Source organism: Onychomys torridus, chromosome 5 (assembly GCF_903995425.1).
Source record: "Onychomys torridus chromosome 5, mOncTor1.1, whole genome shotgun sequence".
In the NCBI taxonomy this organism is placed as follows: Eukaryota; Metazoa; Chordata; class Mammalia; order Rodentia; family Cricetidae; genus Onychomys; species Onychomys torridus.
The window spans coordinates 45,287,420-45,554,338 of record NC_050447.1 but is presented as its reverse complement, the minus strand read 5'-3'; the positions used below and the strand labels follow the sequence as shown (position 1 = coordinate 45,554,338).

Below are 266,919 nucleotides of genomic sequence, written 5' to 3'. Positions count from 1 at the left end.
TTTTTGAGCAAGGTCTCACATAGCCCAAGATGGCCTTGAACTCTTTCCACAGCTGAGAATGGCCTAGAACACCCAGTCTTCCTACCTCTACCTCCCTTGTGCTGGGAGTATGGGCACCACACACCCAGCTTGGAGGCCATCTCTTCAGCTCCCACCACAGGCCAGGAAGCCCTGAAGCTCAGATCTTTGACTCATTCAACAAACCCACGGCCCTCTCACTAGGCATAGAGGAGAAAAGAAATAAACGGGGCACTTTTATAAGCGACATTTGAAAGACAAGTTTGAATTCCATGTCATAGAAAATGACGTGGATGTTTATGCTGTTCCTAGCTTAGCAGGCATCCCTTTTATTCTTTATTCTTAATTAACCCTTCCCCATCCAGGGACCCCTGGAAGAGCACAAGACAGCCAGCCAGAGACACCGCCTACACTCAATGTTTCAAAAAGTGTCTGGGGGCTGCTGAGATGGCTCAGCAGGTGAATACTTGCTGCCAAGCTTCATGACCTGGGTTTGATTGCTGGAACTCATGTGGGAGAAAGAGCTGACTCCTGCAAATTGTCCTCTGACCTCCAGATGGCATACATGCACCCACACACAGACACACACATGCACACACACATTTTTAGAAAATATTTTAATGTAAAAAAAAAAAAAAAAAACCACAGGGCTAGGGAGATAGCTCAGTGTTTAAGAGCACCCAGCACCCACATGGCAGCTCACAATCATCTGTAGCTCCAGGTCCAGGGGATTCCCACACCCTCACACAGACATACATGCAGGCAAAAACCCCAGTGTACATGAAATAAAAATACATTTAAAAATCAAGGAGTAAAACAGAACCACCAATAAGCTAGGGGGATGGTTCAGTCAGTAAAGTGTTTACAGTGTAAGTAGAAGGACCTAAGTTCAATACCCACATCCCACAAAAAAAAAGCCAGACATCACAATGTGTGATTGGAAATGTGGAGGTAGAGACAAGAGGATCCTTGGGACTCACCAGCCAGCCAGTCTAGGAGAATCGTCAAGCCCCTGGCCAGTGAGAGACTCTATCTCAAAAGAAAGCAAGGTGGATAGACCCTAAGTAATGATACTTGAGGTTGTCCTTGGCCTCTGTACGGGTCTACATCTCACAAACACATGCATAAGACACACACATACACCTCAATAAGAGGGAAGAAGGAAGAACAAGGAAAAGAAGAGCTAGAAGAGCCCACGGTACCCACACCAGGGAAGATGCGCAGTGACTGGCCAGAAAGCGCAGAGTCTGCGGTCTCTTTGGAAAAAAGCTGAGCAGTTTATAGAAAGATATATATATATATATATGCAAACCGAGAGGTTCCAGCAGTGGCGTCGGCAGGAGTTCCATATGTAATTGCTGGCAATCATGGGGTCAGCCCACACATCTCTCAACTCATGAATGGCAAACAAGTATCCACAGCCAGCAAAGAGAGTAATAACCAAAGCCCACAGAGCCTGGGTCTGGAACGTGTCATGCTAAACGAAAGATGCCATGACCGAGGGGCTACAAACTCTGGTTTGTTGATTGGTTGGTTTTTATTTGGTTTTGGTTTTTTCAGTGCTGGGAATGGAACCCAGAGTCTTAAGTGTACTAAGGGAAGCATTCTACCATTGAGCCACGCTCCCAGCCTCTGTGTATGTGTGGGAGGGAAAGATTCTAGACAGGGGCCATACCACTGAGCCACATCCTTCAACTCCAATCCTGTTCTTATGACATTCTGCAACAAGCAAAATCACAGAGAAAGAAAACAAGTCAATGATGGACTGAGGCTGGGGCAGGAAGAAGGCCGGTAACAACAGTGTAAGACACTTCCAGGGGAGTGATGGGATTGTTTATATGATTTTACTATTTTGATTGATTGTGTGTGTGTGTGTGTGTGAATACATGCCATGAGTGTGTAGGTGCCTTTGAAGTCAGAAGAGGACATAGGACCCCCTGGAGATGCAGATAGTTGTGAATACCTGACCTGATCACTGAGAACTAAACTTAGGTCCTCTGGGAGAGCGGTATGCACTCTTAACTACTGAGCATCTTTCCAGCCCTGACCCCCCTGTCTTTATACCTGTCCAAACACATAGGATGATACCCAAAAGGATGATTGTACTGTCTGAAAATCACATTTTCTAATCTGGGGAAGGGGATGATTAAATCAGGCATAATAGCACACATCTTTAATGCCAGGATTCAGGAGTCTGATGCAGAAAGACTGACATGAATTCAAGGCCAGCCTAGGTTATTAGCAAGTGTCAAGCTGGCCAGAACTACACAGCAAGACTCTGTCACAAAAAAAAAAAAAAAAAAAAAATTGTAAAGATATTTTTTAAAAAGATGATTGCAATAAATTGGTAACAAAGTAATCTGCCAAGGAAAGGGGAAAGGGCAGGGCCAGGAAGGTGAGGAAGACTCTTGGAGGTGAGGACCTTAATCTGGGCCTGACAAAGGGCAGAGAATGTGGGTTGAGTGGGGTGAAGAAATGACGGGAGAGTTCCATGAAGCAGGAACAGCAGGCATGGCACATGCTGGGAAAGGGCTCACCTGGGCTGGAATGAAGGGTGTCTGTCCCCAAGTCATGCCATTCAGCAAAGCAGAGACTGGATCAGGCAGCATCTGTGGAGCCTTGCTAAGGCATCTGGGGGTGACAGGGAGTTACAGAAGGTTCCAAAGCAGATCAGTGCTCTGAACAGAATTCAACTAAAACACAACTATTCCGTAAAGAGAAAGGAGGATGACATAAGCAGAGAACATAGACCTAATACCAGCTGTGTGCAGGGCGTTGTTCTGGAAGCCGAGATCTGAAAACAGATAGAGAACAAGATGTGGTGGCACAGGCTTATAACCCCAGCGCTTTGGAGGCTGAGTCAGGCAGACCACAGGCTGAGAGTTCAGAGTCAGTCTGGGTCACTTAGGGAAACCCTGTCTTAGAGAGAGAAGACAGAGAGGAGGAAGAGGCTGGGGAGATAGCTCAGTTAGTGAAGTGTTGGCTGTGTAGGCATTAGGATGTGAGTTCAGATCCCCAGCAACTGTGTAAGGCTGCATACAGCAACATGCTTCCATAACCCCAGTACTGAGGAGATGAGATAAAAGCCCCTTGGCAGCTTGCTGGCCAGCCAGTCTAGCAGAATTGTTGAGCTCCAGGTTCAGGGAGGAACTCTGTCTCAAAACTTAAGGTGGAAAGGGACTGAGGAAGATAGTCAACACGGACCTCTGGTCTTCACAAGTACTCACCTGCAAGCACATGGGTATATTCACCACACACACAATACTAACTACCATGAGAGGTAGAGAGGCACACACACACAGGGGCGGGGGAAGGGGGACAGGGGACTAGCCCTATAACTCTTTCATTCTACCAGGGAAGACAGACCGTAAACAAGGAGGAGGCAAGCTGACCGAAGGTCTGGAAGACCGGCTTGGAGCATTCACCCCCCTTGAGCTCTCCAGCCTCCCGACTGGGGTGAACACCAGCATTGGCCAAATGCAGAGTCCCTGCCTGAGTCAGAGCGGGAAAGTTTCCTTTTGGCACAGTAGGTCATGGCTGTTGCCATTATAAACAGTGCCCATGTTGATACAATCACATGGACTCCAGGACGCACCTGGAAAAGCAAGCCTGACATTCAGAGTTAAACCACACAACCCCAAACCAGGGTTAAGCAGGGAAAGCAACTCTCCCTGTAGCCTCCTTGCCAGCTGGACCACCTCCTTCCCGGCCTCCTCAGTCAGGACCCTCCTGGGGTGTCCTCACCAGTGTCCCCAGGAAACACTCCATTATGAATTGAGCCTCTGTGTCAGGTGTGATGGGGCTGCTGGCCCACCCACCATGCCCACTGGAGCATGTTCAAATTAGAGCCAGGAGTAAGGTCACCAGACTTGAAGGTAGGCTACCAGCTCTGAGTTTGTACATGCTTAGCCATGTCCGCACATTACCTTGCACTCATGTAATGCTCTTCTAACCAGAAGAATCGTAATTATGCACTTCCGAAACACTGATTTGTGAGTGTGAACGGTCTCCTTCGTTGTTCAGAGGCACTAGTACCAGGCTCCTGTTTAGAAGCCAGTAAGAGTGTAATAAGCGAGGGTAAGAAGGCAAGCATCTGGAGAAGGGAGGCCAAAGCCACCTGGCATCTGGAAAGGACAGCAGGACCAAAGGTCACAGCATCCTTAGTCCTCCAGAACCTGCCTAGCATCTTTTTTTATTTTTATTTTTTTGAGACAGTGTATCTTATATCCCAGGCTGATCCCCCATCTGTAGCCCAAGATAACCTCTGCCCCCACCTCCCAAATGCTGGGATCACAGCTTCAACCATCACATTATTGTTTTGATGAGGTGCTGGGGTTTGAACCCAGAGCTTTGCACACGCTAAAACAATGACTCCACCAAGGGCTATAGCCTCAGCCATTGCTAACTTTTTATTCCTCATTTTTGGTAATACTTCAAGAACCCCCTGCTTTGGTTTCTTCCCCAAACAAGAAGGCCCTTGCAAATCCAAGACGAAGAAGGAGCTGCTTAGAGATAAACACCAAGCCTAACTGATATAAGGTTGCTGGGGTAAGCCACACAGTGGCAATGTGAATTGTTACCTCGGAAGGCCATCACCAAAGGAAACAGGGCAGAGATGGCTCAGCCAGCAAAGGTGCTGATACTTGAGTTGGACCTCCAGGACCTACATGGTAGAAGGAGAGAACTGCCCATTGCCCTCTGACCCCCCACCCCGGCCCTATGGCTTGCACACCCATGCACACACAAAGTAAGTGAGTATTTTTTTTTTTTTATCTGTATGGGGTTTTCGCCTGCGTGTATATCTGGGTACTACATGCATGCCTGGTGCCTGAAGAGGACAGAAAAGGGTATCGGATCCCCTGGGTATTGGACTGGATTAGTGAGCTATCATGTGGATACTGGGAAAGAAACTCAGGTCCTCTGGAAAAGCAGCCAATGCTGAGGCGGTGGTTTGAACAAGAATGGCCCCTATAGGCTTATATGTTTGAGGGCTTGGTCCCTGGTGGAACTGTTTGGAAAAGGATTAGGAGGAAATGTATCACTGGGGGTGTGCTCTGAGTTTCAAAAGCCCATGCCATGCCCAGTTATCTCTCTGCTTTGTGGTTGTTGTCTCAAGATGTGAGCTCTCAGCTACTGCTCCACCTCCATACCTGTCTGCCTGCTGACACGCTCCCCACCATGACGCCATGGACTCACCCTCGGAAATTGTAGTCACAAATAAACTCTGTGTTTTATAAGCTGCCTTGGTCGTGGTGTCCCATCCCAGCAATAGACCAGTAAGACACCAACTCTCCAGGTTTTGTTCTTTTGTTTTGTTTTTATTTTTCAGCCTTGGCCTCCTGAGCACTGGGACTACAGGTCTGCATCACCACACCCAGCCAGATTTCACTTGTATGTGCTTCCTGCCCATCTTTTATCATTGGGAGTTAGAGATTAATTGGGGGTAATTAAGAGGGAAATAGGCTACAAGCCTCTGAGAGAAGGAATTCAAAATGAAGTATAGCAGAATGGGCTGGGGTATAGCTAAGAGGTGGGGCACTTGTCTATGAGGAACCTAAACTTAAATGTGCAGACCATGGATTCCTGTTCTTTCACTGTCCTCTGAGGATAATGCATGTGAGCTGAGAACTCTGACGTCCTTCATATAGCAGGAAATTGGCATCCGAGGTCCCCTGCGTTGACTTAGCGGTGTCCCCAACACTTTCTAACTCCTCTTGACATTCCGCACATCTAAGGTAGGTGTAAGCTGAACTGAACATGGTGGCTCCACTCACGCAGCAGGGATGGATCCTGATTCTACTTCCAGCGGGCCCCTTAAGCAGATCAAGCTACACAACTGTCTCCCTTATACAGAGGGCCTAGTCCAGTTCCATGGATTGAGAACATCCAATGCTTCACATAAGATGCTTATAGTAAAAGTTAATTATGATTCAGGAATCTCCCCATAAGGAAAAATATAACAAAAATGATACCATGAGCACATATATTCTCTTTCTCAGATATACTAATCGAAATTAGTCCTCAGTTGATTCATTCCCCATTAGCCACTTCCCTTTTGGGCTGCCATGATAGCTGACAATTACTGCTCTTTGTGTAGATTTTTTGGGGGTTTTGTTTGTTTGTTTGTTTTTTGTTGTTGTTAACAGTAACTTTCCATGGCTACTGTTAACTTGAGTCTACTGCAGGAGGCTCAGGACAAAAGGAGACAGGACGGAACTTTGGGGTTCTGTACCTGACCCTTCTGCCACCAGCATCCAAAATGCAGACTCTCGGTCGATCAAGATACTTACAATAAGTGATGGCTGAGTGCTTGACCCTAAACAGGACATTTAGACCAGGCTGGCTTCAAACTCAGAGATCTGCCTGCCTCTGCCTCCCAAGTGCTGGGATTGAAAGTGTGTGCCGCCACCACCACCTGGTCAAAGTATAAAAAATGTAAAACCTGTGTTTGTGCAGATTTTACTTATCAAAAAATAAAAATAGAAATGAGCGTACCAAGAAGACAAAATGAAACAGGAAAGACAGTGGTTAGACAATAGACAGAAAGTTCTCCAGACGATTATTTCCTCACCTTGGTCTGCATTTCTGCATTTTTCACATATCAGTATCAGGATGCGCAGACGCCAATCATCAGAAAAGGATAGCACCGGGAAGAGCCAGAACCCACAGGATGGGAGATGTTTGCAAATCGCATGGCTGATCCGGGACTCCCATCAAGAACTCTTTTGTTTGTTGGAGGCAGGTTAGGTTTTTCCTATGTCGGTTATGCTGGCCTTGAACTCATGACAATCATCCAGCATCAGTCTTCCAGTGCTGGTATTATGGGTATGAGTTACTGAGCTTGGCGTATAAAGAATTCTGTAATTAAAAGACAACACAATTAAATGTGAATAAAGAATGCAAAGAGATATTTTCTCACTGAAGATAGACACAGACACATGGCCAAAAATTACATGTAAAGATGACCTGGGGGTTGTACACTAAAAGAATGATAGGGCGCGTCACACCTGCAAAGACAGCAATATATAGCATATGTGCACGTGTGTGTGTGTGTGTGTGTGTGTGTGTGTGTGTGTGTGTGTGTGTGTGTGAGAGAGAGAGAGAGAGAGAGAGAGAGAGAGAGAGAGAGAGAGGTGGGGGGTCTCTCTGTGTGGCCTTGGCTGGCCTCAAACTCTCAATCCTCCTGCCTCACCTTCCCAAGTGAAATGATGACCAACCATAAGCCACTACATCCAAGTAGAATACTAACTAAAAAAAAAAACCAAAACAAACAAACAAACAAAAAACCCCAAAAACATAACACAGAGGCAGAAGGCCTGCCTCGGTTACAGAATAATTTCAAGCAAGGACACAACCTGAGCTCGTTAGTGAAATCCTATTTCAAATAAAATAAAAAGTAAAAACCAGCCTGGGGATACAGCTCAGTGGTAGAGCACTTGCCCAGTGTTAGTGAAGACCTGGATTCAATCCTCCATTCTGTAAAATAATAGATAGATAGATAGATAGATAGATAGATAGATAGATAGATAGATAGATAATAAATAAGCAAGCGTTTGATGTCCGGTACTAAGGATGCTGTGTTGAGGAGGGAGGGAGGGTGACATGGTGACATTATTGTCAAAGCACCTGCTAGCTGTTCCAAGGCTAAACACAGACTTGTGTGTGACTCAGCCATCCCACTCCTAGGTAAATACCAGAGAAATGAAGGCAGGTCCACACAGAGACCTGTGTATGAATAGACTGGAAAGAACCCAGATGCCCATCCACTGATGGGCAGGCCAATGAAAAGCAGCCTATTCATACAATGGAATATTACTCTGCCATAAAAAGAAAGGAAGTGTGGTGAAGCTAGAGAAATTAGTCAGTAAAAAACACACACAAGGGGGTTCCACTTTACATGAAATACCCAGAATCAGCTCATTGTCAGAGAGAAAACAGGGCTGGGACTGGAGGGGAGGAAGGTATGACATGGGAGGGACTGCTTGATGGGAAAGGTGTTCTGACTGGTGCTAGAAAGGTTCAAAGGTTGTGGGAGAGTGTCACCACCCTGTGAACACACTAAAACACCATGGAATTAGACACTTAGATGTGCGCTGCATGGAATGGGCCTCAGGGCTCCATGAAGCTGCTTTTAAAAATGTAGAAAAGCAAACACATACAAATAAAAAGGGAGTAGCACTATTAGAAAGTGTGACCTTGTTGGAGTAGGTAGCTATGGCCTTGTTGGAGGAAGTATGCCATTGTGGGGGTGGGCTATGAAGTCTCATATATGCCCAAGCCACGCCCAGTGCTACAGTCCACTTCCTGCTGCCCTCTGATGAAGATGTAGCCAGCACTATGTCTGTCTGCACACTGCCATGTTCCTCACCATGATGATAACATACTGAATCTCTTTAACTGTAAGCAGACCACCCCAATTAAATGTTTTCCTTTGAAAGAGTTGCTGTGCTTATGGTGTCTCTCCAAAGCAATAGAAACCCTAACTAAGACACACTCTTCACCCCTGAAAGGTCCAAAGCACACACCCCTTTCCCCTGTTCCATCTCTCCTCCAGCACCCCTTCCCCTGCTCCATCTCTCCTCCAGCACCCCCTTTACCAGCTCCATCTCTATAGCCCCCTCCCTTCACCTGCTCTCATCACTCCAGCACCCCTTCCCCTGCTCCATCTCTCCTCCAGCACCACCAGCATCCCCTTTACCTGCTCTCCTCACTCCAGCCAGCCTACCTTTCAGTCCTGGCTGGGGCTGCCCATCTCCTGACCTCACTTGTTCGCTTACAAACCAGCTTCCCAGAGTGGCTCAGTCATAGAGTATGAATATGGTCAAACATGAGAAGGACTCCTCTGGGCCCGAGTCTTGCTGGAACTCACAGGCTGGACCCCAGGGCCCCTTTACCATTACTCCCTGGCTTTGATCTTCAGTGGTTCAAGCCATGGATGGTAAGATGAAGACACTCCAGAAACTAAAGAAGAAATCTTGAGTCGTTGGGAGGGAGAAAGGCCAGTCTCCAAAGGGTGCTCCTTGGAGGGACGGGATTCATGTGCTGCCACTGAGACAGTGAGAGCTGGTCCCAGGCCTGCCGCTGCCCAGAACACAGGAACCAGCCTACTCCAGGGTCTGACCCCATTACATGAGTCTCTTGATTTTCTACAGCCCTGTTCACAGTATGGCAGGGGTGAGACTTCCCAATGCCCGCCCTGCTTAAGACCCCAGGTCATCACAGATGATCCAGCCCCAGAAGAACTGCAAACAGAGACCCCAACAGGGACTCACTTTAGCACCCAGAGGAGCACCATACACAATGGCCAAGAGTCAGAAACAGAAAAACAGTCCCCTGATGTGAAGAGGCAAACAAAATGTGGTATATCTGCGAGGTAGAATATTACTCAGCCAAGAAAAGGGGGGACGTTTTCATACCTGCTACATTGCTCATGAGCCTCGAGGCCATTGTTCTAAGGTAAATAAACCCAGTCACAAAAGGACAAGTCCCATATAAGTGGAGTTAAAGAAGGACCCCAGAGGGGTCACATCCTGAGAGACTGAAAGGGAATGACAGGGCCAGAAGTGGGGAGCAGAATACAGAGTCACCATTTAGTGGGGACAGAGTTTAGGATTGGGAAGATGAGAAGGTTCCAGAAAAGGACGGTCATGACCGCTGCATGACATAATAAAATTAGACATGAAAAGGGAGACATTAGAAAGCACACAATGAGGAAATTCAGGGAACTACAAGGTCATACTTTAAAATTCGGTATTCCAGCTGTGCAGTGGTGGCGCACGCCTTTAATCCCAGCACTTGGGAGGCAGATGCAAGTGGATCTCTGTGAGTTCGAGGCCAGCCTGGGCTACAGAGCAAGTTCCAAACAGCCAGGGCTACACAGAGAAACCCTGTCTTAAAAAAACAAAAACAAACAAAAAAAAGTTCAGTATTCCACCAATCTGGAAAACCTGGAAGATATGCATGTATTTCTAGACATACACAACCTACTAAACTTAAATCCAGATGAAGTAAACAATTCTAATGTAACTACAGCATTCAATGGGATAAAAAAAACCAATAACTTAAAATACCCACCCCCAATAAGCCTAGGGCCAGATGTCCTGAGGTCAGAATTTTTCCAGATCCTAAGAGAGAACTGACCCATGTAACCAAAAAGCATTCCAGACAAGAGAAACTGAAAGATCATTTCCAAATTCTTCTTTTTTTTTTTGAAGGCACTGTTACCCTGATACTAAAACGGGATAGATTCAGCAACAGGAGAAAATTATAAGCCTGCATCTCTGGTGAATATGGAGGTAAATATTCTCGATTAGACAAGCAATTCAAGAACACATCAAAATATTATCCGTCATGATCAACTTGTCTTCATGTCAGAGATGTGGGGATGGTTCAACGTGCATAAGAAGTCAATACACACAATCTACCACATAAATAGGCTAAAGGACAAACACCCTATTGTCATCTCCTTAAAGGAAGAAAGGTCTTTGACAGATTCCAACGTATCTTCCTCACAGTAAAGTGCGTGAAGACATTGGGAGCTGCTCCTGGGAGAGTTCCTGAGGCCCCTCTGACTCTGCCAAGGCCACTGCTCTGCTGCACCCAGCCACAGCCCCTCCCTCCCTCCACCCAGGGGAAGAGGAAGTGGTCAGAGGCCAGCAAAGGAGAGCCTGAAAGAGGACATGTCCCAACCCTGGCCACCCCCTCCCCTCTGCCGAAGAGTGGACTTGAGCCGGGGTGCCCAGAGTTTCCTCACTAGGGAAGACAGGACCTGCTGAACCCCAACACTGATGTCCAGGCTTCCAGACCCCAGTGCAGGGGAGGAGTATGGAAACCCCCAAACCAACACCTAGCAATCTTTAGGCTCAGAGAGCATGAAGCCCTGCAGAGCGGTGAAGAATGTGCCTCAGGGGCTGGGTGTTTGAATCCCCGCTCCGGGGCGTATTAGTAGAATCCTTTCTGCTAACAGCTGAGGTGACAATCCATGAAGTGAAGGGCATGCACGTTCAAGGTGCTGCTTGGCATGCGGTCAGAGTTGAACAAACGTCAGGGCTGTTACATACCAGGGTTGTCTCTGGGGTCTGGGGCTCACAGGTTCTTTTCTTCCTGGCACTGGAGTGAGGGCTCAGGTTAGGGTATTTCCAGAGAAAAAACAATGGTGAGCAGAGTGAGGATCATAAAGCTCTGTGTGAGTTGTATATACATAGGTTTCCAGGTGTGCACATGCATGTGTTTAAATGGAACCCAGAGGGCAAAGCTGGGCCTCCTCCTCCGCACTCTCCACCTTCATTTTTGAAACAGGGTTTCTCACTGAACCTGGAGATCACAGAACTCGACTAGATAGTTCTCCAGGGAGACCTAGAGATCTTCCTGACTCTGCCCCTTCAGTGCTGGGATTACCTGGGTATGCCACCAGGTTTGTTTGTTTTTTTTCTTTTTTTTTCTCTTTTTTCTTTTTTTGGTTTGTGACAGAGTCTCAGGGTCTCACCATGTAATCTTGGCTGGCCTGGAGCTTATTATGCAACCCAGGCTGGCCTCGAACTCACAGAGCTCCACCTGCCTCTTCCTTCCGAAGGCTGGGATTAAATACAGGTGTGTTCCATGACACTCAGCGTCATGCTTGGCTTTGGGGGATCCAAGCTGGGGTCCTAATTCTTGGGCAGCAAGCATTTTACTCATTATCTCTCCAGGCCCACACCGTCCCCACCTCCCAGAAACTTAAAGACGAGCAAGAATAACCCCCTTTATTTTCCGAAGTCCACTCTGTACCCCTCAAGTACACAGACCAAACCAAGGCCTCAGAAAAAGCAGAGCCCTGCTGCCTTCCCGGATGGAGTCAGTTTATCCAAGTGTGAGTGAGAAAGAGTGGATCTAGACAGGTGCCATCACACAGCTGTGTACAGCTGTTATGTCTCTTTGGATGTGGGGACTTAGGAATCACAAAAACAAACCCTACCCAGAAACTCCAAATCCAGACTCGAAAGCCACATAAACTATCTTCCCCAGAATGCACCACTCTGGACTACATTTCCTGGAATGCAGAATGGTCAAGTTGCTGCCTTATTTCTGACCCTGGTGACTTCTGGGAGTTGTGGTCTCTACCTGTACTAGAGGCAGAAATCCATGGGTCAAGAAAGACCTCCTTGGTTGTCTAAGCAAGAGTCTCAGCCAGGGTGTGGTGGTACACGCCTTGAATCCCAGCACCCGGGAGGCAGAGGCAGGCAGTTCTCTGTGAGTTCGAGGCCAGCATGGTCTATAGAGCAAGTTTCAGAATAGCCAGGGCCGTTACACAGAGAAACCCTGTCTCAAAAAACAAAAAAACCAGGGGGCTGGAGAGATGGCTCAGAGGTTAAGAGCACTGACTGCCCTTCCAGAAGTCCTGAGTTCAATTCTCAGCAACAACATGGTGGGTCACAACCATCTGTAATGAGATCTGGTGCCCTCTTCTGGCATGCAGTCATACATGCTGTATACATAATAAATAAATAAATCTTTAAAAAAAAAAACAAAAACAAAAAAGCAGGAACCTCATGTGGACAAATAAAATATACACGGTTATAAACCCAGAGACTCTTGGAGACCCTGAGACACCTTGCACCCCACTTCAACACAGATGCAGCCATTCCTGGGACTCATGGGGCTATGGAAGCTACCATCTTGAGGGTAGCATTTTTATCTCTTTCCCTAGAACCTAGTCACATGCCAGCTCAACCGGGATGCCCTTAGGATATTCACCACACGATCAGCTGTCTGTGGCCAGTGGGCCAGTCACTGGCCACTCTTATTTTGAACACAGCTCTAAGCTATACTCACCACCCAGAGGGACCTGAACAGAGTTCCAAGTTGGGAAGATGGGATGATCAGGAGGGTATTCAGTCTTAAGAGGCTGCCTGGGGCCAACGAAATGGCTCAGTGGGTAAGGCCCTTGCCCTGCAAGCCTGGAGTTTGATCTCCAGTGAATTACAATTGCCCTCTGACCTCCACCTAGTGATATGCATGTCCACACTCACACACGTCGCACACACAATAACAACAAATCAAATATAATAAAAAGAAAAAAGAGATTTCCTGCGGTCACAGGTCACCAAAGTAGGCCACCCTCCTTCCTACTCACTGGGCAGCCAGGCTAGGCCATGCGCCTACACTGTCCAAGGAGTGGGAGCTGGAAGAGGGGCAGTTACTGGCTTAGACCCATCAAGATCCAGACACTGGGATGGGACTCCTTGACCTGGGCTCTGCCAAGAGGAGAGGACCCTTCAGCACCCTGACCAGAGTGCCTTTCCTCTCAAGTCCTGGAGTGGCCAGGATTGAAACTGGAAAGATGAAATGGGAACGCCATGATTCCAAGTCCCCATGCTACCCCACACTGCCTCTCTCCGCCAGAGAATGACACCATTGTGCTAGGTGAAGCTGAGAGGACAGGGCGTCGTGGCCACTCCACAGAAGAGTACTGGAAGCATCTAGACTTTGGGGTGGGGCGGCTCTGCTTTAGTGTGCAGCCTGCTTTCAGTGTCCTTTGGAAAATTCTGGAGACTCTCAGAGAACTTTCCAGAAATGGAAGACTGAGGGTCCACCCCAGGGAAAAGCATGAACCTGAAGACCTGAAGCTCAGCTCTGCCTCACTACCCTGTCTGCTGTGTGACTCTGGGCCAGTTACTGCCCTTCTCTGGGCCTCTTTCTCCTTCTTGAATAGGAACTAGCAGTGTTTGAATTCTTCTTCTCTGAGGTCATGGGTTCTCTCTAGGGAAAAGCAGAGGGGAACTACGGCCTAGGTTGTGGTGAGCCCTGAACTGTCTGGGCCCCAGCAGCACCTCTGAGTGATAAAGCAATTAGAGGTCTCCCTTTCCCAGTCTGGCCCTAAAGCTCTCACCACGGGACACCCAGACTCTGTAGCCCAGCCTGAGCCTTTGCTGGGCAGCCACACACAGCACCCTGGGGCAGTGTCCCACCCCCTCCAGGCCCCTCCAAGTTCTGCCCCAGCTGTTACTTCCCTGTCTGTGGTCTCTGCACAGGTCTGGTACACAGTATTATCTAAACAGGCACCCAAAATTCACTGGGGCACTGGCTGTCAATCAGTGTGAGTGTGACCCCAAGGTAGGTTTTCCAGACTACCCCAAGGTAGGTAGGCAAATAAAAACATACTTGAGACCTAGTACCACAAAAAGACGTGCGCGGTTTATCCAGCCACTATGCCTAGGGGACATCTGCCTGTCTGGAGACAGTGTGCCTTTCCTACCTGGTAACGAATGCTTCCAGAGACCAATGCCATCAAAGCAAGTGTGCAAGGTGGTCCCTTGGCAGAGAACCATCCAGTCCTCGGTGCTAGGCATACCAAGGGTAAGGGACCCCATGAACATACACGCCACAGAATTCTCAGGGCCACATCCAAAGGCACCGTGGTCGCCTATGTTCAAGTCAGGGAAACCAAAGCCTGGGTGCAGTGCCTGGAGATGTTGTGGTCTTGAGCTGTGGTTTCTCTCAGCTAACTCAAGGCAGAGCTGTGCAAAGTCATCCAGAAAAGGAGTGAGCAAGAAGGACAGGGTGGAGCCCACCAGTGTCCCCAGGTCCCAGCCACTGCTACTGGGCATTCTGAGAACCCTTGGGGCTGAGTAGGCCGGCTCATACAGAGGCTGTTACCCATGTTGCCACCAGGGGGCAGCAGAGACTAGGAAGTGCCTGCAGACCCCGACTCACTCCTATTCCTGGTCTAAGGTGAGTGGTGGGCTTGAAAGCTCTCAGGAGATTTCATTTCCCAGACAGGGTTAGGAACCATGGGTTCAGGGCCCTTGGTTTTTGGACACCATTTGTATAGCAGTGACCCAAGGGCTGTAAAAAAGACTACCACATGTGGAGGCCACACACGTGGTTTATAAACGGTGGTGAAAGGAAGGAGGTTCTGATGCATGTACCATGTAGATGCGGGAGGGGCTGGCTCACGACCTGCCTCTTGATTTAGTCACGAGTCTAACGCTGCTGCTGAGACAGGAGAAACGGGCTTTTGATTAAGGAGATGAAAATACTTGAGGAATATAATGTTGCTCTGCATAGATTAGAACATCACATGAAGGGCTGCTGAGATGGCTCAGTGGGGTAAAGGGGCCTGTGGTCAAGCCTGGTGACCTGAGTTCAATCCCTAGAACCCACATAGTAGAAGAAATCCAACTTCTGCAAACACACACACACACACACACACACACACACACACACTAAATAGATGTTAAAAATTACATAGAGCATGCCTAGTAAGGGCTTGCCTTTCAAATGGTCCCGGGGATGGAACCTGGGGCCTTGTATATGCTAACCAAGGAAAGGATTCCCCAAGTAACAACTCTGCCCTGGCAGGGGAAGGTTTCCCCAGCGAAAGTGTTACAGCCTTGCTCTAACCAGGCTCCATCTCTGCTCTGTCAAAAGAAGGTCGTCACCCAAACCTCATTCAAGAGATTTATTGGGAGGGAAGAATCCAGGAGGGTGGCTGCCGCTGCCAGGGTGGGAAAGGGCAGCAGCAAACTGAACAGGCTCAGGGCTCATACAGGGCTTCTTAGGGGGCGGAGTTTTTCCAGGGAGAAAGTTTTCAGAGTGGGAATTGGTCAGGTTTCAGTCCCTTGAGCTTAGACAAGCTCAGATTGGCTCAATTTTGTGCGCAGAGATTGGCTGGTTTCATGCTCAGGGATGGGTTGGTTTTTCTGCTCAGTTGGTCAGGGGCAGATCTGGCTCTGGTTTCGGGGCCAAAGTCTGTTTCTTTCACTGGCCCTTTTTAAACTTTCGGCTCTGGTTTCAGGGACAGGGCATAGTTCTTTCACTGGCTCTGATTCTAGGGCCAAAGTGTGTTTCTTTGGCACTGTTTTCCGGGTCAGGGTGTGCTTCTTTGGTTCTGGGTTCAGGGCTAACGTGCTTCTTTCACTGGCTCTGGTTTCAGGGCCAGCGTGGGTTTCTTTGGCTGGCCCTTTTACCCTACAAAGAGTGTGCTCTCCTGCTGGGCTACTTCCTCAGTCCCAGTGGGTAATTTTTTTTTTTTTTTAAATTCTTTTGGACACTTTAAAAGACAATGTAAAGAAAACAAAAAAATTTAAAAATTTTTAAAAAGTTACCAGGTGGTCCTGACTTCAAAATATAAAAATAAGGATGACCAAGGGAGAAAGAGAAGGAGAAATAAAAAGGGGATCATGGGGTCGGACACTTGTCACCAAGCTTAACAGCCTGGGTTCAAGTCAGCAGTGATGGTGCACACCTTTATATCAGCTCTCGGGAGACAGAGGCTGGCAGATCTCTGTGAGTTCGAAGCCAGCTGGTCTACAAATTCCAGGGCAGCCAAGACTATGCAGAGAAACCCTGTCTCAACCCTTTCCCTGAAACCCCCTCAAAAAACAACAACAAAACAAAATAACAACAAACTCCCAGCAACCTGGGTTTATAGTCCCTGGGACCCACATGTAGAAGGAGAAAACCAACTCCCAAATGTTACCCTTTAACCTCCACTTGTACACTGTAGCACACATGTACCTGCACGCACACATGCATACATACATACATACATACATACATACATACACACACTAGTAAACAAAACACAATAAGTGATTTGAGTGTGGGGCATGTATAGGCAGTGGCATATTATATAGCCACAAAAGGAAGGCAGTAATGACACATGCCACAAGAAGGATGACCCTAGAGGACAAGTTCAGTGAGATAAGCCAGGTACAAAAGGGCATACATTGTTTGGATCTGCGTATCCAAGGGCCCTGAGTGGCTAAATGGAGCGATGGAGACACACAACAGAAATGAATTGTCAGGCCCTGAGAGAGGTGGTGGAGATAAGGCGTTAGTGACCCATGCACAGAAAAAAAAAAGATTAAAACAGGGGACTGGAGTGGCGCTCAGAGTATGTACTTAGCATGTGCAAGGCCCTGGGCTCCATTTCCAGCACATATTATACATATCATACACATTTAGGATATATAAATTTTTACTACATTTATTTGGGGGGGGGGCATGCACATTCCATAGCACACATGTGGAGGTCAGAGGACAGCTTCTGAAAGTTGGTTCTCTCCTTCCACCATGTAGGTCCTAGGGATTGAACTCAGATCATCAGACTTAGTGGCAAGCACCCTCATCCAATGAGCCATCTCATGGCCCAGTGCTTGCTAACCACACACACACCAGACAGCAATGTTCCAGATCTCTTGCCCAGATAATCGAAAATGCTTGGGGCTTTTCCATGCAGCAGAGAGGTGGGGGCAAGAAGGGAGAGGGAGAGCTAATTCAGGGCTAGTCTCAAGTCTTGGTACCCTGAGGAAACAGCTAGTGCCTCCAGATGTTTATCTGTTCATCCCAGAGGTTTAAAAGGATGTGCACAGACTGGCAGATACCTCACCTTCAAGAGGCAGAAGTGAACTACTGCCGTGTTGCCCTACCTGACCAAGGAGAAGAAATGTGGCAAAAGGGTCTGGGTGGGGAGAGGGAGCCGTGACCAACTGCTCATATTTAGGCTTTTAGGGAGCTGGGAGCTGTAGGGAGTCATACCGATTTCAGGGAGGAAGCAGGCCTTGTGGTCGCTTCCCACTCAAGAGAGGCGGCCAGAGAGACACTTCATGAGTTTGGAGGAAGCTCACAGGTGAGGGCTGGGGCTGAGGACTGAACACTTACCTCATCTCTGTTCCACAGAGAGGGCCAAAGCTCACGCCTGGACCAGCAGTGGAAAAGCATCCGGAGAAGCTACAATGTCCACCCACTGTCAAGGGTAACACCAGTGGGGATGAAAGCATGTTCTTTATCCATCTTCACACCCATGTTGTGTGTGTGGGGGGTGTTCTTTCAGGTGCAGGGAAGGAGTGAGGAACTTGCCCGAGGTAGAAGCCTTCTCTGGTTGGCTTGATGACAGCACCATTAAGAAACCAAAAAGAAGGCTATGGCAGAGCTGTATATGGTGTACAGCAGAGCTGCAGCCCGTGGGCCTCAGCCCGTTCTTAGAGTCTACAACCTAGAAATTCTCTAGGGCTCTCCCTGCAGCATCCCCCTTCAGGGACGACCATCAAGGGGCAGCTGAGCCCTTATGCTGCCCCCCCCCACACCCTTCCATCTGCTGGCTGCCGTTTTCCAATGCAAGCACTGCCCCCCAGAAACATTTGTGGAGCCTTCTTGGGCAGTGCCATAGCCCGATGCTTCACCCAGTTAAGGAGCCTTGCCAAGGTCCAGAGAGGGATGAGGGCAGGCAGAAACCCCTTCCACTACCAGCCTCCCCCTCCTTTCCTTCTCTCTTTAAGACAAGGTCTCTGTAGCCCAGGCTAGCCTCGAACTCACTATGTAGTGGAGATCGACCTTGAACTTCTGATCCTTTTGCATCCATCTTCCAAGTGCTGGATTACATGTAAAGACCACCTCACCCAGTTCTACTTGGTACCTGGGAACGAACCCAGGCCTTGGTGAATGCTAGGCAAGCACTCTATCAACTGAACTACAAGTGGTGTTCTCTTTGTCCACTGTTGGTCACTCCCCAAGGGGGATGCTGCAAGGGGATCCCTAGAGAGTTTCCAGCTTGTAGACTCTGAGATGATAATCCCTGGACCCCAAAGTGAGAAAACCAGGGTTCTATCTCAGGAATTTCCCATCCTTCCACCTCGGAGACCAGTGCAAGAAAGCAGCCCCAGGACAGGCACGGAGTCCTGCTGGTTCTCGCACCCTCTCTCCTTACAGGGCGGTGCGCCAGGCTGAGCTGCAGCCTGTGGGCCTCAGCCCACTCTTTCTGCTCGCCTCAGCTTCGCTCAGCCTTCCCAGCCTGGTGGGAGAGGGGGGGGGGGGGCTGCAGCAGCTGCCTCCTGCAAGGGAAGCTGGGTCTCCATGGCAACATTGACGTCAGGGGCCCAGGTTGGGAATGCGGCCTCCCGCCCCCGGTGGCCAGCTTGGCCCAGCTTCAGCTCTGATCTGCAGCAGCTGGGACCCCAGAGTGTTGCAGCCACTGGCCTGGCCCTCCGATCTGACCTATTTGGGGATGCGGGGAAGCCAGGGGCTCTCGACAGGTGGGAGCGTCCTGGTGGTCCGACCTCATTTGCCAGGCCCCACTTTGTCCTCAAAGTGCCCTCAGCTGGCTGCTTGCTTAACAGACCCTGCTTCCTGCTCCATTTACCGTCGGCCCCCTCCCAGAGAGCATGTGCACTTAATAGGAATGGGGGGAGGGGGAGGGGCCAGGAAGGCAAACAATTCCCAGCTTATCATTTAGCCCTCCTCTCTCTACATTCGACCCCAGTTCATTGTTCTAGGATAACACCCAAGAGGCTTTAATTCTCTCTCTGGCTGATCCAGGGGTCTCCCCTCCTGCTTCTCCTGTCCCTCCAAAGTGCCTGGCCCTGCCTTAGGGTGTCCATAAATGCTCTTCCCTACCTGGAAGGAAGACTCTTCACCTACACTCTGGGTCTAGGCAGCCCCTGAGTGCAAGTTCCTCTCAGAGGATCCCATGGCAGTCTCTGTTTTTGACCCACTTTCTTCATGGCTGTTGTGAAAAATGGTATGTGTGATTACAATGGCTGCCTCCTCCCTCAGACTGTGTGGCTTGAGGTCACAGACGGCATGTGTTTCATCTGCTCCTTCGTCCTCAAGGTACCTTGTGTACAATAGATATGCCCCCCCCCCCCGTCCCTCTCTCCCGCCTCCTTCTCTCCCCCTCCCTCTCTCCCTCCTTCTCTCAAAGACACACAAATACGTGAACACACACATACACACACACACACACACACACACACACACACACACACACACACACACACTGGCGAGATGGTTCAGCAGGTAAAGACGCTTGCCACCAAGCCTGACAGTTTAAGTCCATTCCCTAGGTCTCACATGGTGGAAGTAGAGAACTCATTCCCACATGCACACCCGTAAATGAATATAATAAAAACATTTAAAATCACACACACACACACACACACACACACACGTGTGTGTGTGTGTGTGTGTGTGTGTGTGTGTGTGTGTGTGTGTTACTGGGTGGGTATGAAGTCCAGGGCCTCCTGCATGCTAGGCAAAGGCTTTACCCTGAGCTCCACAGAGACACCCCTCTTCCCCGATACATCCTCACATAGCCTTGAAAGTCAGTTCATAAATCAGCCACATAAGGTGCACACATGCCAATGTTTATTGTATCTCGAATCATCTCAGGTGCCTTCATTGTCCCAAATGAAACCTGGTTCTATCAGCACATGTCTTCCTGCTGAACCCCAGGTCCACTTCTGACTCTGTGGATTCCTGTCCTGGAAGCCACATGCATGGAATCATGAAACTGTGAGTGTGAGGTTGTGTCCAACATAGGGAGGTTGCCCCCGTATAGCCACAGGGGGACTACCAGAATTCTAAGGAATCTCTGACCTGACTGCCCAGGTACAGACCTAATCATTCAAAATACAAGCAAAAGAGAAAAAAGAAATCCAGGTTTGGGTGCGGCATGGCTCAGTGCTAGAGCGCTTGCCCAGCATGCTCCAGTCCTTAGGTCTCTGGATTTCGACCAAATCCAGACTCGCCCTCCAATCCTGGATGTTAGATATGGCACCTGACTCACCGACTGTTCCATTGTTCATCATGTCAGCATGTACCACTCATCCACTTACCCACTCATTACACCATAAAAATGTGTGGGGCAGATCTCTTTCTCCCTCCTAACGGAGTGGCAGGAGGCTGCCATATCCACAGCTGCTTCATTCTTTGGATTCAACCAACTGTGCCCAGGATGTACAAAACCTTGGAGTCTACCCCACCCCACGCCAGTAAAGCCAGCATGATGGCATGCAAACCACACCCCCAGCATTTGGGAAGGTGGAACAGTGGGATGAGATGTTCAAGTTCATCCTCAGCTATATAGAGAGTCATAGGCTAGCCTGGGCTACAGGAAGCCCTGTGAAAGGGGGAGATTGGAGGGAAGGAGGAGACTGAGTCCACACTAAACATGAACATGTGCACTTTTCCCCCTAAACTAGTAGTTCTCAATCTTCCTAATGCTGTGACCCTTTAATACAGTTCCTCATGTCGTGACCCCCAATCATAACTGAAAATTGGCTGCTGTTATGAATCATAATGCAAATATCTGTTGTTGTCTGATAGTCTTAGGTGGTCCCTGTGAAAAGGCCATTCAATCCCCAAAGGGTCATGACCCACAGGTTGAGAGCCACTGTAACGAAAACCATAAAAGGCAGTTTTCCCCATTACTTTGTATCTCCCGTTATAAGGCCCCTTGAACAGCTTTGAGCGCATGGCAGGGTGCATGTGGGTCATCAGTGAACACTCCATCCCTTTCTGAGAGACCTGAGCACCCGTGGATGCTGGTACCCTGGGAGAGGGGCCTGGAACCTGTCCCTGGCGGATACGAAAGGATGAAGTCACATACTCTGCCAATTTGAACAAGGATGCTTGCTCTGGAGTGGGGCCTTGGGCTAGGCCTGTGAGCCTGAGCTCTGCCAGGCAACCCTACCATTTCCCCACCACCCCCTTTCCTCCCAGGAGCCTTTTCTAAGATGGAGGCTGCCTCTTCATGGGCAGACAAGCTGCCTTATATCAGATTCTCAGCCTCTCAATTCTCATGTCTCAATCCCTAGCTGTGGAGGGTCTCTGCTTCTCAGAGTCACTCACTCCCTGGACTCCAGCTTTATAGAGATTCTAGAACTGGCTGTACCACAGTGGCTGAGCCCTTCCAATGTGAATGGCTGAACTCAGGTGTGCTCTCAGCCCACACCACTGCATCATGAAGCCTCTTAAGGAAAATAACAGTACGCCAGATGCTTCATTACTATTTTTTACATTGGTTACATGTTGAAAGGATAGTGTTGTGGATAAAGAAAGCACATTATTAAAATCAATTCTAGCGAGGATTGGTGGTATGCATCATCACACTGGAAGGCTGGGCAGGAGGATCTTGAGTTTGAGGTCATTCTGGGCTATATATTGTCTCAAAACTTGTCCTAAGGCAATTCTACCTGTTTCTTTCCTTCCTTCCTTCCTTCCTTCCTTCCTTCCTTTCTTTCTTTCTTCCTTTCTTTCTTTCTTTCTTTCTTTCTTTCTTTCTTTCTTTCGTTCGTTCCTCTTCAAGACAGGGTTTCTCTGTATAACAGCCCTGGCTGTCCTGGAACTCGCTTTGGAGACCAGGCTGGCTTTGAGCTCACAGAAACCCGACTGCCTCTGTCTCCCCAGTGGAGGGATTAAAGGCGTGCGCCACCACACCCGGCTCCATCTGTTTCTTTTTGTGTCTCAAAATGTAATTCCTGGAAGCTTTGCTCTGTAGCCCAATCTAGTTTTGGGTTTAGGGCATCCTCAGCTTTGTCATGCTATGTCACCAAACCCACCCACCCAGCTCCTTTGTTTCCATCTTAGATGACACATGTGTCCTCTTCCTCCAGTCTCCTGTTCCCAGAGCTGGTTTAGCACAGGCCCCACAAGGGAGACTCCACGCATGTCGGTGTTCTCAGGGTGCTGTAATGACAGGGTCAGGACCTCACACCCCACCCAATAGCTCCCCAGAAGCCAGGGTGTGTATGGGAGGGAGTGGCCTAGGGAATCTAGGGAATTGCTTCTTTGAGGACACCCTATTCCCACAGGGCTTCCCAACTTCCTTCTGGGTCCTCAGTTCTTCTCTTCCCTACATATGAGGTGAGGCAGGCCTGCTGTGGGAAGCAAAATCAGCCAAGGGGAGGCCAGGCACGGTGGCGCACACCTTTAACCCCAGCACTCGGGTGGCAGAGGCAGGCCTGTTTCTGTGAGTTTGAGGCCAGCCAGGTCTACCTAGTGAGTAGACCTGTCTCTAAACAAATAAACAAATAAACAAAATACCCACACAGCTGTGTGTGGCGTGTGTGTGTGTGTGTGTGTGTGTGTGTGTGTGTGTGTGTGTGTCTGTCACTGGGAGGTATCCCTTCCACTCTGTCTTTCTCATCCTGATGAGCTGATCATGTGGCCCTTCTGCTGAAAGCCATATCTCTGTTAAAGGGTCTCAGGGAAGCCATCTGGTCACATGGCTCCTTTGTCCTTGGCAGCCACGTGACCAGTGCTTTCACCAAAACTCTGGTTTAACACTCTGCCCTCAAGGTTCCAAATTCTTGATTTCCAAATAGGACCCCTCCCTGATCTTATATCTGGTTCCTCAAAGACTGCTGCACCTCCCAGTTGAGGCTTCTCCAAGGGGTGTGTGTAGAAGTCACTCAAGGAACTCATTCACATACAGACTGTAGCAGGTGTTTAGGGCAGGCCCAAGCTTCTGCGCTGCAAAGGGGCCCTCCAGGACCCCAGCACTGTCGGGCCTAATTAAGCTCTGAACCTGGCAGCCAGGCTTCTAAAGCAGCATTCTGAACCTTGGCTACCTAGCAGAATCATCTGGGAAGCTTCTAGATCTTGGATTACCAGCCCCCCTCCCCTCCAGCAGCTGCCTCATTCTCTCAGAGGGAGCCAATGTTTAGTGTGTTCACAGCTCTGCAACAGACTCCAGTGCATAGCCAGCTCCAAGGGCAGCATATCACATACACAGGAATCACCTGGGAGACTTGCTAAGTACCCAGAGCCTTCAGAGGGTCTTGGGGAGCCCCAGGTCTGCAGTTGCAACTATCACCACCATAGAGCAGTTCACAGATGGACCACAGCAAGGCTCTAGATGCCAACTTTCTTTCCTGGGTAATATCATCTACACAGAGTGGAGAAGAAAGCCAGTATTAGTTTTAGGATGGTATCCAAATCTAGATAGAAATTACTGGGAAGTAACCCAAAGCTGCAGCATACACACCTGTGCAGGCTGTGCAACGCATAGCTTTTAATCTTTATTACGATTTCCCAGCAGGTGGCAGTTTGAAGGCCCACCTTTTCAGAAACGGTTTTGTAAGGACTGCATGACTTCCATAGGTGAGAACATTTATCGTGTCCCTTTAAACATTTTTTTTTTTCTTGGCAGGGCATGTTGGTGGACATCTGTAATCTCAGCATTCAGGAAACTGAGGCAAGAGGATCAGGGTCGCTGCAAATTCAAGGCCAGTCCAGTCCGCATAGTGATTTCCAGGTGAGTCAAGGCTACCCTGACTCTGTTAGACTCTGTCTCAAACAACAACAGCAGCAACAATAAACACACTGAAAAGCAAAACAAAAAAAAGCAGAAAATATTGCCTACCCCTGCCCTCAATCAGCTGCATTGTTTTGTGTTTGGGGTTGCAGAGCATGTCTACAACCCCAACAGGCTGTCAGCACGGCCATCTTGACTCAGTTGAGGCTGCAGGTATGAGCCGACATGCTTGATGTGCACAATTTCTTTTTTGAACTGCAAACACTTGTGGCATTAATAAACCTTTAAAAGTTATTTTTAGCTGGGCGATGGTGGTACACGCCTGTAATCCCAGCACTCGGGAGGCAGAGGCAGGTGGATCTCTGTGAGTTCGAGGCCAGCCTGGTCTACAGAGCTAGTCTAGGACAGCCTCCAAAGCTACAGAGAAACCCTGTTAAAAACAAAAAACAAAAAACAAAAACAAAAAAAAAGGTATTTTTAATTACGGGGATGGGTGTGTATATGCAAATGGGTACAATGCCCTTGGAGGCCAGAAGAGGGTATTGCCCACCCCCAACCCTGGAAATAGTGTTACAAGTCAACAGGATGCTGGGAACCAAATGCTGGTCCTCTGCAAGAGCATCAAGTGCACTTAGCTGCTGAGATACCTCTCCAACCACTCAGTAGCCCTCACAGTGCACTTTCCAGTGGCACAAGGAGCCGGCACCATGCCGTGAAACTGCATTCTCTCCCTCTAGCTCCAGAACCCTGTTATCCCCAAGAGGAACCCCTGTACCCACTGGCAGTCAGTCCACCCACCCCAACCTTGACAAATATCAGGTGGCTTCCCAGTAGTCTGGACTTGCTGATTCTAGACGTTTCCTATTAATAGAATCACACCTGGACTTTGGTGTCTGGCCGCTTTTCCTCCATGCCATTTTTTGAGGTATATTCATGTTATAGGATATTTTGTGAACAATGTGTGAGTGTATATGTGTGTGTATGTGTGTGTGTATTTATGTGTGTATGTGTGTGTGCATATGCCAAAGCACATGGGTAGAGGTCAGTGGACAACTTATGGGAGTTAGCTCTCTATCTACCATGTGGGTTCCAGGGATAGAACTCAGATCTTCAGGCTTGGTAGCAAGCACCTTTGTCTGCTGAGCCACCTTGCTGGTCCCCTTCTTTCCTTTTTATGAGCAAATACTATTCCATTGTCTGTATGGGCCTCCGGACCCCTAGGCAAGTGCTTTATTATTGAGCTACACCCCTAGCCCTGGTCTATCGGTATTTGGGCTGCCTCCCATTGACACTAATTTTAGAGTTGTGTGATGGATCGCACGGCACTAATTTGCCGAGGAGAGCTTCATGAGTGTCTAGCTGTGTCACCGCAGACCAAGCTGAAGAACTCTCAGGTCTCTTGTCCCATCCATGCCAGTAACTAGCTACTCGAAGAAAGCCCCACGGAGATCTCTGTCATTACTGAGGGCTTGCACCTGCTCCAGAACTTTCTAGAAATGAACCACACGGCTCCTTTCCCTCGGTCCTCCCCCCACAGCCATCTATGTCATTGTATCCTTGTTCTGTAAAACTGTATGTGAATACACTATTGTGTGTATTCACATACAGCGACCCAGACATTGGGGCGGTCCTATTGTCTACCTGCCCCACAGTGTCTGCCATCGGTGGACATGTTTCCCTTTAAGTCATGCACTACACACCTTGCTTGTGTGTTGGATGTGTGAGCTCGGTTCTACAGCTGTCTGGGGGCCCAGCTGCTGGCGACATGGTGCCGATTTGTTTAGTTTTAGCAGACAAGCCTGCAAAAGCAGCTAGTCCATTCTGTCTGTGCTCCCACCTGCTGAGGACGTTCTCCTCGCAGCCCCTCTCACCAGCTCTGAGAGCCGGCTGGCTGACTCAGTCCTTCCAGCATAGCCAGGCAGCAGGCACAGAGACCTGGTGACCACACAGCTCTCTCTCTCAGAGGTTCCTTAGACTGCCCTGGAAGGCGCTCTCCATCTCACCCGGCCCCCAGATCCTCATTATGCACTGTGACTGTGTCAGCCATCTGTGCCATGAGGTCCTTTAGCACCTCCGAAGGGCTCTTCCCACCTGGCCTAGGCCTGAAATCGTGTGAAATGTCACACACAGGCACCCAGTGTGCCCACGGTTGGCTATGGGGATGATGAGGCGGTCCAGTTTTTGAGAGCCCCCCCTTTGGAGTGTGTCCCTTCAGTGAGGCCTTTTCTACTCCATGGAAGCTGCTTCAACCATGGTGCATCCACTGGTGTGGCCTCAGCTGGGCAGCTGGCCCCTGGCCTCTCTACTCACAGGAAAGAGGAAACCTAGGAGAGGAAGGAGTGTGTGGGGCAGCCAGGCAATCCAGGCTTAGTCAGACCTTGGGTGACTTCGGCTGTCAGGATCATCAGGGGCACAGGATCCACCCTTAACTCAGGGCAGTGGGGACAGCCACTGAAGGTCAACAGTTTGGGGAAGGGCAGAAATGATTTCTCTGACTGTGGTTGGAGGTGTCTGGGTGGTGAAGCATGGAGACGGAAGGCCAGTATCTTGTCTCCCTCAGTCATACTCTGCCTTAGATTTCTGAAACGGTCTCCCACTGGAATTTACTGGTTCAGCTAGGCTGACCAGCCTGCAAGCTCCCTTGGTCTGTTTCCACCACTCCAAGTACTGGGATTTTAAGTGCACGCATGCCACTGTGCCTGGCTCTGGATGTAGGTGCTGGGGATCCAAACTCAGGTCTACATATTGTTTATGGACCAAGCATGTCACCTATTAAGATTCCCCTCTCCCACCTCACTCTTTTTAGCTTTGACACCAGCTCTCACTACACAGCTGAGGCTCTGAGAGCTGGAATTCCAGGCATGTGCCACCTTGCTTTGGTGATCTCTTGTCTCTTTTCAGACATGCTGAATTTGCCTCTTGGAGACACCCCTGAGAAGTAATGGATGGTCAGGTGCCGGGCTACGGCCTACCTGGACCCTCTGGAGAGAGGCAGGGGCTTGGGTGTTTCCAATAGGATTTTACAGAGGGGAGTGATGTTGCCCTGGCAAAGGGCAGCGGTAGAGCTGTTTGTCACAGTGGATGAGAGGGCCACTAGTAGGCACTGGCCGGGGACTCTGCTTTCTGGACCTCACAATGAGTGGGATATGACAGCTCTGGGTGACAGACTCAGGTGGCATGGTCAAGCCCCCAGAGTGGGAAGCCAGTCTTCAGGTGTGTCCTGGCCGTGAGTGGGGCCTTTCCCCATGCCCCCTCCACGTCCCCTGACTACACAGCAAGGCCAGCCTTTGATGAGTCACTTACAGTTTATTTTTGCCTGAAAGTATTTCACATCTCTTTGTACACAGCTACGTGACAGTATTTATTATTAACCATCAAGAAAAGCAACAGTGCAGGGGGCGGGGCGGGGCAGGGCGGGGCGTCTCAGTTCTTTTTTTTTTTTTTTTATCTTTTTGAAAATTTTTTCCTTTTTTTTCTTTTGTTTTTTTGTTTTTTTTCCTTTTTATTTATTTATTTATTTTTCTGCTTCTGCGTCTCTCTGCACCAGGGTGCTGTGAAGTACGGAACCGGGGTTGGAGAATTGGGAGAAGAAAGCAACAACAGAAGAAATCAACAGAGAAACGAACACAAAACAGAACTCACTCCACACGCACACACACGGGCACACTCACGAAAGAAAACCTGCCACAGAAGAGAATTAAGACTGAGACCGAAACCCAAAGTCTCCGTTTTTTTTTTGTTGTTGTTGTTGTTTGTTTTGTTTTTTTTTTGTGTGTGGTTTTTTTTCCTTTTTTAAAAAAATGAGGGCGTAGTTGGGGGGGGGTAATAAAGTCTACCTGGCAAAGTATAAAACAACTGAAGCGTGGTTTCCATCGAATAAGATTAAATAGATATAAAACAATGAACATCGACTGGTGGGTTTGGTTGGGAGGTGCCAGGGAGGGGACGTATTTGTGCTAAACAAACAGAAAAAGGGGAAGAGAGGGGGGGGACCCCAAATGAATTGTCCAAGGGCTGTTCTGTACAGTGAGGGCTTGGTAAGAAAAAGCCAACTGTCCGTAAAAAGAAATGAGGTTGGTCTGCCTCGGGGGCACACGGGTGAGGGGATGCCGCAGTGATCACATTAGTGGGGAGGAGGTGTGGACGGTCGGGTCAGGCTGGCTGGGTGACATAGCTCTTCTCTCCCAAGAGACCATGCAGAGAGGTGGGCACGGGGCATGCGTGTGGGAACCATGGGGTGGGGAGGCCACAGGTCGCAAGTCTCAGCAGGGGACAGGGACAGCTAAAGAAGGGTGGGGACGGCAGCAGGACCTTGGAGGACCAACTCTCCTATGGGGTATCCAGGGAGGAAAGGTCAGGACCCTTCCAGATTTACAGAAGCAGCAGAGGGGAGGAGTGAGCTACAGTATGGAGACCCTATCTCCTTCCTCCTCCTCCCCCAGCTTGACCCCCACCCACGAGAAAGCTGGAAACATCTGGAAATAATACAGAGTAGCAGGTGGGCAGACTGACGGGAGACCATTAGCGTACAGAGTTCATTAAGAAAAAAAAAAAAAGCAATTAATTTTCCAAAGGTCTTTTTTTCCTCCGTTGTGTTTTGTTTGTTTGTTTCCTTTAAAAACCAAAACCAAAACCACTAGCACTAACCCGACAGCTGACTGGTCCAGACAGTACTACACGCCAGGGGGCAGGAGGGCAGGGAGGGCTGGTCAAAGACTTCATAAATAAGAGCGGGTCCCAGACCCGCAATTTGTCAACATTTCTTAAATAGGCGCGTTATTTAAATCTTATGTACAAGAACCACTTTGCATAGCGATGGTGGGGACACAGGACGATGGGTGACATGATGGGTGGGTATTCCTGTCTCAATGGCAGGGGCGAGATCTCGGCTCGGTGCACCTCCGGGAAGAAAACGCATCCTCCTTCTGGCCCGAGTCGATGGCATCAGGCTGGATGGATGCCCCCACGCATGGCATCACACAACAAAGGCAAAGAAAATCCACACAGGGATCCCCGCCCGCCCCTCCCCTGCCCTCCCTACCCGCTGTTCCTCCTCTCGTTGCCACCAAGGCCGCTTTTGATCAAAGTCAAAGGTTCCAATATGAAGCTCTAAGAATTAGACGGGGGCTGGGCGTGCTGAGGATCCCCCCCCCCCCCCCCCCTCCGCCCCCCAAGACTCCCCCATCTAACCCACAGCCAGGTGCTGGGGCCACCCTGGGACCCACTGCTCTACGGCTATTAGTCAAGAGTCGTTTTTTTGTGTGCGACGCCATCCTGTGCACACAGGGGGCTTCACCAGGCTTCCGTGTAGCGGACATCCACCTCCTTCAGATTAGGAAGTTTGGCCTGTGGGTGATAAGAAGGTACCTGGTCAAATACCAGCCATTTCCCTCAGCAACCAGAGGGTAGACAGCCTGATCCTCGAGGAGCTGGAGATGTGTGTGTGTGTGTGTGTGTGTGTGTGTGTGTCTCCTACGACCCACACCCTCTCCATTATGAGGCTGTGGGCTCTCAAGGCTCTGGAAAGGGCTGGTGACCTTAAACAGAGCACAGGGCAGGTGGCCTCAGAGACACAAGACAGTGGCTGCAGAAACCACAGCCCTCTGTGGAATCACAGATGCTGTGTGAAACTGGATGACACATCTGGCGTCCTGAGGCTTGTTTTCTCACGACTACAGCTGATCTGAGTCCTGTCCTTGGCTCCCAGGTGGCATTAAGGATTAAATGTGACGTTGTGGGAAAGCCCTGAGCATCATGTAATAGACTATGTACCTCTAGGTCCCTTCCCATTGTTAAATGAGAATGGACAGAGTGGGTGAGGGACCAGGGCAGCACCAGAAGCTGGCCTGGACTCTTCCTCCTGGGTTCCTGCCCTTATACTGAAATATAATAATTTATTTATTTGATACTTTAATAAAATTTATTTATTTGAGATGGAGCCTCGTGTAGTCCCGGCTGGCCTCAAACATCTATGAAGCTAAAGACCTGCTATTTCTAATCCTTCTGCCTTCAGCTCCGAGTGAGGCAATTACAAGCATGTACCACCTCATCTGGTCCATATGGAACTAGACATGGGACACAGGCCTTTGTGCATGCCAGGCAAGTGCTCTAGCAACTGAGCCCAGCTGCAGCCCAATCCACTTGCAAGATTCTTCTCAGTCCCTGCCCTCTGTCCCGGCAGACTATTCCCAACAGCTGGCTTTTTCCTTCACTGTACAGAGGCATCTGTCCCATTAATGGTCTCCTGTCTTTACTTCCTGCCTTCCCAACATCCTTTGCACCCACCAGCCCTATTCAGTAACACACATGTACTTCCATGCACACCTGTAAACACACACACACAAAGGGAGCCTGCTCATTGCCTCTATCCTGTGCCCAACAATCCTCAGAGGCTTCCCCTGCCCAGGCAGAAGCTGCAAGCTGGGGGGCCTGTGGTCCCCAGTACAAAGCTGGGATACACTGTCAAGCCATGCTTGCCAGTCTAGAAAAATACAGATATCTAGCTTCTTTGGAAAGAACAGGAAGACTGGGCCAGACTGCATACCGAACCACGTGGGTTTGCCTGTCTTGCATTTAGCACAACCATCCTTCTTCAAAAGTCAGGAAGTTCCCAGATGCCCCAGGAGAGGAAGGATGGAGGTTGGTCAAAATCTAGTATCACTGAGTTATTACCATGGCCCTCTGGGATGTAAAAAATAAAGAAGGGGCCGGTCAGATGGCTCAGCAGGTGAAGGTGCTCGCTCTACAAGCCTAGTGACCTGAGTTTGATCCCTGGAACTCACATAAAGGTGGAAGGGGAGAACTAACTCCACACAGTTGTCCTCTGACCTCTATGCCTATGCCATGGTCAGTGCGCGCGCGCGCACACACACACACACACACACACACACACAGAGTAATATTTTTAAAAAAGATAGTAGGGGCTAGAGAGATGGCTCAGTGATTGCTGCTCCTCCAGGGACCTGAGTTAGGGTCTTAGCACCCACGTCAAGTGGCTCTCACAACCACCTGGAACTCCAGCTGCAAGGGATCTGATGCCTTCTGAAATGTGCCCACACATATGTGACTCTCTCCCTCAAAATGAAGACAGAAGTGGCTTTTCCTCATAAGCGGTTGCTCTCACTCCCCTCTTCCACTTGACTTTGTGGCGCTGTGGCTTTGGGGACCTGGAGCGCAGGACACTGTGAGGGCTCTGCTTCCTCACTGCAACATGCACAGGTGCCCCCCAGTGTGCTTGCTAGCAGGTGAGAGTCCCGGGGCCACACTTCCCTCAAGCCTGACCCAATGCAGACAGCATTGCTCCGCAGAGGCATCTTGAGTTGTATCCAGCTGTCCAGCTGGAGCCTTAACCCTCCCATTAGCTGTCCTCCCCCTGTGGACTGCTAAGTTCTGTGCCTTCTGGGACTCGTGACCTCTCTGGTCACACATCATGGCAGCTGCTGTTTGGCCTTTGTTCCCTGCCTGGACTTGGCAGGTGCTATATCCATGCCTGGGTCAAAGAGCAAGTCCAGCTGTGAGAGAGCCAGCTGTGAGAGAGCCAGCTGTGAGAGAGCCAGAGAGAGTGACTGGCAATGGTTGGAGAGCCATCAGGAGACCCTGGCAAAGGTTCCCTAAGATGCACATACATTCTGATGGACGAAATGTCCCAGTTGTCACACTCAGAGCCCCCTCCTCTTCTTGCCCAGGTGCCAGGCCAGGCCCTGGAGGGCCTGCAGCAGCCTAGAGAACCCATGGCCTGCTTCTGCCCTGGCTCCTACTCCAACAGGTCATCTCCCAAACAACAGCTAGGGTTTTAAATGTAGGACGTGACACCCCACTGATAGCCCCAGGGGTGTTCTGAAAAAAAAAAAAAAAACCCAGTCTTTCTGTGACCCAATGAGGATTTCTATCAGCCCTCCTGTTCTCTCTCACTCCAGCTGTGCTTGCCATGGCCAGGGTGTGCTTGTCTTCTCTGCAGACACCTTCCTCTCACCCTGGACACCCCAGGCTTCTCATCCTTTGAATTCAACATATGCGGCCTCTTCTTGGAAGGGGCGGTCCTTGGTTTGCCCGTGCCAATACAGAGCCCTGGCTGGCTTCCTTTGTTACTATCCCCTCACCCCTATCCATCTTGGGCTGATTGTGGTGTGCCAGCCCTTGTGCTGGAGAAGTAGCGCTAAGGGTGGCCAGGGAGGGAGTGGGGTGGCTAGAGAGGGAGCTGGGGATAGCCAGGGAGGGAGCTAGCAGGGAGGGCTTACCTTCAGATCCTCATAGGTATCAGCCGAGAGCTTGGTGCTGTTCATATTTAAACTGCAAAGACTCTTCATGGCTGGATAAGGACAGACAGACAGACAGACAGACAGTGAGTCCACACGGAAGACTATGGCAGGATGGGGACATTCACAAGCTGCGGGCCACTCTCAGTGTGGATGGTTAAGGAAGCCAAGATGGTGTGGGTTCCATTTCACGCTCTTGGCATCAGAGCTGGGTCTTTTCTGGGTCCCTGACCTCTGACCTCTTCTCCCCTTCAGCTCTAGCCCTACCCCTAGGGATCCCGAATGTTCTCTGGCATCCCTGGCTCACATCTCTGGCTTTTGGTCTCAAGAGCAAAAAATCAAGTAGGGGTTCATGTTGGAATCACAGGGGTGCCTGCTGGAGACACACCCAAATGCTTATGTTGAGATGATGGGGGCGGGCAGACCAGTGGGGGCTCTGCACTGTTAATTAGACCCATGCCTCCGTGAGTGACTCCTGTAGGAATATCCTGCAGGGAGCTGCTCCAATTTCCCTCTATTGGAGCTCCCACCATCCAGAACTGGTCCATAGGCTTTTCTAAGTGGTGCCACAGCCACTTCTATGACCTACTGCTATACTCTCTGCCACCTCCCGGAGGCCTGCTTGGCCATTGCACAGCTGAATCACGAGGCCTCTTGTCTAAGGGACCAGGTAGAAAACAGGGAGCCCGGCACATGCAGATTCCCAGGCTCAACACCCCCTTGATCAGAGCTCTGTGGAACCAGTATCCTAGCCCCTTCCCTAAGCTTCTGTTACAGAATGTTTCTCAAGCTGGACAGGCCCAGGAATGCCTAGGGACCCAGTAGCCCAGAGATGTGTTTCTAAGCAGCTGGCAAGTGACAATGGTGCCTTAGAAAACTTTGTGGTGGTTTACTGTGGCCGGGTGGAAGACACAGGCTAATCTCATGGACTTCCCCTTTTCCTCCAGACTTCTAGCTCCTCGAGGGCAGGGACACCCCTCTGCTTGCTCCCAGCACCTTGCCAGCATGCAACAGGGCTGCTACAAATGGGTTATTAATGAACTGTTGGCTTCCTTCTCAGGGTGTCCAGCTGGGGGTCAGCCCACCTGCTGTAGACCAGGTACTCACAGCTGAGGGCCAGCAGGCCGGCGTCGGTGACTGGGGTCTCACACAGGTTCAGCACCTGGAGCATAGTGAGGTGTTCCGACAGGAGCCGCAGGCCGGCGTCTCCAAACTGTGGGGCACATGGATTCTTAGCCTCTCCAGGCCCAGGGGAGGGGACCCTAAGGCTGGGTAGGAGTGGGAGGTGGTGGGATCTAGCTATGAGGCCATGCCCTCTTTTCTGAGTCACACTCCCCTTTGTCTTGTGTTTAGATCTAGTTTCTGACTGGGATATAGGCCAGGCAAGGGCCTCTATGAGAGTCTGAACTCAGACTCTGAAGTCTGAAGGCAGAGCTTGGGTGGCCTTTTCAAGAGACAGAGGAGCCTGTGTACCCCAAAAGGGCTAGGCCAGTGGTACCACACAGGGACCCAGCAGGCTCCAAGAGCATACTCATGTACTCCTCCCTGGCAGGCTGGAGAGGCCTAAGGTGATCTCTCAGCCCTGTGTCTCCCAACTCAGGAGTCTGTACAGAGCTTTCCCTGGACTTCAGTGTTCCCAACTGGGAAACGGACTGTCAACTGGTATGAGGCCCCCAACCTCCTCCTGTCTGGGGGAATAGGTTAGGGTTATGTGTTCAGAGCAAGTGGCTGGGCCCATGAGCTCTGGGCAGAAAGACTGAGTTTGGGGGGGTGGTGAGGAAGAGGATGGGGTGTGGGCGGGGCGGCACCTGCGTGGACCACAGATTGAGCTGCTTGAGGGAAGGCAGTTTGATGAGGTGCTCGGCGCAGGCACTGGTGACGTTGGTGAAGGCCAAGCTGAGGTTCTCCAGGTTTCCAAAGGAGCCAGAGCTCAGCAGACGGGCCAGGTCCGCATCCTGCAGTGGGTGGCATGATGCTCAGGGCAGGCCGGGGTACCTATCAGGTGGGCCTCATGCCCTCTCCCCTCTGCCTTATCTGAAGCCAACACTGTCTCTCTGACCACACCGAGGGCTTCATGTCCCCAGGAGCTGAAGGGTAGTGGCTCGGTCTGTGGTGTGACTCACAGCTTGAGTCACGGCTGGGCTGCAACCAAGACCAGCACCCTCCCAAGCAGAGCGTGCACATGCACATGCACATGCATGGTGTGCCTGTGTGTGTGTGTGTGTGTGTGTCTACGCACATGCATGCACATGCATGCACACCCCCTAGTCGGCAGTTCCTGTGGGTTTTCCATGTGAATAGGCAGTCGCCACCCTTAGCCCCAAGCCAGCAGAGAGACACATAAGCTGCATGCCCTGGACTGAGGGTCTTGTCTTTGACTTTTAGCTGTCCCCTGAGTTACAGCTAATTTCCCATCCTCCTTTGCAGCTAATTATGGCTAGGTGCTGAATATGGACAATGAGATGTAAATGGAACTTCTAAGAAGAATCTTCACGGGAAGGGCGGGCTCTACCCTGCCACTTCCTTCCTCCTTGCTGGCTGGGATGGAGCCGCAGTGGCTGGAGCCTGGGCAGGCTTCCTGGTCCATGAACAGGAAGCCATGCCTCGAGGACAGTGGGGCAGCAGGAAATTAGATCCCCAAAGACTTTGGAAAATGGGAAAACGGTGTGCAGCTCTCATAGGGTTGTAAAGTCAAACAGATGAACCATCCAGTGCCTATTAGCTACTGTTACCATGGTTACTAGCAACCCCTCAGTAATACTGCTGATGTCACCAGGAATCTTTTGTCTTTTTCAAGGTGCCAGAGACTAAGCCTGGAGCCTCTGCACATGCTACACTGGTGGTCTACTGGTGAGCTGCAACCCCAGCCTCGATATGGAAAACAAGCTTTAGCATAGTAACATCTTAACTCTCCCTGGTTTTCGTTTCTATCCCTTTCGTCCATTTGCCTCTTGGAAGAGCTGGCCTATCTCCCTTCCCTCCTGGTCATCCCTCCTCCCTGCCCTGCCCATCTCGTTCCACCCCACCCCACCCCTGCAGAAATTTAAACCTTACTTACTGTGGACTTGGAGGGCAGTGTTAGCCTGGTGGGCCCGCCTTTCCTTTGCTGCAAGACAAAGTGAGACCAGCTGAGTCACATGTCCCCTCTGCCACCAGCCTCATGACACCATGGTGGCTCCTTTCCTGGGCAGAAGGCACGAAGGTGGCCATAGCACAGGCAGCTTATGGCCTCTGTAACACTAAGAAACACGGGCAGAGGTGGGAGGGCGGGTACTCTGACTGGAAGGGACGGCGCCACCCATCCAGTTCTTGTTGAGGTAAGTGGCACCCATTTCCACCAAGAGTCCTGGCAAATGACCGAGAAATTTTACACCAGATGTCTCACGGTAACGATGTGGGTTGTGCACACCTTTTTCCAAGAGCCATAGTGGGGAGGGGAGGGTGGTTCCAGGCAGGGGAAAGGACGGCCCTAATGGGCCGGCCTGTGTGTGCACATCTGTAGACATCGCCTCTCAGCTAGGACTGGGTAGGTTAATGACACCTGGACCCCTGCAATAAAATGGAAGCGGGTTGGGTGACTTCAGCTCACCTACCTCTCTTGGGTCCATCTAGAATCATGTAAGAAGAACAGGGAATGATCCCAAACTCTTTGGGTGTAGAGGAGCAGTCACAGGGGGCCATCTCCTGCTCTGGGAACAGCAGGCAGCGGAGAGGACTTACCAGCTCCTTCAGCTCCCGCTGCCGGTCACACAGCTGTTCGTACATGCGTTTGCCCACATCTGTGCTCTCCAGCGTGGAGATGATCTGCAGTTGGGTATCATTGTTGTCGATGATGTTGTATTCCAGCATCAAGCACAGAATCTGCCAGGAGTCATGAGGGGGTATCAGGGAATGGCCTACCACAGGACCTTGGCATATGCTGTTCTCCAAATTTGGAATATTCTCTGTTCTTGTCCCCATGTTAATGTTTCAATCCCACCTCCAGGGGAACTTTGGCTTTTTCCAACAGGCCAGTAAATTCTTTCCTGTTCAAACCCCTTTGACTGATGGGTAGCTTGGTGACTGCTTTCTAGAGGGTAGAATGTGGCAAGGTGCTGCTCCCCAATTCTGACAGCTGTTATAAGAATCATGTTGCTCATGGGACAGGTGCTCTGGGAGTGTCTGGCTTTAGGGGACTTCGTGGAGTAGTTGGGAAGAAGGGACCGAGGGGCAACAGTTAAAAGTGTCTTGAAGGTGCTGGGCTTGTGCTCTTGAAGCCACACAAAGCAGAGGGCCTTCCTCAGTCCTCTGGTCAGAGAAAAAAGCCTTGTGAAGGACCCCACGGGCTCTAACCCCCCATGACAACCCCAGGAAACCCCAAGGGAGAACAAGTCAGGCGAGCCTGAATACCCCTTAGTCTGTTAACAGTTCTATGTTCAATGTGCGGACAGTTGCTATATAGGTAATCAGAACAGAAACTTCCAGATGGCTGTGGTCACCATGATGGTCCCCAACTGGAATGAACCAGCAGCAATCTGAGAGCAGCCGCACACTCAAGAGACTGCAACCACATCTGCCTTGCCCACACCGCCTGCTCCTCACACAGATCCCATGCCAAGGCCTCACCTCTGCCATGGTCTGGTTCCCTCTCAGTGCCAGGAGCATACAGGGGCCCAGCTTGTTCTCCGCCAGCGAGAGCAGAAACTTTTTGGTCTTGTAACAGGAGCCCATGAGGATGTGCACCTGGGAGGCAAGAAGACTCAGGTGAAGCAGCCAGGACACCATAGCAGTGCTGTGACCCTCAGTGCCAGCCCCCTGCAGGTGGGGACAGAAACCTCCTCGCTGGGTGAACAGTGACCAGGGACATGTTGGGTGGCACCACACAAATCTGAGACTACACTGGGAATGGGTGCAGGCAACAGGCACAGTCACCAGGACAAGTGAGACAGTGGCCACCGGAGCTGTCCAGGGGAACAGAGAGTTAGCATGAAAGGGCACAGAGGCGAAGCTGGAAGGCAACGCGTTCCCAAGACGGGTGGTGCTGATGGTAGCAGAGCCGTGGATCTGAATGTTGGAATGTTCCTGCACAGGATGGTAATGCTCACATTCTATCTGTTTTACTACAGAAACAAAGGAGCCCCGGCCCCCAGTCCCCTTTGGGGAACGCTGGTATTTGGTCCAGTGAATTCCTAGCATTTAGGGTACCAGGTAGAAATTTCTAGGCAGTCCTTGCTAGGTGAGGGAACAAGAGGCCCAACTCGTGTGGCAATTGGGCTGTTCTGTGCCTTGCTTTCTCTGCGATACCAAAAGATGTTTTGAGAGCTCACCCACCCAGCAAAGCCTGCTCCCTTCTGAGACATGTTGGAGGGGGTGTTGCTTGTATTTAGAGGCAAGACCACAAGAGTAGGGGCTCCCCAACCTGTCAACAGAGGTGAGGGAGACCAAACATCCTGCAACTTCATATAACAGCCAAAGGCCGGGCTGGAGAGATGGCTCAGAGGTTAAGAGCACCGACTGCTCTTCCAGGGGTCCTGACTTCAATTCCCAGCACCCACATGGTAGCTCACAACCATCTGTAATGAGACCTGGCACCCTCTTCTGTGTACATAATAAATGAATAAATTAAAAAAAAAAAATAGCCACAGGCCTTCTGGAAACGGCAGCCAAATCCAGGGACCACTCTTTGCCATGTGTCTCCATGGACACAACACATTTGTATCCTCACGGCTACCTGCTTCCTTCCCTGTCTATATATTCTTCTGCCCCATCATTAACAACTCCGGCATACAAATGAAATCACTTGGGTGGGAGCTGACCCCGTGTCCTCTCTCATGCTGAGTCTCCGCATGACGGGGACGGGGAAACACCAAGCCTTGCCATGGTGAGGCTGTGACATCAGAGGAAGCCAGAGAGGTGATGGTGAGGAAGATGTGGTGCAAGCAGGCAGTTGGGCATGTTTCTAGGTACAAGGGACACTCGGAAAGCAGGTCCGGGGCAGCAGGCGAGGGGTTTGGAGCAGATTTATAAGGAAAGGGACCTAAAAATAAACCTCAGAGGACACACCTATTTATCATCATTGTACAGACCTCTTCCGAATTCACCCCAGTAACCGTTTATCCCGCCAATCAGTCTCTCGTAGAGACAGGAATAACCTGACCCAAGCTGGGGTCCCAGAGTCCTGGGTGCTCAGTACGTATCTCGTGCCTGCCACTATACACAGTTGCAATGATGCTCTGGAGAAATCTTTTTGTCTTGTTTTTATATATGAGGAAGCTGGAGCCCAGACAGGCCAGCCAGCATGCAAGGTCAACTGGTGGAAAACTGGGTAGTGACCTAAGGCCCAGGCCTAGCTGATGCCTGCATTTTCTCCACGTCACATGATCCCAGAAGAATGTGTGATCTATGAATGGAGCTGGGTGTGTCAGGGAACAGAGGGGCTGAGGTCACTGGGGAAAGAGGAGTCTATGTTCCTTTGCTGTAGAAGAAGCCACTACCTCTAGACAGTAGCTTGGCCTTGCAAACAAATCCTGCCAAGCAAGCCACTGGACTTTTCTGGGCCTCTGTTGCTGCCCGGTTGTGAGTCCATGACAGTGGTTTTCAACCTGTGGGTTGTGACCCCTTTGTGGGGGAGCTGAATGGCCTTTTCATGGGGGCTGGGAGTGTCACATATCAGACATTTACATTGATTCATAACAGTAGCAAAATTATAGTTACGAAGTAGCAACGATAGAGTTTTATGGTTGGGGGGGGGGTCACCACAACACGAGGAACTGTATTAAAGTGTCACACCATTAGGAAGGTTGAGAACCCTGCTCTATGGTAAGAACGTGGCAGAATCTACTGTAGATGCAGTTACTGATTCAGTGACCTCAATATCTTCATCCGGGATGGGGATGAGCACCCTGAGTCTGGCCCTCAACCAAGCCCCTCATTGTGAGGACTGGCCGAGCAGGTGACACTGCAGAACCTTGTGGTACGCTGCACAGAAAATCACCATGACAACCAAGTGTGATCTGGGACCCACAGAGTCTTGGCTCAGGTAACAGGAATGAGTGACACCCTCCCCTTGGGTCACCTCCCTCTTCATGGCTGGCACAGTGCAGGCCAGAAGACTTGCAGGCAGGCCACATAGTGGGCTGGCTGCTGAGCCACTCAGGATGGAACAGACCGATGCCCACGGCAGCTCCCTGTGGGGACCCCATGTACCATGCTGGCGAAGAGCTCTCCATCATCATCGCAGGCCACCCCTCCAGGGCTGTAGAGCTGGAACCAGCCATCCTTGCCGGCCCGCACACTCAGCAGGCACGAGTGGACCTGTGGCCAGGGGACAAACACATCGTCAGTTCCCAACAGACTCAGGTACAAAGGAAATATGAATGGCGTCGACAAGCCAGGCAGTCAGGAAGTGTACGGACTTCCTTTGGCTCCACAGCCACTGGCCTCCTACTAAGTTCCACAGGCCTTTGGGGACACACAGGGGCCTCTAGTCCAGCCATGTGTCCTCAACGTCTTAGACAGCCATGAGGCCTTCCTGGCTGGGAAAAGCCCTGAGGGAGACAGGACTGTGGCCTCCCAGGACAGAGAGCCATAAACAGGCCCTGTCTCTATACCTGCTTCCTATGTTTCCCTCTGGGGGGTCGGGGGGAGACTTCCTCTCTCTCCTGCTTGTATCTCCACTGTCTCTGTGCAGAGGGCTCTCTCTTGCTCTCTGCCCTGCCCTGTCTGGGGTCTACCACTAAGCCTTAGGCTTGGGGCGTTTTGCCTCCTTCTGCTCCATTCCCTACCTTTCCTGTGTGGGCAGTCCTCCCTCTGGGCCTCTCCAAGTAACCTCAAGCTCCTCCAACCCCGAGATTCTCTTCTGTGAGGTCTTATCCTCACCTCCTCATCTGTCTATCTGTCCTTCTCTGCTAAAGGGTCTCGGTCTAGAGTAAGGACAATGTTAGGGCCCTAAGAACAACTCTGCCATCCCTTCCCAGAGCTGTGTGTAGGTACAAGTGCATGGATACATGTGTATCCATGTTTGGGAGGGATTCCACACCTATACCCATTGGATTCCACACTTATACCCATTGTTTGTCTCTCTCTCTGTCTCTCTCTCTCTCTCTCTCTCTCTCTCTCTCTCTCTCACACACACACACACACACACACACACACACACACACACACACACACACCCCTGATCTTTATGCCCTCCCTTCTACTCCTCAGAAGCAGACTGAGTAGGGACTGATCATCAACTTGAGGGTAAGGGACAATGCTACCGAGGCATTTGTCAGAGACTCCCAGACAGACATTAAAGACAGTGAGTGCGTCTCTAATGTGGCATGGAGACACTGTCTGCCAGCCTCTGGCTAGCCAAATGACAGTCCAAAACCACACCTGGGTGATTCGTGATTCAACACAAGGTGTTTGCACACAAGGCCAGGAGACTGTAAAATTTGTATCAAGGATCCAGTGACAAGGTGGCCTCTGCAAGGAGACTTAGGGGGCCACCAAACTCTTTTTCCTTCTGTAGAAAAAAGTAAAACAGAAAAAGGCTTACCTCCTGTCTTGGATCTTCTGCAAACCTCTGAATCACATACTTCAGCTCCCTGGAAAGAAGAGGATGGGTCATCTGCAGGCCTGAGTGGACATGGGGGGTGGTGCTTGGAGAGGGGTGGGAGAGACGCCAGGAGCAGGTGGGGATAGACAGGGCTAGGCACATGGGACATTTCCTCTCAGGGATTGGATGTGTCACAGGGGACCACACAGAAGATGCTTCTGCAGCCTCCCAAAGTGCATGTGACTCAAATAATGGGCAGAAGGAGGCTGGCGGTGGCAGGAGTGTGATAGTGACCCAGTGCAGGGGGCACTCGTAGCAGGAGAAGGTAGGGTGGGTGTCTCTGGCATACTCACTTGGTGAACTTCTCGTGTGCGAGAGCTCTGGACCCAAAACAAAGAGACAAGTGTTAGAGGCCTTTGATGTACAATGATCGCATTTCCTCCAGGGACATCTAGACTTTAGCTCTGACTAGAAGAACGTAGAGGAAATTGACAGAGAAATCGGGTATCTTGTACCTCCTTTGACAAGGTGAAGATCATAGTAACATGAATAGGCTGAGCTCCCAGTGTCCCCAAAGCCACCAAACACCAGGCCCATACCACTCAACTGCAGAGGTGCTATCCGGGTGCATGAACGTGAAGGTACACGTGGGCTCCAGGGACCCAGGTGTGTTTGTTAATTGTCCCACAATTAAGGCAAGGCTGCACTAATTACCAGTGCACACTGCCAGGCAATCAGGGACCATTCTTCCAAGTGAATTGCATCATGGGCCACCGTCAAGCGGGTCCCAGGGCCTGTGGGGACAGCTGCTGTAGCCAATGATGCCACATACACAGGAGGCTCTGAGGAGTTGGATTTCTCCGGTCTCCATTCTTGGGGGCCTCGAGGGAACTAGCCGGACCAGCAAATGGGGCAATTACTGGGTGTAATGTCCCCCTCCGAGGACTTGCATTCACAAACACAGGCTTACTAATGGGCTCTGCAGAGAGCCCTGAGTGCCTCCCAAGGCCCAGCAGCTTCCAATCTGTCAAAACAGGCCTACAGGCATGTGAGGCCAGCGGCTCAGCTGAAGCTCTGTGCAGGCTGTGACCCACCACACAACTGTTTCTCATGATGCATTCCATGTTAGTATGAGGGTGGATGAAAGAGAGACAGAGGGTCCATTTCTGGCCATATTCAGAGTGTGGTGTGAGCCATTAAGGCGAAGTAAATGCAACTAGCCTTCCCCTGCACAGCCAGGAAATGGCTCTCTGTATGCATTTTCTTTCCTTTTTTGATGCTGGAGATTGACCCCAGGGCACTGTGCATGCTAGGTGCTCTCTCCAGCCTTTCCTCCTTTCTTTTTCTGGACAGGGTTTTGTTGTGTAGCTCAGGCTAGCCTGGAACTGTAATTATAACAATGGTTCTCAATCTATGGGTTATGACCCCCCCTTGGGGAGTGAATGACCTTTTCACAGGGGCCCCATATCAGATATCCTGCATATCAGATATTCACATTACGATTCATAACAGTAGCAAAATTACAAGTATGAAAAAAACAATTTTACGGTTGGGGGTCACCACAACGTGAGGAACGAACTGTTTTAAAGGGTGGCAACATTAGGAAGGTTGAGAACTACTGATTTACAGGCATGTGCTGCCATGCCTATTGCAGTAGTATATTAACTGTCAATTTTTACTGTCCCCTGGGGATGGAGGGCATTATTGTTCTCACCTGGTGCATAATTAAAAACTGTTAAAGGGACTGTAGGCTAGGCCCGGCAGAGAAGGCTGCCATGAAGCCTGAGACTGTTCCTACCACATTCTTGGTTTTCAGAGAGGCCCAGAAAGCCAGGCTACATCCCCATGTCTTGGCTGTGGGTCTCAGGCAGGCCACCCTCTCTTCCCCCTCCCCCACTGTAACACTGTGAGCCTCTGACACCAACCACCTCCTCTCCTGCAGCTTTCTTCCCGTTGGGACAGGGCACAGTGGGACTTACTCTTTGGGGAATGGAATGGGTTGAAGCAAGCTGGCCAGAGATGGTCTCCAGTCATCATAATCGGACCTAGAACGAGAGAGGAAGCCGGTGAGGCGTGGTCGCAGGGAGAGAGGTTCTGCTCATGCAATCCTGCTTGGGTCGTAAGGTAGGAAGAGTCTGGTGTTATCACACAACATGGATTCTGCCCCACCTACTTCACAGACCGTGCCCACAGTGCGGCATGAATTAATAAAGAACACTCCAGCTGGGAGGTGGTGGTGCACACCTTTAATCCCAGCACTCAGGAGGCAGAGCCGGGCAGATCTCTGTGAGTTCGAGGCCAGCCTGGGCTATAGAGTGAGTTCTAAGACAGTCAACACTCCAGACTTTCAAACAACCACCCAGGGACAACTACCTAGCTCCCCAGGGTCACATATCCTCCATGCTCAGAATTGAGACTTCCCTGGCTCGGTTCACTGCCCTTTTGAGCCATGGCTGAGGGTGAGGGCCTGTTCTAGGTCTCCAATCCCTAAATCCATGTTAACGTCCCAGCCCCTCAAGACCTCAGAATGTGACATCTGGAGAGATACAGGGCCACTAGGTTGGACCCCGATCCAATCTGACTGACATGAGAAGTATGTGCAGAGAAAAGACCCCAAGGACTCAGAGAAAGGGAGCCAGGGCAGGCTAGCCCTGCCACACCTTCACCTGTCTCCTCATAGCTAAGACACCATGGTCCTAGCCACATGGCCTGTGGTGGTGTCATAGTAGTACAAGCACACCTCACATTATCGACTGAACAGATCCAAAGGGAAGCCTACAGACTGATTCAAGAAAACCAACCAACCAACCAACCAACCAACCAACCAACCAACCAACCAACCACAGTTGGGTCATTGTCCTTGTCTACCAGAAACTTCTTTCTTTTTAGACAGGGTCTCAAGGCAAGCGAAATGGCTGTGGGTAAAGGTGCTTTGTCCTCAAGCCTGACAACCTGAGTTCAAGTTTGAGCCCCAGAATTCACATGATCGAAGAAGGAACTAACCCTCCATCTCACCCCCATCCCTGCACACCATTCCCTGACCTCCACATGTATGCTGTGGCATTTGAATGCGCATGAGCACGCGAGTGTGCGCGCACACACACACACAGACACACAAACTAGGTAGCTGAAGAGCAAACCTCAAGACTCACTCATTCATCTTTTTAGCAGCTCAGTGGCTGGCTGGCCCTGGGCTCAAAGCCTTATTCTTGGTCCTCTTTACATTCAGAACTCAGGTTTCCTACCATCACCTCCATAAATGAGTTTCCTCACATTGGCCCCCTCACCCCCCCACTTCTTGGTCTTCCAATCCCATTCAATCTATTTGTTTTTGATTTTGAGATAGGTAGCTCATGTAGCCCAGGCTAGCCCTGAGCTTGCTATCTCGCTGAGGTTGACCTTAAATTCCTGGTCCTTCTGCCTCCACCTGTCAAGTACTGGGATTACAGGCGTGCTCCACTGTGTATGGTTTATGCAGTGGTAAGCAAGAGTGGACACCAGAACTCTGTGAAAGCTGGGCAAGCACACTACACCAACTGAGTCATGTCTGGCCCAACCCTTCTGACTTTAACGTTGTTGATATCCTGTCTACCCTTTACCTGGGCTTCCCAGAGGAAACAGCCTGCTGTTTTTCGGCCCCAGAACAAATGCTTCGTTCTTACAAAGAACAGCTTAGATAACCCTTGGCTCTGGACGATTCCCGCCCTCCCGCCCACTGAATGAACCCATGATAAAGCCTTCAAGACCCAGATCACACCCTGGAAGGCGCTGAGGAAAGGCCCAGATGGACAACATGAAAAAGAATTGCCAGAAGGGTCTGGTGGTGCTAGATAAGTCTTAACAGTGATATGGCTGACATCTAGGCACACACTGTGTGCCCTGAACAGGGCTCAGATTTGTTCACGTCATCTGCAACACCCACATGAGGAGGAAGAGAGGGAGGGACGGGATGTCTGGGTTCGGTGGCAGGAGGTGAGGGGCGTGGTGGCCTGCTGCACTTGTGTGCTGGAGGCTGGCAAACCTGTGGACAGCACCAACCAAGGGTCTCAGAGCTCAGAGGCCTCAGGGATGCATTCTAGGGGCGCCTGTTCTCTTTGGCTCTTTCCTAGGTGTGGGAGAGCATCATCATCCATGTATGCAGCTAGCTTGCCTTCCCCCGATGAGATCCCCTTCACCCTTAACTGACTCCTGGTCTCCAGCATATTGAAACGTGACTTCCTATGTAGTGCTGTGTGCCACATGCTTTCTTCCAAGGCCTCCTGAGAATCTTCCTGGTCAGGTGGGTATCACTCACTGTCACTGCTTTATAAACACAAATGCTAGAACGTAGGTATCTCAGCCTTGGTCTCAGGTCAGAGCTGAGCCTTGAACCAGGATCCTGGCTCCCATCTATCTTCTGCCCGCTAGACAGTACAGTGCCATACAAGAAGATGACCATCTCATACCCGAGAAAGAAGACTATACTTGCTGGGTCCTTTTTCAAGCTTGGGGAGATGGCTTAGTAGGTAAAGGCGTTTGCTGTATAAGCATGAGTCCCTGAGTTCAATAACCCAGCACCCATGTAAACAGCACATGCCTGTAACCCTAGTCCTGACCCACATGCAGGGTCACTGGGGCTTGCTGCCTGACAGCCTAGCTCCAGATTTAGCGAGACCCTGTCTCAGGGAAAAAGGCAGATGGAGACAGGAGGATGCCCAATGTTGTCCTCTTGCCTTTATAAGTGCATGTACATACCACACACATATACGACACACACATATAAACATAATAAGATCTGTTCTGTGTAGAAAGGCTAGTAGTGAACTCAAAGGAGATTTACACACTTCAATAAGAATGGGGTTGAAGGAGTGGACGTGGGGATCCTGGGGACCTCTGAAGCAGGGACATCCTCCATCCTCCACCTCAGCCGCTCTCTCTTCCTGGATGGAAGTGTGTCACACTACCATGGTCCCAATAGAGTCCCTGGTTTCCTATACGGGACCCCAGCACCCCCTGATCTTGATGTCATTCCTTTGGGCACCTGGTGCTCCTCACACTCCGAGAGATAGGGTGGAGGAAACAGATGAGGAGGCCTTTGTCTTCAAGCACAGAGCCTGGCTTAGCATAGATGCGCAGTAAATGCTTAAAGAATATGTGGAGGAATGCTCCTGTGAATGGATGGGGACCCCGAGAAAGCTCTGAGCTCTCCTTAATGAAGACCCCAGGCCACTCTACCCGAGCTTGGCCAACTCAGCCTACATTAGGCTGGCCCAAAGCAGATCAATCCTGATGTGTCTTTGAAGTATGGTCCCTTCTCAAAGGTTTCCAGGGGAGGCTTTCGATGATTCTTCAGCGGTGTCACATTCCAGTAATGCAAGAGTCTGCCATGGGGAGCTTGTGCTAACAGATAAGAACAATGCACTGCCTGGCTGGCCATACTAACCCATATTCCCTGTGGCCAGTGGCATGCCCAGAGTTCTGAGTGTGGCTTTCCTCACCCTCACAACGCCCTGTGAAGCGCCACCTCAATCCCACACCACACCACCTTCTTCTTTTATTGTTTTTTTTGTTTTGAGACAAGGTCTGTTTACGTAGCCCTGGAGATTCTAGAACTCATTATGTAGACCAGGCTGGCCTAGAACTCACAGAGATCAGCCTGCCTCTGCCTCCTGAGCACCGGGATTAAAGGTGTGCACCACCACACCTTGCTCTGTCTTCTTTTCCTTAGCTCTCATCTGAATTGTACTGACAAATATTCACTCTCAGCAAGAACCACGGGACAACGGGGAAAACGTCCCATTTCTGAAATCTCATAGCAGCCCTCCACGAAGACGGCAAGACAAGGAAGCTGAGGCCTAGGGGAGCTAGGAGCACTGTCTCAGGTCACTCAACAGATAAAGCTTCTTGCTGAATGCCACAGTGTTCTTTTCCTAAGGTGTCAAGAAATTAGAAATGTGCCTTCCCCTGACTCTAGGACAGAAAACACCACTACACTACAATCACTGGTTGTGGTGACTCCCCCACTCTGGGTGCCCATTTATGTGTGCTGGTGTCTGCTCTGGGCTGGGGCTGCAGCTGGCACCTCCTACTGAAGGCAATACAGAGACCCCCATCGTAGGGAAGGGCAGCCATCTTAGACCACTCAGTTCCAGGAAGGACCTCAGGAATGTGCCATGACAACTCAAACAGATACAGAGCAGTATGCTTCTGCAGACATTATGTCTTCGGTTTATGGCCCTCGAAGATATCTCGACAATCCTACTGAGCAGTCCAGACAATCATGTTCAGCAGGTTGTGGTTCCCCGCCAAAAGTACAATCAAATAGTTTCAAATGTGGCTTTGCGCCGGCAATCTAGACCAACAGTTTCAAAAAGTCACCTTGCCCCATATCCCTTCTACCCACCCCCAAGTTGCCAATTCCTGGCTTGTGGTTTTTCCCTATAAAAACTCTCTACACCTGGGCTCATGGCCACCACCACATTTCCTTCCATCTGCTGTGTGGTGGCCCAGGTTGAACCTGACAATAAAAGGACCCTTAAGTGCTTGCATTGGAAACTGGCTCCTTGGTGGTCTCTGGGGGTTTCATGAAACGGGTACACCCCATCCTCACACTATGCCATCAAAGCCTGGCTGTAGGGCTAAACTCAGAGAGGTAACATTACTGGTACATGTCACAGATTAGTAAGTGGCACCCAAGGAACATGCACCCAGCTCCATATGACCTAAACCTGCTTTCCGCTGAACTGGGAGCCCTCTGAACTGCAGGCGATTATTGCGATCTGGGAGTCTGAGGGCCTGAGGACCACAGATCTAAGAGCCAGCTTGGTTTGAGAAAGAGTTTAGAAACTTGGTTAGTGTGGCCCTTCTTGGCTTTATCAGACTATTCCAGGTACGGACTATTCCATGGCCCCTGACTCCCGACCCATGCCCTGGAGCTGCAGCAAGCAGCAGTTCTAGGCTCAGGTGGAACAGGACACTCATTCAGGAACGTTTGTAAAGGAGTGGGATGCCTCTCAGTCCTGCATGTTCCCAGGAGAAAGGACCCAGACGGCAAGAGGCCTGAGCACCATGGGAGACAGCCCAAGGCAGCCAGCTCTGGCCTGGAAGGCTCAGCGTGCTGTGGGGTTGGCCAGGAACGAAACGAGATTCCTCTGCCTCACGGAAACCCGGATCTGAGCCCAGTTCTTGGTGCTCGGAACGGATTTTGAATTCCTTTGGCTGTTGGATCGATACATTGGCTTGTACTCTCCCTTGGCCTCAGTTGAGGGGACCCAGAGAGGCTGGCACTGATTTTAGCAGGCCCCTTAGAGCTCTCAAGGACAACAGGAAGAAGTGTGATGGCTGCCTCCATATTCTCCCTCAACCACAGGAGCCCATGGTCTTACCGTGCATACCATACACGTGTGCACACATTCAGCTGCAGACACCACAGTACCTCTCCGGGAGCACAAAATACCCCAACGTGCCCTACGCCATCCCCATTCTGGTTGGTGAGTCAGGTGGCTGGAAACTCACCTCTACCCTCTGACTCCTAACACAATGTGACTAAGACTGAGAATAGACAAATGCTAAATGGCTGATGACACTAGAGGGTGCTGGGGGTCCCCCTCCCCCACTCACGGGCATACTTGCTTGTTTGTTTTTGAGACAGGGTCTTGCTCAGTAGCTCATGCTGACCTGGTACTCACTATCTAAGCCAAGCTGCCCTTACACTTGCAGCCATCCTCCTGCCTTAGCCTTGGGACACACTTGCCTCTACACAGTCTGTACACCTAACTCGAGTGTGTACACACAGGCTCCTCAGTCACACCCACCCCTATAGGACTCAGGCTGGCGGCAGGACCGACCTCCCAACCCCTGCCCTCCTCGTAGTGACTTCCAGGTGTACTCACAGCAGCTTGAGGATCTCCACGTGGCAGCCGAGTGTGCGGCCGGCCTGGGGGCCCAGCTCGATGCTCATGGTGCCACATGCCGGGCTCACCATGAGGCAGTCGATGAGGTTGGGCTCACTGTCGTTGCCCGTGCTGGCCGTCAGTGCCGGCTTGGCAGTGCTGGTGCGCTCCACCTCCACGTGGACCTCGCTGGAGGCCACAACCACCGACTTGAGCCGTGGCTCAGACAGCGTGGCTTCCTGAGACACCAGGTCTGGGCTGGGGTGCAGCAGGCGCAGAGGTAAGGTGGGCTTCCGGTCACATGGCTGCTGGCAGCCGTTCCGAATCTCCTTCAGACTGGGGGAGTTGTCGCGGCTGGAGAGGGGAAAGAAAAACAGCAAGTGTGGGCATGGGTCAACCTTGGCAACCAGAATCCCCAGCACTGAGCAGAGATTAATAGATCTCTACACTTGGGATGCTGAGGCAGGAGGATGCCTGAAAGTTTGAGGCTAGCTTGGGCTATATAGTGAGTCCCTCCCTGGTCTCAGAAACGGAAACTGAAAACAAAAGGCCACCGGAGGCCCAGATTTCCTGAGCGTTCATGCATCAGCTCTGGGGAGCTGCAGGTTCCCCCCAATTTCCTCTAATGGGGCCACAATGAAATGGAGCTTGGCTTGGGGTGTGCAATAGTTCAGTAAGAGGAGCACTGAATCTGGAGTCCAGACAGGTCTGCCTTAACCCACCAAAGCTTAGCACAGTGGGCACTCAACCACACCTGCTGAACAAGTGAACAGTTTCTCTGCGACAGCCACTTAGTAGGGGTGCACCCGAACCAACACCACCCCTCGCCGTGACAGCCACCCAGTACTGGTGCACCCGAACCAACACCACCCCTTTGCTGCCATAGCCACTGTGACCTTCCCCGATCCAGGGAACTTCTGAAACATCCCCAAACTCAAGGAGCTCGGCCCTAGGGAGGCCTGATACAAGCAAACGTCAGGGCTTCCACCTGACTGAGCACAGCACCGGGGATGGCTACAAACAGTTGCTCACTGGACTGGCAAGATGGTTCAGCAGGTAGGGGGGCTTGCACCTAAGCCTGACAACCTGAGTTTGATCCTTACTTAGGCCCTACCTGGTGAAAGGTCAGAATGACTCTTCAGTCATTCTCTGGCCACACAAGCCTTCTCACAATTAAATAATAATAATAATAATAATAATAATAATAATAATAATAATAAATAAATGCAAAAAAAATAAAGTGCTTACAAAAAAGAAGTAAAGAAAAAGGAAGAGCTACTTTGCTTAGGTCCCTCTCAAACCTGTCACACGTGTGCCGTGTCCCCAAAGAGAAGCAAGCACGTGCTTTGGTGTACAGGACACGGCTTCGCACTGGTGTTCCACGTGGCAGCTCCGGGGCCATGAGCAGAATTTGAGAACAGACTCAGGCAAGGCCTGAATCCATTTTGCACCTGCCGTGAGCCAGGGCCCAGCACAGCCCACTGAAGGTGCTCAATAAACACATTCTGGCTTTGCTGGGGGAAAGCAATCACTGGCTTCTATAAACCTCTGAACTCCACAGTGGGCGGAAGCCACATGTGGTCTGTGAGGTGGGGCCTGTGGATCTCCGTGGGCTCAGACCTCATTTGCTCCCTCCACTACCCCCATGCTCAGCACTCCAGCTCCCTCTGTTTGCCTCTGCTGGGGTCGAGGAGTGGATTTTTCAAGGCCTCTTGGCTCTGCGCGGTGATTTTCCAGACAGCCACGCTAACCTGGGTCAGGCTGTCTGTTCTTTTGAGTGTGGGAACATCGTGTGCTCGCTGGGAGTGGAGCAGAGGCCTGGAGGACACTGGGAGGGACTGGCCAATGGGCCAGAAGAAAACAACTTGGGAGAACCAGGTCTAGAGAAGGGGGGAGTCATGCCAGCAGCTGCGACCCCCAACTCTCGAGGGCTCCCAGAGGCTCAGCTGGGCCCCACTGGCAGCCAAGGCCAGCCTGTAGGAGGAAGGACACCCTATCGTATCATCCCCTCCCGACTTCGTTGTGACAGTCCCTCATGACTGAAGAAGCCCTGCAGCCCATCTTTCTTTCCCCCAGCAGCGGTAGGGGGTAGTGCTGGAAGAGCAATCCCATGACAACCCTCCTCTACTTAAACCTCCTGTTGACTCACCCACGTTCTCAGAAAATGTAACCCAGGCCGGCCTCCTCTTAAGTGTGGCCTCTGGCTCAGCATCTGCCGCCCGTCAGTCTGCAAACCCTGGGCCCTGCACCCACACGCCGAACCTCAATCTATTTTTCATTCATGTTATTAGTGTGTGTATGAGTATGTGTGGTGTAGTGCGGGTATGACTTTTGCATGTGTGTGCGTGCCGTGTACACGTGTGGGTACGTGCAGTGGCCAGAGGTCGATGCTGAGTGTCTTCCTTGATTGCTTCCCATCTTACCTATTGAAGTAGAGTCTCTCATTGGAACCCAGAACTTGCCTAATTAGCCAACTTGCTCTGGGGATCCATCACATTGCTAGGGATTACAGGTGGTTGCCATGCCCACTCATAAAAGCCCAGCTTCTATGTGGGTTCTGGGGATCTGAACTCTGGTCCTCACACTTGGACAGCACGCACTTGACCTGCTGAGTGAGCTCCACCTGCTATCAACACCATCCCAGGGGAGTCCCTCCATCTTCAGCTTCTCTGCCTCTGGTCTTAGCCACACCAAGAACAGTGGCTCCCCCTCTGCAGAGACCCTCTGTCCATGAGCAGACCATGGTCAATTTAAGCAAGCAGGCTCCCAAATCCCCCACCCCCCGAAAAAGTCTGCCCGTAAGTTCAGCAGGCTGAGTGGCTCTGCAGCAGGTGTTCAGGACCACAGATGGAAAAACGCTGTGATGGCTGGCAAGCCCTGTCACCACTAGGCCTTTGCATATGCCGTTCCCTCGGCCTGGATGCTCCTCTTCCTGTTTCATTTCTCTCTACCAGTCTGGAGGTCTTGTCTTCAATAGCACCTCCCTAAAGGGTCCTTCTAACTTTCTTAGCCCTGGCCAGCAGAGCCCAAACAAACACTACCAAGACACCAATTAATCCACAATGGCAGCGGGGTCCTGGGTATCCTCTCCTCCTTTCTTTTTTCTAAGCTGTATAGACACTGTCTTGTGCTGGTGAAAGGCCAACAGCCACATCTCCAGGACAAAGATGCCCAGATCTGCAGTATCAGCCGATTGCCTTGGTGTAAATCCTACCTCACATGATCCCTGGCTGCCGAGGTGATATCACCGCCAACTGTGGGATGGGAAGGGATGTACAGCCCAAGACAAACAGGAGCTGGTATTCTTTTTTGTTTGTTTTTTTCCTTTGAGACAGGGTTTCTCTGTGTAGTTTCAGTGTCTGTCCTGGATCTCACCACTGTAGACCAGGCTGGCTTAGAACTCACAGAGATCTGCCAGGCTCTGCCTCCTGAGTGCTGGGATTAAAGGCGTGCACCGCCGCCGCCACCCCCCCCACCCCCTCCCCCCACCCCACCCCCACCCCCGGCTGGGAGCTGGTATTCTTATGAGAAGAGGCAGCATGGCCTTTGAGCTGACCCCTGGGACCTGGCCACCCTTTCCAAAACAAGGAAATGGTTTATTATTGCCTGAGGTCTCCTCTCAGGCAAAATATATCAGGACCAGAACCAAGAACAACAGTCCTCTGCTCTCGTGCCCTACTACCTATTTGTCATAGCCCCTTTCCTGTCCTCTGCCTGTTAGTTTTAGAAGCTCAATTTACCCAAGTTCAGTGACCCCCAAAGGCACTAGAGCTTTCTGTTGAGAGAATACTTCAGTACATGCTGCCCAATCCCCTGGCTCTAATGATGCCTAGACAGTGGGGGCCCCTTGGAGTTGTGCTGACTCAGTTGAACAACTGGGTAGCTGCAGCAGACTCCACGATGTCCTGCGTATCAGCCTCTGATGACCTAGAAGTATACTATAGAAAGTTGCTCACAGATCAACGGCACCTGTGACCCTCCTTAACCCCTAAAGAGCCTCATCCAGGACAAACAGGGTCTGTATCAAAACTGGGGGGAGGGGTGAGACACACAATAAATGTGCCATACCCAGTCTCCTGGGTCAGGGGTCCCGGCAGCTGCCCACAGTAGTCACATGCTCCACTTAAATCCTAGGCTCTTACTCTTTCTGGGCCTCCTCTCCCAGACAAGCACCCCGAGTAAACCCCTTCTGGCTCCCTCACTACCCAGTTTTACCATGCACATGCCTGTCTCCCCACCAGACAGGTTCTGTTGTAGTCAGAGATCTAGGTGTGTCCCCAAGAACACTGACCCCAGGAGAGGAAATGTTTACAGGCACAATGCAGTCACTTCTTAGTACGCAAAAAAAAAAAAAAAAAAAAAGCACTATTCTGCAGCAGGCTCTTGAGAAAAATAATGTGCAGACCACACACCAAGCCCCACGTTCCCAAATGGCAAAGCTGGGACACACCTTAATGTTCCCTCCCCTATGTACACACAAGTGCACACATGTACACACTCCACACGTGCATCTGTTTCTCTTTTTTTGAGACAGGTTCTCACAATGTATCCTTAAACCTGTAATCCTCCTGCCTCAGCCTCCAGAAGGTTAAAATGACAAGTGTTTACCACAACGCCTAGAGTGTCACACACACCTGCATGTCTGAACAGTCCTTCACCCCACTCCCTCGGGGTGTCACCCTGCCCCATAGTGAGTGTCCTTCAGCATAGGATACCAGTAACTGGAGCCCAGGTGCCTTGTGGCCTTGCAGCTACTGACAGCTTCTCAGCCCCACAAAAACGGGCCAAGGCATTTGGCAGACAGCATGAGGTCAAGGCAGCAACAGCCACTCCGCCTTCCCACTAGAGAGGGGTGACAAGCCACCCTCCTCAGCAACACATTCCCAGGACAAGGTGGCAGTGTGCCCTCACCCAGACCCACCCACCACAGTCACACTGACCTGTTGATGAACTCCTCGTAGCAGGAGTAAATGGCAGCCAGGCACACAGCCACAAGGTTGGGCAGGACCCGGGGATGTGGGCAGTGCCCTGTGGGGCCATGCATGCTGGAAGAGAGCAGAGGGAAGGTGAGGAGGCTGTGGAGCAGCTGTTAGCCTGAGGTGGAGTTGAGGTGCTGAGGGACTGCCTATGTGTGAGACCACCTACTCTGCCAGCTCTGGTGAGGACAGGTGGGGAACCTGTGCCATGTGGCTGGTGACTCGAGCAGAGCTGGGGTGTCAGTGGAGTGGCCTGCCAGCTGCTTAGACTCTCTCCCTAGACCTTGGGCTGTGTGAAGAGAACCCTCCTCAGTGGTGACAAGAGGATCAAACTTCGCTCACAGAAGGATGCAGCATATGGTGGCTCTGTCCCAGGACAGTCCCATTTGTACAGGCGTTTCTGGAATGACTATTCATGATATAATTTTACTCTCAAAGTGTGCTTTGTAAAAAAAAAGTCATGCAGCCAGGTAGTGGTGGTGCATGCATTTAATCCCAGCACTCAGGAGGCAGAGACAGGCAGATCTCTGTAAGTTTGAGGACAGCCTGGTCTACAGAGAGAGTTCCAGGACAGCCAAGGCTGTTACGCAGAGAAACCCTGTCTCAAAAAACAATCACCCCAAAACACAACAAAAGACCCCACGTCATTCAGGTCACCTTAGCTGAGCACGGCCCCTCCAACATCACTGTGCTCATAATAGATGTTACCGTCTATTGTTTGTTTTGGGGCTCTCTGAGACATGGTCTTTATCTGTAAAACGGGCTGGTCTGTGTACCCAGGATGATGTATGCAACCTTTCTAGGAAAGTGTCATCACAGCTGCCACTGAGACAGGCCTGCCCTGCCCCTTTAGAAGGGACCCTGTCAACACCAGGCCCCACAGAAGAACAACCTGCTCGAGTGTGGGAATACACTGTGAAACTGCGGTGGGCACAGGCTACAACTCCCAGTTCATCACTGGATTAATAGGCTCTTTTTCTTTCTTCTTTTGCAAACAGCGTCTCTTGTAGCACCTGCTGAATGTGAACTTGCTATGTAGCCAAAGCTGGTTCTGGACTTCTGGGACCTCTGATCCTCCTGCCTCCACTAACCAAGTGCTGGAACCACAGACTTCAAGCATGTTAGGCAATCTGCCTACTGGGCCACACCCCCAGCACCCAAGTCAGGTTTTCTTAAAACACAGGACAACATAGCACATTTCAGCTCACTGGGATTGTCACTGGATAGCATAGGTATTGGGGACCTCATTTCACAGTCGGGGAAACCGAGGCACAAGAACGTTTGAAAAGTAAACTTCACAGAGCACAGGCCATGGTGAGAAGCCAGCGCTGTTCTTGTCCCTGGTCCTTGTTCCACCCTAAACACCCACAGCTCCCCCCAGGGTGGGGAACAGACAGAGACAAGAACATGATTCAGGAGATCCCCTCCAGGAGGCTAAGGGCTTCCTCATGTGGTATTTATTTGCACAGTAACCTCCCAGGATCACAGAGGCTGAGTGACAGGCTCAATGTCACACAATAAGCAAGTAGCTGGGACCTTGCAGGGCTGGGAGAGTCCAACGAAGTGCTTCCTACAAGGCGAGACAGTTCTTCCCCGTGTATCTTAAGCCAGGTAGTCTGGGACAGGGAATGAAGTGGGAGAGAAGGTGGGTGGGTGAGTGAGACACACCTTTGAATGAACTTCTTTACCACTTCCATGCCTGCATTGAGCTCGTTCAGGGCGAGGATGTACTCCTGGGTGAAGAGCCTCAGCCTCGGGCACTTCCCAAAGTCCTGCAGGGACAGCAAAGGCAGAATTACTGAGTCACAGCCAGCAGGAGATGGGACAGGGAGACAATCCCACTTGCACTCCCATGGTCAGGAGGGTCCTCGTGCAGGCTGCCTGTTCCCACCCCATGGCTATGCTGGGCAGGTAGAGGTCATCAAGTCCAGGTCTAGCCCCCACACCACCTTGAGTGGCAGATGTCCTGCCTGGCCTCTGGTCGCCCTGGGAAACTACAAGTTCCTTTAAGGTAGCCACCTTAACCTCTGAGCTGGTGTCCGAGGCACTCGGCGGTCAGACAGACTCCAATGTAGAGTAAGAGAGAAGGGATACTCATCTCCTGGGGTTGGGAAGAGAAGGTGGCTCTGGGGGGAGTGAGGCTCCACATACCCTATCACAGGCAGTGAGGAGACACCTCCTCAGTGGAGGTGTGACAGAGGAAGCTGGCTTCAGAGTGGGGATGACTCCAGGAACAAGGGGCTTCCCAGACACCCCTGGTGTCCTGAGCAAAGAGTGTCTGAAGACCACAAACAACCTTCATAGGCACAGAGAGAGCCAGGAATGATGGCACACGCCTAGGTTCCTTCCTAGCTCTTGAGGGGCAGGAAGTTCTTGAGTCTGAGACCAGCCTGGGCCACAGTGAGACCACAGTGAGAACTATGCGCAAATGAGGATGCGCTTGAGGTGACCAGGAGCTGGAAGGAGATGTAGGTGTTAGGCGTGGGCGCGCAGGAGGCAGCCAGTGTGCAAGAACACAGCCAGGGAAGGGCAGTGTGGTCGCGTCATTGAAGGGGGTGGGGGAGAGGGAGGTGGCTGCAGTGATGAGGAGGAAGATGGATACTTAAAAAGGCAGTGCTCCTAACCTGGGGGACAGCTGCATCTAGAGCCACAGGCGTCCATCTGCGACTGCACTTGAGGCTTAATTACGGGCCCTGGCCAAGGACAAAGGGATTCTTCCTGCTCTAGCTGAGTGGCATAATGTGAGTGTGACATCAGCAAGCGTGGGCAGAGCAAGCCCAACCCGGAGTGGCCCAGGGGCTTGGTGAGTCTTAGATTTGTCTAGAGAACTGGATAATGAAGGAAGAGGGTGGCACTTTTAGGGAAAGCCTTTCAGGCCTTACTGTCCATCTGTGCTCTGTCCCATGCTCATCTAGGGATGGGATGGTGAGGTTGACAGGTACCGGCCCACACTGTTCTGCCACAGGTACATAGCCTGGTCAGTGAGAAGACATACACACTCTTGCACCAGCTCTGGGAAAAATGATGTATTTGGCCAGCAAGATGCCTCATGGGTGACACTTGGTGTCACCTGACTCATCCTCCCCAGCTCAATGGGACCAACTGAAAAAACCCAACTTTCAGGCTCAGGGGCGGAGTCCTGGATTCAATCCCCAGCACAGGAGTAGGGGTGTAGCTTTCCTTACAGCGTACTCTTTAAGGTCATTTGTTTACACAGGGAAAGAACAGAACCCAGGGAGGGGCTTAAGGATTGTGCACCCACACACACTCATGCACAGGCACATGTGCAGACTGTAGGCATGCACACATACAACACTGAGCTAGGAATGGAGTCCTGCAGGGTGACTTTGAGGTACTTTACCTTGCCTTCCTATCGAGGGAGCTGCCCATGGTGCCCCATTCTCTTACAAAAGGTGACAGAAAAGCTGTGTGGCCTCAGCCTGTCAAGCCAATCTGGATTATGAAGGGCTCTGTGGAATGGAGGTGGGGGAATCCACCTCTACCCGCTCCACCTCTAGGGTTACACGAATCTACAGAGACACTGCCTCCCTGAGCCCTGTTCAGGATGTGTGGTCATGGGACTCCAAGCCACCGCTCCACAGCTCCTGCTTGCCCTAGGTTCCTGTCTGTGCTTCCTGTCAACCTACGTACGGCCACGATCCACCAAGAGTCAAGTGTGGCCCAAATACTTAATGTCCCTGATGCCTGTGGTGGCTGAGGGGGCACCCCTCAAAGGCCAGGCCAGCAGACGATGTAAATTATGCATTTGCCCTGGAGTTATTTCTTATTTGTATTGAAAATTTTATCCCATGGTCACTCCTGAAAGCCCATGAGATGAACCAAGTGCATGGCTAACAGCACACGCCTGAGCCCTTGGAGTCCAGACTGGTGACTCAATCCCTTGAAGCCCCCTGCCCCAAAGAACCCTTATGAAATGTTTATTGACTATCAATAAAAACCCAGAATCGCTTATATTCAAAAGCAACAGGCAGGATCTATTCATGGTACCCACAAGATTTCCAGTTGCTCCTACTACATGGAGCACTGAGTGGGAAAACTCTCACTGATGCTGCAAGTGTGCTGCACTTGATTAGTGATGTCTGCCATGAGTACAGAAGGTGGGGTAGTGCAACTTTCAAGAACTCTTACTCCCGACTGGGGGAGGGGCTGGGTTATACACTCCACCCCCAGAGGCTTGCTGTGGACACAGGATAGTATGTGGCACATGAACTGATTTCCCAGGCTGCCCTTTCTCAGAGGCATTTCATGTGCCCAGCAAACCTTAAAAGAACAAGCCAGCTGATGGCTGGCTCAGGACCACTCGAGGTGTCCTGGCCTTAGATGTCCACTCCCCACATCATGCACACTCATGGTGACACAGACCCTGGTGACCCAGCCCAGTCTTTCTGGCCCCAGACGCCTGTGTACATAATGTCAGAGAGCTGTCACTGAGATAATGTCACCATATTGCTTGGCTCTGAAAAGGTGCCCCATAAACCTCCAGGAGTGCATGTTTGTTACTCTTTGGCCTCGTCTGTGTTGTAGGCCCGTGGTCAGCCAGCAGGTCTTGCTTGTTAAGTCTCAGCTGTCCTACACGCGGTACTGAGAAAATATTTGCCATTCTCACACTAAGTGCCACACATGTTGAATGTCGGGTCCTTAAAGGGGATAATTAAGTTCAGCCTTTATGTTTTCAAAAATGAACTAATTTCTACTCTGTTTAGATTTCCATCGCTTCCTCCTAATATGTATGCCCCTGCCACCTCTGCTTTTGAGACAGACTGGTCTCATGTAGAACAAGCTGGCCTTATATTCATAATGTAGTTGAGAATGACCTTGAACTGGTTTGCCTACTTCTATTTCCCCAGGGCTAGGATTATAGGGGCACATCACCACACCTGGTTTATGAGGTGCTGGAGACAGAACCCAGGGCCTCATGCACGCTGGGCAAGCAGTCTACTAACTGAACATCTCCATCCCTCATAATGTCCTTTGTCTGTTTTGGGGTCCCATCTGGGACTGCACATGACACTCAGCTGTCATGTGTCCTTCCTATGGCATGGGCACCTGCTCAAACTTTTCTTGATTTGAATGATCTGGGCAGATATTTTGTTTCCTAAGATTGTGCTGGGGTGACAGGCTACGGGGGTGGGTGGGGTGGGGGTGGGAGAGATCCTCAGGGTGAGGGTCCAGCAGTCACCACTGTGATGTTGATATTTATGCCCAGCTGAGGCCACACTTGCTAGGCTTTTCCCACTGGCGCTGCTCTCGCCCCTGTACACCCTGTGCTCAGTGCATCCTTCAAGAGTGAGGAGTCCCCCTGCACATCCCAGAGAGCAGAGTACGGCCTATGTCCCACAGGGGGGACCACTCTGCATGGAAGCCACGCCCCCAGCCACAGCATCTATTCTCATCTACTGGAAAAAGGTTTTTCTACCCGCTTTAGTGAAGAAAAACAGTCCTGGAGGACAGGCTGCACCAACCTGCAGCACCTGAAACAGCCACCGGCCACGCCCACCCACCCAAGGCTGTCCAGGCACTCACCATGTTATGCTTAAGGATCCTCTGAACCACCGGTGTGAACACCTCGATGACCACCATGGACCGGGGCCGCTCTCTGCAGTGCTGGGAAGAAGAGGGACAGAATCAGTGCAGGCTGGGGGAGCCCCACCCACAGCCTGCTGCTTCCAGAGGCCAGAGGATGTTACCAAGCCCAACAAGGAGATAGTTTTCCCTGCTGAATGTTGCTGCAGCGTATTTAGGAAGACCGCATGCTTTAGAGCAGGCTTAGGCTCACAGCAAAACTGCAAAGTGGAGGTGAGTCACAGTCTCCCATCTGTCAACCGCTCACAGTACCACAGAACACTTGTTGCAGGTGATTAGCCTATGACGTGCCAGTGCATGTCACAGGGTCTTTAGTCCAGTCTACACTGGGGTGGCCTCTGGGTGCACATTCTAACAGTCTGGACCCAAGACTAAAGGTATGCACCACCATGACAGTGGTATATAGTAGCATTGCCTTGAACTCTGCTGGCTTAGTGCCCTGCCCTTCCTCCAGCCTTTGCAACCACTGAACTCTGAACTTCTCTAGCAGCCTGCCCCTCCCAGAGCCGTATGCACAAGTTAATAGGCCCTATCTGAAATGTGGAGACCTGAAGAGTAGTAGATTCATTTTTTTATGTAGAGCCTGAAGGTAATTTTATGCCACGATTTTAGTGCGCCAATTTTGACCGTTTCCTGCACATGGTGTCAGGTCCGCACTCAAAGTTTTGGGTTTTTGGAGCATCTTGGATTTCAGATTTGGAGACTATAGATGCTTAACTCATAGCTGAAATCACAAAGGCATGCGATGCAGCCTGTGCAGTATGGTGTCCCCAAGTGGTAACACTCATGGGTGTGAGGCCAGTGTTCCCTGCTGGCTCTTTGAGGCTTCACCATCTCTCTCTCTCTTTGAGGCTTCACCATCTCTCTCTCTCTCTCTCTCTCTCTCTCTCTCTCTCTCTCTCTCTCTCTCTCTCTCTCTTTCTTGGTTTTGTTTTGTTTTTAGAGACAGGGTTTCTCTGTGTAGCTTTGGAACCTGTCCTGGAACTCACTTTGTAGACCAGGCTGGCCTCGAACTCACAGAGATCCGCCTGGCTCTGCCTCCCGAGTGCTGGGATTAAAGGCGTGCGCCACCACCGCCCGGCCTCCCTTCCTTTTTTGAGACAAGGTCTCACTAAGTGGTTCAGGCTGCCCTCCTGCTTCAGTCTCCCCACTGCTAGGATTACAGGTGTGCACCACCACACCTGGCTGATCATTTCTTTGCAGTGCTGAGTAACGGTCCCTTGATGGAGCCTGGGGAGATGAGTCAGTGGAGCATTTGCTGGGTTCCATCCCCAGAACCCAGGCAAGAGGCAGGAGAGACGGCTCCACAGTTAAGAGGGAAGTAGGTTAGGAAGGTTAAGCTGCAAAAGATGGGAATCTGGTTCCCAGCACCCACACTGAGCAGTTCACAGCCACCTCTAACTCCAGCTCCAGGGAATCTGGTGCCCTCTTCTGGCCTCCAAGGGAACCCACATAAATGTAACATGTGACATACATTTACACATACATAAAAAGGAAAATCAACATGCTTGTAATCCCAGCACTGGGGAGGCAGAGACAGGAGGGGGCTCACTGGCCAGCCACAGCCTAGCCAATTGGCAAGTCCCACCGCAGTGAAGAAACTTGTCAAAATACAAAATCTGCCTGAGGAAAGGCACCTGAGGTTGTCCTCTGACTTCTGCATGCACGTGCACACGCATTCACAGATCCCACTGCACAGGCAGACCACAGTTAATATTCATCCACTTACTGAGGAACACTTTTGGTTACTTCAAAGTTCTGACAACTTACTAAACCTGCTATACACATCTGTGGGTGGACTTAGGTTTCTAACTCAACCGGGTGAAAACCAGAGCATCATGCTTTTCCTTTACGAGAATGGGGGGGGGGGGCAGGATATAGGATCTTTTGTTGCTCTTAGGACTCTTTCAGATGGGTCTGTTCTGCCTCAAATCGCATCCCTTGTGTAAGGTCCATCAGGCTTCTCTAAGAAGCTGACGAACATTCTGCATGTGGGTGGCCTCTGGCTTTTCAGTGGCTGCTGTCAAGATCTTGCAGGAGTCCACAGGCCAAGGTTGGCTCCTCCTTCCTCATCATCATGGAGTCCCTCACACTGGCATTTTTTTTTTTTTTTTTAAGACAGGGTCTCACATAGCCCAGGCTGGCCTGGAATGTACTGCGTAGCCAAAGATGAATCTGACACCCATTCTCCTATCTTCCATCTCTTGAGTGCTGGGAAATTACAGGTGTGAGTCATCACACCCAGTTTTATGCAGGGGTAGGATCAAATGCAAGGCTCAGGGTCTGTGCTAGGCAAGCGCTCTATCAAGAAGCCACACCCTCCATCCCCTGGTGCCTTGTTTTTGAAGAGAAGGACTTCCGCTGAGCAGACAAGCTTCCTTGCCCCACTGATCTTACCCAACTGAGCTGCTGTACATATGAGCCCCTTAGCCCAGGAGGAGTTCCATCCGCAACTCTTATCGAGGCCAATGGACCTGGGAGGAAGAGCCTAGGGCTTTTCTGGGAAATCTGGCCAGCAAAATTTCCTCAGACCTTTGTGTTTGAGGCCTGGATGTCCAGCAGGAAGCACTGTATGAAGACAGAGACTCTCAGAAAGGACCTGGGGGCTGGAGGGAAGGGCTTTGTAGCAATAAAGCTCCTCTCCCTGGACTTAGCCTGAATCCCCGAGGCACTGGCCAGATCCTCGCCTCTTCCAGCAGGGACTGCCCAAGGTCCATTTTCTCTTACTTTACTTCCTGCTAGCAGGAACCCCAGGGAAAAGACTTACTTTGGGAGTCTGGTGAGGTTGCTCAGTAGGTAGGGGGCTTTGCCACCAAGCCTGACAACCTGACTTAAATCCCCAAAATCCACAAGGTGGAAAGAGAGCACTGACTCCCAACAACAAGTTATCCTGTGACCTCCACACACTCACCATGGCAGATGTGCGCACCAACACATAGAATACATAGAATAAGCAAATGCCAAAGGCCTGGGATCTCTTACTCTATCTGCCTAGGAGCAGACAAAGAATGTTGGAGCAGAGGCCTCTCTCCTGTGCGGGCTTGCCATGCTGATGGATACTCGCTGGCTTGGACCACATGAAAAAGGGGCTTCTGTGCTGGGTCCTGAACTGCCCCCTGGATGAAAAAGGGGCTGGCCAATGAGTGAGTCACTGGGAAAGGTCTCCTTATAGGTGAAGCAGAGCCAAAGAGAACACAGTCTTGTCCCATTTTCCAAGCACCACTCCCAGCACTCTGATGCCGGCCATCCAAGGGACAGAAAAACTAGGGTTTCCACCCAGGACCCCGTTTCTGCTTCACACGCTTATTTCATGATGAGCATGGCCGACAGGCTCCCAATGGGCAGCATGGGGCTGCAGAAGGGGGCAGGGGCACCACATGGTGCTTAAGGGAACCACAGAGTTTGGACAAAGGAAGTCAGTCTGCAGGGCTATGACATGGCAGTGCTAGGGAGATGCAAGCATGTGTCTTTCCAAGGATATCAAGTTATTACAGTAAATATGCGCGCGAGACACACACATACACACACACACACACACACACACACACACACACACACACACACACACGATACAGAGAGAGAGAGAGAGAGAGAGAGAGAGAGAGAGAGAGAGAGAGAGAGAGAACAAAGGAAAGACAGATTTGTGTACCAGCCCAACCCCTCCAGGCTGTGAGCTGTTGTTCTGGGAAGGCCCTGTCCCCTGGTGTGGCTGGCTATGTTGCATACAAACTGCTGTGAGGTTGGCATCAGGTCCCTGGGCATGTTGCCCTGCTCTGTGGCTCCTCCAAGCTGACCTGGCACATGCTGCCAGTTTCCCTTGTCCAGGGAAAGCCCTGCAGCCAGGCCCCTACCCTGGGCCAGCCAGTGCTCAGAGGAGCCTCAGCTAAGAATAACCCAGCTCTGACGTCAGGAATCCAGAAGACTGGCTGCAAGCTGCCTCCCAAGACAGCCAGGAATAGTCCACAGAAAAGCCAGACGCCCGGTTCTTCCTTAGCCTGTCTGTCAGAGGACAGCAGCCCCAAGATGGGTACCTGCAAGCCTCCTTCCTGCCTACACCTGGGACCCTGACTAGACTGATGTTCAGCCAGTGCATTCAGACGCACTCTGGCTTGCACACCGGTGCAAAAGGTGGTGGCCTTTGGTAGCCCACTGCAGTGATACCATACCTTGCAGAAGAATTCACAGAGATCTGGTGGTGGGTGGTTGTTTTCCAGCAGAGGCGCAATTGCCTACGAGAAAAGGAACAGCCATCAGTCAGCAGGACTTGGGGGTGGGGATGGGGGGGGGGTGGGAGCGAGGGGAGTGGTCTGCAGAAGATAACTGCATGCAATGAAATGCAAACACCCCTCTCTACCCTCCACTGGGTAGAGCTCCTTTGCTAATGAACAGATCAGGACTCCAGAGTGCAGGAAGGCTCCAGGCTAGACCCACAGTGGCACATCTAACTTAAGGGGTTTCATGCCTAACTGGCATCTGTCCATATTATCTTCAAGCCCACACTCCTGACTAAGCAGCAGGACATCTTATTGGATGAACATGATGCCATTTTAAAGAAGAGATCTAGGAGGCTGGGGAGACGGCTTGGTGCTTAAGAACATTGGCTGCTCTTCCAGAGAACCCGGGTTCAATTCCCAGCATCTACAAAGCAGCTTACAACTGCCTGTAACTCCAGTTCCAAGGGATCTAACACCCTCATACAGGCAAATCAACGCATATAAAACAAAAATAAATAAATCATTAAAAAAAATTAAGGGATCTGGGCACCTTCTATGTTCCTACCTGTGCATGTGTGGGTGGGGAGAGGAGAGGTGGCTGGGCTCCTGGCACCAAGCTTAGGGATGAGCACACAGGCTGGGCAGAATCCTGGCTGAAATCCTGGTCTTGAGACCACTGGAGCAAGTGGCTTTGTCTCAAGTGCAGCCCAAGTCTCCTTGGGGTCTGCTGTGTAACAATAAGGCCTGGCTGGTTCTAGGGGTAGTGTGGAAAAGACTGCATAGAGGAGGTGAGCCAGGTCCAGGAGTCATCCCACTGCTTGAGAGGCTGAGGCAGGGGTCTGAAATTAGAGGGTCAGACTGAGCTACAGAGTGAGTTTGAGGACATCCTGGGCAACCGGACATCAAGACTTTATGTTAAAATAACAAGTAATGAGCCGGTGGATCTCTGTGATCTACAGAGCAAGTTCCAGGATAGGCACCAAAACTACACAGAGAAACCCTGTCTCGAAAAAACAAAAACAAAATAAACAAACAAGTTAGAATAAAAAAGTGTTAAGATGCAGCTTGGTGATGGGGTGCTTACTTAGTATGTGTGAGGCCCCAGGTTCAATGCCTGGTACCACAGAGGAGGAATTCAAAGATTGAGATTGCTGGTGATCAGGTACTCAGGTGGGCGATCCTCTGAGAGGAAGTCATCTCCACAGACAGAGCGGCAGCAATCACCACTCAGACCTCTTCTCTTCTGTCTAGTCCTATCCAGCATGGTGGCCACCAGCCACAGGTGACACCTTCCATTTCAACTGACACAATACCAATGATTTTTGGAAGGAAAAAAAAAAGATTATCACCTTGTCATTCTGGCTCCATTTCTGTGGCTGGGCAGTCCCAGGTAACTGAGGTCAGGGGTGCCCAGCCCAGTGCAGGGCAAGTCCCACCTCTCACCATCCCACCCAGACACAGAGCAACTGCCATGTAGACGACAGAATGACAGGGCTCGCAATGGTGGTCTTCAGCCTGCTTGACTACAACTGTAGTCACATGCAAGAGTTTGTACTGATCCACTGAGAATGGAAGGCCAAGTTTGGAGAGGCGAACGCACAGGCCTAGGGTGGTGCACAGCTGGCAGGCAGCAGAACCAGGACTCGGGGCCACTCTGTCGACCTCATGTGTGGGTTACTGTTCACTCTAGTTAGACAGCCCCACTCCTCACATTACCACGGAACAGACCAGAGTACGGGGGCAAGGACGATGTTGAAGGAGAACCCGGGCAATCAGGACAGCATGATATGGAAGGCAGTGGTAGGCCTCCCTGCGACCTGACCAGCCCGGCCACTGCCTCAGTTATCTGCTGTCTTTCCTCTGCCTCCTGGAAGCAGACCGTGCCCAACTCTCCACCCCAGGGCCAGACAACCCAGCACAGCCCTGCTCGTTAAACAAAAGAAGGCTTCGGGTCACAGAGGCAGCAACAGCATGGGAGGTCCCTTCTTTGCTCACGGGGCACTGCCCACGTTCTACCCAGGTACCAGTGCAAGGCTGGGTGTGGTCCCCTTGGGTTGGGTCCCTCTAGTCCCTTCATGCCAGGCCTCCTTCCTAACGGAAGTGAATTACATACAGTGGGGGTGGGAGTCTGGTTTAGCATTGACAGCAGTTGTCAAGTGCCCAGGCCAAGTCAGAACCTCATCTGATCCTTAGGCCCACGGGTACAGATAAAGAGACAGTGGGTCACGGAGATTGCCAGGTCTCGGTTGGTCATGAAGTGCTGACTGTATTTAAATATACTGATATAATCAATAAGCAAGCGCTCTCTCTCTCCCTCTCCCTCTCTCTCTCCCCCCCTCTCCCCCCCCCCCCAGAAGCCAGGCCCTTTGCTTGGCATGTTAGGTATGATGGCTCAGAGAATCCAGAGCAGCCCATGAGAAAGGCACCAAACTGGCATTTCATAGAGTCTGAGCACTGAGGCCACCGGACTGGAAAGACAGCAGTTAAATAAAAATGACAAGCATGTCCAGCTTGCAGCCCTTGGGTCGCTACGAAGGCAGTTCACAAAATCGCGAACTCCAGAACACTAGGAGAGCTGGAGAGATGCTTGGGGGGATTGCTGTGCAAGCTTCTTGACCTGAGTTGGGTTCCAGGGACCCACACAGAAGGACCAGTGAACCTGTTCGAGTTGCCTGCTGACCTCCACACATACACCACGGCGCATAAACAGTAAGTAAGTGTAAAACATGGAGGTTTTTTGGGTATTTTGGTAACTCAACACATGGCTCCTGAGCATGAATTTTGCAGATGCCAATGCTGTGCCACGATGTCAAAAGGTTGGACATGCCTCCTAGAGGCATCTTTATTATTATTATTATTATTATTATTATTATTATTATTATTATTTGTTGTTTGTTTTTGTTTTTGTTTTTTGAGACAGGGTTTCTCTGTGTAGCTTTGTGCCTTTCCTGGATATCGCTTGGTAGCCAGGCTGGCATCAAACTCACAAAGATCCGCCTGGCTCTGCCTCCCGAGTGCTGGGATTAAAGGCGTGCGCCACCACCGCCTGGCTAGAGGCATCTTTATTAAAGTAGGTCTCATGAGGGTGAACTGGCCCCAGACCACTTAGAGATATTTCTGTTCCAAAGGCATCTTGAGAGTGAAGGCCAGAGAGAAAGAATTGTTGCACTCTGATAATGCCCAGGGTACCTTCAAAATGAGGAATTTCCCTCTGCAGATGTCACTATGCAGAGGGAGAGGCGTTTGAGCAAGACATTTACAGAAAGACCTGAAAGGGTCTACAGGCTGCACTGACAGGTGGAGAGACAGCTGTGGGACACGTCCCTTGTCACCCTGCTCTCATGAAGAACAAGACCCTTGCCAGAAGCTGTTACTGTGTGTAAACAGCCCTTGAAGATGGTAACGGGAAAAGGGCAAGGCCATCTTCCCTTCCTTTTTTTAGTTCTAAGGATAGAAAACCTAGGCCTTCACCCATTTTAGTGGAAGGTAAGTGCTTTACCACTGAGCCATGTCCCCAGTCCCTCACTGGGGCACTCTAGGCTGGGGCTCTACCACTAAGCCAATGTTGCAGCCCCCCTTTTTATTTTTTTATTTCCAGAAAAGTCTCATTAAATTGGCCAGACTGTCTTGAACTCATTATGTAGCCCAGGCAGGCTTCGAACTTGTGATCCTTCTGCCTCAGTCTTCTAAGTAGCTAGGAAAATACACCTGTGCCACTAGGCTTGGCTCAAAACCTACTTAACAACAACAACAACAACAACAACAACAAAGCACAGTGAAATACTAGCAATATCAGAGCTAAGTCAGCCTTCTATGGGCCCCTCATCTGTGTATTCAACAACCATGGTTCACAATATTTGGGGGGGGGGGAACTGTGTCTGGACAGAAAGTAGAGACTTCTGCCATTGTCCCCAAGGCACTACCACGGGGCAGCTGGCACCTGCTCACATTGTACCAGATGGTCTAAAATCTAGAGACGTGGTAACACAGGAGGATATGCGGAGGTTATGTGTCAATGCCATCCTGGCTTCCACCAGAGACTCATGGAGCCTGACATCCTCAGAGCTCCTCAAATCGCCCACAGGTCCTGAGGGTGACTATTTTTTACTATCTTGAATGTTTTTTTTTTCTCCCGTTTCTGTTTTTTGGTGGTGCTGGGAATTGAACCCAAGACCTTGCACATGCTAGCTAAGTGCCCCAGGTGCATATGAATGGGTACCACATGAGTGCCTAGAGTTACAGATGGTTGTGAGCCACCATGGGAACTGGCACTTGAAACTGGGTCCTCTGAAAGAGTAACAAGTGCTTTTAACTGCTGAGCCAGCGCTCTGGCCCAGGGGCTCTCAGCCTTCCTAACGCTGCGACCCTTCAACACAGTTCTTCATGCCGTGGTGACCTCCAACCATTAACTATTTCATTGCTACTTCATAACTGTAATTTTGCTACTGTTATGAAACATAATGTAAATATCTGTTACACAGGATATCTGATAAGCAACCCCTGCGAAAGGGTTGTTCCACACCCCCCAAAGAGTCGAGACCCACAGGTTGATAACAGCTAAGGTCTAGCCCAAGGACAACTGTTTTTAATAACGCTAATCTTTCTTCACCCAGGCTAAAGAGATGGCTGCTCTTGCAGAGGACCAGGTTCAGTTCCAATGGCTCACAACCATCTGTAACTCAGGGGATGCAATGGGCCCTCCTGACCTCCATTAGCACTGCTGGCACATGGTACACAGACATACAGGCAGGCAAAACACCCACACACATAAATTAATAATAAAAAAAAATTTTTTTTAAAAGTTCTTCAAGTAATTGTCACAGCCAGGTTTAGATTCTCTGAGCCTGAACCCATGTTACCATTAAGTCTGCTTTCTTCTCCATCATGGAAAGCGGGTCAGTGCAGGATGTGTGTGCAAGCCCATGTGCCTGGAGGGTGGGGGGCATGGCGGGCGATGACAGCACAGGCCTTAATGTAGCCATTTTAGCCAGGTTCCTCAGAATAAACTTCTCCCTAAGGCTTCTGTGTATGCCAGAGTCTCATCCCTACTCCAGGCCATGGTGTCTAGAAGGACTCGGGACACAACCTCCCCTGCAGCACTCACACAGACCGGCAATGACCAGCCGGTCTCACCGCTGTCTATGTGCACACTGGTCCTTTCTCTGTCTTTCCCTGTGGTGACACTCTCCCACACTTCAAGACAACCTGGTTCTGGAAGCACCCCGACTGGCAAACAGGACCAGCTGCCTCTCCCCTATGCCCCTCCATCATCCATAACCACTCCTTGCCTCAACTGAGGCATGCTTTTAATCATGACTAATCTGCTGGGGACCTGGAATGTACAAATCGAGTCCTCAATGGCAGGGCCAGCCTCTGCTAGGACAGAGCTGGAGTTTGTAAAGGTCTACTACACAAGCTGACTCACTGACAGGACACCAGGAGAAAGTATGCACCACGTGCCAGACCAGGGGAAGAAGTGCTCCTGATCCCACGGAGCTATGAAAGGCCAGCAGCTCACCTCCTGGCGTGCACACAGGGCCTGGCTTAGCTGGATGAGCGCAAGGGATACCAGGCCTGGCATGTTACTCCCAAAGCTGCAGCCTCTCCTCACAGGCTCACCCTGTTCTCTCCAGACCAGTGTCCTGCTTCACCTCCAATGCTAGCTCTGTTTCCCAGCTTCCTGCTCCCTTACGCTTTATGCTCTAGCAATGCTGAAGCTTCCACAGTATGCCATAGAGCTGTTTGTGCTTCCCGGGATGCCTTTACTCATCTGGCAAACTCCTATTGATGCTTCAAAGCCCAGCTCAGATGTCACTGCCCTGGGAGACTTCCTGGTGCTCTCTCAGGATTCTGTCACTCCACTCCCCACACTACAGACCTCGATTTTGCAGTGATCCCATCCATTTGTCTTCCTACGACAGATGAATTTGTGATGGCAAGGTTGCGCCTACCATCTGCGGACTCGGGTAACAGAGCAGGACATGCACACCATCGGTGCAATGCCCGTTCTTTCCTTTCCATTACAACGTCTCAGAGCTTAAAATGGCCCAGGAAAATACTTTACCCAAAGGTGCTTAGAACGCTGCTGAACTCTGAGAAAGATTATCTCACTGTGTATACTAGAGGGGTTTTAGTCGCGGATTAATTAGGGGTCATAACCGGGGCAAGAAAGAGAGGGTTTACCTGGCCTGTAACTGGGTGATGGCTGTAAGTGAAAGTCACACCTCCCTGGAGACTTGGGAATGAGAGGGTGACAGAGAACTGCTTGCAGTGAACCCCAAAGACTGACCATCATGCCCATGTCCAGTCAGCTGTGCTCTGTGTTGCGTACTGAGGCAGGATGAGGAGGGGACAGCAAAGTGACCTGTCAATGGCCAGGGCTTTGGTGCAGCCTGAGGTTTTAGAAGAATCTCAGACTGAGCACCAGGCTGGGGGGTTGTTAGAGGGATGAGGGAATGGGAGGGAGGTTGTCAAGGCAACTCACCACAATGATGTTCTCGTGCTCCTGAGTGGTCAGGTTTGTGTTCTAAAGGATAGAGAAAGAAGGAAAGCACAGTCAACAAAACCAGGCATTTGGTTGCAAGGATCCACAGCACGGCAAAACGTTTTCAGTGCTCCCCAACCCTCTCCCCCAGCCACTTCTTCATTCAACACATCAGGCCAACTCTGGGACAGGGCAGGAAAGTGGGTATATCTTCGTTAACTTAAATTGTCAACTTAATACAGCCCAGATTGACCTGTGGACATGTCTGTAGGGACCGTCTCAATTTGTTGATTGATGTAGAAGGGCACAGCCCACTGTGAGCGGCACCATGCCCTATGCAGACAGTCCTGGGCTGTGTCAAAAGCTAGCACAAGCCTGAGTGAGCCACAGTGAGCCAGCATGCAGAGTTCCTCTGTGATTTCTGCTTCAACCTGTAAGCCAAAATAAACCCTTTCATTTCCTAAGTTACTTCTGGTCAGGATGCTTTATCACAGCCACAGAATGGAAGCTAGAACAGCAGGCAAAGGGAACACTGAGCTTCCTGTCCACATCCCACAGCTCTGTGGCCTGGGGTGACTCCTGTCTTGTCAAGACTCAGTTACCACTTTGGCAAATGGGGGCCTTGATACCTGCACCTCATGGGGCTGCTGTCTGAGGATTCAGACTTAGTTCTAACACTGCTTAGAACCAGAGGGCGGGTTCATGACACACAAGGAAGAAAACAGACCGTTAGTGAGTCTCCACTTGGCGCTGGGCAAACCTTTTATTTTAGATCAATATGTTATTCCAGTTGTTCTCAAAGCAGGCCCCCGAGGAACACTGATGTACCATGAGTACCCCCAAGATGTTCCAGCTAAACACACATTTGACAGTGGATGTCTAAAACAAAACTAGGTTAATAACTTGTTTTGTTTTTTGGTCTTTTTGCTGGATCTGGAGTCTGTTAATTGACTGTATCGTTGCCTTCCTGCGAGTGTGGAGGAAAGGGTAGGAATCATGGGAAAATTCAAAGCACCTGTTGTTCTCTTTCACGCCAGTCAACTGTGTCTCTTCTGGAAGACACAGGCTGTTACCAGTGTCCACACCTGCATTTCTTCCTTCCTTCCCTTTTTTTTTTTTTTTTTTTTTTTTTAATTTTTAAAGATTTATTTATTTGTTATGTATACAGTGTTGAGTGTTCTGCCTGCATGTATGCCTGCAGGCCAGAAGAGGGCATCAGATCTCATTACAGATGGTTGTGAGCCACCACGTGGTTGCTGGGAATTGAACTCAGGACCTATGGAAGAGCAGCCACTGCTCTTAACCTCTGAACTGTCTCTCCAGCCCCCCACTTGCATTTCTTAATAGCCACATTTGGAGCTTAGAGTTGGCATGAGGCGGGGCCCTTGCCCCAACATCACAACAGGGGCATCGAGCAGGCCTGCACCAGCTGAAGCCAAAGGAAAGGTACCAAGCTGGACATCTGCCTTTGCCCCAGCAATCCAGGGTACAGGAGGCTGAGACAAGGGCCAGTGTCTAAGCACCCAGCAGGGGCCTCCTGCCATCTTGAGTGTCTAGGACAAGCAGAAGGGTGTTTCTCTGACTGCAATACCTTTATCCTTCTGTGAAGCCTGTTTCTAGTGAACTGTTAAAAACACTAGTCACTCTGAGTCACCACAGACAAAAGCCAGCTCTGCTCTTCTCTTACGGAGGCAATGAGCTTTGTGCTCGGTCCATGGATTCTGCTTCATTTTTACTTTGAAAACCTTCTCTATTACATTTATTTATTTCCTACATGGGTATGCACGCATGTCATGGCACCAAGTACAGTGGGGGTCAGAGGACAACTCAAAGGAGCTGGTTTTCTCTTTCTGCCAGGTAGACTTGAGACCTAACGTGAGTCATCAGGCTTGGCACCAAAGGCTTTTATTTATTCCTCCGGGCTATCTTGCCAGCCCCTGCTTTATGATGACAGGCCTTTTTTTTTTTTTTTTGACGACCTGCTGACTAATGAGTTACTTGGGGCTTATCACAGTGCAGCCACCGCCCCATGCACAAGGAAACAGTGTTGGAATGGGGGCCCGAACCTCTGTCTGCCCTGAGCTCAAAGCTTTACTTCTGCAAAGAGCTATAGTGTTCACGCCTGGGGCAGTTCCCGATGCTGGGCTGTGTGGGCACCTATACAGCTATCTGAGAAGCCTCAGTTGTGCATAGCCTGTTCACTGGACAAGGAGACTTCTCCCTACATAGTTTTTGTAGGTTTGGGGTTTTTTAAAAAAGATAAATTTATTTTAGGTGTATCAGTGTTTTGCCTGCATGTATGTATGTGCACAGCTGTGAGATTTCATGTAGTGGCTGGGAACTGAACCTGGGTCCTCTGCAAGAGCAGCAAGTGATCTTAACCACTGAGCCATTACTCCAGAAATCATTTGTTTGTTTGTTGTTTCTGAGACAGGGTCTCATGTAGCCCAGACTGGCCTGGAACTCACTATTGTCACCAAGGATGAAGGTGAACTCTGGATCTTTGGCCTCCACCTCCCAAGGAGATTACAGGTGATCTCAGCTCCTACATGTGATGTGAGCCTGGTCACTGGGTAGACCTGGGGGTGGTTCCCTAGTCAGGTGTGTCCTTGGTGATCAACATCAACTTGCTAAGACTTAGAATCACCATGGAAACAAAAATCTGGACATGTCTGTGAGAGAGTTTCTAATTCGGGTTAATTGAGATAAGAAGACCCACCCTAAACGGGCAGCACCATCTCTGGGCTAGGGTCCAGGACTGAATAAAAAGGAGAAAGTGAGCTGAGCCCCAGCATCCATCTCTCTCTGCTTCCTGACAGGGGATGCAGTGTGTCCAGCTGCCTCGGGCTCTTTGCTCCCATGCCTTCCCTAACCACGGCAGACGGCACCTTCGATCTGCACGCCCAAATAAGCCTTTCCTTAAGTTGCTTTTATCAGGTCAACTTTAAAATCACTACTAAACAACTGGACATCTATCTGCCTGGCTTCTGAAAGGTGAGCATCTTTCCCTCACTCTGGATTAGAAGCCTGAACTCAGGGCTGGACACTGGGCAGGAAACGCTGAGATTTGGAGCCCTGACTGCGATTCTTACCAGCACGCGGCCCTCTACACAACGAAGCTCGCTCCCAGCTGTGTATCCAGCCCGCTTGTCTATTGGCCACCACATTCTCCCTCACCCAGCTCCTCTAGGGGAGGGACCCCTAGCATTCTGCATCATAGAGGAGCCGAGTCCCTGGGCTACACGGTGGTGGCCAGCCTAGGACAGTGGAGAAAGGGTGATGGTGTATTCGGGAGTTTGAAGGGAGCATGCACAGGAGTGAACTGCGACACAGGGGATGGCACTCTCCAGAGAGAGAGAGAGAGAGAGAGAGAGAGAGAGAGAGAGAGAGAGAGAGAGAGAATGGAGACATCACTCAGGTAGTGACTATTTTAAACAGGGAGCCAGCCACCCTTGCATCCCCAGGGGCCAGGCAGGGCGCATAAACGAGAGCAGTGTGGCTATTTGCAGAGTGCAGGAATAGCACTGAGGGCAGTGCACAGATCCCAGCGGGTTGCCGTGGAGTTTGGGAATACTCCCTCAACTCACTCGGGGATAACAGATGATGCCTCTCCATGACTGCTGCAGCCCCTGATGGAACCTGGGCTGGGGTGGGGGGCAGTGGCTTGGTGTCATTCCACTGTCCATAACCGCGCCTGGCAGTTGGCACAGGCTCTAGCACAGGGCTGCCTGGCAAAGTGGACGGCGCTAGCCAGCCCGGAACAGGATGCTGAGTAGCACTAGCTGCCCGATGTAGCCAGGTTTCCCGTCTTTAAAGAGAACCTGGAAATGGCCATTGTGCTGAAATCTGATTCTTTTTTACTTTTTTGCCTTGTTTTATTGTTTCACAATTTCATATATGTGGGACAATTTCCTGCCACCACCTGCATCACGCACACGGTCTGGTCTTTAAAACGTTTGAGCGAGGCAAACAGAGCCTATCTGCGGACAGCTGGGGGTGGACAGCTGGGGGTGAACGGGACAGAAAGCTGACAAGGGCTGGACAAAACCAGAATGAGATACTGCCTCGCTGGACAGAGCAGGATGGAAGGTTTCATCTAGGGCTCTCAACCTATGGGTGGTGACCCCTTTGGGGGGATCAAACAACCCTTTCACCGGGTCTGCCTGGGCTGTCTCCAGCCTGGATCCTGATGAGAACTGAGTGTAAGGAAACCTCTATGGCAGCACTTCTCAGCCTGGGTCTCGACTCCTTTGGGGGTCACATATCAGACATCCCACATATCAGATATTTACACTACGATTCATAACGGTAGAAAAATGACAGTTATGAAGTGGCAATGAAAATAATTTTGTAGTCGGGGGTCACCACGACAGGAGGAACTGCATTACAGTGCCACAGAATTCGGAATGTTAAGCGCCACTGGTCTAGGGCTTTAGAGGACCACAAAGTTGGCACTTGACCACGGTAGCTGCAGCGGCTGCCGTCAGAGCCACCATCCAAATCTTGGGTCTGACCTAGGACTTAGCAGAGGCGACAGTCACCCGATACCTCCAGTCAGGCCAGAGGCAACTGGAGCCAGCGAGCCTCACTCTTGATGTCCTCAAAGCTTGGTGGGAAGCACTCGTTTCTTTAGTAACCACAGGGGGATGGCACGCCATGGGTAGATCTCTCCCCTGCTCTCTCAGATGGGGCTGGCAACAAGATGGGGTGCAGACAGACAACTCAGAGGGGGGAGGGGGCCGCCTCAAGCTGAGGCTGCATCTTACCTCTGAGAGCAGTTTTGAGACGATTTCCAGTGGCGCCTGGTTGATGGAATCATCCTGGAGCGGGGACGTGAGGGCCATGTCCACCAGTGTCCGTATCTCCTTCAAGACGACCTCCCAGCGGCTCGGGTTACTCAGGACTTTCTTGTATTTGTAAATCTTTTTCTGGGTGGAGAGAGAAGAGGGGAGTTCATCACCGATTTAGCCGAAAGACTCAAGATGATCAAAGAAACCTCCCTGGCCAGAGGTGGGGTGGGGTGTGAAAAGGCCCTGGGAAGTTGTCAACCTGGACTGAGCTCTTTCCCAAAAGGAAATGGATGCATGAAGAAAGAAACAGGCTCCATCCAAGGTCAAGGGTGCGTCTGCAGACAGGCAGGCTCCGAACGCCGCCGGAACAGCCATTTCCCACCCTGTTCCCGATGACACATAAAAAGGGAGACTGCTCTTTTGGATCGTGTCTTCCGCCAAACTCAGTCCCCAAGTCAGAGTGGGAATGTTCCCGGCCCACAGAAGGCTTCCTATGAGCAGCGTTTGTGCCTGTGCAGACCCTATGAGGTCTCTTGGCAAAGTATAGGATGGTCAGGAGGAAGGCCAGAACTCAGCTCCAGCCAGGTGGGGACTGAGTCCAGGACGGCCCAAGGAAGCCAGGCGAGGAAGCCAGAGGCATGCTCACCTCAGTCGTGGTGCAGACTCCAAACCCGAATGCAGGGCAGGGGCTGCAGCCTCCTGGATTGGAGGCACTGTTAGTTCCGCCTCTCTGACATCATGGAAACAGAGGCCTTGAAGGGCGGAGGTCCAAGCCAAGTGCTCCTCTCCCAGCTCTGTCTCTGTGGCTGCCTGCCTGCTCCTGCGCCGCCCTGCTTGCTGGGACTCTCAGCAGAAAGAGCTTTATCACTTAGTGCTAAACTCCTTACTCCTCGGGGGGTTGGAGGTGGAGGGGAGCCTAATCTTAGAGTCACCGCACCCTGTGCCAGCAGCCAGATGGGGCGACATGCCACAACCTCTGAGCCAAAGACTGAATGGGGAAAGGGCCTTATCATGCCATTTCTGAATAAAGAATTACAAAATGATTTGAGGACCTGGGATAAAAAGGAAGTATTGGGAGACTGGGGGGTGGGGGCGCACATCCCCAATCCAGCAGGATGGGGATGGAACCAGGGTGAGAATGACTCTTTTCAGAAATGATTTCACCTGAAGGGCCCTAGGTCCCACATCCACAAATTAGGATGTGGGAGGTATTAAGAGAAATGCCTCCCAGCCTCCGTAAGACCCACATCAATCTTGGTCCCAAATAGTTCATTTCCCTTATGAAGTTTTACACACACACACACACACACACACACACACACACACACACACGCTCCAGACAGAACATCCAACATGAATGAAACTCCGATACATAAATTGTCTCTTTCAACACTTACAACCCACAGGGACACAAACGGCATACTCCGTCCTTTATCATGCACTCTGTGCTTACCTACTTGCTGGCTGACCCCCTCCTTGCCGCCTGCATCACACGCATAAACTTGTATCTACGGGGTGTTTTTTGCTTTGTTGAGGAAGGGTGTCGAGCAACCCAGGATGGCCTGGAACTTGCTATGTGATGCAGGTTAACCTCCAACTGCTTATCTTCCTGCCTCTGCCGTCCAAGTGGTACTACAGGTGTGTGCCACCACGCCCAGCTCCCCGTGGCATTTTTAAATGTCCCCATCATCCCTTCGTTCTTCACTACAGTTCTTTCATCTGTCAACTTGTCCCATTCCCCTCTCTCCTCCTACCTCCTTGACCTCGTGGCTCTGTGCTGGAGGCCCTGGGTCTCCACAGCGCTCCTTGGAGGCTGACACCGGGCTACAGAAGTGAAAGCAGCATCGTGCACAGCGCAGTGGGTGGAAGAGAATCAGGAATGTCTACAGACTTCCACGCTCTGAGGATGGAGGAAGCGTGGCAAGTTCTGCTGGTGAAGAGGGTGGCCAGGAGTGCATCCCTAAGCCCATTATTTTAATGACAAGATGTATACACCCAGGTCTACACAGACTTCTCTGGACCTGTCACTGGTGTTTTCCTCGAGGCTGTTGACTGATCGTCCCCTGAGCTCTGGACTCTTGGGTTTCAATGTGTACTAGAAAACCATGTCCTTGTCAAAGACAAATTAATTTTTTTAAAAGTTTCACCACACACAATCATCCCCAGGGTCACCAAGACAATCCATCCCCAGGTCATCCCACTTGTGCAGAATGGAAGCTCCCGTAAATCCTTCTACTGGATAGCTGCAAGCTATTATGTTTGAAAGAAGAATTACTTAATTATTTCTGTAAAGATGATGTTCACTCATTAAAAAAAAAAAAATTTGAAGCCATACTGAAAAGCACAATGCGGGGGGCGGGGGGAGATCCTACAACCCAGAAATAGCCATCATTAATATATGTGGCAAGCACGGTCATGGCCAGCCCTCATATAAACTCTGCACAACATGGCGGGCTGTGGTGCCACATGTCTGTAATCCAAGCACTCATCTGGGAGCCAGAGACCACGGGTCTGCTAGGAGATGGCTCATCCAGTAAAATGCTCACTGGGCAAGCATGAATGGTGGTATGTGCCTATAATCCCAGCGCTGGAGGGGGGATAGGAGGATCCTTGGGCCTTGCTGGCCAGCCAATCCTGGCTGAGTGAGTCAGTGAGCTCCAGCCCCCCTCTCTCTCCCTCCCTTCCTTGCCCCCCAAGTCTGTCTGTCTGTCTGTCTCTCTCTCTCTCTCTCTCTCTCTCACACACACACACACACACACACACACACACACACACACACACATTTGAGGCCATTATGGGCTACAAAGAGACCCCATTTCAAACAGGAACCCTGCAAAATACAACCAGCCTATGAGGTGTGCAGCCATGGACAGCTTTCAGAACGGACACCATAGAGCAGTGGTTCTCAGCACAGGGCCCACATATCAGATACTTGCATTACAATTCACAATAGTAGCAAATTTACAGTTATGAAGTAACAACAAAAATAATCTTACAGTTGAGGGAGGCTGTCACCATGATATAAGGAACTGTATTAAAAGGGTCTTGACATTAGGAAGGTTGAGGACGGAGGAAGGGAGACAGAGGCACACTAGCTTCAGAGACCAACCCTTACCTTCAGTGACCTGGCCATGGTACTGACAGGCCTTCCTTTAGCTGAGGGGCACTGCCTTCAGAGACAGCGTTCAGACATGGTGCCAAGGCTGTGCCAAGGGCTGACATTCAGTTAGCACAGGACAGGAGTAGGCACACTGCTAGCTAGGCTCTGGTAAGCACTGTCTGGTTCAGTTCTAAGGCCCTAGGAACTGGACTCCCAGCCCAGGTTAGAGCATCCTGCCAACAGATTCTCAGTCAAGGGACAGAGTTCAAATACTCATGATTGGCAAAGCAGTGAAAGGAGGGTGAGAAAGAGGCGGGGGAGGGGGGAGAGGCTTTCTCCTCGTTGTCCATCTGAAGGCAAGACGGGTCACCAGCAGCTCTACCGGAGCCACCCACGGAAGTTCTGCCAGAGTTTCTCACTACAGCCGCATCTGCTCTAAACACCAGTCCGATCTAGAAGGGCATGGGCTTTGCCAAGATGGACTTAAGTGACCTTGAATGGACCATTCCAGATCATCTACCCAGTGAAACAGATCACGCTTGTCTCTGCACGTAAAAACATTAAAAACAAACAAACAACATTTTAAGACTTTTGGAGGAGGGGACAATGGCCAATAAGTGGGCACCGTCTACCCTGATGATATGGGCACCTGGCAATGTCATCTACGTGGGTAGCAGAAATTCAATCCTGCTGGGGGCTTTCAAACACAGGCAGATTTGCCTGCAATTCAGGAAGCAGAGGCCACAGATCCACATGTTCCCTTAAGTCTAACAACTGATGGCCTTTCTGGAGCCTGAGCCAAGATGGTCTCAGGGCCATAACCATTCGGACACAGTCATGGTGTCCATGGTGAGCAGCCTGCAAAAGCAGATGATGTGGGGAGCAGGACAGAGTGGCCATAGCATCTGCTGTAGGACTGTTGGAATCCCACTTCACAAAACTGTCACAGCCAAGAGGGAGAAGTAAGCAGCCTAAAGCCAAGCAGCCATAAAGACTCAAATTGGCATGAGTCAAAAACGGGCTGCAGAGTCTCTAAAAGCCTCACTCTTTCCATCCCTGCCCTCGGGACCAGTGGTGTCAAGGGGAGAGGCAGGTTGGGTCAGCCAAGAGACACTGAAGAGGTGTCAAGGATGCTTGGTGGCAGGGTAAGGGTCAGGAATAAACCCACGGGCTGGACACAGGTGATCAGTGGGTGCAAAATTATGAGAAGGAATGGCAGGAGCAGTAGGTAGTAGGGTAATGATGCTGCAGGCAGCGAGTGGGTGGAGCAGACCATCCAGGGTTCCAGGTCCTTAGCCACACCCCAGGTGACATGTTAGAATCATCCCTCTGATGAGCTCAGCAGGCAATGAGTCATGGTGGGGGCTAGGATGAGGCCACTTCTGGAATCCTAGCTCCCTAGAGGCAACAGTCTTCCCACTGAGTCTGCTCTGCCAGGAGCCAGGAGCTGTGGAGGGGAGACAAGGGTCCTGAAGCTGTCTTATGGCTGGGCACATGACTGATGATGTTCTAAGGCTTGACTTAGTGTGGGGCTGACAATATGAAGCCCATGTTCAAACCCAGGCTTGGTTGTTTGTATACAATGACGCTGAAACATGGCCCTATGGGTTTTCTAAGAGTTGTAAAATTCAAAGCAAACAGAACGTGCAACAGAAATTGAGTGTGGCCCTTGGAGCCCCAAAGAGTTGCCACCTGGCCCTGCATCAACAGTGCCTTGCCAAGCCCTGGCTCATGAGTCAGATCCAAGTTTGAGAGTAGACACATGAAAAGATGCTCACAGCTGGCCATGGTGGCACACACAACTGTCATACCAGCACTGTGGGGGTTGGGGGGGCAGGAGGAGCAGGAACTCAAGGTCATCTCTGGCTATGCAAGAGCTCAAGCCCAGCCCAGACAACTTGAGACTGTGTGTCAAAACAAAACAACAAAAAGCAAGGCAATCAAACAAAATGGTTTTGATGCTCGCCATTACAAGCTACTGTGGAAATACACATTACAGTGGTACAGCGATACCCTTTCACGCCCACTGAGATGACAGTGATGCGAAAGACAGGCAATACCAAATGTTGGCAAGGATGTGGTCACACCAATCCCTGCGCATGGCTCTTGGGAAGTAAAAATGTACAGCCACACATGTCAAAATCATTCAAGTCCCTGCCTCCCGCCCTCTTGTGCTGTGGAATCAAACCCAGGGTCTTGCATGTGTTCTTACCACTGAGCTATGCCCCTGACTGTTTGACAGTCTGGAGATGCCAAGCATGCACTGACCACATAGCTCAGTGATTCTGTTTCTAGAAATCTGCTAGAGAAAAAAAAGAAAAGCCTAGTCCCACAGAGATAAGCACATGAGTGTCCATGAACAAAGTCAATGTGGTGGAGCCACCCTGGAAATGTGGGGGAAAAAAATGGAAAAAAAGAATGAACGCATCTTGTGACAGCCTAGGTCACATGGCCACTATGTCTAATGACAGAAGTCAGACATACGACATAGTTGGTCAAGCCCATAAATTTATTAAAACCATCAAGTTGCATACTTATAATGCCTAATCTTAATGCCATGTAACTTATACCTCAAATAAGCCACTTTTAAAATATATATAATGTCATCTAGGAAGATGCAGGTGAGCAGACACAGCCAAAGGCAGCATGGCCTGTTAAGAGTATGGGTTTTGCAATAAGCAGATTTCTGCTCAAATTTAAACTCTATTTCTACCATCTATCCATTCATCCACCCATCAGGTATTTATCTACCTATCCTTCACCCACCCACTCAGCCATTTATCCATCTATCCACCTATTCACCTCTGTATCCACTCATCCATTCATTCATCAACCCACCCATTTACGTTTCTATCTACCATATAATTAAGTCTTCATTTATCTACCCATTCATTGACTTATCTATCCATCCATATCCATCTACCTATTTACCTACTCATTCACCTAGCCATCTACCACTCACTTACCTACCCATCTTTCACCCAAAAGTTTTTGCACTCATCCATCCATCCATCCATCCCCATCATCCATTTACTCATCCATCCATCGCCCATCTACTCACTTGCCCATCTGCCCACTCACCCACCACCTACTCACTTTCTACCCCCATCCAACAAAGATCATGTGAAGCCTTCTATTATAACGTGCCAAGTATTATGCTAAGTCCTACAGAGACTGATAAGAAGAGCAGACAGGCCCTGGGATTTACAGTTTATTATCTGACTGCACTCCCTCATCCGCAAAGCAGTAAAATGGTAACTCCTTCCAAAGGCTTGCTGTGATTCTCCATGAAAGAACACCCATGAAGCACTTAATCTATTTCCTGGCTACACAACTACAGACAGATAACATCACCTACCAATCTTAGGAGGGAGTGGTCCAGAGCAGGCAAGACTAAGAAAGACTCTCAGCATTTGTGGCAAAGCTCCCCCCCCCCCAAGCCAACAATAAACAGAACCAGCAGGCAGAGCCTCCTGCTTCCCTTCTGGCAAAGCCAGTCACTCCATGGCTGTCCTCACCCTCTCTGCTTATCAAGGAAGGGACGTTACCTGGGCAACACCAGCCATCTCTCTGGAAACTGCTCCTGTGGCAGAAGCAGGCACAAGACACTGGGGTTCTCACGCCTGAGAGAGTGGAGCCTCTTAGCTCTTTCACAGGAGACAAGCTGTCATCAGGTGGGTGTCCCTCCCCTCACCAGGAGAGGTGTGGCTCAGAATGTACTGGAAACGTTTCTCCCAAGGATGGGGGCCACACAGCTCTGCTGCCTGCTGCAGCCTCTGAGGCTCACATGCCCACAAGTACGCATGCTCCTCGTCACTTGTCACGGGTACTCTGAGGAGCTGCGGAGGGGGAGGACGTCCCTACGGAGATGGAGCTTAGCAAGCTGGGGAGGATGTGGACTGGCTTTGACACTTTATTTCCAGGTCCTGCACGGAGTTGCCTGGCCTGTCTGAAAGCTACTGGCCCCCCGGGGCTTCTGACGGTCAACTTAATTAGAATGAAATTTAAGTGGAAGGCAGCTTCTCAGCCATGCAATCGCTCTGTAGCTGCTAGAGGCTGCTACACCAGATGGTGCAGATGGAGGACACTGTTGTCACCAAAGAGCTATGGGGCAGTGCCTTGCCCCTGTCACCATGCCCAAGGTCCAGCTCATTTACCTCTCCACAGAACAGACAGCACTGTGCTCAGCACAAGGACACAGCCTCTGTCTGCCTCCTTGCATAGGGAACATGGGTTCTTCAAGCCCCCAGCTAGTAGGTGTGTCCAACCTTTTGACACTACAACATGACACTGGCGCACGCGCGCACGCACACACGCGCACACGCACACACACAAGCATGCACGCACGCCCCTTATAATGTTAGCACTTTTGTGTTGGGCCACATTCAGAGCAATCTTCTTACATATGGACAGGTCTAAACAGGTACCCCACCTCAGGCTTTTCCTCCAAAGTGTGGTTTCACAGTGAAATGTTCCCAGAGGCTCGTGTGTTTGAACACTCGGCCCCCAGGTGCTGGAGCCATTTGCGGAGTTGGCGAGACCTTCTGGATGGTGGAAGAAGGTTGTAAGGGTGGGGCATGAAGGCTGCAGGTGGGCTCTGCTTCTGGCCCTGTCTCTTTACTCCATGGTTGGCATCATGTCATAAGCAGCGACCACCTGTCTGCTGTCGTGTGATTCCCCATGAGGGGCTGTGAGCCTGAACAAACCTCTCCTAACTGAAGCTGTTTCTGCCAGGCACTCACTCTATCACAGTGACAGGAAAAGTTACTAATTTATGTGGTGATCCCCAGAGTCCCTTGCACACCCAGTGAGAAAGGCAGGCTGACTCCACCCCTGTCCTGACTCCACACTTGCATCCACTTGGCTGTGGATGTTGGTGCAGGCAGATACACAGCCTTCTAGATATATCTTAGACATGTATGATAATGTCACAATGAAGCTCATCATCATGTATAATTAATAAGCTAATAAAAGCATTAAAATGCTGTAAATGCAAGTTGCTTTTATCAGAAGGTGGGCCCTTCTGATCTAGAAATACTTGAAGACTAAGGTGAATACTCTGTTTTTCTCCGAGGAAGATCCTTCCTTTGCCTCAGGCTTGAAAGATAAAATAAACCCTTTCCTCCCTGAGTTACTTTTGGCCATGGTGTTTGTCACAGCAACAGAAAGCCAACAGATAGCTGAGCAAGCCTGTGACCCAGGCTGTCTGGGGACTCCAAGTCTGAGAGTCAGCCCCGCTGTCTTTGTTGTACAGACAGGTCCGTTATCAAGGTGAAAGGCAGACACCAAAGAACCGCCAAGCATCCTGAGCATACAGTTCTGCAGCACATCATGTACAGCTGTCATCCCAGAGGAAACCGAGGACCTCCAACAGTCTATGCCTCTTCCCCTCCAACAGCTAGTCTCCTTCTGGTTTCTGGACAAGTCACGGAACTGGAGTCATACAAACACATGGCCTTTTGAGCCAGGCTTTTTCCACTCAGCAAGATGGCTTCATAGTTGACAGGCACCCTAGTGACTGTCAATATTCATTCCTTCTCATGATGTGGAATTCATCGAGTGGCCAGGTCAACTACTGCTGAGCTACTTGTCCATTGATAGGTGCTGGGCTGTTCCCATCTCTGCCTCTGTTCTCTGCAAACATCTGGATGGCCATCCTGTGACTTCCGCTGAACCATGTGGGTCTTTCAGGGGACCTAGATTTGGCCAGCAGTCACTGCTGGCCCCGCCCATCAGTAGAGGAATTCATCCATTTTTGTTTTTCAGGTGTGGGGGACAGGGAGGGAACATATGCTACCAGTGAGACAACCATGGCTACTCCCTAGACAGGAGCAGCTGTTGGGCAATGAGGTTGTGATGCCGGTCACTGGAATGCCTTTGCTCTTCCTTTTGGAGGGCTCTGTACTGGTCAGGCTCTGGACTCAATACCTAATGCGTTAGCTTCTTGTGTGTTTATGCAGGTACCCATACGTGTGAGGGCACAAGTGGAGGCCAGAGGTCAGCCTTGGGTGTCACTCTTCAGGCGCTGTCCATCATGTTTCCTGAGATAGGGTCTCTCTGGAGACTTGCCAAGCGAGCAAGCAGGAATCCATCTGTTAGCACTGGGATTTCAAGAGCACACCACCGTGCCTGGCTTTTTTACATGAGTTCTGGGTACTGAACTCAGATTTCCAAGTTTGCAAGACAAGCTTACTAACTAAGCTATCCTCCCAGGCCCTCACATTAACTTCTGTCATCTCAACAGTGCCTCAGAGAGGTGAGACCCCCACATTATAGATGAGAAAATGGAGGCTGAGTGGTTAAGCCGCACAGCTAGTCATGGCAGGAGAAATAGGGTAGCCGAGTTTGTAACCTGAGCGTGTGACCTCACGACATCAAGTAGGGTGAACCCCGGGCAGGAGAGATGGCTCGGCAGTTAAGAGCCCTGGCTCCTCTTCTAGGGGACCTGAATCCCAGCACCCACATGGTGGGTCACAACCATCTGTACCTTCAATCCCAGGAGATCTGACTGGCACTGTCTTCTAGCCTACATGGGCATCAGGCACAGACCTATATGCAATAAACACCCTTACACATAAAATAAACATAATAATAACAACTTTAAAAACCTGTGCCTTCCATTCCTCAATGTCTGCTGTCCCTTCCTGTCAGCTGCCGAGCCCAGCTGATGTGTGTCCGAGAAGCCAGATCCTGGGGAGATGGGTACTTTGTCTGGTAAAAGGACACAGCTTAGGCTCTCGGCCTCCTAAGTGACCACCAGAGGCAGCCACCCAGTAGCTATTCCTGCTGCCAAGGAAACAAGACCCAAGTCCTGCTCTACTGGCTCTGGGCATCAGCTGGTTGCCTGGGTAACCATGAATCTGGCTGATGAGTAGATGACCCCCCTAGGTGTCAGACTCCCAGCTGGGTACCACATCCCACTTGCGCTGCATCCCAGGCACAAACTGATCATCACATAGATGCACTGTGATTCCCACTGAGCTCATGTTCCTTGGAGGCAGGGATGAGGCTCCCACTTTCTCTGCAATATTGTACAGGGTAGCTGATCCACTTGGGGTAATGAAACTGCTGCTGGTAGTTTTCTCAAGGCAGAGAGGAGAATCAAACCTCAGCATCAGGACCAGAGGTATAGCCTTCAAACAACTGTCATGGACAGGGAACCCTGGGGGTCTGAGCCAAATACAGACTTGGCCTTGCAGATCTGGGCAGGGACTGCAGTCTGCACCAAGGGCTTTCAGGAAACCCTGGAGACTCCAGAGCCCCATAAGAGCAAGATCCAACCCCCACACCTGCTGGCTGGCTGTGGGGTAGACACATCCCAACCTGTGGCACAGATCAGATGGTGATGAAAGGGACCTTTCCTTTTGTCCACGGTCATCCTGCTGACAGTGTAGGTTGAACTGTGTCTCCCCAGGAGTTATATCCCAGTCACAACTCTGGGCATCTGACTGTGACCTTATTAGGAAACAGGGTCTTTGCAGATGAGATCGAGTAAGATGAGATCATGCTGGACTAGGCTGGGTCCTAAACTGGTGTCCTTGCAAAAACGCCACATGGAAACTCCCCCAAACAAACAAACAAACACACACACACACACAAATACCACATGTGCAGACACAAAAGAATGGAGCTGCATGGCCATAAGGAGAAGCTGGACAAAGTCAGGCAAAGATATCCCCAGAAGACTCCAAGGGAACAAAGGCCCTGCTCACACCTTGACTCTGAACTCTGGCCCCGGAGCTATGAGAGAGAGAGAGTTCTAGGGTTTTTTGTTTGATTGATTAATTGTTTGTTTTGTTTTAAAGACAGTTGGATCTGGAGGTCCTGGGAAACCCATCCATATACCTGGGAAGCAGCAGGTGAGGGCTGACCTGCAGCTGAGGGCCCTGGCCCCTCGCATCTAGCTGTCCCTTGAGCCAGACTGATCCATCTAGCCCTATCACTTCACCAAGGGGTCACAGTGAGAGACCTCAGCTCATCCTCCATTTGGTATGTGCTGGGTTCTTTTTGCCTTAGTCTTACCAGCTGTTCTCTCTGACTCCTCAGCGGGCTATGGGATCTGCATCACCACCCCCAAAGCCTGCCCTGGCTCTGCTGCCGTGCACAAGCACTAGCCCTGTGTGGCCTCAAGCAGGCTGGGCCCAGTCATCCACAACGCTCTACACCTGCATCATCCGTGATGTCAGAGGGAGCTACCTGGGGACCTGGCGGGGTGCAGGGAGAATTTCCAGGAGAATTCGGATAGGGACGTCAGCCTCAGCTGACGTACGGTCCTTGGCAAAGAGAAGCCATGGGGGAGGATTCTACCTGGCATCTTCCTTTCACAACAGTAGACACTGCCAAAACACCCACAAATCAAGGCTTCTTCCCACAAACTTCCCCAGTACTAACACCCACCCTGAAAATCCTGCTAAGACCCTCAATTCTGGCTACACATCAGAAGCATTCTAAGGCTTGAGACGCCATGCTCAGGTGCATTGTAGATGGGTGGTACCCAGATATTGGGTGGGTACCAATCTATTGAGTGAGTCTATCTGTACATCCCTGTTCACAACAGCATTATTCACAACAGCCAAGAGGTGGAAGCAACCCAAATCCACAAGCTCATGAACCAGCTGCAGTACATACACGTACTGGGGCATTACACGGTCTTCAAAAATAAAGGGCAACACTGACCAGTGCTACAGCCTACATGACCAGAAAGACATTCTGCTGAGGGGCCAAGTCTCCTGTGACTCCACTCACGTTAAGGTACTGAGAGTCGTCAGCTCTCAGGGGACAATGTGTTGAATGACAGTTGTTGGGGTTGGGGCAGGGGAACTGGGGTGTTATTTCTGAATGGGGATAGAGCCTCCATTTGGGAAGACAAGGCTGGTTGGTGGTGATGGTAACAGGACAGTGAGAGTGCACTCTTCTACAAGCAGGGGCCAGGTGGGCTGGGCACTTTACAGAAGCCTCGTCTGTGCCATCTCTCACCTTCTTCGCGCACATTACAGTAGGTCTGAGCACCTGGCTCTTCCTTCTCAACACCTGCTGGGAACTAGTCCAAACCAGTTCCTGCTGCTTTCCCTCCTGCCTGTTTCTGCAAGCCACCTCACACACAGTACCAGAGGCAGGACCTTCTAGAAGTCATCAAAATGAGGCCCACTGAGGTCTTGCCACCCAGCCTCAACATGGGGGTCACTCACAGTGCCTTTGGCTCGGTGACCTCAATCACAGGCATTCTTGACTGACCGGGGCCCTACCCATGGCAAAGCCTTGTACCCTGACAGGCTGGAGCGGGGCCTCTCACTGAACATTAAAGCCAGGTGGAGATGTTCAGCACAAACACTCGTGATGGTTCATCTTCACCGTCACTGTGGAGACTCACCTCAGGGGTGTCCTGTGAAAGTGTTTTCAAAGTGATTTGACTGGGGTGGGAAGGCCCACCATTACTGTAACAGAACCATCTCCTGGGCTGGGATCCCAGACTGAATAAAATGGAACTGAGCACCAGCATTCAGCTCTCCCTCGGCTTCCTGACTGTGGATGCAGCTGGACCAGCTGCCTCATGCTCCCTGCTCCCACATCTGCCCTGCAAATTGTGGACTGCAGGACCAAGCTATGAGCCAACAGAAACCCTTCTTTAAGTTGCTTTAAAAAATTGTTTTTAGATTTACTAATTTTATGTGTATGAAGAATGTTTTGCCGGCATGCATGCATGTGCATTGTGTGCATGTCTAAATGCTCTTGGAGGTCAGCAGAAGGTATCTGTTGGGTCCCTGGATCTGGAGTCACAGGCAGTTATGAGGCAGCCCATGGATGCTGGGCAACCTCCACCAAGCTGCAGGCATGACACCCTGTCAGGAGCCTGGATAATAGAACTTGGAGAAGGACCAGGGTCTGGAACATACAGTTGGCTTCTGTGTGCGTTTTTGACAGTCCACGATATTAGCCCTGGGTGTAGCATGAGGTGTGATCCTTGTACCTTCTCCTGATCTCACACCAGGCAACTGCACTTCCAGGATGGAGTTGGGATTCAGTCAGTAACACCGAGAACCCCAGGAAAACCCAAACGGATGCCAGGAGTGTGGGCTCCAGGTAGCGCATCATGGTATTCTAAGCCACCAATGAGGGGAGGGGACACAACAGAGAAGTCCAGGGAACACATCCAGGCATTGGCACCTGGCCTTAAGCTCTGAGGGACACAGCAATGGGGCCTAATGAGAACAGAGGGAGGTGTCAGACTCTGAGGTGGAATTTGGGCCTGGCTACATTGAGAAAATTATTATCTAAGGGCTAGTTCTATTGTTTGTAAAATGTCACCTTCCAGGGACACTGCAGCTTAGATAAGATGGCAGATGGGATGAATGGATGGGCTCTAGCAGTCACTCAGCAAACACTTATTACGCATTCCTTTATCTCTGGCTGCTGAAGCCTGGGTTGCATTAGTGTTATCTGGAGGGGATGTTGGGTACAACATGGTGTACAGTGGCCCTACCCCTTTGAGACAGGGTCATATACAGCCAGACTGGCCTTGAATTTACTACATAACTAAGAGTGACCTTGAACACCTGACCCTCCTGACTGCACTTCCTAAGTTCCCGGATTATAGGTGCACACCACTGTCCCTGGTTTATGCAGTGCTGGGAAGTGAACTCAAGGCTTTGTGCATGCTCAGTACATGTTCTACCAACTGGGCCATTCCCCTACCTCACAATCAGACTCTCTAAGCAGCTACATGACTTGAGCCTGTGAGCCACCTTTTGAGAACCAATGAGACAGAGGGAATCTGTGCCGAGGCTCCAACACAGACTTCAACAAGAGCCTTATGAGTAGGCACCTACAAGTACCTGATGCCATCTTGGCAGTATCAAGGGACCCTGGCCTTCTGAGTGTCCTTTATTGTTATGATCCTGGAAATCTAGCCCATCTACAGACAGATACAGCCCTTGCAGGGAGTCTGGCTCGAGTCTCTATAGATCTGCCTTGGTTTTTCTACCACTTTCGGAACACGGTCTCCTGGTACAATGCTGCCACCATTAGCAGCTCTGTTAGACGGACTTGTGTCCCCATGAGTGGGTATCTCTGCCTGTCTGTGGGGCTCGGTATATTCCAGGACCACCCTGAAAGCTCACAACACCCGATGCCACAAGGGCTTCAGGCTTTTGACACCAACACTGGCCAATTAGCTTCTCCCCAAGCCTCCCCCTTCCCTGGACCTGCACCACCACCCCACTGGGACATGCCTGATCACCTCTGGAAGGGCAAGGGTGAATTCCTCTGTGGGGACAGCTGTGGCTGCTCTTTTAAGTCTCTGTTTAGCCTCGTTTCCAAGCCAAAGGGCAGGCAGGAGCCAATGAGGCCAACACAGAACTGTAGGCCACCGGTCATCTCCTCCACCGGGTCACTCAACCACCATGCCACCCTGAAAGCATCTCCAGATCAGAGCACCCCACTGCCACCACAGTCTGCTGACGAACGGAGGTCATGTCAAATGATGACGCTGCCTTCTGGTTATGTCTGCAAAACTCATCCACAAAGAGAAGGAGGGGGGACAAAATCAAATAAAATTGTGCCTTAAAGGGCAGAAAGAGGGCTTACCCACAACCCATGTATGTGAAAACCTCCCTGTGTGGCTCAGTGACTCATCGGTCCCCATCAAAGCGTGTGCTGATGACACATGGAAGCTCCAGTCCCCTCCTTACTTGGAAGGAAAAACAACCCACAGATGCCACTTCTTTCCTGAATGCTGGGAGAGCCATCATGCTGCTCTGGGGACTCAGGCAGGCCTTCAGATCGAAGGGGAAGCGATCTCAGAGCTGTCAGGTTTCTAGGAGGACTGGGGAAGGACAGGAGGGTTCGAGGGCAGACATGGTGGCCCAAGAACAGAGTGAAGACCCAGCTCGTCCATCTTCTATCATGCACACGTGTGTATTGTGCATGTACAAGCGTGGAAGGTCAGGAGCTGTCACCTGGATTTCCTTCCTACCTTCCGAGACAAGGTCTCTCACTGGGACATGGGGCTTGCTGATTAGGTGAGGCTGGCTGTCACTGAGCCCTGGGGACCTGTCTGTCTCTTTCCCTCTGGTGCTTTTTTTTTTTAATGTTTTTTTTTTTTTTTTTTTTTTTTTTTTTTTTTTTTTTTAAAGGAGGGTTCTGAGGGTCAAACTCAGGTCCTCATGCTGAGCCATCTTCCCCTCCCTGCTCCACTCTCTAGCCTTGCTGCTTGGGACAGGTCACCGCATCCAGTCTGGGTTCCAGATGTTTGGCCTATGGAATAGGGAGAGCTACCAAGTCCCCAAGGTGAGGACTGGGTATCATAGCCCTTTGTGCTGTTTGGAGACAACAGACATTCAAATTCTCTACTCTGGTCCTTTTGGGATCCCCATTTCCCAGTATGGATGTCAGTGAATGACTAAAGACCTGAAGCCTCATCTAGTTACTCTGAACAGAATCCAGAGGCCCTTCTTCACCTGCGGCCTGATCTCTGTTATCTAGGCTCCACAGGGCCAGTCAGTGGCCTTCCTTCCCATCAGACAAACGCCAGACAGAAACAGCTGCAAGGCGGAAGTTCTTATTTGGACTCACAGCCTCAAAGGTCACAGTTCAGAGCCATCAGGCTCCACTGTTTCTAGACGTAAGGTATGGCAGGTGACCAAGGGGGTATGCTGTGTGGCTGAGGCAGCTGCTCAGAAGTGGCCAAGAAGCAGAGAGAAGGACAGAGAAACCGGATGGGGGAAAGAGCTAGTCACACCTTTAGGGGCTGACTTCCTCCAGGGAGTCCGCAACTCCTAAAATGTCCATCAATTCTCAATAATGTCATCAAATCCTGTGTGGGTTTGTCAAATTACTGATCACTCAGGAAGCCAGCACCCTCAGGAACCAATCACTTCAAAAAAGGACACCAGCTGGCAACTCCCCTCCACATATGAACCTTCGAGTGATATCTCACATTCAAACCTATTGCACTGTGGTTTAAGAGGGAGCAGGTCCGTGGTGACTCACGCCTTTGATCCCAGCACTCGGAAGGCAGAGCCAGGGGGATCTCTGCGAGTTCGAGGCCAGCCTGGTCTACAGAGCGAGATCCAGGATGGCCAAGGCTACAGAGAAAATTCTGACTTGAAAAACCAATAAACAGACAAACAAATGGAAAGTTCCAGAATTCCATTGTTCACAAGTTTACCATTTAGCATTGTTTTGAGCAGTACAATGAATAGTATCGGCTCCCTCTCTTCTGGTCAGATGAAGTATATCCACGCTGTATCCACCACTTGTCTGTCAGTGGTTACCTCCTTAACCGAAGAGCTGTTATGGTACCAGCGTTTACACTCACCTCACCCTCCTTTGACTTAATAATGGCCCCTGGGCACACAGGCTGTGACTGATACAAAGAACAGCGTATGGGCATCCAACAAGCACAGATATGGACTCTGGTGCTGGGTGGTTTGGAACTTGGCAAAACACCACACACACACATAGAGCTCGGGACCGGCTGGGCTTTGGGACGGTTGAAGCAAGGGATGTGGTGGATCTCTTCCTGCATCTATGAAGACACCCTGCCCTATAAAAGCCACAGGAACGAGGACCCAAACGATGAGAATAACCTCTATGTGGTATTTTAAAAGGAAGGCAGCCTGAGCAGCCTGTTAGGCCACCGGCAGGGAGGGACAGCTTGTGGGGATGCAGGCTTGAGAAGGGAGACTCAATGTTCATTCATACTTTCCTGTGATTTTAAAGGACTACCACAGACCTGTGCATGGTTCAGTGTGTGCTGTTTTTTCTTAATCTATTTTATTTGAGAATTTCATACATGAGTATTGTATTTATATTACCCCTACCAACTCCTCCCACCTCTACCATTATTCCCTCTCAAATCCACAACTTCTTTAGTTATTGTTGTTATACACACACATATAACCTATTATAAGAATAAACTTCATATGTATAATGTAACCTATTGACTCTACTGGTCCTATGTAGACATGTTTAGAGTGACTACTGGGGACTGGATAAATCTATGAGGGAGCTTGTCCCTGAAGGAAATGGGTTCTCCCTCTTTTGGTAGCCACTAATTAATTACCTGTAGTTCTTCACCTAAGGGTGGGACCTTGTGAGATTTCCTCCATCCACCATGGTATAACAACTGGTACCATTATCCTGGTCTTGTTTAGACAACTATATTGTTGAAATTTCAAGAGTGCAACATCTCTGTCATATCTAGACACATGTTATCTAACATGTGGCCCTGGTCCACTGGCTCTTACACTCTGTTCCCTCTACTAAATTTTTCTCTGAGTCTAGTGAAGATGACAGTCAGCTCTGCATGCTCAACATGGTTCAATTTTTAAAGCCCTAAGCAGGTTCATAGCAAGTGGAAATTCTTTTTGAAATTCTTTATCCTTTTCAATATTTAAAAACAAACAGGAAATGCACTTTTTAGTACCCCCTGCCCTAGGGCTCTCATCCCCTCAGAAGCAGTAAGACTGCAACTATTCAGGAAAAAGAGTGGTCAGCCCCCACTCACTGTAACTGTCCGCTGACCGTAAGTGTGCACCACAGCCTGGCGACTAACTCCCACACACCCGCAATGGGAATGTGGGCACAGACACCAGAGTGTTCCTGTCTGTACCAGGCCTAACTAGACATGTCCTGTCACCAGAGGATTAACAACTGAAACACACCCACAGCAGAGCAAACGTCTCCCAGCATGAGCAGAATATAGTGGCACTCCACAAAGAACATGTCTAAGTCTCAGAAACCCAATTTTCAGCCTACAAGCCCAAGGCACAAGTGAGTCCATTCACAATACTGAGTTCAAGCAGGCCAAACAAATAGATGCTGCTAGGAGTGTGGGCATTAGAGACCCACTCACTGCTGGTTGCCACACCTCAGGTTCCCTGGGGAGAGTTCTCTGGGTCACCTCTTCTGATCTGCATACTTCCCTCGAGGCTACTGGGAAGAGTTGATCTAAAGGACAGAAAAGTCTGTAACAAGCCTAGTCTGTGGGCACATGTCCATAATCCTATCTCAGTTACACTGGAAGCCATGGCCAGAGGGTAGCAAACTGGAGTAACTCAGCACGATCCCCTCCCCCAAACAAACAAACAGCCGCTGAGAATATAGCTCAGTGGTCGAGTACTTATTTACCTAGCACAGAATCCCCAGCCCTGGGGAGAAGGTGAGAGGGTGGGAATAGGGAAAGGTAGGCAGAAAGAAAAAGGAGAATGTGAGGAAATGGGGAGACTGCAGGTTCAGGGTGGGGTGCTGTCCCCCATCTCCACGCCTTCCATATCTATAACTGCCAAACTCAGGCGGAAGAAGCTAGAAGGATCAGAGGAAGAGAACTCAGAGATCCCCTGCCTAGGTTTACATCCTAGGCCTGCCTGGGTCCAGCAGAGGAACACTGAACTCTGTGTTCTTCCAGCTCAGCCTTCAAGGTGGGCCTCATTAAACCTTGGGGTTCCATGACATCCCCAGGATGGTTCCCAATATCTAGTAATTGTTTTCTTTTCTCTACTATAAAGGAAGCCTGAGAGCACGGCTCTCCTCCCCAAGGCCACCCAACCTCTGCCACTTGTTAGTTTCAATCCCAGGAGTTCCCCTTGTTGTTAGTTACGGGGACCCCAGTGACTCTGTGAGGGGCCGCACTGAGGCTGTAAGACACTGGAGACTAGTAGCCTGGGCCACCAAAGGCCTCCACACTTGGGTCCTCCTGAGCCAGTCACCTTTGTTCTCCAGGTCACCACAGGGCCTTCCTGCAGCGCTGGAGTAGGGTGGCCTTGTACAGCTCAGCTTTTACAAGGCTCCCGGAGTCCCTCTGATCCTTCTAGGACTGAATGCCAAGATTGAACCAGGATGGGCAAGGCAGGCATGTGGTAGGGCTGTAAAAGGACCGAGGCCCTGCCCTGGTTCTCCTTCCTTCTCAGAGGGCAGGACACATGGAGCCACACAAGAGTGCTCATCCAGCAACTGGGAAGTGGGGGCCCAGGCCACGGCAAAGCACTGAGTAAAGGGAAGTGGTGTGGTATATCCGGACAGGTGTGCGAGCTAGGCGGACAGCCAAGGACAGGTGACCAGCCAGCCTTCACCCATAACCCTCAAACCCTCAACACATCTGGAAGGCCTGGAAAGAAAGAAATGTAATGCTCACTCGTGTGCTTGCGTTCTCTCTCTCTCTCTCTCTCTCTCTCTCTCTCTCTCTCTCTCTCTCTCGTGTGTGTGTGTGTGTGTGTGTGTGTGTGTGTGTGTGTGTGTGTGTGTGTTCTAGACATGCCGGGGTCTATGAAAGCTAACTGTGTCTGGGGGAGGAGGAGAAATCTTGTGCTCCCTCCTCCTGGCTATCAGACCACTGAAACAATGGGCCCAAGCAACTAGAATTTCTCCCAGGGAATTCATGCTGAGAGAAAGAAAAGGCTGGAGTCCGGGTGCCAGTCAGAGGAGGAACTCAGATCCCTCAAAGAGAATGAATGCACACAGTTAGGATAACTCCTTAGACCACCTCGCCCAGCCGTGAGTCTGGAGCCAAGACAATGAGGAGTCAGTGACTGACGGGGGGCCTGCCCTCAACAAAGGCTCTCAGCTAAGCTTCACGTCACTGTCTTGAATATGGACTTTGGGGGGGGTGGTGGGATTACTGGGGGGTTGGGGCTACTGGGGGGTAGGGTTACTGGGATCTTGGTCCTGTCCTTTCTGTTTTTCACTATTATGTGTCTGTTTAATTGGCATCCTGCTGCTTTGTGATTGGGGGTGTGTCTGTCTGGATACCCCCCCCCCCCCCCCCGAGAAGATCCACAGATCAAGAGTGGAAAGAGGAGTCGAAGCCACAGCCTAGGATCCCGGGATGGGCCCTTCCCAGTGTGACATCCTAGCCAGAGCCAGAGTGATAGCACCACTGGAGCATGCTGTACAGATCTGCAAGCCTCCTGTGCCTGGAGTGCTCTGGCTTGGTCTTCAGCAAGGGGTGCAAGCTGGGGTGTCAACTTAGGGCTTTCCATCATCCTGACCCAGTCCCCCAGAAAAATCTGGCACACCAGGCCTTCTCCCTGTGTAGAGCATAGGGTCAGACTCCTGAGAGTATGAGAGGCAAGGAGCCTATGCAGGGACCTTGAAAGCGACTGTCCCCAACCAGGGGCTCCAAATGCACACAGGTCAATCCCACTGCACGGCCACACCCTGCCCAGTGTACTTCTAAGAAGTCATTTGTCCTCAGCAGTGTCTTCATTCTCTTGGGCTCCAGCCCCTCTTCTATAAGACAAGAGTGACCAAGGCTTCAAAGAGCTATCCTGAGGCTCAAGACAACAAATGTGTGTGGAACACAGACCCAGGGTATTCCTGAGCCCAGGAAACACTGTGTGGCCAACACTGGTGGGAAGCCTTCGTGAGGATTCACTCATCTGCCAGGGGGCTAGAAGAGGTCAGGAGTGTGTGTGGCAGGCCACTTTGTTTCTACAGGCCCACTCCACTTCCCTCACAAGCACTAGGTTCTATGACCTTCACAAAGACACCCCATTTCACAGAGAAGAAAACCGAGGCATCGCTCAGTCCCTCTCCACTGATAACACAGGAATCCAATGGCCACCCTCACACACTATAGCACTTTTTCTTTTCCATCCTCCAAAGTACAGAGGAGGGACAGAGTTCTGGACGGGGATGCCTGTAAAGGGAGAGCCTGCTGGGGAGAAGTAGACAGCTGTGGCCATGCCTATGCAAACACACTCATGGCTGGCCAGCCTCTTGTTACATACCCTGCTGCCCCCTGTTCCCGGGCCTGTTGTGTTTCTACTGACCCACTTTCTGTCGAGAATACCATCATTGTGGGTTTCATGACTTCTGTGCAGCGGCCTCTGAACCACACCAGGAAGCAAAGGCTGAGCTACAGAGACCCAGTTGTGTAGGGGAGGGCAAGGCACCTGGCTAGGGGTTCACCACCAGCCACAGCAACTCCTCAAGGTATCCAGGCAGGCTTGCCCCTCACAGTTGTGTGCATTGGCGCCTCTGGTCTCCAGAGTCCAGAGAGAAAAACAGGCCAGTTTCTCACAGTTTTGTAAGCACATGCCATGCATGCCCTCACAACCTGGAACACAGTCGGTGTCCAACAACCTAGGCTATCCCCTCATAGGGTTGTACAGCCTTTACACACACAGATGGGCCTGCCTCCTGACAGCTTTGCACACACAGTAGAATCTTATCTGTTCTCTCAGACTTGTCCACACAATGGGCTTGTCTCCTCACAGCCCTGTATACACAGATGGGCCTGACTCCTCACAGCCTTTCACACACAGAAGAGCCTATCTCCCTATACAAAGAAGGGCCTGTGCCCTCATGGCCTTGTACACGTGACAGGCTGTTCCCTTGAAGCCTCCTGTACACGTAGGATATCTCTGCAGACCCTGGCCTCTGAGGGACTGGGCGGGAGCAAAGAGGTGCATCTGAGTCAGTACTGAGGGCTCATTAACTCTGTATGACTGTTTATGTTCCACACCCAAGGGAATTGGCCTCAAGGGCCTACTGCCTAAACCAAACAGGACAGCCTCCCCAGGGAGCCCCTGGGACTGGAGGCGGGGCTCCTGGGGATTTGGGTAGGGCAGAACATCTCTTTCCCATCCTATTCCTAGTAAAAGAGGTGCTTGTCCCCTGATCCATTATGGAACTCCAGGCTTCCCTGGACGCCCCCTGACCAAGGCATCTGTGAGCAAGAGCAGAGATCTTTCCAGGGGTAGAGGGAAAGGAAAGACGAGAGAAAGAAAGGACTCAGGGCTCATGACCTCGTGTCTTCTCAGAGCAACGGCTGGCTCAAGAGAATCTATCCAGGCAGAGAAAACGGTGGGGAGGGAACCCCTCAGCCAAGAGGGCTGTGATGGCAGCAGGGAGCCCACAAGGAGACCCCAGTAGAGACCTCCTGACTATAAAAAATTACAGGAATCCTAGAGGACTGCGGTCACAGTCTGTCGTGTTCCTCGGGACAGCTTGGGGTGGACTCCGCAGCATCTGTTGGCTGAGAAGCCCTACCCTTCTGAGCGTCATAGACTGTAGTTACAGCTAAGTCTTCTGAAGATCCAATTTTGCCCTCCTGAGGAAACACAGTGCCCTGGGCAAGTCCAGGCAAGTTAAACTGGGAGCCAGAGTATCTGGGAGGAGTGCGTCACCCCACAAAAAGAGCACACACTCTCTATATTCTCCCTGTCATAGACCACATGCAGAAAAGTCACAAACCCAAACCGTGGTTGTGGGTTTGCTCAATGGCCTCAATTCTGATGGTCTACTGTCAGCTTTTTTGTCCCCCCGCCCCTGTTAAAAATGAAAAAACAAACAAGTAAATAAAAAAAATTAAAAAAAAGAGAGAGAACTCCACAGTGGTTGTCTTCGCCCGTGGAGGGAAAGAGTGGCTGGGCTGTCTCAGGAGCAGAGAGAGGGTCACATCCTGAATGGGCTGATGAGTCCACATCCAGGCAGTTTGATGGAGAGGAGGCAGGATGGACCCACGGGTCTGGATTAAAGTTGCTGGGCAACTACGAGCAAGCTGTTTGTTCTCTTGGAGCTCTGGGCCAAACGACAGCAAAGCAGAAGTGTCCAGGGCAGCAGTCCTGACACATCACAGACTTTAGGAACTGTTTCAGTGATATGAACCAACACCCAGATCTGTTTGGACTGGGACAAGGAAAAGGAGAGGTTCGAATCCAGGACTTTCAGCTGACATTTCTAGCTAGAAGTATTCCCCTAAAAGTGATGCGTTGTCATTTTGCAAGGATGGACAGCGGGTCTTAAAGGTAGACCTCCAGAAGCCTTCATTACATCAAGTTGCTACCAAGAGACCACTGCCACCTGGTGGCTACATACCCAAATCATCGGTGCCAATGGCCCTGGGTGGGGGGTGCACTAGCATCTCACACAAGCTTCTGTGGTGGAAATGAAGGTTACCACCACCTCCTGGAGGAAGGGACAGTGCCTGGCAAGGCCACTGCCACCCTCAGACAACTCTGGCTTACGTTTTCACTGACTGAACTTTGCAATCATAAAGAAGCTGGACAGCATCAGAACTGAGATCCAGGTTCTCCTAAGAACTGTTGGAAACCCAAGGACATCCTCCCTAGTTCCAGGTTCACTTGGTGAACCCCACCTACACTCCTAGGCTCGAACTCCGAAAATCATCTTTCCACCAGAGTCTCTTGAAATTTCACTTCCTTGTAAGCCTCAAACTGGTGGCAATCCTCCTGCCTCAGACTCCTCTAAGCCCTAGAAACATAGGCATAGGCCACTGAGCTCAGCCTGAAATTCCATTTCATAGCTCGGTCTTGGTTACCTCTTGAAACTTCACAAGCGTAACAGCCTCAGAGGTGTGCGTAGAGTGCAGGTGGAGGAAGCACCAGCCTCAAAAGGCTGGTGGTGAGTGCAGGTTGCGGGAGGCTGAGCTGCAGACTGAGCCCACCTTTCCCAGACTAAGCCTGGAACAGACAGGAATAAACTCCACAGGGGCATGGCACCCATGAAATGGAGAGCAGGAATCTTGCCCAGCTGCCAGTACACACAGTAGGAGCTCAATAGATGTAGTCTCACTCATGCTAAGCTCAGACTTGGCACTGAGGGCATAGAGCGAGATGGACAGATAACTGGGGAGGAGATGAATTTCTCTTAGGGACAGTCATGTGACTTGCTGGGTACTCCTTCCCCTTATTGTATGCTGCCGGCTTCTGAGGCCCTCCAGGCCACTATGAGGACACCCTGTGACATGGTCCACACCTACAATGGTGGGTTCTGAACCACAGTTCAGAAGGCAGGGGAAGGAGACAAGAGACATTCAAGTACGCACCACCCATGCCCTATGACCAGACTCCATCACCTGGGCCACTGAACACAGCAGAACTGGGTCCCCATGGAGCTGTTCTCTTCAGGAAAGCTGGCCCAGGCCCAAGAAAGTGACAGTAGAAGTCTGCCCTCTCCAGGTGCCGGAAGCTTGAAACTTCCACAAGGAGAAAGGGAGTGGCGCTGGAGAGCTAGCCCACCAAAACGAAGCAAAGTTGGTGAGCATGAGCTGGGGTGTTTCAACCTCTGCTAAATTCCTACTCTGCAAAGCTTGCAAAGCTTCTTGTTCAAGAATCCTTCTGGAACCCAGAGTCCAGAATCTCTGGACCTCAGGTTTGCCCTCCCTCTGATGAAAGCAGTCCTAGGACCCTCCTGGAAGCCAGGCACCAGGTGGAAGGCTCCAAGATGAGCAGCCACCACCAGGGACCTCTTTCTATCTATCACAAAGCACAGTACTTGAGGAGGAGGGCAGAAGCTTCCAGCAAGAGCAGTGACCCCCTCACTGAGTCACCCAAGAAGCAGCGTTCCCCACCTCCAGCTGTGCCCTGCCTGGCTCTCAGCCACCACTCCCTCTAAGTCCCAAGTGGCTGCTGAAAACCAGCAGCAAGGCCCTGACTTACCTTCCACTGCAGAGAATGGAACCACTGATCTCGCAGGTAGCTGTTGGCAGCCTGTAACAACAAGAACAGGAGAATGGCAGGTCATCATTTTCTGGAACGTTGCAGACCATCTTACAGGCCTCCTCACAAGCCCCTAACCACAGCCATCTTCCCCAAGGCCCTGGCTTGTCTCCTGAAAAATTGTGCACTGACCTTCAAGAGCAAAATCAGAACAGAAGACATGGCTGCCCGTTTGGGATAGTTTTGCTGGGTATCAGAGTCCCCACCCGGCTGGCTGGCTGGAGCACTTTCCCTGTGTTTATACATATTGGTTGACCTTGGACCTTGGGAACTGGCCAAAGGTGATATAGCTGAGTGGACTGGTCCAGGAACCTGGCCTGTCACACCTGGGGTTCTCTCAACACTCCCCACACTGGGCTTCCAACACCTTGCACATATGTACCAGAGCTGAGCCTCAGAAAGACCCAGACTCAAGTCACTGCCTTGATCATAGCCTAGGTGTGAGCAAGTCATCCGATAACACAAGGCCTTCAGAGCCCCGTGAAGAGAAACACACACACCCCTTACAGTCTGTGGCCCACCTGCACCCCCAGCGCTGGTCCGCACTGACTCAGTATCTGGTCTCCTGACAGTGAGCCATGGGGTACACCACAGCAGAATGGTGAAAATAACAAAGGCTCTCTGCAGCGAAACAGCTCCAGCCACAGCGCGCGTTGGTTTCTCTGCTGTAAATAACCTCCATCGCTAGCTCCTATCAGGGAGACTCGCAGCTCTCATGAGCAAGTGTAAACCAGGATGGGCCAGTACCAGCACCGCCCTGGTCCACACCTTGTCTATGCTTTCAACAGATCACAGTGGTGGGAATGATGGGAGGGGAGGGCCTAAAAAGCCAAGTACACACTAGTCACCTAGTACATCTTGAGACAGGGAGATCACCCTGAACCATGCAGTGGCCCAATGGGATCACAGAGTCCATGTAAGAGGGAGGCAGAAGGGCCAATTAGACTGAAGCAGCGAGATGGTCAAGGCCACAGACTCCACGGAGCACCCACAAGCTAGGAAAGGAGACAGACTCTCTCTCTCCTGGGCCTCAGAAGCAGAGCCCTGGCCATGCCCTGACACTGCCACGTGGTGCTTCTGACCCCAGCAGGTAACTTCAGAAGATCAACTCATCTTGGGGTTGAGAGTCAAGCCCAGCCTACCCTGGGCTCCGCTGTCACCTTCCTGACACGGACCTGGGGTCTAGATGTCTCCATGTTGTACACGGTCTCATTCTCAGCTCCTTTCCTTCCCCCACACAGTACGAGCACACCCAGCTTGGTGACTTGGCCAGTAAGTGTGAGCTGATGTGACATGAAAGGACAGAAGCGTTGCTTTTAAGAGCCAGTGCACGACATAGCCCTGCTCTCTCCCATGCAGCAGCAGCAACAGAAATATCTCAGATGTGTGCTCTAGAACAGAAGCACAGCAGCCTCAGGGAATCGGGCAGTGTGAATTGGTAGGAATCTTTTGCTTTTTGACCTACACAGGATTGGGTCTGTTTCATCAGTGCCGCGTACTTGCACTGTCGTCTGTCTGTCTGTCTGACTCTCACATGGCCTAAACACTGCACTGGAAACTCTCCACCTTCACCTGTTCCCCCCAGTGCCTGTGCAGCTCTTGGCCACCCAGATCACACCCAAATTGCCACCTCTCCAGGATGACTGTCTTGAGGCTGGCTTCCTCCTGCTCATGCTCATCTAACATCGTTCTGTCCTGTTATTTGGCTTCCTTCCTCCAGGGTATGGCTCTGTGTGGTGGGGAATGATGTGTGATTTAAGCATCACTGCTGTCTGTGAAACCCTGAGCAACAGAAGACTGGCTGACGTGTTGAATAAATGAGCGAGTGGTTGACTGGGTAGCTGCATGCATTTGTATGCGCAAGGCAAAGAAGCATGGATGGGCACAAGGGGGAGTAAGCGGGGACAGATGTATAGATGGACAGGTAGATGGTCGGATGGGTATGTGGGAGGAAGGTGGGTGGGTGGGTGGGTGGATATATTGATAAGTAGGTAGATGGATGAGGGCAGATAAATGGGTGGGTGGATAGATGGATAAATATGTAGATATATGAGCAAGTGGACAGAGGGTAAATGGGCAGACAGATGACTAGATGGATGGGTGGGTAAATGGGTACATGGATGCATGGAGGGGTGAGATGGTTAGGAGCATATGTGGATGGAAGGACGGGAGGAAGGACGCACAGAGAGGTAAGTGGGTGAATGGGTAGGTGTGCATGCAGATGGATGGATGGGTAAATGTGTGGCTCAGTAGGTGTGTGTGTAGACTGATAGATAAGGTAGGTAAGTAGACAGATGGGTAAGTGGGTAGGTGGATGGATGGATGAGGTAGGTATGTTGACAGGTACAAGTGGACCAGTGCATTCACACACAGATGGAACTTCAAAGAACCCTTCAGCTCTGACACCCTCTTCATCGCCAAGCTTTTGCCAAGTCTCCAAAAACAAGTATGGTGGTATGTCCCTGAACACCTGTGTACCAGGCTTGGACTATCTTTGACTCCATGGTAACCAAGGAGACAAGTACTGTGGTCCAGTTACAGGTAAAGACATGAGGCTCAGAAGCTTCCCACTGCTCCATGCACTTGGCTAGCAGAGCAGACTTGGATCACACTTCAGGCCCATCTCCCTCCTAGTCTGCTTGCCCCAATAACCCCTAGAGAGCAGGCAAACAGTGTCCCTGGGATCTGCTTTTCCCCTTGAGAGTCAATGAAGAACGCGGCACCTATTCCCAGCACCAAGTGGCCAACATGGAAAAGCAGAGTGGGCAGGCGTTGTGTGACAGAGGTTAGTTTTGTTTTGTTTTTTGTTTGTTTGTTTGTTTGCTTTTCGAGACAGGGTTTCTCTGTGTAGCTTTGCACCTTTCCTGGATCTTGCTCTGTAGACCAGGCTGGCCTCGAACTCACAAAGATCGGCCTGGCTCTGCCTCCCGAGTGCTGGGATTAAAGGCGTGCGCCACCACCACACCCCCCCCCCCCCCCCCCCCCGAGGCGAGATCTCTTTCAGTGCCAGGCAACACTCTCGAGTCCAGGCACAGGCCTTCCCAAGTGGCTTCTGGCAGAGGGCAAGTCAGCCTGGCTGTGCTGCAGCCAGAAGGAGGTCTGTCTGCAAAGTTCCCTTACAGCTAGGGCAGCAGCAGAGAGGAGCCAGGACAACCCAGATCCCAAGGAAGGCAAGGCACAGTGAGTACCTTGAGGGTGACTTGGAGGAGAATCCCCAGGAACCCCAGAGGGAGTTCACAGCCCACCTTGCCCCCATGGCCCCAGGCTTGCTCTGGTGGCTCTCTGCCCTGTGCCTGGTGATAACCTTCCCACAGGGCTGGCTCCAGGCAATCCTGCCCAACTTCCTTTGCAGTGGCTGCCAAGTTCTAGTTTATTGTTGTATTGTCCACGAGGTGAGAAAAACAGCCTGGAGCCTGCAGGGACTGTTCCCAAGTTCAGCTTCCTGGCCCAATCTCCAGGAAAAACAGCAAAGAGCAACCGGGAAGGCTAGGAGCGCTCTCTCTCTCTCTCTCTCTCTCTCTCTCTCTCTCTCTCTCTCTCTCTCTCTCTCTCTCCCTTTCTCCCTCTCACTTCCAGTAAAAAAGGAAGCCATCCTGTCCCTGTCCCTGCCAGCTACTGGTGTGTGTGGTAAACAGTTGTCCATCTCTCATGGGGCTTTCAAGACTGGCGATGAGAAGGGGCGGGGAAAGACTGTCGGGAAGGAAGGTCCACTTTCCCTTCTTATTCAGGCACCTTAGGCTCAGTCTACTCTTCCTTAAGGACAGACCCCTTGCCTCAAGGATATCAGTACTGCAAGGTTCCTTAGTGCTCAGCATTTCATCAAAAGCTACCAGCAATGTGCCCCACATAGGACAACTACAATGTAGGTGCTTAGAAGCCGGCCTCCTCACAAAGGTGTTGACAAGAGGTGGGTAAGAGAGAAACAAGATTAGCAGGCCTCTGCTGTTGCTGGGGCCTCTAACACACACTTAAGGAGCTCACACTGAAATCACAAAGTGACCAGGAGCACTGACTGGCTGCCATGCTGGGCCCTGGTGCCTTGTCCACTGCACCTGCAGGGAGATTGATTGCACCATGGCACCTAAGGGGATGTGTGGGAAGGTTTACTCAGCCTTCCTGGAACCCCCAGCTCAGGTCCCAAGGGCTGGACTTCCAGGAAGACAGAGTATTGATCTAAGAAAGTGAGAATATGGGAAAGGTGGCCTCTAGGAGGACACTGAGATCAGAGGAGGAATTCAGGAGGGTAATAGAGAGAGATGCTCTGGGGCTGAGGAGCCATTAGAGGAAAAAGAAAACCCAGCAAAAGCTGGAGAGGGAGGGAGGGAGGGAGGGAGGGAGGGAGGGAGGGAGGGAGGGAGGGAGGGAGGGAGGGATGAGAAAAGCGGAGAGAGAGGCAGAGAAGGAAACAGAAGGAAGACAAGGGTGCGGAGACAGACAGACAGATATAGAGACAGAAGAGGATGATGGGAGGAGGGAGATGGAGGGCTAGACAGCACAGACACAGCAGAGGCACTTAGTGTGGCTCAGCACTGCAAAAGAACATTTCCCGATCAATAACATTAATTAAACCCAAGCTCACGCTATCACAGGGGCTGGTGGCTGCAGTGCCCATGCTCAGCTCAAAACACTCCAAGGCTTCTGCCATCCTGCCACAGGCCCTTGGCGCTTCCACTGGGCCATGGACCCTTCAGCTTACCTGGCTGCTTCCCAGGTCCCTTTCCACGCCGGGGCAAGGAAGACCTATCCCCAGTCACCCGAGGTTGCTCTTGGTGACACCTGGGTTCCGGTTGTAACATAGTATGTCATTCAAGAATGAAAACAAAGCCCGAGCCCTGACATCCATCACACACAACATGTGGACCAGAATGCCCAGCAGAGGCCCTAACCAGCAGCCCTGTCATCATCCTGGGGATGGCAGGGGCAGGCGGCCAATCAAGTCTGCCTCCCTTGGCCTGACAGAGATGCAAGCAGGGTGGACAGGGGCAGGGCTACACCCACCTATCTCTCTGAAGGGAGACTGCGCTGCTTCCCTGAGTTGGGCTCCCGACTGCAGCAGTTCCTGCTGCTGCGGTCTCCTCTGCTCTCTTCTCCTTCTCTCCTCCTCTGCTGCTCCTGCCTCTGACTGAGCAGCCACCAAGCAGGGGCGGCAAGCGTGGAGGACGCTGGGGCAGCCTGGTTTGTCAGCCCACAGCGGGAGCTCTGACACGTCACTCTCGGCCCACTGCAGCCTGGGAGAGGCATCACTGCCGCCAGTCAGGGCCACGTCCAGGTTAAAGGAACATGCCCAGAGCCGGCCAGCATCCGTGGCCCCTCTGACCCAAGACGATGCTCTAGCCGTCCTATCTAGTCCCAGAAACCAAAGGCTGTCCTGCCAGTGAGTGGGGACCACCCTCAACAGAGATGGTGACAGTAGGGGCTCCCTGACAATTTCTCACACACCCAGCCTTCTGCCCCTTAGCCCCTGATCTGTCTGGTGTCCCCTCGGACCCTTCACAGCTTTCTATGGCTCCCTAATGCCTTCAGTACATATAGTCGGAGGCTGATGAGATCGTATCATCTACACAGCCATGGGCACCCACCCTACTCCCTCCCAGCTACAGCAGAGAGCTGCCTCCCCACACTAATACTAGATGTGCCCCCTGTGGGGCATCCTACTCATCCCCCTGTACCCCACACCGATGCATCACTGGGGCCCATCTGTCTGGGGGGGGGTCTAGTGAGTCATCCTCCCCTCCCCCCAGGTCCTCTGGGACACGCCTGTGCCTGAGTTGCGGCTTCAGTAATCATGTGTTTATGGCTTGGTCTCCCTAGAGGCTGACAGTGAGGATGAGGATGGGGCTGCAGGGTCCAGGCTTGAAGCTGTCTAATTCAGCAGTAAGAACTTTCCAGAAGGCTGTCCTGCTGCCCTTCAGGGTCCTCCTTGTCTTGGCTGTTGTTGCTCATGGGGTCGCCCAGCCCCCGAGGGTCTGGTGTTTACCCAGCCTTGCATGGACCCAATACTACAGACATCAGCTGGGCACATAAGGAACAGAGAGGAACAGAAGGGAGGCGGAGACGGCTAAGGAGGCACGGTGGGGGGCTGAGTATGTTGTTCCTCACCCCCCACTAAAAACCAGGGGACAAAGAAGGAATCGGGGAGCTCTGCTGGCCACAGGGCATGTGGTGAGGAATTAGGGGCAGTTTACAGAGGGCACAGCTTGGTGGCTGATTTCGAAAATGGACTGTGGCAGGCATGGCGTCTGGTATCCTCCAAGAGATAAACAATAAGGATAGGAATGTGTCACACAATGCCCCTTGCACTGCCTTGGCAAGTGGCTTCTAGCTGCTACTTCCCCTTTCCAGGGGCGCCTACCTCTCTCTCCTGCCTCTTGGTGGTACCAAAAGGGCCATCAGCTGCTATGGTCCAAAGTGGGCAGGGAGCCAGAGTAGTGTACACTCCCAAGAAGGGAACAAGACCAGTAGGCCCAGCCTGACTCCTTCCACGAGAAAGGAAAGGCACTCTTACTTTTAAACGAATTAGAAATTCCAAGCAGTGCCTTCGGGTGGCCGCCAACTCCCTTTCCCACCACACACCGACAATGCACCTCACCACGATGCCAACACAGAGGGAGGGGCGAAGACTAAGTATTTATGACATCATCCATCATCTGCCCCGGCCACAGCTGTTCCCACAGTCCTCTCCTGGACTTCGAAGCAATTTTAATAGCATGACATTCCTACTCAATTTGTTGTCTGAATGATGTTTGTGTCATTTCCAAATGATATCCTCACAGACACATGGAGCCAGTATTTCCATTGTTTGAAAACAAACAAACACAGAAATAACAACAACAACAAAAACCCTAAGTGAGATATAGGACACACCCTCACTTGAGTCCAGCAAAGAGAAGATGATGCATAACAAGATACTTCTCAACTTCTGAGGCCCAGCAACTGGCCCATGGGCTCAGTTTCCCTATCTGCAAAATGGAAGCTAGAGAATTCATTTTTCAGGCTCAAGAGAACTAGCAAGCTCCCAGACAGTGGGCATCATGCAGCAGGTGCTTAATCCATGCACAGCCCCCCTCCTGCCCTCCTGAGAGCCCTTTATACCTTCCTGATGTTCTGAGCTGACAAAAGCTAATGTCTCTAGAGGGAGCAGGTGAGGGAGGGAGAGGAGGGGAGAGAGGGAAGGAGGAGAGAAACTGCTTACTCATGTTTACTCATCCTACCTGCAGCAGGACCGTCCCCCCAGGGATGGTGAGCTGTAAACAGTACTTCGGGGCATTCTCCCAGGACAGCGGCTGAACATCTTCAATGGCGCTGTAGGAGACCGAGTTTTCCATGTACCCGGAAGGCTGTAGCAAAGAGAGGAAAACATGCCCAGGTTACAAAAGCTGGCCCAGCCCTCGCCTCAGAAGCCAGTGCTGGTGGCAGGCAGGCTCACACAGAAATGCAGCTAGCCCAGGACCAAAGGAAGAGCCAGAGTTCTTGGCTGTCAGCATCCCACTGTGTCGAAGGGCTATGAAGGAAATCCATTCCACATCTAAGGTGCAAAATGAGCAACAGGCAAGGGAACCCTGAGGGCCAGGGTGAAGGGTCATTCCCTGGTGACCACAGGGCCCAGTTCAGGTAGAGCTAGGCTGTCAGCATCCCTCCCCAGCACAGCATCCTCCAATGACTCCTGTGCCCATGGGGGAGGGTCTCTCCCTACAGCAGCCCACGGATAGGACCTCTAACCTATCCCACTCCCCACCCCCACCCCAAAGCCCACAGAGCATACGTTGTCTTTCCTCAGTGCCTGGTTCTCCACATGGTTCAATAGCATGTGTTGGGAAAATGCATGAGAAAGCCAACCATGGGTAAGTGATGGGAGAAGGCAAGAGAAGCCTAAAGCTACCCACGCTGCTCTCTAAGAGAGTCCCGCTCTCTCAGAGAAGCATGGGGTGGTGGGCAGCACCTGACGACAACAGAGGGTCTTCAACACTCCACCTCCAAGATGCCGGAGCTCAGGAGGCTCAGCGGAGAAGAAAACCAAGCTAAGACCAACTGCCGCTTCCCCCAGACCCCTGCATGTGCACCCACTGCTCCAGGAACTCCATCGTGAGTGGCATTTCACAATGACTTTAGGGAGAAGGTGCCAGGGCCATCCGGAGCACAGAGACCATGTGACCTTCCCGTGGCCAAGACTGAACCTATCCACTGTTAAGATGCTGAAACAGGAAGGTGCCATTTAAACTCTGTGGCCTGGCTGAATATTTTACCACGGACACTTAGACCTCAGATCATTTCTTCTTTTTCAACTGAGGCGTAGCAGAGGTGGGGAGAGCTGACGGCTGAATTGCCTCAGCTTTCCCTGGTGGTGGTCAGCAGGTCTGAGACGCACTGACCAACTTAGGTTGGTTCAACAGATACCCACTGAGCTTCTAGTATATTCTGGGGGCCGCGCTGGGTATTGCAAGACTGGAGTCCAGCAGAATGAAAAGATAACAAAGCATATCTAAGTGTAAACTGAGGTGGGGGAGCATCGGATGAGGGGATCAAAATGGGGCTCAGTGACAGGGGTTGAGAGGAGGGGCCGCTGCATAAACTCAAGGCCAACACAAAGGGCAGAAACAGCAAGGAGGATGAGGAAAGAGGGGCAGGCACGGCTTAGGAGCATGGACCACTTCTAGAAGAGCTTATAGGTCCATCTGGGATCTGGGGATCACATCCCCAAGGGGAAGGTGCTGCAGGAAAATCCGGCAGTTAACACTGAAGCCGCCAGGGCGGTGGAGGTGGAAGGTAGCTTGGGCTGCCCTTCTGGCCAGTGCACTGCCTTTCAGTAAGGTCTGCAGACCACAGTGCACCTTGTCCGTTTGTGGAGTAAGTACCCTTGCTGGCACTGTACATCCAGAATTACTACTCCCTGTCCCCCTTGGCACCAGCCTAGTGACAGGGCCCAGTGTTTGAATAACATAGCTCAGCCTTGCCCCTGGCTGGGGAGACATTTAATTTCAAATATTTACTGTGTTTACTGATGACAGTCCCATCTCTCAGCTGGCTGTTATGTACCACAGGGACATGAGCCTTTGCCATCCTGTTCAGCAAGCCTAATTCTCAGGACGACTGTCATTTGAACAAATGAAATGCCAGCTCACAGCACACCTAGGGAAGGCGGTCTGTAACTAGTACGTCAAAGGCCCTCTTTAGGAAGCAATGGTAGCGTTCAGCCCTTTCTCTTCCAAAAGGCTGGTTATAGTCCAACCACCCTCAGTACCCACGGAAGCCAGAGGAGAGGCGCTGTGTCAGAGATGCAGAGTCAAAAATGCCCATCTCTCAAGCACCACCGGAGACCCACTACCCGACAACAGGCACGGCGGGATCGTGATGGCATTGGACCATGGACTCACAGCAGCAGAAAGCCTACAGGCTTATGGCCTCCTGGACGACTTCTGGCCAAGCTGCATCTCTAGCTCCTGCAGATGGACACAGCCAGTGCTCCATCTGTGCAGATCACCTCTGCACATGGCCACCTCCATTCTACAACGCGGCCAGGCTGTCCAAAAGCAGCCTGGAGCAGAAGCCGTGAGCAAAGCTTTCTGGGAAAAGGCTGGGTATAAAATAAGCACACGTTGTTTTTAAGAACCAGATCGATCGCTTTTCCACTTTCTGACTCAGCACTTGGCCCAAAGCAGCCTTCAGAGCCATTAAGACCTATGTTTTGAGTTCCTCACTGTGTGTCATTGAGACAGTTACTGCACCTCTCTGAACCTGGCTCCTCTGGTGGTAATTTAATAAACGGAATTGCAGAGACTATTTCAAGGAACCTAATTTGCTAAGGACTTACTTATCCCAGCATCTGGAACATACTGAAGAGATCAATAAAATGACTACACTTTATCTCTGGCACCTCTTCCCTAAACCCCAAAACCCAACTGAAGACTATTCCTCAAAATGCCTGCCTGAGCCGGGCATGCCAAGGCTCACCTGTCATTCCAGCCTTCAGAAGGTAGAGGCGGGGGACTACTGAGAATGTGAGGCCAGCCTGGGCTATCTAGTAAGCTTGTGTGTCCAAAAACAAGAGGGTGCCCAAGACTCACTGAAGATGAGGAATACCTGAGTAAGGGTCCCAGCCAGGAGAAGTGTAGGGAGACAGGATGAGTGACTCTACCATGGAATCTGGGGACACAAGATGGTCACTGGGTGGAAATTAAGATGACTGATCAGGACCTGGACCTCAGCAGTAACACATTAGTCCCCAAGTCAGGGCCACACTTGTACGTGAGTGTAGAACACTAAGAATGGGTACAGTGGTGTGTGTGGCACAAGAGATACTATTTTCGAATCTACATTCCTCTACATCCAAGGTTTCTCTGTGGTCACTGTATGTTGAGCTATGCTGACAACAGCCTCTGCCCGGGGGTCCTCATTGGGGCAGGAAATGTGAGGCTTGCAAGGCAAACAGAACGTGGGAGCAGATGTGTCACAGCGCCAGAGACAATGTCACCCACAGCAATGGTGACCCAGTAGCCAGAGTCAACAGCAGGCTGGAGGTGAATGAGAAAGGAGAAAAAGAGAGTCTTCCACCACCAAGGGAGGTGGGCAAAGGCAGCTCACAGGCACAACTAAGAGATTACAGATTTTCAAGAGTCAAGCCCAGAGGGCAATGTTCCTGTTGCAGGCTACCCTAGAATCCACAGAAGCCCAGGGATGGAGTCAGATGGGTCGTTATCACATCCTGGGTCTGTAAGGAAGCCGACAGGAAGCTCCAGGCTGCAGGGGTGGGCCGGGCTGATGGGAAGTAGGGCACACTTGCTGGGGGGATTGGAACCAGCTCACCCCAAGCTACTGGCAGTTCCATCCATCAGCACTCCTGGATCTGCACACTAATGGGTAGATGTCACTATATGTAAATGGCAACTCACACTTGACTAACAAATGCAGCGTGGGAAGGTGAGGGACGGAACCTAAGCATTTGGATAAAATTAAATCAAGATCACTCAGGAACTGAGCCTGAAGGCACAAGCCCATAAAACCAGCCAGTCTGGAGACTGAGGCAAGAAGACACAAATTTAAGACCTGCCAGGACTACAGAGTGAGTTCAGAGCTAGCCTAGGCAGATGAGACTGTCACGAAATAAAACGTAAGAGAGCCAGGGATGCAGCTCAGTGGAAGACTGCTTGACCAGCATGTGTGAGGCACTAAGTTCAATTCTCCCTCTCTCTCTCTCCGTCTCTGTCACACACACACACACACTGTTCACTAATGCTCTAGTACAATTCTTTCATTTTGTTTTTTACTGTGTGTATGCGATTCTACCTCTGTGCATGTGTGGTGTGTGTACCTGTAGGCACATGCCGTGTGCAATTATACAAAGGCAAGAAGACGTCAGGTACCCTGTGATAAAGATATCATTTTCTGCTTACCCCCTTGAAACGGGGTTTCACTAGACCTGGAGCCTGTCTGCTTTTGCCTTGATGGATTTGGCTACTGAGCCATGGGGACCCACCTGTCTCTACTGAGACACTGGAGTCATAGGTGTGCGTTGCCATGCGCTTGGCTTTAACACCATGCTGGGGATTCAAACGCAGGTCCTCATGCTTGCGAAACAAGGGCTCTGACTGAGGCACCTCGCAGGCTCTGTTGATCATTTGTAAACATAATTTGTATTGCTCTTTATTTATCTATTGTGTACAAATGTGTACACACACACACACACACACACACACACACACACACACACACACACACACACCACAGTTCAGATGTGGCCATCAGAGGACGACTTGGTGGGAGTCACTTCTCTCCTTCCACCAAGAATCAAGCTCAGGTCATCAAGCTGGCCGCTGTACGTCAAACCTGAGCCGCTTTACGTCAAGCTTGCCGCCTTTATATATTGAGTCATCTCGCCGGCCCTCAACAATTTTTTTTCTTTTTCTTTTTCTTTTTCTTTTTTTTTTTTTTTTTTGCTGAGTCCCAAATCAGAACATGTGCTTGTGCCATGCCTATGAGCCTCTGCTCTGAGTTTCTCTCTGCTCCCGCCCTTTCTGTCATGGACAGAACTGCCATTCTGCTTTGCGTGAGCGATAAACAGCTCCGAAGTGAACATCCTTGTGAGGCCTGTTTTTCTAGCCTATATTTAGGATTATTTCTTTAGGCCAGATTCCCAGAAATGGAATTACTGGGACAAAGGGTGAGTGCATGTTTTCTGCTGTTGCCAAATTACTCTCATTAGAGAGATATTGAGGCGTCTTGGGAGCCCTGGCCAGGGATGAGGGACCCATGGCCTTGACTGCTGGCTGGCTTAGTGCTACTATCTGCCACATTCTGACCAAGTTGGTTTGGCACTAGGGTTTCTGGACTGAGCACCATGCTGGGTCATCATGTGCTGGGTGCTGAGGGCACAGACATCCACCACCCAGGGTCCTGGCTCTTGGGGGTCCTGGCCTTCTGGGACACTGCCCCCTCATGGGAGGTGGGGACAAATCTCAGAGTTGTAACTGTGTTCTGTTCTTCTGCTATGGGACGAATATGGGCTAGTTTGAGAGGGCCCTTGCTTCCCAAACACTGAAAAAAAACTGTGCTCTAGGATTCTGGGATAAGCCTGGCTCAAAAACCTCCAAGGCTTGAACTGAGTGAGACAGAGCAGGTGGCTGGAGGCTCCTCACCAGGGCTCCCTGCTGGCTCCTCCATGCCTTCAGAGCTAATGTTTATACATTATCTGTTTTCTCAGACTTCTCACCCAGTGGGGTGCTCAGAAATGGGGCGACCACCCAACAGCCTTCACCAGTGTGCCTTTCAGAGATCAGCTCTATTGCTGGTTTCCATGGTGATGCAGAGAGCATGACTCATAAATTTCCAGCCCCCAAGATGAGGCTCGAGGCTGACTCAAGACATAAGTCCTAGTGGGATGGAGGGCTGCCGCACCCCAAAAGGAAAAGCCTATCTGGAAATTCCCTCCATCAGCAGCTCCAGTCTGGAGCCGCTAAATGCTGGAGAAGCCTCATCCTGGCCCGGGTTGTAAGCGGAGGGATGGTTGTTACTCTGGCAGCCGGCTGAGTGGGCTACAGCAGGGATGAGTGGAAGTTATCTGAATCATCACTCGGGGGAGGCCAAGATGCAGAGCAAGGTCCGATGGCACCATCATACTGGCAGCAGGAAGCTTTGCTCTGGTCCCTGGGAGCAATGTCACATGGCATGACAGGGAGCCCCTTGCAGCCCAGGTGGCCAGGCAACACTGGTGTAAGGTCAAGGACAGGATTGCATCTGTGTTCTCAATGGTGGTTCTGCCAAGGGGCTAAGTAGAGAAGATTGGGCGTCAGTCTCCACCAAAAAGGAGAGGAATCACATAGTGTTCTTAAAACCATGAGCCCTCTGAGATGCAGGGGACAACCATGATGCCAAGAAGCCAACACCTTAGAGAGAAACCCATAGCCACTAATCTTGCCACTTGCTGCCCCAGCCCCCACCATGTTCTGCCTGCATGAATCTGCTTATTCAGGGTCCTGCTACACTGGCCTATAGCTGAGGCCCTGCCTTATCCCTGCTTGTGGTTGAACAGTGTGCCCCACCACATGGACAACCTACATGCTCTCTGCCTACTGATGGTCACTTGAACCTCCTATCTTCCCATTACTGTGAAACACCTCTGTCCTATTCTCTCCAATGGGGTGACAGGAAGATACCTAGCTCACAAACACAGTCTCCATCAAGCCTGTCCCACTATATTAAGCCCTGTGCCCAAAGTGCCCATCATCCCACCAAACCCTACCCACCCCCCACAAGCCGTACCCTCACTAAGCACAGTCCCTCATGTGACTACTCCAGCCTCACTTAACCACACTGTGATGCTATGGCAAAGGGAGCTGTAGTCACCCTGAGGAAATTGAGCAAGAGAGAGGCGATGGCAGGTCACAGGCTTCCTGCTTTCCACCATGATCCAATTTTGCAACCACCAATACAGAGACCTGGGTAATTCTTGTAGTCATGGGCAGTACCCGCCAACCTCAAGTGTGCATCATGCAAAATAAAGCACGTAGGTTCAGAGGTCTGGACTCCCCCTGCTGTGTACAGACTGTGGAGTTCCTGCACACCTCCAACAGTGGCTGCTCTAGAGTTGGGCCTCAGCCCCTTAAAAAAAAAATCTCCTACAGCTGGGTCTGGAGGGCAGGGCCATCTCAGGGCTCCACGGGGACAGTCAAGAGGCATACAGGGGGCTCATTAATCAAGAAGCCAGCCCCGGCAGCTGCCCCCTTTTATGGCCAAATGCCTCAAGAAGTTTAGTAACAGAGCCAAGGCCAGATATTTCCACATCCAGAATCTTCCAAGCCCTGTCTTCTCTGCAGGCATGGGAAGGGTGGGAATCTGGTTGCCAGGCCTGGCACTTGGCATCTGTTCCACTGTGTGCCTTTGCCACTGGAACAGTTGATGAATGACACAAAGATGTCCCAAAGTCAGCACCATCGTATCCAGAGTCCAGAGACATGTCTAAGAACCATAACAGCCAGGCAGGTAGGATGAGGACTGCCTACAGGTACCCTGGAGAGAGCCCACCCCCCCAGGAACCTCTTCTTCAGGAGGAAGGCTTGGGGCCCAGGGCATGCAGTATGAACAGCAAAGTGGGCCTATCTTATGTATGCTGGAATCTTCTTGCACATACACATTCTCATGTAGTCACTGCCAAGACCAGCTTTGGAGCATTCCCATCACCTGGGAGGGCTTTATACACCCCCTGGCCCACCTGTCTGGGGGTGTCAGCAAGTCTGGCATCTTATCACTGTAGGCTAGCTAGCACAGTGTATTCTTGGGTTTCCTGCAGGCAGGACCCCAATGTAGTCTTCACTCGTGTTGGCCACATGGGCCCCTGCGGGATCTTAGGGGTGTATCTGCACTTATCCATAGTTCACTGTGTCTTGCTGAGGTTGAACAATGTTCCCATGCTACATGGTCTGTTTATGGATCTGTCTATAGATGTAGCTCTTGTGTGTGTGGGGGGGGGGGGGGGGGGGGCGGGGTTCTGTCAGTATTCCTGCACAGGTTCCATGGATGACATTAGCACTCTTGGGTAAATACCTAGGAATGTAAAAACCCTGGGTCTTGGGTTAAAACGCCTAAGTTTTAAGGGAATTTCAGGGAAGTCTATAAAAATGACTGGGCTGTCCTCTCCCAGGAACACGAGCCTCGGGTAGCACAAGGATTCTTAAGTTTGGGGGACAGGACCAGGTTACTGCCTATGGGGCTTGACTATCTCCACACAACGAGTGTGCTCTTTAGAGGGGGACTTCTGGGATCAGTGACAGGTGGCACTGCTCTACAATCCATCCTGAGAACCTCAGAGACTTCTCCAGGGAGCTTAGGCACCTGTTCATGTGGCAGAAAGGTGGCCTTTCTTCTCCACACTCAAGACACAGGCCAGGAGGTAAGGTCCATCTGCTCCACGGCTGAGAGCCCAGAGTGGCAGGCCCGAGGAAGCCATCCTACCCTTTGTCCTTAATCACACACGTTGGCTCCCAAGTCCCACACGAACATCAGGCTGTCTACTCAGCATCCATTAATGCCCCGGATGCAAAGAGACTAGAGTTGGCTAGTGAGTTTTCAGAGCACAAGATTCAAAAATACATACTCGATGATGGTGAAACTCAGCCATCAACCGTATGGTAAAACGGAACCCTGCTCTGGACACTCAGGAACCTGGGGGTGATCTTGACTTGCACCCTTTCTCCAGAGCAGGACCCTGGTAGGCCCTATACATTATTACACATAGGCAGAGAGGCTATGAAGAGGAAGGCAGAGGTCACTGGGGGTTGTGCCCTTGTCCTCCTGGGCACCACGAAATGAACAGATTTGCTCTGCAGATGTTCCTGCAGGTTTCCACCTCATCACAGGCCCAGAGCGACATAAACTCTTTCTCCTGTGAGTTGACCGACCATCCCAGCAGAAGAAGGTTGACAAGAACAAGAATTTCTGTGGGTCCACGATCATGAAGCTGTTCTCTGTGCATCTACCAGCCCAGGGTTCTGCTGAGATAGCCTAAGGCCCTCAGCCCTACCTCCAGCCAGCAACATCCCTTCTAAGAAGGTCTAAGCCCTGCCCTTGGCCATAACCCTAAATTCGATGGAAGCATCACGTAAATTCTGCAGAAATTTCCCAGAGGACCAGTTGAGGGGAAAGTTCCCCAGGCCCATCGGCCTCCAGGAGATGTGGGGGTTTTCTCCCAGAGCTAGCCTCATCCACTTGGGGAAGCAGAGATGCTGGGATGACACAGATGTGAGATCCATGAGGGGTTAGTCCACAGCCCTCACTCTCTTTAGCGTGCCAGAATGGCCCAGTGTGACTGTAGCCTGTTCACAGGCCCTCTGTCACAGAGGGGTGGGTGTGGGGCAGCACCTTCCAGAAAGACAGCCTGGTAGACCATGGGGGTGGGGAGAATATGAATGGCATTCTAGTCCAGGCTGAGGGTTCTGGAAGGTGTGGGGACTTTGGGGTTCCCCAAGAGTGACAGAGCTGGGACTACCATTCAGTAGTGCTGCTGCCCCTCAGTTCAGCTTGGGAACTGAGCAGACAAGGGTTTTGCACTGTGTCCTCTGCTACCCCTCAACATACACAGCTTTGCCCTCACCTGGTAGTAACTCACATGGAAGACCCAGGGCAGGAGTCACCATGGTAGAATTGTTTTTGACTTTGAAGATTTTGGTGTATGTGTGGGCGGAGGGCATGTACATGTATGTGGACATGTGTAGCTGTGTGACTCCTCAGGAGCCACTCACCTTGTTTTCTGAGACAGGGTTTCTCATTGGCTCACCAAATAGGTAGGCAAGGCTGGTCGGCCAATGAGCTTCTCTCCCTCCTGCCATGTCTGGCTTTTTACATGGGCGCTGGGGACTGAACTCAGGACCTCCAACAACTTGCCTACTGAGTCAGTTCTCTGGCCCTTTACTGGCATTTTATGCAAGCAGAAGGGAGGCCATGGGCCACTTTGGATGATGCTCAAAGACATATGCTTTTGTTGAGTCTTAGCAAGCTATTATACTACTCTGGATGAAGGACTGTGAACATGGAACTTGACTAGAGCTGGGGGGCGGGGGGCTCAGCCTTGCTCTGTGGTTTTCCCTTGGATGTGTGCTGGGGCCCCTTACACAGAGCCCACATGTGCCAGGCACAGGCCAGGCTGGCGAATGTGCTGGTGATTGAGACCTAAGCCCGTCCACAGGAAGTACATGCAGACTGCAAAGAATATGGGTGTTTAGGATTGCCTCAGTTGCTTTCAAAACGCAGTAACTGCTGGTTGCCTGTGCATGTATGTGTCTGCTGCAACACAAGTCAGCCTTCTGAACAGCAGCAGATCTGTCCGCCCTGCTCTGCATCTGCTGGAAATCTAATGGTAACAAATACACACATCTGCAAGGCAAACGTCCAACATGCCACCTTAGTTCTCTCCCTGGCTGGGGCCAGAGCGAGACCAGTTAAGTCTTTTGGAGCTTTGGTTTCCCCATCTGGGAACCAAGAATGGCTCGAGAGGATGGGCAGAGCGGCCCCTGTGAGGCATAAGAGGATTGAGGGGCAAATCCATGCCTGGCACACAGTGAGGACGCATCCATATCAGTCTGTTGTGTATGTATGTGTTGGTTCACAGCCCTGTTCCCATGGAATTCCCCAGAGGATGGTGGCTGCGGGGACATAACTATGCAAAGCATGAGGGACATTCACTCGCGGACCGATGTGAACAAGAAAAAGGATAAGGTGAACAAGAGGTGGAGACAAGAATAGGGCGGCGGGTTAAAGAAGGAGCTCAAGATACCAGGAAAGGAGGGAGTCAGGAGCGCTACCAGGCGTGCTGGAAAAGATGGGGAATGTTGTGTGCCGGTTAATTTCCTGTCCGCTCCACACAAACTGGAGTTATCTGGGATCAGGGAACTTCAGTTGAGGGATTGCCTCCATCAGGCTGGCCTACAGACAAGTCTACGTGGCATTTTCTTGATAAGTGATTGATGGGGGAGAGGCTAGCACCCCAGAGGTGGTGTGATCCCTGAGCAGGTGGCCCTGGGTTGTGATAAGAAAACAAGCTGAGCAAGCCATGGGGAGCAAGCCAGTAAGCAGCCCCCTCCCTCTCCGTGGCCTCTGTATCAGTTTCAGTACCCGCCCTAACTTCCTTCAATGACCTGAGAATTGTAAGCTGAAATAAATCCTTTCCTCCCTGAGCTGCTCCTGGGTCACCATACTTCATCACAGCAACAGAGAGCTGCAAAAGAACTCTGACACGTCCCCAGGCAGTCCCCAGCTCAGGACGAGGCTTCCCCATGGGTCGGAACCAAATAGAACTTCACAAACCACTTACAGTAAGAGTTATGCTGCATTTGTTTTGTTAAGGCAGAATCTCGGGTAGCCGCTCTAGTCTTGAACTCACTGTGTAAACCAAGGAAGATCTTGAACAACTTCTGATCCTCCTGCCTCCACTTTTGGGGTGTTGAGGTTACAGGAATGTAAAGATTTTAAAGAGAAGCCTTTGACCTCACAGAGGCACGGGCAGCCCCCACATCCCCACCAAAGCTTCTCCCTATCAGGAGAGAAAGGGGTTAATAAAGGAGAGACATCCAGAAGGATGGTCTGTGGGCTTCGGCTGGCTAAAACACAGAGAAACAGGTCTGAGGATATGGCTCAGTTGGCAGAGTACTCAACTAGCACGCATAGAGCCCTGGGTTCCATCCTTAGAACCACATAAACTACAAGGGGTATAGGCGCACGGCTGTAATGCCAGCTCTCAGGAGGTGGAGGCAATATCAGAAGTTCAAGGTTAGCCTAGGCTACATGAGATACTGCCTACAAGAACAAAACAGTGTGGGCGTTTCCTTTCCTGCCACCTGGTGGACATCAGCCCTGGGGGTTCTCCGCTCTCACAGCCCACAAGCGCCACGAACCCCTTCTCCTGTCTCACGGGCCTCCCTCTGTCTGACCCCGGTGGCCTTCTCTGTCTCAGAGGACCTTCGCTCTACAAAGCTGAGTTCTCCGGAAGCTGAGGCCAGGAGGGTAGACTCTTAGACAAATAAACTCAATGTTTCTCTTCAGTTCTTGGCAAAGCCTAGCTGGGCTCAGGAGCCCGTGTGTGTTTCATGCATGGGAAGTCCCTGGCGGGTCTTTCCTCGAGCTGCAGGCTTCTAGCCAGGGCTTCCAGGATGGGTGACAATGGGTGCCGAGGGAACTGAGCCCATGTACACAGTTCGGCGCTCCTGCACAGACGTGTGGGATCATCTCCAAGAAGGCTCATGGCAGGGCACGGAGAAACATACTGGGGCATGTCACGAAGCCAGGTGGGCTGGAGAAAGGTTCTAGAATGTGGGTACACGTTACTGAAATCTTAGCACCACCTGACAGCTCTCCCTGACTTCTGAACTCTGAATTTTGTCACTGGTGAAATGGGAATAAGAACAATGCCCACATTAAGGGGCCACTATAACCTAGAAGGACTTGTCACAGCTTGAAAGGGAAAGGACTTTGAAGGTTGGCAGCTCAGGGGACCCAGGGCCAGGCACGGAGAGGGAGACTCCCACCTGTACCTACACGACCAAGATTCAGATTAGTAGCCTCATCCATCTACCCGCAGGCATTCTACCCATGGGAATACAGCCTAGCACACTCACAGGTAGAGGACAAGCCAAAACTACTCAGTGGCTGGAGGGACACAAGAAGGGACCAATTAGAACCACAGCAGTGTGCAGGACATGTGCATGGCCCACGTGCCAAGTCACACAGTTTCCTTTTCATATACAAAACCCCTCTACCCAGCCCAGTCATCTGAGGTCAAGACCCGGTAACTGGTATTGTTCAGTCTAATGGATCGATTCCAAAAGACAAAACCCAGCCAGTCACACAGATGACACATGTGACCTGCTATGCCCATTTTGCAAATGGTTAATAACGAACGAATTCCAACAGGCCAAAGTGGACACAGAGAATTCCCCAGGACACCAGGGACTTGAATCTAGCCACCTCTCTCTCCTGTGGCCTCCATCTCCTTCCTAGCTTCCTGTACCTGCCCTTAGGAAACGAACCTTCTGGAACTGGAACTCTGAAGATCGCAGAAGACAAGAGGTATAGGGCCCAGACCTAGCAGGCCCTGCACACAGCTGCCAGCCCCTCCTGAGTGACAGAAAGAGAGAACCAAGGCCTCAGGATGTCTTCAAGGACTACTTCCTGTGGGTCATTCAATGACCAGTGGCTGGGGACGTGGGGAGGGCATCTCCACAGGGTGACAGAGAACTGATTTCAAAGACGTGGGCTCTGGGAGGCCTGTGTTTTCAGGTAGAGCCACCATCAGTCCACAATGACTGTTTTCACTACCCATGGCCTCCTGGTGCCCACAGGGCCCTCTGAAGCCACTCTAGCCAGAGTCCTACAGAAGACGCCTTTGCGAGGGCTGCCCCACATTTGGCTTGGCATCAGTCACCCACTTGCTGAGTTGAGAGTTTGCCTCCTTTGCTTCATGTGCAATTAGCTAGATGGCCAAATATTTGAGTACTTCCTGTGGGACACAGCTGGTGTGACCCAGGTACTGGGGGGACACATCCATACACAATACAGAGTTCTTGACCGCCAACCCATGAGCTGAACCCCAAACCTCCCCCATTTAAATACCATGTCCCAGTGCCATTGCCCTGCTAATTCCCCAGGATTAGGGGTATTTGGCTGAGAATAAACTCAGGTCTCCAGATTTGCACAGTAAACACTTTGCCAATGGAGCCATCTCCCCAACCCCCCCCTCACCCCCATGGTTTCATTTTAAAAAAAAAGGAAAACTGGACGCTGACTGTGACTCAGATAGGTGCATCAGGAGCCGCAAGAAGAGATTGGCAGCTAACCAATCTGAAACCGAGTAAGAGCGTAAGGACGGGGCTTGCTTTGCTCCATAGGGTCCATGGCGGGAGGAATGGCCCAGAGCCCAACCTAAAGGGATTGGTGGACAGTCACACAGACCTGAGGTCTTCCCAGCACTGGCACCATCAATGTGAAGACAAAGGAACACGGTGACCAAGTGCCCAACGCCCAAGAACAATCCCCCCTTCCACTGCCTGATCAGACACCCCAAGTTTGCGGGCTATGGTGGTCAGAACGTACACTCCCACCTACACACACACACACACACACACACACACACACACACACACACACACACACCGGCAGCAAGGCCCATTAGAAATTTTCAGATTGGTCCTGATGCAAGCACCTCTTCCTTAGGAGCGCTCAGGAGATGCAGGAAGAAGAGCCTCGGTTCTTATCTATCTGTCACTGGAGCATCACTTGCTGCACACTGCCACCGTCAGGAGCTCCCAAGCAGTGGAGCGCTGCTGTCCCCAGCAATGCAGCACCACCGGCAGCAGGCTCTGAGCTTTCACTCTGTCCCCTCCCAGCTGCCAGGCACTCCTGTCCTTCCCACACCTATCCTAACTCCACTGTCTCCAGCACTCAAACCATACAGGGCAATGCTGAGCACTGGAGAAGGGGCTTCTAGTGTGATCCCCATGGGCCACCCTGCAGAGTTGATGCCCTCTAAGGGGGGACACTTCTTTCTGCAGCTCTGGGCCATGTTTAGGAGTAGCATGAGTGTCCTTGGAGCAAGCTGGAGATTCTGTTCATAAACAAGACCTCATGGTGCCTCTAAGTCTCTGCAGCTGAAATGCAGGGAGCAGGTAACAGATGCTTTTATGGCAGGCCTTGAATGCAGAGGAGGCTTCTGGGTACCCACGCATCCTGTCGGACTGACTTAGAGGCCTTTATGAGCATGGCCTTCACCCCACTGGTCAAGTCTGGCCTTTGTTAGGAGGGCCTGGCCACCTACAAGCAAACTTCCCAGGAGAAATTACAATGAGGAGATGGAGTTAGTGCCAGGGTTGGGGCACTAACATGGAAGGCACCCCTAAGGAAGAAAGCAAAGAGCAGGAACGGAAGGACTCTGGGATCAGATTTCCTGGCTTCTAGCCTCAACTCGGGCAGTTGGATGTGAAGGTGGTTCCATCCTTCAGTGCCTCAGTTTCCCCCTCAGGGTCTACCATAGATGTCAAAGGGATAGATCCAGACTCAGAATCCCTAAAAACCATTAAGTGAGCAGAGCCTGAAGGCCCATCACTGACCCCACCACTCTGTGAACAAATGATACTGACCACCCAGAGACCACCCAGAGGGGGGCAGCAGTACCACCCTTGTTTCCTGCTGTGGAAACAAGGTCTCAAGTAGGCAAGGATGGCCTCAGACTCACTATGCACTTGAGGGTAACTTTTAACTCCTGATCCTCCTGCCTCCGCCTCCTGCGTGCCGGGATCGTAGGCATGCGCCAGCATACTTCGGTTCTCAACCGAACTCTCCTTTCACAGATGGGGAAGGAAAGCAAGCGGTCCAAGGAGAAGCAAGGAGCTCAGGACGAGCCACGCCTCTGTCTCTCCACCCAGGTCCGGCCTGCTCTCAGTCATCTCAGGCAGAGAAGACAATGTAGTAGGACCTTCAGATCAGGCATAAGGCAGGAGTCAGCGGATCCAGACCAATAAGATGGCTCAGCGCACAAAAGCAGGTGCCACCAAGCCTGATGACCTGAGTGTTCAATCCCTGGGACCCGATTGGTGGGGAAAGAAAACTGACTTCTGACTTCATACAAATAAACTAAAGAAAATGGGGGTCGCAAGGGGGTGGGGAGGACACAAAACTGTTAAGACACCAGGCTCTGACAACAGGGCACACATGCTCACGTTCAAATCCTGGCTTAGCCTCTCACCAGCTGTGTGCCCTTGAGCAACTCACTGTCTTGAGCAATGTCCAGGACATAGCATTGCATGTTATCAGTCTGAAGACGCAGCTGAACTTCCCTTGAGAATGGGTGTCCCAGCAATCTCGGGCAAATACCAGCACATATGACACCACTATAGCTTAGATGAGCTGGTGCACAGCAGAACACCACAAGGAACTGGCTTAGCTACGAATGCGTCCTTCGGCACCTTAGCAGTTGACCAGCCTCTGCAATCGACCTGAGTGTGTGTGAAGGAACAGCTGTGGCTAGGAACCTCCCCACCCCACCTACTCTGAGAGACCAACATCTGTCCCATCCCCACAGACCCACCAGACCCGAAGGCCATACTGTGGACAGGACCAATCACACAACTTGACCCCAGACCCTTTCCTGCACATGACGTCAGTCAGACAGCAAGCACATCCATGGGGCAGTGTGCCAGCGTACAAGTGAGTGGGGCGGGATGAGCAGCCGCCCCTGGCTGCAGCCCCAAGGGCCTCACCTGTTTACTGTGGCTCTGATGAAGTCAGTCTCGGGGGACCATCCCTCCGGGGCTGACATCACCCCTCTAGAGACCATGGGCTCCACTAGGAAATGATCTCTCTTCCCTAAAGATGTTACGAACCCTGGTGTGGAACTTGCACCTGGCGCAGTGGTCACGAATGGCAACAAGGGGTTTGAGGGAGTTTGCTGAAGGTCACTCAATCCCACCTACCCTCATCGCTCTGGGCCCGGCAGAGCTCCCGAGAAGCCTTCAGCTTCCCAGGCTGCTGCTGTGTGGTGCCTGCTTGATGACTTGCCTCAGTTTCCCTTTTCTGAAGAACAGGGATGGTCCCGGTAGGGAAGGCTCAGTGGGGGAAAGTGTCAGGCGTGTGTCTAACTCATAGTAAGCGCTCAGTTAATTTTCAACCTCAATCAGGTGGTGACTCTGAGAACATTCCAGGACCAGCAGGCAGTCCTACCAGCTCAGGACATTCTATTTCCTCTATCAAAGGGGAACACTCAGTACCCTTCTCAAAGGACTAAGTGAAACAGGAATGAGCAGGACCCCAGTGTATGGTGATGTCCCTCCTGGAGACGTCTTCAGTAACCACGAGCACCAGTGTATAGGTCCCGAGGGGATGACGTGGTCTCTCTCTTGCGGGTCAGTGTGGCTGGTCCTAGCACTCAGTGTTCCCGGTTGGACCATGGCCCCTTTGTGCACATGTCGGTTCTGCTGCTCTGTGAGTCCTGAAGAGCAGGGACAGGACTTGGTTCGGAGCCACTGTGCCCCTACAGTCAGTCAAGCACAAGAGAGGTGGGTGGGTGCAGCCAGCAAGCAGCCAGAGGGGCCTTAGCCAACGTCAACGCCATGTTCTTAGAGAATCTCCACCAGTTCTCCTCCCTCTTTCTCCTGGTACAAAGCTGGAGTTTTCCAGCTCTCCAGTAAAGCCTCTGTCAGCTTCCTAGTGCCCACTAAGCCACTGCCTTTCTCTGGTGTACTAGCCGACATCCTGAGCTGTCAGGGCGGGGGGTGGGGGTGTGTGTGACGGGGACAACAATCTCGGGCTTTGCCGGTCCTGCTGAGTGACTTGCCAGGTGCCAGGCTTGGAATCTCTGCCATATCCTCCTGCCAGCCAGCGGGACTCCTGGGGCTGTGAAGCCTGTTGGTGCCAGGCGAGGGCAGTCCCAGGACAGCCTGGCAGCCTGCACGAAGGGGCCACAGTCACCAGCAGATCTGATGACAGAAAAGAATACTCAGCTACTACACGATAATAAAAAGGTCGGGCTGGCGGACCAGCAGTGTGGATGGATCCTCAGACCAGCACTTTCTAGAGTAGTGGGAAAGTCCTGGATGTGTTACCCACTGTAACTTAATACATACCGTCACCCATACATAACTCATGTAGTCGAGGATGACCGTGAATCCTCGTGCTTGATCCTCCTGCCTCTGCCTCCCAACCAAGTGCTAGGATTGCAGGTATCCACCACCATGCCCAGTTCATACAGTGCTGGGGATGGAACCCGGAGACTCGTGCATGCCTGAAGAGTCCTCATTTAGCAGTCACATTCCTAATCCACTTTGGAGCACTTAGAATGTGGCCATTGTGACGGGGAACTCAATCCCTTGGTTTAGCTGATTTTAACTTAAAAGCCATCCTCTAACTTGGGCCATTGTCTCAGGGTTTGGGGTTACTACACTGCTCCTTAGGAAGCTGACAGAGAATAAAGGGAGAAGAAGAAACAGAGCACCTTAGTCAAGGGCCTTGCGGTCCGACAGCATTCAACCTGAATCCCAGGCCAGGTGCATCCTGAAACGCTTGAAAGACATCAGCTCAGCTCACGGTCAGAGCCACCGGATGCAAACCGATGGTAATAACACATCTTACAAACCAGGAGGCTGGAGCTGGGAAAGCTGGAGCCACTTGTCACTTGCCAGAGGGACAGGGGACCCAGCTCTGGTCTGAGCACTCAGAGTCGTGTACTAGCCACCTACCTGCACTGCCCATCCTTCCCTCTCCCTCACAGCCACCTCTGTGCATCCACTCTGGTCCCACTCGGCAGGGGTGCATCCACTCTGTTCCCAGCAGGGGCGCTAGGTTACGCCCTGAGCGGAGAGCAAGGAGAAAGGAGCTACTAAAGAAGAGGGTGGGCTGGCTTGAGGACCAAGTGGCCCATCAGTACTGGAACTTATAGCCCTGTCAGATTGCTTCTTCCCTTTAGCTCCTTCCTCTCGTGGGTCCCCCACAGGACTTAAACCCAAAAAGAAACCTGACCTTCCGCTGGTGCAGGCTACGGTTCTGTTTTTCTCTACCTTAGCCTATACCATGGTGGGTAGGCACTGCCACACCTGCCTATCACCCGCTCCGCCCCACCCCTAACCAATCTACAAAACTCTTTTCAGGAAAATTAACACGTAGCTTTGCATTCACTTTCAAAATTACAAACCACGCCCTCGTTACACCTATGAAATTTGGAGTCCAGGTGCCCTCAATCTGACCCAAACTGAGGGTCAAGTTCCTCTCCATCTCTGGAGGATTGGAGCGCACCTGTAATCCTGGCGCTCTCAGAGGTGGAGGCAGAAAGATCACAAGTTCAAGGCCAGCCCTGGCTACAGAACAAGTTGAAGGCCAGCCTGGGCTACAGGAGACCCTGACTATCTCAAGGAAGACCCTCCTGACCCTGTGTATCATTCCAAAGCCAAGGAGTTCCGGTTTAATTACTTTTTAAATGTGTTTTTCACCTCACCATTAGTTCGACTACAAGGGCCAGAGGCCATTCAATTGCAAGTTTTACATTTACATTCCCCTCCCATCGGTCACTCAGAGAAACTTGGACATGAGGGAAGGGGACAGACACACCAATATGTAGGGGACTGAGGGGCTTCTCAGTGCAGAGACTCTGCATCCTAACACAGGGAAGTTGTAGGCAAACTGGGTTGGGCTGGTAGCTCACTTTATACAAGAGCCGTTATCTTCTGTGAGAATCATTGCCCAGTCCACAACCACTGCCAGGAACCTTGGCCTCTACTGACTCCGGAATCCTGCGCTATGAGGCAAGCAGCTATCAGAAAGGGAGTATGGATTAGGCATGAGACTAATGAGGGACAAATTCCACATGGCCCTGGCAAGCTCCTGCATGTAAGAGAAGGGCCACTGCCCAGGAATGTTGTAGACAAAGAAGAGAGAGGATGTGTAGTGTGTACAAGGAACACTGGCTCCCATCTGCTTTGTGCCGTCAGAGGCTAGAAGCCAGCCAGCAAATGGAGTTTTTGAGACCCTAAGCATCACATCCAATCAGCCCAGGAGACTCTCTGAGAAGTGAAGCTTTTTCCAAGGCAGACTCCATTCCTACACAATATGGAGATCTTATTACTCCAGGCAAGACCTGGGGACAGAGATGGGAACCTGAGCCCAAGGTGGTAGCTGCCAGCAACTCCAGCTCTGGAGATCCGAGGAGACACAGCCTCTACCTGTGGAGAGATGCACTTAGGTTCCTGGTGCCATGGAAATGGTGTGTCAGAGAATCCAGAAAGGGAAAGAGAACCTGCCCAAGGCTAGGCAGAATGAACCTCAAAATTACTGAGAGGATTGTAAGGGAGGAGTCAAGGATGCTATGTGACTGACTGTATGGGGGCCCAGAGGTCCAGGGCAGTGATTCTTTCCAGAATTAGACTTAAAAGCCAAGGCAGCAGGTGGAGATGGCAGGAGCTAGACCAGGACCCAGCAACCCCTAAGAGGCCGGGGTTTCCTCACCACGTATGCTGAGGCTTCTGGCTTCACAGTCCAGGATGCCAAGACACAGTTGGCCAGATCTCTGAAATGGATACTTGCACAGGCCACCCTGTTGTGTGGACTAAGCCTGTAGGAGGCAAATGGACTATAGGGCAGCTGTGGCCTTATTGACCTGGACTGGAAACCTCCCTCCTGGAATGGAGGAGAGCAGTTAGCTCACAGGAAGTCTCCAAACTTAGGAGGCTCAGGAAGTTCCTGAAAGCCATGAGGTTTGCACATAATGATTCCTGGGAAGAGCAGACTCCCCAGCCAGCCAGGCTGTAGGAGTTCCAGGGATACAGCTGTCCCAAGTCATCATACATGCTGGGGTGGGTTTTCCAGTGACAGCAGCTGCCTTTGAGTGACCCCAGTAAACTCCCTTCTTCACAAAGCTAGACTTGTGGAGAACTTTTCCTTTGGTCTGTGGCCTGTGCCCTAACTGGGATGAACTGGGTCCCCTTACTGGGATGTTCATGCTTTCCCAGGAAGTCACACAACTGGTCTTGGGGCATTTGCAGTGAATGCAAAGCCAGCGTCTAGCCACAGCCTTTTATTTTTTCAAGACCAGTTTAAGACAGTCAGCAAAACTGCAGGCTGTACAGTTCCCATCCACAGCTCCCACTCCCAGGTTCCTCGGCTTCATGAGCAGAGCTACTTGGTTCTAATTCCTGCTTCTTCTCTACTGTGCTTTGCCAGCTCCAGAGATCAGGTTTCCCCTGCAGGCTCCTCCGAGTCAAGGCTGCTTTTCTGACTCCTCTTGTTTTGGGGTGACCCTGACTAGGTTTGGCAGTGCTGGACACATCACCCTAGACTGACCCACATTGGGCTCTGACTGGGGTCAGAGGTCACTGGGTGGGAGATCCCAGAGGGCAAGTGTTCTCTCACCACATCCTCTGAAGGGCACAAGCTCCTGGCCTGGCCAAAGTCATGCCCAAGAGGAATTGCGACTGTAAAGTTCCTACACACACACACACACACACACACACACACACACGCACACCGCTTCCTCCTGTATTCTTGAAAGGCAAGCCTCATGAAAGAGCCTGGAGTTATGGGTGGCCAATATTAGTCCTGTTTACCAAACAGCAGGTGCTCATGAGCAGCACTGCTATAGTCTCAGGGGCCTGAGTACAAGGAGGAGAGATACAAGAAGGGCCCAGAGGGTGTGAGGACTAGTTTTCAATGTCAACTTGCTATGACAGAAGACCACTTGAGCCGGGAGGCTCAATCGAGGACTGCCTAGATCAGGTTGATCTTCGGAGGTTTACCTTAATTATGAATTGATGTAGAAAGTCCCAGCTCACCATGGGTGGGAGCATTCCCTAGGCAGGGGGGTGGGGCGGGGTCCTGAGCTCTATGAGACAACTAGATGAAAGTTGACAAGCAGGCAACGTGGGCCCATCCTTCCTCTCTGTTCTCAACTGTGGATGTGACGCGGTCAGTTGAGTTCCTGGACTTCCCCTCAGTGGTGGGCTGTAACTGGAATTGTAAGCCTCAAATTCCCCTTCCCCTATGCTGCTTTTCGTCAGAGTGTTTCATCAAAGCAACCAATGAAAAACAGAACAGGCAATAAGTCAAGCGGAGGAAAATGTCGAGAGGAGCCTTGTGGGAGCCCCTCCCTGGCAAAGCTTGCTGTCACACCGAGTCTGCGGCAGTTTCCCCAGGAGTGTGCCTGTTGGTTTCACCTCTGCCATTGCGATGTCTTTCATACTGCCAACGCCTGTAGATCCTTGTCTTCCTGCTCTGTGTGTGTTTCCCCTTGAGGTGGCCACAGCTGCTTATTGATTCCCCCTTGCTCTTTCTGTATGAAGGCCACTTAACCCTTCGCTGGCCAGCTATGCGCAACTCATTGGTATCACCATGTGCCTTCCAGTCTGGCTGATGGAGAGGCCCGCTTGCTTGTCGGTTTTCCTGTGCTCAAAGGTCGCTTTGTTAGTGTAGCCAAGTCCAGCCCTGCCTTACTTGGCGGCTTCTGTCTCCTCATAGAGAGAGAGCCACGGTTGGGGCTGTTGTTGACCTGGGAGGCTGATCATCACTAACTGGCCGCAAAGCCAGGAACGAATGTAAAAGTTTCCGCTCTCCTCCCTCTTCCCCTGGCCAGCCAAGGGCCGTGCCTTCCTCCAGGCCTTCACTCTGTGGGATCACCCCCTCCCCTGGAGCTCCTGCCTGGCACACAGAGAGAGTGACTCACTGCTGAGGCACGGTGCCCTTGCCCTGGGCCCTTGCTACATAGTGATAGGACCCAGGCCATGATTACATGGCAGGGCCCCTATTGAAGAGCCCCTTGCACTGGGTGGGAGATCAAACTAGCTCTCAGCGCCCCTGCAGAGGGCAGGCATGCAGCCAGAGGCAGTGGGGGAGAGGAAGGCAGGAGTGTGAGGGGAAGACAAAACTCCACGGACCACAGCTGGGAGGGGGGGGGGGGCTATGGTCAAAGCCAAGGTGAGGTAGAAGTCCCTCCCCCTCACTCTCTCTGCAATTGCAAGGCAGGACAACTCAAGCAATTTCCCAGATTCTGCAGCATTCTGCCACTGGAGGCAAAGCCTTGGCCTCTCTGGACTTGAGTCTTCCTATCTGCAAAATGGGCCTCTTTGTCACTTCCAGCATTATAAGCCACCCAGCACTGAATAAGTCATAGTTGCAGAGACCAACGCCCAGCATGCCTGGTTGAGTATAGAAACATTCTGGTCTCTGTCCTGCCCAAAGGAATATATAGAAGAAGGGCGTTGGTTCCATGAAAACAAGACGAGAAGAGTCAGGCACAGAGAGACCAAGGAGAGGTGTGTGGCAGCGAAGTCCAGGAGCAAGGAGGTTGGGAAGGACTGTTGTAGCTTTGCTCTGGGCTGCACACACGCGCATGCACCCCTCCCAGGAGTGGAAACGGAGGCCCACGTGGTACCCTGCCCAAAGTGGCACAGTCAGGAAGGCACGATGGGAACGTCACTCTCTCTTCTTGACACATAACCTTGTCTGACCCTCACTTCCAGGGCCCGCTTCACCATCTGTACACACCACATTCTACCTAGCAAGAGACTGGTGTGTCCACGGCAAGGGAACCTCTAAGACAGGCACAGCCCTCCAGGGGTCCTTCAGCCCCACAGCAACAGAGCTAAGGCCCGGTGATCACGTGCTTTCCAAGGCAGGGCCTCCCCTGAAAGCACATGCCTGGAATTTCATTTCAGACTCTCCCAGCTTGGTGCCCACCTCAAAGGACCCTGTGAGCAGACAAGGATGATGAGACAGGCTTCAGAGCCATCTGTGATGTTCGTATGTATCATATGTATGACACCAGTCAGCACTCCAGACGGTTCCCCAGCCTGGTGTCTCCCCTGAAAAGTAACCATTATTCCATCCTCTACCGCAGCAAGTAGCTTTATCTGTCCCTGAATTTCACAGGACGGACTCACGCCATGGGTCTAACATCACTCCATGGCGGACGGCGCTGTGTGTGAGAGGCAGTCAAGCTGTGCTGCTGTTCACGGCCCTATAGTATTCCACTCTGTGACTTTTACTTCATCTGATCCTGGGCTCTCCTGAGAGACGCCCATGAGCTCTTCCTCTGAACACGCTTATTTATGTCTTTTGGTGGACCAAAGCACTCAGTCTCCTAGGAGAGCAGAACTGGGGACAGATTTATGGGTCCTGATTGTATCAAGGAAAATCAGGCCCTCGCTTTGACTTAAGAGGGAGAAAAGAGAAAACTCATGCTATCCAATTATACAGAGAAGTCTAGTGACATGCCCAGAGCACACAGCAAGTCCAAGGCACTGACTATGTGCACGGCTCCAGCCTCACGAGTGGGCACTGTGGACGGGAGGAGACAGAAGAGCTAGCATAGAAGACGACAGTGCGCCATCACTCCTTGGAAGGACAGCAAGGCCCTAACCTGTCCCAGAAGGCTGAAGACCAGGTACAGAGCAGGCTGACTGAGCAAACAGCAGTACATGAATGAGGCCTAAGTCCACCGAACCCCAAGCACATAATTTTATCTGGAAGACAGCACGTCCAGCCACCCCGGCGCGCCCTTCTCAAGGCGAGGGCGGCCTCTGCTCAGAAGCACCTTTGTCTCTCTACGGATGGTCCGAGACAGGGTGGCAGAGGACTAGCTTGTGCAAACAAATGACAGGCCACGGTCTCCCAGGTCCCCCGCTGATCACTTCAGCTCAAAGAACTACCTATTTGCCCAGGTCACCCGAGTTTCTCGCTGACACTTCCCAGCTGGTTGTGTGAGGCCAGGGACGGCTCTCTGGCCCTGGTCCTAAGACTAGTGGGACAAGTGACATGAGTGCCCCCCCACCCCCCGCCAGAGCTGGAAGAAGATGGGTGAGGGCCAGTGTGTCCTGAAGGAGGTCACTCTGTGTTCCAAGGAGGACCTAGATGGGAAGAGATGAATGGAAGTGAGGAGGGAACCTAGCTCTTTCTCGGTGGGGCAGATGAACCACTTCTTCCTGGGTGGGTCACCCACCACCACCAGTGGCTGAAGGCTACCCGTCATCATGGTAGACTACCAGAGTCTGCCTTGGCTCTCATGGTGGCCGGTCCAGAGGTCAGGCTCTGCCCTAGCCTCCCTTCTGGGCTGAGGTCACTACTGAGGTTGCTGAAGCCAGGGTTCTACAGAAGGGGAAGATGCAGGTATACACATGGGGTGGGGTGTCAGTCCCTGCCTGCAGGCACTGCCGTGGACCTCTTGCAGAGCTCCCAGAAACAGCATGGGAGGGACCCAGAGTTTGCAGTCTGAGTGGTAGGTTTGCAGTCTGAGCAGGAGTTCAGCCATGTTCAAACCCCACCAGAACCTCTGGGAGGTGTCTGCTTCCATGCTTCTTCTCTGCCGTTTCCAAAAGGGAGTAGTCATAGAAACGAGGTGCCTTGCTGACGTGTGTCCGTGTATAGTTGTTTATAGGCTCTGACACAGCCAGCAGAGCTGAAAATCAGTAGTAACATTACCAAATACATATGGTAGGGAGCCCTTAAAGAGCCCAACCTGCTCCTGCTGCTGCTGCTGCTGCTAATAATAATAATAATAATAATAATAATAATAATAATAATGACGATGACGACGACGATGATGATGATCTGCTGTCCTTCTCTCTGAGCTGCCCACCTGGCAGGGAGGGTCTAAAATTGAGCATCTTAGCCAGGCCTCGTTCATACCAAATGCAAGGAAGGCAAATCCTCTCTGGTGGCCCCGCTGCCTTTATCCAGGCATGCCAGAAAGCCTAGCACACAAGAAGGAAGTCTTGGTATCATTGGGCAGTGGGAGAGGCTCTGGAGTCAGGCTGCCAGGTAATTGCTTCCCTGTCATTTACCAACACACAGGGAGACCCTGTGTTTACTGGGCTCCTTATCTGCTGGGCTCAGAGGCCTGCGTTTGGAGGCCCTTGCTTTCCAAAGGGCAAAAGACCTGCAGGAACAAATACTAGAGTGCATCGGAGACAGGAACTGACAGGCCTACTGTGTGCAGTCTCATTAGCATTTTCTGCCAGCCTTGAAGTGTGGTAGGTTTCCAAGAAAGGCAAGGCTCAAAGAAAAGGACAGCAGATCATCGTCATCATCATCACCAGCAGCAGCAGCTTGGGTACTTTAAGGGCTCCCTACCACATGTACTCAGTAATGTTACTACTATAACAAGAAAGGCTCTTTGGAGGTGCCCATGCCCCAAGTCACAAGCAAGCACAAGATGCTGCGGGCTATGGGCAATTCTACCCCTGTGGCATCAAGCCTACATCCTTCTCCCGCTCTGTACTTCACACACTCCTATCCAGGGACCGCCACATGTGCTGGCACTAGGGACATGGGGGCTTCATGGCAGTGGGAGCTGGCCTGGCCCTGCAGGGCATCAGGTAGATGGAGATTCCATGTCTCCATCTGCAATCAGAAGGAATGTCAGATGGCAAAGTGGCTACCTAGACCAGGGTAGTGGTGCCTCAAGAGGTGAACGAAAGAATTACCACGTGACCCGGTAACCCCTCTTCCAGGTGCATGGTGCAAGAAGGAAGCGCAGATCTCAAAGGACATGCATGTTCACTGCAGCATCCCCACATCAAAAGCCAACACATGGACGCAACTTAAACGTCCACTGAGTATGACACAGACACTGCCATGCAGCACATCCATGCAAGAGGATAGTACTGAGCAGAGACAACCAAGAGTGCTGTATAGGCTCTGAAACGGTCGGACACCAAGGGTATTGCGCTTAGTGAGACCAACCAATCCAAAAGGACAAACAGCCTTTGATTCTCCGCCGAGGATCTGGAGTGGGTCAAGTTTACAGAGACAGAAAGGAAAAGAACTACCCAGGCTGGGAACAGGGAACAGGGCGTTCACGTTTAGTGGCAGAGGCTCTTGGCCAGGCCTCAGTGGGAACAAATTGAATGCCACGAAGCCCATGTGCCCTTAGAAATGGTTAGGACTTAGTAACTTTGATACAGTGTGTCTTTCCCCACAACCTTTTCAAACGTCCCTGAATCCAAAGAGGTGCTATTCACAAGCTCCAAAAGGCCAAAGCACTGGAGCATCGACCAGCTACTGCCACAGCAGGCATCAGACGAACAACCATCTCCTTACTGGTACTCATGACATGGGAGACAGGACAGGTCTTTTAACATCCTTGAGGGGATGGCAGCCACAGGAGGAGGACACCCCACTTTCTGAAGTGTCCTCCACAGCTTCTCTGTGTTCTTCTGGAACAAGATGGAGAAGGTACAGTGGTAGCCACCAAGGCGTACTTATTATTAGGCTCTCACTGGATACCACATTACCTCCTGGTTGTCACATCACATTTGTCCCATGGGGAGATGTCATCATTGACTTGTAGAACTGAGGAGGTTGAGGTACAGGGAAGAGCTCATCAGAACAAGATGTGAACGTTTCAGCATGGTGATGGGCGAGCCAGAACACTCTGCTAGACATACCTGATAGAAACACTTGAGTCTGAAGATTTGAAAGTCCATCAAGATAGGAAAGGCATGGCAGAGTTCACTATGACTGGGGGTGGGGTGGGAGGGTGAAAGATTCTCACATCATGGTAGACCAGGAAGGAGAGAATGGGCCCAGAACCAGTGGTGAGCAATCCACTTCAAAGGCCTGCCCCTCTGGCCTACTTCCACTGGGGAGGCCTCATACCCTAAGGGTTCCACAGCCTCTCAAAATAGTCCACCAGCTAGGGAACAAGTATTCAAACTATGTGACTGTAGGGGTATTTCATCTCCAAACCACAACCCTGCCATAGGGCCACAAGGCTGGAAGGCCCTCTCCCCATGGGAACCCACAGCAAAAACCACCTCCTAGATTTTACTTTTCTAGCCTCAGTTTACAGTTTCTCCCATACCGCTGGTTGTATTTACTCATCCATGGGAGGTTCTAGCAAACATTCAACGTGTGTCTAAAAGAGACGTGACACAATCCTTTAGGTGGAATCAGAGTGGCTCACTGCACTTCTATGTCCCTGGAAAGCTGTGTGACCCTGGGCAGATAAAGATGCACCCAGAGCATCAATTCTCCACAATGTGAGACGAAGTCAATGCATCCATGCCGGCTACTTCTTAAATCGGGACCGTGAGCTCACTCAATCCAATGTTAGTCATGCACAAAACCCCTAGACAGAGCGCAGGAAATGATATAAACCCACCTGACCAGAGATTGTCCATACTTCCATCTCCTGCCTAAAAAGCAGGCCCTTACTTACCTACCATTCATTAGACAACCTGAGCCTGCAAAGTGTCTCTTGGATCTGCCTGGGGTTTACTGCCCAAGTGTGTGGGGCCATGTACTAAGGAGCTGGTCACCATCTGTCACCGCAACCCGAGGGGGGAAAAAAAGGGGGGGAAAGAAATCCCCTTACCTGGGCTGGCAGGAGCCTGAATTCCCAGAGCCACCGTGACCCCTGGGAGCAAAGGACTAGAACATCAGCTCTCCAAGGCACCTAGACCCAATTCTGTTCCCTGTCGCTCACTACAACAGTAACACCATCAGAAATACTTCTTGTGGCTTTAAACAGAGGAAAATGACAGGCCTGCTTCCCTCTCCCTCAGGCTTTTCATCAGATGCTGGAGACCTGAGATGAGGTCTTGAGGCATCACAGTTCCATGGCTGGGTACACTGATTGCACAGGTGAGGAACCAGGACCGGAAGGGGTACTACTGACAGGATGGTGGTCTCTCTTGTTTGGCAACTTGTCAGTATTTAGAATCACCATGGAAACAAATCTCTGGGCATGTCTGTGAGTGAGTTTTGCAGTTCATTGGTGGGAAGATCTAACTTAAATGTGGATGGATTCCATGAACTGGGGTTCCCGGCTAAATAAAAAGGAGAAAGTGAGCTTAGGACAAGCATCCATCGCTCTCTATTTCCTGATGGAGGAAAGAGAATGACCAGCTGCCTCATGCTCCAGCCATCATGACATCACCATCAGAACTGCTGGTCATGACAGGTATCAGACCTGATACTCCCAGCTCTAGCTGGGTTGGTGACACCCATTACCAGCTTTGCCCGAAACAGTTGGATAATATCCACACTACAGACAGGATCCCAGACATACAGAAAACTGAAGTAGCTCACCCAAGGCTTACATGGCCAAGAAAGTAACCACAGAAAGAAAACATCTACTGAAGTGGATGACTAAGGAAAATGCCAGGCAAAGCGACAGTCCTGGGCCAGAAGGCAGAATTTGGGAAAGTATGATGAATGCAATCAGACAGATTCATCCCTTTGGGTATCTTCAAAGTTCTGACATGCCTAGTAGTGGTTTCCTGGAAGTGTGTTATGAAGGACTCTACAGTTGCATCTGGGCTCGATGGAAAGAGCGGTGACTGATTATTGATGTCTGCCCTGGGCACAGCAGTGGAGAATGTGATGGTAACCACTGTATGCACTTATCATCTGTTGTCACTCATTTGTTGTGCACCCTTGTGACCTCCCTGAATATTTGTTACTTTCCCCCCTAGCATTCAATACTCAGACTTATTCAATGCAAGATAACTAGCAGAAATGTCCTTTGAAGGGAGTACTTTCCCTGATGCTGAATCCTAACTGGTACTTGTTATTCAAAGACAAAATTCAGTTCTCCCAAAGGTGACTCTACTTGATGTATGTCTACATGTTATGTGTGTGTGCATGAATGTGAGTTTGGAGCCAGAGGTCAACCTCAGCTGTCTTTCCTCAGGAGCCAGCCACATGTTTTCTGAGACAGCGTCTCTCATTGGCCTGGATCTCACCAATTAAGCTAGGCTACCTTATCAATACACACCCCCAGGGATCCTCCCATTTCTGCTCCCTTAGCACCGAGATGACAACCACATCCCACCATGTCCAACTTCAAAGAGGAAAATTAAGATAATCTACCCATTGAGTGTTACTATAAATGCCTTAAAATGAGAGCACAGGGGCCATGACACGGCCAGTCCAAGGTGGCCCTGGCCTCCCTATCGGAAATTGACCTCTGGTGTGGAAAATTACTTTTCTACTCACAGCCCACTGGAGATGCTTGCACACTGGCCCTGATGCCTAGAAGGGTGTTGAACAGCTAAGGAGTGTGGGCATTTGATACAAACGGGCCACAGGAAGCCCCGATGCTCCAGCACACAAAGCTGAGGGTGGTCTCCCTCCAGTGATCTGTTTGCTAATTAGAAGCTCGTGTCTCGTTCTTTGATTTTCCCACTCCAAGAAGAATCTTGGCCATGTTGCCTATAGCTCTTGGCCAGGGATGAGGGCATGGGGTGGGGGTGGGAGGGTGAGAGGGACGAGGAGAGGGTGAGCAAATGAGGATTAGGCCTGCACACTAGGAAGGATGGTACGTCTGTCTGAGGCTGGAGTGCATGCCCAGTTCTGCTCTCTAGGCTGCAGTTACTGGTCTCCCTGCTGACCCAAGCAACCTCACCCACCACTGGGCCAGAGGGAGCCACAGTGCGTCACAGTCGCCTGCCCTGTCTGAGGCTGGCACCAGCCTGGGCAGTCGAGTCTGCTTGGAATGCAATGTTCATCGGAGAAGTCTGAAACAATCGCCCTTTCTGGTTGAGCAGGAGGAAAGCATGGTGAGCCAGTGCTTCCTCAGTGCAAGTGGCTATTCAGTGGGCAGAGGCCAGTGTCCCACATCACTGCAGCCAAGGCCAATGAGCCTCCCAGGGCCCTAGCCTGCTCTGGTGACTGGACTGAACAGGACATGAGGGACTCGCCAAACCCCCACCTTCCAAAAATGCAGTGGGGTGGGTAGGCTACAATTAAGAAAAACACAGAGAACAGCTTCCATTAACAGAGCAAGGTCCAAGTTCAGGGTCCTGGGACCCCAGAAGCCAAGCAAGTGACCACGGCAATTTCTAATCCCCAGCCCACCCTGCGTGCCGGTAATTTCTCATCCCCCAGCCAGCAGCAAATGGATCACTGTCTAAAAAGGACCTTTCCTGTCCCTCCTGATGACTAGGTCACCCAAAGAAACACACCCAGCACCCTCCTCCACACCTCTGTGTAGTCCCGTCACCTGCTCTGGGCTAGAGGATACACGGTAAGTCAAGAAGCCTGCCTCTGTCAACTCCAGCAGGTCATAACACCTGTCAGAGAGATGTGTGGTGCGAAGTGGGAGAAGGGCTTGCTTGGCTCCTCTTCCTGAGGACCAATGGCCTACAGAACTGAGCAGAAGACCTGCCCCCCAACTATGTTCTTCCACTAATCCCCAGAACCCGTGAAATGGCATCTAAGGTGACAAAAGGGTCCTTGATGGTGTGAAACAAAGAAGGAGGTCGCCTGGGTTGTCAGGATGATCTCAGGGCCCCCCGAGAGAGAGAGGCAGAGAGGAAGAGTCAGGAGGTACAGACACTGACAGACAGGGGTTAATGAAGCAGACAGAGACCACTCTAACGAAGCAACTCTGCTGACAAGAGAGGGAGGGCCACGCTCCCCCCCCCCCCCCCCCCCCACTGCCAGCAGCGGATAATCACCAACACAAGGACACCGTCCCCCTTTATTCCACTCATGAGACCCCACTCTGGACTTATCACATCCAGGGCTGTACGAGGACAGGCTTGGGAGAATTTGTTCCACCAGCCTTAAGACACCAATTGTTCATTGCATACAGGGCACTCTTGGGACCCCAGCTGGCCACCACAGAGAATCAGGCGATGCATGGGGTTGCCGCTGAGCACACAGCTATGAAATTCCTTCCACTCCCAGGGTTAAGGTTCCCTGGCCACAGGAAGCAAGGCTATGGCAACCCCATTGAGTCTAGCCCACCAAAGAGGAGAGAAGGAACATGAGCCATACTTCCAAGGACAAAGATTAAGGAGGTCTGCCTGCCTGCCTGCCCGCCACGCCACCCGTGCAGAGCAGGATCTGTGCCGAAGAAGGAAGAGGAAGCTGCTGATGTCCTGGACTGGGAGTCCTGGACAATGTCACAGCAGCCGAACTGGCCCACCCTGATACTACACACTGGGAGGGAGCAACTCTTGCCCCTCACATGTCATACCCAAGTACCCACAACTGGGAGCAGAGGCCACCTTGTCCATAGGTTCCTCAACATCCTTAGAATTTCTAGGGGGGGTTCTACCACAGACAGAGGACTTTGCCTGAGCCACAGAATAGCCATGGGTAAGGTAACGCCACTTCTTCCATACACTGTGGAGCGAAAGGATCATAAAGCAGCTTGCCCCATGTGTGCCTCAGACGGACACACCTGCAGCGGCTACCCAACAAGCCCTGTGCAACTTGCAGCTGTGGGTGTTTGCCCCCAGGACCAAAGGTCCTCATTTCTTTACTTTACAGCCAGGCCCAATCTGCCATATGTATGGCCAGGACTCTAGAAGGTTGATGGGTATTTTTCAGAGCTTAATTGTCCCATTTGTCACTGGCTAATTAGCCAGGAGTGACTAATCAGAAAACAGTGGTGCAGAGCAAACACTCCTGTGTTCTTGGCTTTCTGTTGCCCATGGTTACTCAGAACCCTATGGATGTCACTGATGGAGCTGGGAGAGGGGAACAAAATAAGGCTCAGGTTTTCTTTGTCCTCTTCTGGGCAAATGTGAACCTTTAGGCTGTCCCCAGGGAAAGGTGTTGGACACCTGCTTCATGTCAATTCCATATGTGGGCCAAAGTCAGGGTCCTCAGAGTCCCTGACTACAGCCTTCTAGTCACTGCTAACTCACAAGCTGAGCTGTGGAAACATGAACAGCTCCTCTCCTGGCAACGGCAGCCACGTGACGCTGCTGTGGGCAGAGGCCAGGTGCACATGCACAGACGGACACAGTAAGACCCTCAATGCTGTTCTGTCCAGTGCTGTTATGGAAAGAATCAAAGCAAAGACAGACCAACAACAGAGGGAAGCCACAGAGTTCCTGCTGCTCTCCCATGCTGCAGGGAACAGGCACACTCCGCCACCCACTCCACCCCTGAGCCAGGGCCCAGCTACCCTCAGTTCTCATCAACACTACACCATAGCTGTCTGGAAGCTCCCACTTCACAAACTAGGACACTAAAGCCTGGCCACTGTTCATGCATGCGTGGCTTCAAGTCAAGAACAAGCGGCTGGAGATGGCAGTGGCCTCACCAAGATGGAGAGACAGGGCAAAGAGCTAACATGGGAATATGCTGACGCATACATGTGACAATCAGTCCTGAGGGGAAGGGCAGACCCACTGCATACTTGTATGCACTTGTAACAGATATGTGTTCATGTATACCCATTAGTGTAACTGTGCATCTGAGCACATGGATAACAAATGTGTAAAAATGTACATACACACAAAACACGCGTGTAGGAACAAATGGACACATACACACCCACGCACGCACCCACAGAGAGAGCCTCTCAACATAAAAGGGAATCTCCACTGACTTTCAAAGGAGCTGGTAATACCCCACATCTTGCAAAGCAGCCAGGCCCTGCCCTGGCTCTGCCACCTCACCCTACTTCCCTTCTCCCTCCCCAGGTTTAGCTACTGGCCTTTGTCCACACAAGTAGACATGGCTCAGCAGGGCTTCTTGGGACCTGTGAGATGTCACTTGGGGGTGCCTTTACAACACCCCTTGCACACTCCAAACCTATCTCTGCAGGATCCTCTATACAGGACAGTCTCCTGGGGGTCACATGGCTGACTGAAGCTGGCAAGGGAAAGTGGGAGACGTCGGCCTTAGAGTTTCCTAACGGCTCTCCGCCCCACCGGCTCCTGGCCTGGTAATAAAAGTGAGATGAAGAAACAGCAGATGGGAAACACAAACACCCTCATTGGCAGGGCTGGCATTCTCCAGGGTAAAGGTCTGCCTGCAGAGAGCTTTGCCAGCTCAGCATGGTTAATCATTGCCTTGTGAGAGCAAATGTCTCCCTCAAGGCAGAGGCGGGTCACTTGGTGCTCCGCAGGCCCAGGGAATCAGGGATCTACTTATGGTCGGGGACTGTTCCCTTGTATCCCCTCAAAGCCTTACACTTTAGGATCTGGCTGATGCCTAAGGCTAGATCATCAAAGAAGCCTTCTTCCCTGACCACCTTTTCTTTTAAATTGAGACAGGGTCTCTCTGGGTAGCCCTGGCTGACCTTGAACTCACAGAGATCTGCCTGCCTCTGTCTCCCAAGTGCTGTTGGGCATCCATTCGTGATCCTGACCTTTCCATCCAAGACAATGGTAAAACAGCTGCAGCTGAGCATATAGGCCCAAACAACAAGGCCTGGGTTCAAATCCCAGGAAAGACTGGTAAGCTTAGAAACCAGTGTGATCCTTGAGGAGTCGTTTAGGAAAAGGTTGTTAGTTACGTAAGCATTCTGAGTTCAATCTCAACCCCAAATGAAATGCCAGGTGTGATAGTATGCACCTATAATCTTGCCCAGGGGAAGCAGAGACAGGCGAGATCCTGAGGTCTTACCAGCCAGACAATCCAACCTACCTAGCAAGATCCAGGACCAAAAAACCAAAACAAGATTGACCTATAGCCTCCATGTGCATACACACAGGTGCACTCATATGCACACACACCCATACACACACACACACACACACACACACACACACACACACACACACACACACAAGGGGGCAGGGGACCCAGAGAATAATTGGATCACTGTGTGTCAAAATGAGTTTTCAAAGGGGCCATCTGGTGACATCTTTGGTTGGGGAGGAGAAACGGGGCAGGTATCAAGAGTGTGAAAGGTCAGTACGTTGTTGAACACCCTACAATGCACAGGATGAAAGATGGACATGGCCTTCAACATCAGTAACACAGAAGTACGACCTCTCAGTATGAATAAGACCTCATAGTGCCCCACGAGCACAGGTCAGGGTCAATCCCTTCATAAAAGGATGTTGTTGTTTCCACGTGTGCTCACTGTGTCCGTGCTGAAGAGGAGGCTGGGACCAGAGCCACAACACTCAGGTGACAGTGCAGGTACAACAGAGTCCCTTCCTCCAGGGGCACCTGGCCTTGATGCATAAGAGGGCTGGGGCCTAAAGCATCGTGTAGCCACTACATCTACAAGTCGTCTCTTCCTGCCCACCATGGTGGGAAGATGATGTTCCTGGGTTGGTTTCTTGGGCATCAAATGGACAGACTCAGGCTCTGGACACTGTAGACCACTTCCTCCCTCTTTCTCCTCCTACTCCACCTTCTTCCCCAAATGATGTGTTCCCAAGGCCCAGTTTTCCCTCTTTGAGTGATGTCTAGCCCTACCCTCCAACAAGCCACTGCCTCTGGCCGTGGGGCCCTCTACCTAGCGTACCAGGGCTTATAGACAGCCCCCAAAGACCATTTGGCCAGGATGCAGCAGGAGCTGGGGAGGTAGATGTCTTTTTCCTTCAAGAAGCAGAATCTGCCATTTCTTCTACCTCATACTAAGCTGTGTATACTGTCTGTCCAGGATCTGTGCCATCCAACCTCCCTGCATCTCCAGATGCTTCCAGAGGCAGGCCTTGCCACAGTTCTTCCCTGGGCCCAGGAAACTGTCCATCTACCTGACCCAGTCACACTGCATCCTCTCTGCCTCTCGAGGCCCAGCAATGGCCTTGGTACACTCACATCATGAACTAGTCTTGATCCAACTCCATATGACCTGGTACCAGGTCAGGGAAACAGAACTCTGCCACAGTGGACTGCTTAGCTCCACATGGTCCAATCTGACGTTCAGCAGCTATGGGGAGCTGGAAGCCCTGGAAAACAGGCTTGCTGCGTCTGAACTGCGCCATCTACACTGTTTTGCTTTAAGTGCATGGGCAGACTTGTTGTGTGCCCCGCCCCACCTCGCCCACAGCTACTGGATTAGGCAGAGTAGATAAGCAGGTGGGCACATTAATGACAATAAATAGAATCTGTGCTTGACATCCTACTGACCCTCCTTGATCACTGGGTTACAGTCACGGTCTCCATCTCCTTTGGTCTGGAAACACTCTGGGGGCTAGATGCATAGGGACTTTTATCCCCGCCTCTGTATTAAATTCTTAGTAAATATCAGCTGAAGAAAGGAAGTGAGGAACCAATGCACAGCTTGTGACTCAGACACTGTCTCTTCCTCGCCAAGCCTCAGAACACAGCCACATCCTCTCTTCCCTTGCTAAGCAGACAGTCTACCCTGCAACCAGCTCTTCCCATCTGTACCACTGTGAGCCAAGTACCCTTTCCTGTGGTACTCTCCTACCCCAGACACACTACCACCATACTTCCACCATCCCTTCCATAGAGGAAGAAATAGAGTAAGCCCACCTTCCTTTGACTCAAAGAACCAGACTTCAGCTCCCTCTTCCTCTTCCTCTGGGCTTTGGCTCCCTGCCTTCTACTCAGGTGATGGTCCCCTGCAGGACTTTGCAAACTATATGATATACAACTTCTAAGGATGAACTTGGAGTCTGTTATACACCAAATGTCTTTCATCCCTGGCAGTTGGCTGTGATGTTCCTGATGCCTTTACTCACAGTGAGCATCACCACGTCCCTCCCACCCACCGCCTCATCCCATTTCCTGCCAATGTAGGTCACGCTGGATTCCCCTACGTTCACTAGATCTGCCTCCCGTGAGGGGGTGACTCTGTCTGAGACAAATTTAGAAGTTCTCTCACAGGCATGTAGGGACCCCGTGCACTCTCCTTCAGCTAGGACCCAGACTGTAACCACACTTAGAAATCCGTGCACAGGGCTCTGGGCACGTCAGGATAACAGGGTGGTGCTATATCCAGTCATGCCCCTTGTGGGTTCAAAAGCCACCTTCACAGAGAAACAGTGCCAAGGACGGGAAGGCTGAACAGATGAGCCAAGTGTAAGATAGAGCCCTACCTTCCAACCCTCTACTCTGCCTGGCTGGAGCCGCCACCTTCACGCTGGGAAGGCATGCCCTCGCTGCTTTACACGACACAGTGATGGGTAGGGAGAGTGATGTGTGTGCGAAGTCAAACACAGTGGGGCCCACTGCTTCCAAGGATAAGACAGGCAAGGATCTGAGTGGGGAGCCCTCTGGCTGGACAAAGGAAAAGACGGGTTTGCTGGTTGTGGCCTGATCCTGCCCAGGTCTAGGAGTGTGCAAGAGTAAGTGCTCCTTGGGTGCCAGCAAAGGGTTGTCTAAGGCCCAGGGAGCCAAACTGAGTTGGCAGGCATGGAGAATGAAAACTTTGAGCCACACTTGGATATGCTGCCTGGAAAATGAGGAGTTGAACTTTGTCTTGCAAAGAGTAAAGTACCACATGAAAGTTACCTACTTCAGGGGTCAGGATTCCAGCCCGGCGCACACATTCACGCAAAGCACACACACACATATTCACAAACATTCGTCTATAGACCCACCTGGCACACACACATTCACGAATGGCACACATACATTCACACACAGACATGTAGCACACACATATTTTACACATAGCATGCATTCATATATGGCACACGCATGACACACATTCACCACAACACAAACATATAGCATACACATTCATACATGTCCCTTCGCACACATTCACACGTACCCTATCTACATACATATCCACTGATTAGCACACATTTCACACACATACACATATACAGACACACCAATATGCAATACACCTGTATAGATGCGTATGTACACAGAGCACTACACCCCTATAAACATATACTATACACATGTTGAGTGCCTGGACACACACCTTTAAACATATAAATACATGTGTACTTACATAAGCCTGGGCACACCCTCTGTGCATATGCATATTAGTGTGCATATATACAATCCCCCCCATCTAAATATACATATATAATGCATACGTACATACACACACAATACCAAACATATATATACATACAGGACACTGCTTCACACACCTGAGTTCACATTTACATGTGAGCAAACACCACTGGCATCTCCTGGAAGCCTATACTGCACCCAGAGCAGAAACAGGGGCTTCCAGGACTTAAGACACAGCAAAAAGGAAGTGCTATAGGACACACAGAGAGCCTAGAGCCCAGCTCCGGGACTCCCTAGAGATGCTATGCCCACAAACAAGCAGAGTTTACACACGTGAGGTACACTCCCTAAGCTCAACAGCACCATGACATCTCTGGAAGCCCTCAACCCTCACACACCCGCATCACCTCACACAGTGCTGAGGACTTGGCACTAAGAACCCCCTCTTTTTCATGTCTGTGACCTCCCAACCCTGGTGTCACTTAAGATCTAACTCCGTCCTCTCATGTAAAAGATACTCACACAGACTTGGGAGCCTGTCTGTGAATGTGGACTGACTATGCAGGACAGAGCAGATTCCAAAGAATGACAAGACAGTTGGCCAAGGCCAATCCTTTAGTCTACCCGGGACCACTCTGGGGAACTATATTGAAGGGTACATGGTTTCTTAACAAGGCTTGTTCCCACTGACGAGTTCTCGTGCTGGATGGGTGCAATTTAAAAGCTCCTTAAAGTAGCTGCATCCCACTGGGATATGAAATGCTTTCCCTCAGCATGGGCTACACCAGTGTAAGAGCCCACTGTGCCTCCTCTCCAGGAAGAAAGCAGAAGCTGAAACAGAATGATATTGAAGGTGCTTGAAGGGTCTCAGTAAGGTGCTATGAGTCCAAATCAGCCCCACCACCCTCTCTCTCTCATTCACTATGTAGCTCTGCTGTTCTAGAACTCACTAGGTAGCACAGGCTGGCCTCGAACTCACACAGATCCATCTGCCTCTGCCTCCCAGGTGCTTGGATTAAAGGCATGTGCCCCTATCACCCATCGAGTCAATTTCTTAAACAATGAGTCAAGCTTCAGGAAATACATGAGCAAATCAGGCACTTTCTTCGTCACCTCTTTGTCCACCCATCTTGAATTGACAGTGAATTATTTTATCCTCATCCCAACTCTCAGTGGAGAAACTGAGACCCTGAGGAAGGGACTTGTCTGAATTCATAGACTCTGAGCTCGAGGTCACCCCACAATTCTGACTTCCTTCCGTCTTAGCATGTCCTCTTGCATGCTTCACAGGGTCTGGGAGACCAGGAGCAGAGTTGTGGGTAGCCCTAAATATCAATATCAAATGAGGACCGATGTGATGTCTAGCAATAAGGCTTATGCATCACTGTTTCCGAATGTTCTTCTGGGGCCCCTCAAGAGTGATCTCTATCGGTCATCTGACATTGGATGTGACCAGGGTGGAAATGGCATTGCTCAGCTCAGGTTAAGGACGGCCATGGAACCAGGCATGAGCACCTATGTCAGCTTAGAACTGGTCCTCGGGTTCTCAAAGCCAGCTGCAACCTGCATACCTGAAGGAATGTCTCTAGCAGAACCAAAAGTGGTGTCAGGTGCCAGGACAGTCTCCCACCTCGTGAGTTCCACTGGATGGAAGTGAGATCAATGCTCCTTCTTGGAACTGTGAGAGGGCAGCGCCCCTAGGCCACATCCAGATTAATTTCAACCATCAACTGGATGAGATCTAGAATTGCCAGAGAGATGAACCTCTGGGCATGACTGTATAGGATCACCTTTATTAGGTGACTTGAGGTGATAAGACCCGCCCACTGTGGGTAGCTGGACTGAATAGCGAGGAGGAAGTTACCTGAGAGTCAGTCAGCAATCACCTCTAGCTCCTTTCTGCAGATGCAATGTGAGCGGCCGCCTCCCTTTCCCTACCATGATAGACTAGATCCCCTCAGAATACAAACCAAAACAAATCCTTCTCTCTGGGAGTTGCTTCTAGGTCAGGGACTTGTCCATAAGAAAGCCAATAAGAGACAGGCCAATGGGTGACCACTTCCTACTCTATGCTTAGAGTTAAGGACTGACAGGTGAACATGTGGCTCCAGACCTTGCATTCAAGATACAGTAACAAAGACATGATCCTTCCGTGTCAATGAAATACCACGTGGGGACAGGTGTCTATCCCATCACTGGGGACGGTACTCACTGTTCTACAGAGTTGTCCATGAAGCTAAGAAATGGGGGTCGATGGGGGTGTGTGTGTGAATGAGGAATGTAAAGGTCAGCATTAGCGACAACAGCTTGCTGCTCCACACTGGAGAAGGTCACTCAGTGTGGAAAACAGTGGAGGAATGGGGGAGGGGTGTGCATACACTCAGGTGATGCAGGAAAAGGTCAGGGAAACGGACCCACCCAGAACTATTCCCGCCCTGAGGTCCAAAGTCAGAATTAGAAAAGTTTCCCTAAAAGTAAGAAGACTATTGAGCCATTCCTGAGCAGAGAGCCACTTCATCTTTTTCTGACTCTTTGCATTTCTAATAATGACTTAGCAACCTGGATTTCCAAAACTACCTTAGAGAGCAACATCCCTCCCCAAGGGCCCTGAAAACATCACCACCTCCCAAGGCTAACTGTTGGAAAACCTTCTCACCATAGGGCACAGACCCTGCTAGCTTGAGGAAATAATCCCACAGGGTTTCTCTGACACTGCAGTGCCTGCCTATAAAATCCCTGCAGCGAGGACTTTTCCCTGGTGGCTGCCCCCAACTGTGCTGCTCTGAGCAAGACTCTGCGTCACCATCACTATCGGGGATCCCCGCTTGAAGAAGCATTTGGACAAGGCGGAGGTTCTGGGCTGCCGGAACCCGGGGCAGTCACGTCCCACCAGTGTGTGCTCTTTCCCGGCTGTCTAATCCAATTTCCTGTGTGTGTGAATATAAACACTGTTGTCTGACCCACAATGAACTTGTAAACAGTCTGATGATATCAGCCTTAATAAATGGGGTTTCCAAGAGCAGAGAAGAACACTGTTACTTTTACTTCCATTGAAAATGGACTCAATTTCCATGGGGTAGAGATAAAATTAATGGCCTTAGAAGGAATCACCTTGACTGTGAGAAGAACCCAAGATCACTGCAGTCTGGGTTTTGAATGTCACATGTGGGCTGTGACCTTCATGCCGTCTTGCGGTTTCTTGGAATGAGGCCATTCTCCTTCATTCTTTGGAGTGGACAGAACATCAGTGTGACCAGTGTGATTGTCAGAAAGAGAGAGAGATCGCCACTGCAAAGCTGAAGGAAATGCATAGGACCACACCCAGCCCAAGGAAAATCTTACATAACTGTGATCTAATCACCTCCCTTCCCAAAACCAAGCTGCTCGTGTGTGTGTGTGTGTGTGTGTGTGTGTGTGTGTGTGTGTGTGTGCCAATCATGTATGTGTGTGTGCTTTCTTCTCACGTGTACACATTCCTGCAGGTGCATGGATGGAAGCAAGTGCACCTGTGCAAGCATGTATTCGAGGTAGATGGAGTTCAGAGGACAATCTCACCTGTTATTCCTCAAGAGCCAATTACAAAACATCTGGTTTTGTAAAGCAGGCTCTTTGGGGGCACTTGGGCTTACTGGGAGTTCGTGTGTGCACCACCATGCCCAGCTTTGTTTTCTGTGAGTACCAGGTATAGAACTCAGGTCCCCCATCAGCCCTTCACCATTCCAACAATAGGCCCTTCTTAAGTTGTAGGTATAAACTCCCTGGGCTTGTGAGGGAAAAATAAGGAGTAGCATGCCAGCTCAGAGCAGACCCACCAGAGGAGATAATGACGAACCCACAGCATGTGGACAAATATGAAGTCACCCCGGTGAACGCTCTGCCTTGCTTCAGTGCGCATGTGAGCCACCAGTGCTAGTCCCCTGTGCCTTCCCCCCAGTGTCTCTACTTCTCTGCCCACGGGTGGATCACAGGTACACTGGCTCCACATACCTGAGAGCCAGACACCCTCCACCGAAGCTCAGCATTGTTCCCTCCTGGTGCCCAAACATCAGTTTTCCCACAATCAAATGGGTACAAATAGAGCATCTACCTAATCCAGTAATGTTTTAGGATGTCAGGAGAGAGAGAGAGAGAGAGAGAGAGAGAGAGAGAGAGAGAGAGAGAGAGAGAGAGAGAGAGAGAGTTGGGGAGTGGGGTTTAAACAGTAGCCAAGCCACAGGTAGATTATCACTGTCCAGATTACTTGATCTCTTGTTCCCCACTCCCAGATCCCCATGTACCCCACATTGCTGTGATGTCTCTCTGAGCCCCCGTCACACACTTACTTCACCCACGCAGCCCTTGCCACCCCAGTCTTGCTGTCACTTAAGAATGCCACAAGAGCTAGCATGGTGGCACACACCTTTAATTCCAGCACTCAGGAGGCAGAGGCGGGTGGATATCTGAATCTCCCCATTTCAGCCACCTCAGACTAACCTAAGTTCTCGTGTTCTCCCCCCCCCTCTCTCTCTCACACACACACACACACACACACACACACGCATGATGCACCTAGGTCCTTGCCAATGCTAGGCACTCACTGGACATTAAGCTCCAGGCTCAGCTCCCTGCTTGTGTTCTCCAAGTAGATAAAATGGCAAGTAAGTTACACCCACTTCACCAAAGGCCATGAGCTCAGAGCCCACCCTGGGCAGTGCTTACGACAACTGGAAGTTACAGGTCGGGACTACAACAACACAAACAGAACCAGCTGTGGACCTACACACTCAGAAAAATCCTAGACGGGTGCGGTGGAGCACACCGATAATCTCAGCACTGAGGCAGGGGAATCGTGAGTCCAGCCAGCCTGCACCGTGAAGCTGTCTCAGAAACATCGAGGGAGGGATCAATTCTATAGGACGTGTATCTTACCACAACTTTGTAAAAGTCATAAACATGAAACCAAAAGGAACGTTCAACTCTCAGAGCCGAGTGCACAAACAGCAGGCAGGCAAGGTGAGGAGTGCTGCCGGGGGGCCACTGAGGTGCATGCTCCAGGTCTGGCCAGGTGGGAGAAGACACCTAACCTCCAGTGAGCGAGGTGCCTGTCCAAGCTCCCCAAGTCACCCTCCATGTGGGTTCAAGGACACACTTTCCATCTACTACACAGACCTTTCTTTGTCTCATTTTTAGGTAATTAAAACATATTTGATTCGCAGGGTTTTGCAGGGAAATGAATTCTAGCACTGGCTGTGGTCAGTTGCTTTGCAGACTCGGGAACACACTGCCTGGGGTCCCTGTTTTATATAAGCTCACACTGCAAACAGGATCATGTTGGGACCCAGGAGTCAACAAGCCCAGGCCCTCATCTCAGAAGTCTGGGGACCTATGGTAAAATTCTCTAGGAAGTGACCCTGGTGTTCTTGCCTCAATGTCAGAGCAGACAAATTCTTCTGAAACTTCGGGACATGTGAACTGACATTGAGCCCCACAGTTTCAGAGGACCAGTGTGTGAAATGTCTTGTGGCTGTAAGAGCTGCCAGCCTGTTTCATTTGGATCTCAATATCACACAGGGGGGATAAAGTAGGTGATAGTGGGATATTTGTTTTTTACAAAAAACAACAACAATAAAAAGTAACTATTACAATAATGACTGATAATCTGAAATGACAAGCTTACTGCAAATCAACATTGGACATTATCAGTGGTATAGGCCTTTAATCCCAGCACACAGGAGGCAGAGGCAGAGACAGAGGCAGGTAGATCTCCATGAGTTCAAGACCAGCCTGCTCTATGGAGTAAATTCCAAGACAGCCAGGGATACACAGAGAAAACCTGTGGAAGGGGGGTTGGAGTTAGAAGATCAACAATGAAGAAAAACAATTACGTTAGTATTGGCAGGTTGTGGGTTTTCAGTTTAGGAATGGTATTTAGGAATATGGTGGGCATGATATTCCGGGGTGTGCGTCCAACCTCTTCTTAATGGTCACGGTACATGGCTCCGACTTGTATCTAGCTCTTCTCAGAGCCAGACAGAACTTATTGCAAGCACTTGTTTTTTAAAGAAAAATAGCATTCCATGAGAAGTGAGAAACACCAAGAAGGAGCCCAGAGACTCAGCCAGGAGGTAAAGCCAACAGAAAGAATCAGTACACAGTGCATCTCCACCTAGCTGTGTTACTTTGGGCAAGTGGCTTGACCTCTCTGTTCCTTCATCTTTCATATGAAAGAGTTCAAAGTAAAAACACCATGAATGCAAAATAAGTAAAATGGCATGGCCGCAAAGCAAGGCTGGTGAATCAATCCTAGGTAACTAACAGCCAGTCCCTGAGAGTACTAGAAGAGCCTGGTGTCTTGGCGGTAGTGACAACTCAAAGTGACAGAAAAGCAGGGACTCAGATAACTGGGGGTCCCTCGCCCCAACACTAAAAATTAGCTCCAGATTAACAGCAGCCATATCCCATTTTTAAGAACAAGGCATGGCTGGGCGGTAGTGGTGCACACCTTTAATCCCAGCACTTGGGAGGCAGAAGCAGGTGGGTCTCTGTGAGTTCAAGGCCAGCCTGGTTTACATAGTGAATTCTAGGACAGCCAGGGCTACACAGAGAAAACCTGCCTCAAAAATAAATAAATACGGGCGGTGGTGGCGGATGTCTTTAATCCCAGCACTCGGGAGACAGAGGCAGGCGGATCTCTAAGTTCGAGACCCACCTGGGCTACAGAATGAATTCCAGGAAAGGCGTAAAGCTACACAGAGAAACCCTGTCTCAAAAAAAAAAAAAATAAATAAAAATAGAAAGAAAGAAAGAAAGAAAGAAAGAAAGAAAGAAAGAAAGAAAGAAAGAAAGAAAGAAAGAATAAGGCGTGTTTGCTTGACCTTAAAACTTGGTATAAAATAATTGGGGCTGGAGAGATGGTTCAGTGGTTAGAGCATGGGCTGTTCTTGCAGAGGACCTGGGTTCAGTTCCCATCACCAGCTCACAAACATCTGTAACTCCAGTTCTGGGGATCTGATGCCATCCTCTTCTGGCCTCTGCATGCACATGGTACATATGCATACACTCAAGCACATGCATATACACATAAACACTTTTTAAATGATACAATTTTCTAAACCACTAATTTACTAATTGCGACTCCTGAGTCTGACAACTGGAAAATATGAAAGACTTCTACACACAAATAAATATCTTCAACAAAAATCAAGAAGCTAAAAAACAGCGGTGGTGCACAACTGTAATCCCAGCCCCCAGGAGGCAGAGGCAGGTGGATCTCTGTGAGTTTGAGGCCAGCCTGGTCTATAGAGTGAGTTCCAGGACAGCAGGGACTGTTATACAGAGAAACCCAGTTTTAAAAAAATGAAAAAAAGAAGCTAAAAGAAAAAATATTGTTTAATGGGAAGAAAAGCTGGTCCACAAATGGCTAAAAGAGGATCAGCGGGGGTTGGGCAGGTGGTCCCGTCAGTAAGGTGTCTGCCATCGAAGCACAGAATCAAATCCCAGCATCCACATACAGTGCTGGGCAGCATACGCCTGTACCCCAGCACTGCGGGGGAGGGGGGGTGAAGGGAAGTCTCTGGGCTCGCTCGGCAGCCAGCTCTGCCAAACCGGCGAGCTCCAGGTTCCATGAGACCCCGTTTCAAAAAATATAAGGTGGAGAGAGACTAAGGAAGACACCCTCAGTCATCCTCGGGAGCGTGCGCGCGCGCGCGCGCGCGCGCACACACACACACACACACACACACACACACACACACACACACACACGGCATCAACAAGTTTTTCGATAAACCAACAACAAAAAGAACAAACAGAAAATGAAGAGTCGCAGAGATGACAGGAAAGACCCTGGTAAGGACCACCAAGTACATACGTTCTCACACTGTCAGAGTGACCAAGCAAGCACAGCCTTGCTCCCATGGCCAACCTGGCAAGGGTACATTCCTGAAAGGCCTGGCCAAGAGACACAGCCTGGCCACAGACTGCCTGGGACGTGCCCAGGTGCAGGAAGCCAGACATGTGGCCGCAGACTAGAGCCATGCCCCTTTTCCTCCACAAAGTGGGCAGTGGCAGCTAGCTGCCATGAGGCACCACCTCTCCTATGCTGCGGGGTGTCAGGAGGCAAAGTAAGAGTATGCCACCCCACCCCACCCCAACCCATGTAGAAGTCTCCCAGTGACAGGCAAGGAAGGGATGGGAAGGGCTCTGCCCTCCAACTCCTTCAGACCAGCACCCCTGCTGTCTTGCATCGACATGCCCCCTGGATGTGCTCTGAAACCTTCTGGTGCAAGCTCTCCACACTGAAAGCTCCCAATGACATCAGTAAAAACAGGCGGCCAGTGGCTGCCCGCCCGTACTTAGCAGGCAGACTTTAATGAGCACAGTAAGGCCTGCAGAGCTCTGAGAATTCAGTTGTTCACAGCACAACCATTCAATGAGCACCTAACACGTGTCAGCTGGGAATTGGGGTGGGGAGGACACAGATGACAAGCAAAAACCCAGCTTTCCCAGTGGGCGGAGACAGGGACAAAATAAAAACACCAGGCCCGTTCCCTTCCGATAAGTGATAAGGCAGAAGAAAACAAGAAATAAATGGTGGGGAGTGGGGGGGACCACAACATTTTAGACGGTCGGAAAGTGAAGGTCTAAGATGGTGACTTCTAAGAGGGGATGGTTAGGGAGCAAGGGAGGCTCAGAAGGGGCAACAGCCTTTCCGGGCAGAGTGTTTGGCAAGTCCAACAAGGAGGTGTGAATCATTACTGCAAGCGAGAGGTTGAGCTCTGCTTGTAATGGGAGGCGACACAGGGTACCGAGGTCTTGCGATTAATCATTGAGAGACTAGCTAGGCAGTGCAGGGTGAGAAAGGTGTCCAGGGAGGCATACCTATCCTCATCCCCAGTACCACTGTGGGACGCCTCCAACCTGTCTGGAGGCTGGGAGCCAAGCCCTGTCCCCCAAGACACCTGGTTGGAAGACCCTGCTGACACATCGCTCGGCAACAGGCCTCATTCCCTGGCTTCCCCTCCCTTAGCTCCACAGAAGTTTCTCAGAGAGTCTCTGCAGCCTACAGGACAGAGTGGAGGGCAGAGGGGCCCCAGTCCCTTTGCAGGACTTAAAAGAGACTTAAGAGGTTACAAACAAGCTAGTCATCTATCGGCTGGACTCAATTTATTGGCCTGGCAGGAGAAGTCATTCAGGAAATGTTTTCAAATCGGTGATGGCCAGCATTCTAGAAGACAGTTTTGTGTGTGTGTAAGCCTCCTGTGGATGAAGGTGCACACACTACTGAGCATGGCTTTCTACGTAAGTCCAAAAGTGAACTGTTTGCTTGACTGGTGTCTAATAATTAGGAAGTTTTTGCAGTCAACATAAAGATAAGCGGGTAAGCACAGAACTCTGAGCCCAGATCAAACAGGTGTGAGCCGTGACCTTGGGTGTGTCTAAGCTTCCCTCACCTCCCTGGCCTCGTTTCCTTGTCTTCAGGTGGCCGTGAACACTCCAGAGAACGGGCAGGGAGCACAGACAGGCTTCAAACCTGACACACACCAGAGCCACCCACAGTGTGGGGCTTCACTGTGGAGGGTGGGCCAGGCCCACGTAAGCAAATTTATGAGCCGTTTCTAAATGCACAAGGCAGCACAGGTGAGATCAACAACCGGCTCCCAAGTAGTAATTTGCACCGACAACAGCGTTGCTCAGCCAGGCAGCCCTTTTTGCTTTCCTAGCAAGGGCAGCCAGTCTGAGAAAAGCCACGGTGCAGTCTGACCTTGGGACCCGGGAGGCAGATCGAGAGACTGAACCCAGTGAACCAGGTTCTCTAGGCAGAGGTCAGACAGCCCGCTGAAGCAGGAGCTGCCTCTGAATCCCGATGAGCTATAACCAGGCAGGCAGACACAGCACCACCCAGGGAAGACTAAGACTAGGTCATGCATGGTAGGCAGTAGAACCAGGGCTGAGTGAACAGTCATGACCCAGGCCAGGTAACTTAAAACAGAAGTGGCTGGGCCTGGTAGCATAGGCCTGGTGACTCGGAAGATGGAGGCAGGAGGTCCAAAAATTCAAGACTGGTCTACAAAACTTAGTGAGATCCCCATTCAAAATGAAAAGTAAAAAGATAACTGGGGGGGTATAGCTCAGTGGTAAGGTACTTGCCGAACGCACGTGAGGCCCTGGCCTGGGTTCAATGCCCAGTACTGAAGGCCACAATACAAGAGTCTATTCTCTCCTGAGGCCAAGCAGACCCAAATCAATGTGCCAGCAGGGCTGGCTCCCTCTGGGTGTTCTCAGGACCCCTGTCTCTGTGCCTCTCCAGCCCTCACAGCTGTACCCAGAGCACCCTCTGCCTCACAGGTCCATCTTAAACCATAATACTGCCCGGATCCTACACTCCAACAAGGTCACCTCCCAGGCACACAAGGTCACACTTAGACATACCTTTTAGGGGATACCATTTACCTCGTACAATGACTACTATAGTTATGACCATGATTGTCCTCCAAAAGGCCCATGTGCTTAAAAAGACAGCCCTTCCTCCCATCCCCCATTGGTGGTGGAGCCTTGATAAGGTATATCTTGTGGAAGGTCTTGGGTCACTGAAGGGGATAATGGAACCCCCGATGCTTCCTCTTCCTCCCAATCCCATTTGGCCATGACATGAAGGTGCCTCCACCAACCCCTCTTCCTGACATGAAGTCCTGGGTTGCCAGAAACCCAAAGCAATGGGGCCATAGGTTAGAGACAGAAACCTCCAAATCTGTGAGCCAAGACAACCCATGTTCCATTTAAGCTGACTCATCTTGGGCCGGTTGTTACAGTAGCACACAGCTGACTCACGCTGATTATGGATGAACAAGCTGCCACTGGTCAGGGCCCAGGGGCCAAGGCTGGGCAGCAGTGAGGAGGACTGTAACACAGAAGGACTCCGCTGCCCCAGAAGGAAGAGCTTGCAAAAGAGGGGTGTGTGTAGCACACACCAATGTTACAGTGGCTAACATGTGGAGGAGGCTTCCAGCTCAGATGATCTGCGATATTTCCCCTTCCAGGAGACACAGGAGCCTTGGAGGCCCCAGGAGGAGCGGCGTGGGAGGGGGGCGGGAGGCTGGGGTGGAAGCTGAGTAAAGGAGCAGGCTGTCATGAGCAGGGAGGCGGCAGATCGCAGGCGCTGTCAGGAGCGTCAGCGGAGGGTGTGGGTGAGTCACCCTGGCAGACGGGGCCACGCGCCGATCCCACAAAAGACGGATCCTCCCACCCAAGAGAGGTGTTTGACTTCAGCAAAGTACAGGTTGCATGATACTCCCGACACACCCCACCTTCCGCTCCACGCAGGAGGTGGGAGATGAGTCCCAAAGGACCCAGCACCATTCCTAGGACTTTCCCCAACATGGGTTCCCACTCAGCGACAGGGAGAATCACAAGTCCTGAGAAGAAGGTTCAAATCTCACAGCACACAGAACCCAAGCCCAGGATGGGGCTGAAGCTGTGACTTCCCTTCAGCCTAAAAGAAGCCTTGACTCTGACGGCCATCTTCAAAGGACCCAGGCTGGTTGCAAGGTGAACCCTTTAGGGGGTTCCCAGGTCAGAGAGACAGACTGCCTCTGGACACCAGTCCCGTGCTCCTGCCCACTACCCAGACCCTGGCCCCACACCTGCCCACTTAACAGGTTCCCACAGCTGTGGAAAAAAGCTGCCACAGATTTGGTGGTTGGCCCTCTCAGAGGTCTAGGGTAGCCCTAATGGGCTGCACCAAGGGCAATGGACACAGTGGGTCCTCCCGGGGACCCAAGGGGGACTTTTTAAAGGGCCTTCCAGAGGTCCTAGCACCTTTAGGTGTGTGGCCCATCAATCCTGCCACAACAGAAATTCCACCACTCCTCTGCTTTGTCACCTCCTCCTCTGCTGGGACTCTTGTGCCACCACTTCACACTGTCCCTGCCCCAGTGCTCCGTGTGAACCTCCATATCTCAAGATTCTGGACACAGCTGATCCAGAAGACCCTTGCGTGACATCGGGTAAAAGTTCACGTTCTGGAGATCAGGACAAGAACATCTTCAGGGGACATCTTTCCACCTACCACACAGCCTGGCTGTCTCCCACATTCCCACACCACACTCCTTGGAATGCCAACAGGTATGGCTAAGCTGACCTGCTGAACCCCACAGGCACACCCTCCACCTGGCGGCTGACACTTCCCCATCACACATGGTGACCAAGGATCACTGATAGTCCTGGGCAATGCCCACCTCACCGTCTCCCTCTCTTGAGCCATCATAGACCCACACACCACTCGCCTCCCACAAGGACCCAGCCAAAACAAGGTCAAGATGCAGCGCCTAGTGTGGCCTCTTCTTCTCTCCTTGTTTCCCTCATCTGGTCCAGACATCACTCTCTCCCTTGTCCCCACAACCCCAACTCCATCATCTGCTCCACACTGTATCAGAGACATCTACTGTGATGGTTGATATCAGTTGATAGGCTCTGGAATCATCCAGAAGACAAACATCTGGGCATGCTTGGAGGGACCTTGTAGCTAAGGACTGCAGGGAGAAGACCTGCCTTCACGTGACTGCATGATCCCATAGGCCAGGGATGCAGATGGAGTGAAAAGGACAAAGTGAGCTGAGCACCAGCATCCATCTCTCTGCAGATACAGCAGTCTCACACTCCTGCTGTCATGGCTACCCTGATGTGATGGACCACACTCTCAAACCATCAACCAATAGAAACCCTTCTATCCATAAGTCCTTCTTGTCAGATACTTTGTCATACCAACAGGAAACATGACTGATATATCTACTTATTCTTTTGTCTTCTCCCAAAGGAAACCTGGGTAGGGGACATCAAAGGTGAGGACCACCATTCATCCATCTGCATCTAACCCAAGGTTTCATTCATACTGAGTATTCAGTTAGTGGAGAAGAGGGTGGGTGGATGGATGGATGGATGGATGGATGGATGGATGGATGGATGGGTGGGTGGGTGGATGGATGGGTGGGTGGATGGATGGATGGATGGATGGATGGATGGATGGGTGGGTGGGTGGATGGATGGATGGATGGGTGGATGGATGGATGGATGGGCAAAACAAAAGAAAGGGACATGGGAGAGAACATGGATGAGTGCCTGACAGAACTTTTAAGATCCCGAAATATATGCTGAGTCCAAGAAAGGGGAGCGAAGAGAGTGGGAATTAAGGCCACCACCTGTGGAGAGAAATCAGCTAAACAGGGCCAACACTGGAAAGGAGCTAGAAGAATGCCCAAGAGGAAAACCCCAGCAGTCAGGCAGCTGGGACCCTAGGGCAGGAACCAGGAGGTTTCCAGGAATGGGTCACAACCAACCAGAATTAGCAAGTAAGTACAACTGTTCCAACTGCCTAGACCAGCTCAAAAACACATTTCTCTGTGTGCCACCATAACCCCAGCAGTTAAGGGGAAGGGACAGGACCAGAGTTTGAGACCAGCCTGGGCTATTAACGAGACATTCTCTCTGTGAACAAGAAGGAAATAAATGCCAGCACTACTTCTGGCTAGACACACCAGCTGTGACACCTCTCTGTCTTGTGTCTTGTTGACCAAAGCTAAGCATGGGTTAAGGAACTCCCAGCTTCGCAAAGCCCCAGTTTCTATATACAGCCAGCTTTATAAAGGCTCTCCGAGATTCCCTGCATCTGGTTAGTCCTAGGATCCGCAGCAGACAGGGCCTCCTTGGCACTGTGCAGAGGGAAGAGTCTGTCTTCCAGTACCAGAAAAGCACTGGTTTCAAACGCCCCTCGTTCAACAGCAGTCAGAACACTACCACCCGAGGATGAGTGATGCATTTTATGGTAAAAGGCTTCAACCACCAAGGAATGCTGAACACTTACACAACCACCAAAATGGCTAAAGCTGGAGACTGACAATCACAAGTTGGCACAGATGGGAAGCAGTAAAGCATCACACTTGTTCCTGGGGGGTATGACCGGGTGCAACCAATGTGTATAGCTCATTGCACAAGCTACATCTGTATACAGCCGGAGGCTAGTGGGGTTCATTCCCAAGCCTGCGTCACCAAACCCCACATGTGCTCCTTGAAAGCTGTATGTAAGTGGTCCCTAGAAATATTGTTCCCTAAAAGCCTAAGAAAGGAGACAGCTCAGGTGCTGATGTGGGTATTTATGTGGAGTTGGGTCTCTCCTTCCACCATAAAGGTCCCAGGGTTCAAACTCAGGCTATCAGGCTTGCTGGTGAGCACCTTTATCTGCTGAGTCATTTCACTAATTGCCCAAATGGTGAATACTTAAGAGAAAGGGTTGCAGCAATGACGATTTCTCTCTCTCTCTCTCTCTCTCTCTCTCTCTCTCTCTCTCTCTCTCTCTCTCTCACACACACACACACACACACACACACACACATACACACACACACCTTCAGCTATGGACAGAACAGGGATGAGGCTCACAAACACCACGCTGAACCAAAGAAGCGGCCAGAAAATAATACTCGTCAATCTGTTTCTGAAAATGAACCTTAGAGGGAACCTCACAGACACAGGCAGTGCAGTGGTCACGAGAATTAGGGGAGAAGAAGGGTAGTGATTGGAAGGGGATCCCAGAGGGCTTCTGGGTTGTGGGCCTAGGTGGCAGGTATATGGAGTGTGATAATTCACTAAGACAGTCGATTTCAGTTGTGTCCTTTTTTTTAATAACAGAGGTTGAGGAGATATGGCTCAGTCAGCAACGTGTGTGAGCACTGAAGGCCTGAGCTCAATTTCCAGAATCAACAGCAGCGGGGAGAATTTGGTACATGCCTGTAATCCCAGCTCAGTGCTGGGCAGACAGAGACGAGAGGATCCCTGGAGTTCCCTGGCATACCAGTGTAGCCCACTTAAAGAGTTCCAGGTCAGTGAGAAACTCTCTTAAATTAAATAACAACAAGATGGGTGGCACTTGAAGAATAATACCTGAGGCTGACCTCTGACCTACACACACACACACACACACACACACACATACATACACACACACACACACACACACACACACACACACACACACATGCCCACATATATGCATACCAAAAAATAAAATAAAATAATAGCTGGGGATACATACAACTCAATGGTAGAACACTTACTTAGCATGAGCGAGGTTCTGGCTTCGAACACAGAACCACAAAAAAACATAAATAATATTGCTACTACAAGGAGAGTAGGAAAGTTCAAAAGGTTCTCCCAGGAAATGTATGCACATGCCCACCTCCTGAGTTCCACAGTGAACATATTACAAATCTCACGTTCTCTCTCTAGTCAGCCCTTTATTACTACTGACAAATGCTGTTTCTGACACGAAGGTTCTTACAGCTCAGCCTGCTCCCTTCCCTGGGCTCTTTGCTGAGACAGAGAGGGACACATTCCCCGACTACCCACTGACTCCCTTCCAGGGCGCACTCAGAGCAGGCCAGCTGGGGACAAGGGTGCTCTGATGACAGAGAACCAGGCAAACACATTCCTCTTCAGGTTCAGACCTGCCTGGGCTGCATGTGCTGTCTGGGCCATACCTGCACCTCGCTGTTGCTTCCCTAGGGAAGCCAAGTGCAGGCCTCACACCCTGCTTGCTCACTGCGGGAAGTCCCAACAACTCCCGACATGTCCAGAGCCATTCCAGAACTAAGAGAAGATTCCCAGTGATTACACAGGGCCAGTGAGGAGGGGCTGAGGCCAGCACAGAGGAAGCCCTTGGTACTCTGCTACCTGCACACACCACTCACTCCCTACCTGTCCCTGGGTTGTACCACTCCTCCCTGGGGACCTCTGGGCACCTGTGCATGCTGGGCTCTCTGGCAGCTGAGCAAGAGCATCTTTTCATAGACCAAACTTTCTTTCGGGGGAGGGGTGTGTCATACACCCCAGCCCTTTCTCAAACGTGTAATCCTCCTGCTTCCATCTCCCAGGTGCTGGGATTACAGGCATACAGAACCACACCTGGCTAGAACAATAGTTTTTGTTTGGTTTTTTAAACCTAGAAAACCCATTCAAAGGAAATTACACAGACGGTGGATCATGTAGAAATGTGCTTATCAGAATTTAATCTTAAAATCCATGATGAGTGCCAGACATCCTTCTTATTAACCTACCAAATGACAAAATCCAACCACGGGTCAGATGACTATGTGGCTTTGGAACTGTGGTGAAGTTAATGGTGTCGCCAGCTCTCCATGCCATCGGCTGGGTATGATTTCTATAGGTAATCAGGCCACACCACCTGCCAATCCCAGAAGCTGGAGTTTTCTTTGTTACCTCTGTTTCACTCCTGGTCATGAAATACTCTTGCATTCAGGAAGACAAGGACACTGACATAGGGAGTCTAAACAACAGGTGTACATCACAGCCCTGATCCAACACCAGAAGGTAGAGGCAACCCAAATGCTAACAGATAGACGGACGGACACGGACACACACACACACACACACACACACACACACACACACACACGCATGCGCGCTCGCGCGCAGGCACACACGCACACACACTCATTCACAATGGAGTATGAACTCAGCCTTTAAAAAGAAGGAAATCGGAATCAGGTATGGTGGCACTTGAGAGGCCCAGCCAGGAATATCAAGAGTTCAAAGCCAAGCTACACCACACAGTGAGACCCTGTTTCCAAAAACAAAAGGAAGGAGATCAGCACACGCGATACAACATAGATGAACCCTGAGGCCATTTTGTTGAGTGAAAGAAGCCAGTCACAAGAGGCCGAATCTTGCTGAAAAATCCTGGCATTCAGAAACCCAAAGAAGATGGGTGAAGGGCCTTGGTTGGGAAAGGCAAATGGGGACCTGCTGTTGAACAGGACAGAGAGATGGCTGGGGGGCGGAAGGGGAGGTAAAAGTGCTTGCTGCCAGCCGGGCAGTGGTGGCACACACCTTTAGTCCCAGCACTCAGGACACAGAAGCAGGTGGATTTCTGAGTTGAGGCCAGCCCAGTCAGTGTATGGAGTGAGTTCCAGGACAGCCAGGGCTACACAGAGAAACCCTGTCATGAAACTTTCCCCCGGCCCCCAAAAAAGTGTTTGCTGCCAAGCCTTACAACCCGAATTCATCTCCAGGACCCACATGGTGAAAGGGCAATACTGACACCCACAAGCTGTCCTCCAACCTCTGAGCTCTGTGTCAAACTCAGGCCACTCCTAAAAATAAGCCTGGAATTTTAAAACACGCGGTCTTGACGGAACAGTTTCAGGGGGAAGATGCCAGGCCCTGATGATGTCAAACACTGAGTGTAAGCCTAAGGGGCTGTGCACGATAATGTCCGTTAAAACAGCTAGCTCTGGGCTGTACCTGCCCGCCCCTGCCAGAACTGTGGGCCAGATGGCGCCACCTGAGGACCGAGAGGGTCCTGCCCCCAGTGACACAGGCCTGGCTACCCATAGCTGTTCCACCATTTCCAGGCTGGGCCACCTTGGGCAAGTCACTTCACCTCTCTGACCTGACTTCCACATCCGTGAAATGAGGGGAACGGTCACGGCTGTGGCTGTCATGCGCTGGCGCACTGACCCGAGACTTCCCGGCAACCCTGAGAAGTTGGTAGGATTGCAGTTAGCACGACAGATGTTACAGCTTGGTTAACTTACCCAAGACCACTGGCTGGCCAAGGACCTCAGACTCAAAGTTCTCTCTGCATCTGTCTGTCCCTCCAAGCTATGGCAGGCTAGCCACCAACCTGGGTATCTAGCTTCACGCCTCTCCCAGAGACACCATGGAAGAGGTCCTCCATACATGTGTGCTGGGCAACTAACTCAAGTGTATGGGGCTGACACTGGCATCTGTAGGCACAGGATATTGCAGCTTCTCCAGGGGCTGCTTGCAGGTCCCCAGACCTGGCCTGTGGCAGACCGTTGCTCTCCTGGTATCCTAACAGCTGTGGGGACGAAGGGAGCCACAGCTAAAAGGGCGGACAGATAAACTCACCAGGATGTTTGTGCATGCAGGCTATCCATGGGCACATGCTTACACACTTGAGAACACACCTCTGACTCAAGGACACTGGGTGTGCGAAGTTCACCATAAACACAGGAGGAGATGTGTTCACTATGGACAAAGAGGGAGGTGAGAGGCTGGAGCCAGGCAGGGTTCCAGCCACACTCAGCCTCCCGGGGAGTTGGGGGGGGGGGGGGGACGGCGGGACACTTTCCCCTACAAAGGCTGACAGTCAGTCAGGGCATAGGCACAGCAGTTCCCAAACCAGAAGCACGTCCTCACCATACTTTTCTAGATAGCTCAGCCTTGAGGCCCCTGTACCCTCTGAGGAAGGGGTTTGTTTGGCAGTGGCCTACGTGAGGCAAACAGTCAGGCTGGTGGCTGTAGGTACTTGGATTTGTTGGGCTGGCTTAGTCAGCCACCTGGACAGAGCTCAGGGACGCTGGAGGTGGTACAGGGTAGCCCAGCAAAAGTGGAGGCAGGAAGGCCACCAAGCCCACCCAGTGGCCACAGAGACAGCTGCAGGGGAGTCTACGGAGAGCTGTCCCCGGGATGGATTGAGATGGCAGGAGAGCTGGTGGCTAAGGGCACAGCTCGACGGGAGAGTCCCTGCCTGGCATTCAGGAGGCCCTGGGTTTGATGCTCAAAGGAGCTACATCCCTAGGAACGGACGATCTTCAACACTCACACAGAGGCAAGCTTGGGGCACTCAAAGAGGCAAATAGTAAGATCTAGACTACCCAAGGCCAGTGTGGGCTACACAGTGAGCCCAAGGCCAGCCTGAGCTACATGATGAGCCTGTCTCAAAAAAAACAAACAAACAAACAAACAAAAAACCTCAAGTAAACAGAAATACAAAGCTATGATCTACAGGGTGTGTGTGTGTGTGTGTGTGTGTGTGTGTGTGTCTCTGTGTGTGTGTGTGTGTGTGTGTGTTGGGGATAGGGGTGGTGCAATGCAAAGATCTACAGCACATTTTCAAGGGACCCTGGAGGGGCATTAGCGAGCAATGAGGTAACAATACTTCATCCATGAATACTGACTGATTTTTTTTAAACAAATTGGACAGCAGAATGTTACCAACAGTCAGGTCCGGAGGTGGAGATGGGCGGGTCTTCAGCTAACAGGGAAACCCCTCAACAGTGGTTGCACAGCACAAATAATGCATGTCGTGTATTTTTAATTTTCAGACGTCATGAAAGTGATGTAGCCTAACCCTGAGTGCTGGCTGCAGCACCCACCCTGGCCCTGCTGGAACACAATCCCTGGCCTCCGCTTCCCCCGGGCCGAGCAGAAACCTCACCAGACAGAGCAAGTTGTACGTGCCCTGCCCAGACCTGCCTTCTCACGATGGGCGTCTGAAGTCCAAGTCCCTTCAAGAGGACAAGCACAGCACCAGCCAGTGGGCTTTCATTCCTTTCAGACTCAATCTAGATGAGCTGAGGACAGGGTCCAACCCACCAGGCACACTCCAGGAGCCCAGTGACATCATCGATCACCAATCGGAGCCGCTGATAGGCCAGAGTGAAGTAGTGTTGCCACATGGGACTGATAAGATTCCAGCTGGAGGCTGAGACACAGGGGCATTTCATCCTGGGCAGCTTCATCTAGCACAGGGGTATATGGAACCAGATGGTAGTCTAAATCCACCCCTCCACTATAAGTTGACCCCAAAACTCACAGAACCCCGCTGTCTCCTCCTCCCTCTTAGATAAAAGGCAGCCTATCTCCCTGGACCTTGCCCTGCTCTGTACCAGACCCCCACCCTTCCCCCAGAGATGCCCATCTGTCAGCCGATTAGGCCATTGAGGAAAAAGTGGATTGACTACACTCGGCAGTTTGTCTTGATCTCAGTAACTTCCTGAGGAAGGAAAAGATCCTGGGAAGACCCACCCACCCCTAACTTCAGCCATTTTGAAATCCCAATGCAAACGTGTAGGGCTTAAAAGCTATGTTTTCTGCTAACTCTTGTTACCCACTGGCAAGTTAACAACACAGAGATCAGAAAAGCCTCCCTCCAGAGAGGGACTTTTTGGAGAGGGTCCCCACAGACTCAGCCTGCTAGGCTCAAACATGAGCCACCCATGCCCATCCCAGCCGAAGTGTCTGGGCCAACAGTCCCCTCTGGAAGCAGAAACTGTCCTGTGCAGCCTGTCCTTCCAACAACCTGCAGTGAAAAGTCTGGGAAGCAGCTGGCTTCTGCACGCTCCCCGGACACAGCCATAGTGGCAGCAGCTCCAGTTTGTTGCTGGGAGGTGGTTGGGGGAGGAGAACGAGAAGCCACCAGATAACTGAAACCTCAGATGTCTTCCTGCCACTGCGGACCATCACCATAGAAACCACATCCTGCGGCTACCATGGCAACCATGCAGTACCAGCCGCTTCGCGAGCAATGATGCAGAGGCCACTCAGGAAGGCTGCTGCAAGCAAGGCCTTGGTGCTGAGTGTCCTGCGGTCCCCGTCACTGGTCCAGGAAGTGACAACAAAGAGCCTTCCAAGCGATGCAGTTTAGAGTTTAAAAGCTTACTTCCTGCTTGTTAAGGACTTACCCACTCTCCTCCCTAATTAAATCCGTCCCAGTTCCCAGGCAAAAGCATCAGTTAGGAGCCTGGGGGGGGTGGGGGTGGGGGGACACAGGACACAGGGCTTCTTCTGACCATGGCTGTAAAGAGGATGTGAGACCAGCAGGAGACGGTGGGAGGGCTGGCCTCAGTAACAGTGTACTCACATCAACCATTCTATAGGACCAGACGCTGCGGGGTTAGGCCCTTCCAGAAGAGTACCTGGCTTCATTCTCCCAGCCCTCCTCATGAACCTCATTTCCTTCATTCTAACCACATTTCAAAGGTGAATGGGGCTCAGAGAAACTACATGATTTGCCCGGGGGGTGGGGTGGGGGTATCACATAGCATAAAAGGCTGGGCTGCTTTTCTCTCCAACTATCAGGCCCTGAAAAATTCTAGCTAGCACAGTTACACTCGATACAAAGTCTACAGGTTTATTTAAAACAGTCAGCACTGACTTCTTCTTAATAAGTGTTATTTTAATTAAACACTCACAGCTGCTCCGTTGAGAGGACTGTGTGTCAGGCTCTGTGTTTGTTTCTCCCACAGTGGAAACCAGTACAGGTGTGAAATGGAGGCTCAGAGACACGAATCAGCAGGTAAGAGGCAAATGTGGGGTACACACCCCTGGCAGGAGGGCTCCAGACACTCCGCAGGGAACAACACAGGGTCCACTCTGCATGAGGCCAGTTGGCCAACCCTACTCCTAGAAATCTGCCAACTGAGACAAGCAGCAGCATGTGTGCATACAAACTCACACACACACACACACTGCACACACACACACCGCACACACTACACACACACTGCACACACACACACCGCACACACTACACACACACTGCACACACACACCGCACACACTACACACACACTGCACACACACACCGCACACACTCACTACACACTCACTACATACACACTGTGCACACACCACACATACACTACACACACACACACTGTGCACACACCACACACACACTGCACACAGACACAACTACACACAGTCACTATACACACCACACACTGTACACTGCACACATACACACACACTCACTACACACTGCACACACACCACACACGCACTGCACACACCACACACACACACACGCGTGCACACACACACACACACACACGCACACTCACACACACACTCACACACCCTGCACTTGAGCACAGTCTCCCAAACTGCACCATGTCACCCCACTGCTGCAGTCCCACACAAGGCCAGCTCTAAGGCCAGCTTTAGTCATGTCAGCTCTGGTCATGGCCCTTCGGACACACCTTCCTGCTCCCACCTCATCCCGCTGAGGGCTTGAGGGGGAAGCACAAACACCTCTGGAAGCCTCTCCAGCACTTTCATGCGCATGAAGCTTGTTTTATTTATTTTTTTTACATCTGTGTGTGTGTGTGTGTGTGTGTGTGTGTGTGTGTGTGTCTGTGTGTGTCTGTGCACGCGCACGTGCGTGAGCATGTTCGTGCCACAGCAGGAGTTCAAAGGACAACTTGCAGGAACTGACTCTCCTCTCCCACCACGTAGCTCTCAGGGATCTAACTCAGGCCAATAGGCTGGTAGCAGGGGCCTTGGCCCACTGAGACATCTTGCTAGCCACAGGAAGCTGGTTTTGTTGTCGTTGTCGATGGTCGCGGCGGCAGTGGCGGCGGCGGCGGCAGCACAACAGTCAGATGCCGGCAATTTCTGATTCATCCTAATAGCTAAAGCTTCCTAACAACCCCCACTTTATGGAAAAGAAGTGAGGCTCAGGGAAGTTCGGAACTGCCCGAGAGAAGACTAGAAGACAGATTTGACTCAAGCTCACTTCCTTGGCTTCAAGGCCCAGGGTCCTCTACTTCCCCTCCCTGATGCACAGTCCCACCTCTGCAGGGCTCTGGAGGCCAGAGCTGGTGTAAAAGACTAGGAACACAAATCTGTGAACCCATTTCCTCTGCTGGCTGGAACGTGAGTGAGGGGCTGTGTGGGAGCCACCAAGTTCCACTTTCAAACTAAAGGGTGGTAAGAGGGTAATGGTTATCACAGAGATCTTAAGTTTTACCATCAGCATCAACAGACGTGCACACAAGTGGACCATCATCTACTCTGCCTTAGTCCTGTTGGCTGCTGGTGCTCCCTAAGGATCGGGTAAGGGATGCTTACAAACTGTGCCAGTGGGCTTAGTAGCAAGCACACCTATATGGCCAAGAACCCAGCAACCTAGGTGCTGCTCCATACCCAATTCCCTCCCTTGCCTACACAGTTCCCTTGCCAAGATGTAATCCAGCCTGGGTCCCATGGGGACTTCGAAGCCAGCTCTTCCCAAGCCTATGGTTTGTTGCCAGGAAGGTCAGGGTGCAGGTCAGGACATCAAAAGATCTCATCCCCGCAAGGCCATGGTCATCACTCACCACGGTGACACTTCCTAGTTCCCAGCTCTGCACATCAGCAAGCCCCCTGGGACAGGTAAGCTGACCCTTAGCAAATGGTGGGTCATGATTTCAAAATGAGGACAAACAGACCTGCAGTGCTCCCCTCTCTTCAGATCTGAGAAAGCTGAAGAGGAAATGTTGGGATGAGGTAATCCACAGGCTTTGGTCCTAGACAGGTCAAAACGGACTCAAGAAATAGCACGCTCCTGACTCCAGCCTTCCAAAAAGTGAGGGGTGCCTTCCAAGAGCCATATGACCCACCCCTTTTACTCCCAACACACACAAGTACACACACAGTCAACCACAGTGGCACAATGGGACCCCTGGCATTCACTTTGCCTACGAAGAAATTCCACACCTTCACCCACGTTCATTTTCCTAGAAAATCCTCTACCAATAAAAGGTTCCCGTGGCCAGGGCGGGAGGTCAGCCCTGAAATAGACGTCTCACGCCACGGCCAACTTTGTGCCATAGCTACATCTTCTTCCAAGCCTCTGGAGAAACTTAGAGCTCCAAAATTGGCATTCCCAGGGGATGGGATCATTTCCGACCAATGCCCCAGAGAGTCACCACTGCCCTGGAGTTCCGGGGGAAAACATTGCCTGATTCCCTAGGGCAGCCAGGGGAGACTCCAAGGGCTTTGCTTCCTCAAGCAGCTGGTAAGCTATTTGGCAATTACAGCAAATGTGCCGGCTGCCAGTAAAATTCAATAGAAACAGGAAGGGGTGAAAACCCTAAGTGCCTTGGCCTCTCCCCCCACTCCTCCCTCAGCCACACTTCCCCCCCACCCAGGGATCACCCCTCTCACCAGCATCAGGCGTTCCCTTGAGTCATTGTTTTTACAGCTTTACACACCTGTCAGGTACCTTTGCTCAACACCTCTGTGTAATAACAAGTCTTGAAGAAGGGCAGATCCTGGCGACCTATCCACAGACAGGCATGTTAGACGTGCCTCATCATTTGACGTTGCTGGACCCTAGTCCCCTGGGTAGACACACTATAATGTACCTACCTGGGCTTCCATTAATAACCTTGACTGCCATTGTCTTTCAGGTTGTGTTTCAAGTACTCTTTAAAATAAAAACAAACGTTTTTGGTTTTTTTTTTAAGTTGTGTGCATGATTGCATGAGTGTATGTATGTGCACCGGGTGTATGTAAGAACTCACAGAGGTCAGAGGAGACATCAGATCCCCTGAAACCAGAGTTACAGGTAATTGTGAGCCACCCTGTGGGTGCTGGGAACTAAACCTATGTCTTACAGATAGGAGCGGCAAATGTCCTATCCGCTCCTCCGTTGTGCTTCAAGCATCCTTGGGGCATGCCTCTCTGGCCAACACAGGGATTCTTCTAGGAAGACACTTAGAAGTGCAAATACCTAAGGCCTGTCGTTCAGTCATAGCTTGAGACACCAGTGAACAAGCCAGCCCTGCCTCTGCCCCCATGAAACCCACAGCTTACAAAGACAGCTCAAGAAGTGTGGGTTTTCCCATTAAGCCAGAGCTAGGACCCAAGAGGAACCAGGGCACAGATAAAAGGCCCTAGCCAAGAGAGGACGGCGCGGCGTGTTAGCACATTGGAGAGAGAGGGCAGCAGAGCGAGGGATTCCAGGCCTGGGATACAACATGCCTGCAGAGAGCAACAGGTAAAGAGAGCGGATCATCTGGGCGCACGAAGTCCAGCACCCTGGGGAGGACGCTTCACAGCCAGAAAGGTGAAGAGCTAGATTTGTATCTCCGAGGGAACCGAAGAGAGGCAAGACTGAGCCACCCCCGAGATGCAAGCTCAGGCTGCAAAGACAGGCTGCAAGGAAAGGCCACGTCAGCAGGTTGGCAAGACCTTTGAGGAGTCTCCATGTGTGGCAAATGGTTAGAAGAACAGAAGGTCCAGCTGGAGTCACGTGACAATCAACCACATAAAAGCCAGCCATGGCATCTTCATTGGCTGGGTTAGCCAGCGTCCAACCATCCACTCAGGCATCGAAACTCTTGGATGTTTAACTCTGGGAAGTGGTTACATGGGAGAATAAAGTCACTAGAAATCAAAGAGGCGGGGGGACAATGTGAAGCCCAGAGATAAGGGGCAGGTAGAAGGACTGAGAGAGGGGGTGGTGCTGGGAGCAGAGTCTAGGAACCCAGCAGAAGACAGGCCTCAAGGAGGGAGCCCAGGGGAGACTGAGACTCTTCAAGCTTCCTGCTGGCTCAGGCTGAGCCCAGCAGCACAGGTCCCTGGGCTGCACTGGGCCAGCCTGGGATACAGGTGGCAAGAACAGGAAACAGACCCAAGGATACCTGCACAATCACCTCCAGGACTACAATAGCACCTGGTAGAGCACACACACACGATGGACACTAGGAAAATAAACATCACAAGTGGGCTTTGCTTCACACACACACACACACACACACACACACACACACGATGGACACTAGGAGAATAAACAACACAGATGGGCTTTGCTTCAAACACACACACACACACACACACACACACACACACACACACACTGGACACTAGGAGAGAATAAACAACACAAGTGGACTCTGCTTCAAACACACACACACACACACACACACAAACACACACACACACTGGACACTAGGAGAGAATAAACAACACAAGTGGACTCTGCTTCAAACACACACACTTGATGGACACTAGGAGAATAAACAACACAGGTGAGCTTTACTCCACACACATACGCACACGCGCATGCATGCACGCACACATGCACCCCTACCATCTCTTGAGAATGGCGTCAAGTCCCTTGCTTTCAGACTAACCATCCCTCAACTTATACTCACACATACCCAACTAGGCCCTGCAGTCACAGCATTCAGCAGCAAGCCCATAGTCCTTCTCTGAAACAGCTGCTCGCTGAAGCCAACGCGAGCCCTGCGTGGCCACCAAACAGGACCTCTCCATGAAGAACCATGGGTCATCGTGAGGTCTCTCAGCTCAGAGGAAGAACTTGGGCTCCTTTTATTTATCCAGCCTCACCCCTCACTCAGCCCCTAGCTGGGTTCAAAGGAGACACCGGTTCCTCTCGGTTTCCTCTGCTCTGGCCTCACTGGCGGGAGCCACACGGGCTCAAAGGAAAAGACTGAGGCGACTTGGGACGTCAAGGCCCTGCCAAGGAAGCAGCCAGGTGACCCTAAGGAACTCCCCAGTCTGGACCACAGCTGGAAAACAGAAGGCTGTGATCTGCTCCATGGCTGCTGAGACACACAGCAGTTCCTCAGCCAAGAATACTCTAGAGTGCTGTTCTCTGAAGCTTATCCCTGGAGCAAAGGGCCTGTGGTACCTAATCTGACAGGTGGTAGCACCAGTGACACTGGAACCAGTAGTGGCCATCATCCAGGGGCAGGCACCCTCCTAAGGACGGTGTTACACCAATCCTTGATCTTCACAAGAAGCCTCGAAGGCAGGAGAGTTGTATATAATAGTACCGTAGCTCATCCCTAAGACTCACACTGTGGAGCCTACCTGGTTGCTGCAACCCTGCAGCCACTTCTCCTGTGTGCAGGGTGTGTGCAAAGCCAGGTCAGAGCCTCACAGGGGCCTTCCCATGTTGTCCTCATGACAGCCCCACTCCGTGGCTAAAGAAATAAACCTTGATCCAGGCCAAGTCATCTGTCCAACGCAGAAAACCAATGAGTAGCACTTACTGCCTGCTTCCAGAACTCACATGCCCTCCCCCCAAGCCAGCCTTGCTATTTAGGCTGAGTGGTCCCTTTCTCCCTCTAAGACATTCTAGAAGCTCACCGCACCCTGATCCTCTGGGAGCGGGCATGTGCACCCCTCAAGGCAAGTTTCCCCAGCCTCGCTCCTCCGTACCAGTCTCAGCCCCAAGTGCACAAGGCAGAACACCTGCTGGCCTCACCACAGCATCCAGCATAATAAATCCATTCCTCAAATAGAGCGGAAGTGTCGCCCGTTTTGAGCCTCCGTCTCTCGTAAGCCAGTGAAGTCAGTCTCCATAAACACAGTTATTTTGGAGGTGGACATTCTCAGAACACTGAGCAGGCCGGCTGCAGGGCCTTTGGTGTTTGTTTGTTGCTGTTTTTAAACTAGCAGCAGTAGCTACAACAGAAACATCGTCATTTGTTTTGGGACCAGAAGACAGAGGCTTCCTCCAGGCCCACGGTGGTGCCGGCCCATGGAACTGAGAACGGCCAGTCAGCGATTGCAAAGTAAATGCTGTGGCCCATGCACAGTGCAAAGGCTACGCGTTGGGGGGTACAGGACAACCCAGAGGTTTAGAATGCTGGGCTCACACCACAAAGTTGCAATAGTCAGGAGATGTCTGTAGCCCTACAAAACAGCTCAGCCTGGAAATGGGAGCTGCTCCTCTCTGGGGATTAGCCAGTAGGAGCCCCCTCAAGCCACCGCACAGCAATCAGGTGGGAAGCTCTGTTCCCTGGTCAGTGAGCTGTGTGTGACCCCAGGGAGGTGTCCCAGTTGCTGCATCAGAGGATCAAAGGCCAGCCCCATGTGGAGCTAGCCTCCCTGGAGAGTCTCGGGTTGGAGAGGCATCCAATCCGGCCAGGTGGTGGGATGGATCATCTTTCAGGCAGACAGCTGTTTCCGGAACACCTACTAGTTGTGGGGCTCGGGCCAGCTGATCTGGCCTGCCCCCTCTACAGGGGCCTCTCCCTGGGAACTGGCGATGGAGCTGGAGGGGAGGAGAAACCTACAAATATCCTGCTGGAAGGAAGCCCCCACATCCTGGGTCCTCTAGACAGTGGTGAATGCAGACAGTCCCCACATTCAGGACTTTACTTACCCCTAAGAAACTGTAAATGTTAAGGGAACTGGCGTGCTAATTACCCTGCCTTGAACATCACACACATATGCATGAAAGCCTTACAGTGTACTCTGTATATAAGTATGCCCAGTTATAAGTATGCCAACTGAACACAAAGCAAACAGAACTCCATCCAGAGAATCCCAACCGGCTAAGGGGAGAAAAGGACAGGGAAACACTATCAATGTGTAAAAGGCTCCAACGGCCAAAGACAACCAGAGATTCCAAAGCAGTTTACCTGAAACAGTCTGGAACTGACTGACTATACACAAATCTCTGAATTCGTTCTGATAGCAGAAACATAAAAGCATGAGCAGACCTCTGGAAGGTCCTACCAATTTAGCTGCTGAGGCTAAAACTTGATGTGTACAAGGGAAGCCCAGGACTCCTTGATACCTTTCCTGCTCGTGCTGAGCATCAGAATGGCCAAGGAACCAGCCAAGGGAAGTCCATACCAGGACAACCCATCTAACCCCAAAGCAGGATTACAGTGTCTTCCATGTTCTGCAATTGCTAGAGAGGTATACCAATGCGTTAGTAACGACGCCTGAAACATTAGCAGAGAAACTGACGGTAAAGTTGCTAACAGATGGGTTGCCAATCCCACCCAGGGGGCCACCAGACACAAGGGACCCTGGGGTGACTCCTGCAAAGGTTCAAGTCTAACATTTTAACACAAATTGAGAATTGCTTAAGATGAGCAATCTCAGCCAGGCGGTGGTGGTGCACGCCTTTAATCCCAGCACTCGGGAGGCAGAGCCAGGCGGATCTCTGTGAGTTCGAGGCCAGCCTGGTCTACAGAGTGAGTTCCAGGAAAGGAGCAAAGCTACACAGAGAAACCCTGTCTCGAAAAACAAAAAACAACAACCAAAAAAAAAAAAAAAAAAAAGATGAGCAATCTCCAATGGAGATATTATGTGAGTTGTAAGAGGTGAGTTTAAATTCTGTGTGGTAGCCACATTCTTTTTAGTGTGTGTGTGCAGCAGGGATGTGTGTTCAAGTATTGACATGTGTACACGTATGTAGAGGCTGGGGGTAAATAACTGGTGCCTTCCTCTATTGTTAGCCACCTTTTTGTGACGAGGTCTCACTGAACCAGTTCACTCATTTAACAAAAGGAAATGGTCAGTAAGCTCCAACGATTCTACCCCCAAATCCCACACCCAGTATGGGGCTGAGGATTCAAATTCAGGTCCTCATGCTAACACAGCAGGCACTTAACTGACTTTCCCATCTCCTTAGCCCCTGGTAGCTACATTTTTAACAAAATGAGGTGAGCTACAATATAATTTTTTTTTACCCCAATATAGCCAACATGTTATCATCTCAACATGCAACTGATAAAAAAAAAAATCCTTAAGATAGTTTAGGTTATTTTTTCTATACAAAATCTCTTAAGTCTGACATCTATTTGATGTGTTGACACATTTCTGTTAGGACCACCCTCATTTCCAGAGCTCACGGGTCACATGGGGCTGGGCACTGTGGGACTGCACAGCACAGGTTGAGTCAGAAATGCACAGGAAATACATGGTTCCAAGAAACTGTTTAATGGGGAAGGGATCACCAGGCCTCCAAATGAAAAACCATGCAGGATGGACGCCTGACTGGCAAAGGCATTCTAAAGTCCTCTAGGGCCTTACTAGGCAGACATGCAATGACAACCATATATCTAGCTAGACTCTCCTCCACCCCACAAACCTGCTTTCTCTGTGTAACAGCCCTGGTTGTCCTGGAACTCACTGTAGACCAGGCTGGCCTCAAACTCACAGAGATCCGCCTGGCTCTGCCTCCCGAGTGCTGGGGTTGATGGTGTGCGCCACCACCACTCCCGGGCTTCTATCTGGACTCTTCTCCGAACAAATCCACAGTGAAAACAACTGACGAGAGAGTTAGAGGTGAAGCCAATATTGCCTGGACTTTTGATAACGGAGACCGGCTGTGGTAGCGCCTTTAATCCCTGCAGTAGGGAGGCGGGGGCTGAAGGATGTCTGTGAGTTTTATACGGAACTCATTATATAGACTAGCCTGAAATATATGAGTTCCAAGACAGCCAGAACATATGAGACCCTATCTCAAAAACTAAAAATAAATTAAAAAAAAAAAAAAAAAAAAAAAAAAAAACTTGGCCTGAGAAAAGGCTCATTCAGTGAAGCGTGGGTCACACAAGCATAAGGAACTGAGTTCAGACCCCCAGCACTCACATAACAAGCCAGATGTGGCAGCAAGCGCTGGTACTCCCCAGCACCGAGACACAGAGAGGAAGAGGCCTTGGGCTCACTGGCCAGCTGGCCTAGTTGAACTGGTTATTTGCAGATTCAGCGAGAGATCCTGTCTCAATAACTAGAGGGCGTTGATGAAATGGCTCGGCTGGTCAGAGCATTTACCACCAAGCCTGATGACCTGAGTTCAAGCCCCAGAACCTACACAGCAGAAGGAGAAGATACTCCTCTAAGTTGCTGTCTGACCTCCACATGGGTGCACACATCCAAAAAGCACCTGCACATGGGGCACCAACACATGTGCACAGAGGTAGAGAGGGGGAGAGGAGGAGGGAAAGGGAGGAGGGAGGGGGAGTGGGAGAGGGGAGAGAGGGAGGGGAGGGGGGGAACTACTTTTTTTTGGAGATCATTATTTATATGACCTCTTAAGAAATAACAACACTGGGAATTTAAATCAAAACAACCCAGTGGCCAGGACCGAGCAGTGTTCACGCCTTAGCTCTGCCACAAGACAGGTCAGGAGTGGGTTAAGTGCTGGTGCAGCTATGAGGGTGAAGGCTATTTTAGTTTACTCTCCTAGGCTTCGACATATGCTTTCCCCAAACAAAGAGTTGTACTTCTTGTGACTGAGGAGAACCTTATGTACCATTGCCCTGACAAAGCACCTGAAAAGGGGGGTGGTGGGACTCTGGAATGGCCCCTTAGAGGTTTAAAACCTGGCTCGTTCTCTGGCTCCTTATGTGACTTCAAGGATGCCCCAATGGCCGCTAAGCCTCAGTTTACTACTATGGGGAACTGATGTCAAAAATTCCCCCCAAGAGACAGTCCCAGGGTTAAGTAAAATCATCCAAGCAGACTAGATCAAGCTTAGTTGCAGACACCCACCATCTAATGATGTCACTGGCTTCACTGGCTTCAGTGAAGAAGGTGTCAATCATGGGCCCCACCTGGGCAACGTCACTGTGATGAGCTACGGTTTCCCATCCAAGGACACAAAGGTCCCTCTGTGGAGCCCTCGGACAGAAGTAAGAACCCAATACCTTCCCTCTCCATCAGACCTTGAAAACCGGAAGTCGTAGCTGGAAGGAAGGGCAGTGTAGTGAAAGAATACTGGTCAATGGTCATTAAGGCACTTAGGGTCAGTCAAAGCCAAAGTCAGTAGGGCTTTGCCAAATGGCCCATCCTCGATAGAAGAGAAGCACCTTCATCTCCAACTATCATGCCAACTGATCTGAAAACGAGGCTCCATTTGGCAATCAAACTGATTTGGGCTGGAAGCCCAATCCCTCCTACTTCCTACTTTAGCCCTCCGGGGCAGCCAGCTGCCACCTCCCAACTGCTCAGGAAGGACAGGAAGACAGCAGGGTGACAGGGCCAGACATGTGCAGCTGGAGCAGATTTCCCAAGCCCTGGGTGGTCCAGGCAGGATTCGTGTCCCCGGGGCCATCTGGGAAGCACGGTTCTGCTTACGTGGCCTCACTGCCCCAACCTCTCAGGATGAATGGAAGATTTAAAAAGAAGGGCAGACAAGGGAGTACCCAGGAGCACGGACGGCTCTGTGGATGCCTACCCGCTGCCGGGCATATGTGGGTGAGATGGTTTTCATTCTCACTTTTCAACTGAAAAATCCTAAATTCAGGAATGTCAGAGGCAGAGTGATGACGGAAAGGACAAAGGACTCCCCCCCATGTGGCGTCCAAGTTAAAATACCCGTGTCATGTCCAAAACCAAAGGCACCCTATCTGGACGGCACAAGCCAAAATTACTCCTTGGGGCTGGAGGTGGGGAGGGAGACTACGGCAGAGTGCCTTGTCCAAAAACTTCTCTTCACACATCTGCTCATCTACGGAGTAGAGCTGACACAAGCCCACTGCAGTTAGGGTGACATCCATTGAGAATGCAGAAGGGAGACTGGCCACGGATGCGTGAGTAACATCAATGCAAACAGGCAGCGGGGACAGGTAGCAGTTTGTCATGGGGTCTGGTGGCACTCTTTCTCCCTGAAGAATAGGACTGTCATAAAAGCAATACACAAACGATCCCTTCTTGACATCAAAGTCTCCACTTTGGAGGCACAGTAAAAAGGGGGCCTGGACTGCACTCAGGAATTCTTTGCTGGTGGACATTGCCACCTGGCCCACATTCCACACACCCAAACACCAAGTCCAGCTCCTGAGTGAGGGAGCTTTGGCACAACCCGCCCTGCTCAGCATATCCCAGGGCCACAGGTTTGACTAGGCACATTCCAGAAAGAGCCCTAGGATAGGAGACAGATCCCCACCCTGGCACCTGCTCAGGTCCCTCTACCAAAATCTGATCCCTCTGCCTCATTTCAAGGATCAGGCCAGAGCAGTTAACTGGAACCAATGGTCACAGGGGCTTGGAAACACCTAGCTCTCTTCTCAATAGTCTCCCAGGCACAGCGTCTCTTCGGCCAGGCCGTCCCACCAACCTCGGGAACGGTCATGTAACTGTCTCAAAAATGGACAGAGGACAACCACTTGAAACACATCCACCCCCAGGAAAATGTTTAGATAAATTCTTACGAAGGAAGCGTCCACAGCCACGGAGAAGGATCACAACCCACAACAACCCCTTGTTATTGTTTAGACTAAAAACATCCTGGGACATGTGTATAGGATTCCGTCATTTGTTTAAACAAGCACGAAAAAGAAACAGACTTTGTATGCACTTGCTTCTGTGTACTAGGACTAGTCTATCTTGGAAGGAGACACCCAGGGATGAGTACTTCTCTTCTCTGTGAGAAGCGGAGAGGTGGTTCGACCACAGGGTGAGAAGGAGGCCGGTCACATGTACTTCGTTACAGAAGTGCATGCTGTGCAGGCGTAAGAACCTGAGTTCAGATGCCCCATGCCCACAAAAATCCAGGTACACCAGGGGCATGCTTGTTTCCAAGAGCAGAAGGAGTGAGTTCCAGGTTCAGGGAGAGACCCAGCCTCAAAAAATTAAGGTGCAGAGAGATAAAGATACCCTAATATAAACCAAGCGGGAGTAGAGCACGCCTTTAATCCCAGAGGCAAGTGGATCTCTCTCTGAGTTTCAGGCCAGCCTGGTCTACAGAGTGAGTTCCAGGACGGCCAGGGATACACAGAGAAACCCTGTCTCAACACACACACACACACACACACACACACACACACACACACACACACACACCCAACAATGACATCTGGTCTACACATGATCATATACACACATGCATAAACATAGATTCTCTCTCTCACACACACATACACATATAACCAACAGAAGAGTCCAACCCCATAGTCTGGGCCAATTTCCCCTGCAGCCCCATGCTAAGCACCCCCAAGCACAAAACCCCAACACAGAGTAGAGTAAAGTACCGCCACAGCCACCCAATCAAGAATTCCATTGAGGCCTCCTGTTTAATCTTATAAGCCTTTTGAATTTCACATTACACTCCAAATCTACTTTAATAGCAAAATAATATTTTAAACGGTTTCCTGGTTTAAATGGTTTAACCTTTGCCCCCTCAGCCAAATCTTCTAAAGTAAATGCAGCCAGAAAAGGGCTCCACATTCTCAATTGCACACCAGTTAAACTCGGTCCCCTTTCCACCTCAGAGGAAACACAACCAGCCCTGCATGGTCTCTGGGCCACGTTTTAAATTACATATTAGTTAAATCACCCAACCTTTCTCCTCTGGGTGGGCAGGTCAAATGCCCACATGAAGAAGACATAGACTGGGCTTTTCCATCTCCTATCTCCCCACAGGCAGCAAGCATCACAGTGTAAGAGGAATTTCGGGGTCCTCTTTGACATCTACAGGGGAAGGGTAAGCAGAACCCCCCAAAAATCTGGGGCAGAACAAATGTTCCTTTCCTCGGGAAACATTTGGGAATAACACCAATCCACATCAATCAAACCTCAGAGACTGACTTTATTATGCTCTTTCCATAAGGAATACCATTGCCCCCCTAAACCATCCCCAGAGGTGACTTCTGACGAACCTTCCATGATAGAAGGCCAATTCTGGTCTGCTATTTTTTTTTTTAAGACCAATAAATTGCAGTTAAAGGATCAGATCTCGCTACAATGAAATGGCCGAATATAACTGAGCCAAGTTTCACTTCTCAAGAAACAGAGGTCACGATCTCCCTGGGCTTTCTCTGAAGGGTGGAAAATGTTTCTCAAATCCCTTTTGGGTAATGACTGTTTCAGAACCCGATTCAGTAAGTGCTGTGGACCAGTTCCACATGCCAGCCTAGAGTGCCACAAGCCTAGATCTAACCCCAGGTAAGCCAAATCAGAGATGCGCAGCCTACCAAAGCCCCTTCACCTCTCTGAGCCTTGTTCTGAGCCTCATACAAATAAATGATGCTCTGAGTTTCTTCCATAAATGGGGCTAAAAACAGCTGGGTGGCTGGAGGAGGAGACAAGGGGTGACCAACACTTAGGAAGCACTCTGGCAACAACAGTCGTACCCCTGACTCAAACCAGACATGCCTCAGTGAAAAGAGACAAGCCAGAAGAGCAGCAGGGAAAGGGGGTCTTAGTTAAAACCTCACAATTTGCTGACACTATTCCCAGGGCCTGATGGGAAAGGAACCCAGAAAGCATTAGTTCCTCCAGTGGGGAGCAACAGCCCAGCCCCACAAGCCCATCCAAGGAAGCCTGCCGCCTGGGTTCTGCCGCCTTCTGAAACCAGACGGGAACGGGATGGCGATTGGAACCCACAACTGTCCATAGGAAGGCCATCCCGGCCCAGAGGCCCTGACAGCAAAACTGCAACACTCTGGCTGCCCTCCCAACAAGGCCAGCCTTCCCCTCCCCCTGCTTCCCTAAGGGGCCCTCTGAATTACAGGTGCAGCCACATGACCTGCCTTGGCCAGAGCAGGTGAGGAGTGGTGAACGAGCAGGCCCAGCCCAGTAGCCCAGGATGTGCACAGGCATGCTCAAAAGAAACCTAACAATGTACCCCTGAGGGAGCAGGTGAACAAAGCCCTCTGCAGTGTGCCCTGGACATCTGGCATGGTGTCAAGGAACTGACAGTCGGGGCTGTCTGTCACTGCAGCAGGTACCAGGATGTTCAAGAGCCTGGTGGAAGGTATCGCTTCTCAGAACTCCTGACAGGGAAAGCCGGATTTTCTGCAGTTTGCTAGAAGGCTCTCTACTCTTCCCCCTGCTTCCTCTACTTGCTTCTTCACAGATTCGTATCAAGCAGTTTATAAGTCCCCTGGGAATGTAGACCAGGAGCGTCCAGGTCAGGAGCGCAACCGAGGCAGGCTCAGACCCCAGCACACATCTCTGATACTGGGGAAATAATTGACCACCCTTCCCAGGTTCCACTCCCTGTTTGTAAAAATGAGGGTTTTCGAGTGAGGATTTAAATACAGAGTGTCTACCACATGATGCCAGGGTCTAGAGACAAGCTTGGTAAATGTTAGCTACTCACTCTCATCCTGTCCAGGTAACATCCATGTCATAGGCAGGCCCAGCCCCTGGCTTGGGCATCTGGGCTATGACCACAAACTTCAGGCAACCTCAGAGAACAAGACAGACAGAGACGGAAATTAGGAATTCATTTCCACACACCCACTTAGAGATATGATGGGCAGAATCACATCTAAAGAGGAGTGATGTATGACAGGACCATCATTTGATGGTACACTGGGACTAGAAGGATAACATCTATTGCCTAGTACCACGAGAGGAAATTCCCCAAGACAATTTATCACCATTGTAAAAAATATCAAATAAGTCTTTTCTATCACAGACACAAAGCTTGTGTTTAGAGACAGGCGCAGTGGTTTAATCCCAGCATTCCGGAGGCAGAGGAAGGTGAATCTCAGGGAGTTTGAGGCCAGCCTGGGCTACATAGTGAGTTCCAGGGTAGCCAGAGTTACATTACAGTGAGACCCTGTCTTCCCCCATCCCACCTACCCATCCTCCCAAAAAAACCACACAGACAAACAAAACCATTTAAGATCTTTGTCTCTCCCTCACCTTGTAAGACTTTTATGCAAATATTTTAATTCTCCCCAGCCAGTGAAACCTTTGTTTACACAAAGGCCCTCCTCTATTTTAGGAATTTGATGGCCTGGAGCACTGACCCTTTCCTCCCTGGAGCAGGGACCCTTTCCTCCCTGGAGCAGGGACCTCTTTCCTCTACCACTATTCCTGTGCCAACTGAGTAAGACTGTGAGGTCAGAGCCCAGCCAATGGGGAAGAGAGACAGCCACCACAGGAGTTAGACTAAAAACCAAAAGCACTTCCTGTCTTCGTGTGTTTGTTCTTCCCCTCAAGCAAAGTGTGTCTTGTCCAGACACTCCAGTTAGGAACGGTGGTCTCTTTCTTTGTGACCTCGAACTTATTTCTAACAGCATTACAAAGCCATGCCCCTGCCACTTAGAAGATGCCTGAGGCTGGACCCCTCTCATAAAAATGGGCGACACTCCACCATGAGATGTCAATGAGGCCACTTTAAAGAAAGTAAAGTTTGATCTGGCTAATGTAAGATATTTAGAGCCATCTGGTGACCCAGAGGTGAGTTCTACCCAGAACAGGGTGTCCAACTGTCCTGACTTTCCCCCGAGATCCCAAGACTTTAGGGTATGAGATCACACTTCTGCAAAGCAGACAGTCTTTAACGAAAGGGGAGGGCTCAGTCACCTTCTGTAACCACTGTACTTAGCAGGTCTGTGGACAGGAATGAACAGGGGCTCAGAGGAACTCTCCCTCGCTGCCAGGAAAAACTGTGACAAGCAGGCAAGGCCAGAGACACAGTGCCTTGGACCTGCGATCAAGATAAGTCGATAAACAGGCACCTGGGGACAGAAACGGCTCCACAGCCCAGAGACAGCCCTGCCTCAAGGCCCATTCAAGAATAAACACAGTTAAAAAAAAAAAAAAAAAAGTCCTCACACCAGAGAACTTTTTCTTGCTTGCTCTGCCCCCCCCCCCCCCCAACCCTCCCCACCCCCGCCCTTCAAAGAAGAAGTCATCAATGGCCACACTGTGGTGATTTGCCAAACAAAGCAAGGGGAATCATACTTTGAATTTCTTAGAAGGGCGGGCCTCGGGTGCGACTTCTCTTCCCAGAGCTGCTAGCTCTGTATGTTGTCTACCCACAAACGTCTGGTGTGGATGAGATGCCCAAGGATCTCCCAAGAGTGAATGAAATGAGGCCGGGCTGGCTGTGGTGGTGCACGCCTTTAATCCCAGCACTCGGGAGGCAGAGCCAGGCGGATCTCTGTGAGTTTGAGGCCAGCCTGGTCTACAGAGCGAGATCCAGGACAGGCACCAAAGCTACCCAGAGAAACCCTGTCTCGAAAAACCAAAAAAGGAAAAAAGAAAAAAGTGAATGAAATGAATGAAGACACCTCCATTCCAGGAGTAGCTGAAGCAGCCTAGATGAGTTTCTGAGACCATGTGACCCTACGCTCCATGGATCATTCTAAACACAGGATCCATGAACTGAAGCTGGGGCCCACTGAAGATGGGATGGGGTGTAACTTAGATGACCATTTTACTAAGATGGCAATCAGAAACTGGGTCTGCCCCCCAGGCAAAGCAGAACCAGGGCTCATCTCCCTGATGGGCCTCTTGCAACACCATCTAGAGAGGCAATAAGATCTGATGAGCACAGCCCAGACATGGGGCCAGCTTCCTTGGTCTGAACTCCAGCCTGGCCACCTGCAAGCCAGCCGGCTGACTCACACCTCTGGACCTCAGCTTCGCATCTGCACAGCGAAGCTAGGCAGCAGCTGCCTCATAGGCCTAGCAGAGACCAATCGGGAAGGAGGAGCCCCTTGGGTGTTTGCTCAGTAAGGACAGGCCCTGCAGTCATCTTACCTCACAGGTAAGGAAATGTTAACCTTAGAGACTGAACCAGAATCCCCCTAGAACCAGGGTCTCACACCCCCTCCACCACTGACCACACACACCCCTTTCCTAAAGGCCAACTCCAGCCTTCTCTGTCCCCTTCAGGAATGTGGGACACATGTCAAGCAGGAAGGGCAAGGAGGCCAGAGCAACATGTGGCCAGGCACTGTCCCTGGGGCCAAGAGCGGCCGGCTCAAAGGAGGGCTAGAGTCCCCTGAGGCTTTATGGTGCAAGCAAACTCAGAAAAACCGGCCCCAAAATAGGAAGGGCATCGCCTGCCCCATGGTCACGACCCTAAGTCCTCCGTTTTGCTTCCTGCCAGATCACTTGATCTCAGAAGATGAGACTGAAATGCAATCCCCCAAGCCCACCCACCCATCAGGCCAGTGGAATTTCACCAACACAAATGTCTGAGTTCTCCAGGAAAACTGGGGGTGTCTGCCTAGAGTCTAGAGTTCTTGGTAGGTCCAGGAGCGGAGCTCCAGGACACCACAGGAAGTGAAGGGCCTTTGCTTGTTTTTCAAAGGATAACCACCAGATTTGCTCAGAAAAGACCTTTAACTTTTTAAACAGTTTTGGCAGAGAGCACCTACGCAAGCCGGCAATATCCCATCTTCCTGGGGTTTTCTTCTGCTGCTGCCCATTCAGTTCATGGGGCCTTCAAAAAGAAGCAGGTGCTTGGGCCTTGGCACCGGGAAGGCAGGGGGAAGGGGAGAGAGAAACTGGGGGGGGGGGGGATGAACAACTCAAATGCTTGCTCTCATTAACTCACAGAAAACTTGGTCACCTAGATGCAACCAGCACAAGATTGGGCCCTGAGCAAGACAGACAGACAGACGGATGGATGGACGGACGGACACACACCACACACACACACACACACACACACACACACACACACACACCATGAAGGCAGAAGGGAAACATGTTAGGCTGGAGGGGGAAGAGGCTAATAAGGACTAAATATGACCCAAACACATGCATAAAATAATCAATGAAAAAAAAAATACTGAAAATAAAAAGCCCAAATTCACCAAAAAGCCAAGTTAAACCACAACTGTGGCCTCCTCTCCAAGAGAGCTATGCTGAGAACTGATTCTATAGAAAATCCAAGCTAGAGCTGGCATGACCCATGTACAGGGAGAGTAAAGGATGGAGAGACTGGACCTGAAAGGGGGCTGAAGGGCCAACTCCTCCCTAGAGGCAGGAAGAAACCCTCACCCTATTGCCAAAGGCACAGGGACAGGTCCGGCCGAGTATGCTGGGGTTGTGGCAAAGCCGAGGCAGAGGAATCTAGATGCTTCCAACCTGCAGCCGAAAGGATTGAATCCGATCGTCCAGAGCAACAACTGCAGGCCCTGGGCTGGGCAAGGCCAGGCCAGGCTTCCACACAGTGTTCTAGTCCCAGACTCTCTGGGGGCGGCTGGTAGTCAATAGCTAAAAGAGATAATCATCATTCCCTGCCCTGACATCGTGGGAAGCCTTCAGGGAGTCTCTTCAGACCCTGCCCCCACACAGTGTAGATGCTCCTGGCCGAGGTCACGGGCCATCTACATCTACAAAGCCAAGTAAGGACCTGACAGAGGGAAGAGACATGGGAGCTGAGCAGACAAATAGGAGATAAAGACATTGAGCCAGGGTTGCCTCTGAAAGCGAGGTCACAAGTCTGGGGGCCGGTGTGCAATGCACAGTGGGATGGGAGAATCCGGGCCTATTGCAATCACTTCCCAACCTCTGAGCCAGAAAGCAAAGGGCAATCTGGTCGGGGCTCTGGAGATTAGGGGGAGGGTGAAGAACGCACGAAGCACAAACATGGAGACAGGTGTACACTCAGGTCTATGCACAAGTCCTCTGACGCATAGGTGTGAGCCTGAGCACCCATGACCTGGCGCCACTGTCACATATGCACGCTGGTAAATATGCACAGCTGTGCTTGCAGGTGTTACAATGTGCTGGACTTGAACGAATGTGTGCACGTGCATGCACACACGCATATACAAACACACACACACACACACACCCCAGCATGGAAAAAAAATAGTATTGTTATTAGACTTAAGAGCCTGTCCTGGAGACAATCTGGAATGGAATCTGGACCCTGCACCGTGCAAGCAGGTAACCTAATTTCTCTGGCCTCAGTTTATCTGTAAAATAAGGCTAATAATAGTTATCGACTTCTTAGTGTTATTGATCAGGGCCCTGCATGTGCTTCACGTACACGTGTTAGAAAAATAAATTCCTGGCTGAGGCAGTAGCTCCGTGGTAGTGCTTGCTTAGTGTGTGTGAGGCCCTGGGTTTGGTTTCCAGTCCCCCTCCCCCACAAAAGTTGAGAAACAAAAAGTTAGTCTTGGATGCATAAGGAGGTTTGAAGTGAGACTGCGCTAGACTCCAGTTCAAAATCAATAACAGTGTGTGTGGACACTTACACCACTGGACACAAGCATTGGTACACTCCAAGAGGTATGCCGCACACAGTAATGGAGTGTGCACGCTCAGTAGCTAGAAGTTCAAGGGTGTGCAAGAGCAAATGTTTGCCCACTTCTGGGCATGGGAGATGTTTGTGTCCCCATACTCGAGGGAAAGTGTACCTTAGCCCCCAGAATACTTCTCTTATAGAAGCTGAATAGGAAAAGAGGAAGTGTCCTGAGACAAAGTAAAGGACACCATATGACTAGGACCATGCATGGGAACACATTCTATGCCAGCGTCTGTCACGTGATTTTTATCAGCCTCCACCTCCTGCTATCACAAGACCAAGTTCTGAGTGAGTCAAGTCCACCCAGAGGCCCACAGCAGTGACCAGGGGGTTCCAGGCCCATACACGACCCTGGAATCTGCCTTCTTGCCACGCATCCACTCTGAGAGCAAATAGATGGCATGTGGGAATGAGTGAGCCAAACCATGTAAAGGAAACTGAAACCCAGTGCCCACCTAGACATCAAACATGGGAAGTAACAGATCGGCACAGACACTGCCATGGGAAGGGCAGGTGGGAAGGGAGCTCCCCTCTCCACCCCCTGGAGCAGAGCAGGATGCCAGGCAAGCAAAGGAGGCCATCTTTGTTTGGGCTACAGCTACTGAGGGACGAATGAGGCCCTATATATATGGAATGAGTTTCCAGGGCCCAAGTGGTGGCTCCATATAGTCCAGGGCATCGGGGAGCCTTCTGTGGAAATCCAGAAGGCTGGTATCCTGAGCTCCCAAGTCCAGTGTGGTTGTAGATTAACAAGCTCTCAGGTGCCAAGGCCCAGACGCCCTCAGAGGGCCAGGCTGCCTAGCCACGATGTCAGTGGGATGATGACTTATGTTGAGGACTTCTCAGAGAGGGCCATGTCATCAGGTCCTGAGGGACAATGAGAGAGTCCCATGGTCCCTTCTGGAAGCTACCAGCTGAACTCAGGGTCCTCTGAAAAGGGCCCCGAGAGCCCACCTGGCCAAGCTAAGCAGCACGACCCTGGGGTGGGTCACCTGCTGAGGGCTACGGTGCAAGGAAGCTAGGCCAGGCCAAGGTCTAAGAAACATACTCAAGACCTAGAGCCTCTCAGAGGAAGGCTGTTCTTAAAAGGGTAGCTCTAGAACCTAGATGATGCTAGAACCTAGAACCTCGTAGATGCTACCAGACCCTGTAGGTTCTATCACGGCTGGAAGGGACTTCCATATAGAAACTAATATTTCCACCTGGCCCCTAGGCCTTCTCTGGGGAGCCAGGAACTTCAGCTACTTCCTCAATGAGATCTCCCAGAGTCCAGACACTCTAAGGGACCCAGACACTTAGGCTCTCCCTGCGACCCTTTTCCAACTGCTGAGATCACTGGCCAGTGGAGGCCAGCACGTGTCTGTGTGCCAGGCTGCGGGAGGTGTCCCAGGCATCATCTGATGCTCTTTCCCTCTCGAACTTGCCCTTTGCCCTTCCTCCCCTATTTTGTTTAGCAAAACGCCCTTCTCAGAGTCAGATGACACACTTCTCCAAGAAGCAGCTCAAAGGCAGAATGATAGTTTTCAAGCTGGGATTCCCTCAGCTCTGGGGACCCCAAGTGTGCTCTGGAGTCCCCGGAGCCCAACACCCACTTCACCCTGGATGGTGTGCCATGATGAGCCTTATCTCCATCGTGTCAGCTGAAGAGAGAAACAGGACACCAAGTTCACTGGAAACCTACGGACAAAGTCCACCCAATTTAAAGCCGAGAACTCCGCCCATGCTGGCGCCTAGGCTGCTGGGGAGCCACCACCCCAATGTGCACAGGCTTCATGAAGGAAAGGCACAGAGAGGATTACTCAACCCGAAGCTTATTCAGCATACAACAAACGTCAGCTTAATATTTATTTTAAGGCCTGTAAGATGGCGCAGTGGGAAAAGGAGCTTGCCACCAAGCCAAAGGACATGGTGGAGAGAACGAATTCCCATGAGTTGTCTCCTGACTTCTACATACACACTCTGGTGCAAGTGTGCATGTACATAAACACCTTAAAAATACATAAACGTAAGGAAAAAAAGTTTTAATATGTTTACGTTAGGTGAGTGAATACAATAAGTAATAACTAACCATACAGCACACTCTCTGCAAGCAGGCCCTGCTCTTGCTACTCACAGCAACCCTAAAGTCAGGTTATTACTACCCCACAGTACAGATGACAATACTGAGGCAGTAATGAGCTCACTACCTGGGATCTGAAGGATCACCAAGGCGCCACCCTCAGCTAAAGGCTTATCGGATCCTCCATATTCAGTGCATGACTTCACCCACTTCCCTCTCCCTCTCCCTCTCCCTCTCCCTCTCTCTCTCTCTCTCACACATACACACACACACACACACACACACGCACGCACGCACGCACGCACGCACGCACGCACGCGCACGCGCGCCGTTCCCTCATTTCTGGGAGTGCAGATTACTTATCACACAAATGTGCACAGTTGGGAGAAAGGAGGCTGAAGAATAACAGCTTCCAGTCTCCTTAGGAAGAGGACAGAAAGAAAACTGGCAGCCAGTGGAAGAGTAAGGAACAGGGGGACACCAAAGGAAGGGGCAGTGGCTCCCAAGAAGAGGTGACACATTTCAAGGTGTCTTGGGCCTCAAGACCCTTGGCTATTTGTCCAGCACAAAAGAGAAGAGATGGATCCAAGTTGTTCCAGATGCAGGGACACCAGATGCACCTCCTCGAGGAAGCAGCTCAGAGACTCTAGCCAGGGGCTGACAGCAGCAGAAAGGCTGTGCTCTGGACCCAGAGCCCCTCCAGACAGACCCACCATCCTCCCCACGTGGGTCACACCCTGAGCAGCCTGTCCCATCCTTCCCTGGACGCCAGGGAGGAAATCTGCAACTTCCTTCTTCACAGGAAATGGAGTGGCAGGGTTGTTTTGTTTTTCTCTACACATCCACTCTGGGCACGCCAGGGTACATCCAAGCTGCTGCACCCTGTGGCCTCCTCGCTCCCATTTACCACACTGCCCACCCTCCCCAGGCCTTCCCTTCCCATAAGCCAGAAGTCCCTCTGGACCATGGAAATACATACATCCCGTGTGTGATGACTGTAACCCAGGTGGTGACAGCCACAGGTGACACTTGGCCAGCATCTGCCATGTGAAAGAGCCAGGCACTAGCCATGAGTTCACATCATTCAAACCCGGGCAGACAGCTTAAATGGTTCCACAGAGGAAACCTGGCTGGCCTAAAAGACAGTCTCTGAGCATCATTGCCATCCTGGATATCTGTCGTGGACATTTGTGTGGCCCTAGGCATTTATGTGGCTCTTGGTATCATGTCAGTGGTAAGGGGATGCAATGATTCCCCTAGACCAGTAAGACACTTCACGCCGCCTCCAAACTCAGTTCCTCTTCAGTCCTCTTTTCTGATGTCCCACCTCCTACAGGCAGTGTATCCCTTCCTCAAAGAAGTAAGGGGCCACCCAGACTCCCCAGGAAGGCCCTCCAGTTGGGGGTGGGGAGGAAGAGGCCCTCACTGGCCTAAGTGTAGCCAGAGCAGCCACGTGACTGCTTTCTCGCCTGCTGGGTCAACATAGGCTAATTCTGGGACAGGATCCCGGCTCCCACAGCTGCTCAGTTCTCAGCACGTGTGTGGAAAGCACAGACAGGCACTGATCTGAGTCCCCAGCACTAGGCTCAGGACACATGGGAATGACAAAGACATATCTGAAATTAAACCTAACTTGGGCTACGAGGGGCGGCTCCCAACAGCCTAGCACCAACCTAGCCCCATTCCTTCACCCAGGAAACTCTTCAGAGAGCCAGCAGGCACTTGGAATGGAAGCTTCTAGAATATTCTTCATCCGGGTAGAGGCGAATATTACATTTCTGACCTCCTATTATTCTCCAAATCATTCCCTTAGTTAAGGTTCCTATCGCTGTGATTAAAACACCATGCCCAAAAGCAACTTGGGGAGGAAAGGGTTTATTTGGCTTATATTTCCACATCATTGAAGATAGTCAGGACAGGAAGTCAAACATGGCAGGAACTGGGAGGCAGGAGCTGATGCAGAGATCATGGCGGAGTGCTGCTCACTGGCTTGCTCTCCGTGGTTTGCTTGGCCTGCTTTCTTATAGAACCCAGAAATACCAGCCCAGGCCACCAGATCAATTACTAATTAAGAAAATGTCCTACAGGTTTGTCTGCTGCCTGATCTTAGAGGCATTTTCTCAATTGAGGCTCCCTCCTCTCTAAAGACTCTAGCTTGTGTCAAGGTGACATAAAACTAGCCAGGGCAATCTTTTTAATTATTTGTTTGTTTTTGCACGCTCGTGTCTCTTGTTTGTTTGAGAGATTAAAAAAAAAAAATCAGCTAATAAATAAGTCATCTTTGCTAAAACTTTCTAAGAGGAACCACCAGCCCACAGGCTAGACCTGAAACTACACCAGATTAGGCTGGTTCTAGTCAACCTGGGGTCATAGTGAGAACTGATCAACAGGAGACTTGGCCTCCTGAAGTTTGATTTCCTATTGGCTGTCCCACGTGGAGGGTCACAAGGCATGCTTTTGGTGTGTGCCTCTCACAGAAACATTACCACATTTACACTAACCCTGCCTCGGTTTCCCAATGTGTAACAAAAAAATCAAACATCACATATAGGGACTCACCTCACATCACCAATGTCCAAGATCAACACCTTCAGGTCCACTTGTATAGTCCACACCAAGTACCAGGCCCTGCCCCAAGTGAGCGGTAGATCTCATTCCCCCGGCTCTCTGCAAGCCGAGGCAGCAGGCAACGTGGATGCCCACTTTACAACATTTTATAAGCAGAAGGCAGATGGGGAGAAGACAGGTGCCTCCCCAAGCTGCTTCTAAAGCTGCTGCAACCATGGGGAAGAGTGGGCATAATGCTGACATGCCAGAGGCATCTGTGTGCCAGAACTGTGCTCATGACTCTTCCAGGGACATCTGGGAAGAAGGATGCTGCTAGGTAGGAGCCCAGGCCACCCAGACCCATCTGTGGCTCTACTTCTATGATAATCACTCTTGAATGTCAACTTGATGGCTTTAGAATCACCATGGAAACCAATGGGCATGTCCATGAGGGATTATCTAAACTGCTTTAATGGAGACGGGAAGACACACCCTACATGGGGGTGGTGGCCCCCTGTGGGCTTGCACCTTGAACTCTTTCTCCCGAAAAGGAGAGGCCAGTTGAGCACCAACACTAGCGTTCATCTCCCTGCTTCCAGACTGCAGGTTGCATGGGACCAGCTACCTCATGCTCCCGACACCATACCTTCCCCGCTACGTGTACTAACCTCAGCTGCTCCAGCCAAACATTCGGCCACAGCGACCAGGAAAGTAACTAATACAACTTCCCATTCAAGCTTCCAAGGAAGATCGTGGCAGGGTGTGACTGACTCCCTTCCCTCCCAAGCCTATTTCATTCAGTCTCTCAGCTTCTCTCTCGCGCACACCCACACCCCGCTGCTCCAGCTCATCCTTTATCTCTGCTCTGGCTGCAGTCACGTTCCCCCTGCTCTCCTCATCTGCGTCTGACCATGTCTATGGCGGCCAGCCTTTGTCCTGGCATCTCCTTCCCTCCAGATTTTCCTCCTCTCCCGCTACCTCCTCCTCAGAAGCGTTTGTTCCCCAAACCCAACAAAGGTGGCTGTGAGGCCCAGGTCCCTGCCCTGGCTACGGCTGCCAAACCTTCTTTTCTACCCTTTACCCTCAAGACTGCAGTCAACAGGAAGGGGGACCCATCACATCTCCATTGCTAACGGTAGTCCTAATGACTGAGTGATGGGGACACCAGGAGCAGAAGACACTCATGGCCTCTGTGTCAGTTGTTGACTGGTGACACTGAAAGCAGGGACATTTTCAACTGGAGAAGTAAATTAAGGGGGAAAAGATAGAGTCACGCCAGCCAGGTGGTGGTGGTGCATGTCTTTGATCCCAGCACTTGGGAGGCAGAAGCAGGCAGATCTCTGTGAGTTTGAGACTAGCCTAGTCTCCAGAAATAGTTCCAAGACAGCCAAGGCTACACAAAGAAGCCCGGTCTCAAAAAACAAAAAACAAACAAACAAGTGGGAGGGGAGGAAAGAATGAATAAAAAAAAGGAAGGAAGGAAGGAAGGAAGGAAGGAAGGAAGGAAGGAAGGAAGGAAGGAAAACACCGACGCTGACCAAGCCGTATTAGAAAGAAGCCATGTGTACTTGGTGGCCAGCATCCATCACAGGTAGGCTCCTCTGAGGAGCAGCTCTACCTCATCCTTACCCAAAGCAATGCACTGTTCAGACCCAAGCTCAGCTAGTATCCCTCCTGGGAACTTCCCAAGCAATCACTCGTCCTCACTGAGAAAGAAAGGCAAGCAGAATACAAATGAAATTCACAGTGTGCTTTCTTCGGGAGGGAAGAAGGGGGAGGGCAATAAGGGGGGCTTAGCAGGAGGCAGCTTCCTAGAGCACGGTGGGACTCGGGAGCAGGTCTCAGGGAGCTGATGGCCACAGGGAGCTCTGGGATGGCAGCAAGGGGACAGTGAAAAGGAACTGGGGTCTTGCAAATGCTCATCATGACACTGAAATATGCATACAGACGGGCAGAGCCCCAGAGGAGTAAGAAGTCAACAGAAAGTGTCCTCAGCCACATCCACGCATCGTGGGAGCTCCAACAAGGAAGGAGGCCAAGTGACCCGGATCTGCTGCTTGGTCTAGGCTTTGGGACAGCATTAAAAAAATAAAAAAATAAAATAAAAAAAAATGCAAAAGTGAACCAGCAAAGAATTCATCTGAGAACATCTCCATCTGCCCAGCCAGTGTGACTGCGCAGTGTAGGCTTGCTGTGGTTCCGTAAGGAGGTAGAGTTGTAAGTAGATATTCCCTCCTTTTAAACTCCCTTTAACGTGCCTCATACTGTGCTGGCAACTAAATAAAGAGAAAGGACTTGAGGATTCTCGTGTATGGGGCTTTGGAGCTGACACAGGACTTTCTCATATGTAATTTTACTTGACTGTCACAAAAGCCATGGAAGGGAGGCAGGGCAGGGAGTGCGGCCCATATTTTTCCACCAAGAAGAAAATTTAGTGGCTTGGGATGTAGCTCAGTTAGTAGACACAAAGCCCAGAGCCCCACCCCATGCACGGCACACACCGGGTGTGGTGACACAGGCTAGTAATCTCAGCACTTGGCAGGTAGAAGCTTGAGGGTCAGGAAGGACCTCAAGGTCATTCTAGGATCCATAGAAGGTTCAAGGCACAGCCTGGGCTACACGAGACCCTGTCCAAGGATGACCTTGAATTCCTGATCTCTCTGCCTCTACCTGATGAGATCACAGGTATTCGTCAAGACACTCAGTATATGCAGCACTGGGGATTGAACCCAGAGTCTCCCACATGCTCAGCAAGCACTCTAACTGACTGCATCCTCAAATCCACATTATTGGCTTTAATACTGTCTCTGCAGGAGTGGAGGCTGGTGCTCCATTGTAAAGGTCCCCGTGGGGACTTGAGTATAGACACTACCTCCCTTCCTCCCTGGTCCTTTCCAACCCCTGCCCTGGGGGTCCATGAAGATGCCGCCTGCGGAGCAGAGAGGAGCTTCCTTGACCTCTCAAGTCAGCTCTAGAGCCTGACATCCTCCGCAGGGGCAGTTTTGTAGCTCTTACTGGACCAGATGGGAGCTCCAGGTCTGGAGCCAGATTGGCCTTAACTTCCTGGTCAGTGTACCAAGCCCAAACTCCACACCAGCCTGAGTGGGGTCCAGACACAGCAGCCGCTCTCAAAACTGGAAAACGGATGGATACATGAATGAGCAAAACGAAGAAAGTAAAAAAAATGCAAAGAGAACAAAGCGGGGCAGGGTGCTCAGTAGGGACACTGCCTGCTGGGCAAGCATGAAGGTCTGAGTTCGAATCCCAGCACCCATCTAAAGAGCAGGTATGGTGGCCACCATTTGAAATCCTAGCAGTGGAGGAAGTAAATCCCTGTAACTCACTGGCCAGCCGGTCTAGCAAAGTGGGTGAGATCTAGTTTCAGTGAGGGCCTCTGTCTCCCAAACAGCGGTGGGAAGCCACTGAAGAGGACACTGGTATCGACCTCAGGCATGTGTACACATGCATGTGCGTGCACACATATACAAACATGCATCACACATATCACATACAAGTTTTTTTTGTTTTTTTTTTTGTTTTTAAAGGAGGCCAGGGGTGGGTGGTGGGTGGGGAAGATGAAGCATAAAGAGACCTGTATAGAAAGGACCACAAGGCCATCCATCACTCTGCCTGGGTCAAGTGTCAACAAGAGTGACAGGCTTGGACTTCTTCTCCATCCTAGGGAAGGAAGTTCCCGCCCACCATGAACGTCCTAGCAGATATGCAGGACAAGAGTAAGGACGCGGCCCACAGCCTCACTGAAGCAGGAGGGAAGCAAGAGAAACCGAGGCCCACTCCAGAAGGCACGTCTCTCTCATGACAGTGCCAGAAAACCAGCGGTGTCCAGACATGGTGGAGGCTACAAAGTGCCCTGGCCAGGATGAGGGACTGATTGCAGTAACCATGACAACATCACACTCCCTCTGTGCACCTCATTCTAAGCACTTTACATATCCAGCCTCATCTGCCTTCCTGGATAAAGAGGACCCAAGACCATGGTAGCAGCACTATCTCAAGAGAGTGGAGACCCATCTCAGAGACACTCACTAAAGACCCAAGGTCACACAGCTAGAGGGGAGGAGAAGAATCTAAACTCAGGCAGACTCCTTCAGGCCCTGGGTTCTTGGTAGCTACAGTCCCTGCCTCTTAGATCAACAATTATGATCTAATATACCCATGTTTATGATGCTAACGTCAGTCAATAGTAACAGGGCTGAGGAAACGGCTCGGCGGGTAAAGTGCTTTGTGGTACTGTAGGCATGAGAACCTGAGTTCAAATCCCCAGCGTCCATACAAAAAGCTAGGCGCAGAGCCACACACCTATGATCCCAGTGCTGGCAGAGAGAGGATGATGTCCAGGGCTCACAGGCCAGCCAGCCTGTCTAGCTAAACTGGAAAGCTCTGGGTTGAGTAAGAGACCCTATCTGAAACAGTAAGGAGCAAAGTGAATGAAAAAGATGACTGAGGTTGACTGGTACAGGCACGCACGCGCACACCTACACACGCACGCACGCACGCACGCACGCACGCGCACACAAGCACACAAATACACGGGCTCAAAGGAAGAGGGAGGACAGCAATACTCTCAGCTTAGTATGTAAAGGTCATGTGACCAAACATGATCGACAGAGACCCCCACCCCGCCCCCGACAGAGCCTCCTGAAGCGGAACACATACAGCAGGCAACAAGGGCAGTAATTCCATGCAGGATGCCTGTCTTGGGCCAGGCACCAAGCCAAACACTTCCCCTGACGTTCTCCTTGGACACACAGACCCCTTGGAAAGCGGCACAAGGATGCTCCAAGTCCACAGAAAAATCAGGCTGGGGCTCTAAGGAGTGAAGCGGCGTGTCTAATGTCGCAGAGCTAGGAAGTGTCATCAGAAACTCAGCCTATGATCCAGGTTCCAGACCTTGGTCCTGTGGCTCTGGCATCCTCTTCTGAGAGGAGGAGTTGCCTGGAAACCCAGCAGGACAAACTGCCCAGCCTGCCCATTCCCGCCAAGGCGGCTCCCCGAGCCCACCACAGGTCCGGAACCCCTCACTTCAAAGTGATTCACCGGGCAGGGCTGTGTGGTTGGGGCTGAGGCCCTAGGCGGTGCTGGAATAGGGCAGTGCTTACCCCTGACCACCCAGGTTTGAACTGGGTTTCCCGGGACCTCAGGAATTCTGGTGCCAGTTGTGGAGGCTGACTGGCTGAGGCCACCTCCTTTGTAGGAGGTTGCCATTGCTAAGAAGTCATATCTTAGCTCCCTGACAGTTCAGAGAAGCTCTGCAGGGATAGGGGTGGTTAGAGCCAGCCCCTGTTCCTCTCATCTATTCCCAGACATACCAAGACCCACTCGTAGGACCCTAGACCTGATCCAGCAGGCAGAGTTCTCTCTGCTCCTCCAAGGACTGGTGTCCAAAGGGATGCTGTCACCTCACCTGCTCCCGCCCCAAATCCCACGCTCAGAGTGTAGCGCATCCCCTGTCCTGTTCAACACCTAGCACCTCTGAACCTAAGGAGGATGGGGATATGGAATGTGTGATGCCTGAGGTCAGAGCCTGGCTGATATGAGCCCAGCAGAGGGAAGATGGCCAAAAACAACTCACTCATTTGCTTCATTTCCAGACTCTGCTGCTGCTGGAGCCGAGCTTCCAAACCAAGTTGGCTTTGGCCAGGACATCTGCAGCTGCGCCGGCCACAAGGCGCATCTGGATTCGCTTAGGGAGTTAAGCGCCATAAAGTTCTCTTAAGAAATTAGTTCCTGGGGAGCCTGTGTCTCTCTGGATTGGGAGAGGGGCTGACCTGCTCCAGCCGTACCCCCTAGGGCCAAGGACACCCAGAAACTGTCTGCCAGGTGAAAACGCACTTTGTGATCTACTTGGAGAGTCAGTGTGTACACTCCCATGCAACATGGCTTGGGAGGATGCCCAGGCAGGGCAATGCACAAGGAAAGTACTTCCTAGCTGCATGGCTCCCGCAGCGCTTGAGACTGAACTTGAGAGCCGGAAGTATAGCATCCTCGCCCTGCCTCTGTCTAGATCCACGTGGGATGTGACAGCAGCCACGAACAAATGAATAGCCTTAATCAATCCATCTGATAAATGGGGACGCATTTGTCTGTTTCTAGGATTGAGGATGGCTGATGCATCTCCAAGGCAGAGTGTTTGTGTATCTGCGTCACTCTGCTAGTGATACCTGGTAACTGCACGTAGGAATGAGGTATAATGTAATAGACACTTGCATAGATGGTGCCTGAGGAACAACACCTGAGGCTCTTCTTTGGCTTCCACCACAACACAACACAACACAACACACACACACACACACACACACACACACACACTTGATTTTGAAGTCCACCTACTCCAAACCTCATAGCTGGTTTAAGGAAGTCGCTCATCTGAGGAAGAACAGTAACAGAAATTCCCCTCTCTCAGCCCTCTATACTGGAATGGTCTGACCACACAGGCAAAGCATGTGCACACCAAGAACATGAAGGGATGGCTATGACCATGGCCTTCCGAAGCCCCTCTCAGCTGCCCAGGAACAGTGGCAGGCTCCCAGCCGTCAACAGCTGATGATCTGGGAGCCACAGTCACTAGCCCCCGACAAAGACTCCGAATGGGCAGCTAAGGAATAGGCTCCAGGAGGGGGCAGAGCCCACAATGCGGTGACACAGATCAGTCACAGCTGTTTGAGTCATTAGCAACACCTCCTGCCTCCACCCCTCCATCCGCACTGGGGGATAAGTGGAGTGTGTATTTCAGGGCTGGGGAAGTAGGTAAGTGGAAGGGCACTTTCCCAGCATGCCTGGGCCCCACGTTCCATCTCTATCACTACTAAAGGGGTCAGGAAGTACCACCAATGGTGGTACATGATTGTATTTGCAGTATTGTGGAAGCTGGGGCAGGAGGATGGCTGCATCTAAGTTTGAGGCCAGCCTGAGTTATAGAGAACAACTTTGTCTCGAAGAACAGACAAAAACAAGACCCATCACCCCCAAAAAGAGTCTCTTCCATCATCTGCCACTTGTCTATGTCAATGGTGTCCATGAGGCTAAAGGAAAGATGCCCCGCGCCTGGCACACCCTATGTGTACAGTAAACTTTTCCCTCTTATTTCCACTGGCTAGGTTCCAAAAGAGCAAACTAAACCAATATGGATCCCCACTCACTCCAGAGGGACAACAGGAAACCGGACACCGGAAATCACCTGACACCACGTCACCTCCCTCTCTGTCCAATCCTCTGTGACTTGACGTACACAGAACATATTTCAGACTTGAAACTACGAAATGACTCTGAGGACCCTCAAGAGGGAAGTAGCAGGGATTAAATCCCACCATCAAACAGCAAAAGATACTCAGTGGCTCAACAAGGATGACATCAGAATAAAAGGCAATATTCCTCATCTCCAGTGGAGACTGGCTTGGGATTTGTTAACTCCCGGGTCATTCTGATGTACAGCTCAAAGCGGGGAGCTACTGCTGTAGCTCCAAGCACATCATGGTCAGAAAGCAAAGAGGTCTTCTGGTTACCCTAAGGTAAGTGAGGAGGGGTGTGTGGGTAGAAGAGGGTGACAGAGTGCACACCCTAGGAAAGACATGAGACCATGGAACAGGAAACCCAGAGTCACCCTGGGAAGGCTGAAGAATGAGCTCTGGTCTTCGAGTCCTTCGCAGAGACTCCCTAGCACAGAATCTGCCCACTATTTCTAATGTCTCCATCACTTGTCCATCTATCAAGATCTCATCAGGGCTTTTAATTCACAGACCACAGCAGAGACCTACAGCCTACCAGGTCCCTGTTCCCACGGTCCATGGAGGAGGGAGCCTGCTTCCACCTTAGGTATTTCCAAGCAGGGACCATCTCTCTGTCAGAAACAAGGTGGAGTTCAATTCACAATTCAGTCCATGCCCAGGGTAAGGTTGGGGGTGAGGGGAGACAATGGGTTGTTGGAGCAACCACAGCCCAACATTGGGTCCAAGCCAGGACTTGTCAGGTGTCCCCAAGGAGCCAACACAGGTAGTTTCTGCTTCCTGGACTCCCTGAAATGGTCCTGGGGCTGACCAATAAAACCAAAATCAACTTTGCCAGAAGAATTTGACCAGAGGTCCTGGGAAGAAGGGCCCATTGGTGAGCCTCCAGGCTACCCAGGGATCAGGGTAGAAGGTAGAAGCCTGGCATACCTTGTCAATTCATTGACTTGAGGCACAGCGTGCTAGCTGCCACAGAAGCCCATGGCTAGCAGAAAACCCGACGCACAGCAGCTACTCAACAAATATTGACTGATTCGTTCTCCTTGCAACAGCTAAATATAGAAGGGAGATACTGGTCAGAGCTAGACACAACACCTTACCCAGAAATCGGGAAGTTCTCAGTTTAAGGAGAGAAGCCTGGATGGAAAGAGGTATGCCAACGAGTCCATCTGCCGCCTTCAAGTCTCATCCCAATCCTCATTCACAGGAAAGTGAACAAGGCTGCCAAAGTCTAGAAGTTCGTAAACCACTGTGGCAAAAACTCTAAGTGACCCCCAGAGACCAGAGCTGGAGGAGTGGATTGAGGATGGTCCCCCAGCCCAGACTTGGGGGGTCTTAGAAGACTGTAGACTACCTAGTCCAACCCTAGCTCATGGACCAAACCTCTAACCACTCTCCTCCAGGCTCTCTCCATCACATCAGCCAGGCATTCCTCGGAAAGGCCATCAAATTCCTGCCCAGGAATCCAGTTGAAGCTTCCCTCCAGCAGAGAAGCAAGAATTCGAGGACAATTAGCAACTGATTAAAGCTTTTCTCCTTTCCCAACTTGTAAACCTGTCATTTTTCTAGGAAATGCACCAGAAATTGCACAGGGCAAGGACATGTCCTAAGGCTCTGGTGTAGCAACCTTAACGGTTTCCAGTTTTACCTTATCAGATTATTATCCCGTACCGTGCACCTCGAGAGCCACCCTATAATCTCATTTACCAAAGGAGAGAAAGAGGGGAAGGCTGGAGATGTGGCTCAGTGGTTAAAAGTGAGTCCTGCTCTGTAGGACTCCAGTTCGGTTCTTAGCAGCCATACTGGATAGCTCACAACTGCCTGTCACTCCAGCTCCACAGTACCCAGTCCCTTTTTTTGGACACCACAGAGCCCCTGCCCTCAGGAGTGCACACACCCAGAAACACATAATTTAAAACTAAGGGCTGGAGAGACGGCACCAAAGTTAGGAGCAGCTGCTGCTCTTGATGAGGACCCGGGTTTGATTCCCAGCCCCCACATCAGGCAGCTCACAACCGTCTGTAACTCCAGATCCAGCAGACCCAATGCCCCCTTCTGGCTTCTTTGGGCATTGCACACTGTGTGGTGCACATACATACATGCAGATAAAATATCCATATTTTTTTTAAAAATAAGTATTTTGAGAGAAAAATAAAAGATCAAACAGTACTCTGAGATGTACTTTGATATTTATACCAAAACGGCATCTATATAGGTAATACTGAGACAATTCTGACTCTCCCTTGAGGAGCCTATACCAGTGACTTGGGTGTTTTCTTTTTGAAAAACGTCTTTCTCCTAATCCTGTCCTTAAAGTCTAAAATAAATACACTAAGATGTCTTTATAGCCAAGCAGTGGTGGGGCACGCCTTTAATCCCAGCACTTGGGAGGCAGAGGCAGGTGGATCTCTGTGAGTCCGAGGCCAGCCTGGTCTCCAGAGCTAGTCCAGGACAGCCAGGATACACAGAGAAACCTATCTCGAAAAGGAAAAAAAAAAAAAAAAAGGAAATAGAGAACAAGGTACGTCAGCAAAGTGACTCTAATATACCCAGAGAGAGAGACGAGAGTCAGACGTATGGAAGGAGGGTGGGGGTGAGCTCAGTCCTCCAACCTAGCTCCCCTGACCTTGGCCAATACTCCTAGATTCATGACCATGTCAACCACAGCAGCCGCATCCTGGAAGCCACATGTCCTCCAGGAGGGAGGAGGGCCGTCCTCTTCCCTTAGGTGAAATGACATCTGAGAGATCCTGAAATGACTCACCCTAGAAGCACAACCACCCACCACAGCGGCACAGAAGCAAACACAGACAGCAGCCATCCCCTCCTCTCCTGCACTAGGGGAGAGCAGCCTGGCTGGCCCCCTAACACCCAGAGGGCAGCAGAGAGTCCCAAGAAGAGGGTGCCCAGGTTCCCATGAGACCCTTCATGGGTAGGCATGGCAGTCACAGTCTCTCAAATTGCCTTCCATCTGCACATGCTAGCACAGGGCAAGAACAGCTTAGAGCTCTTGGGAAGCCCAGGACCCTGACTCTACAGCTCACTCCAAGATCTTTAAGCAGCAGGGCTCTGTCTAGATGCACGGAGCAACATCAAAAGGTTCCTTAGGCATCATGCGGATGGGGATGGGGGAGAAGACCCAGAAGAAGAGGGGGAAATGTAGGGGTGAGGCCGCAGTATACTCTCCGGGCATCCTGGTAAAAGCCACACCCTGAAGACTGAGGCCAGTGTAGAGAGACCCAGAGCTGAGGCCATGGTGAGGAGGAGAGCAGGTGAGCAGGCTGGAGCCCATCAGCCTCCACTTTGCCACAGAGTGGGGAAACAATACCCACTGGGTACCCAGAGCTGCTGGGTTCGAGAAACAAAGAGACACACTCAGTCCCAGGAATGGCACCAGGCTTCCAAGTAGCTCATAAATTCTGGCTTTTATCATTATTATTCAAAAATGGAAAACTAGAATTTTTAAGGGTACTCTCCCAGTTTTTACATGCAGAAACTTACTGAGACTTTTTCAAAAGGGGGGAGGGGAAGAGGAAGGAAGGGAGGGAGGAAGGGAGGGAGGGACAGACAGATGGACAGACGGACGGTGGAAGGAGGGTGAGAGAGGAAGAGAGCTACTCAACAGGCCAAGTGTAATACATTGCAGGCTGGAACTAGCCAGCAGATCACTGGCTCACCAAGTCCCAGGCTCACTCTGAGACAGGCCGATCCCTCCACAGACCCCCAAGTCCTAAGGGACCAGGAATCATGCCACATCAACACCAGCCTCCAAGCCCAGGTATGCTAATAAGAAGTAAATGTTTGTTTCACTCAGCCTACTCTTGATTCCTACACTGAAGCGGGGAACCACTAATTCTGAACCACCACACCCAAAGTTGCTAGTTTAACTTCATAGGAAGGGGGGAAGCTATTTCAAAAAGAAGAAAGGAGAAAGCCAGTCAGAGGTGACAAGCTCACAAACATGGCTATGGGCTTGGGCGGCAGGCTCTGCTGGTTACAGAGCCAAAGGGGCCACCACTGAAACCAGCCCAGACTCCAAAATTACAGGGCAGTGTGGCCCGCATCCCTATCCCATCCCACCTGCCATTCACTCCTCAGGAATGCAATTACCCCCAGCTTCAGCAAGAGGACAGTCAGTGACCGGATGGCCATGTCTGTCCTGCCTAGAGCTAAACAGGCACATTCAGCTAAAGCGAAGGCACTCACAGCAGAACCTGGGGGAGGCAGGCACCATGGGCCTAGGCCAAGGGAACTCAGAGGGCCTGCCATCTCTCTGATCCCAGTTCCTCAGATGCATAGGGAGTGGGGACCCGGGGGGACTCAGACAGGAAGCACAGTCTCACCAGTCCAATCACATTCCAAGTCAGCAGTACTGTTCCTCATCTCCAGATGGGGAACGTGAAGCATAGAGGATTCAAAGCTTGCCCGAAGCCACACATGCATCTAGCCAACATGAATACAAAGAAATACCAAGGATGGCCTTGGAAGATGCATGTGTGCGCATGTCACATGGATGAACGGGTATATGTGTACATACCTACGTATATGTGTATATCCGTATGGATGTGTATCCACATATGTACACAAGTACATGCTCAGGTTGTGTTATGTGTGCACACATACCTGCATTGCTATGTATAAGCATATACATGTGCATGTGAGTCTGTATGTACATGTATATGTACATCTATATGTATATGTTAAATGTGTCTGCACACATATATGTGTCAGGTGTACACTATGTGTGTGCTCATCTGTATACACCTTTATGTGTAAGGGTGTGTACACTTATATCTGTCCAGGGGTGTATATATGTGCAGGAGTGCACACTCACATATGTGAGTGTGTTTATATGTGTAAAGGGGCATACATGTATGCACAGGGATCCATGTCTACACTGATGGTTCCCATCTGAGCTGACTCAGACAACTTGACTCGAGCTTGGCAGAGCTGACACCCGGAAGTCAGGAAACGTGTTTACTTACAAACCACCAGGACAGACTATTAAAGGGGCGAAGTCATTTGTGACTTGCAAAAGCAACGTCTTTCTGCTCCAGCCAACATTTGCCCACTGTGGCAAGCCGACTGGAGAGAGTTGGGGGTCTACCTGACCACTAGGTGGCCTGGCATCCCCTTACACTCCTGGAAGCCTGCTTTTGTCCTTTGTGTAGGCCAAGAGAGGAAATATAAAACCATGCTGGGTGGGGCTTCTGAAACCTCCCCAGCTAGGTGCCTGGAACCCAGGCCACCGGGCTAGGAGTCCAGGGTGTGTGAGAACCCACCCTGAGGCACCTCTGGAGCCGCCCAGGCACCAAATGGCGGAAGTACAGAGAGAAAAGGAGGCCAGAGGGCAGAGGCTGCTTCACTATCTGATACTTTCTGCATCTTTCTTTGGTTCCTTTAAACTGAAACCAACAGAGCTAAGCCTGATTGATGTCAAGGCTATAGAGGAAGTGGCCTGACCTTCCACACCCAGTGCCCGCAAAAGCTAACACCCAGGCCTGGAGAATTGGCTCGGTGGTTTAGAGCACTTGCTGGCCTTGCACAGGGTCCAGGTTTGATTCTCAACACCCACCCATATGGCGGCTCAACACCTCGAGCACCAGGCATGCATGTGGTTTAAATTACTCACACACAAAAAATAATTTTATTATTATTATTGTTTTTATTTATTAAACAATTTTTTTTTTTGCCAGAGCTGAGGCCCGAACCCAGGGCCTTGCACTTGCTAGGCAAGCGCTCTACCACTCACTAAATCCCCAACCCCTAAAAAATTATTTTTAAAAAGAGAAAAAAAAAGCTAACACCCCATGTGTTGTGTGTGCTGATCAAATATCATCCACCATCCACCGCTCTGCTCTTGACTTGCCCCATGTGTTTACTTTACTGGTCAAGAGTGCCCAGAGTCCTCTGCCCCTCCCCCTGCCTGAAGACTATCATAATAAAACCATTCGCACAGAGAGACTGACCCCATAGCTCTGTGCCCCACAAAGCCTGTGGGCTGCAGCATTATTGGCCCATCATCCAGGCAGAATAAGTAGGCAAGCACTAAGTAAATAACACTCAGCTCAACACCAACACTCCATCCAGTGTCAGCACAACCAGAAACTGGTAGAGCCTGAACTCAGGACGTCTCACTCCAAAGCTGGATGCACCTGCCTCGGAAACCCTCGGCGGCCCCGTCTCTCTTGAGAGTCCAACTTTTTCCTGTGTACTTTCTTCCCGGTGCTGTTCCTGGGAGAAGGCTTCTCTGCTGCCATCCAAAGTCCCAAATCCAGCACACAAGACAGCTCTCAGGGCCCACAATGTGCCACCCACTCAATACACCAAGGCTGTGGGGTGCTGCCCTCCTCCAACACCAAATGCCTCACATCTCCCGGGCCTGCCTTCTATGGCCTAGCCAACCTGCTTTGATGGGCAGACTTGCCCACAGGGACCTTGGTGCTTCCTGCAAGCTCCCATTCTGAGTCATCTTTGTTTGTGTTGGAGCCACAGAAAGCACTAGAATCTACACTCCACTCCCCTGCACTCTCTCCCCAGGCTGCTCACTCCAGACTCCCATGCCTGTATCCAACAGGTGCCCCATAAGTGCATGACTCAATGTTAAGCCAGAAAAAACACACACAGGTAGGCAGGAAGATGAAGTGTGAGTAGGCACTTCCCAAGAGGCCTGATGGCCTGTCAGTTGATGGTTCCCACCTGGCAGGAGGGCTCCACCCTTGACCTCTATAATGCTTGTAGGAAAGTGCCAAGGTTAGACCAGTGAGAGGAGCGAGGCTGTGACTGAGGACATACACACTGCAAGGCAGGCAGAAGATGGGGTGCGTGGGAGAGGGTGAACCTACCTGTTGTGGTTTGGATCTGAAACACACACACACACACACACACACACACACACACACACACACAAACTCACTCACAACCTGGTGTTCCCAATGCTTCATTCCCAGCTGGTGGCACTATTTTAGGAAGCAGTGGGACCTTTAGGAAGTAAGGCCTCCCATCAGAAGTAGGTCACTGGGGCTCTAGAGTGATACAGTCCGGCCATATCACTCCTAGCTTCCTGGTCGCCTGCTGCGTTCGGCACCTACCACACACTCCTGCTGCCGCGCGCACAAAGCCATTCTCCAGGCCTTCACTGCTCAGATGTGCTAAAAAGCCTCTAAAAAGCCTCTAAAACGATGAGCCAAAACAGCCTCCTTCAGCTGTTTCTGTTAGGTACTTCGTCACAGTGAAGAAAGTAATGAAGACAGTCTTGCAGCCAGGTGGCGGCAGTGGTGGCACACGCCTTTTATCCCAGCGCTCCAAAGGCAGAGGTAGACTGGTCTCTGTGAGTTCAAGGCCAGCTTGGTCTACAGAGTGAGTTCCAGGACAGGCAGAGCTGTTACACAGAGAAACCCTATCTTGGGAGGGGGGGGGGGGGGGTTGGAAGCAGGCCCTACAATTTATTCTGAGCGAGACGGAGCCTTGCCACGCCTAGAGAAGGGTGGTACTGGGCCTCCCGACAGCATCCCAGCTCTGCGATGCCAACTTTGTCATCTCAAGATGCATAGGACCATAAGTTCTCTCCTGCACTGAGTATCCAGGGACCTGGAGCAGAGGCACCGTTAGAGACAAGGGTGCAGAAGGACACTAGCTGAGACAGCAGACTCCAAAGTCCTTCCTTCCCAGATCTGGACTGGGGTACACATGACACTGAAAGTGGGACACCCCAATCCCACCTCCCCCAAAGGGGAAGACCAAGGTGGAGCATTCTGCTAAGGGCGATCTGTAATGAGCCCACACCTAGGGCACGTGGCTGCATCCCACCTCGACACATCTTGCCTCATCAAGCACCTCATTTACGGGCCAGCAAGGCCAGGGTGCTTTCTGCCTGGGTTCCAAGGTGGGCATCAAGCCCATACTGCCACCATTTCCTCCAGCCCCATCTGGCACACAGAAAGTCAGTAACTCGAGACCTCTCAAGCGCTGTAACTCAACTAAAGGCCTTGCCTGGCATGCATGACACCCTGGGTTCCATCCCCAACATGACAGAAACTGGACTTGGTGGCACACTCTGGGAAGCCCAGCACTCAGGAAGTAGAGGCCAGAGAGTAAGAAGTTCTCTGTCAGTCTTGGCTATACAGTGAGTTCAAGGCCAGGGCTACATGAGAATGCCTTTAAAAGTAAAAAGAAAACAGAACCTCTCAGAGCCCTAGAAGACCCCAGTCCCTGCCCTGCCTGGGCCAGCACATGTCAAATGATGTTTGTGTCCCTCGGTTTAATGCCTGGCAATGCTTTGTTCATTTCAGCCCTCGATCCAGAAAATTTGGCTCAAAATGAGGCCCAGGAAAGAGGAAAAGGCCTGGCCAGCCACACAAACTCCGACTGAGCCTTCCCTAAGCGAGGAACAAGGGCCTCTTTCAAGAGGGACCCTTTTGTTCTGGTTTCCAGGGAGGAGACAGACTCTGACCCAGGGGCAGTGAGACTACACAGCTTCAGTTTAGCCAACCTCTCCTGGAGAAAGATGTTGCTCTCCCAAACCTGTATGAACCTGAGGACCACCAAGCCACTGGTGAGGGCAGGGTGTGTGGGAACCACTCACTCTGTGTCAGCCTGATGATAGTCCTATCCACCTTGCTGAGAACTGGGAACACAAGGCGTAAGGAGGCATACATGAATAAGGTCTCAGCCAGGCTTCCCAGTGACCCACAAAGTGGATACAGGCAATATACACAATACAGACAGATCAACCCAGGCTTCCAAAGTTCAGGGCCATGGCTAAGATCAGTGCTGGTAAGTGGTAGAACTGAAATTTGAGTCCGGGAAATACACAGCATTGTCCTCTAATCGACGTTTAAAAGAAGAAAAAAAAAAAAAAAGTAGCAAAGGTTATCTCAGTCAGGAAAAAAATGCTTCCCAAAGACCTGAGTACAACCCCAAGAAGCCAAGAGAACTGACCCCTACAAATTGTCCTCTGGCTTTGGTATGTACCATGGCACACAGGTACCCATGTACACACAATAATATATTTAGTGTAGGTTAAGAAGGACTTCCGATGTGTACTGCATAATACGGAGGGAACTTGGAACATCATGGTAAGTGGCATATGCAGAACGGGACAGGTTCTCCTGGTATGACCAAGGTACCAGCACTCAACAGTTCAGAGAGCCAGAAAGCCATGTTCTCCAAGGTGAGCAGTAGGGAGGGTGGGGAATGTTTAGTACATGCGGTGCTAAGGAGGATAAAGTGTGGGCTGTGAGGATCGGAGACAATCACACCCAACTGGGGAAGAAACCACACAACAGGCTCCAGCATCAGCATCAGTAGTGGCTGATGCTCTCAACTGGACCCTTACGGCTATGATCAGCATTGTCGTGTGTGCCTGTTACTACAATGAGAAGCAAATAAAATAAAAGTACTCATACCTTTAATCTTAGCCCTAGAGAGGCAGAGGCAGGCAGATCTCTGAGTTCAAGGCCACCGTAGTCTACATATCAAGTTCCAAGTCAGCCAGGGCTACATAGTAAGACCCTGCCTCAGAAACAAATGTTAAGTTGGACCTTTAAATGCTAAGATAAATGCAGGAATAAGCAAGGGCATGAACCCTCCCCTGCTTCCTGGCCAGGTAGTATGTTTTGATCAAGTCAGGTAGGCTGGGGTGGGGATGGTACTCGAGACAATCTCTCCCTGGATCTTCAGCTATAAACCAGAAGGATCAGCCTATGCCATCTCTGGAGGCCTCTAGAGCATGCCTCCAGGGCAAGAAGTCAGAAACCAACTTAGACAACAGCCCAGACTAGATCACACCCAGGCCCTGCCCACTACAAGAGAGGGTGCTGACTCTACAGTCTCCTATCTGCACCCAGACCCCCACCCCCACACCCCTGCAAGGCCAATAAGCAGAGGTAGACAGAGGCAAGATCATGCTACCTGGAGAAAGGCACCCAGGAGCCTGCTGGATGGTTCAGAAGGAAAAAATCATTGCCACCAAGCCTAGTGACCTGAGTTCAATCCCTGGGACCCACATGAAGGAAGACAGAAGAAGAGGCTCTGATAGTTCTCTTCTCTGATCTTCATACATACACTGTGGTATGCACATGCTCACACGAACAAATGAACACACACACACAGTTAAAAAAAAAAAAAAAAAAGGTTGGCGGTGGTGGCGCAAGCCTCTAATCCCAGCACTCGGGCACAGAGGCAGGTGGATCTCTGAGTTCGAGGCCAGCCTGGTCTACAGAGTGAGTTCCAGGACAACAAGGACTAAACAGAGAAACCCTGTCTTGAAAAGGGGGAGGCGGGGGAGGAAGCCATCCTCACAAGCTGCAGAGCTACACCTGTGACAGGCCCCTGCAACCTCTGCCCCTCCAGTCATTCAGTCTTTTAGAGCCACTCACTGCCATAGTTCAAGATCAGTGCCCACCTGAGTCAGAAGAGGCAGACAGCTGATAGAGAACTCAGCCACCAGGGCTCTTTACACATGAACAGGCAGCCGAGGCCCTGCGGCCTGGCTCTCCCTGCTAGTTTGCTAGTTTGACTGAAGTGTTCGGAGACCCCAGAGGAAGAGGTGCATTACAACCGAACATGCAGGGAGCTTGCTGGCTTCTGCAGACTCTGCCAGGCTGGAACAGATTCAGTAAGACTGCCAACCTTTCCCAAGCACTCGGGACCCACTCTCAAGAGTCAAAGCCACAGGGTTCAAAGCAGAACCCAGTAGGGCCAACTGAGTTTCCTGAGTATGATTTGTTTGTTGGTTGGTTGGTTGGTTGGTTGGTTGTTATTGTTTGCTTGCTTGCTGGTTTGGTTTGGTTTCTAGCTTTCGGTTTTCAAGACAAGGCTTCTCTGTGTAGCAGGCTAACCTCAAACTCAGAGATCTACCTGCCTCTGCCTCCAGAGTGCTGGGTCTAAAGGTGCGCGTCATCACCGCCAGTTTGGACGTGAGTTTTCAATGCTTAGTGGAATATAATCCTTAGCTGTCAGGGTTTGTGGTCATTCTGTCACTCTGCTTTTCAGGTTGCAGATGTAAGGTAGCCAAGGTCACCCTATTTATTGGGAAGGCTGTAGGGTAGGGAGCAGCCTTAGCCAGGGGCTGCACCCATCTGACTGCAGATGACCCCCATGGGACAGAGGCCATATGCATCTTCCTTGATGGTCTCTGCTTATCAGACAGTACCAAGATGCCTCAGAATTAAAAAAAGAAAAAAGAAAAGAAGAAAAAAAAAAACATTTTAAGGGGCAAGGAGTGCCAACCTTGAAACTCCAGACTTGGATGAAAGAGGAAGTATTTCACCACAGCCCAGAAGACTAAACAGGGCTCTGCATGCCCAGAAAGCTGCACAGATAAATCGTGGATTCCCTTGCCTGCAGAACTCCAAAGGGAAGCCTTGAGCTTTCGCTCCTAATGAAATGCCCCGTCGTTCACATGTTTACTTCCACTGGCAGCTCTGTGGCCTGAAGCAACACTGTCTAAATTACAGACACTAGGAAAATGCACACGTGCTAAGCCTCATCTGCATGCCTGTCATCTTACCACTGGGCCAGTGTTAGGATTCAGACATCTAGGCTCAGAACATCCCAGAACCCCCTTCAGTGAGCAGGCTGTGCCACCTCCCCCTGCCATTTGCTGTAACTGACAGACTCCCTGCTCTTGGGCCCTAGAGAAAGAAGGAATGAGAACAGAAATGAAGAAGCAGGCCACACCACCTTCCACTGAAAGTCATGTGAAAGGTGAGCGGGACAAACCCTAAGTGGGTGGGTCAGGACAGAAGGTAAATGACAGTTAGCCAGCTTCCTGGTCTCCAGGAAGGCACAGGGGTGGCGGCGTATGCCAGCCTCGTCTTCATCTACTGCTTGTTTGAGGGCATATGTGGTACCTGACAGGAAATACCTGCTGAGCATCATTTATCCCTCACAAGCCTGGCATGGAGCGGGGGTCATTCCCAGTTGGGCAGATGGGGCTCAGGGAAGTCATGTCATCTGATTCTAGTTATAACCAGGAAGTAGTATAACTAGGATTTGAGCCCGGATCTGTGCAGTACTGCTGTGCAAGTCTGAATCTTGACTTCCACCCTCTCCTTTAGAAATCAGCCTTAAAAGCATTCGTGGGGCTAGGAAGTAGTGGGGCATGTCTTTAACCCCAGCACTCGGGAGGCAGAAGCAAGTGGATCTCTGAGTTCGAAGCCAACCTGGTCTACAGAGTTCTAGGACAGCCAGGGGTACATGGAGAAACTGTCTCCAAAAATGAACAAATAAACAAAAGCATTTGTGTGTATACAGGTATTCAGGTACATGTACAGGTGTGGGTGTGCGTACACGCATGCAAGTGCATGTGTGTCTATGTGCCCATGGAGGTCAGAGGTCAATGCCAGGTAATATTCCTCAATCATTTCTCCATCATATTTTTTGAGGTAAGGTCTTTCATTGAACTAATTCTGCTAGACCGGCTGGGACAAGTGAGCCTCAAGGATCCTCCTATATGCTTCCCAGTGCTGGGATTACAGGTGCAAGCCACTGTGCCGAATTTTACATGGTTGCTGGGGCTCGAACTCAGGTCCTCATGCTTGCACAACAAGTAAGTACATTGCCAACTGAAGTTCTCTCCCCAGACCCATCAAACTTAACTCAAAATCATCTCTTAGCAAGCAACACCCTGGCCGGAAGAAGTCTGTGCAACCCTGGGGGTCATTTAGCTACTCTGGGCAGTGGGTTGTTAGTTCACACTGTAAGGAGCTGAACACTGAGTCTCATACTGATTGATAGTGGCTGTGTCTGGGTTCGCTGGGAAGACCGGACACACAAGAATCGATTAGTAGTGTCTACTGCAGGCCAAGGGACAAGCAGCAGCATGTGTCATATATGTGTCACTCGAGAGCTGGATGACCTGCAGGTTCTCTTCCAACTCTGACCAGCTCTGATTCTGCCCATTGAAAGAAAAAGGGGGAAAGGGAAGAACAGAAAACAGACATTTTCCAACACAGATGTCGGCCCATTCCAGCAAAATCTAAGCTGTAAGCCAGGAAGTGGAAGACACATCTGCTGTCCTCATACCCAGCAACACAACTGGAAATGGCAAGTGCGTGGGTCTGCCTGGTGTGGCCTTGGCTATCCGGCATCCCACCTATAAGTGTATAACCGTTCGGGAAAGACCTTCTGAATCAACCACGGCCAGACATCTTCCCCAACCTGAATCTCTTGCTTCCCACCGCCTAGCGCCTAGGATGATCACAACAATCGATGCACTAGAACATCAAAGGTCTCAACAAACAAGGACTACTGTTCCCTTCACTGGCATCAACACTACCATTTTTCTTTGGAGAGGTAAATGTTCGTGTAAGCCCAGGACACACTCAGCACTATGCCCATTCACTGACCACACACTCTAACAAGAAGGGACCTGAAACCAACTTTTCATGCTCTGCAAGCTCCTGGTATCCCCAGGGTCTTGGGAGGAAACAGAGGCTAGACACCAAATGGTGTAAATTTGAAGGTATTTAAAGAAAGGACAGGAGACAGGAATGTGTGGGTGGTCTAGAGAGGAAAAGCAGAGATGTCTTCTGCCTAGGAAGACCAGCCCTCTCTGTGTGTCATGGACAGAGTTTCTTAGGACATAAGACAGTCAGTGGGAAAATCCCAGGGTGGTCCCGGGATCTAGGAAGGACCCGATAATGGAGGGCCTCGAAGCAGCTCCTGAGAGAGAGAACAGGGAGAATGGAGGATGAGCTGTCAGGGACAGATGAGGGACAGTCAGGACGGAATGTGAGTTCTCCCAGGCCAGCCAGGGGCCGCCTGTGAGAAGACTCCTCAGCAGGGCTCAGAAGAAACTCAGTCCCCAACACTCATCCAACAGGAAGAAGAGGATCTTCCCTCTCTGAAGGAAGAGGTCACCAAATGTTACTGGTATGCTAGAGTCAAGAGTTCTATGAATCCACCAAGGCCACTGAGCTTGGATTACAGGGTTGACAGGTTAAGGAAGTAGTCCCCTGCACCTGGCAGTGACCCAACACTGAGCAAGGCTAAGATGACCCAGTGAGCTGACAGAGAGACAGAGACAGACACAGACACACACAGAGAGAGAGAGAGACAGAGAGACAGAGAGACAGAGAGACAGAGAAAGGGGGGATAGAGTAGCTTACCAGTGGCCCTTATTGGAAGCAGGTAGTCTGGACACAGCAGCCCCAGGTTATTAGGGCATCCAAAGCAGAGCACCTGCCTGCAGGTGGAGTCAGTCCATCAGACAGACCCAGGTGTATAGAGGGACTGACTCCCAGCAGCTTTCTCCTGCTCATATGCTCTGACCCAACACATGTGTCACAAGCAATACCGTTTAGAAAATAAAAACAACTTCCAATTCTGTTTTTAAATCGTATTTTCTAAGATCAAAATCTTATTTACCAAGTACTGCTGCTGAAAGCTAAGCTGGAACCCATGGAGATGTCTTAATGCTCCAACTCCATGCTGTTCAGGCCAGAGACTCGGTGGTGGGGATCAAACCTGGAACAAGGAGCCTGGGGCCCCAGCACGGTCTCTCGTACATACCCAAAGGAGTCTTTTGGCCCCAAGGCCACCAAGACAGGGCAGGACCCTCAAAGAAACCTGGGGTGTTTTTGGTTTGGTTTGGTTTTTTTCGTTTTGTTGCATTGTTGTTGTTGTTGTTGTTGTTTTGGTTTTGAGACAGGGTTTCTCTGTGTAGCCCCGGCTGTCCTGGAACTCACTATGTAGACCAGGCTGGCCTTGGACTCAGAGATCCACCCGCCTCTGCCTCCCGAGTGCTGGGATTAAAAGTGTGTGCCACCACAGCTGGCTCGAGATTTTTCTTCTCTATCTCTTCACAACCTGAGGCCCAACAAGTGACTACATTCACTCAAAGGCCTGGGATGAACCTGGCATCCATGGGTGAGAGAACCCCAAAACTGCCTTCGGGTTCACCAACCCAGAGAACACAGTGGGAGTAGCACGGCACTGGCGGAAGTGAGTGGCAATGGTACACCCTTAAGAGCACTGACCACAGGCCCTTACTGTCCCCACCCTGGGTGGTGGCTCTACCTTCCCCCAGCAGCAGGGGGTGGTGACATCGGAGCTAGGTCCTCCATACCGAGATGAGCTCATGCAAAAGCTGGCAATCTAAAAGAACACAAGCACTTGCAAACTTCTCCCACCTCTTGGAGAAGTGCATCTTTTGAGCAGCCCTCGCCAGAGTGGGCAGGGTGTCCAGTTATTCACAGGGCATTCTGGGCTCCCAGACCACATACCCAGAAGAGATCCTGGCTGTCAGGAAGATCTGCACAATGTCAATTCATCCCACGTTAGGTACCAACAGGACAGACCAGAGGAACAAATCCCAAGACTAGCTTGATGAGGCACTGTTCTTCCTTACAGGTAGAATGGGTGACCCCAAAACAGCCGCATCAACCAAAGAGTCCCACTCCAGTATGGATAACTTCCCCAAGGCAGCGTAGGTGGAGTCTGCCTATACTTAATGTCCCACATGTGTTACACTCCAGCATCTCCAGAGACCCTGGCTGGCAGTCAGGGCACAGGAGGAAGTGATGTCCAGAATCTCACGAGGGATGGTGGCGTCCCTGTACTCTTCCATAAGGGAATGCCAACTTATTAGAGTCTCCTTCAGGTAGCCACACCTTCCCTGATAAGATGAGAAGGGCCATGCCACGTCCAGAGGACAGAGGTCCAGGGCCATCTTCATGCAAGGCTGCTCTCTGGCTGGGCAGGAAGGGCCCTACCCAGGGGCAACAGGCAGAGGCTGCAGTCCTCCTGGACACACCCTAAGAGTAGCTACAACCCAGGGGACAGACACAGAAGATTCTCTACATGGCTCCTTGGTCTAAGATGCCCTACTCTGCATGGAGCCTGCTGGCAGGACCCACCCACAACTCCAAAATCTTCCCTTGGCTGTCTTTTCTCCATGTGATTCAATTATCCTTCAAATACATAGGACTCGAAGGGCACTGGTGGCACAGGCCTTTAATCCCAGCACTTGAGGGGACAGAGCCAGGTGGATCTCTGTGAGTTCAAGGCCAGCCTGGTCTACAGAGCAAGATCCAGGACAGGCACCAAAACTACACAGAGAAACCCTGTCTCGGAAAAAAAAAAAAAAAAAAAAAAAAAAAAAAAAGTCCTGAGTCATCAGCCAAGGCAGGAACAGCAGTGGGTCACAGAGAAGAATCAAGGGTAGGTGGCTTGTTAACACTCTGCCAGCCTGGATTCCCTCCTGAGTTCTTGGCTCCATACTACATGGGGAAGAGGGCTGACTCTCCTGCACCCACAGTTCCCGTGACTCCCTGGAGACAGTCCTGAAGAAACAAGGTGACTAGGGTGAGGATAAGAAGGCCCAGCTCTGCCATGGGCAGCAACTTCTCCAGAACATGGGAATTCATAGACGGGGTGATGATAACTTGTGAGGAAACTGAATGGCTCTCAATCAGTCATGGGTGCTATGTTCAGTAGGGAAGGGAGCGTGAGGCAACTCCTAGTGTGAGCAGCATGGTGACAACTAGCAGGTCAAGGCCAGAGATGCTGCTCAACACAGTATAGTACACAGGATGAATCTTACGCCACAATTGACTGGGCCTCATGACAGAGTGGCCAAATGAGAAGACCCCTTGAGTTGGCGTTTGACCACCGCTTAGCAATGGTAAACACTCAAGGAACTTAAACCTTAGTGACAAGACACCAAAATACATAGGGGCCAATGCTGGGCTCTGTGTCGCTGACAGTCATGTGAACCCACGTGGAAGGGAGAAAATGGGATTCCTTGATACACAGAGCAGAGGTGGTGCTCCTAAAATGGAGTCATGGCTTCCCACAGTGTAGCAGGGTTGAGGGGAAGGTTTTTCTTCCTCTATTTCATAAGACTGTCCTCAACTATGTGTTGTTATTAAAGCAGGAAAGTAGACAGCTGGTAAAGAGGGTGATCAAGAGAGGGCTCCCCAGGCCACCTACAAGGCAAGACTCACCCACCTACAAGGCAAGAGTCATCTACAAGGGAGCACGGCCCATTACAAGCAGGCAAGATGACCCTAAAAAGCTATCAGAGATCAGAGTGGATGGCAGAAATTCTGAGCAGAGCAAAGAAGCAGTTACAAGTGCCAAAGCCCATGGGATCCCTGAGGGTAAAGACCCTGAGGGTGAAGAGGGAAGTAGGGTACCACTCCATGGCCACTAACCAGCATGCTGGTATTGGCTAATACATCAGGGTCAGCTGGAATGGGGTGGCCCTTAAGGCCAATTCAAGTGATAGACTGAGGCTCTATGAGGCTGAATTGAGTGACTGTCCCCAGAGCAACAAGGGAAAGCTAAGATGCAAGCTACCTGCATGTGTCTACTGAGATGAGTCTTCAGAAAAATATCTGGGCGACAGATTCAGTCTCTGGGGTCTCCAGTGCCCCTCTCCACCCAGGTGAAGCCCCCTGCTCTGCCCACATAATCCTCTTGGCAGCATGAAGCCTGGGGTCCACCTGACACTCTGGCCTTAACCTCTAGATCAGTGGTTCTCAACCTTCCTAATGCTGTGACTCTTTAATACAGTCCCTTATGTTATGGAGACCCCCAACCATAAAATTATTTCGTTGCTACTTCATAACTGTCATTTTCTACTGCTATGAATCATGATATAAATGTCTGATATGCAGGATATCTGATATGGGAGCCCCAAGGGGGTCATGGCCCACAGGTTGAGAGCTGCCCTGCTCACCAGCCACACATAGTGATGCTCCTGAGATGTTCATCTATAAGATGGGCACCACCTCAGAGTGATCATGAAGATTAGGGAGCTCTTTTATTGGAAGGGACTGGAGCGATGAGGCACATGGTAAGCATGTGTGTAAGGGAAGCTGCTGTTACCGGTATCTTGTTGGTGACTCAGCCCTTGCTGTCGGGATCCTACGGAGTCACGGTAGCATTTGGAGGCCACTGATTTGGAAGCCATGTTGCCTGATTATAACTTAATCTCTCAAGAGACACTCACTCTGTGAGCACAGTACCAGGAGCATTCGCTGAAGTTTCCCCTCCTGCCTTATGGGGCTGATGCAAAGTTAAATGTTCAAATGTGAAGGACCAAGAGACCCTAGAGGAAGTTATCTGTACCACCTGGATCATTGTCCGCCATCTTGGGTGTGCTCTTGGGCTCTGGGAGCTCCCTGGCTTACTGGATCCCCCAGCCCAGCAGCATTATCATTTGCCTACCCCTGAAGAGAGCCTCGGAAGCAGACTGGCAAACCCCGATGAACCAGCCAGAGCAAAACAAGTGCTTGTTCCCCTTTGTAACAGGCAGCCCTGCCCCCACCACCAGCTACCCCCTGAACTTCCTCCACTACAGACACAAAGCGGAGACACCCTTGGTCACCTACAAAGTGCCCATCTATCCTCTGGCTTTGGACGCAGCCCAACAGGGCTGGCCTGGACCTCCCAGTCCTCAAAGAGGGACAGGAAGGGTGTTTGGGAGCTAGACACGGTGGTGCATGCTGTAGGTAGTAGGCTGGGATCTCCAGGATCTCCAGATCTCCAGCAGCTGCCCCTATGTCCCGAGAGGCACAAACACATTCCTCAGTGGTGTGGCTACCCCCTTCAACAGGAGAGGACTCCCAGCTAGGGAGTAAACAGCTCCATTTATTCATCCACCCGTAAGGAGGAAGTCTGGGAAGCACTGCCTCAGTCCCCCCAGCTGTGAAATAGAGGGTAACCATAACTGACAAGAAGCTGTGAGAGTCATTAACGATGGCCCACAAGGCGTGGTCTCTGCCTGGTCACTACTCTAACTAATTTCCTGACCCTGGTGACTCAGACATGCCTGGAGTCCCCAATCTCTGTATGTAAGTAAACCCTACCTGCCCGGTAAAGCAGCCTCCAGGGCTCTCTACTCCAACCCTCAGATGAACTTCCCCAGATCGCATCTCATCCATCCCTCTATCTCCCACACTTGTGCACAGGGTGATACAATGCTATCACAACCACACGGCCTCCTAAAATGTGCCACTGCCCGCCCCCCACAACCTTTGCCCTGGCTCACCCGTCCTTCTGTCCACTCTGACCCATAGACCACCAGCCTTTCCTCTACCACTTCCAATCCCACCACAAAGGCCTCCCTAAGGCTGGGGAGGTGGCAGGGTGGGGGGAAGCGCTAGCCCCGTAAGCCGGACAACCTGAGTTTGATCCCCAGAAGCCACATTAAAAAAAAAAAAAAAAAAAAAAAAACACTGGCTTCTGCCGGGCAGTAGTGGCGCACGCCTTTAATCCCAGCACTCGGGAGGCAGAGGCAGGCAGATCTCTGTGAGTTCGAGGCCAGCCTGGTCTCCAGAGTTCCAGGAAAGGCGCAAAGCTACACAGAGAAACCCTGTCTTGAAAAAAACAAAAAACAAAAACAAAAACAAAAAAATGCTGGATGAGACACTGTGCACCTGTAATCCCAGCACTCAAGTGGGGACAGGAGGACTATCTGGAAGCTTGCAGGGCTGCATCAGAAACAAGATAAACAAGCAAGCCGACCCCTCAAAAAAAGCTGTGCCCTGACCACACATGTGCCATGGCACATTCACACATGCACACGCACAGGCAAACACAATAATCGTTACTGATAAAATATTTTTTAAAAAGAAAAAAAAAAAAGATTTAATTAAATAAACAAAGGGTCTTCCTAAAGCTACCTACTTGCAAGATAGCCAACACTCTCCCCCCAGACTAGAAGAGGAGGAACAAACCTCCGAGGACATGTACTCTGCTCACCCTACACTGCACAATGATTTAGGCACATCCAGCCCTTTTGGAGAGAAGACTATGGTGGCCTTCTCCAGTGTACTCCCTGTCAGCACAGTACCTGGGGTACTTCCTCTCTGTGAGCACAGTACCTGGAGCACTCACTCTCTAAGTGACTGTCTTAAGTACCCACTGTGAGCAAGGTACTTGTGGTACTCACACTGATTACACAGTGTCTGGCCATCAGTTCAGACTCACCCCTGATTCTGCCTCCTGACTGACCCTGCTTCCTCCCATCTCGTAAGTACTACCACCATAGGCTGACTCTGAAAACCAGGTGAGTGTGACGCCCACACACACCAGGCAAAGGACAACTGTCACTGCTCCCTGAATATCTTGCTCTGCACATCTCCCAGCAGGCTTCCTTCCCTCCACTGTTCCTCACCAGAGAACAGCAAAGTCCGAGCCTAACCGCGGCCTCAGAGAGATTGGTCCCTTTCATTCTGAGCGGCTGCTCTGTCTATGCCTTGGGGACCTCAAGGCCACTATTGCATGCCACACTGAGTAGCCATTGCTCCTCCAGGGCTCCCTTCTTCCTAAGTATCATCTATTTTGTCTTGTTAGTTTGTTTTCATTTGCTTGTTTGAGATAGGATCTCTCTGTAACTCAGGCTAGCCTAAAACTTCCTGTGTAGCTGAGGCTGGCCTCAAATTAGTGATCCTCCTCCCTCAGACTCCCAAGTGCTGAGACTACAGCTATACTCCACCACAGCAGCACCAAGACACACCTCTAAAGCACATTTCCCAGCCTCACCTGGGCTTAGGTGTGGTTCTGGCCCTCTTCTTGCCCCGCCCCTATCCCCACAGAGGACCTAAAGAAGGCCCAGGCTGGAACAAGGTACAAAGGAGGCCAGGTACCTAAGAAGATAAGTGAGGCAGTGCCGCCTAAGATCCCCAGGACTGTGATGAGTAAGAAGAAACCACTGACTGAAGTCAGGAGGCCTCTTGGTGGAGGGGCTGTTTGTTACACAGCTAATCTGCCCTGGCTGACAGACATATCCTCTAGCTGGGCCTGGAAAAGTAAGTTTATTCAATCAGCCTGGCCAGGGAGCCAGAGTGTGAAGCAGAGAAGCCAGGCCTGCTATCTTTAGCTATTCTTGATGCCTCAAGAGAGTCCAGGACCGCCTCAGGACACTCACGAAAACCAACACAAGTCCAGGTGTTTGTTCCCCACAGGTGACCTCTCTTGAGCTAGACCTAGTGAGCCCAGCCCCCAGCAAGCACCTGCTTCCCAGACCATTGCTACAGGCCCGCCTACCTGCAGACTGGAGGAGCCAGCTCACCTGCCTAGTTCCACAGCCTAATTCTCACTGCTGATAACAGCCAAGAAAACAAGAGGACCATGGCCAGGCAACTGTGGGCACCCCCACTGCTGAGTCCTCTCAGGGGTCTCTGGGCCGCCTCGCTTCCCATCAGCCCATCCCCACGTGCAAAGCCAGCGGGGAACTCCAGGGACTCTAAAACCTAGAATCTTTGGGTTATTCAACCAAGGGAATTGGCTTTAAAAAACATTCTGCCGGGCTGGGTAATTTAAGACCCTCTCAGAGCATTAAGACAAAGCTGTTGTTCACTCTTCATTCAAAAGAAGCTGGTTTTCAAAAGGAAAGGGGAAAAAGGGAGGTGGAGAGGGAAGGAAGGAAAGCGGATCTGGAATGAGACTTCCGGGGACAAGCAGCAGCCTATTTGCCTAGCATCTAGAACATCCCACATGCTTGCTGAAAAAAAAAAAAATCATTTTTTAAATTTTTTGAGACAGGGTCTCACTATGTAGGCCAGGCTAACCTCAAAACTAGTACCAATCCTTCTGCCTCAACCTCCTGAGTGCTAAGATGACAGGGTTTAAAAAAATAAACAATAAATAAATAAACCAGTCCGCTGGAGAGGAGAGGAAACACTGGGCATTTATTAAATGCCAGCCAGGTGCTTTCTAAATTCCCTCTGGCCTCAGGGCCTGTGCCTTTACCCTGACCCCCCACCTGAAAGCCCTTCCCCCAGATAGTGATGCTACACCTTCCCTGACATACAGACTCCTTACTTCAGCCGCCTGCTTGCTGGTCTGACTTGCCTGCTGTCTTCCAAGCACCCAGAGCAGTGGGATTTCTCTACTGAATGAATACCTCCCTCCCGTAACCCCGACATCATGAAGGAAGTCCTCACGAAAGATCCTCCCTCTACGGATAAGGCGAGTCATCTGGGAAGCTGCAGAGGCAGGATTCCAGATCACCTGTCTGATGTCAAGTCTGTGTCACAGTCTCATATCTCACCATGCACCATGCATCATACCCATGGCAGAGGTGAGGAGGTGGATCCTTAAGACAGGAACAATTTCAACCCCAGAAATCTCTGCTTTGCCACCCCCCTCAGTCTGGAGATTTTATATATATATATATATATATCATATACAGCAGGCACCTCTGGTTAGGGCTCTGCGGGCAGGGAGTACAGTGTCCTTTTCAAAGGTATACCGACCCCTCCACACCCTAGGGACACACTGGGTACCCCTGTTCACCAGAATGAGGGGAGAGGAAGAGAAATCCTCACTCCCCCTTTCTCTATTATGGGGCTTAGCCACCTGGCTTCCATCCTGAGGAAAACAGGAAGTCTGAAGGCAGAAAAAAACAAGGCTCTCAGTTGGAGCAGCCCAGACCCCTGTCCTAAGAGTGGAGATGAATGTAGCTGGCACTCTCTTCAAGACCCAGCCTGGTGGTGGTAGGGCTGGCAGACGGACCCTGTGGGAACCCACTTCCTGGTGACTCCCTGCCAAACTGATGCATGCCCCCGACTCCCCAAAAAAGCAGGCAAACATTGAAACTGTTAAAACAGATACAATTCCGCTTAGAAAAATGGGAAGTGCCTTGTTCATAACAGCCAGCAACTGAGACAAAGGAAATGCCCAGCAACAGAGGAACTAACTGGTCTGCCCACCACGTTAGTACAGTACACTTCGAGATGGGAAATTACGTAGCAGTGAGAAAAGAACAGGGTAGTCACACGTGTGTGGATCTAAAGCGAATCCAAACACAGTCTCCAAGGACTCGTCGTAACAACACAGAACCATTTGTTCATGTTCAAAGTGCTCAGCAAGGGTACCCAAGAAAACAGGCTACAGGTTTTGCCTTGAAAGAAGACCACTGAGGATTCTGGGATCGTGAGCATGGGAGGCTGCAGGGCTGCAGCCTCTTCCTACACTTTAGATACATATGGTAAAGTGCACAATGATTCAATTACACACACACAGAGACACACACACACATATGTAGTATATGTGTTGGGGATTTTTAAGTACCCCTTGAGAAATTCTAAAATGCCCACGGCCTCATATTCAGTGGTTCTGCAGACACCCCTAATTTTCCCAAGTGTTCTGTGTACCTCAGGTGACTACCACTCTTTAAATAACCAAGATCTAGCTGGGCAGTGGTGGTGCACACCTTTAATCCCAGCACTTGGGAGGCAAAGCCAGGCAGATCTCTGTGAGTTCCAGGACAGCCTGGTCTGAGCAAGATCCAGGACAGGCACTAAAACTACACAGAGAAACCCTGTCTCAAAAAAAAAAAAAACAAAAAAATAGCAAAGATCTTTCCTTTAAAAAAATTTTTTTTTTTTAGTCCAGGCGGTGGTGGCACACGCCTTTAATCCCCAGCACTTGGGAGGCAGAGGCAGGCGGATCTCTGTGAGTTAGTTCCGAGGCCAGCCTGGTCTACAGAGCGAGATTCAGGACCACCAAAACTACAACAGAGAAACCCTGCCACAAAAAAAGAGAAAGAGAGAAAGAAAGGAAGGGAGGGAGGGAGGGAGAAAAATCCTTTTTGAGCCAGGCGGTGGTGGTTCATGCCTGTAATCCCAGCACTCGGGAAGCAGAGGCAGGTGAATCTCTGTCAGTTCGAGGCCAGCCTGGTCTACAAAGCGAGTTCCAGGACAGCCTCCAAAACTACAGAGAAACCCTGTCTCAAAAAAAAAAAAAAAAAAAAAAAAAAAAATCCTTTTTGGTGTAGGGAGTAGAAGACATGTTCATGTGTGTGGAGGTCAGGACAGCTTATGGAAGTCTCTCCTTCCACCACATGGTCCCCAAGGATTGTATTCGGGTAGTGGGGCTTGGCAGCATCTTCGTCTTTAAGTGCTCAGCCATCTCGGCTGCCCATAATCCTTCCATTCCTACAGAGCTCGCTCAGGGACCTCTCGCCATAGAAACTGTTTCTGACTGTGCTGGCCATCCTGCTGCCCAGTGTTCACCAGAACCAGTGTCAACATCTGAATTATCACCATAATAAGTGAGGCTCAATTGCCACCCTACACGTGGAGACAAAGCAAGGCCCCTCAGGGAAAGCAAACTGCCCACAGTTACACAGCCCGGAAGTTGCAACCTCAGGCTGCAGCCCTGCTGCACGTGACTACAGTAAAACCCAAGTTTGTTCTGCCCCATGGCGGAGACACGGAAGGCTAGGCTGCCCGGCTCTGTCTCATTTAATCCTTTAATCAAAGGCATAACTAGTCCATCTCAAATATCCATTTCAATGAAATGCCAGGCTGGTCCCCTTGGAGAGTGCAAAGGTGAGGTGGCCAGTGGTGGGGTACCCTGGGGCACTTGGCCTTTGGGATGATTCAGCGCCTGTGCTCCCCACAAAATGCCCCCAAGAAAGTCCTTTCCCTCTACCAAGTAAGCAAACAGGACCATACACAAGCCACCCTGGGTCTCCCAAACCAGACTCTTAACACAAGACTCACTCCCTTGTGGCCTGGTAGGAGAGAGTTCATTGCCACACAGCACAACACCCATTACCTGGAAGGGCACCAGTGGCCCAACAGAGCATCTCTCCTCGAAATGCACCGACTTCCTACAGCCTGTGGAAGGCTGGCAGGCCACACCACCTGGTCACAAAGAATGCTGTATGCTTGCTCCTGCCTGCGCCATCCCTGCCCCCACCTCTGAACACACAACTATCTACAAAACCAATACGATGCACTCCAAAATCTACTTGTGACATTAAAAAAAAAAAAGTGCTTACTAAATGCCAGAACCATAAGCAGAGGGAAGAATGGGCACACAGAACAAGGACCTATATGGCAAAATAGAAAAACCTTAGCACACAAGCATTAGCGTGTACATAGATGAGGTCCCTGGGGACTGGAGGGTTTAATTCTCAAGGAAAAGATCCCGGCACCTGGAGGTGACACTTAGCTAGGAAATGACTACACCATATAGCTCTCAGAAGCGTTTTTGCTGAAACAAATTCCAAGTTCACAGGATGGATGCTCAAGACACTACAGAGAGGGAAAAAAGCCTTGGACAGAAACGAAGGCGGCTTCTGTTCACCCAAGCAGATTCCCGGAGACATTGCAGGCCAGCAGCAGTGGAGACAATGCCAACGGCAGGCAGCCTGGAGGAACGAGGCTTGCTCGAGAATAAAGAAGGCTACCCTGTCCCCCTGTGTCCGAATCCCTGCACGGTAAACCCAGAAAGGACTTGGGGGACTAGACCCACCATTCGGAAACCATGGGCCTCCGTCGTCTGTTCGGTTTTTGTTTTGTCCTGTTTTGCTTTCGACGGTGACATGAAATGAAAGGTAAGGTGCTTTTCTGTGCTTCTTTGGCGCAGGGGAAACAAAGACCACAGACAAAAGACAAACACGTCTAGCAGGTGATCAAATTTAGCCGAGCCACAAATGGCAAGATGGATTCCTGTCCTCCCCAACAGGAACACTTCCACAAAAGCCTGGGCTGGCTGCCGATCTCAACCTATAACACACACGGGGTGGGCAGCCACCCTGAGTCCAGAAAGATCCCAGGGATGGGGAAGTGTAAATGAGGAAAGAGAATCGGGCGTGGGCAGGCAGGGCCCTTCCCCAAGAAGGTGCGGCCTCTGCCTCCCAGGAGGTACCCCCCTCCGCACGACCCCTCCCACGGAAGCTGGAGAGCTTCTTCTTTGTTGACCAGCATTCTGGTTCCAAAGGATCCAAAGTCTCCTAGGCCCATCAAACCTGGCCTATGTCAGGCATGTGGTTGCTTCTGCAAGGGTTTAATCAGTAACCGGCCTAGTAGACAGCACAGGGCAAGCTCTGACCTGACCCCAGTGAGGGCAAAGTTTACAGCCAGGTCAGGGGAGGGGTGTCAGGTCCCATAGCACCAGATTCCTGTTCGGGTCTCCCTCTCCAGGGAACCAAGAGATTTCCACACTAAGTGTGTCACCAGCTGGAGACGCATGCTAGGAGGGACTAGGGGACCCCAGAAACTTAGCCTGGTGCAGCTGGGGTCTAAGCCTCCTGTTTCCCTCACAATTCAGGTAACTGAATCAGTGTAGACAGCTGACTCAGTGGATGGTTTGGGCAAAAAGGAGTGGTTTCTTTGTTGACTGGTTTGAATCCAGATCAGTCGCTCTGGGTCCTGTTCCTGAAGTCCACACAATTAACTGGATAATCCCCAGACAGGGCTTCCCAGAAGCAACATACACTTCAGCGCTCTGCGAGACACACTTCTACATGGGCAACTCAAGGCTGGGTTAGTGGCTACAAAGGGTTTTCTGGGAATGAACTGCACTCAAATCCACCTTTGTTTCATTTGAGCAAATATTTCTCAACAGAGTGGTTGGGCCGCACTATAAAATGCAGACAGGTTACATAATGCCCAGGCCTAAGGGAGCCCCGAGGAGGCTCCGCCACTTGCCAAGGAGTGGACACCACCGATATCTCAACATGGGACAAGATCCATAGCAGCAAACCCTAACCCCACCTCTGGTCTGGAGGCCACTGCTCCAGGCCCTGTGGCCACACCTCCATCCACACAGGTCCTGGGGGTAGGGGAGCCACACACCTCCACTAGAGGCCTCCACTGGAGGCCCCCATGGACGCCCCCACAAAGCAAAGGCTCCACTGAAGGAATTCCCTCATACCAGGTGAAGAAAGGATTATGGCAGCCTGTGAGACACTTCCTCCCAGTTCCTTAGTCCCCATTTTCTATCAAAGAACAAGGCTCTGCCAAGACCCAACTTGCTCCTCAGATAACCTAGGGCCACAGGAAGGACTCAGGTGTTCCTCAGAGGTAGCCCCCGGACCTCAGCTGGCCAAGGACAGAAGGGGCCCTGGCTGCTAGAGACTCTGGGGCCTGAGTCCTTTCTGACTCTCTCAAACAGACAGACCTCTTCAGCAGCTAGGGAAAAAAGTAGGGGGCCCTCTTGTCTCTAGAGCTTGCCTCTCCCAAAGCAGGAAGATCAGCTAGCCACACCATGACGGTGCCCTGGAGGAGCAGGGAATGTCCTGTCCTTCCTACAGCAGGTCACTATCCCTCTCAACTACTGCCCTTCCCTGACGACTCCTCTGCATTTGGAAGGATGGCTGGAAAGCGAACAGAGCCTAATAAAGGCCCCCCCAGCCCCCGCCCAGCTCAACTCAAGCAGGTAATAATGCTAAAGCCAGACCTGGGGGCTCCAGAGCCCAGGGAAGGTTACCAACCACCTCTGGGACAAGAAAGCCCCAGGACTGGGCCAATCCAATGAAAATCAAGGCCAAGGTCTATGACTCAAAAGAAGGTTTAAGAACACACACCACCGATCTGGGAGAAGACTGGGCCGCATCCGGCAACCCTCAATCCTCCCGGGGGAAAAAGTCTGCAGTTACTGCACCAGCATGCCCAGAAGAGCATAGGAAAAAATAGGTGCTTTAAGCACATCAGACCCAAAATTCAGAATAAAAGTCCTCATATGCCACAGTGCTCTCGAGGGTGGGTGGGGGACCTAGACTCAAGGAGTACAGAGTCTAGGCTAACTTTTCCCCCCTCCCATTCTTAGGAGCATGTGTCACAGCCTGTGACACACCACCAAGGGAACATGGATGCCGAGGGAAATGTCTACACACGCTACACATTTATGGCATGCATGTAAGCAACACCCTGTTTCCTGGCTGGGCTTTCTTGGCACAGGTGTGAGCAGGCAGTGGATTCTACCCTTTCCCATGGTGTTTACTAAACACCATGGCGGCTGCCATGGGGGGGACGCCGTACATTCTAGACGAGAAGGGGGCCCCTACAAAGATGGGTCCCCAAGCGCCAAGCTAAGGCCCAGCCAGAGCCTGTATTTGAAACTGCCCTTGTTGGAAAACACAAAGCATCCTGTTTAGGCCCTGCCCACCGCCCCCACTCCCCCTCCTCGACCCCACCACAGCTGTCTGTCCCCAGGAGGAAGAAGGCCACCATTTGCAGATTCGATTTCCGAAAGCAACTAGTAAGATCCTCCTTTCTCCATCTCATCCAGCTGACCCGGCCCTGGCCACACAGCAAAAAACTAACAAAACAGGACGCAGCCACAAAACATGCTTACACACGCTCCACAGACAACGCAAGGGCAGGCTGGGCAGCCCAGCTTCTTCTACCCTAAGAATACCCTCAGGGCCTGAGCGGGTCCGGGTCCTGGACCTCGACCCCCTCCCCCCTCCAACCTCCCAACGTGCGAAAGAGGTTTTCAGAAAGGGCAGGCACCCGGTTTTGCCTTGCCAGGCCTGGCAGAAAAAAAGAATAAAGGAAAACCAAAGCAAGCGCAGGAGTTGCTTTCTGGAAATTGTTGGCGCTGGGGAGGGTGGGGGGTACGGTTTTTATGGAGGAGAGGGCTACGTTTTGTTTTCCCCCTGTAGCTCAAGTCCAGATGGGCAACGGGTTCGGAAACGGAACAACACACCACTACCCTAGGGCCCAGTCTAAGGTTCACCCCGGGGTCCCAGCCATCGGAAACGCAGGCGCTCTGGCAAAAGTCCCCAAGCACTCAGTCCGGGTGGGCTAAGTGTCCAGGACACGAAGAAGGGCTCCCCAGCCTGCATTGGAGGATCAGGTCTGGAGGTTCCAGCCCTGCTCCGCGCTCAGGCCGGGACCCCGGGGCCGCGCGCTCGGAGACAGCCAGCGAGGGTGCCTCGGTCCCGGGGGACCCCAGCTTGGGGAGCTCCACGGCCACGAAGGGCCACTCACCGTGGCGGATGCCAAGCTGTTGTCGGCCAGCGTTAGGTGGTGCGGCTCCCAGCGCCTCAGAAATTTGGAGGTGAGGATCTTGCTGAGAAAGGTCCGAGGGTGCCGGATGACACAGACCTGAATGTCGCCCTCCTGCAGCAGCTTGTACCTCATCCCGTTGCACAGCAGCAGGGCCCGGCGGCAAGGCACGGCGCCCATCACCTTGGTGGCCTCGGGGCCCGACACGTCGCTCCCTAGCAGCGGCTTGGTCTCCTCGATCTGCCGGGGGTCGCCGCCGCCCGAGCTGCTCGTCACATCCATGGCCGCGCCGGGGCGGGGGCCGCGCGCGCGATCGCGGCTGGCGTGGGGCCGGGCCGGCGGGGCCCCCGCGGAGGGCCCGCACCCCCCCACCGCCGGGAAGGTGGGGGGGCGTGGGCTGGGGGCGCCCCGCGGGGACGAACGGGAGCGCGCGGGGGCGGGCGGGGGCGAGCTGGGCGCTTCCTGGGCTGCTTCCTTCTAGCTGCTGGGGCGCATGCCGGCGCGAATGGGTTGGCGACTGCGGCGCGGGCGGCGGACGATCGCGGGGCTAAGAGAGGATCGGGTCCTCGGGGGTTGGGGGCGGCGCCGGGGACGGCGGGCGCGGGCGTGTCTCGGCCTCGCGCGGGCGCGCTGTGCGGTGCGTGTGTCCGCGTCCGTCCGCTAGTGTGTGCTGCGGGCGGGGGCCGCGCCGGCTGCCGGGGAGATTGCGGGAGGCTGGCGCGCGCGATTGGTCCCCGCGGGGTCATGTGCCCGCCCTCTGACGTCAATGGCGGCAACAGCGGCTTCGGCCTCCCCGGGGCGGGCGGAGTCCGGGATGGGCCGGGCCCCGGGCGGGGACTTGGAGGCGGGCGCGGCCCGACGGGAGCGGCGGCCTCTGGGGAGGGGGCCAGGGCTGGGCGAGCCTCGACAGTCCCCGCGCTGCGCCCCGGAATGTGGGCAGTGTGCAGGGGGACGTCACGCGGGCCGCGCCCCCGAGGGTGCACAACCGTGCCCTGCGCCCCTAGCCACCCCACCATCCTGGGCTGGGCTGGGCTGGGCTTGGGAAATAAAGTCTGCCCTATGATCGAGAGGATGCCGACCAGTGCTTCCCCTTCCAAGGCTGAACTGAAAGCTAGGGAGCTGCCCGCTGCACCCCTGATACCACCTCCCCAATTCAAACTGCTTCCCCAAGGATGGCCAGATTGGGCCATAGGACAGTTTCTTGGAATTGAAATTGGTCGCACCCCCCTCCCTACACACACACACACACACACACACACAGAGAGAGAGAGAGAACTATGTATGGTGGGTAGCACACCATTACAACCCCAGCACTCACGGGACTAAGGCAGGAGGTTTGTAGTGAGCTTAAGGCCAGTTTGAGCTACATAGTAAATTTCAGGCCCTTCAAAACAGCAGGCTCTGTCTCAAAAAGAAAAAAAAAATTTTTTTAAGTAGCACGGGGGTAGGGGGGTGTATCTCAGTTGCCAGTAGTGTTTGCCTAGCATGCATAAAATCCTAGACTGGATCCCACAAAGTGTCATGTGCCTGTAATCCCAGCAATAGGGAGGTGGAGGCAAGAGGATTTTAGTTCAAGGTCATCTTTGGCTGTGAGTTCAAGGCCAACCTGGAGTATATACGTCAAAAAAAAAAAAAAAAAAACTTAAATTCCTTTAAAAAGAAAATATCGCCAGTCAGTGGTGGCACACAAGTTTATTCCCTGCACTCAGGAGGCAGAGCCAGGCAGATCTCTGTGAGTTCGAAACCAGCCTGGTCTACAGAGCAAGATCCAGGACAGGCACAAAAACTACACAGAGAAACCCTGTCTCGAATTAATTAATTAATTAAAATAAAATATCCCCTCCCTCCTTTGAGAATAGTTCCCACTGAAGGCCCCTCCTCTAGTCTTTGATACCTCCTGGCCTTTTCTTGGAGTCCTTAGTGGGAGACAGCACAACCCTTAGCATCCTGAACACAGGCTCCCTCCTAGGATCTCAGGTAACAAAGCTCCCCAAAGTGATCCAGGCTCCCTATAATCCACCCATAACTCAGGCAGCTCCAGAGTCTCACACTGACCCTGGACAGCTCTGGTCCTCAGTTCCCCACATGCCTAGGAAAAAATCATATCAAATGAGCCAGTGTGACAGCTTGGGAACAAAATGTGTCCCCTTCTATCCTTGCTGGCAAGGAGCACCAGAGCTCTTCCATGGGGCTTTCTCATCTCCAGTCTCCTACACATCATACCTCTAAACCCTGAAGCTGGGCTGGCAAGATGGTAAAATGCCTTGCTGTGCAAGAATAAAGACCTGATGCCAGGCGGTGGTGGTGCACGCCTTTAATCCAAGCACTCGGGAGGCAGAGCCAGGTGGATCTCTGTGAGTTCAAGGCCAGCCTAGTCTACAGAGTGAGACCCAGGACAGGCACCAAAACTACACAGAGAAACCCTGTCTCGGGTGGGGGGGGGGGGGGGGGGGGGGGGGGGAGAATGAAGACCTGAGTTCAAATCCCCAGAATTCACAAACATGAGCTCAGTAACATGTGTCTATAATCCTAGCACTCCTACTGCAAAATGGAAACAGAGTCAAGAAAAGCCCCAGAAGTTCAAGCTAGCCTGGCATTCACTGGCAAAACAAGAGACCCTGTCTCAAACAAGATGGAAAGCAACAACTAATACCCAGGATTGTCCTCTGACCTCTACACCAGTGCTATGGCATGTGCATGCCTGCATTCACTCATGAATATGCACATAAATGTTACACACACACACACACACACACACACACACACAAACTGCAACTCTCTACCTTCTTGTTAAGTGAGGGTCCTGTGTGTTCGGCCTATGTTCAACTGTATGGCAAATGCCACAGAAAGTCCTTAGACTCCTTGAGATGGCACTACTCACACATACCCCTCCTAAGAACAGCCATCGAGGTATGGGGAGAGGGCAAGACTGGTCTCAGCCTGCCTCCCTCACTAAATAAAATCTTAGCCAGTTGGGGTAGCACAAGTGTATAAGCCCAGCACTTAGGAAGGCTAAGGCTGGAGGACCACAAGTTAGAGGCCAGCCTGAGCTACATGTCTTATTCCATCTGTGCAGGAGATGGACAAAACTGTTCTCTGTGCCCCATAACAGACACTGTTAGGTTGGAAACTGGAAATTCATTACTTCCCCACAATTTACTGGCATTTCATTCAAGTGCCAAACTTCAACAGGCTTGTAAAAACCATTGGGCAATAAAAGAAAGTCCTTAGTCCCCACCCCCTGATAGAAACAGAGGTGTGGAGGATGGTGGTGGTCAAAACCCCTTCAGCCTGTTTAGGGTGGGGGCTAGGTTCATGCAAACCTTTGTTTAGCTCTGTAGCTGTGGGCCTAGGCCAGGTGTTGGCTTATCAGTAGCTGTTACTGTCAGTCCTAAGCTCTGTAAGGGTGCTCTCAGCATGCACTCCTGCAGATAAAGATGCAGAGCCCTTGAGTGGCCCATCAAGGTCCCCCCAGCTTGGCGGGATGGGCTGGAGCCCAGGGAAAGTGCAAAAAGCAGACAGGGGGCAGCACATTGTGCTTGGGGCTAGGTGAAAGAGAAGGAGTACCTAACCCAGCTGGGTAAGGTGAGCATAACATGTGTTCCTGCTCCAAGAGGGCTTTGCGAATCCCACCAAGACACCAGAGAAGTGTTCAACAGTTAAGAATGCTTTCTGGAGCAGGGTGGTGGCGGCGGCGGCGCATGCCTTCAATCCCAGCACTCAGGAGGCAGAGGCAGGCGGATCTCTGTGAGTTCAAGGCCAGCCTGGTCTACAGAGCGAGTTCCAGGACAGGCTCCAAAGCTACACAGGGAAACCCTGTCTCGAAGGAAAAAAAAAAAAAAAAAGAATGCTTTCTGTTCTTGCAGAAGACCTAAGTTTAGTTCCCTGAACTCTCATTAGGCAGCTCAAAACCATCCTTAACTCCGACTTTTGGTGATCCAGTGCCCCCTACTGGACTCTGAGACCTCCTGCACTTGTGTGCACAACACCAAACACAGACACACACACACACACACACACACACACACACACACACACACACACATCCACATAATTAAAAATAAAATACATTTTCTTCTAAAGAAAAGAAAAAGGAATGAGATAAGGGTACAGATGCTCCAAGGAAGATGAATGGCCCATTAAAAAAAGCAGAGGCAGAAGGCTGTTTGGCCTATTCAGAAAACTACAGTCATTTGTCTGGATGCAGAGTGGGGCAAGACAGAGGCCTGAGAGCTGAGTGGCCAGTATCCTGAAATCCAAGTCCAGGGACTGGAGTAGTGGAGAGTGACCTCCTGAACTAGGCACGGAGTGACTTGTATGTGGCATTTTCAAAAGGTCAGTGGCTACAGCATGCTGTTGCTGAAGGTAGCAGACCGCATAGCCTGGCTGTGAGAAGGCCAGTGAAGAGGCTGTCCAGAGCACTCAGATGGAAAGCAAGGTGGCCCAATTGTCCCATCCTCCTAAGCAGGGCTGTTCTCTGTGTCTGGGACATCTGTGCACTTCCTCTACTCCTTGGGGGTCCTGGGCTCCAGCAGAAAGGTGACTAAGCTGGATTTAGTATGGACATACTCAGTGCAGTCAATCAGTTGATGCCTTAAACATTAAGCAGAAATGTCATGACAGCAGCAGCCAGTGCCCAGTGGCAGATTCTGTTGGGTTTGGGTTTGTTCCCCCAGCCAGCCCAGAAGGCCATCATCTTTAGAGAGAGGGAGTCAAGGCTCAGAGTGAGTCAGTTAATGAACTAGAGAGATCCAGCCAAGATCAACCTAAGACTGAGTACTGGGTCTATAGCTCAGATGGGAGTGTGTGCCTGGCTTACACCTGGGCCCTGGGTCCATCCCCAGCACCACATAATCTAGACATGAGGGTGGATGCCTGTAATCCCACGAGAAGTGGAGGCAGCAGGATCAGAAATCAAGGCTAACTTTGCCTACATAAGAAGTTCAAGGACAGCCTGGGCTACATGAGGCAGGGAGAGAACAGAGATGGTGGGTAGCAGTTAAGAGAACTTCCTATTCTTGCAGAGAACCTGGGTTCAGTTCCCTGGCCCCACCTGAAAGCTCACAGCCATCTGTAACTGTGTACAGAGTACTGGACTCCCTCTTCTAGCCTCCAAGGACCCTAGGCGTTATATACGGCGCACAGACATATATATATACAGGCAAAATATTCACATATATATCATAAAAGAAAAAGAAAAGAAAAAGAAAAACCAAAGCCAAACCCAAGATTGACTTGACCTCCATTTCCACTTCTTGCTCACTCCTCCAGGAGTGCTAGGAGTGTTTCCCAGATGGCACTCAGAAAACTCTGAATCCGATCACTGCTATCTTTTGGTAATACCACCCCGTGGCTTTAGGTTGGAATCAGTGAAACAGAGGCTCAAGGCATTGCAAGAAAGCCAAACATGGGAGCCCATGCCTGTAATCCTAGCTCTTGGGAGGCAGAAGCAGGGGGACCATCTTGGCTTCTAGGTCACCCTTGGCTATACAGTGAGGTCCAGCATGACTTGAATTATGTGAGACCCTGCCTCAAAAATAATTTAAAAAAATTAAAAACGGAAGAGCAGAAGGAAGAAGGACAAGACAATGACTGCTTCAGAGTCACCCATCTCCTGGCTGTGGAGAAGTGTCAGACACAGGGCTTACTCAGAAGTTGCCAGATGAGACGACATTAGATATCCAGTCTATAATGGTGGAGTCCTCCAACTCCTAGACTGGGGCAGGTACAGCACGGTTGAGTCCCTGCCCCACTCTTTCCCAGGTTCCTGTCATAGAATTGAATCTGAGTTCAGCCATTAGATGGCCTCAGAAGCCCCATCCCAGGAGGTCTAAGCCTCCCTAGGAGACACAGGCCCATTGACTTTGCGCTGAAGAACATATGCCCAAGTTGTCCTAGGTACCATAAGATTCCAGACTCTCCTCAGACAGGACAGACACCCTGAGAGGCTCCCTTCCAATGCTGAATGTGAGAGCTAAACAGATAATAGCAGGAACAGAAGTGTGTGCATCCTCCACTCTCCTAAAGACTGTGCTGAAGTGGTAAAGTCCCCAGGGAGGGCACATGCAGCTCGGGGTCAGGTCCAGTGTCAGTCTCTGCTTGGCCTTTGCACAGTTCATGAAATGACATGTAAATCCTGATGCAGACCAGGCAGGCAGGCTTCCTTCTGGAGAGGCTCACCTTTGCATCCAGTGGTACCTGTTCAAACAAGTCAGCTTGCTGAAATAAAAGAAAGCCCTGGTTCACAGCTTGCCAACTCCCCTGGTGTAAATACTCCCACTGAGACTCATTATGAGCTATTGAGTTCATTGCTGAACAGGAAGTTCAGGAGAGATGAACCCCAGAGCCAGGTACGATGGTACAGGTCTCGAATCTCAGCTAATAGGAACAAATACAACGAATATAACATTCGGGGCTGCAGGGATAGCTTGGTAGTTAAGAGCACATACTGCTCTTGCTGAGGATGAGAGTTCCATTCCCAGCACTCACATCAGAAGGTCCACAACCAACTGTAACTCCAACCTCAAAGATCTCTAATGCCTCTGGTCTCTGGGGGTAAACTGCACCAACATGCACATAGCCCCCACACAGACACACATGCATACACATAATTTTTAAGAATAAGAATATGGGGTTGGGGATTTAGCTCAGTGGTAGAGTGCTTGCCTAGCAAGCGCAAGGCCCTGGGTTCAATTCTCAGCTCAAAAAAAAAAAAAGAATATAGCATTAATTATTGATGTATAGAACATAATCTTTTATTACATGTATTTGAGGGGGGTTACATGACCTATGGATGGATGCATATGTGCTATGGTGCACTGTAGAGGTCAGAGGGTGACTTGTTGGAGACATTTTTCTCCTTTCATTATGTGGATTCTGGGGGGTGAACTCGGGTCATCAGGCTTGGCAGCAAGCACTGATCCATCTTGGTAACCCTAACATAAGCTTTTTTTTTTCCTTTGGTTTCTCGAGACAGGGTTTCTCTGTGTAGCTTTGCGCCTTTCCTGGATCTCACTCTGTAGACCAGGCTGGCTTTGAACTCACAGAGATCCACCTACCTTTGCCTCCCGAGTGCTGGGATTAAAGACTTGTGCCACCACCACCAGGCTAGCTTTCTTTAAAAAAATTATTTATTCATTTAGTATCTGTATGGGTATTTCTCAGGAATGTGTGTCTGTGCATCACATTCATGTAGTACCTTTGAAGGCCAGAAGAGGGTTGTGATCCCTTTAGATTGTAGTTACAGACAGTTGCAAGATACCACGTGAATGCTGGGAATCAAACTCAGGTCCTCCTCTGGAAGAGCAGTAAGTGTTTTACCTGCTGATCCCCTCACTCCGGTCCCCTACATAATCTTCGTAAATAACTGTTTGACAGCCAGCTTGTAAAGTTCCCGCAGAGTGAATGGTCAACCCACATGAGCTGGTTGAGGTCAGCCTAAGCTCATGGTCGAACACCTCTTCAGAGCCTGGCATAAAGCAAGTGTCCAGCAGTTCTCTATGGGCTAGATGGGTCTATCATCACTTCATCCATCTTCTAATACATCAACTTCTAACATCCATCAACCTGACCCCACTGTGTCAGGTTGGCCTTCATTCATTCATTCATTCATCCATCCATTCATCCATCCATTCATTTGGCTTTATTAGATTCACATCTTGTTGGGTTTTGCTTTTTGAGACAAGATCTCATTTCCTAGCCTGGCCTCAAATGTGTTGAGTAGTTGAGGGTGATTTTGAATTCCTGATCCTTTCTCTACCTCCCAAGTGCTGGGATTACAGATGTGTGTCACCATGCTGGCTTACATGACACTGGGAATCAAACCCTGGACTTCATGAATGCTAGTCAAGCACTTTGCCACCTGAGCTATATGCCTATCCCTAGACTCTTATTTCTTAGAGCTCACTTGAATGCCAGGAACTTTGTCAGGAACCATAAAGGTAACTCATCACACTGCCCTCATCAAGTTCACAGTTGAGTTGTGAGGAAGCCAGATGCAAAGGGCCATCCCTTGAAAGGAGTCTTCAAAAAGAAAACAAATCCTTACCGTTCCTGGATCCTGCTCTGAGTGTCCTTCGTTGATGGACCACAAAGTGGGGTGGTCATAGCACCTTCCTCTTGGGTTACAGAAGCTCCATGGGAACCCATATCAAGTCCACGGCATTTTCAATTAGAACTAGCTCTTTCTCATTCCTTATTTTTTTTTTTACACTTATTTATTTGTATGTGTGTATGGACATATACATGCTACCATGTGGGTTCTGGGGCTCAAACTCAGGCCATCAAGCTTGGTGGCAAGTGCTTTTACTCAGTGTATCATCTCACACACCCCTTCACCCCTGCTCTTGTTTAGAAGCCATACTGACACAGCTCTTAGAACATCCTAAGTTGCCATCTAACTTGGTTCTCTGAATCTCTGTAGGGATAGTGCAGATTCTGATCATTCTGAACATTTGGGACAGATACTTCTTTGTGACAGACAGGCAGTTGCCCTGATCCACTGCACCCATGGCCTCCACCTCTTGCATACTACCAGCACCCCCAAGTTGTGACAAATAAAAAGATCTCCAGACATCCCTAATTGTCACCTGATGGGCGTGAGGGCAAAAATCACTCCTGGTTTAAAGGGAAATGTTCCCTTTCCTCTCAGTCTATGGTGGATGCCCCTGTGCCAGCCTTCTGTTCAGCCATTTTGTGGGTCCCAGGCTGGAGGGTTTATACTCACATGGTGTATGAGGAAGTCACACAGAGGAGCTGGGAGCAAATGTCTTCACAGCCATTATCTGACTACCAGCGAATGTGGGAACCCATAAGATGCTGTAATGTGCAGCATGAATGAGGTCATGGTTTGGGTGCCTGCTTAATAGCAACAATCCATGTGCATAACAAAGATCAGACACCGAATGTAAGCAAGAAGATGTATGTCCCAAAATGGTTCCTGCTATCCTTGGTGCTCTGGGTTTGGTAGAATTCTCTGGAAGCTTAGTCTGAAAAGGTTCTCATTGACATTGCATCAGCTTGCAGAGCATTCCAGAACCTCGCTTCTCACAAGCATCAGACACCCACTTAACAGAACATACACTGCGTGCCCATGGCATTTAATTTAATCAGATAATAAAACGCACCTATTTAACTCTCTCGGTATAGAGGAGGTCCTTTGCTTCCTGGAGCCTGAATCTCCCCTCGATGCTTCTTCTAGGCTGCTGGGAGGCTCTTGTCATTTTCAAGGCAACATTAGTGGGCATCGAGGACAGGAAGGGGTGGGAGCATGATTCCATATGTATCGACCTGTGACCATGACTGTGTACCGAATGTTGACTCTACTGTATCCCTCCCTACCTTCTCAGGTTTCAGAGGCCAAGGAGAGAACATGAAGTACCATTCCCTTCCCCTCTCGTTGCCCTGTGGGATGACGTCTGTGGACTTAAAGAAAAAGCACTACGGAGAACCGAGTGCTGCTTTGGAATTCACATTTCGTACAATCAATACATTGACTGGTACACACACACACACACACACACACACACACACACACACATACAAATTAGTATTTGTTTGGCTCTCATGTTTGTTGGTTTGAGATAAGGTCTCCGTATACAACCAAGGCCGTCCTTGAACTCACCATGTACCCTAGGATGTCCTCAAATTAGCACTAATACTCCTGCCTCAGCCTCCTCAATGCTGAGATTACAGCAATGTGACAGTATGGCCAGCTACAGGGTGTTGTGTGTTTTTCCTCCTCTTAAATCAATGTTACTCAGTCAGGTTTGGTGGCACATACCTATAATCCCAGCCCTTTGGAGGCTGAGGTGGGAGAATTTTAAGAACAAGGCTAGTGTGTGCTCCATAGTGAGATTGTGTTCCCAAAAAAGGAAGGAATAAAATAGAAAATAGAGGGGCTGGAGAGACTGTTCAGGGGTCAAGAGCAGTTAGAGGATCTGCGTTCCAATCCCAGAATACACATCAGCGGCTCACCACTGCCTGCAACTCCAGCTCCAAGGGGATCTGATGCCTCTGATCTCTGAGGTCACCTGTACTTATGTGCACTCACACATGCACACACAGAAGTGTTTTGCTTGTCTTGCTCTTGACACTGTGGATTGAACCCAGGGCTTGGCACCTTCAGCCCTTGAAGCCTTACTTTACATGCAATAAACCACACTCATGTGAAAGATCGGGTTACCTTTGGGTGACTCAGCCATGTGACCTCGACCTCGCTTGAAATACAGATATGGGGTGCCCCACACCCCAGGGAAGTTTATCTGTGCAGCTGACCCAAGCAATCCCTGATCTACCTACCGTCTATCACTACAGACGGGATCCCCGTTTCTCAGAGGTCCTGTGTAGACAGAACCAATGGCCACATCCTCTTGGGCTCAGCACAGTGATGGAGATAGGTCCTGCCGGTCCTTGTGCTGTCAGGCCCTCTGGATGCTGGCTAGATGAAATCTAGATGAAAATCCCTCCTCTCTCCCTCCCTCCTTTTTATCTCCCTCTCCCCCTCCTGTTTCTTTTCCTTGCCTTTATTTTCTTAACCCCTCAGGTATTTCATGAACACAGAGTACAAACATCGGGCACTGTTATTTATTTATTTGTTTGTTTGTTTGTTTGTTTATTTATTTATTTATTTATTTTGAGACAAACTCTCACTATGTAGCTCTGGCCATCCTGGAACTCACTACGCTCACCAGGCTGTCCTGGAACTCATAGAGATCCACCTGCCTCTGCCCCTAGTGCTGGGATTAAAGGCATGCACCACCATGCCTGGTGATTCTTTCTTTCTTTGTTTCTTTCTTTGTTTCTTTCTTTCTTTTTTTAATGATTTATTTATTTTTCTTTCGTTTGCATTGGTGTTTTGGATTCCCTGGAGTTACAGATAGTTGTGAGCTGCCATATGAGTGCTGGGAATTGAACCTGGGTCCTCTGCGAGAGCAGCCAGTACTCTTAACTACTGAACCGTCTCTTTAGCCCTAAGCATGGCTGATTCTTGCAAGTGACTGACTACCTGGCCCAGCCACAGAGTAGAAAACCATGGATCTTGTATTTAATTTTTAAAAGAAAAACCTGGCCGAGGTGTGGTGGCAGAAGCTTTTAATCTCAGCACCCAGGAGTCAGAGGCAGGCAGATCTTTGTGAGTTTGAGGCAGTCTAGTCTACAGAACAGCCAGGTCTGTAAAACAAAGAAACCCTCTGTCTCGCTCGAAAAACAAAAATGACAACAGTACTCTCTCCCCCCCACAAAAAAAGAAAGGAGAAAGCAAAACCTGTGTGTGTGTCATATTAATTGCATCTCTCTCCCACACCAGCCTTCTCTATGACGCTGCTCAAATTGACCAATTTACATGTGACCTCCTTTCTTTCCACCTCCATTGGCTCTGAGTCAGTCACTAAGCGGCAACGAAAAGAAGGTTTGAGGGCTGGGATGTGTGTCTCAAGAGTGTCATGTTCTTCCACACTCACCCCCAGCTCCTTCACTGACCCCCCTCCAAAGAGTCCTCGGATGAGCAAGGGTAACAACACTCATTCATTCCGCATGTGAAGAGGCTGAGGCACGGGGTGGTGGTGGAGCCCTCGGGAGAATTGAACACTCAGGAGGCAGAGGCAGGTGGATGTCTGAGTTCAAGGCCAACCTGGTCTACAGATCGAATTCTAGGACAGCCTGAGCTACATAGAGAAACTCTGTCTCAAAAAACAAATGAAGAAGGAGAAGAAAGAAGAAGAAGAAGAAGAAGAAGAGGAGGAGGAGGAGGAGGAGGAGGAGAAGGAGGAGGAGGAGGAGGAGAGGGGTTGGGGATTTAGCTCAGTGGTAGAGCACTTTTCTAGCAAGCACAAGGCCCTGGGTTCAATCCTCAGCTCCACAAAAGAAGAAGAAGAAGAAGAAGAAGAAGAAGAAGAAGAAGAAGAAGAAGAAGAAGAAGAAGAAGAAGACGAAGACTCAGCAGCGGCTGAGGCAGGAGATATCACTCAGTTGGTTTGTCTACCATGCATGAAGCTGTAGGTTTGATTTCCAAGTATTTTGTAAGTCTGGTGTAGAAACGCATGTCTATAATCTAGATCAACCTCAGCTATATAGGAAATTTGAGGCCAGCCTGGGCTACTTTAGGAAAAAGCTTAGGTATTCAAGAGAGTGGAGCGAGTCCATCCAAGAGACGTGGAGAGCAAGTACTTTGGAAGGCAGTGAAGCCCAGTTCTCTCTCCTGGATAGCTGGATAGCACCAATCTTTTCGTTCCTCTGGAACCAGGCTCTCCTGACAAGAGACAATGTGGTTAAGGGCTCAGAACAAGGCTTAGGTGGAAGTCAGTGCTTAATAAACGTGTGGGGGCTCAAGCCCCATTCTCCTTCACCTTCATGAACTCGGAGCTGTCCCCCCCACATGCCCAGCGAGAAAGAAAAGAGTGACCATTTTCTTGTAGCTCCGGGGAGCCTTGCCTCTGGATGCAGGGGAATGTCCAGAACCTCGGAGAGGTAGTGGCAGTCAGTACGACAGAAACCAATCAGAGCAGCTTTAACAAAGGGAAGGCGTGGTTTACAAAGTGCTGAGGTGTCTCACAGAACCTCAGTGGCCAGAACCAAAGATCCTGGGGCCTTCTTTCTGTCTCCTTGTCTGACTGGCCTTCCCTGCAGTGTGGCCTTGGCATTCTACAGAGGAGTTCAAACTGACCTAGGGTACTTGTGGCCCAGTTCCAAGGGAAGCATTTGCTTGGCCCTGCTTAGAGCAAATGCCCACTCCAGCCGGTGTCTGAGCTACACTGAGGTAACTATCCTCTGGAGGCGAGTGACTATGAGCTGGGCAGACCCCGCAAAGAGGTAGGTATCTTAATACTTAAGAGTAACCACTTCTTCCTGGTTGCAACCCAATCTTGCACATGTCTGTCTTTTATTCCTGTATAAGTTATCTTAATTTTATGGTGGTGGGGATTGAACGCAGAGCTTTGCCCATGCTAGGCAAATATTCTACCACTGAGCTATATCCCCAGATCTGGCTCCCCTACCTGAGCTATGACATCATCGTGAGAACAGGCCAACAAATCACTGACAAGGGCAGAGGCAGGGATGGGGGGTGGAGTGGGGGAGTTGGAGATGCATTCTCTCTCGCTCTCCCTCTCAGAGAGAGAGTTAATCTAGACTGACAGCTTAAGAGCACCTAGAATTACCTAGGAGAGGGACCCCTGGGCGTGTCTGTGAGGGAATTTCTAGATCCAGCGAACAGGGGAGATTGGCCCTGAATGGAGCACCTGCTCTCTGTCTGTCTGTCTGTCTGTCTGCTTCCTGCTGCAGACACAGCTACCACACACTCCTGTCACCATGCACTCCCTGCCCTGATGGACTGGACTCTCAGCTGTGAGCCGCAATAAACCCTTCCCTCCTGAAGCTCCCTTGGTGAGGTAGTTTGTCACAGCCACAGGAAAAAGTGATTAATGCACAGGGTCCCCCTCTGTAGCCCAGAGGGGCATCAAACTCAACATCTACCTGCTTCCACTTCTCAAGTGCTGAGACGCCACCACATTTGGGCATTTTGTTAAGAGTACTAACTCTGACAGGCATAGTAATTACCATGTACCAGGCCATTATGTAAATACTTTTCACATATTCATTCATTTAAATTAATCCCTACAATAACTCAATGAAAAATATGTCCATTGTGCAGATGAGGAAACTGTCGGGAGAGTGCTCACACAGCACTTGTGAGATTAGAGACTTAATCCCTAGCACCACATAACCCAGGCATGGAGGCATACATGTCTGTCATGTTAGCACTTGGGAGGCAGAGGCGGGATGATCAAGAGTCCGGGGTCCTCCTTGGTTCCATAGTGAGATTCAGTCTACCCTGTACTACATGAGTCTTTGTCTCAAAAATTTTAAAATGAGAATCAATAAAGTAAATGTTGTTATTAAAAAAAATCATTGGGCAGTGGTGGCACACACCTTTAATCCCAGCACTCGGGAGGCAGAGCCAGGCGGATCTCTGTGAGTTCGAGGCCATCCTGGTCTACCGAGTGAGTTCCAGGAAAGGCACAAAGCTACACAGAGAAACCCTGTCTCGAAAAACAAAAATAAACAAACAAACAAACAAAAATCATGAGGATGGTGGGAGAATTTGAGACCTGACATTTCACAGCTGACCCTGGAAAAACAGATTTTTCTGGCCATCCCAAGGAACTGGGGCAGAAGCTATGAAACCTGGTGGCACATGATTTGGCTTCAGATCACTTAGAGCCACAGCCCAAGACCACTTGGTCAAAGCACATCGAGAGAGAAATAAAGAGGTTGCAGCATGGGTTGCACATGTAGCTTAGCTGGGAGAGTGCTTGCCTTGCCTGTAAACTCCGCACTCAAGAGGGGAAGCACAAGCACAGGGGTTCTAAGTCATCCTGAGATGCATGACACCGTGAATCAAAAGAGGCAAGAGAGGCCTGGAGAGATGGCTCAGAGGTTAAGAGCACTGTTTGCTCTTCCAAAGGTCCTGAGTTCAATTCCCAGCAACCACATGGTGGCTCACAACCACCTGTAATAAGATCTGGTGCCCTCTTCTGGCCTGCAAAGATATGTGCAAATGGAACACTGGCTATATAATAAATAAATAAATCTTAAAAAAAAAAAAAAAAAGAGGCAGGAGAGATGGAGGGGAGATTGAGAGTGAGGGGAGAGATGGGGGGATGAGGGGAGATGGGGAAGATGGGGGAGAGGTGGAGAGAGATGGGGGAGATGGGAGATGGGAGAGAGATGGGGGACAAAGTGGTTCCCACGCCCAGACATCCAGGTAAGAAACCAGATGCACTTTCTCATTTCCATCCAACCAGGCCCCTGAGACTTAGGTCACCTATGCTCAAAGGATGCCAGGACTCTTCCCCTCCTCCACCCGTCCTCATCCCCAGGACCTTCCTGTCCCAGGCCTCTGCTGCCAGTACTTGGCATAGCTTGGCTTGTACAGAAGCTTACCCCATCTCTGCCTTCACAGTCCATGTTCCAGCTTCCCCTTTTTATAAAAATTCCTCCCCACCCAGCATGACTTCATCTTGACTTATGACATCCGCAGCAACCCGCTTCCAAATAAGGTCACATTCAGAGGTGCCGGGGGTTAAGACTCCTGGAGATGGGCATAGTTCCGTGGGAAACAGAGCCCAAAGCACCCCAACTATTTCCCAGCCTGAGATAGCTCACTCCTGGATTTCCTCTCCACCTGAGAGAGGACACATCAGTCACCCCATGTGATCTGGAACAGGCGTGGACACAAGTCTGCCCTACTGGCCTCAATCTCATGCTAGAACATTCACAGGATGTAATCATGATTCACTAGGCTCACAAGGATGCCCCCTGGCAGAAGGTGACTCAATTTCTGGTTCAGCACTAGAAGGCTTTACCCAAATGGTCAGTCATTGTCTGTGGTCTTCACCATGCTCTGGTTTCTTGGGACAATTTGAAAGGCCCTGAACCTGAACAGCTCACAAGGAACTACTGGATTTCACTCAGCATGAGCAGTGGTGACTGACAGGTGGCTAGGGCCTGGACCAGACAGTTAGTCACAGAGTAGTCTATTTATAGAGATTTAAAGGTGTGTGTGTGTGTGTGTGTGTGTGTGTGTGTGTGTGTGTGTGTGTGTGTGTGTGTGTGTGTGTGGAGAGAGAGAGAGAGAGAGAGAGAGAGAGAGAGAGAGAGAGAGAGAGAGAGAGAGAGAGAGAGAGAGCACTTGTGGAGGCCAGAAGGCTTGTCAGGTCTCTTAGGTCTGGAGTTGAGGCATTTATAAGTCACCCACCTGGGTGCCGGGATCATGAGAGAGCAGCAAGTACTCTTAACCAGTCTATTTTATTTCTTTTTTCAGTATTTTTTAAAAGTACAGCCGGGCAGTGGTGGTGCATGCCTGTAATCCCAGCACTCAGGAGGCAGAGGCAGGCGGATCTTTGTAAGTTCGAGGCCAGCATGATCTACAAAACGAGTTCCAGGACAGCCTCCAAAGCTACAGAGAAACCCTGTCTCGAAGAAACAAACAAACAAACAAACAAACAAACAAAAACAAACAAACAAAAAAGTATGCACATGTATGGATGTCTACATGTGGGTATGTGCATGTGAATGCAGAGCTCACAGAGGCCAGGGGAAGGCACTGGATCCCCCTGGAGCTAGAGTTACAGGCAGTTGTGAGCCAACTGACGTGGGTGCTGGGAACCCAACTTAGGCCCTCTTCAAGAGCAGCAAATGTTCTTAACCAGTGAGCCATCTCTGTGGCTCCATTTTATTCTTATATTTATCCATTTTGCTCTTTCATTTGGCTAAAAACTTTAAGTATGTCTTTCCTGAAGCTTAATTGGCCAAACCTACCATGAGTGTTGATTGCATTTCCGAAACTCTGGGTCATGGTTAAGCTGAGGGAAGCTGACTCTCCTAGTCTTCAGCCAGGGCAGACATCACCAACCATAGGCACCATCAACATAGCTAAATCCCAGCGGTCAACCTCCCTTCCTCCATTTTCCCTTTATAGAGTACCCATTGACAGGGAACACTGGCTTTTTGGGGAAGGGGACCCTAGGAGGGTTCAAAGACGGGGGAGATTAAGTCTCTCACAAGTGGGATTTAGAAGGAAATTTACCAACACCGTCTAGGTAATGGGTAGCAATAGGAGGCTCAGAACACCCCCATTGATCTCCTGTCTTCTTCCAGCTCTCCCCCCACCCCACCCCCAGTATGCCAGCAGCGTGTGGATTTCTCACCTGTCTGCTTGTTGTCTGCATCTGTGATGGCACTCCCCTGGGGAGGCTCGCCTTGTTCCTGCTCCATCTGCCTCAGACCCTGGAGGCCACCTGCTGTTCGTTCTCTCCCTGATGATGTGCACTGGTGCTCCTCCTATCTCAGCCTGCATTTTTGGGGTTCCCTCTGGTGACCTCATCATTTGGAGCCCCAGAGAAGGCTGGGAGTCCTGCCTCTGCTGAGACCCTGCCAAAGTAGTATCCCTGGTGCCTGGGTTCCCACACTCTGCACTGTTAGCTGCAGATGCTCAGGGCCAGGAGGCCCTTCTGAGGACGAGCTGGACAGGCAGGGCTCAGCAACCAGCAAAAATTGACTCTTCGGTTCCCTGGTTGGCTAATAACCAATGTCACTATGAAACACTCATTTTGTGGAGTCAGAGAAATAGGTCAGATGGTAAAGGCACCCAATGCCAAGCCTGATAACCTGAATTCAATCCTTGGGAGTCACATGACGGAAGGAGAGAAGTGACTCCCACAGGTTGTCCTCTGACTTCCACTTCCACACATGGGATAGTGCGCGTTCTCTCTCTCTCTCTCTCTCTCTCTCTCTCTCTCTCTCTCTCTCTCTCTCTCTCTTACCCACGCTCCAAAGGAATAAATGAAATAAGGAAAAAGAAACATTTCTTTGAGACAGTGTCTCATGTAGCCCAGGCTGGCCTCAAACTTTCTATGTAGCAAAGGATGACCTTGAACTTCTGATCCTCCTGCCCGCACTTCCCAAGTGCTGTGATTATAGGCATGGGACATCATGCCCAGTTTTATGTTGATGAGAGAACCCAGGGCTTCATGCAAACTAGACAAGAACTCTAGCAACTGAACCACATCCCAGGCACCAGGAGCCTTTTCATGCTGCCATGCTTTTGTGGTTTGGATGGCCACACCTGGGGCCCAGAAGGCAGCATGACATCTCTGTGAGATCATCCTCTGAAGACATCCTCTTTGTCTGTACCTGTGTCTCCTGTTTCGGGGACTTAACTGTCTGCCATAGCACCAGGAACTCTTGCCTGATAGGCGATAGGCATATGCTTGGCTAACACCTGAGATTTCCCTTCTAGTTCATTCCTCATCTAGGTTACCTGACTTGAGTCACTGTGGGTGTTGAATATTCCCCATCCAGAGGCCAACACCAACTTCTGCCTTCCCCAAAGGCTACTCTCAGCAGCTTCTCAGTAAGATTTGTCAACTACATTGAAGTAGTTAAGCAATTACCTCCTCTCTCGGGTGGCCTTCATGTAAGTATTGAAGCATCAACAAAGGAACCCCCTTTCACTGTGAAGATGAATGGCTTCCTTAAGATATATTTCTAAGGGCTGGAGAGATGGCTCAGCAGTTAAGAGCAATGACTGCTCTTCCAGGGGATCTGAGTTCGATTCCCAGCACCCACATGACAGCTCACAACTGTCTGTAATTCCAGTTCCAGGGGACCTGACACCCTGACAGGCATAATACCAGTGCACATAAATAATAGTAGTAATAATAATAATGATAATAATAACAACAACAACAATAAACAAGATACATTCCTAGGGGTGGGATAAAGCATTGCTGGGTTTGGAGATTTAGGTAGTGTCTTAGGGTTTCCATTGCTGTGAATAGACACCATGATCATGGCAACTCTTATAAAGGAAAACATTTAGGTAGCAGACATGGTGCTGGAGAAGGAGCTGCTGCCTGGTGATATGCAAGCATCAGGAAGTAGACTGTCTTACTGGGTGTGGCTTGACCATATGTGAACTCTCAAAGCCTGTCTCCATAGTGACACACTTCCTCCAACAAGACCACACCTACTCTAACAAAACCACACCTTCTAATAGTGCCACTCCCTTTGGGGGCCATTTTCTTTCAAACCACCACAGGCATTAAGAAAAATGGTGGCTGGGGTGCCATCATGGAATAAAGGGTCCAGGAAGTGTATGCTCTCTGGGACATGTGATGTTTTCCTTATCCTGTGGAAACTTCTTATCCTTTACGGATGGTCATGTCCACCTTCCCTCAAGAATACAGCCCCCAGCAGGGCGGTGTTGGCGCATGCCTTTAGTCCCAGCACTTGGGAGGCAGAGGCAGGAGGATTTTTGTGAGTTCGAGGCCAGCCTGGTCTACAGAGCAAGATCTAGGAAAGGCACAAAGCTACACAGAGAAATCCTGTCTCGAAAAAACAAACAAACAAACAAACAAACAAACAAACAAAAGAGAATACAGCCCCCAACCACCCAGAATTCACAAATGTGACCTTATTTGGAAAAAAGGGTCTTGGCAAATACATCTAAATTAAGGATCTCAAAATGAGGTCATCATAGATTAGAGGGGCTGAAGATCCAATGTCAAGGCCTGTGTAAGAGCAGAGAAAGTAACAGTACAGTGTAGTGAGGGGATACTGTAAAGTCAGATGCAGAGCTGGGAGCCAGGCCTCTGCAAGCCAGGAAAGGCTGGATGGCCCATCACCCAGGAGCTTCGAGGGAAGCTAGGGCCTATGTCCCCCAGAACTTCCCAAAGAATCAACCTTATAGCCACTCTGTTTTGGTGTTCTAGCTTCCTGCACTGGGAGAAAATTGTTTCTTTCTTTCTTTCTTTCTTTCTTTCTTTCTTTCTTTCTTTCTTTCTTTCTTTCTTTCTTCCTTCCTTCCTCCCTCCCTCCCTCCCTCCCTCCCCCCTCCTTCCCTCCCTCCCTCCCTCTCTTCCTCCCCCCTCCCTCCCTCAGCACTTGCAGGACTGAGACAGGAAGACTGTCAGAGTTTGAAGCCACCCTGTGCTACCTAGGAAATAACAGGCCAGCCTGAGCTAAAGAATGAGACCCTGTCTCAAAATAAACAAATGAATAAAAATTTTTAAAAAAAGAGAACGCATAAATATTGGAAATTGGGGCTGAGGATGCAGCTAGGTTGACAGAGTGCTTATCTAGCATGCCTGAAGCCCTGGATTCAATCCTCAGGACCATGTAACTGGGTGTGGTGGTGCATGCTCAGAATCCCAGCACTTGGAAAGTAGAGGTGGGAGGATCAGTTCAAGGTCATTCTCTCCTATGTATGAAGTTTGAGGTCAGCCTGGTCTGTGTGAGACCCAATTTCAAAAAGAACGGGTGGTAACTGGCAAACAGGCCAGTTGGTAGAGTGTTTGCTGTACAGCAGGAGGACCTGAGTTCGGATCCTCAGCAACCTCTGTACTGAGTCAGACATGCTAATGTGTGTTTGTAACTCTAGTGCTTGGAAGCAAAAGTAGACAGATCATGCCAGCAGTGGTGGCGCATGCTTTTAATCCCAGAATTTGTGAGGCAGAGGCAGGCAGATGTCTGTGAGTTCAAGGCCATCCTGGTCTATAAATCGAGTTCTGGTGCAACCAGAGCTGTTACACAGAGAAATTCTGTCTCAAAAAACCAAAAGCACAAACAAACAAACAAACAAACACAAAAACCAAAACAAACAACAACAAAGTAGACAGATCCCTAGAGCCCACTGACCAACAGTCTAGTCAATGGGTAGGTTCTGAGCTCAGGAAGAAATCTTATCTCAAAATTAAAAAACAAAAAATCAGGTGTTGAGAGACAGAAGGATCTCTGGCTTCCACAAGAGTGCTGTCATGCACCCACATCCTGCTGTCTGGGAATGCCCTCCTTGTGGTGACATTCCATCATGGGGGAGGAGTCATGAAGACCCAGGAAGTGCACTGATGGCACAGAGGGAAAGCTGAAACCAACTTGATTCACTGTAGTCCCTCCCAAGGATATAGAAGCATCCACTGCTGCAGAAGGAGACTAACCAGGAGAGGCCCAGAAGAGATGGCAGCAGTCTGTCCATCAGGTACAGAGCTCCAGGGTCCTACCTTTGTCACCCATGTTGGGATGCACCATTGGAGATACACCTACCTTTAATTTGTCCAGACTCCTGCAGGTAACCCCAATAAACAGGTTCACTATTTTGGACTTTGGTGTGATTGTACTTCAATCTGAAATGCTCCTTGACTAGGGTGAGTAGTGTGTGTGTGTGTGTGTGTGTGTGTGTATGTGCACATGTGCGCATTACACAGACACCAGATAAACACACACACACACACACACACACACACACACACACACACACACACAAAGAAACGATTGTAGAATGTATTAGAGTAGACACAGGAAACTAACATTCATCCCTGCTGCCCCTTCTAGAAGGACATAGCACAGTGGTCAACTGGGCTCACCACAGGGACAGGCAGAGGTGTCACTGTATTGGAGACCTACCCTCAGAGGGAGCTTCTGGGGAATAGGCCAACAGTGTGTGGCCCTACCCAATAGGAAAAGCACAGCATGAAGCAGGTGGGCGCACTGGCTTTTGGGGTTGGGAAAGTAAAATCAAATTCTTTTCATGCATAGCACACACAAACAAATTCCAGATGGCCTGAGGCCAGCGTGTGAGAAACAAAACTCAAAAATATTTAGTTGAGAATATAAGCCAGTATTTCCATAACCTTGGGGTAGGACAGGGTAGCTTCCACAAGATAAGCCTTGCATCTTGAAACATTTGACTATGCCCAAGCTAAAAAACAGAAATGCCTCTGGGGCTCACAGGATTCCATAAACAAGTAGGAAGACTAGCTGAGGACTACAGAAGATGCTGCTGTGTGGGTGAGCACCCAGGATTTACCCAGAGTGAATAATAAGGTCAGTTGTCAATTCCATCTGTGAAATGGACAAAAAAAAAAAAAAAATTAACAAGGGATTTCCCAGCACAGAAACAAGAACACAGGAGACATTTCTCAATCACTCACACACACTCATATGCATGCACACACATACATGCACAGGCATGTACACACACAGACACATCACACACATGCATATTCTGGCATGCACACAGATATGCCCCTCACATACACATTGGGGAGAGTGTACTTTGATTTCTTTGGGGCCGTCAGTTCATAAAAAATGACTTGGTGACTTATTATTAATTATGAAAACTCGGCCTTAGCTTAGGCTTGTTTCTAACTAGCTCTTATACCTTAGACTAACTCATTCCTATTAATCTAAGTGCTGCTGCATGGTTTGTGGCTTTTACCTCTCCTCCTGCATGTCCTGCTTTCTCTTTGTCTCCTGCAGTGTCTCTCTCATGCCCAGATTTATCTCCTCTTCTCTCTCTCTGCCCAGAAGTCCCACCTAACCTCTTCCTGTCTAGCTATTGGTCATTCAACTCTTTGTTTGTTTGTTTGTTTTTCGAGACAGGGTTTCTCTGTGTAGCTTTGCGCCTTTCCTGGATCTCACTCTGTAGCCCAGGCTGGCCTCGAACACACAAAGATCCGCCTGGCTCTGCCTCCTGAGTGCTGGGACTTAAGGCGTGCGCCACCACAGCCCGGCTCAACTCTTTATCAAACCAATCAGAAGGTGTGTTGGCAAAGAGACATCTTCACAGTGTACAAAAAGATTATCCCACAACAGGATATAAACTAAGCAGGACGTTACACTTTACCTCAGTCAGACTTTTACTTTGTAACACAGGCAGGTGAGTGAGGAGAAGCAGGACTCTCTTGGCTGGTAGATGTGTGTGTGTGTGTGGGGGGGGGTGACATCAGGTTGGGAAGCACTTGGTGATGCTTGTTTTTTGTTAGTTTGTTTTTCCATTACTATTGTTTTTATTGTTTTGAGACAGGGTTTCACCTTGCCCATTGCCCTTGAACTCTGTGTATCCAGGAACGACCTTGAACTTCTGAGCCTTCTGCCTCCACCTCTCAAGTGCTGGGATTGCAAGTGTGAGCCACCGCATCTAGTTTACACAGTGCTGAGGATGGAATCCAGGGCTTGGTGTATGCTAGGCCAGCACTCAATCAACTGAGCTACATCTCCGGCCTCAGGACTATTATTTTCTAACAAGCTCCCAGATGTTGCTGCTGCCGCCTTGTGGTCCATGCTCTGAGAGCTGCTGTATGAGAAGGCAGCAGAGCATATCCACAGGAGCACCTTCCAATCATGAAAAGCCAGAAACCATCTAATTTGTCATTGTTAAGGGCCTAAATTATGCTCCCTGTATGATACTGTAATCTTAATCTCAAATCTCTGCAGTCGCAACTTTGTTCAGACGTAAGGTCTTTGCAGAAAATCAAGTTAAGTTGGAGTGACTGTGGTGGACTCTCATCCAATAGGACGGGTGTCTTTGTAAGAAGGACAAATGCATGGATGTTCTTATCTCAAGTCTGGAGACATGCACATTGTGCCCAGTTTTTGCAAACACCAAGCAATAGCCCAACCTGAGCTGCAGCATCCCTAAATCCAAATCCTGCAGTCCCTGAGCACTGATGTCATGCCATGTCACGAATCTTTCTTGCACAGAGTTATAAACTACAGTGTGAGGTTACCTTCAGCCTGTATGCCTGAGGTACATACAAACCGTGGCAGACTGCCGGGTACGTCTTGACTCTCTTCTTACCGTGGTTTGAATCTGAACTGTCCCCACAAGGTCATGAGTTCCAACACTTGGTCCCTAGCTGGGAGAGATGTTTGGAGATGCTATGGAATGGCTGCCAAGGAGAACTTGCCTGGCAGACACTGGAAACCAGGAGCAGGCCTTGGGAGACATAGTCTGGCCTTCCCCCCTCCTCCTCTTCCTCTCTCTCTTCCTCCTATTATCTTTTATTTATTCTTTGACAACTTCATATATGTATATAATGTATCTTGATATTTACCCCCAACCCTGCCTCTTATTCCCCCTGAACACCCCCACCATCCCTTCCTACATTCATGTCTTTGTCTTTTCCCTTTATCTTTCTTCTTCCTTCCTTCCTTCCTTCCTTCCTTCCTTCCTTCCTTCTTTCTTTTCTTTCTTTCTTTCTTTCTTTCTTTCTTTCTTTCTTTCTTTCTTTCTTTCTTTCTTTTTGACACAAGGTCTAACTTTGTAGCCCTGGCAGCCTAGAACTCACAGGGATCTGCCTATGTCTGCCTATCAAGTGTTGGGATTAAAGGCATTCATCATTCGTCACCACACCCAATCTTTTTTTTTTTTTTTTTAATGACCCATGGAGTTCAGTCAGTACTGTCTGTAAGAATGCTGACAGATCCTGTTGGCTCGCTCTTGCGCGGCTCTTGTTCAGGGAACAGTAACAGCTGTGAGTTCCTGGCTGTATCACTGGTCCTTCTGATTTCATCTCTGCTTCCTGATGAGCCCAGCTCTGAAGAGTGGCCTAGCTGGCACCCACAGCTGGGCCTTTCCCACTTCTAATGGGCCCAAACTGTGAGTCAAAATCAACCTTTTCCTCCCTAAAGCATTCTGTTAGGCACCGTGTCCTAGTGATAAAAAAGTAACAAGTGTAGCAGGGCAGTGGTGGCACACACCTTTAATCTCAGCACTTGGGAGGCAGAGACAGGAAGATCTCTGTGAGTTCGAGGCTAGCCTGGTCTACAAAGCTAGTTCTAGGAAAGGCGCAAAGCCACACAGAGAAAACCCTGTCTCGAAAAACAAAAAAAAAAAAAAAAAAAAAAAAAGTAACAAGTGTAGATCCTAAGATTTCTCATTATGAATATGCAAATTTTATAATCCTACAGGCTAGAGATGGCTTTGAGGTTGGCTAAAAGCATTTGCTGAGGGCCAGGCATGATGCCTTTAATCCTAGCACTCAGGAGACAGAGGCAGGTAGACCTCTCTATGAGTTCTAGTCCAGTCTGGTCTACATAGTGAGTTCCAGGCTAGCCAAGGCTGGCTATCTGGTGAGGCTTCTTATAAAAAGAAGAAGGAGGAGGAGGAGGAGGAGGAGGAGGAGGAGGAGGAGGAGGAGGAGGAGGAGGAGGAGAATAGGAGGAGAAGAAGAAGGGCAGGATAATCAGTTCAAGGTCAATCACGGATTCATACAGAGTTAGAGGCAAGCCTGAGCTATTTAAGTCTAGTCTCAAATAACAACAACAATAAATAGAGAAGCTCTTAGTTCAATTCCTAGCACACACAAATACAAAATAAGGTAAAATGCATCCAATAAATATTTAGTGCCACCTGGCGGTGGTGGCGCACGCCTTTAGTCCCAGCACTCAGGAGGCAGAGGCAGGCAGATCTCTGTGAGTTCGAGGCCAGCCTGGGCTACCAAGCGAGTTCCAGGAAAGGCACAAAGCTACACAGAGAAACCATGTCTCAAAAAAACAAACAAACAACAACAACAACAAAATTTAGTGCCTATTGGGTAGGGGTTGGACTGGGCCCTGCAGCATTGAGCCCAAGAGAGGCTGGTTAATACATTTTCCTTTTCTTTTCTTCTCCATTTTTGTTGTTGTTGGGAGAGGGGTTAAGAGGTATTTGAAACTGGGTCTCAACAGCTCAGGCTGACCTTGAACTCCTGGTCTGTTAGCCTTTCCATGTAATAGGATTATAAGGTTTGTGCTTGGACCCAATTTCCTGCTGATAAGAACTGAACCCTTGATTTTGTGTATGCTGGGCAAGCACCTTACTAGCTGAGCCAACCCCACCTTGGTCATTGTTTCTTAAACCATGTCCACCTTGGGGTGTTACAGCACCTTTCTCTCTTGAGAAAATGTCATGTGATTTCTCTGTGCACACAAGGGCAGAAAGCAGTTTGCTAGTGTGTTCCAGAAAGAACACACACACACCAGACTTCAAAAAGAACAACACGACATAGCAATTTTCTCCCCTATTTTCTGTTTCATAAAGAACCAAAGAATTCAGATCCATCTTTCATTTCGTAGCAACAGAAAGGAACAAAAAACCACCCCAGAAAGAAACTGACAGCCAAACAATGCAGATTTGCAGCTTCCAGCAGGAAAGGTATGCAGAGCCCAGCACCAAAAACAAACTGGAGCCAGGAAGAGTAAACAAATCCCTATGCAACCCCCCACACCCCTACACATCAGGGAAAGTTGCATGGGGCTCCCACCTGAGCCCCGGAGCCTGCCATTGGGATAGGGAACCCCACGAGTGAGAGGGAACCAGCCACATTCCCAGAGGCCAGGAGCCCAGGGTGCTGTGCTAGTGTGAGACCTGACAAAAGAGGGTTGGGCTCAGAGACACATGAGGTCACCAGGGGTTCCCAGGGAATGGTCTCAAAGACCCGCTGTCAGCACTTAAAAAAGGAGAGGAACTAAGATTACAGCATCATTTTATTCTAGTTCCAATTTTTTACATGATGTATCCCATGTTAAAATGACGCGCTGAGATTTCACTGCTGTTTGTTTTCGGCTTTTTGTTTTTCATGGTTTTCTTGTTTGCTTGTTTGTTTTGGGCCAAGGTTTAAGTGTCTAGCCTAGGCTGGCTTCAAACTTAAGATGGCCTCACCTTTGCCTCCCAAATGCTGGGATTGTGGGTGTGCACCATCAAGCCCTTTGTGGGATTGGAAAATGAGGATTTAGAGATTAACAGGAGCTGAGTCACCCATTAACCCAGTGAGAACCTATTGAGTGAGCACATACCATGTGGAAGGCCCAAACCTAGGCGCTCCCAAGTGAGGCCCCTTGATTGACAGCTGCTGCTCACGTGTAACAGCTATGACTCAGGGCCAGCAGTGGTTCTCAGAGCGGGGAAATCTTCTCTGTCCTCCTCCTTTCTTATTTTATTTATTTTATTTTATGTGCATTGGTATGAAGGTGTCAGATCCCCTGGAACTGGAGTTACAGACAGTTATGAGCTACCATGTGGGTTCTGGGAATCAAACCCAGGTCCTCTGGAAGAGCAGCCTGTGCTCCTAACGGCTGAGCCATCTCTCTGGCCCCCTGTCCTCCTTTTTAAAAGATTTTTTTTTTTTTTTAAATGAGAAAAACCACTGGAGGGCTGAGAATGTGGCTCATTTGGCAGAATGTTTGCCTACCATGTAGGAAGTCCCCTAGTCTGACCACCAGTGATACACAAACCAGGCATGGTGGCTCATGTCTGCAGTTCCTCTGCTCAGGGAGATAGAGGAAGGTGGATTGGGGGTTCAGGGTTATTCATTCTCGGTTGTACAGAGAATTCTGGCCAGCCTGGGATCTCAAAAGACAGGGAATTCTTGGTAAGATTGTCCAGTGGTGTAGAGCACTTGTTGCTCTTGCAGAGGATCTGGGTTTAATGCCCAGCACCTGCACAGTAGCTCACAACCACCTGTAACTCCAGTTCCTGGAGAACTGACACCATCTTCTGTCCCCTGCAGACATCAGGGTCATGTGTTGTACAGACAAGCTAGCAAAACATCTGTACCTAAGTTCACAAATAAATACATCTAAAAAGCAAAAACAACAGCCACCACAACAGATCAGACATAGTTTGCACACCTTTAATCCCAGCACTTGGGAGGCAGAGCCAGGTGGATCTCTGTGAGTTCCAGACCAGCCTGGTCTACAGAGAGAGATCCAGGACAGGCACCAAAACTACACAGAGAGACCCTGTCTCAAAAAACAACAAAAACAGGGCTGGAGAGATGGCTCAGAGGTTAAGAGCACTGACTGCTCTTCCAGAGGTCCTGAGTTCAATTCCCAGCAACCACATGGTGGCTCACAACCATCTGTAATGAGATCTGGTGCCCTCTTTTGGCCTGCAGGGATACATGTAGACAGAACACTATACACATAAAAATAAATCTTTAAAAAAAAAAAAGAAAAAGAAAAAAAGAAAAGGCTACATGAAGTTGTGTGAGGCTTGGAGTGCCATAGCCAACTAGCTAAGGGACACCTGACACCAAGTAGCAGTTGGTCTCCCCTAAAACCTTTAGAGAGCACATGATTCTCCTGACACCTTGATCTTGAACTTTTGGCCTGCAGGACAAAGAAAATATAAAATTTTTACAGTTCCAGGCCATCCAGGTTCTGAAATCTTGTTATAGTCATTCTAGGAGACTTGGAGTGTTACTGGTAACATGTGATTTTACTATCTACACTAGGTAAATTTAATACCCACCAAGACACACATAGTAGTTTTGTTCATAATCTCCCCAAGCTGGCAAAGGCTTAGACACATCTATCATGGGCAACAATGGCAATGGTCGTGCAAGCAATGGGATGGATAATCCCACTCAGCCATATAAGTAAGCAAACACTAGCCATCTGTGGTGGGACATGCCTGTAACCCCAGCACTGGGGAGACTGAGGCAGGAGGGGCTCAAGTTCTAGGCCATCTGGGGCTATTCAACATGACCATATTTCAAAATGAATAAAAACCGAAGTGAACAGACATGGATACATCAACATGGACTGTTCTTTTTTGAGGGGGAGGGGAATGGGGCCTGTCCTGGAACTCACTCTGTAGACCAGGCTGGCCTTGAGCTCACAGAGATCCGCCTGTCTCTGCATCCCATGTGCTGGGATTAGAGGCATGCACCACCATGCCAGGCTCTGGACAGTTCTTACAGAGGCTTAGTTGTCAAGGGAAAGACGGCAGACACCAAAGAGACACTCAGTATTGTCTGAAGCCCAAGACCAGGCCATCTTATCAACAGAGGTCAGAATAGAGATGACCTTGGAGGCAATGACTGGCTCAGGGTGATGGAGGGCTAGAAGTAAGCCAGCTCCATCCTTCATTACTCTTTCTTTCTTTTCCTTTTCTTCCTTTCTTCCCTCTTTCCTGTATTCCTTTTCTTTCCTCCATCTACCCCTTATTTTCCCCCAATGACTTTTTACAAAAATGTTTATTTTTATTTTCTGTGTATGAGTGTTTGCTTGCATGTATACCTGTGCACCACATTTGTACCCATGGAGGCCAGAGGATGGTGTCGGATCCCCTGGAATTGGAGTGACAGTTGACTACAAGCTGCCATGGAGTCTTCTGCCAGTGCTTCCCAGGTCCCTGCAAGAACAGCCAGTGCTCTTAACCACTAAGCCATCTTTCTAGCTCCCCTTCCTTCTTTTTTTATGAGACAGCCTCATGCAACGTAAGCTGGCTTCATCACATTGCAGAGGATGACTTTGAACTCCTAATTCTTCTGCCTTTATCTCCCAAACACAGATACATGCCTTCATGCCCAGTTTTGGGATCAAGTTCTCTGACTGCATCTGAATGTTTTATTCTTAAAGTTAAGCACATGCAAAAATCCACAGAGCTGGCCCCTTGATATTTGTTGGCACTGTAGCCTATATGTTATAGCTTAATTTTTAAGAATGAAGAGATAAAAATTAAGCAATAATTGTGAAACAAGAGATTCCAATTGTGCTGGCTAGTTTTATGTCAACTTGATCCAAGCTAGAGTCATCTGAGAGGAGGGAGCCCCGACTGAGAAAATGCCTCCATAAATCAGACTTCAGTCAAGCCTATAGAGCATTTTGTTAATTAGTGATTGGTGTGGGAGGGTCTCCAACCATTGTGGGTGGGGCCAGCCCTGGGCTGGTGGTACTGGGTGCTATAAGAAAGCAGGCTGAGCCGGGTGGTGGTGGCACACCTTTGATCTCAGTACTGGGGAGGCAGAGCCAGGTGGATCTCTGTGAGTTTGAGGCCAGCCTGGTCGACAGAGCGAAATCCAGGACAGGCACCAAAACTACACAGAGAAACCCTGTCTCACCCCCCCCCAAAAAGAAAGAAAGAAAGAAAGAAAGAAAGAAAGAAAGAAAGAAAGAAAGAAAGGAAGGAAGGAAGAAAGAAATCAGGCTGAGCAAGCCATGGAGAGCAAATCAGTAAGTAGCATTCCTCCATGGCCTCTGCATCAGCTTCTGCCTCCAGGTTCTTGACCAAGAGCTGGAGACTGCATGTTTGAATGTTCTGATGCCAGTAATCGAGTGTCAATCTTTTTGCGTTCAATGCAAAAAGTTGGTACACAGGAATCCCTAGGAACTTTCCATATAGGACTACGTCAGTAGCAACAATGTTGCCTGCTTGGTGGTGAAGGGGAGTCTGCCCTGGGATATCAGCACCTGGCAATAAACTTGACTCACTTCTGGCCTCCCAGGACAGTGAACAGAATGTGGTCTTGGGGGACTGAACCAGCTAGATGCCCAAGGACAGCCATTTTCTACAGGATACACATTCTAGGCTGGTCCGGTCGGCAGGTCCCCAGCAGAGGCCACTTAAGTGAAGGTGGAAACAAAGAACGCACTGACACCTGAGGAAAGAGGAAACACCCCACTGGAAACAGACCAAGGATGCTGCGTGCAGACCTCATGAGGGCTGTGGACTGGAAGTGTGCCTGACTCAGCGACCCCTTGTCATTCTGGGGGCAAGATCATCATACCCACCAGCACTGAAAATTTATCCCAGTCCTAAAGAAGTGTGGGAGCTACTGGCATTTGATAGAAACAGTGGGCAGGAAGGCTAGACATTCTGGGCTGTGTAGCACAGTCCTCTAGGACAGTGATGTTTGTGCCTTCATGTGGGCACAAGCCCTGCTTGAAATGACCCTTATCTAAAACCCAACCTCATTTTACATACAAATGTGTTTTCTTTTCCTGCCCCTTCTTAATAGTGACTGAATTTTACAGTACAGCCACCGTGTACGAGGAGGGAATGTGACTCTGCACATTTGGATGTTCACCAAGAACTAGTGGCCGTTTTAGAAAATGTATGTCTCCAGTGGCCTTTCTACTTTTGCTGTGTGAATTACCCACAGTGGCTGGGTCCCTGGGGAGCCTCAAAAAGGGGTGAGCGTCCGAATCCTGCTTCATGTGTGGGAGGACAGCTGGTATCGTTATGTGGGACTTTATGGCCATTTGCCTTCTGTTTAGCTCTCTGGTGCCATCACGAGTCAATGCTTCTGAAATGATGTGAACAGGCGAGTTATATACCAGAGAATTCAACCTACAACAGAAAAGGTGTGCTGGGCCAGGAGACTGGGGCCAAGTGAGCCAAGACTGAATGGAGCAGCCACAGAGCCCAGCCACAACCAGCAGAGCTGTGGTGGCACATGCCTTTAATCCCAGCATTCAGGAAGCAGAGGCAGGCGGATCTCTGAGTTTGAGGCCAACCTGGTCTACAGAGTGAGTTCCAGGACAGCTAAGGCTACCCAGAGAATCCTGTCTGGAAAAACTAAAACACCAAAACAAACAAACAAACAAAAACAAAAACAAAACAACAAAAAAAGAAAGAAAGAAATACAACCCATCAGGGGATGGGATAAGGAGAAAGGTCCAGAGTCATCCCACTCTTCCAGGTGGACACTTAGTGAGTTCCTTTGTCCTTTGAGGACCCATCTATATTGACATGTGAATGTTGAGTGAAGAAAAATCCAAGGCTGATGAGTCGCAGGCCAGGGCCAGAGGATGGGAAGCTTTATAGGCAACCAGATTTTGAACTTGAATCTACCCAAGTCATCCTGTCAAGACTGAGTGACAAACTCCTCCAGAGCCTTCACTGCCTTGAGCTCTGCGGAAGCAGAGCTGACTTGTCCCACCAGCTCCACCAGAGAGAGGTCACATCTGGCACACTGCACCGGGCCCTGACCTCTTAAAAGAGTGGGGCTCAGCTGGGTGGTGGTGGTGTAAGCCTTTAATCCCAGCACTCAGGAAGCAGAGGCAGGTGCATCTCTGAGTTCGAGACCAGCCTGGTCGACAGAGTGAGTTCCAGAACAGCCAGTGATATACAGAGATCCTCTGTCTGGAAAAACAAACAGACAACAAACAAAAAAAACAAAAATGCAGCTCTCACCTTACGGAGAATGAGAGACCATTCTGGAAACACATATGAGTGACCATGACCCAGGAATGCAGATTCAGGGTAACCCAAACTCCATGTTCCAGCTTAGTAATTGCTTCATGAAGCTTTTACAGTCATAAATCAATGTGTTTCAAATATTTTGGTGGAGACATCAGGTTGGACGGGTCACAGCCAAGGCAGGAACATGTCTATAATAGGCGACAGCATTATCTGGCCACATTCTTGTTGTCAGGAGCTAGGGGTCTTCTTATACATTCCAAAGGGCTCACCTAATAATCAGAAAGATGTTAGGTCACACAGAGGTAGGCAGTAAATGGCTGTGAAGGGCTAAAGATGGCCCAAGATCATTTGGCCCTAAACCTGCAACATTCCAACCTCTCCCATCAATTAATCAATATTTATAGATACAGCTTTCTTCCAGCAATTTTCCTTCACTGTGGCCCTGGATGCCCTGAGGCAGGGTATGAACTAGACAAAACTCCAAAGGTCAGGGACAGCGTTGAGTTAGGATCAGGAAGGGTGCAGGGATTTCCCATTGTTCCTCTGCCTCAGCAACAAGGTCCCCAGGGTACTAGGGTCCTGTATTGGACTTGGCTAGGAGGGCACAGGTGACAGGCAGCTAGCTGTATCTTCCTGCTTCCAGGTTCCAGGCTGTGGCCCTGGGAGCCTAGAGCTCAAGTCTTCATGGGTTTGAACGCCCCCTGCTGGGCATTTCTACTACTGCACTTGGATGCCGGAGGACCTATCCCAGAAGTAAGAGGATACTGGGGGTGTGTAGCCTGATGGAAGGAAGTGTGAGGAAGAATTGGTCATAAAGAGAAGATGGCTATCCCCACAGATGTGAAAGAGGACGCGTTTTGGGGGTCTTTGCATTGGAAGCTACCAAACCTGCACCCACCCTCCCCCAGGTCCCCCTTTGACTCAGGATTCACACTAGCTTACAAAATCTCCGTAGTATTGAAAGTACTTTTGGAAAAGGGTATGGCCGGGTTGGGAATGTGGCTGAGTTGGTAGAATGCTCACCTCGACACGCACGAAGTTCCATGTGAAGCATCTTATAAGCTGTAGTGGCTGGGTACTCCTGGAGGCCTGACGTTGAGGAAGAGGTGGAGGCAGAAGCATCCTAAGTTCAAGGTCACCTTGCTACTTAGCAAGTTTGAAATCAACCTGGGCTCTAGGAGACCCAGCCTCAAACTAAACACAAAATAAGAACTCTCAAGGATTCTTCACTTGATCTTGTTTGCACGGACAGAATAATTCCCAACAGCTGTGACTCACCGAGGGTCACAGTGTGCAATAGGAACTGGATTATTGTCGAGCCCATCATTCAGATAAGAAAACTGAGGCCTGCCTGCCCCTCAGCCAGAGACGAAGTCTTGTGTCCTTAGCCTACAGTTGCTATTGCAGATGTCAAGTGATTAGAAACACAGCAGTACCCCCAAGTCCTTGAGACTTTAACCCTGGTCACCCCTCGGCTACACTTGGAGGCTGGTGCTCTGCCTTACTTGCCTGGGTGGACCTTTCACAGAGCTACTCCACAGGCCCAAACTAGTTAGTGCTCAGGGACCCTCTGGAGACAGGGGAAGGTTCTGTGTGAGCAGAGAGCAGAGTCCTTGCCAGGGCCACCCAGGCTGGCGGTGCGTTATGTGAGGCAAGTCAGAGGGTCTAATACACCACACTGCAGGTTCCTGAGAGGTCTCCAGCACTGTGGAATGGGGCTGGAGGAGGTCCCCCTCAATCCCTAGAATGAACCAGGTGATGCATGGGGTGAAAGAGGACTGAGAGTCTGCCCGTGTGCTCAGAAAGGGCCAATGGGGCTCCAAAGATGGCTCCATTGCTGAAGTGTTTGTCTTGCAAACAGGAGGACTTGAGTTCAGTCCTCTGAACCTATGTCACAAAAGAACAATCAGGCATGGTGGCACGTATTAGGAATTGTAGGTGGAGTTTCCCTGTCCCCACCACCTGGTTCCAAATAGATATACAGAAGCTTATATTAATTACAAATGCTTGGCCCATAGCTCAGGCTTATTACTTTCTTACACTTAAATTAACCCATTTCTATTAACCTACATATCGCCATATAGCTCATGGCTTTACCTGTCCTCTAGCATGTCTTGCTTCCTGGGAGGCTGTCTGGTGTCTCTCTGACTCCACCCTTCTTCCCCACAGCATTTTCAATTTGGCTTTCCTGCCTAGCCTTATTCTGTTTACTGTAGTCCTGTCAGCTTTTTTTTTTTTAAATTAACCAATGAGAGTAATACATATTCACAGCGTATAGAGGGATTATTCCACAGCAAGGAATCCTAGTGTGGGGAGGTGGAGACAGAGGGCTCAGTGGCCAGCGAGCCCAGGCTACTTGGCAAGTTCCAGGCCAGAGAGAAACCCCATTTCAAAAACAACAACAACAACAACAACAACAACAACAACAACAACAAAAAGGGCATGTTGCCTGAGGAATGATATTGAGGTTGTTCCCACATTCTGGTACAGAAAAACACAAAAGCAAAAGTCAAGGGCCTGGAGAGGTGGCTCAGTGGTTAAGGGCATTGGCTGCTCTTGCAGAGGATTCAGGTTCAGTTTCCAGTACCCACACCACGACTTACAGCTGTCTGTAACTGCATTCTAAGGAATACAATGCCCTCTTCTGGCCTCTGGGGGTACAAGACATACACATGGTATATGCATATACAGATGTACTTGCAGGTAAAACACTCATATACATAAAATAAAAATAAATAAATCACTAAAAAAAGGAAGTCCCAGTAGAGGCTTGGGGTGTGGCTCAGTGGTAAAGCACCAACAGAGAGGACTAGTTCTTGGCTGGGAAGACACAGCCCCTCCAGCAGCATCCTTCAAAAACAAGTCCCTCTGGGCTGGGAAGATGGCTCAGTGGGAGAGCGCTTGCCACATAAGCCTGGTGGCCTGAGTTCCATCTTTGCAACAACTCCAACAAACACATGCCCTTTCCATTAGAATCATGGTTGTTTTGTGGTCCACTCTGGGTTTCCAGATCTTTTTCCATGCTTGCCCAAGCCTACTCAGACACAAGGATTCAATCCCAGCTGCTATTTCTCTGCACTGGGCAATTGACTTTGTGGCCTTGTGCCTTGGTCTTCTTAGCTATAAAACTGAGATAGGGTTGGGGATTTAGCTCAATGGTAGAGCGCTTGCCTAGCAAGCACAAGGCCCTGGGTTCGATCCTCAGCTTAAAACAAAACAAAACAAAAAACCAACTGAGATAATGGTAAGAGTGCTAACTCTGGAAAGATCACATGAGGTGTTAAGTAACTGATGTTTGTATGTATGAAGTTTGCAGAGCCTGCCTGGCATGGCTACATCTAAAAAACAAACAAACACCTGAGGGTGCTGGGTGGTGAGTGTAGGATGCCCATCCTAGGACTCTTGCTTTAGAAGATGCCGACACGTGGGAGGCAGCCTGGAGGTCTGGTTTAATTGGTCTCAGGTGGTGCCAAAGCATGGGTACTTCCCAGGTGATTCTGATATTCCAGGGTAAGAAGTCCTGACTGGTGTCTTGGGTCTCCTAGGGGGAGGGAACAGCGGATGGCACCTAGCAGGTGTCAGGAAGCATGAGCTCTTGACTCAGCAGTGTCTGCCTCTCCACAGCAGGGAGGGTAGGCATCACCCACTCAGAACAAGGTCAGCAGGCTGGTATAAAGCTATGCTTTGTCGCTGGAGAGTCCCTAATTCCTAGTGAAATCATCACCGCCCTCCCTCTCTTTGCCTGGGGGTGTGGAAGTTCTGCTCAGGACCCACCCAGATTCTTCCTAGCCACACCTCAACTGCTGGTTTCCCAGCCAGGGCTACAGAACCTACAGGGCTGAAGGACGTGGAGGCAGGGAGAGGCTTCTGTGCTCCAGCTGGAAGCTTGGGTCCACGCCTGCCTTCAGTCACTCAAGTCTCTTTCCCAGAAAGGATGCTAAGTGGCTGCTTTGGCCCTTCTCTGCCTAGTTCACAGAGGCCTTGCTGGTTTGGATTCTAACAGTGAATAAATGGCTGCTTTGAGTGTGAACAGTGACCATGTCAGCACTATGCCAGGGGCTGTGAAGGGGATTGCCCTGGAGGGATCTAGCATCGCCCGGCTGGACAGCTGCATGGGTGGCATTGACTGGCCTAGGTCTGTCCTGAGTCAGACTTCTTTGCTAAAACACTCATGACTGGAACACAGACAGAGGAGTGCCTGGTGAATAATCCCCCCTCCTTTAGAAGGGACCTGCTTGGATTCTGTGTGTAGGTCCAGGGTTGAGCATCCTCATACTACCTCTCCAGGCTCTGGGGCTGAGGACCCCAGCATGGGAACCATGTCAGACAAGGTCTGTCTCCTTACCTGCAAGCATTTTTTTTTTTTGTCCAAACCTGCACAAGGACCCCCATTTCTTGGATCCTTGTATGCAAGAGGAGTGGGCAGAAGTACACAAAGGAAGTGCACAGTCTCAGTAGTCTCTGGGTATGACCTCTGACCCAGACATGCTCCAGAATCCCCAATAAACCATTCCCTTCTGCTGTTTGCATGCTAAAAAAGGATGTGGTTAGGGATAGGATGACACGTATCTAAATTACCTCCTTATGTGACATGATAGCAGAGAAGGCCAACTCTAGAAAGCCAGTGTTCCCTCATGGAGGACCCGGCTCACTCACAACCTCTAGCTTGGCGTCCCATGACAGAGAGCGGGTGCTGCAAATACTGGTTGATTTTGTTTGTTTGAGACAGATCTCACTATGTAGCCCTGGCTGTCCTGGAACTCATTAGGTAGAGCAGGCTGGCCTCGAACTCACAGAGGTCTACATGCCTCTGCCTCCCAAGTGCTGGGATCAAAAGCATGCGCCACCACACCTGGCAGCTTGGGCATTCTTTAGTCATTCTTTCAACAAACATTTATCGAGTACCTAGTGGGTGTCATTTGAAGTCCTGGGGACTGGCTGTCGTCCACAGCTGCTGGAGCTGATATTCCAGGGAACAAGTGGGAGTGGGTGGGTGGCTGGGGAAGAGATAACGCAATTGGCTAAGCAGAGGGTTCCGGGTTGGTCACTGGGCTGCACGACCAGTACCCTCACTTGTTTCATCCAATCTCGCTTGGGGCCTCTGCTCAGCTGAGTGCTTCTGTTACTGCTCTTGCTTGAGGTCCCTCACAGCCTCAGGGGCAGCTTGGTGGCTTCACCGGGGCTGGAGGGTTGCTGATGGCCTTGTTTACCTTGGTTGGCAAGGCTGTCAGCTGGACTCTCTGTGTGCAGACTTGTGGCCCAAATGGTCTAACCTATATAGGACCTCATGGTCTAGCCTGCAGGCTTCCTCACAAGGTAGCCTTAGGGTTTCAGGAGGGCCAAGGAAAAGAGGTAAGGCCATTTCAGGCCCAGGACAGGAAACTACCATGACATCACTGCCGTAGCCCACGGAATGAGATGGCAAAAGGACCAGTCCAGAATCAGGAAAATTAACTCCCATAAACCACGTAATGGGAGACAGCAGGGTCAGAAATTGGACTTCCAGATTTTGCTTAGTTTCAACAGTGTTAGACGTTTTTTTTCTTTGGTTGTTGTTGTTTTATTTTGTTTTGTTTTTGTTTTTGTTTGTTTGTTTTTAAACAGGGCTTTACATAGCTAAGGCTAGTCTTGAACTTCCTACATAGTTAAAGATGACCTTGAACTCTGGTCCTCCTACCTCTACCTCTCCCAAGTCATAAGTAAGTTTAAAAGCACTGTGGGGTACCTAGAAATTACTAGGCCAGCCTGAGCTACATAGCAATTACCAGGCCAGCCTGAGCTACATAGCAAAAACCAAAACAAAATAAAACAAAAAAGGATTTCAGCAAATGTTGAAACGGCTCATCGAGGGCTTGAAATAGCAGGTGTAGCAGGGGACAGCTGCCATTGGTCAGGCCACCACCTCCCCGCAGCAGCACTGGGCAAACAAAAGCCATGGCCATGCTCAGACCACTGCACTGTCCCACCACCTCTTTCCTGGCCACAGCTGATAAGTGCACCCCATGGAACATACATATATCCACTCTTACTGTGAAAGCCCAGACAGGGATTTGGGGACTCCTCTTCTCATACACAGTTTAGGAGTGGGTTGCAGAGAGAGGGTGAGAAGTTCCCCACCTGTACCCCAGGCTGGGAATTGCCAGGGAAGAGCAGGCTGGGCTGTCTAGGGCCAGTTTGAAAAATGGGTGTGGTGTGTAGCAACTAGGGTTGACTCTGGGGTGGGGGTGGGGTGAGGGGAATGCTCACCAACCAGCAGTCTTCTTGTTTGGTGGTGGTGGTGGTGTGTGTGCGCACACATGAGTGTGTAGTACAAGTTGACATCAGGTATCCTCCTCAGTCACTTTGCACTTTTTGGGTTTTTTGTTTGTTTGTTTGTTTGTTTGGTTGGTTGTTTTTTTGAGACATGGTCTCACTGTAAAGTTCTGGCCCGCCAGGAACTTGCTAGGTAGATCAGGATGGACTCAAACTCCTGGAGATCTACTTGCCTCTGCCTCTAGAGTGCTGGGATCCCTGGCCTGTGTCAACATGCCCAGCTGCCTTGATTTTTTAGATAGGGTCTCTCCCTGAACCTGGAGCTCCATAAGCAGGTTATACTGGCTGGTCAGCAAGCCCCAGGGATCCTTTCATCTCCGCCTCCCCAGAACTGAGAGTACAGGCTTACATCACTCTGCCTGGCCTTCTGATGTAGGTCAGTCATGTGTCAAGTGCTTTCCTGACTGAGCCATTTTCCCAGCCTTTGTTTAGTTAAGACAGAGTCTGACCATGTAGCCCAGGATGACTTTAAACTCAGGGTCCTTCCTCCTAAGTGCTGGAATGACAGATATACCTGAGTGTGGTGTTGGGGTTTGCCCATGCCTTAGTATTCTTTTCTTTTTGTTTGTTTGTTATTTGTTTTGAGACAGGGTCTCTCTATTATGTAGCTCTGGCTAGAACTATGTAGACCAGGCTGGCCTCGAACTCACAGAGATCTACCTGCCTCTGCCTCCCGAGTGCTGGGATTAAATGCGTGTGTGCACCACTACATCCGGCTATGACATAACGCTTCAGTACCTCTTTCAAGTGATGGGTCAACATTGCCTGTATGAACACAGCACACTTCTCCATGCTGATGTCTACATATTTACATTCCTCCTTCCATCCCTTTCTTGGACAGGCTCTCACTGTCAGGCCCAAAAGAAACTCTGGACAGGTGGCTATCTCTGGTGCCTATCAGCATACCAATGTGCTTCTGGCCCCCAGGCTCCCTCAGTATCACAACGACCTGTGGCTCTTCTCAGTTCTTCTCACCCTACTCCCTGACCTCAACTTCTCCAGCTCACAACCTTTGGTCCCCCAGCTTCTCCTTCCCATACAACCCTGCCACCTCAGCTATGCACTCTCTTCTGTCTTCTCTTGGCCCCTCTCACTTGGTCTCCTTTGCCTCATTCTCCTATCTTCCTCTCTCACCCCCACCCCCTCCTCCTCTCAGGGCCTGCTCCATGCTGCTGGCCACATTCAACCCATATTCCCTGCTCTGGACTCTCCCAGGTGCTGCTGGCTGTATCCTCCCTCATTTCTACACTAAAAACTTCTCCCTCAACCATACTCTGATGTGGCCATGTTCTCAGTTTACACACTCACTAAGTAGCCCAGGCTAGCCTTGAACTCTCAGTGATCCAGCCTCTCAAGAGCTGAGATTATGTGGCAATCTCCCACCCAGCTTCTTTTTTTTTTTTTCCCTCTTTCTTTTCTTCCTTTCACAAGAATTTTCCTATCCAGCCCAGGCCTGGCTTCAAACTCCTGATCCTTCTGCCTCAGGGACCACAGTATGGCTACCAGGATGGTTCCCTTTTCTATCTTTTACCTGCTTTTATTTCTCTGAGGTTTATACACAAAGGCATGGAACTGCTGGGGATTGGCGCAATAAAGATTTAGAAAAATTTTGTATATGTTCATGTGTTTGCATGTGTGTGTGCATGTATATGAGTGCCTGTATGTATGTGTGTGTGTGTATGTTCCTGCATGTGCACGTGTCTGTGAAAGGCAGAAGGCTGCAGCAGATCTCCTGGAACTGGAGTTACAGGGAGTTGGGAGCTTTCCCACTCAGGTGCTGAGAATGGCACTCTGGTCCTCTGCAAAAGCAGGAAGTGTCTTAACCACTGAACCACCTCTCCAGCTCTCATGTAGTGATAGTTAAAGATTTATTTATTTATTAAGTTTAATGTGTTCTGCCTGCACATATCCCGCAAGCCAGAAGAAGGGACCAGATCTCATTACAGATGGTGGTGAGCCACCATGTGGTTGCTGGGAATTGAACTCAGGACCTCGGAAGAGCAGTCAGTGCTCTTAACCTCTGAGCCATCTCTCCAGCCCCGTGCCCCGTGGTGATAGTTAAATTGAGCAAGGACTGTCACATTTCCCTGCTGTGGGCGTGCCATTTTACACCAGTCATATACAAGGTTCCTGTTTTTCAGCATCCTCATCACCTTGTTCCGTTTATTTAAGAAAAAAAAAAAAAAAAATGAGAGCCAGGGCAGTGGCGGCACACACCTTTAGTTTAGCACTCAGGAGGCAGAGGCAGTTGGACCTCTGAGTTTGAGGCCAGCCTGGTCTACAGAGAGAGTTCCAGGATAGTCGGGCTACACAGAGAAATCCTGTCTCAGAAAACAACCCCCACCAGCACCATCAAAAAAAAAAAAAAGAAAATATATCTCTTGTATCCTCAGGCTGGCCATGAACTCCCTACGCGTCTTGCCTTGAACTCCTGATCTTCCAGCTTCTCCCTCAAGTGTTGAGATTACTTGTATGTGTGCCATCACACCCAGTGTTTGTGGGGTTGGGGACTGAAGACAGGACTCCAGGCATGACAAGCAAGCACTTTACCAGCCCACTCACATTCTCGACCCTTCTGTTACTTAGAGTGAGAAGTCTTATTTTTAATTATTTGTTTTGTTTTGTTTGAGACAGAGTTTCTCTGTGTAGTCCTGGCTGTCCTAGAACTCACTCTGTAGACTAGACTGGCCTTGAACTCACCACCACTTCGCTTCATTTTTATTTTTATTATTTTTTTCCTTGGTTTTTCAGGACAAAGTTTCTCTGTGTGGCCCTGACTATCCCGGAACTTGCTCTGCAGACCAGGCTGGCCTGGAACTCACAGAGATCTGTCTGCCTCTGCTTCCTGAGTGGGATTAATTCCTGCTGGGATTAAAGGCATGTGCCACTACCACCCGGCTTTATTTTTAAATTTTTAAAAATAATTTTGTTTATCTTACATGTGTATGAATGTTTTATCTGCATTTATGTCTATTTGCCACACGTGTGCCACCATGTGGGTGCTGGGAATTGAAGCTTGGTCCTCTGCAGGAGCAGCCAGTGCTTTTAAACACTGAGCTATCTCTCCAGCCCCATTATTTTTAATTTCTAAAGATGTATTTTGTGTATAGAAGAGTGTATGCAGCCAGATGGTGGTGGCAAACGCCTTTCTTTAAACCCAGCACTTGGGAGGCAGAACCAGGCGGATCTCTGTGAGTTTAAGGCCAGCCTGGTCTACAGAGTGAGCTCCAGGAAAGGCACAAAGCTACACAGAGAAACGCTGTCTCGATAAACAAAAAACAAACAAACAAAAAGTATACGCATAGGTCTCTGTGTGCATGAGTACCTGAAAGCTAGAAGGGGGACCTGGTGTCATCATCAAATCCCTACCTACTCTTTTAAGGCAGGGTCTCTCCCCAAACCTGGGGCTCATGTTTTCTCAGTTAGGCTGGATCTGAGCAAGCCCCAGCAGTCTTCCTGTCTTTGCCATCCTCAGAGCTGGGTCACAGGATGCCTGGTTTGTTATGTGGGTGCTGGGATCTGAACTCTGGTCCTTATGATTGTACAACAAGTGTTCTTAACCACTGACCCGTCCCTCTAGCTCTAAATGAGAAGTTTAAATTATAGCCACGGTAGAGTGTAAAGTATTCATCCTTCACTTTCCAGGAGTAGGTTCTCTCCTTCCATCATTCCAGCCCTTGGGACCTACCTCAGGTCTTCATGCTTGGATGTTTTGTTGTTCAGTGTTCCTGACTGCTATAGGGTAACTCTCTGTGGTCATTCATGGCTAGACTTCTACATCAAGTAACTAATGGTCTTGATGTCTACCACCCATGTGATCCACGGCAGAAGGCGGCCCTCTTTCAAGACTGGTCCATGCTGTGTCTACAATGCAGACTTGGAGAAATAAAATGAGGGGCTGTGGAGCTGACTTAGTAGGGAAAGTGCTGTCTTGCAAGGATGAGGACCGGCACCCCAGGGGAGGCAGACAGAGATTCTGGGCTCACTGGCTAGCTGGCCTAGCCGGCTTGTTGAATTCCAGACCAATGAAACGGAGTCTCTCAAAACAAACAAACAAACAAACAAATAAATAAAATGGCAGAAAGTGCTTAAGAACAAAAGGTATCCAAGTCTGACCTCTGACCTCTGCATGCATGTGCACACACACACACACACACACAAGTAAAACACAAAGTGACTCAAATGTCTTCCCCATCAAATCATTTTATTAGGTTAATGAAACAGCTTGGAGACAATTCATTTTGTTCAGCACTCTTCTAGAAAATAGTTCAAGTTGTAAACGAACTTCCAATACATAAAACAGAATTACTTTACCATACACAAATTTCAGCTCAAAATACAACACTCTGTTTTCTTACCATTATAAAATCCAGTCAATACAAACTACGTAAAAAAGATAAAACACTTTCACTGATCCTCAGAACAAGAGAGCAGCACAGTGGCCATATTTCCCCAGGACACAGGTCTAGTGCTGGGATGAGCAACCCAACCCCGTTACCTACAATATTCAAACCCCATGAACGAAGTGCTGCTGCTTAATTTATGAAAATCACCACATCCTTCTGCATCAGTGTTGCTTGTAAACCATAAAGTAACTGTGTAAGAAAGGTTACAAATTGGAAGATGACTTCGGACTTTGCTACAGACACCAGCAAAGGAACAGAAAACTCCACGGAACAGATATGTTTGGCCCACAAGGCAGCAGGTAGGGACATTGCAAGAAAACTCAAATTTTTTCTACTCTCCTACTGAATGTGGACAGTTTTGTAAGTTGCATCTTTCTGGCCCCCCAAATAGCTTTCACTTTTTAGAGAACGACTTCCATTGTTGCATTTATGCACGCCCATTGCCAATGCCTGTTTTTCAGTGGGAGCACTGTGTGAAGAGCGCTCGGCTTTACCAAACATCTCAGCCTGACCCGAGCACAGTCTTCCTGGGAATGTCACTGGCTAGTTAAAGTTGCAAGATTTAAATGAAAAGCCATTCTATAGGTACCATGCCAAGAAATACAGATGTGGTAATGAGACAGGCTTGTGTTTGGACAGGACAGATTTTGGTATGGTATTTTTGACACCTGGTATTAAATGGTCTTTTTGGAGTTGTCCTTATG

The 266,919-nt window shown here is 50.6% G+C and overlaps 1 protein-coding gene across 2 annotated transcripts; it reads right to left on the bottom strand.

The window, feature by feature from the left end:
- Positions 1–29,177: 29,177 nt before the first annotated feature.
- LOC118583803 (c-Maf inducing protein) lies at positions 29,178–224,957 on the bottom strand. 2 transcript variants are annotated; one of them, XM_036187514.1, is made up of 21 exons: positions 224,231–224,957; positions 106,522–106,647; positions 99,251–99,301; positions 74,726–74,887; positions 69,960–70,001; positions 63,428–63,490; positions 59,202–59,282; positions 55,326–55,429; positions 53,622–53,726; positions 48,682–49,035; positions 42,790–42,855; positions 41,164–41,190; positions 40,811–40,859; positions 39,475–39,582; positions 36,895–37,011; positions 36,010–36,150; positions 35,348–35,395; positions 34,098–34,244; positions 33,397–33,502; positions 32,272–32,342; positions 29,178–29,380 (listed from the first exon to the last, which is right to left on the bottom strand). In XM_036187514.1, exons 1-21 carry the CDS (start codon positions 224,528–224,530, stop codon positions 29,327–29,329), a joined length of 2,322 nt encoding a protein of 773 aa, XP_036043407.1. In that variant the 5' UTR covers positions 224,531–224,957; the 3' UTR covers positions 29,178–29,326. The 2 variants fall into 2 exon arrangements, with proteins under 2 accessions (XP_036043407.1, XP_036043408.1); XM_036187515.1 differs by lacking the exons at positions 99,251–99,301; positions 106,522–106,647; positions 224,231–224,957 and adding an exon at positions 81,398–81,628 and having other exon boundaries at positions 29,179–29,380.
- Between the last annotated feature and the right edge of the window lie 41,962 nt (positions 224,958–266,919).

Coding starts and splice junctions, on each gene's coding strand:
- LOC118583803 (XM_036187514.1), bottom strand. CDS start 224,530: ATGGATGTGACGAGCAGCTCGGGCGGCGGCGACCCCCGGCAGATCGAG. Junction 63,491..69,959: donor AGCACGAGAACATCATTGTG/GTGAGTTGCCTT, acceptor CTTTTCTCGTAG/GCAATTGCGCCTCTGCTGGA. Junction 55,430..59,201: donor GGATCCTTAAGCATAACATG/GTGAGTGCCTGG, acceptor CTGTCCCTGCAG/GACTTTGGGAAGTGCCCGAG.